General features: G+C 38.7%; 1 protein-coding gene, 2 long non-coding RNA genes, 1 other non-coding gene and 1 pseudogene across 14 annotated transcripts; 2 read left to right on the top strand and 3 right to left on the bottom strand.

The window, feature by feature from the left end:
* Positions 1–43939: 43939 nt before the first annotated feature.
* Positions 43940–44073, top strand: LOC123845017 (U4 spliceosomal RNA). Its single transcript, XR_006790887.1, has one exon. It is a non-coding gene; the product is annotated as a U4 spliceosomal RNA (small nuclear RNA).
* An 8220-nt stretch (positions 44074–52293) lies between these two features.
* Positions 52294–67000, bottom strand: LOC135364400 (uncharacterized). Its single transcript, XR_010411389.1, has 2 exons — positions 55666–67000; positions 52294–54619 (listed from the first exon to the last, which is right to left on the bottom strand). It is a non-coding gene; the product is annotated as an uncharacterized LOC135364400 (long non-coding RNA).
* Positions 67001–68697: 1697 nt separating this feature from the next.
* NTN4 (netrin 4) lies at positions 68698–196680 on the bottom strand. 11 transcript variants are annotated; one of them, XR_010411387.1, is made up of 12 exons: positions 196177–196677; positions 192850–193379; positions 149270–149548; positions 120571–120697; positions 118429–118617; positions 97989–98202; positions 97527–97642; positions 90192–90260; positions 86357–86527; positions 80768–80912; positions 78741–78793; positions 68698–71085 (listed from the first exon to the last, which is right to left on the bottom strand). XR_010411387.1 is itself a non-coding variant. In XM_064590773.1 (11 exons), exons 1-10 carry the CDS (start codon positions 196229–196231, stop codon positions 78768–78770), a joined length of 1776 nt encoding a protein of 591 aa, XP_064446843.1. In that variant the 5' UTR covers positions 196232–196679; the 3' UTR covers positions 68698–71085; positions 78741–78767. The 11 variants fall into 11 exon arrangements, 9 of the variants coding, with proteins under 9 accessions (XP_064446843.1, XP_064446840.1, XP_064446841.1 ...); XR_010411386.1 differs by lacking the exon at positions 68698–71085 and adding an exon at positions 71159–71311; XM_064590773.1 differs by lacking the exon at positions 80768–80912 and having other exon boundaries at positions 196177–196679.
* On the bottom strand, positions 133326–149263 carry LOC135364398 (aspartate aminotransferase, mitochondrial-like; annotated as a pseudogene).
* An 82-nt stretch (positions 196681–196762) lies between the features above and the next one.
* Positions 196763–209975, top strand: LOC135364399 (uncharacterized). Its single transcript, XR_010411388.1, has 3 exons — positions 196763–196967; positions 200993–201128; positions 208217–209975. It is a non-coding gene; the product is annotated as an uncharacterized LOC135364399 (long non-coding RNA).
* The last annotated feature ends 27563 nt before the right edge of the window (positions 209976–237538 follow it).

The raw sequence follows: 237538 nt of genomic DNA, 5'->3' as shown, positions 1-237538 counted from the left end.
CCCCACCCCTCAACTTGTCTATTGTGGAAAAAATGTACTTAAGCCTGACTGTCTAAATCAGACAGAATGTAGTGTGTTAGAATCTCCAAGCAGGGGTGCCTGGGTGGCTCAGTTGGTTAAGCGACTGCCTTCGGCTCAGGTCATGATCCTGGAGTCCCAGGATCGAGTCCCGCATCGGGCTCCCTGCTCGGCAAGGGGTCTGCTTCCCCCTCTGCCCTCTTCCCTCTCGTGCTCTCTGTCTCTCATTCTCTCTCTCAAATAGATAAATAAAATCTTAAAAAAAAAAAAAAAGAAGAATCTCCAAGCAGAATTTGTGTAGGTATAATGAGAAAAATTGGTTTAGAGAATTTTACCTACAGTATATCTCCTGTTAGATTGCTGCCTTGCCAAGCTAATTTGGCATATGTTTCAAGGTGTACCAATTGGTTGAGATGTTCTATTATAAATTATAGAAGCTCTTCCACTATAATTTATTCACTCATAGGTAAACTCATGACCTTGAAGAATGGACAGAAAAACAGGTAAGAAAAGACATTCTCAAAGAAGAAACAGAAATGTATGTACTTTTTAAACTACTCATTGTTAAGAATGGGTGTGGGGATCAACTGGTTCATAATTATTACTCATCTCCCTGATCTGCGCTGTAACCTTATTTACTCTATCTGCATTTTATGTGAGATGCATTGATGGTCACAAATCTGTTTCTTCTGTCGCACTCAGTGATACAGGAGGTGTCCTAATAAGCACTAGCACCAAAATAATAAGCATAATAGCTTTGATTTGAGTTTTGCAGTGGGACAGCTTGGGGGTGAAATGACTGGTTCAAAATCATACAATGGGATACTTAGCTTCCTGGATCCCAAAGCAGAGCTGTTCCCTCCAAGACTGGGTGACTCAGGAACCTCATGTTATTAGAAAATTCTCCCTTAGGGCAAATAAAAATTTACTTGTAACATTTACCCTCTGGGCCTATTTCTGCCCTCCAGGGCCTCACTGAATGAACTACTTTCTCCAACCTCCTGTATCCTCCCCACCCCACCTCAGTTTCTCTTATGTCTTGTGTAGCTTACATTCAGAAGTTGCTTTGTTTCCTGAGGAAATATCCCCAACCAAGAGTTTTCAGTCTTTTAGATCCTTTTCTCTCTTTTCATTGCCCACTCTTGCCTACTTGCAAAAGATTTAACACATATTTAATACTTTTTGTCCTTCCTTCTATCACCCCCAGTCTCCCAATTGCTTCTATTTTACTCCTTATTTTAGATGATAAAATCATCATCTGGTCAACCATTTATTTTAGATACTTTAGATCATCTTTTACTCTCCACCCCAGCATTATCCGTCACATTGAATCAGGGGCCAAATCCTGCCAGTTCTGTCATTAAAGTGTCTCTGAGACCCATTTCTCTTTCCACTGCCACTGCCCCAGCTCTCATTCTCATCATCCCTTGTCAGAGCTATTATAATTAGCCTCTGTGCTGTTTTCCCTGCTTCTGTTTTCTCTGTGCCACCCTATTACATGGTCAAAAAGTTTACAGTTTGATGAAAAAAAATGATATATGCACATAATAAAAAAATAGAGAATAGCACAAGATAGAATTTATAATCCAATGCTAAAAGTTGTGGATGGGCCACTCAGTTTCATGTGAAGTCAGGTAAAGGTGGTTAGAACTCTGAAAATTTCTGGAAAAGTATGCCTGGAAATGGTTTAAAGGACAGGTGGTGAGGTTTTGATATGCAGAGGAGTTAAAAAAAACGCCCCGCTTTTTAATGAATGAATTAGCTAATTTGTTAATTAATAACAACAATAAAATGCCATTTAATTGAGCACCTATAGTGTGCTAGTTTGCGGGATAGGTATTATTACCTGCTTTCCTGGCCTTTCTGATCTGGGCTGCAATAAGTTAACTGAGCTCTGAGATTCTAAAGAGTATGCCTAATATCACAGTAAATTTCAGAACTGGGATTTAAACTCAGGTGTGTTTGGTTTTTAAAGCTCAGGGTTATTTCACTGTTTCACTAAAAGTCATTCAGATATCTCTGGCAGTGTGGAAATTAGTACAGACAAGTAGTGTTAAAGGGGATTGCAAGCCCGTGTATTTGATTTTGAGGTTATTTCTATGGCACCATGGGCTATATTCATTACCTTCATCATTTATAATCAAGGGATAGATTAGAGATAGATAAGGCATCCTTACTGCCTTCAAGAAGTTCGATGTGATGGGGAAGACTGGCAATACAATGTGATTAATGTTATAATAATGAGAAAAGATCAGGGACTTGGTTAAGGCTAAAAGCCCTGTTGCTTTATAGCCCTGCTTCTGACAATAGCTAGTTGTTTCTTCTCTTTTTTTTTTAAGATTTTATCTATTTATTTGACAGAACAGAGACCCCAAGCAGGGGGAGCGGCAGAGGGAGAGGAAGAAGGAGGCTCCCTGCGGAGTAGGGAGAGCCCAATGCAGGGCTTGATGCGGGGCTTGATGCGGGGCTCAGTGAGGGGCTTGATCCCATGACCCCAGGATCATGACCTGAGCCAAAGGCTGTCGCTTAACACATTGACCCACCTGGGTGCCCCTAGTTGTTTCTTTTTTAAAGTAGGTTCTGGGGCTCCTGGGTGGCTCAGTGGGTTAAGCGCCTGCTTTTGGCTCGGGTTATGATCCTGGGATGTTGGGATCAAGCGCTGTGTTGGGGTCCTTAAGGAGCTTGACGGGGAGCCTCCTTCTCCCTCTCTCTCTGCCTGCTACTCCCCCTGCTTGTTCTCTGTCTCTCAAATAAATAAATAAAATATTTGGGAAAAAATAAAGTAGGTTCCATGCCCAACATGGGGCTCAAATTCAGGACCCAAGATCAAGCATCATGCTTTACCAACTGAGCCAGTCAGGTGCCCCTGACAGTAACTAATTTAGGCAAGTCATTAAACTAACACAAGTTTGTTTTTTTTTCTTCTGTAAAATGAAGAGGTATGACTAAATACGGGAATTTCTTATTGAAAACGAATTGCCTTTTTAAAAAGTATTCACTTATTTGTTTATTTAAGTAATCTCTACATCCAGTGTGAGGTTCAAACTCATAACCCTGAGATCAAGAGTCTTACGCTCTTTGGACTGAGGCAGCCAGGCACCCCCTGCCTTATTATTATTATTATTATTTTTAAAGATTTTATTTATTTATTTGACACCAAGAGAGAGAGACAGCTAGAGAGGGAACATGAGCAGGGGGAGTGGGAGAGGGAGAAGCAGGCTTTCTGCAGAGCAGGGAGCCTGACACGAGGCTCGATCCCAGGACCCTGGGATCACAACCTGTGCTGAAGGCAGACGCTTAACGACGGAGTCACCCAGGTGTTGCCTTATTTTTCTTTTTATTCCTAACCCTGAGTTCTATTTTTCCTTTCCCTTTCATTCATTCACTGATTCATTCATCATTCCTTCATTCCATTGACATTTATTGAGTATTTTCTATGTTCCAGGCACTTTGCGGTACACTGGGAGCACAAACATAAGATAATGGTAACCCCTTCCCTCACAGACGTGGAGTACAGGTAAATTCAATGTGGTATCACAGTAGAGGCACTTAGGGGCGCCTCGGTGGCTCAGTCGTTAAGCGTCTGCCTTTGGTTCGGGTCATGATCCCAGGGTCCTGGGATCGAGCCCTGCATCCAGCTCCCTGCTCTGCGGGTAGCCTACTTCTGCCTCCCCCACACCCCCCTGCTTGTGTTCCCTCTCTTGCTGTGTCTCTCTGTCAAATAAATAAATAAAAATCTTAAAAAAAAAAAATAGAGGCCTTTACAAAGTGCTATGGCAGTACAGTGGACGGAGTGTGAAGTGGGATGGTGATGCAGATGAGGAGGGGAAGATTTGACAAGGAATTGACATTAACAAAGGCTCTTGAAGACTGAAACTTGCTAAAACAAGTACACCTGGGGGGCGCCTGGGTGGCTCAGTCCATTAGGGGTCCCAACTATTGATTTTGACTCAGGTCATGCTCTCAGGACTGTGAGATGAGCCCTGTGTCGAGCTCCTCACTCAGTGGGGAGTCTGCTTGAGATTCTCTCTCTCCCTTTCCCACCCGTGTGTGTGTGCTCGCTCTCTCAAATAAATAAATCTTTAAATAAGAGAAAATGTTCTAAATTTGCTATCTTTAATTCTTCTCTTCCCATTATCTTTTTAAATTTTTTAATTAATTTTTTTAAAGATTTATTTATTTTAGAGAGAGAGAGTGTGTGCAAGTGGCAGGAGGGGCAGAGGGAGAGAAAGAACCCACAGCAGAGTCCCTGCTGAGGGCAGAGCCCTACCCGAGCTTGATCCCAGGACTCTCAGATCATGACCTGAGCCAAAACTAGTTGGCCTCTTAACTGACTGAGCCACCCAGGAACTCTGTATTCCCATAATCTTTAAAACTTCATCCAGTTAGGGTTTCATCTCTATCATTCCACAGAAGTAGCTCTTGTGGAGCTACCTAGTAATACCAACTTCTAAGTTGTTATAAACAGATGTCAATTCTTAGTTTTCATCATTAAGGGCATTAACGCAATTGGTCACTTTCTCTCCCTGGAATATTTACTTTCTTTTGTGTCCCAAGAATACCACACTTTCCTGGTTTTCTTCCTCATTGGTTGTTCCTTCTCAAACTCCTTCACTGAATCTTTCTCTTTTCCCCGCTTTTTATTATTTTATTTATTTATTTTTAAGTAAAATCTGTCCCCAGTGTGGGGCTTGAACTCACTGCAATGAGCCACATATAGGAGCCATCATAGAGCGGGAAAGAGATGAAAAGGCATCTTTTCCTGGAACATTTTGGAAAATTGAACTTTTATTTTCTTTCTAGCCCTCAGAAGAAAAACGCAGATTATACTGTTTTATCCCAGATTATGAGGTTTGGGCTAGAAAATGTTTCACCAAATGATAGGGGTAGTTGTCATGTGTAAAACTGTAATCTAAGAACCTCTCTATAATTCTAGCAGCCAAAGAGCAGTAGTACTTGATGGCATCCTGGACTGTCTTGGATTTTCTCTGATTTGGTTAGCTGAGGTATTTTATTACCAGCCTGTTTTTGTGAAGCTGTGATTAGCTGCCTCCAGGATTGATTTAGCCAATTTGGCTGGTTGGACAGGCGTCTTCTCCATGTCTTCCCACTTCCTGTTTTCTTCTGCCAGAAACTATACTCTCTCAAAGAGGACTACCTTCCCAGACATGGTTATATTTTATAAGTCTTTGTCTCTCCAAAAGTCTAATATTCTAGCATGAATCTAAAAGATGATGTTAGTGTATTATGAAATGTTATTGTGTCAAAACTCTGGAACTAGGTGTGACCAGGAAGGATTTTCAGGGTATGAATTAGAATAAAATTTCAGTGATTTTTGGAATCAAAACAGACTTTGATTCAAATTCTTTTTTTTCCAGCTGCATAATAGGTAATCTCACAGACTTGTTTTGAGGGTTGAATGAGTTAATTTATGTAAAAGTAGACATAGCCAACTACTTAGGCACATGAGAAATGGTAGGTATTTGCTGATAGTGGTCATAGTACATTATTATGGTGACATTTTATTGCTGAACATAGCAATAGCTGTAGTAAGAATGAACTACACAGTTAAAAGTACTAGATTAGAGGGGTGGCTCAGTCGGTAAAGCATGCAACTCTTGATCTCAGGGTTATAAGTTATCTTAGGGTTGTAAATTTGAGCCCCACGTTGGGTATAGAGATTACTTAAAAATAAAATCTTAAAAAAAAGTACTAGATTAGATGGCAGCAGTTGATGAGTTCTAACTCTGACAACCACTGTGCTTTATTATAGAGTAGGGAACAATCAGTTTCTTGACTATCCAGTTTAAAATTATGTTGGTCATATTTATCTATTTATTCTTAATTTTTTTAAGTTTATTAATTTTTTTAGTAATCTCTGTACCCAACATGGGGCTTGAACTCACAACCCTGAGATCAAGAGTTGCATGCTCTTCTGACTGATCCAGCCAGATGATCCTGTTTGCCATACATCTAATATGAGGACAAATGGGTAATTATATCTGTGAAGCTTTATATAATTTGTATAGTTAAAAAATGTTGAAGGAAATCATGGTGAGAAGAAGCTCCAACTCTAAACATCTCTCTCCACTCCATTTTATTCTAATTTATACCCTGAAAATCTTTCCTGGTCACACCTAGTTCCAGAGTTTTAACACAATAACTTTTTTTTTTTTTTTTTATGGAGGAGGAATTCTCCAGGGCCAGGCCAACACTGGAGAGAAAGGGAGAAGAGAAGTTTGGGTTACACAAGAAGAGGATACCTCCTGAGGTGCTTAAGAAAGAGATATACATTCGAAAGTGAGAAAATTCACATTGAGAAGCAAGGGAGGGGCACCTGGCTGGCTCAGTTGGTAGAGCATGCGACTCTTGGTCTCGGAGTTGTTTAAGCCCCACTCTGGGTGTAGAGATTACTTAAAAATAAAATCTTAGGGATGCCTGGGTGGCTCAGTCAGTTAAGCGTCTGCCTTTTGCCCGGGTCCTGATCTCAGGGTCCTGGAATTGAGCCCTGTATTGGGCTCCCTGCTCAGCAGGGCTTCTGCTTTTCCCTCTGCTCCTGCCCGACTTGTGCTCTCTCTCTCTATTAAATAATTAAATAAAATCTTAAAAAAATATATTAGAAAAAAAATAAAGAAGCCGTGGATCACAGGGCTATGTCCTTACTAGGTAGGTAGTAACTTTCTGGAAAAAAAGGATAATGAAGAAGAGAAAAATACAGTTTTTCAAGGTATCTGTGGGAGGGGGCGCCTGGGTGGCTCAGTCGGTTAAGTGTCTGCCTTTGGCTCAGATCATGAGTCCAGCATCCTGGGATCAAGCCCTGCATTGGGTTCCTTGCTCAGTGGGGAGCCTGCTTCCTCCCTTCCCTCTGCAGCTCCCCCTGCTTGTGCTCGCATGCATTCTCTCTCTGTCAAATAAAACCTTTTTTTAAAAAAAGGTATCTCTGGTAGGAGCTCACCTATGACACTGAAAGATGTACAGCTCTAAACCCTAGTTCTCAATCTACCAGACTGTGAAGATATGATCCCCAACTATGGAAAATATACAAGAAAAAATATTGGAAGAAATACATCAAATGTATTAGCCCTTTCCTTAATTGGTAGGATTACAAGTAATTAATGTTCTTTTAAAATTTTTTTGTAGTCATTTCCATATTTTACAATAAGCATATATTATTTTTATAATAAAAATTTCATTTAAAAATATTTCAGCAAGTCTACATTTAAAACCTATCACCCATCCAGAGGGAGCTATTGTATTAATGGTGTCTGTTACTTCATAAGCACTCACTCATGTGCCTGGGGACTAAGCAAACAACTTCATAAGTATTTTGTCATTGATCCACACACTAAGCCCATAGAGTATATACTGTTATTCCCTTTGTCAATAAAGACATTGGGGTACAGAGATCAAGTAACTTAGTTTAGGTCATGTAGCTAACAGCAACACCAGGATTTAAAGCCAGAAAGTCTCACTCCAGAGATTCCTGTGTGTATCTCCACTATATACAGTGCTTTGGTCTCTATACATGTTGAGACAACTGGCAACTCCCTGCTTTGGGTTTGCTTTAGGTACACCACACACAGCATCTATTTGGTGGCTTCTAGCTTATTTTAACTTCAAAAGTCTTCAGATGTTCTGAGAATATATTTGTTTTTCTTAGAATTCTTATGAAAAAAGTGAGTAGTTCATCAGGAAGATAAACTGGAGAATTGAATTCAAATATATACATAGAAGTTTGTATTTGTTTTTGAGCAAACAATCTGAAACATGTTACAAAATGATTTTTATGCCATTAATGTAGCTTTTGCTTTTTTATTTTTTAAATTAAAAAAAATTTTAAAGTGTTACTTATTTTACATGACCCTGGGATCATGACCTGAGCCGAAGGCAGATGCTTAACCAACTGAGCCACCGAGGCGACCCTAAATTTAAAAAAATTTTTTAAAAAGATTTATTTTATTTGAGAGAGAGAGCACACGGGAAGAGGGACAGAGAGAGAGGGAGAGAGAGAATCCCAAGCAGACTCCCCGCAGATCACAGAGCTTGACAGGGGCTCGATCCTAGGACCTCCAGATCATGACCTGAGCCGAAATCAAGAGCTGGACACTCTACTGACTGAGCCACCCAGGTGCCCCATAGCTTTTGCTTTTTTAAAAAAAAATTTTATTTAATTTTTTAAAGTTTATTTTTAGTAATCTCTACACCCAGCCTGGGGCTTGAACCAGAGATCAAGGGTTGCATGCTCCACCTACTGAGTCAGCTAGGCACCCCTGTAGCTTTTACTTTTTAAGCTACTGTGTCCTAGAGCTAGGTTTCTAGCTCCTGTGACTGTTTTTAGGAATAATTGCAAAGAAGCAGGAAATGTGAATGACCATATTTCCTTCAGTTAGTGCAACCAGTGTAGGAAAGTAGATCAAGAGTGTAGGGTTTCTGTTGTTGTTTTGGTTTTTGTTTTTAAGTGGGCTCTACACCCAGTGCGGGGCTTGAACACACTGCCCAGAGATCAAGAGTCACATGCTCTACTGACTGAACCAGCCAGGAGCCCCACGAGGGTAGTTTTGATGTAGAATATCCTTCTGTAATTCTCTAGCAAAGAATTTTTAAGTTTGGAAGAGACCTGATAAAGTCCAAGGCCAGTGGTTGATCTGGACATCCTTGAGTTTCTTCTTCATTTCCCTCCCATTATCTACACCTGTCCTATGATCCTAGTAACAAGGAACTCACAGTTTCCAGAGTCAGCCCTTCTGTTTTAGGACTGCTGTTGGTTACTTTTCCTGATGTTGAGTAGAAACTAGTCTTCTGGTAGCTTCTTATTTGTCCTACAAATGATTGAAAGAGCAATTTTAATAGATCTGAAACAAGTTTTAGTCTGTTTTTGTTGTGTGTGATGGCAGAAGTGAACCCTCAATATGCTCTGTATCATTATGGATTTATTAAATTATTGTTCTTTATGCAATACTTTTGTTTTTCAAAGTTCTTTCTGTATAGTACATTGTATTTTGTCCTACCCTGTCATCTGAGAGGAGGCTGGGATAATTCACACACACACACACACACACACACACACACACACACACCTAATCCTTACAAGGTAGATATTATCTCCATTTTACAGATAAGGAAGCTGAAGTTAAACAACTTCAAAATCACCCAACTAGAAAATAACTACATTGGCATTTAGATCTCAGAGGTTCCAAGGGATTAATGCCTGGACTTTGAATCCTTGGACTTTTCACTGTGATATGCTGACTGTCCAATCAAATGGAGTATCTTGTGGTAGCAAGAAGGTAAGAGACCTGAGAAGGTCACAGAACTTGTTTTGGAGCTGGAATCAGTCTTGTAGTCTCTTGGTTTTGTTTCTACTTGCTTGTGTAGTATACTGGATGTTATTGGCTTGAAAGTATAAATTTGGCTCTTTTTCCCCCCAGTGTGCTTGTAGACAGAGGTGCCTGTTTGATCCTTTGATTTAAAAAGAACCTGTTACTATTTTTAGGACCAAATGGATGGCAATCTGCTCCAAAATTGGACTATGCCTCTATTTTGAGATGATTCCACTCTAGGATTTCCAGTTTGATTGCTTTTAAGACATAGTATAAAACCCAGTTCTTTCCATAAACCTGGCCAATTCTGATGGAACCCAGTGCTGAGACAAGATAATATAGTCATTTCCCCAGAGGATTAGGGAGAGTATGTACGTACAAGAATATCTAGCACCATCTTCAAATGGGCAGGATTTTTGCTAGATATTTTAACGATAAAGTCAAATTTAATTGATGGATGGGATCAGGAGTAATAGTCAAAACCAAAGACTTGTTTTGTTTTCCAAAACACTCTAAACTCCAAACTCCCCAGAGATGGTTTAAATCAGGACAGAAATCAATCACAGTTCTCTGAACTCTCTTTTCTCTCAGGCTCACCTGCCCACACTTCAGAACTTTCTGAATTCTCAGACTTTACACCGATGGCAGACTCCAGCTCCACTCATCCAAAGCTTTCCATTTTGGTCAGTTTAAATTCCTAAAGAGGCAACTGCCATCAGAAGACTAGGTATTATGAGCTCATGCAGGGCTGTGGGGGAGGGGTGAGCTGGCCTTGTGGGGACTCCTATAGGAGCTGGTCACTCCACTTCAAACAAATCTGCATCACACTGAGGGTTTCCACCCCTTTTTCTATGTCAGTGATCCCCGTTTTTCCCTAGTGCCTGGGGTTTCAGGTCCTGGTGAGCCTTTCTCATGTTATCTTCCTTTTGTTTTTAGGCTGAATTCTGCCTTAACGACAATTATCATTTATTCTGTACCTTTTAGTTTGGTGGTGAATGCTGAGGTTTTGCTAGCCTTTCAGTTGCTGTCATTCAGGCCCTTTCTAAAGAACAGGGTCTGAAACATCAGTTCCTTGATCTGTCTCTGGCTGGCTGAGAAAAATCTTAGTGTTGGAAAGGATTTCTGAGTCCAAATTTCTCATTGAATTTTCTTAGATGACAGGAAAGAGTGGGAAAAAAAAAAAAAAAGCAGCTCTTCCTGTGTTTCTGAGTCTCTCATCTCTTAATCCTCTTTTGAGGATCTTTCTGTCTTCAGAAAAACACGGTTTTTAGAGGTTCATAGATCTTGCGATACCCATGAATGTGCCATCTCCAAATTAGGAACCCTGCCTGCTCTAGTGTCCTTCTGGGGTCATAGGGGTTCTGGTCTAATTTGAAGTAATAAGTGGTGAATGTGGCTTTTAGAAAGCAAGAAACTGATCTCTCAATTTTTCATAATTTCCATACGCACTTTTAGCCTCCTGTGTTTGAAATTCTGGGAGCACTTTGCACTATGGAAAGACATATTAATTCCCAAGTTGCTATCATATTTCCTTAGAACTTTTAACATCAACACTGTTATTTCATAACCTTTTTAGGAGAAATGAAGCTCTGAAATTCCCCATCCATTGCTTGTGGCAGTAAAGTGACCTCTAGTGGACTTTCCTGGTAGTTTCCAGGAAATAAGATGCTGGTGGAAGGACAGGCCATTGAAATTAGATCAGCTATTCAGCTGCCTAGTGCCCTGAAGTTCAGTTCAGTGTGTGGTAAGCTTCAATGCCAAGGCTGGGTCAGGTGAGGGAGGTACTTTGGAAGAAGCAAGATTTATCATTAGTAAAGTGGCTGCAAGAGTTTTCTGGAACTAACATTTCTCTAGAGAAGGAATGAGGATCAGATTATGAACAATGAATTAGGACAAACCCACGGGATTGATTTTAGAAAAAAAAAAGTTGTCTCTTTGAAATAAACAGTGAGAATGATATGAAGTCATGATAGACCTTCAGGCAAAGTGAGGGAGGAAGTATTCCTCATTTTACGTTTTTTTGTTTTTGTTTTTGTTTTTTTACGATATATTTATTCAGCACCATGATTAGACTATTACATTTAGCAATTGGCAGCAGGGGTGCAAAAAAACCAAAAAGCAAAAAATTACATTAAAAACGTTTCTTGGGGTGCTTTACATCTTCCATGGAACAGAAACTAAAATAACCTGTTATATAATTAATCATGAATAATCCTCAAGTTTTTTGCCCATACACATGAGTATTGTCTAAAACATGTCTTCTTTGTAGCAGGCTGGTCCTGCCACCACTGTGCTTGGCTGAGGTCACACATCTGTTGTAGCCTGTAGCTTCCCTGTCACTTCTCTGGCTCTCCTCTCCTGCTAAGCCTTGTTTCCTGGCAGTAATTAAAACCTTCTGCCCATTGTCATAGCCACTGTTGCTGCTGGAACCACCGTAGCCACCTTGGTTTCGTAGTTTGGCAAAGTATTGTCCTCCACCACCATAGGGGCCAGAGCTTCAGCCTCCAAAATATCCTTCTTTCATGGGTCCAGATTTTGAAGATTGATTATTGTAGTTGCTAAAATCATTATAGCTTCCGCCACCTCCAAAGTTGCTTCCATCATTACCAAATCCGTTATAGCCACCCCCACTGCCACCATATCCACCACCACCTAGAGTGCCACCAAAGCCCCCTCGCCGACTGAAGTTTCCTCCACGACCAAAGGTGTCATTCCCACCAAAACCACCTCCATGACCACCACCAAAATTTCCAGAACTACTTCGACCTCTTTGGCCAGATGAAGCACTCACCACCTCTTGCTTAGACAGGGCTCTCCTTACTTCACAGTTGTGGCCATTCACAGTGTGGTATTTTTGAATGACAATCTTGTGTATGGAGTCATGGTCATCAAATGTTATAAAAGCAAAGGCCTCTTTTGTTGTCATTGCCCCAGTCAGTCATGATGTCATTCACTTCAGTTTTCCCATACTGTTCAAAATAATCGCTCAGATGATGTTCTTGTGTCTTCTTTAATGCCACTAACAAAAATCTTTTTCACAGCCAAGTGGGCACCGTGTCTTTGAGAATTTTCTCTTGAGACAGCCCTCTTTGGTTCCACTACTCTTCATCCACCTTGTGTGGCCTTGCATTCGTGGCTGCATCCACTTCCTCCACAGTGACATATGTGACAAACCCAAAGCCTCTGGAGTGCTTGGTGTTTGGATCTTTCATGAACACACAGTCCATAAGCGTTCTGCATTGTTCAAAATGGCTCCTCAGCGGGCGCCTGGGTGGCTCAGTTGTTAAGCGTCTGCCTTCGGCTCAGGTCATGATCCCAGGGTCCTGGGATCGAGCCCCGCATCAGGCTCCTTGCTCCTCGGGAAGCCTGCTTCTCCCTCTCCCACTCCCCCTACTTGTGTTCCCTCTCTCGCTGTGTCTCTCTCTGCTAAATAAATAAATAAAAATATTAAAAAAAAAAAAAAAGGCTCCTCAGACTCTCATCAGTTGTTTCAAAGCTCAAACCTCCGATGAAGAGCTTCCACAGCTGTTTGGGGTTTGGGAGACTCTGACTTAGACATGACCACGGTGGGAGGGGAGACTTTAATGATGCTTACTCAGCAGTGTCCATGGGCAGAAAGCTTTATGTTCTGTTTTGAGTCCTGGGAGTTTTTTGTTGGGAGGAAGAAAAAGAAGTGAACATTTTAAAAGTTCTAAGTTAGGGCAAAACAGCCTCTCAGTCTCTCGGTCTCTGTCTGTTTCTGTCTCTCCCACTCTCACCCTGTACCTTTTATCTAGCCCTACTCAACAACCAAAAAAAGGGCAAGTTCCATGTACAGTCATTGCCCAGGGCCTTACCTGGCTCCTTTACTGGCCCTAGGTCATGCTTCTGGCCCACTGGACCTGCACTGATCTTGGTTACCTGGCTTGCTACTCGGAACTCTTCAAGAACATTTGCTTGAACTTACCTCTCAGCAAGTACCCACTCTTGGATGTTTTAGGGAGGATACCCTGCCCCAATTCTGTCCACAAAGACTCAAACCATGGCAGCAGCTGGACCACTCTTACACTAGGAAATAGGTGATTTGGACATTTGGTTTGGGCCTTTTGTCTAGTAATAATTCCTCCTGCCCTTGCCCTTTCTAACCTGGTACTTAGTCTTGTACCTGTGAGCCTGTTTCTCAAGTCACTACCCCCTTGCTTTGGTCCCATGTTTAATGCCTAGCTCTCATCTAACTCTGTAGGACTCAGGCTTCCTTAGTTAGGCCTGACCTTTTTGGGACACTGTTACGATGGGATTTATATCATACCCTCAGGATAAAGTGATTGTAGATTAATAATGAGAATGTTTTCTCAAAGGAATAGGGAAACTCAATATCTAATATTCTTTTGATTAGCATTTAAAGATTCTGTTAAACCAAATTCTATTCTACATTTCAATTTGAATGGCTTTTTCTAAAGTTTAAGTCAAGAATACAGAGGTGTATACTCAATACATATAGAAAATTTGAAAAATCTAAATAATGGTTAGAAAAAACAAGTTATGTGTGAATTTCTTTTTTTTTTTTCAGAGATTTTATTTATTTGACAGAGCACAAGCAGAGGGAGTGGCAGGCAGAGGGAGAGGGAGAAGCAGGCTCCTGGCTGAGCAGAGAGCTTGATATGGGGCTCAATCCCAGGACCCTGGGATCATGAATGCAGATGCCCAACTGACAGAGCCACCCAGGTACCCTGTGTGTGAATTTCTGGTTGTGCTAAATTATTATAAACATTTGCTTGCCTGCAGAATTACCATCTCATTTCTTATCTTCCTAGCTGCAGCAAAACCCAGAGAACCATGTTTACATCTGTGGCCATTCATGATCTTAACAATAGGACTTAATGCTTCTTTTTAGTAAATAACAGCTCATATGGCACTCATAACATGTATGGGCTATAAAGCTGCAATCCGAGAGGAATTCAGAGGTTAGTCGGTATGCATGGTTTAATGAAGGATGGCACTTGCCAAAATACTTCAAATTCAGCTGGTGGTAGAAGAAAGCCATCTGAGAATTAAGCTCAACAGGAGTATAAAAACGGTTAGTTTAGGTTTGAAATGATTGGGTGAATCTAAAGTATAGGATTTCATGTTCTTCTAGCATGAAAGAAATCATTTATTTTTCTAATAAAGATTTTTATTTATTTATTTTAGGGAGAAAGCATGAACAGGGGGAGGGGCAGGCTCCCCACCCAGCCAGGAACCTGATGTGGGGCTCAGTCCCAGGATCCTGGAATCATGACCTGAGTGAAGGCAGAGCCTTAATTGACTGAACCACCCAGGTGCCCCGAAAGAAATTATTTTTAAAGTAGTAAGTGAATCTACCTATAAAGTGGACTGAGACTGTTTTTTTGAGTGTCAAGATGATTTCTAATTTCCCATCAAAAATAAAGAAAAGAGGACCTTGCTTTTGGTGGAACATGTGACTTGATCTCAGGGTTGTGAGTTCAAGCCCCACGATGGGCATAGAGCTTACATTAAAAAAAAAGTAAAAAGAAAAAAGAAAAATGAAGAAAAGATCTTAAGAGTGGAAAAGCAATATTTACCTCCTTATATTGAAGATTTAAAACACTTTTTTACTTTTCCCAGAGAAGCACTTACATTAGTGCATTTTGCCATCAGGGGGTGCTCTGGGATAATACTTTTCAGCAAAATAGCTATCTTTTCTGCTTTGCTATCTGGAAAATGCTAACATTTACATTTGTTAATTCTATTTTGTATCCAGATTTACTAACCCTCAAAAAGTGTCAGTTTAAATTAAAAAGGTGAAAAGAATATTGAAAACTTTAAAATGTAAATAGCCAGTGTCTGGCTCCTAAGGAAAAGACAAACACTGGAAGATATTTTTTTGTAGACTTCTGTTTCCTTTTTGAAGGGATTCGAATCACAATAAACCAAAGCTGCACCTGAATTTTGCTAGGTTGGAAAATGAAAACCATATCTCAGGGATTAGCATTTGTTCTTTTACTTTAGTTCTTTTTTGTAGCATTACTTTTACTACGTCTTTGGCCAATGCTATAAGAATGGATTATACTTGAAATTGCTTTCTTCCAAAGTTGTGTTGGTGTTTCTGTAATTAACTTATTCTTAAGGCAGGGGGTTAAGAACCAAGAATTCCATGATCGTTTTACTGCCACCCCTGCCACATTTATTGATCAGTTCTTAGGTTCTATTCTTGCTTACCTGAGGTTGGTGAAGTGGGGGTTGAGGCAGTGGGGAGGAAATTCAATTCTATTTTCATGGACTGGAAGGGAGAATCAGAGACAATCTTTTTTTTTTTTTTTTTTAAAGATTTTATTTATTTATTCATGAGAGACAGAGAGAGAGGCAGAGGGAGAAGCAGGCTCCCAAGGAGCAGGGAGCCCGATGCGGGACTCGATCCCAGGACCCTGGGATCATGACCTGAGCCGAAAGCAGACGCTTAACCATCTGAGCCACCCAGGCACCCAATCAGAGACAATCTTAGTAGCTATGCCAACCACAGAGAATGCTAACTAGTCAAGGTCACCAACAGGACATTTAGAGAGATGGCTACAATATCTGAGGCCAGAACAGAGGGTCCTCACTGTTTGGGTCTAAATAACTCATAGGGTTCTACTGCAAATGTCTGTTGATGTTGGCTCCTTCCTACCTGGGTGGCGCATGGCCTTGATATATAGCAGAAGGATAGAGAGAAATGTTGTATTTTTGATAATGAAAGATTATATAGTCCCCTAGGTGAAAATAGGTAAGGCTTCTTTAGTCATCTTTATGATCATATAACTCTCTCTCTGCAAGAGGGAAGTTTAGTTGAGGATTTATATAACATAAGTTGGGAGATTTTGAGAATAATGTCTAGATATCAGTCTTTAGTGTACTCTTTATGCACTGCATTAATTTAAAAAATAAGATATATTCGTATCAATATCTATATTTTAAAAATACATTTTCCTTAAATATGTTTTAGGTTCTACTTCCCAAATTGGTTACCTTTATGGATTTTCTTTCTAGAGATGTTACAGAGAAAAGAAGAGTTCTGGATAAAAAAAAATGTACACAAACTTTCCCTCCTGCTTAATTTTGATATTTAAAATTATATTCTTCTTGTTCTTTCTACTCATAGAAAAATTAACCCAAACCTTTCTTAGACTCCTGTTTATAATAGAACATCCTAGGGAAAAGATTTTCTTTAAGAGCCTAATATTAGAAACCATAAGAGATTATCAAGTGGCAAAAAACTAAAACAGAAAGAAAATGTTCTCTAAGATTTGTTTTTGGTTTTTGTTTTTCTCATGGCCTTCTCATCTATAAGTTTAAAAGTTTTAAAATTTAAAGTAAGCCAAAAACTTACTGATATGGCTGATGGTTGTCTCATATTTTTTGAGCTGATCAAACATCTGAAGGGGGATGTGCAGTCACTAGACTGGCTTCTGACCTGCACACACATTTTTTTTTTCATTAATCCTTTGCACAGAACAGATGCTCTGGGTGCAGTTTTAGGCCAGAAGAATGTCCAAAATATGTGGGTGTGAATTTGGCCAAAGGGTTAGTTGAATGTGGAGCACAGATAGCAGCCTGGAAGCAGGTCACATTTTAATGAAAAATGCACATTCAGCATGGCATTGTGCTTTTCAAAGAGGGGATTCCCAGCCATGGAGAACACAAGGGAGAAACAGGCATTCATGTGGAACTGCTTTAAAACAGAATTCTTGTGTATCGTGGCTGGTGGGGCAGGGCTCACTAGTACCCCTTGGGAAATGAGATAATGGAATTTTGTTAGGCATAATTGAGATTTTTTTGAGCATCAATCGTAATTCTTCAAAAAGGAAAAGAAACTTCTATAATCAAATAAAGGAAAGACTTCATAATTATAACTGGCTCTGCTAGGAAAAAAATCTTTCTGAGAGGGGAAAAGGTGTTGTCCCATCATATGCTGAGAATTTGACTAAGCAGAGAAACAGAATTTTCCTTGGTTCACTAAAGAAAAGAAAAGAATAGTGAAGAAAACAAAATGACCAAAAAACCCTCTACCTTTACATGTTAAAGATTGAAATATAGAACTCTCTTCGATACATGTTTTGCTAGGAGTGATTATATTTCCTCTCAAGAAATGTGTGTGTGTGTGTGTACACATGTATTTTAAACAATTTGAAATAATCTGTAATTACATAAGCAACATAGTTGAGATTATTTTTAGGAACGAGATAAATATAGAAAGATTAGACTGAATCAATTTTAAAATGGGAACAAAATGCTTTTTTGGTAGTGTTAACAAATAGACATTTAATTTTATGTCATTATTATGGTTAGTTGTGGGTGGCATACAAAAGCAGCAATGGAAAGTGGCTTCTAAAAAAGCAAATACATTAATGGAGGTATTATATTTGAAGTAAAGAAGGTGGTGGTTTATTCTACTTTCTGCTGGTCAATTAGGACTATGAGGGGATATGAAATTAGGACATCAAGGAAGAATGAAAGAATCTTTGTGTTGTTTAGTGTGAAGAAGACAAGACTAGAAAAGTCAAGAGGAGGAAGAAGAAGAAGGTTGTTTCTGGATGGGTCCTCCAAGTTGAATTTTGTTCAGTGAATGGACAAAAGAGGGATCAGTCAAATTTTGGTGAGTACCACCACTCTTGGTACCAGTTCCCATGCTATTCCCTCCTGACTTGGGGACCTTACCCTCCATGATGGCCTTTCTCTCCAAGGTGGGCCTTTAGGCTCCCTTCTGAATGGGAGGCTGTCCTAAAAAATTTTTAAAAATTGTCAAAAGACAATATAAAAAGAAAAGACAAGACACAGAATGGAAGAAGATTTTTGTAATCTAGAACACCAATGAAGTACATACTAGTATCCAGAATAAAGAACTTCTTAAAAAAAAAAAAAAAGACTACCCTATATAAAAAAGGGCAAAACAAGTGAAGGGCATTTCACCATTTCATAATAAGGGATATCTAAATCATTGATAAAATACATGAAAAAAGTACTCAACTTCATTTCTAATCAGGGCTATGAAGATTAGTGGGATACCTTTCTATACTGACCAGATTTTTGAAAATTAGAAAAATTTGGGGTTGGTCAGGATAAGAAGCAATAGTAGCTTTCATACACTTCTAGTAGCTGTCTAAGTTGGCAAAACCACTTTGGAAATCAGTTTGCATTATCAAGGAAAGTTGAGACACTCATATCCAATGACACAACAATTCCACTCCTAGGAATATACTACCTGCTTATGTTTACATTCATGTTTAACAGTGCTTATAATAATAGCACTGTTATAATAGCCCCCAAATGGAAACATTATAAATATCCATTAACTGTGCAATGGATGAATAAATTGAAGTTTACTTGTAAAATGGAAAATTATACAAAAATTAAAATAAAATGCAGCTATAAGCAACAATATGGAGCAAAAGAGAGCCCATATGGTATAATTCCATTTCTGTAAAGTTCAAAAATATGCAGAACTAAATTCTTTTATTTAAGGATACACATATGGGTGGTAAAAGTAAAGGAAAGCAAAGACATGATCATGATAAAAGTTAAGATAATGATTAGTTCCAGAGGGATGGGAAAATAAAAAGAGGCCCATTCTCCAGAGTTAGCAAGTATTGATGATTTCTAGAAGGAACAGGTATAGAAAGTTCATGAGTTGAAAACAAAGTGTGTCTAAGAGAAGAGATATCTATAAAAAGTAAGGCATTCTCTAGAGTTACCAGATTAATATTTTGAAATGTTTTAGAAGATAAATTAATATATAAGCCTAAGTCAATATGGGTTTATATTTCTGATTCATTTATTACCTAAAATGTTATGAGAGTAGACTATTGGTAAAATTGTAAAATAGGCAAAAAAAATTTTTGACTCCCTGCGTGGCCCAAGTCTTCTCTTTTGATTTTATCTCTGCCCAAATCCCACGTCCCATTTCTAAATTGTTTAATGAAGATGGTAGCTGCTCCTTGGTGTAGGGATTAATTCTCCCAAGAATTTGTATTTTAAGAGATTTTTGTAACAGACTGAAAAGCTTTAAAGACTCTAAATAAAATCTCAGATGATGGAATTTAAGCTATTTTCACAAGGTGGTTCACTTGTAAGGTTTTGTGACGAGCAGCCTCTGCTTGTAGATGATCCACTGAAGAAGAGACCCCCTTTTAGCTTGAAAATTTCTCTTTTTTTTTAAGATTTTATTTATTTATTTGACAGAGAGTGAGAGAGCATAAGCAGGGGGAGCAGCCGACAGAGGGAGAGGGAGAGGGAGAAGCAGGCTCCCCGCTGAGCCAGGAGCCAGAAGGCAGACGCTTAACCGACTGATCTACCCAGGCGCCCCGAAAATTTGTTTCTTTTGAAACTGACAAAGACTTAAAGTACTTTGCCTGAAGTTTTTACTATGTGATTCAGAGGTAAAATCTCTATTAAGTCAGTGGACTTTTAGCTGCCCAAGTATGAGAGGATTATTCTCAGCTTAGACAAATGAAATATAACCAACCACTAAAGTATGGAACTTAGAAGTCCTTCATAAAAGAAACTGGAAAAAAATTATAGTCTTGGCGGAATGGAATGAATTTCTTTGACTTAGAAAGTATAAATTGTTAAGATCACTAGTTTATTTTTTTTATTTTTTAAAAGATTTTATTTATTCATTTGAGACACAGAGATGCAGAGAGAGAGAGAGAGAGAGAGGGAGAGCATAAGCAGGGACAGAGACAGAGGGATTGGAAGAAGCAGACTCCCCGCTGAGCCAGGAGCCAGATGTGGGGCTCGATCCCAGGACTTTGGGATTAGGACCTGAGCAGAAGGCAGATGCTTAACCATCTGAGCCACCCACGCATCCCAAGATCACTAGTTTAGCAAAGTTAGAAAAAATACATTATTATGTGGAAATATAAGAATAAGTTATTCATTGAATTTGAAGTGTGGTCCTAAAATAATTAACCCTAAGATTGGACCATCTCTTGGGATAGAAACAATCATCAGAAAATACTGAATAGCTAACTGATATACTTGGTAATTTGTGGAACCAGCCAACAGAAGACTTTTAAATAACCTAGACTATATTTTGACTGTTGAATACCCAACACTCATTCAGTGACAATAACTGCTAAGACAACTCAAAACTGTGGACAAAAATAATTGCTCCTATATTGGTCTAAAGATTAGTGTAACAATATCAAGTGATAAAATACATACATATACACACATTCTCTTGAGAGTTTCATTAGTTACTTTTCTGAGTGGTCGGGGATATTTGTAACAGATTTCAAAATGGTTCTTTGAGCTTCTTGATACATCTTTGTTCTAGGGTAGCCAATCTAGTTGTCACAGTTAATACCTTCTTTTCTGTTTCTATTATCTAACTTTTTTTAAAGAGCCACAACATTTTTTTTAAAGATTTTATTTATTTATTTGACAGAGAGAGACACAGCGAGAGAGGGAACACAAGCAGGGGAAGTGGGAGAGGGAGAAGCAGGCTTCCCGTGGAGCAGGGAGCCTGATGCGGGGCTCGATCCCAGAATGCTGGGATCATGACCTGAGCCGAAGGCAGATGCTTAACACATGAGCCACCCAGGTGCCCCTACTATTATCTAATTTTTATAGAAATATCATGAGTACCTAAGGATTTACGTGTTAATTCATTCTCCGGAACATTTTATTTATTTTTTTTTTTTATTTTTTATTTTTTTTATTTTTTTTTTTAAAGATTTTATTTATTTATTTGAGAGAGAATGAGATAGAGCATGAGAGGGGGAAGGGTCAGAGGGAGAAGCAGACTCCCTGCTGAGCAGGGAGCCCGATGCGGGACTCGATCCCGGGACTCCAGGATCATGACCTGAGCCGAAGGCAGTCGCTTAACCAACTGAGCCACCCAGGCGCCCTCTCCGGAACATTTTAAAAGAAAAAGAAATTGGAGGCAGGCTAAAAACCCACTACAATGGGGTAGTTGTATTATGGTACAAGGATAAAATGGAATAGTATCCAGCTGTTAAAATGAATGAGCTAGATTTATAGTACAGATATAAAAGTTTCCTCACTCCTACTACATTACCTTCTCTTTCCCAGCCCATGCCTCTGGCCTCCTGGGGAGTTCCCTACAATCAGTTGACAGTGGAAGAGAAATGTAGACACTGCTTGAAAATGAACAGCTATAGTATTACAGTCCCTTTCTGGGACATGAAGGACAATGATGAAGGGAAATCCTCTCAGTGGGCAAAATGTTAAGCAGTGTACCTGGTTGTTCATTTTGCTTCAAAGTAAAAACAGCCAGATTAGTGATTATATACTAAATGCTGGGTTGTGGTGTGGCTGGCTGGTAAGAGACTTGGAAGGAACATGATTGGAAAATTGGTAACAAAGAGATTTAGGGAAGAGGTATGTGGATAGACCTTGCAGATTGGGTGAAAAATGTGAAGATATTTGTGTCTCATGTCAATGTTCACCAAAGTATGTCCTCAGTGGAGGAGGACTTTAATAACGAAATGGATAGGATGACCAATTCTGTGGATTCCAATCAGCCTCTTTCCCAAGCCACCCTTGTCATTGCCCAATGAACAAAGTGGCCATGGTGGCAGGGATAGAGGTTATTCATGGCCTCAGTGACATGGACTTCTATTCACCATGGCTGACCTGGCTAGGGCCACTGCTGAGTGTTTAGATTCCCCCCAATGTGACATCATTTCCTGGGGTGATCAGCCACCTACCTGCTAGCAGGTTGATTATATTGGACCACTACCATCATAGAAGGCTCAGCATTTCGTTCTTACTGGAATAGACACTCTGGACGTGGATTTGCCTTCCCTGAATATAATCCTTCAGCTGAAAGTACCATCCATAGACTTACAGAATACCTTGTCTATTATCATGGTATTTCACACAGCATTGCTTTTCATTAAGGAACTTGCTTCACAGCAAATGAAGTGTGACAGTGGGCCCATGCTCATGGAATTCACTGGTCTTACCATGTTCCTCACGATCCTGAGGCAGCTGGCCTCATAGAATGCTGGAATGATCTTTTGAAGACTCAGTTACAAAGCCAGCTACGTGGCAATATCTTACAGGGCTAGGACAAGATTCTCTGGGAAGTTCTATATGCTCTGTATGTTCTGCTGTTCTCTCATAGCCAGGATTCATGGATCCAGCAATCAAGGGGTAGAAACAGGAGCGGCACAATTCACTGTTACCCCTAGTAAAATTTTTCTTTCCTGTCCTTATGACCTCATGTATTCCTGGCCTAGAGGTCTTGGTTTCAAATGGAAGAATGCCTTTACCAGGAGACACAATGATTATTCCACTGAATTGGAAGTTAAGTCTGCCACCTGGCCACTTTGGGTTCCCCATGCCTCTAAACAGGCAAAGAAAGGAGTTACTGTGCTGGTTGGGGTGATTGATCCTGACTGCTACTTCACAATGGAAGGGAGGAAAGGTATGTTGGGACTTTTTTTTTTTAGTAATCACTACACCCAACATGGGGCTTGATCTCACAACCCCGAGATCAAGAGTTGCATGGTCTACTGGCTGAGCCGGCCGGGCGCCCCTGGCAGTCTCTTATTATTACCATGCAGTTAAAGTTGATGGAAAACTACAACAACCCAATTCAGGCAGAACCAGAGATGACCCAGACCCTTTAGGAATGAAGGTTTAAGTTACCCCACCTCAACTGAGGTACTTGCTGAGGACAAAGGGAATACAGAATAGAGTGGAAGAATAGTTTTAAATACTAGCTATGACCACGTGATCAGTAATAATGAGGTCTGTAATTATCATGAGTATTTTTTAATTTTATTATGATATGTTTATGTGTATGTGTGTATAGCAAGTATCTTTGTTTTCTTCCCTTTCTTATCCTCATAGCATATAAAATGTTTTGACTTTATATCATAGTATTTAAGTTATATGATATCAAGAAGAGTAAACATCACCCAAGAACTTTGCATCTTCTTCTGGGGAAAGAGTTAATGTTTTTTTCAGTTGTACAAAGGTTAGTTGTATCGTGTTAGGTGGAAGTATAACCACATCGTTATGGACTGAATGTTTGTTTCCTCCCCAAATTCATATGTTGAAACCCTGTCCCTCTACTGTGATGGTATTAGGAGATGGGGCCTTTGGGAGGTAATTAGGATTAGATGAGGTCATGAAGGTGAAGCCCTCGTGAATGGCATTAGTGCCCTTATAGAAGTGCTTCTTTCTCTTCTTTGCTCTGCCACGTGAGGATATAAGAAGTCAGCAGTCTGGGACACCTGGCTGACTCAGTCAGTAGAGCATATGACTCTTGATCTTGGGCTTGTGAGTTCAAGTCCCACATTGAGTGTAGAGCTTACTTAAAAAAGAAAAAAAAAAGTCAGCAACCAGAAGAGGGTTCTCACTAGAGTTCAACCATGCTGGCACCTTGTTCTTAGATTTCCAAACTTCAGAACTGTGAGAAACAAATTTTTGTTGTTTATAAGCCACCCAGTCTATGGTACTTTGGTATAGTAGCCTGAACTAAGACACTTGTTATCTTTAAGAAAAAATTAAAAAAAAATTTTTAAAGTAAGCTCTATACCCAACATGGGCCTTGAACTCACGACCCCAAGATCAAGAGTCACATGCTCTACCAACTGAGCCAGCCAGGTTCCCCTAAGGCACTTGTTATCTTTGTTTAGATATTAAGTATGGTTTAAAGAGGGCCAAGTTGACAAGAGGTGGTCTTGTGATGATTAATTTTATGTATCAACTTGGCTAGTCTGTGGTGCCCAGATGTGTGGTCAAACACCAATCTAGATGTTGCTGTGAAGGTATTTTTTAGATGTGATTAACATTTAAATCAGTAGTTTGAGTAAAGCAGATTACCTTCCATAATGTAGGTTGCTGAGCAATGCATACCATAAGTTCCATTTTTATTAAAAATTCATATTCAAACATATTAAATACTCATGGGAAAATGTCTGGAAATAATGCACACCAAACCAACAGTGATGACCTCTGGGAAATGGGACAAGGATTGAGGTAAGAAAAGAGTGTATCTTTCCTTTTTAATTTTATAAAATTTCTATAATTAAAATATTCTCAATCAGAATGTGTTACTTACATTTGTCCTTGATTCCAGAGGAAGATCCTACTTTTCTTTATTTTGATTTTATTTTGGCTAAAGGATCAGTTATCCCCTTTGGTCTGACAAGTTTTGTTTCCTAATACTCACCTACACTGGATGCTGGAACTAGCTCTGTGGTCTTTGTGTCAGAGCATAGCTATCTCATGGCTGTCTTCTCTCCAACCTGCAGGCTACAGAAGTGTGCAGAATAAGACTGAGAGGGGTGCCAGGTTGGCTCAGTCGGTTAAGCGTCTGCCTTTGGCTCAGGTCATGATCCCAGGGTCCTGGGATCGAGCCCCACATCAGGCTCCCTGCTCACTGGGAAGCCTGCTTCTCCCTCTCCCTCTGCCTGCCACTTCCCCTGCTTGTGCACTCTCTCTCTCAAATAAATAAAAATCTTTTAAAAAAGAAAAGAATAAGACTGAGAATAATATAACTTGCTTGAGATTCCGTATTTTATAGTAAGTAAATTTAGTAATTTATTAAAGCTAGAAGATATTTTGTGTGAGTAAAGGTAGCCTTTTATTAGTAGTGTACTTGCAGTGTCTCAAGTTGGGTTTCCCAGGCCACAGACTCTGAGACAGAGCCGAGCATGAAGGATGTTTATTAAGCAGAGCCCTTGGGATCAAAACTTGTCAAAATATGGGGAAGGAAGCAGAGGGATAAGTCCAGCTGTGATATGCACCAACCACAATCTCAGCTGACCCCACAAAGAGCTCTGAAGCTGGACTGGCCTTTCAGGGTTGTCCTAAGTTGGCCCCAGATGGCCAAGTCTTTCTACTCCTGCAGCAGCCAGTCATTGGATGTGGGCCACCCTGGAAGGGGTGTGGTTTCCGGCAAAGCTGCTCTCTGCTTCTCAGACCATCCTGGAAGGGGCTGGCTGACCATTAAGGGCTGATTGAAGCAGTTTCTGAAAGGTGTTAACACAGGGTAGGGCTGTCTGCCAACAGTTCTCCTAGCAGCCGGAGCAACAAGTCCTTCAATGATGAGGGATCTGGGTGGCACATTACAATGTCTGTCTCATTCACCCTTCTTATTCTGGGGATCAACTTCTTAAAACTGTTCATATGTCTTTTTTTTTTTTTTTTAGTATATACTATGAATCAGTATGATAATTCAACGAGATAATTCATGTGGGATACTTATGGTACTTATTAAGTGTTGTCATTATTATCATCATTATTAATACCGTTATTAATATTATTATTCTCACCTAGTTGGCAGATATCTTGAAAAAAATGGTATTATTTTCTAAGTTTCGTTTTTATTAAGCATGGAAAAGAGCTGGTAGAAGTGGAAAAGAATATTATTATAACATTTCTGTTGTGCTTATATTAAATCAAGTTGATCCTGAAAAAGTTTCCAAGTTTAGGTTGTCTTCCTGTGGTATGAGTGTTAGCCCCTTTTCACATGATAAAGGGAATTCTTCCTTTTGCTTTTAAAAGATATAATTCACTGTCATTCGATGATTCCTAAGGAATTCTCTTTCCTGGTTTATTAAGGGAAAAGCCAGGCCCAGATTTTTTAAATTAGTTCCCTTGATAAATGTAATCCCGTCATAAATCATAACAATAAATGAAAAGCTGGTTTCTGTTCTAGGAAAAAATAGTCATATGAGACTATTAATGCTGTTGACGTTCTGTTTTGTACATTTGACTGCTGTGCTAGTGAAAAATACCTGTTAATGGAAAGAAATAATAGAGGCTAACACTTACTGAACGCTCTTTTTTTTTTTTAATTTTTTTTTAAAGATTTTATTTATTCATTTCACAGAGAGAGAGATAGTGAGAGCAGGAACACAAGCAGGGGGAGTGGGAGAGGGAGAAACAGGCTTCCCAATGAGCAGGGAGCCCAATGTGGGGCTCGAACCCAGGACCCTAGGACCATGACCTGAGCTGAAGGCAGATGCTTAACAACTGAGCCACCCAGGCGCCCTTACTGAACACTCTTAAGTAGTTCACCTGTATTAGTTCACTTAGTATTGTATCAGTCTTATGAGGTAGATTCTGTTACTGTCTCTCTTTTATAGATTATGAAATTGAGGCTCAGAGCGGGTAAGTTAAGTGGCAGAGCAGGAATTAGATAGAACCCAGGATAATTGGACTAGGAGATTCATACTTCTGGCCATTCCACTTTACTGACATGAAGGACTGATTTGAGTTCATTTCTCTCAATTAATCAGTCACTTACTGAAAACATACTATGAGCCCAGCACAGCCCAGCTTGGGGAGAATAAAAAAATTATAAAAGCCTTCTCTGTGTGTTTACAATTTGAGGGGGGCGGTGGTTCAGGATAATCAAGGGGAGTGTTTCCTATATTGCAATTATTCATTTACCATTTTTCTTTGTTATCTTGGGTTCCCCTGCTCTGAACTCTCTTACCTCCTGAACTTGTACACTCAGATCTCTCAAGTGCATTAAAAAAAAGCAAAAAAGCTTAAAAAAAGACTCAAAGAGGGGCACCTGGGTGGCTCAGTTGGTTAAACGGCTGCCTTCGGCTCAGGTCATGATTCCGGGGTCCTGGGATCGAGCCCCACGTCAGGCTCCCTGCTCAGAGGGGAGTCCACTTCTCCCTCCCCCTGCCACTCCCCCTGTTTGTGCTCTCTCTCTGTCAAATAAATAAGTGAAATCTTTTTTTTTAAAGATTTTATTTATTAATTTGACAGAGACACAGTGAGAGAGGACCCTGGGATCATGACCTGAGCTGAAGGCAGAAGCTTAACGACTGAGGCACCTAGGAGCCCCAATAAGTGAAATCTTTGGGGAAAAAAAAACAGCTAAAAAAAAAAAAGCTCAAAGATAGTCTTCCCTATATCTTTTATACCTTCTTGAAAGATGATTCAGTACCTTGGTCAGTACAATAAGAAACTAAAGAAAAAGAAGCTGAAGAATGTTATTTTGTTTCACTATTGCACATGCTTCTGGGTAATTTAATATTTCTTTCATTGTTTTATTATTTTAGTCTTTTTAAAAATCAGTTGAGAATAATTATTCGGTAATGAACTTATTCTGAGGTTGATGAAATAGCAAAAAATAAGGTCACTAAGATCCCATAATTTATCTTTATTTTTTATTTATTTATTTATTTTCTAGATTTTATTTATTTATTTGAGAGAGGGAGCACACCCGAGAGTGAGAGAGAGAGCGAGCATGAGGGGCAGAGGGAGAGGGAGAAGCAGGCTCCTTGCTGAGCAGGTAGCCCGATGCGGGGCTTGATCCCAGGACCCCTCAGGATCATGACCTGAGCTGAAGGCAGATGCTCAACCAACTGAGTCACCCAGGTGCCCCATCTTTGATTTTCAAAGGGTCTAATGGATCCATATGGCAATTGCAAAATGGAATGAGTTTTAGCCTATTAAAAAAGCAAAATATCTCTTTGGTTTTTTTAAGACCTCTCAGATAAAAGTCAATCTTTAAGAAAGACCTCTATGAAAAGTCGATCCTTAGAAATAAACAGTTCAAAAAAGAAAACCAATAATCAAAGGTGGACACTGACATTATATCAAGAATTAAATTTTACAACAATTTTGTGAGATAGATACTATTATTATCCCCATTTTACAGATCAAAAAACTTAGTGTTTACATTGTTAAAAAACTTGCAGTGAGGGGCACCTGGGTGGCTCAGTTCGTTAAGTGTCTGCCTTCTGTTCAGGTCATGATCCCAGTGTCCTGGGATCTCCTTGTGCCTGCTTCTCCCTCTCCCCCTGCCTGCCACTCCCCCTGCTTATAGGCATGCTCTCTCTTGTCCTCTCTCTGTCAAATAAATAAATAAAATCTTCCAAAAAAAAAAAAAAAGAAAAAGAAACTTGCAATGAGTCCCAACTCTGGAGCCTGTGCTCATAATCACTATTTTATCTCCCCAAGTCAATGCTCCTCCTATTTTATTTTATTTCTAAAATTTTTATTCTATTTCTATTTATTTTATTTCTAAAAAATATTTACTTATTTTAAAGATTTTATTTTTATTTATTTGACAGAGAGAGAGAGAGTACAAGCAGGGGGAGTGGCAGGGAGAAGGAGGAACCTGGCTCCTACAAGCAGGCTCCTACTTAGCAGAGAGCCCAACATGGGGCTCAATCCCAGGACCCCAGGATCATGACCTGAGCTGAAGGTAGATGCTTACCCAACTGAGCCACCCAGGCACCCCTTTTTACTTATTTTAGAAAGTGAGCGAGTGAGTGTGGGGAGGGGAAGAGGGAGAAAGAGAAACCTTAGCAGACTCTGCATTGAGCATGGAGCCCCACACAGGGCTTGACCCCACGACCCTGAGACCCTGAGACCCTGAGACCCTGAGACCCTGAGACCATGACCTAAGCTGAAACCAAGAGTCAGATGCTTGACCAACTGGGCCACCCAGGGGCCCAGTGGTCCTCCTATTTTAATCTCTCATATCATCCTATAGTTTTTCTTCAAAAACTATACATATATCTATCTTCTTACTATACTTTAAGGACAAAAGCTGTGTTTGTTTTGCTGATCACAGTATGTCATTCTATATAGTGTAGTGTCTGACAGAAAGTCAATGCACAGTAAATGTCAACTGAATTGAATAAATGAACAATTATTTAATCATTGTGCTTAGTATCCAGTCAATTGGCATGGGAAAAGTATCAAAACACTTTCCATATTGAGCACATATTCTGTTAAGAGCAGGTTGTAGACTCTAAGAAAAGAAGATCAAAACATAATCCCTGTCCTTGAGGAACTTGCAGTCTAGATGGATGTAGGGCAGGAAGCAAGGACAGGGGCATAAAAGGGTTATGCAGATGGAAAGGTATAGACAAGTGACCTATAGAGAGGTTCATTATTCCCTAGGAACTTCACAGCTTCAAAGGAGAGGGTCATCATGGAGGGTTCCTTTTTACCAGGGCAGAAAAAACTTTTCCATATATTTAACTGTAGCCTCTCTTTAGGATTTTTAGAAAGAAAATTTTATTTCTCATTTTTCTAATCAATCATCTATTCTGGGAAATTCTTTCAACCTAAATCTTATATGATCAATTTTTTTATTTTTTTAAAAGATTTTATTTATTTGACAGAGAGAGACACAGCAAGAGAGGGAACACAAGCAGGGGGAGTATGAAAGGGAGAAGCAGGCTTCCTGCCAAGCATGGAGCCCGATGTGGGGCTTGATCCCAGGACCCTGGGATCATGACCTGAGCCGAAGGCAGACGCTTAATGACTGAGCCACCCAGGCGCCCCCTTATATGATCAATTTAAATAGACATCTTCTTTTTCTGTTCTTGGAGCATAGTGATTGGCGATGAATGGTGATAAATGCTTTGAGAATCATCATCAAGTCATTCTCCAGTCTTCGTTTCTCCAGGCTATATAACTTTATTTTTAAAAAAGTTGTCATCATAAATTTTATTTTCCTATCTTCCAATCCTAATTACTGCTCCTTTCTGACTTATCTCTAAAAATTTCAGGTTTCTTTTAAGTTGTGAAGCTGAGATTTGACCATGGTCCTTATAATAGAATCATTATTATTTTACTATTTATGTCTATTTTCCTGTCTTTTTTTCTTCTTTTTCGGCCATACAAAACAATTCTCTCTACCCCCCTCTCTCTTTTTTTCCCTATGCTTCATTTTACAGGTTTATTAGCACCAAGTTTTCCTCTGGCATATAGTTAACTTTGTACAAGTCACATCTCATCTGTGGTAAACGGAACCATGCCTCCTATATTCATGCACCTATGTGGTATTCTGTTGGATCTGGGCTGGCCACACTTTAGCCAATAGAATTTAGAGGAGTGACACTATGCTTGTTCTAGGCTTAAGCCTTAAGAAGCCCTAGCTTTCTGGGGAGAGCCAGCTGCTGTGTAATATGTTTACACAGACTGCCATCTGTGAGCAGTTGTCCTCCCCATGGCCTCACCATGAGCCAACCTAGCCACGTGGAGAGGCCATAGGGAGGAGAACCAGACTCTGGCCAACAGTCTCAGCTGATCTTCTAACCGATGGCTACACCAACTTGCCTGCCTGTGAGTCAAGCCATCTTGGAAGTAGATTCTCTAGTCATCGTTGCACCACACCAACTGACACCATGTGGAGCAGTGACAAGCCTTGCCCAACTTACAGAATTGTGAGCAAATAAACCATTTTAAGCCACTATTTTTGGGGGGCAGAACTATTTTTGTTAAGTAGCAAGAGACAATTGAAACATCCTCTCTGGGCAAGACCCTTTGTTTGTTTGTTTGTTTGTTTTTAAATCTGTGAATTAGTTGAATGAGATACTCTCTACATACTGCAAACTCTCTCTTAGAGTGTGGTAGACCATATTCCACTGCTGCTCACGTTCTGCCTACAGCCCTATGCTGCTCCTGTAGATTCTTATTTGATGCTAATTTGTGACTCATCTTACTGAATTTTTTTTTCTTAGATCCAAATCTCTAAATTGCCAGAATCATTGGAAATAACTTATTTTTTCCTCCAGTGTGCTAATACTGCTCTCAGCTTGGTGGCATGTCATTTGATGAGCTTGCCTTCTCCTTCATCATTTCCCTCAGCAATTTCACAGCTGCATTCTCACAGCTGGACTGGCTGATTCCCTATCTTTTTTTTTTGGCCCTCAGAAAAATCCTACTGGCATAGTTTCTAGGATTCAGAAACTTGCCTTTCCCACCATTTTGCTGTGTCTGGCTCAAGCATACCCTAAATGGGTCACTTTTCTAAGATATCACATGCCCATTCCTGTGAATTTCTTGTGAATAGTATGTGCTATTAGAAAGCTGATGAGAAAAATACTTCTCTTTTTTGGTGGAGTCTTGGCTCAGAATATTTCTGAAGCAATCATCATCAATTAATTATGCCTCAAGACTTCTGTGATAGGGATATGAAACCAGTAAATTTTTTTTTTCACATCACTTTGAATTCAGGTCTCAGAATGTTGCAGCACATTTGCTCTCCTTGAGCTGAATTCATTCCAGAAAGAACATGTTTCTTAGTAAATATTGTCTGGTCGTTTTGGAAGGATATTTAAGCTTGGAGAGCATTAAAGTAATTGATTCTCAGCATTTTAAAAACTACTTTCAATTTTAGCCACTGCTGGCCATCTGTTTATTCACTTCAGAAAGAGTTCCAAACATAGCCTAGAGTCATCATGAGTAATCTTAACAGACTCACTGGAGCATATACTATAACCCCAGTCTTCCCAGGATTTCAAATGCTTTAGAAAAAAACTGCATGCCATATTAGGGCCCATTTATCATGTCTCATACATGATATACTCAGAATAAGAGCTAAACATGTTATCCGAGATAATAGCAAAACAGAAGAGTTGATCCATGCAGCAGGTAGCCTGTAAAGTTAGCATAACACAAATTCCCATGATGCAAGGTTACTAGTTCTAGGACAGAAGGCCACTGTTTCCCCTGTCCACCAACCTTCTCAACCTTGGAAGAACACTAATTGTCATAGGCCCCTGTATATGGGCCTAAAAACTTCCTGGGGTCTATGGCCATACCACCCTGAACGCGCCTGATCTCGTCTAAAAACTTCCTGGGGCAATATGTTTTACCTGATGTTATGCTTTCCTACTATACTGGGCAGTAAACTTTTTTTTTTTTTTTTTTAATCCAGCATCTCTTCTTTACAGGAACTACTTCTTCTCTACTTCCTGTGATTCTGATGGGCTACAATTCCTAGGGCCTCACTCATTTGGCCATAGTCGGATGATGGAAGAGAGGATTCCTTCTGGGGAAGTTACTAGATTAGGATATAGCATGGAGCCACACACAGAAATTTTCTCAAACTTTATGGGGGCTGTCTTATATTAGGAGAAAACTAACAAATAGGAGTAGGGTGGGGACACAGAGAAAATAAAAGTTGCCAATATTGGTGTGGCCTCAGGATACAGCTGTATTTCAACTTTTCAGACAAGCTACTCATCTGCTCTTTTGCTTAAATTAAACTCATTTAAATTGTGTTTGTCTCATTTGCCATCAAGAGTCATAATTAATACAACCTATTCTTTAAGGAAAATGTATGCAACCATAAAAATAGCTTTCTTAACCAGCAATCCCACTTCTGGATAAATACCTAAAAGAAATGAAACCATTATCTTGAAAAGATGTCTGTACTCCTATGTTCACTGCAGCATTATTCACAATAGCCAATGTATGGAAACAACATCAGTGTCCATCAGCAAATGAATGGATCAGGATAGTTATACACACATATTTATATATACACACACATATATATATACATATATATATATACACACACACACACACACACATACACACTGGTATATTATTCAGCCTTAAAAATAAGGAAATCCTGCCATTTGCAACAATATAGATGAACCTGGGGGTATTATGCTAAGTGAAATAAGCCAGACAGAAAAAGACAAATATTGCCTGGTATCACTTACATTAAGTGTAAGTAACAGAGTAGAATGGTGGTTACCAGAGGCTAGAGGTGGGGGAAAGGGGAGATATTGATCAAAGGGTACAACTTTCAGTTATAAAATGAATAAGTTCTGGAGACCTAATGTACAGTATGGTGATTGTAGCTAATGAATTGTGTACTTGAAATTTGTGGAGAGTAGATTTCAAGTGTTTTTAACACACACACACACACACACATCGTAACTATGGAAGGTAATGGATACATTAATTAGCTTGATTGTGATAACCATTTCATATTCATAATGTATACTTAAAACGTCATGTTGTACACTTAAAAATATGGAATTTTTATCAAAAAATGAATGAATGAATAAAATACGGAGTTTAAACTGAAAATCACTAATCAAAGTGAAGACAAAATTCAAGTCCAAAAAGTGGAAAGGGAAATAGTAAAAGGAAGGAGGAGACAGTCTTAAACTTGGAAAATCTTGAAGGATTATTCTAGTTTTCTTTGTAAGGATAAAACTATGTAATTTCAAAGCTGGCAGCTAGAGATGCATTAAAAACAAGTTTACTGATCTGTGCTTAGAAGTGTCCTTTTCACTGCTCCTGACACACCCATCAGAAAATAGCTCATGTTCAGTGCATTCATCACATCATCAACACATCTTAAAATCAATATCATCTATCCCTACAGGCATTCCTAAGGAGGTACATTGGTTAGAGTTACTTAATTACATTTATTTCTCTGGGTCCTCTATTCCTAATATTTTAGGCTAAAGTGAAGCTACAACTATATTCCTTGGGCTAAAGCCTCTCTGTAGGTACAAATAAATTTTTTTGAAAAAAGATTAGGATGGAGATTCTTGTCAAACAAGGCTCTACCTATCTGGATTAAGGACATTACTTCTAGAAGTGATGGTACTCCTGCCTTCTGAAAAATTATGAAATTATATGAAAATTCTATTCTAAAATACTAACAACTGTCCATTACATTTTGAAGAAGGAAGCCCTTGGCAACAACTTTTCTTCTCTCTGTTTCTATGAATTCTATATGCATATAATTTGGGAATGAAATATAGATACAATATTCCATGATATCGGTCTTTTTTTTTTTTTTTTTTAGGTAGGTTCCAAGCTCAGTGTGGAGCCCAGTGCGGAGCTTGAACTCATGACCTTGAGATCAAGAACTGAGCTGAGATCAAGAGTTGGACACCTGACCGACTGAGCCACCCAGGTACCCCCATGATACCTGTCTTTCTATTACATTTTTTTAATCCATTCATCTTCAAAGGACGCTTAGGTTTCAATACCTTGGTTATTATGAGTAATGCTGTAATGAACACGGGAATGCAGATGTCTCTTCAGGATAGTGATTTTATTTCCTTTGGCTATATACCCAGAAGTGGGACTGCTGGCTCTCATATAGTAGTTCTATTTTTCATCTTTTGAGGAACCTCCAAATTGTTTTCGATAATGGCGGCACCCATTTATATACCCACCAACAGTGCACAAGGGTTCTCTTTTCTCCATATCCTTGCCAACATTTGTTATTTCTTGACTTTTTGATAATGGCCATTCTAACAGGTATGAGGTGATATCCCTTTGTGGTTTTGATTGGCATTTTCCTGATGATGAGTGATGTTGAGTATCTTTTCATATATCTGTTGGCCATTTGTATATCTTCTTTGGAAAAATGTCTATTTAGATATGTCCATATTTTATATTTTAAGGTACCTTCAACACATTTTGCAGATATAACAAATACATACACATGCACACAAGATAAGGTTGGAGACTTCTGACAAAACAGGAGGAATTATTGGGGCGCCTGGGTGGCTCAGTCATTAAGTGTCTGCCTTCGGCTTAGGTCATGATCCCAGGGTCCTGGGATCGAGCCCCACATCGGGCTACCTGCTCAGCGGGAGGCCTGCTTCTCCCTCTCACACCCCCCCTGCTTGTATACCCTCTCTCATTGTCTCTCTCTGTCAAATAAATAAATAAATAAAATCTTTAAAAAAAATAGGAAATATTAATGGATACATGCATTGCATTTAAACTCTTATCCTGTGAAAATCAACAGCCACATCAGAGAACCTAGTAAAAATGATCCTTTTGTAAGTATTTGGACTATATTAACCAAATATTATTGAACACTTGTGTATAAGGAATCATACTAAATATTGAGAACAAGAAGATGAAAATTATTTGAATCTTTGCCCTTGAGGAATCTAGTAAGGGAGGTATGATTTCCTAGACAAGCAGAACTAATACTTCTTCCATTAGGCTCACATTGTGCCTATCTGTATTATAGCACTTATCATAATTATTTCTTTGGAGATACATGCCTTATTTTAGAATAAAAATTCTACAATGGGCCAACTGACTGTCTTACTCACTTTTATATTCTCAGTGCCTAATACTGTGTTTAGTATAGTAAGTATTTAATAAAAGCTTGAGGTTGACATAACTCATGGAATATATAACTCAGACTTTAAAAATGAGGAATTGTGTGGGTGGCTCAGTCATTAAGCATCTGCCTTCGGCTCAGGTCATGATCCCAGGGTCCTGGGATCGAGTCCCGCATCAGTCTCCCTGCTTGGCGGGAAGCCTGCTTCTCCCTCTCCCACTCCCCCTGCTTGTGTTCCCTCTCTCACTGTCTCTCTCTCCCTTTGTCAAATAAATAAATAAAATCTTTTTTAAAAAATGAGGAAGTGTGGGGCGCCTGGGTGACTCAGTCGTTAAGCATCTGCCTTCAGCTCAGGTCATGATCCCAGGGTCCTGGGATTGAACCCCACATCAGGCTCCCTGCTTGGCGGGAAGCCTGCTTCTCCCTCTCACACTCCCCTTGCTTGTGTTCCTTCTCTCGCTGTCTCTCTCTCTGTCAAATAAGTAAATAAAATCTTTAAAAAAAAATGAGGAAGTGTGTTAGTTTATATAAGAGGATCTCCAGTGGCAAGGTGGATCCAGTGGTTTCAATAGGTCATCAAAAAAGAGAAGTTTTTCATATTGCTCTGTTCTATTTTATTTTAGGATTTATTTATTTGAGAGAGAGAGCACATGCCAGTGGGGATAGGGAGGATGGGGGAAAGGGCAGAGTGAGAGAGAATCCCAAGCAGACTTCAAGCTGAGTGCAAAGCCTGACATGCGGCTTGATCTCAAGACCCTGAGATAATGACCTGAGCTGAAACCGAGTGTCAGATGCTTAACCGACTGAGCCATCCAGGTGTCCTACTCTGTTCTATTTTAATCCTCAGGCAGTTTCTTCTTATGGTTGGAGGATGGCTGCTGGAGCGATTAGGCTGCATACTAAGTTGGGATGTGATGTGGGAGGTGGGGAGAACTCCTGATCTTACGAAAGATGAAAAGCTTTCCCCAAAGCATCTAGAAAACCTTTTCTCATATCTCATTGATTAGAATTGGATCACATATTATTCCCCCTCATGAGAGGGATGGGATTTCCCCTTAGAACAGGGTTTCTTAATTTTGGTACTATTGGCATTTTGTACTGAATAATTGTGAAGGGCTATCCTGGGCATTGTAGGATGTTTAGCGGCATACCTGGTTTTTCACCCGGTAGCACCCTCCCACCCGCTGTGATAACCAAAATGTCTCTAGACACTGCAAAATGTCCTCTGGGAGGCAAAATCATCCTGATTGAAAATCGTTGCTTTAGATAATTTAGGATTACTCCTGAAGCTGAGAATGAATCAGGTTTGTGTAATGCAGATGGGGATATATACTTGAACCAATCAAGGTTCTGTCAGGAAATGGATCCAGTTAGGTAGCAACAATGTCCACATTGCGTGTTAAACATAAAGGCATAACAGGTTCAGTATGCAGTTTAAAATTTTAGTTTTCCTCCATCTTACATATCTTCAAAACAAATTTCTGTACAATTCAGTGAAGTTAGAAGTGAAAAAATGAGCTTATGTTGAGGGATTGGTTCTCATCTCTTAGCAGTTTCTTACTGAGCAAAACCAAATCAGGCCACTTTACATTGGAAATTATAGAAGCCCAATCTAAACTGCTTGTACAAAAAAATGGAATTCACTGGCTCATGATAATAACCGTAGCCAAATTTTATCAAGTGGTTCCCCCTGTAACAGGAGTTTTTCAAATGCTTCTCAAATGTTAACAGATCTAAATTCTCATAATAATTCAATGAAATATTTACTATTATTTCCGGAAGGAAACTAAGTCATAGGGAAATTAAGTAACAAGTAATCAGCCATTAAATGGTCGCACTTTGTAAGTGTGTAAGTGCTACTGGAGCCCCAAGGAGCAACTGATTAATTCTGACCTGGATAGGAGAAGATCTCATAGAGAAGAGGCATTTTTACTTTACTTGGAAGGAAGGGTAAAATTTTTATATTAACAGCATATCATTGTATTGAAGGTAAGGGATAGAGAGGAGAAAATGTTCTCTCTCTCTGGGTAATGCCCATTTAGGGCTGGACTCTGGCAAAAATTCTCTGGATCCCAAAAGGTAGAGCTCTACTCAATTTGCAAGCCCCCAGCAATTTCCCCCACAGGTACACTCACAGCTCTGTTGTGGCTGGTTCCGGATGGATTCTGATATTAGCTGCAAAGTACTGGGAGCCAGCACTCTGACTTTCAATTTCTTCTTAGGAAGCTTGACTCCCTAGACTAAACTCTTTCTACCTCTTCTGTTGGGTCTCTTGCTTTCCTATAATTTGACCTCAGTCGGAATTAGGGTCATCACATATAGCCTGCAGTTTGTACACTATACAACTCCAGGGACACCACTCAGAGAAATCTCTTAAATATCTGCAAAAAGCCATAAACCTATGATTTTATAACCCCTAATACAACCCCTGGGGTCTTCAAGCCCACATCAGTAGGAAACAGGCTTGGAAAATTTTGAGTTTCCAAGAAGGAAATAGTTTCCAATACTGACTTCAGACGTGGCTACAGAGGATAATGAGCACGAAAGAACCTCCCAGATAGCAGAACCAGGGCTGACAATATGGGCCAACCAAAGGACTTACTCTCTGTCAGGGTAGGGAATTCCTGTAGTTCCTACTTATTAGGATTTGACAGTTGCTATGGACCAGTGACTACTATATATTTCTCATTCTTCCCTTTTCTGACGTGAAGTTTTTATTGTAGTTATCATGTCTTTGCCACACCACTGCATATTGGATATCTTAGTTTATGAGTCGCTGTTCCAAAAGGAACCACATCCACACCTGACTTAGGACTGCCTAACGCTCAGAGACCTTGGACTCTGAAATGGGTGTGGTAACTGGCTGGACGTTGTATTGGTTCCCTTGGGAAGGAGGTGAATGTGTTCTTATGTATCAGAAGGGTATATATCAATACTTGGGCAGCCAGAAAGGTGGTTTGTAGAAAACCCTACTAATTGGCCTCTGATATCTATTCTCTCAATCTTCCTTTTAGGAATAGACCTCTAAATTTTAGTTGGGCACATGGTTATCAAGCTAGAAACAACATTTTCCAGCTGTACATAGGTGGACCATTAGAACTATGTCCTGGTCAATGGGATGTGAAAGGAGATGATCTGTGTTCTTAGGGAGATACTTTCAGTTCTCTTTTTACCCTTTCACACAAGTGCAATGTGGTAGTAAATCATTTGACTGTGTGGTTGGGAGCTTCATTTAGTAAATTTTCTTTGCAGGGGTTGGCAAATTTTCTTAAAGGGCGTGTTAGGAAATACTTTGACTTACATGGCATAGAGTCTCTATCATATCTACTCAAATCTGCCATCATAGTTCAAAAGCAGCTACAAAAAATACTCATACAATTGGGCATGGTGTGTTCCAATAAAATTTTATTTACAACCAACTATAATTTCTCTATCCCTGATCTAATAGAACAATAAGATAGGTGAATTCTAGGTCCCTGGATGACCTCATGGAAGAAAGCCACACTACATTCCTCCTCATCTACTAGCTCAGACTTTAATGTGAAGAAACAAGTCTTCATTCTTATTTAAGTCACTGTTATGTTGGATTCTGTTAAGGTGTTCAAACTAATATCTTAATGTAACTCTATCTTACTGTAAGAATTCTCTAAATACTTACGATTATGAGCCACAGGAAACATTGTTATTTTATTTTAATCACAAATCTATTTCTAGAAAAAGAAGTGATGATTGGAAAAATAACTTTCTCAAAATCCCATGGCAAGTCTGTGATGGTACGGGGAAATGCTCTCATTTCCTTTGATTCTGAAGGTGTCAGTTAGAAGTGGCAACTAAAGATAAAGTTTCCTTGTTTTTATTTTTAACCTGACATCATTATGGAAGTGGTTAGGAGATGTTAAATGACCTCCGAGCCAGTTATTTACTAGTAAAGATTTAATGAACAACATTTCATTAAATGCATGTTAGTTAGTTGCAGGTTCTTACCTGCAGTCTGGTTAAACATAAATATCCTAAAGGCAGCATACTTGTAAAGGAAATTCCAGTATGTTGCATAACATATTCACATTTTACTCATCATTTAAGGCATTGTAGGTACTATTATCTAGTTCCCTACGTACCTTTTTTTAAAAAAATTCATAATCAATATGAAACTGAGAATAGTACAATACTTCCTTTCATGCTGCTGACAGCCCACTGTTTTCTGAAGAGCAAGATAATCATAACAAAATAATGGGTCATTTTGAAAAAGAAAATCACTAAATGAAGCAGGCAGTTAGAGGGAATGGTTTATAATTATTTTTGAGAAAGTTTGCATTAATTGTTTGTATAAAAAGTAGATCTTCCAAGTACTCTTTCTCTGTTTTGCTTTCTCTCTTTAGTGAGGGAATCTGTATGTACTTCTATGTTCTTTGTAGTAAATACATTCATTCATTTGTTTAATTTCATCTTTTTGGCTTCACTGTTTTAAAAGTGCAAAATGATGCATATGTTGCCAGCTTGGAGTTCTGCAGTAGTAGGTGTGGTTGTATAGCAAATGTCATGTTTCTTATTTGTGTGTTATTTTCTAAACATATTCAAGGCAGCGCCCCCTGAGACAGCTGTGACAATAATGCCCCACCATGACAACAGAGGAGCAGTGCCAAAGCTCAGCAAAACAAAATTTACTTGGCAGGGGAGAGAGAATAGAGGCTTTTCATAGACCTTTGGAAATGCTAATAAGGTCTCAACCTTGAATCATGTTTGCTTTTTATCTGGGAAACCCTTTCCAGTTATGATACCATCGGTATAAGTAGAAGGAAGAGATTCCAAGTTGGCAGTGTATACAGTAGCAAATTTACAAGAAGGGCTAGTCCAAAATCCAGGTGTTTCCTTTTCACCTGGGAGAACAGTGCATTTGGGGACGTTTTAAAGCCCACAGTCAACTTCTTTGGGTCCTTAAACTTAAGACAGTCTGGAACTTGGCAGGCATCACCACCAGGGGTGGTGTTGTGTTAAAGTGCATGAAATACATTTGCAATGTGTAAACAGTTGACTCAGAGCTCAAATTTTGTTCTCATGAATAGCTCTTTTAAGCTTCCCTGCCCTTTTTGTCCATGTTGCATAGTTAGAAAAAAAAATATTATTATATGTGATAGCTCAATTTAAAGACCCACACTAAACCAACTAAGCTCAGCCTTCACTCTCACACCCTCCCTCCAATATCTGGCACTAATCCTTTAAATAACTTGTCAGAGGAATACTGTTTTGTGGGTGAATTAAAACTGCTCATGCTGTTATGTCCCAACAACACATGAAGGCTTAAAGCTGGGTTGCTGGGTGGAAGCTCTCCCCTCCTTTTCTCTGTCTCATCCTCATTGGAATAATTAGATGGATGGTGCTTTTCTTCTGTGGTTCATCTGTGTTTTCAGTGGCATAAATCCCATGAAGAGATGGGCCATTAAGAATTCCAAAAGTCAACACTTTAAGATATCTGTTTGAAAATTTCTATTTCTTCTTTGCTATTTCTGAAAAACTTAGAAACTTGAGAGTCATATATAATAGGCTGTAACTTTCCTTTTGATAATTTTTAGAGTTACTAATTTATAGCCCAAAGAATTATATAAGCTAACCCATTTAATATAAAGACGGATAATACAGGATCATGAGAAACCCAGGTTGTACCATTGCATCGCAAAGTCCACCTATTTGTTATGATTTACTGTCTTAAAATTTATCTTTTCCTATAGAAGAAACAATATTATTATTAGCCGGCTCCTTGAATGTTTACTATTATTATTCTTTAGTACTGGATGTCAGAGAGTATTTTTCTCTTTATTTTCACATATACTCAAATAATAAGAAAATCAGATGGAATAAAAACAACATAAGAATATTATTTGTCTCTGTAAATGAACATGGCTTAAATAAACATGTTAATTTAGTAATATGAATAATAATATAAATATGCACTGAATAGTCTCTGTAATAAAATGTTGAAAGTTCTATTTACATGGATTTTCAAATTAAAGTGATTTAGGGACCAAAGCATACTTTCATAATAAAATAACTTTTTCAGTGTTTCAACAAACCAAAATATATGTGTGTATCGGTATATAAGTAAAAGAATGCTTATTGTAGAAAATGTGGAAAATTTTCACCTGAAATTTTATCAGGGTCATTACAAATATTTTTTTATATATCTTTCCAGTCTTTTTAAAGAAATGGACACAAGCATTTTGTCTTTTGCAAAATAAAGTCTGTAAACATCCAATACTCTTTATTATTTGCTTTTTCTCTCACCATATATTTTCTACATTTAATTATTTCTCAAAATATTATTTGGTAACATGATTTTAAAGCTTAATCAAATGAACATACCACAGTTTAATAAAATTACTACTGTTGGACATTTAGATTGGCCTCAATTTTTCCTTTTTATAGTAACATCTATCAGAATACCACTGAACATAAATTTTTAGATGTATCTTATTTCCTTAAGATAAATTCCTAAATCTAAGATTAATGCGTTCAGAGTTATAGTTATCTCAATTTTAATGGGTGAAATAATGAGAAAATTTGTTATTTTCAAGCCTATAGTTTATTTCAGCTTCTATGTGTGAGAAATGAATTCTCTAACAAAATATTTTTGCTTTTTTAAAGACAGGAAAGATACTTTTGGCTTGTCCAACAAATGAAAATTTATCAGTTTCATGTGTTTGTGATTTTGTAAGCATTGCAAATACATTTGGGGAGCAAATTGGCATGGAGCCCTCTCCTGCTGCAGTGAACACCATTGCTCCATTCACAGCCACCCACTTGCAGCTATAGACCTGATATTATCACTCATGTCATTTGGGCAGGGGTTTAGAGGGTGGAGAAAGAGACAAAGACTGGTGACCAAAGATAGATTAGGAATTAATACCAAGTCAGGCAAGAAAGACGGGAGTAAAGGGTGATAATTGAGGTTGGTCAGAGTGGGTCTGAGAAACCAGTAGATACTTTAATCTCTTTTAGTGAATGCTAATCAGCTGGTTCAGTGAAAATCTCTTGATATGCCAAAACACAATGGCTTATGCAAACTTTTGATAAACCATTCTCAAGTGTGGATACAGATTAGTTATTTAAGACATGACCCTGGGAAGAGATTGCATGGTTGTATTCTTCCTCAGTCATTTACAGTGTGTGCGCATATGTGCGCTTGTGCATACACACACATGCACACACACACTCATGCACACATATCCAAAAATGTAGCTGTGTGAATCAAATTAACTATTATTCTTATTTTTGTTTTAAAGATTTTACTTACTTATATGACAGAGAGAGAGATAGCACAAGCAGGGGGAGCAGGAAAGGGAGAGGCAGGCTTCCCCCTGAGTAGGGAGCCTGATGCGGGTCTCGATTCTAGGACCCTGGGATCATGACCTGAGCTTAACTGACTAAGCCACCCAGGCGCCCCAATCAAATTATGCATTTGTTTTAGGGGCGCCTGGGTGGCTCAGTCAGTTAAGTGTCTGCCTTTGGCTCAGGTCATAATCCCAGAGTCCTGGGATCGAGCCCTGCATTGGGCTCCTTGCTCAGTGGGGAGCTTGCTTCTCCCTCTCCCTCTGCTCCTCCCCCCACTCATGCTCTCTCTTCTCTCTCTCTCAACTAAATAAAATCTTAAAAATAAACTATTTATTTTAGAAGCAGTAATAATATATTTTTTTAAGATTTTGTTTATTTGACAGAGAGAGAGACAGTGAGAGAGGGAACACAAGCAGCGGGAGTGGGAGAGGAGGGAGCCGAGCAGGGAGCCCAATGCGGGACTCAATCCCAGGACCCTGGGATCATGACCTGAGCCAAAGCAGACACTTGACTGAGCCACCCAGGTGCCCCTAGAAGTGGTAATAATATTTTGAGCACAAATGTAACCCAAAGGTAGTGGACAAGAAATAATTAAAGGAATTCTGCTTTGAGCCTAGCCAGATGGTCTAAAAGCTATTTTGTGCTTGCATTGCTACTTTGGGAAGAATGGGGAGCTTTCTTTTAAGGGATAGAGGACCAGCCCACCCTGGAAAGTTGACTGTTGTTACCTAGGACAGTCTCCCTAGTGGGAAAAATCCCTTGGAAACTATTCTTTTCCATCTAAAAACCAAAGAGTAGGCATAAGTAATTTCTCCTCTCTAATTAAAACAGAGATCAGAAGGATAATCAAAATCTTATGAGTCAGAATTTATCAGAGAAAGGGGATGGTCAGGGATGAGCCCAGGGAGGGAAAGGCGATAATATTAGGACCAGACAGATGTAATCACTGTTGTCCCTGACCCTGTGGTCCTCTGGCCAGGGCTCGGGTCTCTTAGTGCAGTGGCTTCCACATCTAAGCATCAGTCACAACTGGGGTGTTTAAGTGTTCTAAGTTGGAATTTTGGGAAGTGGGGCTTGAGATTCTTTTAAAAAAGTTTTTCAACTCAGGCAGGTTAGGAGCTGCTGTCTTGGAGCTTTATAACTTTTAGATGGTGAGATTGCGGACTCTGGTCATCAGACCTAGTGAGAGTTTCTTAAAGTGATAGTCTCCAAAGTGGGATGTCGAAGAAAATATTAGAAATACTTGTATATTTATATTTTTAAAATCTCATTTGAAAATGTTCTACTTGTGGGGCACCTGGGTGGCTCAGTTGGTTAGCATCTGACTCTTGATCTCAGCTCAGGTCTTGATCTCAGGGTCATGAGACCCAGCATGGAGCCTACTTAAAAAAAAAACGAAAATAAGTTCTACATTTTCATGTTTTATGAAATACATAATATATGAGTAAATATGAGCTTTGCGCAGTGGCAGTATCGTAGCCAATGAGGTTTATCCGAGGTGTGATTATTGCTAATTGAAATATATGAGTAAATATGAGTACATATTATATAATGTGTAAATAAATACTTGTATGGTGGGACTTCTGCTCAAAATGTTTTACTGATAAGGTTGAGCAGTCAAAACAAAATTTGGAAACCACTGCCTCAGAAGGCTGGGAAAATTAAAACTTAGCCTTAAGAGGCAGGCTATCCAAAAACAATGTTTGGTCTTCAGAAACAGATATAACAGACAATACACTTCTAGAGCCACTGGTGTCTTAGAAAACGACCAATCAGGACAGGACAAGGTTAAAATCCCAGGAAAAGGAGAAAATGGTTAGGAATTGGGGTTCTGGCCACTGACAGCTTCAGAGGCAGTATGATGTAGCCAAAAGAGAATAGACTTAGGAGTCAGCAGGTCTGACCTAAACTTTGAGTTCTGCCACGTCACAGCTGTGTGACCCCATCCCTCAGTCCTGTTTCCCCATCAGTAAAACAAGGATAAAAATACTTAACTGGCAGGAATGCTTTGAGGACTAAATGAGATTATGTATTTAACAGAGTTTAGCACATAGTAGGTGCACTATAAAATGATAGCTATTGTTATTAGCAGCTATAGTTGGGAATTGTACCATTTATCGAGGCAGTATAAGGCAGTGGTTGATGGTTTGGGCTCTCAAGTCAATTTGCCTAAGTTGGAATCCTGGCATTGCCACCCATTAACTATGTTATATTGGGCAAGCTGATGGCAATAATAATAATAATACCAATAATAATAGTAATACCTATCTCCTGGGGTTATTGTGAGGTTTTAAAGAGATTATATAGAGAGAGCACGTAGCTTGATGTCTGGCTAATAATATATGCTTAATCAATATTAGCTGTTATCATCTTCATGGTTGTCACCATCATCATCATCATCATCACCACCCTGGTTGCACCAGGTTTTTTTGGTTGTTTTTTTTTAAGTGAGAAGGTACATGATAATTAAACAATTGTAACCATGTGGTTACAATTCTGTAATTAATAACTAAGTAAAGTGACCAGTAAATCTGCTGGTATGGCTCATATAACAGTGATTCTTAGATGTTTGCTTACACTAAAATTATCAGTGGGGCTTATGAAGAATATAGTTGAGTCCCACTTTATTTTATTTTACTTTTTTTAAAGATTTTATTTATTTATTTGACAGAGAACACAACTAGACAGAGTGGCAGGCAGAAGGAGAGGGAGAAGCTCATCCCTCCCAATGAGCAGGGAGCCCGATGTGGGGCTCAATAGTTTTAGTTCTCCTCAATTACTTCAATTTTCCTCAAACCCTAAGGAAATCATTCAAGTAGTGTTAAATTAGAAATGGCTCCATGATCCAATTGACCATCTGATTATTAGTTGGTGCCTAGCAAACTGTACTCTGGATTTAGACTATTAGGCCACTGGTTGGGAGTTTTAAAATGCTTGCCTTTTTGGGCGCCTGGGTGGCTCAGTTGGTTGGGCGACTGCCTTCGGCTCAGGTCATGATCCTGGAGTCCCGGGATCGAGTCCCGCATCAGGCTCCCTGCTCGGCGGGGAGTCTGCTTCTCCCTCTGACCCTCCTCCCTCTCATGCTCTCTGTCTCTCATTCTCTCTGTCTCAAATAAATAAATAAAATCTTTAAAAAAATAAAAAATAAAAAAAATAAAAAAAAATGCTTGCCTTTCATTTGGAGGTAACATTTTGCTTTTTATTTTCACTAAACCACCATCTTACTTTACTGTTTGAGATAAATGAAAATATTCTTAATCAGGACTGAAAAAGAATTTAAGGACTAACTAATCCAATCTCCAAACTTTATTAAGAGGCTATACTTTACCCTGTGTCTAATTAGTAGCAAAATCAGGCTTAAAATTCAGTTTCTTGATTTCTGGCTTTGTGGTCTTTTTGTTACAACATTCTGCTTCCAATATTTTGAGTTCCCAAGCATTGGAGTGGGAAAGCCGGTTGCAATCTGTGAGCCCAGCAGTGGGCCTTCTGCTTGGTGTTGCCATAAACTGGGAACTGCTCCATGGTTGGGCAACCACTCTCTGAGCAGAGGCCCAGCAAGAGGCAGAACCCAGCGGAGATCCCTCACCTTCCCCTGGGAGGAGTGGTATGAGTGGTATGTGTGTGAACTGTAGGAGTCTGTAAAGTTTGGAGACTCAAAAGGGGGTTGCGTGCCTGAGATAAAAATGCTCTGTCACAGGCTGGGTGAACACAGAGTGTGGATGGAAACCAGGGAGACAAGAGTGGTTGACTACTTTTCTATGAAGAGTGGGGGACACAGACTTTCAGCTCTGGGGCTGGAGATCAGGGTGCCGCCATTTTCATCCCCCAAATTGGAGCCAAAAGCCTTCGGGGAATGAAAGCCACATAGAGCAATCTGGAGCCACATACACTTGACCCAGCCCCCTGGCAAGGCGCGGTGCAATACCTCCTGGGCAAAGACACCTGAGAATCATCGCAACAGGCTCCTCCCCTCGAAGATCAGCAGGAACATCCAGCTAATACCAAGTTTACTGATCATACAGAACTGCAAAACTCCAGCACTAGAGGAAAATAGTATATAGAATTTGTGTTTTTTTCTCATGATTCTAGTCTTTCAGTTAAAATATTTTTTCCTTTTCAACTAATTTCTTATTTTATAAATTCTTTTTTAAAGTCTTTAAAAATTTTCATTTTTACATTTACATTATATATATATTTCATTTTTGGCTTCATTATATTCAATTTTATTTTTGTATATATATGAGTTTTTCTTTCTTTACAATTTTGGGATCTAGTTTCTTCTAAAAAACAGACCAAAATACATCCAGGATCTAGTTTATTGTTCTGTTCTGCTCACCTGTTTGATTTTATTTTCTCTCTCTTTTTTTCCCCCCCTTTCTGGTTTCTGATCTCTTCTGATTTGTTTAGTGTATATTTTCCTGGGGTGGTTGTTGCTGTTTTTGTATTTTGTTCTCTCTTTCATCTGTTCTTCTCTGGGCATAATGACAAGATGAAAGAACTCACCCCAAAAAAGAAAACAAGCAGCAGTACTCATTGCCAGGGACTTAATCAATATGGATACAAGTAAGATGTCAGAACTAGAGTTCAGAATAATGATTGTAAAGATACTAGCTGGGCTTGAAAAATGCATAGAAGACACTAGAGAATCCCTTTCTAAAGAAATAAAAGAACTAAAATCTAATCAGGTTGAAATAAAAAAGGCTATTAATGAGATGCAATAAAAAATGGAGGCTCTAACTGCTAGGGCAAATGAGGCAGAAGAGAGAGTCAGTGATATAGAAGACAAAATGATGAAGAATAAAGAAACTGAGAAAAAGAGAGATAACTACTGGATCACAAGGGGAGAATCTGAGAGATAAGGGATACCATGAAGCAAAACAATATTAGAATAATCAGGGTCCCAGAGGAAGAGGAAAGAGAGAGGGGCAGAAGGTTTATTTGAACAAATTATAGCTAAGAACTTCCCTAATCTGGGGAAGGAAACAGGCATTCATGTCCAGGAGGCACAGAAAACCCCCATCAAAATCAAAAATAGGTCAACAGCTCAAAATATAATGGTGAAGCTTGCAAATTTCAGAGGCAAAGAGAAAATCCTAAAAGCAGCTCGGGACAAGAGGTCCTTAACCTATAAGGGTAGAAACATAAGGCCAGCAGCAGACCTGTCCACAGAGACCTGGCAGGCGACAAAGGACTGGCATGATATATTCAGGGTGCTAAATGAGAAAAATATGCAGCTAAGAATACTTTATCCAGCTAGGATGTCATTCAAAATAGGAGTGATAAAAAGCATCCAGGACAAACAGAAACTAAAAGAATTTGTGATCACCAAACCACCCCTACAAAAAATATTCAAAGGGGTCCTCTAAGCAAAGAGAGAGCCCAAAAGTAATATAGACCAGAAAGGAACAAAGACAATATACAGAAACAGTGACTTTACAGGTAATACAATGGCACTAAAGTCATATCTTTCAATAATTACTCTAAATATAAATGTACTAAATGCTCCAATCAAAAGACACAGGGTATCAGATTGGATAAAAAAGCAAGACCCATCAATATACTGTCTGCAAGAAACTCATTTTAGATCCAAAGACACCTCCAGATTGAAAGTGAGGGGGTGAAAACCATTTATCATGCTAATGGACGTCAAAAGAAAACTGTAGTGGCAATCCTTATATAAGACAAATTAGATTTTAAACCAAAGACTGTAATAAGAGATGAGGAAGGACACTACATCATAATTAAAGGGTCTATCCAACAAGAAGATCTAACAATTGTAAATATTTATGCCCCTAACTTGGGAGCGGCCAATTACATAAACTAACAATAACAAAATTAAAGAAACACTTCAATAATAATATAATAATAGTAGTGGACTTTAACACCCCACTCACTGCAATGGACAGATCATCTAAGCAGATCAGCAAGGAAACAAGGGCTTTGAATGACACACTGCACCAGATGGACTTCACAGATATGTTCAGAGCATTCCATCCTAAAGCAACAGAATACTCATTCTTCTGGATTGCACATGGAACATTCTCCAGAATAGATCACATACTGAGTCACAAATCAGGTCTCAACTGGTACCCAAAGATTGGGATCATTCCCTGCATATTTTCAGATCACAGTGCTTTGAAACTGGAACTCAATCACAAGAGGAAGTTTGGAAAGAACTCAAATGCAGAGAGGCTAAAGAGCATCCTACTAAAGAATGAATGGGTCAACCAGGAAATTAAAGAAGAATTTTAAAAATTCATGAAAACATAACTGTTCAAAATCTTTGGGATACAGCAAAGGTGGTCCTAAGAGGGGAGTATATAGCAATCCAAGACTTTCTCAAGAAACAAGAAAGGTCTCAAATACACAACCTAACTTTACACCTAAAGGAGCTGGAGAAAGAACAGCAAATAAAGCCTAAACCCAGTAGGAGAAGAGAATTAATAAAGATTAGAGCAGAAATCAATGAAATAGATCAATGAAACTGGGAGCTGGTTCTTTGAAAGAGTTAATAAGATTGACAAACCCCTGGCCAGACTTATCAAAAAGAAAAGAGAAAGGACCCAAATAAGTAAAATCATGAATGAAAGAGGAGAGATCTCAACTAACACTGAAGAAATACCATTATAAGAACATATTATGAGCCACTATATACCAACAAATTAGGCAATCTGGAAGAAATGGATGCTTTCCTAGAAACATATAATCTACCAAAACTGAAACAGGAAGAAATAGAAAATCTGAACAGACCCATAACCAGCAAGGAAATTGAAGCAGTAATAAAAAATCTCTCAACAAACAAAAGTCCAGGCCAGATGGCTTTTCAGGAGAGTTTAACCAAACATTTATTTTTTAAAGATTTTATTTATTTATGTATTTATTTGTCAGAGCAAGAGAGAGAGAGAGAGCACAAACAAAGGGAGCTATAGGCAGAAGGAGAAGCAGGCTCCCTGCTGAGCAAGGAGCCTGATGCAGAACTCCATCCCAGAACTCTGGAATCATGACCCAAGCTGAAGGCAGATGCTTAAGTGACTGAGCCATCCCACCTACTGAACATTTAAAGAAGAATTAATACCTCTTCTGAAGCTGTTTCAAAAAATAGAAATAGAAGGAAAACTTCCAAACTCATTTCATGAGGCCAACATTACCTTGATCCCAAAACCAGACAAAGACCCTGCCAAAAAGGGGGTTTACAGACCAATATCCCTGATGAACATGGATGTCAAAATTCTCACCAAGATACTAGCCAATAGGATCTAACAGTCCATTAAAAGGATTATTTACCTTGACCAAGTAGGATTTATTCCTGGGCTGCAAAGGTGTTTCAGCATCTGCAAATCAATCAATGTGATACACTACATCAATAAAAGAAAGGATAAGAACCATATGATCCTCTCAACAGATGCAGAAAAAGCATTTGACAAAATACAGCATCCATTCTTGATTAAAACTCTTCACAGTGTAGGGATAGAGGGAACATACCTCAATATCATAAAAGCCATATATGAAAAGCCCACAGGGAATATCATTTTCAATCGGGAAAAACTGAGAGCTTTTCCCCTAAGGTCAGGAACACAGCAGGGATGTCCACTCTCACCACTGTTGTTCAACATAGTACTAGAAATCCTAGCCTCAGCAATCAGAAAACAAAAAGAAATAAAAGGTGTCGGAATTGGCAAAGAAGAAGTCAAACTCTCACTCTTTGCAGATGACATGATACTCTATGTGGAAAACCCAAAAGACTCCACCCCAAAATTGCTAGACCCCATACAGGAATTCAGCAAAGTGGCAGGATATAAAAATCAATGCACAGGGGCGCCTGGGTGGCTCAGTTGGTTAAGCGACTGCCTTTGGCTCAGGTCATGATCCTGGAGTCCTAGGATCGAGTCCCGCATCGGGCTCCCTGCTCGGCGGGGAGTCTGCTTCTGCCTCTGACCCTATCCCCTCTCATGCTCTCTCTATCTCATTGTCTCTCTCAAATAAATAAATAAAATCTTTAAAAAAAAAAAATCAATGCACAGAAATCATTTGCATTTCTACACACTAACAATGGGACAGAAGAAAGAGAAATTAAGGAATCAACCCCATTTACAATTGCACCAAAAACCATAAGATACCTAGGAATAAATCTAACCAAAGAGGAAAAAGACAACTGACAGAACACTAGGTAGAGTGGTAAAGTTTTGCTTTTCATATTTAAATCCTTTACACTTCCTAGAGCTGATTTGTGTATGTGTGTGTGTCTCTGTGTGTGTGCGTGTGTGCGCACATGTACATGGTATATTTTTTCTAAATGTAAACTACTTATATATGTTCCCTGTGTTAAAAAGTAGATCCTTTATAGTGCATGCAGAGTTGTATCTTGGCACTGCCCTACCTTTTATATTTTAATGATTCTGGAATTGCCAACTGCCCATCAGACAATTGCCCATCAAAACAATTTTTTACATAGTTACTTAATAGAAACTTAAGCCATGTGTAGAAATTTCTATAATCTGATTGTCACTTTGGTTGAGTTATTTGCATAATACTATAAATATTTAAATTTAAATTCGGGTCCCTTATTGTCACTTAAAATAATTTCAAAAAGATTACACTTTCAGGGGCCCCTGGGTGGCTCAGTCAGTTAAGCATCTGCCTTCAGCTCAGGGCATGATCCCAGGGTCCTGGGATCGAGCTCCTCGTTGGGCTCCCTGCTCGGTGGGGAGCCTGCTTCTCCCTCTGCCCCCTGCTTGTGCTCTCTCTCTTTCTCTGTCAAGTAAATAAATAAAATCTAAAAAAAAAAAAAAAAGGATTACACTTTCATGTAGCAGTGAAAAGTTACTGTGTATTTGAAGGTCATGAAAATAGATCTATAGGATATACATTTTTTTCAGGGAACCAAAGTTTGTCATTCTAAGATTGATTTGCTGTCCATATTTTCTTGGTTAGCAAAAACCACATGCTTTCCAGGTTCCAAGAACGGGAGCCACCCACAAATACTTCGTTTCATTTTGTCAGTGATGTATCATGGGCCGGGCAATGCAATTAAAGGCAATGAAAATTGCTAAATATAGGAAAAATTGGTATGACTGATTCAGACATCATGAAAGATTCAGGCAGTAAATATGTCAAAATTTTCTGGATAATATTCAAGGAAAGCTGTCTGACTTCCCATCATATGCAATTCAACTAAGAAAATAAAAACAAATGCAGAGTGCAGAATACATCCTGGTATTCTTTAATTAATCTGCTTTGAAATTATTTTGTTAATCCTAAAGGTGGTAAAGAGGATCAGCAAGTATGCCAAATCAAGGTTGCTGATGCCATGTATCATGCTGTCTGTAAAAAGTAATTTGGAGGGGCGCCTCGGTGGCTCAAGTCATTAAGCGTCTGCCTTCAGCTCAGGTCATGATCCCAGGGTCCTGGGATCAAGCCCCCAGTTGGGCTTCCTGCCCAGCGGGGAGCCTGCTTCTTCCTCTCCCACTCCCTCTGCTTGTGTTCCCTCTCTTACTGTGTCTCTCTCTCTGTCAAATAAATGGATGAAATCTTTAGAAAAAAGTGATTTGGAAGTTTATGAATAGGAAAAGTCTTTAACTTTGATTGTAATACTGCATAATAAAGTGTAATGTTATTTTATGCTGTTGTTTAGTAAAACATTTTTGTATACATTTAATATATTGGTTTTTTTTTTAAATTGCATTGTATTGATGGTGTCTCTCTGACCATTGATGCCATTTTAGAATCAAAGAATTTGAAATGCTTCTTTTCCAGGTATGGATTAGGACTCCTCTGTCTGCTAGTTCTTGCTTTTTTCCTTGGGGAGAGCCGTTGTGTTCTACTTAAGCAAGATTCACTACATTGTCTGAGTTAGGACCAAGAGAATTACAGGAAAGGGGATATAGGCCTTATCTTTATCTTACAACAGAGGAGAGACTATAAAAAGAACTGGATTAGACTTGGTGAAGCTGAGTTCGGACTGTTAATGCCTGAGCTGTGATGTTATTTGGGAAAGGAATGACCCAGACTTTTGAAAATATATTGAAGTGATATCCTTGAGACTCTCAGAACAAGATTATACCTTTGTGAGTGGGGGGTAGTGGTTTCCATGAGGACAGTGGGAATTCCGTTGTCACTCATCTCAGAGAGGCAAGTCCTGGGACTGGAAATAAGGCAGGACTTGGGTGAGCCTTAGACTGAAGGCAAGAGAGAGAACTCTTCTCTTACTGGACTTTTTGGCATTTTGCTTGGGCTTGGCTGCATGGACATGCCAGTACGCTACCAGTGGTGGGGGTGAGTCAAGAGTTTGCCACATGAAGGCAGGTTGAAATCTAGGCATGGAGGTTCCCTGAGGCTCCCTGAATGTTGGCTTCTTGTCCTGTAGGCTCTGGGAGAAGCCATATCTTATAGCAGAAGTAAATTACTTCTCATGCCAGTGATTCAAATATTGGTGTGCATATTATCTCTTGGGGAGATTTTTATTGATGTAGATATCTGAGACCCACTTCCAGAAATTCTAATTGAATAAAAGTGTGAAGTGGGGCCCTTAACCTTGTTTATAGCAAACACTCCAGACAATTCTAATGCATTTAGTTCACATTTTAGGAGATACCCTTAGGCTCTCTTCCAGTTGGCCACTTTTGAACCTTGGTTGAAGTCTCAATAGAGGTGGTAGTCTGTTGTGATGAAACACTGCAAGGACCTGTTACATGCTTAAAAAGATGTGGCAAAGGGGGGAAGGTGATGCCTTATCCCCAAGGCCAGAGCAGTAGGAGTAGTGGTGGTGACCAAGATGAAGAAAGCCATGCTTAGTAGAGTGGCTGTCTCATGAGGGACATTAAGTGGTGGCAAGGTTGAAGTCTGCAAGGATTTATCGGGGGGGGGGGGGGGAATAACAGGAAATAATTTTGGAGTCAAGGATCCACCTGGTTTAGGGTAAAAGGGCTTGAGAGCATAGAGGAGTTCCCAAAAGTAGAAAAGACCATTCTTTTCCCTCCCTACTCCACACCCAGATGTTAAGTAGCCGGTAAAGACTGACTTCAGTATCCCTCAAGACAATGTGACACTGCTGCTCTTGGGAATCATTCCTATCAGCCAGAACTTCCCTGGCAGCTCCTAGTGGTGCTGCTGGTCTTGGGGACTTTCTCAGGTTTTAATGTTTGGTAACCACTCCTCAGCCCCCTTCCCAAACCTCCTCAAGCAACACAGTGACTAGAAATGTCAGTCACCTCTGGAGAGTGCTTGGGTTGGCCTCACCAGTTTGGGACTCCACTTGTCTTCCAAGAAATTATTTTTTTAAGGTTACACAAGAGGAGCAGGACTGTGGAGTGTCCTGTGTTCTCTGTCTTCTTCAGTGCCAGGCTCAGGGATAGCTTCCCTTTCTCTCCCTTGGCTCAGGAAACATTCTTGAATTTTTCATAGGTACCCCCTTCCCAGTGTTCCTCCCACGCTGCAGGGTGTTGATGGTAGAACCTGTCACTTTCCACTGGCAAGACCCATTCTCAGGGGTCTAATGATCTTGGCAACAGCTCTAATTTAGCTCTTTCTGTGTTGCCCTAAGTACTGGACCACAGAGGCAGACTGGGCGCAGGTACTACTGTAGGGATGGGTCTCAGGGAACCTGAAGGTAGATTTACAAACTAAACCTTGCAAATCATCCCCAGGAAGCACAAATAATATCAATTTCTAGGCAAGAATAAGTGAAAAGAAGGTTTTCTATGTTAACATCAAAGAAAGGTGGTTTTGACCTTTTGTTCTCAATAGATTGTTTGCTTGAGTTAAGAAATGTTCACATGGAATAGTTGTCATTAATATGGGTGACCTAAAGGTTAATATAGCTTAGGAAATGCTTTTCATTGTTCTGTATTGTTTGTTTCCCTTTTGTGAAATTCTGTGGCCAGGGAACTGCATAGTTCCAGTATGCGGTCCAGTAGCACATTACTAATTGCATTCTTTAAGATACAGATTTATGTTGGTTTGTTTGGCCATACCAGGAGGGAAACCAGTGTAGGGGGTTATAAAACGTCAAGGTTATAAACTTCATGGGGCTTTCAGGCAAACGAGGAATTTTTATTAATTCTTTAAATGCAAATGTCCAGTGATATCTCCACTTGTCACACCCCCTGCAGCGCTCCAGGTAGGAAAGGATTTCAGCCTGCTCAGTTGGGGGCCAAGTAGAGAAGAAAAAAAAAAAAACCTGATTATTCAGAGGCTCTTTGTTGTCAAATAGCATAGCTAACTATGAAAGATCCCCCTCTTCCCCTGACTCCGTCCTTAAAAGAAAGTGTATCAAATACAGATGCAAAACAGAGGAACGGTTCTCATTTTGTACCCCCTGGAAGGACACATTTTAGAATGAAATCAGCAAGTACCTTGGCAGGCACCCAAGATATCAGGTAAATTGTTAACTATCTGACTATTCTTTTATAAGAGCAAAATTGAGTGTGATATTAAAGCAAAGCCTCTTTATTTTAAACTAGTGACTCATAGTCCCATTTTAGATGCCCCTAAATACTCCTTCCCAAGAACTTATAAAAGTGTGCTTTTCTTTTTTTTTCCTTTTTGTACAATAGGAGCAAAAGTCCAAACCTAGAATGACAAATCAACATGTATCAATCACCTTCTTATTCTGGTCAAGGGCATATTGGGTTACGTGAAAAAGATCCTAAGTCTGTCTTCTTGTGATCAAGTCAGCATGGGATGAACTTTTCATACTTTACCATATTATCTGTAGCCAAATATTATTCCTGACCCGGGTTTTTGTTTCTAATCACACAGTAGAGATTTAAAGGTTAACGAAAGAGGAGATTGTTTTATACCAGTAGTTTTCAACCTATTGGCTCAGGACTCCTGAGAAACTGGAGAATTAGAGACAGGGTTCTCTCTAATTGGCATGGTTTCTTGTTTTTTTATTATGGTAAACTTTAAACAACATAAAATTTACTATTTTAATGATTTTTAAATGGACAAGTCTGTAACATAAGTCATCATGGTTTCTTAATGGATATTAGGCCACAATACTAACCTGGGGATCCTAACTAAACCTCACAGTGGTCTTCATAGTCCTACAAAGGTTGGAAACCACTCACGTTCAGTTTTTCTGACAGGAAGTTATCTCTTCTTGATAATTTTCAGTGTCATATATCTTACCTCTTCAAAGAGTTTCATGATTAATTTGATAAAAGCATTAGAAAATGGCACCTGGGTGGCTCAGTCCATTAAGTGTCTGCCTTCGGCTCACGTCATGAATCCAGGGTCCTAGGATCGAGCCCCATGTGGGCTCCCTGCTCAGTGGGGAGACTCCTTCTCCCTCTGCTGCTCCCCCTGTTGTGTTCTCTCTCTCTGTGTTGGATAAATAAATAAAATCTTAAAAAAAAATGTTCTTGCTTAAGTACTGAGATGAAATTTGTCTTCTTGTATTTTTCCATTGGTCTTAGTGATTCCAGTTTGAAGAAACAGAACCAATACATTATGCTTTTTTTTTTTTAAGGAACAGCCCTATCAGTTGCCACTTTTCAGGTTTTTTTTTTCTTCTTTTTAAAGCAACTTATTATAGAATCTTGGTCACAGCTAACCAAAATTCCTCCTATTGAGATTTGAAATTGAAGGATTAAAAATTGCACTGCTTTCTATCAATTCCAGGCCTTAACAAACATGAATAGCTATAAAAAGCATTTGTAGGTTGAATGGATTGGGCTTGTCTTTTCCACACCCCAAAGACCAAGCCCAGTCGAACAGCTCAGCCTTGTGCTTATGTGGGAAAGGCCTGATCCAAGACAGAGCCTCCTTCACTCCTCCTGTCAGTACTGATGAAGCACATACTGGGCTACCCTCCGCCTCCCCACTTCCCTCCAATCAGCCCAGCATGTAGGAGACTTGAAGTTTTTCCCCACAATCTTACATGTGCCAACTTTTAAAGATTTGTTTACTTATTTTAGAGAGAGCAAGCACGCATGTGTGCGCTAGTGGGGGGGCGGGGGCAGAGAGAGAAAATCCTTAAACAGACTCTCCACTGAGCATGGAGGCCGATGCGGGGCTCCATCCCATGACCCATGAGATCATGACCTGAGCCAAAACCAAGAGTTGGATGCTCAACCAGCTGAGCCATCCAGGTGCCCCACATGTGCCAACTTTTTTTTGTTTATTTATTTAAAGATTTATTTATTTTAGAGAGAGTGAGAAGTGATGGGGGGAGAATCTCCAGCAGACTACCAGCTGAGCATGGAGCCCAATGCAGGGCTTTACTTGGGATTCGACCCCACGACCCTGAGATCATGACCTGAGCCGAAATCAAGAGTCGGATGCTCGACCAACTGAACCACCCAGGCACCCCACATGTGCCAACTTTTAAAGGCATCTTTGAACCTAAAGCTATCACTATAATTTCTTTTCCTTCATTTCTTCCCTTTCTTCTATTTTCCTTTTCATCAGATATTTGGGATACTTAAAAACAAAGCAAAACAAAAATGTTCTTTCTTTCTCCTATTTTCTTCTCCTGTCTCTCTTTTCTCTGCACCATCCTGCCTTGTGTCCCATAGACCACTGATTTCCTTTTGTGGTTTGTTTGCCAACAATAACATCTTTCTGAATTATCCATCTTAATTAAAAATGAATGTCAGTGTTAAACCAGACTCCTGGCCTCACATTTTGATGAAGAATTAGTATACTCAGAACACAGTGGACCTAGGGCTAGGTCACACTCTAATGAATGCCCAAGGAAGGTTGATTATTGAGTGAAAGGCAAAATGACAAAACAAGCTAGTTGGGGTTGCCAGTCCATACTTGGCTGTCTCTTGTGTTTCCCTGATTACCAGAGCCAGAATTAGCTATGAGTGGGAGACCATGCTTTCTTTTTCCAGCTCCCACCCCATGTTGACTCACATGGACATTTCAAAAGATTCCCCAAGTCCAAAATAATTTGTAATGAATACAAACACTTCATTTATAATTTTGGCCTTTTATTAAGGTCTATAAAGGAATATTGTATTTGATGGTTAAATAATGTGTATGGGAACCAATATCTAAATTTAAGTTTTGACTTGCTTCCAGAAGTCAATTCTTGGTCAAGATCTTGAAGTAGTTACTTCTGCAAGTGATCCTTTGACAAAACCTACTCATACCATGATATAGAATCAACAGGAGCTACATTTATCTTGCTTTTTTCCTCTTATTTCAAAAAATCTCTTCTGCTCATTCAGAATTTATCAGTATCCCTTTAATTCTTTTGGGTATTGTTCTATTGAATTACCTGAAAGAATTGATGAAAGCCAAGTAGCTCTAGTTAGGACTCCAGAGTTGAATTTATCTCAGCTAATCCAATTGGGCTATCAGTTTTAAGGTCAGTATAGGCTTTCACAGTAATAACTGACCTGTCCCCTTTCACTAGGACAAGAAATATTCTTGTAATTTCTTATCAACAAAGAAGAATTTCTGATTGCTCTTTAACAGAAAACAGGAAATTCTGTTGGTCATTATTCCATGGTGATCATCTAAATACACATCTGAGATTGGTCCCAGAGAATTCTAGGACTGGAAGAAAGCCATTAGGTCTTACAGTCTATTTCATGACAGTCCTTTATGTCCATCTTAAGGAGTTTAAGGCCATCTCTTTATATTAAGTGTATTTTCTCTACAAGAGTTGATAGTGTTAACTTCCTCTCTTGGGAGTAGAAAACATTCCCCTTACTCCTCTTTGAAAGCACTTGGGGTGCTCGCTTTGGCACCACATATACTAAAATTGGAATGAAAGCACTTGGAATGTGTCTATAGTGTAATAAGTAGGTTTGATGTCCTTTGCCTGTGGAGGGAACATTACTAACCTGTCATTAATAGAGCATATCCTTCAAATGACAATTTCTTCCAAAACAAGTCATGGGAGGAAAAAAAGAAGGAGGAACTGTCACAGATAAAAGGGGACTTGAGAGCCATATCAGCCAAGTGCAATCTATGGGCTTGGTTTCGATCCTGATTTGAGCAAAACAACTGTAAAAAGATATTTTTGAGACAGCTGAAAAATTTGACCACGGACTGCATACTAGATGATATTAAGAAGTGATTGTTAGTTTTGTTAGATATGTTCATTGTATTGGGTTGTGTTAAAAAAAATTCTTTTCTGTTGGGGATAAAAACTGAAGTATTTATAGCTGAAATGAAAATATATTTGGGGGGGACCTGGGTGGCTCAGTCGTTAAGCATCTGCCTCTGGCTCAGGTCATGATCCCAGGGTCCTGGGATTGAGCGCCCCACATTGGGCTCCCCGCTCAGCGGGAAGCCTGCTTCTCTCTCTTCCACTCCCCCTGCTTGTGTTCCCTCTCTCTCGCTGTGTCTCTCTCTGTCAAATAAATAAATAAAATCCTTAAAAAAAAAAAAGGAAATATATTTGGGATTTGCTTTAAAATATTCCAGAAAAAATAAGATGAAATAAGATTGGATAAATGCTCATTATTGAGACTGTATACATGGGTCTCGTTAGAGAACTTGCTTTAATTTTGTATATCTTTGAAAATTTCCAAAAATGCAAAGTTTTTTTTAATTAATTTGTTTATTTTTTTTTAAAAATCCCAGGTCCCTGGGACCATGATCTGAGCTGAAGGTGCCTAATGACTGAGCCACCCAGGTGCCCCAAAGTTTTTTTTAAAGAGAAAGAGTACATCCTTTATTTTCCCCACTATTAATTTGTTATTGTTATTATTCTAGAAGCAGAGAAGAAATATTATCCAGTTCGGGTCTTGCCTTTATTATTTTTGATAATGATAAAATAATTCAATAATTAATCACTAAATTAATTAATGGTTGGTTATTTTTATTTTTTAGTGCTAATAAAATACAGTAATATTTTAGGTGCTTTATACATATCTCATTTAATTAATAGCTATAGAGCAGGTTATATTATTCTCTTTTTGTAGTTGAGGAAACTGAGTTTCAAAGAGGTTATATAACTAGTGCAAATATAATAGAATGAGCTGGGGATGGAGCCTGAGGTCTGGACACAGATCTGTCTAATTCCAAAGCCCATGTTCTTTGTACTATTGCCCTACCACTCATTCTGTTTGTAGTTTGGGGCCTTGCTGCCTAGAGGCATCCAAGTCAACTGGCTAATTATCAGTAGAACTCTTAAAACATAAACCAGTATGTCACTGTGCTGAAAACCTCCCAAGGACTTCCCATCTCACATAGAGTAAAACCCAAAATGTTTATAGGATCCAAAGGGCCTTTCATGGTTGTCTCACTCCTTGCCATCCATTCCACCTCATCTCTTTTAACTCTCCCCTTTGCTTACTCTGCTGCAGCCATGCGGGCATCTTCAGTGCTTTTCCCGAAATGTACAGAGCATCCTGCTTAGGCCCTTTACTTGGGGGCCTTCACTCTGGCTGAAATGCTCTTTCCCCAAATAGGACATGGTTCACTTTCTTCTCCCTCCCCTCATTTCCTTCAGTCTTTGCTCAAATGTCTTCTTATCAGAGAGCACTTCCCTGACCATCTAAATAGGGGAGCACCACCATTGAAGTTTTCTCTTTTCCTCTTATCCTTCTTTTTCTTCACAGTGCTTATCACTACCTGACGTTATGTACTTATTTGTTTGTTTCCCTTCAGTAGAATGTAAACTCAGTGAAGAAAAGGGATTTTGTCCATTTATTCACTGCTCTATCTCTAGCACCTAGAACAGTGCCTGACACATAGTAGTTGCTCAGTAATATTTGCTGAATCACTAAATGACTGTCATCCTCATCAGCCCAGTGATCTGAGTCACCTGGTCACATACATCATGCCCAGGCTGGATGACCAACTGAGATGGAATCACTGATGAAACCAGCGCCCCCTCTGATGTCCTGCGTTCTGATGTGGACATTGTAGAAAGATTAGCATTTGCAGATCCATCATTTCCTAACTGCCAACTATGAGCAAGTTTCTTAACTCTTTTTAGTTTTAGTTTCCTTATATGTAAAATGAGATAATAATTATTAAACAATTACATGATTCTTAGATACTTATATAGAATATTCAATAATTTGTCCAGTTCAAATCTTCTTTTTATGATAAATAAGAATTTCCTCCTTAAGCTCTAAAAACTTTCATAATTCCAGACATCTGATCAGGCAGCCAAGAGCTCTGAAAGGCCTTTGGCTGGAAACTGAGGATTTATTAAAGCCAATGTGCTCTCCCTCTTGTTTGAGCATGTAGATGACATGGAATAACCCTTCTGATTTATTGAATTAGTTTTTCCAGCGTTGTTTAGGCTGCCGCATGATCACTTCCCAGTTTGATAAGAATCACTTCATAATGGGGATTAGATGGTACAGAAAGACAGTGGTCTCTGGTAGATCTATCACATTCTTTTTTTTTTTTTTTAAACCAAGAATCTCCAGCATGCCAACTTTGCACAAAGGCTTATTGTTGTTATAATTTTCCAGGACTTAATAAATTAGCCATTGTTATGAGATAACTTCAAAACATTGAGAGATCCTGGCTGGAAAAAAAATTTTTTTTAAATGAAGCAAAAGTATGGATACATTGATAAAAAATTTTTTTAATACCATGTAGTATTTTTTTAAAGTTTGAGTGGAAAGTGGTAGAACCACAGGAATGTACATTAACAAAAGCAATAAGCTAATTAAATAACACACAAATGTTGTATTGTCTGGGTACTAATGCTTGAAGGTCATGTCTTAGTTTATAATAATGAAGGGAATCTATTAAGGGAGGATTATTTGACAGGAATCTTTCTGTTCTACAAGTTATGTGTAGGTTAAGATAATCAACAATTCTTTTTTTTTCCATATGAGTAGAACTATAAAGAAGAGAAATCTCTGCATTATACATTTCTTGCTTATTATATGATGGTATTTAGCTCACAGGATCTTGGGAAGAAAAGAGAAGAGGCAAGAAGAGAAGAGGAGAGGACTGTGCTCAAGGGACATTAAGTTGGGGGTTAGTGTTCTAGTGAGTTAGCTCTAGTGAGGGAGACTGAGCCTTGAGCAGGTTGCTGGGGTTTAATACCTAACAGAGCAGGAAGCAAAGGAGCACTGAGCCATGTGGCACTTTTCCCTGCCATCTCTACACAAACAGCAACAGTCCAAAAGCACAAAGGTAGGTCTGGCACCTGGAGCTGGGTTTCCTGGCGACTCTATCAGTGTCTTGACATTTGGTCTGTGTTTACAGTCTAAGCAACAGATAGGAGGTGATGAAGCAAAGGAGGGGAGCACAAAATAATGACCATAACATAAAGGTCCTGTTTACTCTGAGCTTTTTGGAGGATTCAAGAGGGATGGAGGAGTTAGCTCTACTGCATCTGCTTTTGGTTCATCTGTGGCCCAGGCTTGCTCCATTCAACAGTCCACAGTTACCCAGTGTTGCTCCATAATTACTGGAAGGCAGTGAGGGCTGTGAAAAGCATGTGATATAATCATGCTTTCAGGGAAACCTGTTGGGACTAGTGTTAATAGCTGGCTGCCAAGATCTCCTTGATATTGGGCATAAAGAAGGTGCTCAATAAATATTTGAAGTGACTTGACTGACACAGGCTCTAGTCATGGACTCCATTTCTTTACCAATGTAACCCATGGTGTTATAGGTCTATGTTGGAGAAACCAAGAGATACTCAGGGCTGGTTTTCTCACGTGTTCCTGTTTCATCAGGGGGTAGTAATATGGACAGGTGGAAGTCATGGAGGAAAGGCAAAAAACACATTTTAAGACATGAGGCTAAAAAAGAGTCAGTAGGCCCATGTCCTGTCTCAGAGACCCAAATGACAGAATCAAGGGTCAGCTTTGAGTGTGACTGTGGTGCGTTCCTTTAAGCTAGCTTCCCTACTATGATATTTTAGGGCCTTATGCAAGTTAAATTCAAGAAGGTTGTTTGGAAAAGCTATAAGATACGATCTATGCAAGCAATATTGGATCCTTAGTGGAGTAAATGCCATGAGTCACTCTTGACAAAGATAGTGTGGAGCCACTCTGAGAACTGTAACTAACTCCTGAGGCAACAAAGGACATCAGAGTTTACCAGACTTTTGCCACTAGAGGGATGTATGGATGAAGGGAATAGCATGGAGCATCAGCCTTGTACTCCCCTCTGGTCCCTGTCAGACAAGAGTGATTCAGTCTAGTAATCTCTGAAGGCAGTCACATAATGAAATATGTGACTGAGAGCAGAGGCCAGAGTTAAAGCTGCTTCTGAAGGTGCCTAATGTAATGTGAGAACAAGGCAGCTCTGAGTTGCTCTGTCATCAGGTGGGCAGCTTTGTTACACTTTGCCGTATTTCCAGAGCAAAAACTGAAGGAAGAGGCAGAGATCACAAACGGCTTCTGTGGCCAGGAGATGCAGCCAGAACCCAGGAGTGGTGCAATCTGAGAGAGTTCATGTGTCACTGCCAATTTCCCAGTGAGCGCTATGGCCAAATGAAGTACCATTGAGGTCAGGGAAATAAATTTTTACTAAATGGTAGTGACCGAGAAGAGTTAGCAATTTCTAATTTTGCCGACTCCAGTCTTTTGTTAACAGTGTAAATCAGGGCTAAGGCAGAATATTTGTTTCCACCTTGTCTTTTGTGATTTGAACACTGATGTCATTACTTCCTAATTTCCAATTTTATATTTTTCTCCATTTCCTGCTAGCACCAGTCAGCTAAAGAATATTTGGCAACAGGAAAATACCATGCATAGCAACTGAAGATGTATGTGTTAGGGAAAAACATGATGGCCCTATAAAATTAACAAGAAGAATCCTGGCATATATCTAATAATGACTTCTCATTTTATTTTATTTTATTTATTTATTTTTAAAGATTTTATTTATTTATTTGACAGAGAGAGAGAGACAGCGAGAGAGGGAACACAAGCAGGGGGAGTGGGAGAGGGAGAAGCAGGCCTCCAGCAGAGCAGGGAGCCCGATGCGGAGCTCGATCCCAGGACCCCGGGATTATGACCCGAGCCGAAGGCAGACGCTTAACGGCTGAGCCGCCCAGGTGCCCCTAATAATGACTTCTCATTTTAAACCCTAGCTCATTTCAAGTAATCCTTGTGTTCTAGAAACAACACCTGTTCATCTTTCTGTAGATCTGTTGGAAGTCCAGGCATGAGAATGTAGGAAAAAATTTCCAATCCAAATTACTATGTAATACCAATGGTGATATTTCACTATGTGAGACATTTGTTGACATATTTGCCTTTTAGTCTTCTTGGAAAATGGTGCAGATTGAACGACATAGTAGACAAAGTGGTTGCTTTTTAAGATCATTGCTTGCTCACACCCTATCCCTACCTCATCCCCCTGCTGAGAGTCACTAATGGGCCAAAAGAAACTTCAAGTAGGAAGAGCATTTGCACAGGGTAGATAACAAAGGTCAAGCCTGAGATGAGGAGGACTAGGGAAAGAATAGAGCCTATGTTAGTAAATTGGAGGATACCAGCATGTTCTGAACTCTGTGAACTTTCCAGTGTGCTCTGGGAGAATAGGCAGGGATGGGCTGAGGGAAGGAGAGCAACAGGGACTGGGGGGAACAGGTCTGAATAGCAGCCTGGAATTGTGAACAAGCCAGGCTGTGGTTTCATGCTGCCATCTGAAGCCCATTGGCAGAGGAGTTTCCTACATGGACACAAAAGGAAAGGTTATACTTCTAAATGAGTGAGTGCTGAGATGGAAGGTGGAGGCAGAGGGTCAGGACCCAGATTTTGATTAGAAAGTTATCATAAGTCAACTAAGGTCAGCCAGGCAAGGAAGAAGCAGGCAAGAAAGATTTTAATAGTAACAAGCATCAGGAACTTGATCTAGGGAACTTAAGTCTCTCTCAGAGGTGAGGATCTGAGCAAGAGGTGTGAGTAACAGAACTAGGATAACCTGCTTCTTTGTCACCAGTCTCCTCTCTCTCAAATCCATCTTACACTGCATTTAGATCCCAAACTTGATATTTATCTCTCCTCTGCTCAAAAAGCTTTGAACGATTCCCTGTTGTTTAAAGACCAAGTTCCAACTCCCTAGGCAGGTGTTGAAGAACTTCAACAGTCTGGCCTTAACCTAATAAGCACTCAACTTCTTATTCCACCATTCCTGACAGAGTGGTGTGTTTTTGTTTTGTTTTGTTTATTGTCCAAACATAATTTGTTTTCTTGCTGTCTGAGAACCCAGGATGAAACAGCGGGGTTTTACCCTCTCACCTGTCCTGGTGTCCTGTTATGGAACACCTAGATTGGTGGACCATGTTGTCAGTTACCATAGTCCTCTCTCTGTTCACATCCCCTTGATATCTCGGCAACATCTGGCAGTCTCCTTGAAACACTGTTCTCTCTTATTTTTCTCATGTTCTCTTAATTATTCTCCAACTGCACTTGCTCCTCCTAAATTCTTGCTGTTTTTTCCTCTTCTGGTTGACAGGTAAATGCTGAAGTACCTTGGGAATTTGTCCAAGCCTGGCTCTTTTTACTGTTTACATTCTTACCCTGGCTGATCTCATCTGTGGTGGACTAAATTACAGACCCCAATTTCGCTCCCCCCAGTTCCTGAATTCAGGGTGTCGTCATAGGCTGAGTCTTGGCCATGTAACTTGCTTTGGGTAATGATATACTGGTGAAATTAAAGGCATATCATGGGCCCAGCACTTTTTAAAAAATTGAGATATAATTGACATGTAACATTGTATAAGTTGGGATGCCTGGGTGGCTCAGTTGGTTAAGTGGCTTCCTTCAGCTCAGGTCATGATCCCAGGATCCTGGGATTGAGCCCCGCATCGGGCTCCCTGCTCAGCAAGAAGCCTGCTTCTCCTTCTCCCTCTGCTGCTCCCCTTGCTTATGCTCTCTTGTTCTCTCTCTGTCAAATAAATAAATAATATCTTTAAAAAAACATTGTATAAGTTTAAGGTATATGATGTATTGATTTGATATATTTATATATTGCAATATCATTACTACTGTGGATTTAGCTAACAGTTCTATCACTTCATATGATTATCTTTTTTGTGTGTTAAGAACATTTAATATCTAGTCTCTTAGCAGCTTTGAAGTGTATAATACAGTATTGTGGACAATAATCACTATGCTGTGCATTAGATCTCCAGAACTTGCTCATCTTCTAGGTGCAAGTTTCTATCCTGTAACAACATCTATCCGACTCTCCCACACCTTGGCCCCACGTAACGACCATTCTATTCTGTTTTTATGAGTTTGAGTTTGGTTTTTTTAGATTTTACAAATAAGTAAGATCATACAGTGTTTGTGTTTCTCTGACTTACTAAGCATAATGCCCTCAAGTTCCATCCATGTTGTCACAAATGGTAGTATGTTCTTCTTTCTCATGGCTAAATAATGTTCCTATATCTATATCTATATCTAGAATATATAGATATATTCTTTATCTACTGAAGGACACTTAGGTTGTTTCCCTATCTTGGCTATTGTGAATAATACTGTAGTGAACATGACAGCACAGATATCTCTTTGATACCTGTTTTCATTTCCTAGGACTTTCTCAAGACCTTGAATGTTTCCTCTCCCTCACTTGAGCCTCTGCCATTGCCTGTCTGGCCTGCTGGTCCCAGGAGGATGAGGCATACAGAGTACAGGCACTCCCCTGGCCCTACAGATAGAAGCAGAGATGCCTCGATTGAACCCCAGCCAATCTGCAGATGTGAGCAAAAATAAATTATTGTTGGGGCACCTGGGTGGCTCAGTCGTTAAGCGTCTGCCTTTGGCTCAGGTCATGATCCCAGGGTCCTGGAATCGAGCCCTGCATCGGGCTCCCTGCTCAGCGGGGGCCTGCTTCTCCCGCTCCCACTCCCCCTGCTTGTGTTCCCTCTTTCGCTCTGTCTCTCTCTGTAAAATAAATAAATAAAATCTTAAAAAAAATAAATTATTGTTGGGGCACCTGGGTGGCCCAGTTGGTTAAGCATCTGACTCTTGATCTCAGCTCAGGTTTGATCTCAGGATTGTGAGTTCAAGCCCCATGTTGGGCTCCATGCTTAAAAAAAATTACTGTTGCTTTATGCCAGTGAATGATAGTAATGGTTATGTAGCAGTAGCAAACTAACATATCATCCATTTGCCTATGATTTCCAAATATAAATATTTAGCCTTCCACCTCTCTTCTGTGCTCCATACTTGTATATACAGTTGACTACTTGGCTTCTCTACTTGATGTTTAATAGGCACCTCAAACCAAAAAAATCTAAGCTAGGACTCTATATTCATCCCTAAATTTGCCTTTTCCTATCACCATCCTTCTGGTTGTTCAAGCCAGAAAACTAGGAGTCATTTTGGATTCTCCGTTCTTTCACTTTCCACATTTAATCCATTAGTAAGCCCTGCATGGTTTCCTACAGAGTTCTGCATGTAAATACATCCACTTTTCTCATCTTCATCAGTATACCATCTCTTGTCTAGAAAAGTTCAGTAAGGTGGCGCCTGGGTGGCTCAGTTGTTAAGCCTCTGCCTTCAGCTCAGGTCATGATCCCAGGGTCCTGGGATTGAGCCCCGCGTCGGGCTCCCTGCTCCGCGGGAAGCCTGCTTCTCCCTCTCCCCCGTCCCCTGCTTGTGTTCCCTCTCTCACTGTCTCTCTGTCAAATAAATAAATTTTAAAAATCTTTAAAAAAAAAAAAAGTTCAGTAAACTTTTAGTTGGTCTTTCTGCCTTCACTTTTCTCCTTTCTTCCACCCATTCCCACATATCATCCAGAGTGATCTTTTATTTTATTTTTTTTCAAAGGAATACAGTGACTATTTTTTTAAGATTTTTATTTATTTATTTGACAGAGAGAGACACAGCGAGAGAGGGAACACAAGCAGGGGGAGTGGGAGAGGGAGAAGCAGGCTTCCCGCTGAGCAGAGAGCCCAATGTGGGGCTCGATGCCAAGACCCTGGGATCATGACCTAAGCCGAAGGCAGATGCTTAACGACTGAGCCACCCGGTGCCCACAATGACTATTTTTTTGAAAGATTTTATTTATTTATTTGAGAGAGTGAGAGCACGCAAGCATGAGCTGGTGGAAGGGGCAGAGGGAGAAGAAGACTCCCTGCTGAGCAGGGAGCCCGATGTGGGGCTCGGATCCCGGGACCCTGGGATCATGACCTGAGCTTAAGGCAGATGCCCAACCGACTGAGCCACCCAGGTGCCCCAAGAGTGATCTTTTAAAAGAGTAAATCAGATCCTTCCACTTCCTTCTAATTGCTGCTCACCGATACTGAGAATAAAACCCAAACTTCTGAAGGTTCTCGTGTTTTGGCCCCTGCTTGCCTCTTCAAACCTCACTCTATACCACTCTCTGGCCTCACTGCTCTTCTTTTTGCACTTCAAACTGTCAGCATATTCTGACCTAGGAGACATGGTACTGGCTATTTCCTTTAATAAGAATGCTCTTGCCCATCTATTTATATGGCTGCCGACTCCTCACTGTATAGTTCTATCAGCTTGAATAGTACCTCCTCAGAGAGGCCTTCCCTCACCACTTAATTTTAGGTGGCCCCTCACCCTTACCGTCCTGTCTGCTGGGTGGAATGCAAACTGTGTTGTGCTGCCCTAGGCTCTGCAGTGGAGGCTCTGTTGCCCCTGCTGTTGGCAGTCTTCAGCTGTCAGCCCTTTGAGGGGTTGCTCCAGCGGCAGAGAGCAAGGCCACGCCCCTTCCCAGGGTGGCCCGCACCCAGCGGGGGTCTAATGGTCAGGACAACTGTGAAGGGTCATTCCACTTCAGCGTTCCCTAAGGGGTGGGCTGAGGCTGTGGTTGGGCCGCCGTTGCCACCAGCTTCTCTCTCTGCTGGCTTCTAGTTCCGTCTCCTCTCTCCCACAGGTGCTGATTTTAAAGATTCTCCTTAGTAAACAGTTTGCCTTCTAAACTCCACCTCAGTGTGTTTCTCAACACCAGGGAAGCCTTAGTTTCTTCATCGTGTTTAAAATGATTTGTAATGATTTTCCCGAATCCTGGGTAGGCTGATTGTTTCTCCTACTAGAATGTAAGTTATAAGCATGCAGAGATCTGACTTCTTCACTGTTGTATCCCCAGTGTCCTGAAGCCTGGAACATTATCATCATCATAAAAGCAAATATCTTGTATTTATTATATGCCAGGTGCTGTTCTAAATACTTTACCTATATTAATTTACTTCATCCTCACAACAACACTGTGAGTTGGCTAGCCCAGGGTCACACAGATAGTGACGGAACTAGTTTTTGAATCCAGGCCATCAGGATCTGGATTCTATGTACTTAACCAATCCATTATGCTATTTTTTTTTTTTTTTTTTTGCAGCAGCAGCTGTTCAATAAGTGAGAATGATTGAATAAATAAAGAAAAGGGGGTGGGGTACCTGGGTGGCTCAGTCAGTTAAGCATCTGACTCTTGATCTCAGTTCAGGTCTTGATCTCAGGGGTCATGAGGTCAAGCCTCATGTTGGGCTCCATGCTGGGTGTGGAGTCTACTTAAAAAAAAAAAAGAAAGAAAGAAAGAAAAGGGAGTAGTTGGATATGCTTTTCTAATTTGGGGATATCACCTATTTATTCATTTGACAAATATTTTCTGAGCACGACTTTGTGCCAGGGATTATGGTATGCACAGGGGATACAATGTGAATAAAACAGATGTGATCCTTGACTTCAAAAAGCTTGTATAATCTAATGAAAGAGACAGATTAACAAAATGTGAAAATGAGCAAATATATTATTGTGAACTCTTACTTTCCCTCCTTTTTTTTTTTTTAAAGATTTTATTTACTTATTTAGAGAGAGTGCATGTGCATGCAAGTGAGGAGGGGAAGAGGGAGAGACAGAATCTCCAGCAGACCTCGCTGAGTGAGGAGTGCAGGCAAGGCTCGATCTCACAACCCCGAGGTCATGACCTGAGCTGCAATCAAGAGTTGGACGCTCACCTGACTGAACCACCCAGGTGCCCCTCCTTCTAAGGTGGTGGTCTAGAAGTATAACTAGTATCATGGTTACCCAAAATGTATGGTTTCCTTTTCAATCAGATGTATCATTCCAGGCCATCAGAGTACCACCCATATCTGTTCTATAGGGTATACTACTAGGTAATGGAGCTGTGATGAGAACATTTCCTACACAGCAACTTTTTTTTTTTATTTTTTAAATTTAAATTCAATTAATTAACGTATAGTGTATTATTAGTTTCAGAGATAGAGTTTAGTGATTTCATCAGTTGTATATAACACCCAGTGCTCATTACATCACCTGCCCTCCTTAATGCCCATCACCCAGTTATCCCATCCCTCCACCCCTCTTCCCTCCAGCAACCCTCAGTTTGTTTCCTATAGTTAAGAGTCTTTTATGGTTTGTCTCCCTTCTGAGTTCATCTTACTTTATTTTTCCCTCCCTTCCCCTATGATCCTCTGTTTTGTTTCTTAAATTCCACATGTGAGTGAAGTCATGATAATTGTCTTTCTCTGATTGACTTATTTCATTTCGCATAATACCATCTAGTTCCATCCATGTTGTTGCAAATGGTAAGATTTCCTTTTCTTGATGGCCGAGTAATATTCCATAGCCACAGAGACTTTTTATAAAAAGATTATAGGGCAGTCATCATTTCTTAGCCTTAGTAGGGAGAAGAGAATGGAGATGCTGAAGCTCCTATTGATGGTAGAGCCTCACTGTAGGAAGAGTTACCCAGTCATTGTCTCAGGACTCAATTCCTGAGTCTTTTCAGCAACCGATCAGGGAACCAGAAGGAAGAGAGAGATGCAGGGAGAGCCAGAACAGTTGGCCACCTCTGCAGACCGAAAAGGCACCCATTACGGAAGAAGTGCTGTAGTGTGATGACTAAGAGCACAGAGTCCAGGGCTCAGACCTGGGCTTGTGCTTTCACTTGCTCACTTACCGCCTGGATTACAGTGGCCTAGTTGTCTACTTGAGCTTCCTTTTCCTCACGGGTTAAAATGGCAATAATAATCGCTCCTGCCTCAGAGGTTAGCAACAAGTTTTTGTGAAGATAATGCATATAAAGCAGATCTCAGTGACAGCAGTATTTGGATTTCAGGGGAGTCTGGGCATTTGAGTTATCACAGTAGTTCTAAAACCACAATGTAGAGTCTGTCTCCTCTGCCTAGTGAAATTCAAAAGCTGAGAGGTTGCTGGTAGATCCATTTAAAGCCATTTTCTCTGTAATGTGTTCCACAAGCTCTCATTCATGCTTACTTATATTTCATTCCTAGCACTTCTCCCAGGGTGACACACTATTGCTTCTCTGTATTATTTCCCCAACTGACCTCTATTTGCTAGTATTTGAATTGTACTAGCCTTTCCCCTCTTCCATCCCTCAGTTATTGGAATGAGGGCATGCACATTCTTTATTGAAGGAAATACATATTGAATCTGTGGCACAGTGAAGAAATGATTTCTCTTGCAGAGTATAATAATTATTTCTGTCATGTTATCAAGGTCAATGTTTTTGACTCCTGCTAACAGTAGCCAAATTTGTACCAGTTGAAGTTCCTCAGGGACACTTCTTAATGATGGGAGAATTTTTTTTCCTTTGCCTTAAGAATAATTGGAGCAGGGGCGCCTGGGTGGCTCAGTCGTTAAGTGTCTGCCTTCTGCTCAGGTCATGTGGGATCGAGCCCCGCATCAGGAGAGCTTGCTTCTCCCTCTCCCACTCCGCCTGCTTGTGTTCCCTCTCTCACTGTGTCTCTCTCTGTCAAAAAATAAATAAAAATTCTTAAAAAAAAAAAAAAGAATAATTGGAGCAACTTCTTTTGTTTTTCTGCATATTTTTCTTCCTTGCTTTGTAGAGGAAGAAAAAGACAAAGAAGAGTTAGGAGGTAAGCGAGAAGTACGATGTCTTCCAAATAGAATCACAGATGAGAATGAAATTTGCAGGGGAGATTCAAACAGGAGTGATCTGGGGGAATCAGTTGAGCCTAGAAAAAAACACAAGAGCATTTGGGTTTTTGGACCTTGAAGGGAGTGAAGACTTCTCCAATAACAGTTGTAAGTCATCATGGATGTGGATTTCCAAAGCTTAAGGAATAAAATATTTTGCAAAATTTCCAGGTCACAAACGATTGGCTCAGTACTCTAGCAATGCTTTATGTTGAGAATCTTCAAACTTCTGAAATCTGTCATTGCCTGAGGATTATCAAGGCCTGAGGATAATTTACCAAATCCCAGATTGTCCTCCTATAGAATCAGCTTGTGGTTCATGATTTTAAAAAGGCAGGAAGAGAATTTGTAGTTAATTACTAGGCCTTGGTCTAGTAAATGTACAAAGCACAGAAGGATGACGCTGAAGTTTTGACATGAGTGGAGGGACTTGAATTCTTTTACAACTGGAATGTGCTGGAACTTCCCAACGGCTTGAAAGAATGCCTAGAATTTCTTTCTCTATTATGGTCACTGTTGTTTTTCACAGAAGCAAGTGAATCTTCCTGAGCTGTCCTGGTTCCAGTAGATGAGTCCCCAGCAGGCTTTTGGGGAGCAAAGCTGGGCAGACACCATGATTTGGGCACTTGGGGATCCCTGTGTTTCTCACGCATAGGTGTTAGAGCTGTTATAAATCTTTAAAGCCAACATGAAAATTAAGGAGCATGGCACAGAGCAGGACCTTGTCAGCTCCATAATGGGCGGTGGGCAGAAGAATTCTGATACTTTTCTCCAGGCGCTTAGTGTAACTCAAAAAAAAAAAAACAAAACAAAAAAACAAAACAAAAACCAAAAAACGCCTGCTTTGTGGTCATTATCCAATTATAACAGCTTTTCACTTGGAAGAATTTAGTCATTTATTGCTTTCAGTTCATCTGGGGGAAAACAGCGTTCAATACAATCAGGATGAGGGGGTCAATGGCGTTGAATTTTCCCTCAGTGATGGAAAAAGAGTGTTTCTCTTAAATCAGGGCAGTGAATGCCTGATAAATAAGCCCTAGAATGTGGATAGAGAGGAGGGATTATTACAGCTCTCTCCTGGAGGTCGTTCCCCACTAGAATGTGAGCTCTATGAGAATAAGGATTTTGTTTTATTCACTGCTATATCCCCAGGGCCCAGAACAGTGTGCACTACATAGGAAGATCATAAGAAATACCTAAATTTAATTATTAAATTAATAAATGAAGATCTACAATCCAACAAATGATGCTGGGAAAGAAGCTGAGAACTTTAAAGCAGTATTATGCAGCTGAAACGGCATAGGATTTGGAATAAGACATCTGTTTTGAATACTTGGCTCTGCTAGTTACCAGCTAGTTACTGGCCCTGGGCAAGTTACTTTGCTCTTCTTAACCTCATATTCCTCACCTGTGAAATGAGATAACAATACTTATTTCGAAAGGTTGTTCTGAGGATTAACTGAGATGAAGATTGTGATGGTGTTGGGCACTCTGAAAATGCTGGTTCTACCCTTATCCCACAATAAATCATGTTGCTCCAGTAAGGAATTTACATAACGGACTGCCTACTCAATGGGAGAATAACATAGGCATGTTTCTACTTAGTGCCATAAAAATAGATTATAAGGAACTCTTCATGTTGTAGGGTATTTATTGTTTTTTTGTTTTTTTTTACACATGTGCTATTTTATTTTCTGTTTAAAAAAGGAAAACACATTTCATAAAGATACTGAATTGGAATCCTGAAGAATCAGCTATGGCCAATATGAGGCTTTAAACATCACTTCTCAAATAGCTTTTACCTAATCCTACTAGATAACATTTGGGGGCAAGTGAGCACTTGGAGCCATGTTTTCTAAACTTAGTCTTCTTTCCTGAGACATTCAGTGAAACCTGTACAATTTTGGAGGTTGTTAATTAAGTGTTCTTGTAGACACTGCATTAAAAAATGTATTCATTGTGTTTTTGTTTCAAACTGCTTATTATAACATTTATCAAAGGCAGAGCACATGCTGATAAAAATATCCAGTTGTGCATTCTCAAATGTTATAAAAAGCTCTCTAGGTTGCTGAAGGTCACTTCTGGGCAAGTCTCCCTGCGTAAGAGGTCGGAGTGCATGTGTAACGAGAGTGTTTCTGAGGTTAAGGAATTCTATTTGCTGTGATGCAAGTTGTGTACATTTCCTGATTTTTCTCTCCATGCTTATCAAGGAAAGGATAATCCTGGCTTTTATTTCTTGTTTACAGAAATGGGAAAGAAAAATGTGAAGTCTGTGTGGTTTATTATTTTATTTGTGGCTTGAATCCTCATTTCTGAGAGAGGGTAAGTTAGGCGGTCCCCCATGTTTTCCTTTCCCGATGTCACTGCTTTTTCACCTTTCTCCTTACTTCTTAAGCCTCTGACTGGGGTACAATCGAGTGTGTCAGCAGGACTGGCACTGCCTAAATGGAAATTAGGAAGCTGCCTAAGCAGCCTGATTTATGAGGCATTGAAAGGCACATCTGACCAAAAATAACTCTTCCACCCGCCTGCCATCGGTGCCTGAAATTCCCATGATAAGAATCTCCCATTAAAAATTTTCTGCAGACACGCATGGTTTATTTGGATCAATAAAGCATTGTGTTAGGGAGAAAGTGGGAAAATGGGAAAGTATCTCATTAGAATGATTTTATCTTCTGAATCTCTTGGTCTCTTGGTCAAGGGTAGCATCTTGACAAATCAATATACTATTTAAGGCTAGAGGGAAACTGGGAATTAGAGTCTTGTGTAGGATCTTCTTGTAGACTCTGAGCAGTATGAAGCCAATGAGCCCTGGGGAGGAGATTTCCCCAAAGTAGATTGAGGAGCTAAGGTATCAAAGACACATTTAGATGTTTCACAATTCTGTTTAAGGCGAGGTTAGCAAGTAGGGTACATAAGAGCTAGAGGGAATTCCCCTTTTCTACCATCTTAGTTCTTAGGTAACCATAACAAGACTAATGATTCCCTTATTCATAAAATAACCATTATGATGAAGACCAAGTAGATTTATGACCAGAGGGAGATACATTTGTAGAACCAGAACTAATGATTAACTCTATGACTTTGTTGAGACTATTCTGTAAAAGTGTCGAGAGCAGTGTTTCTGGTACTTATTAAATTGTCCATCCCTGGTGCCCAACAAGACCTTCTGAAATAGATGTTCTGAGGTAGGGTCCTGGGACTCTACTTTCTAACAAACATTTCTGCTGATTTTTATGAACATTATTTGAGGATCACCGGTTGAGAGGCATTAGTAGATCATAAAGGTGGATAATTAAGGTTCAAATGCTAGCTTGGCTGCTTACTTATTTCGTGACCGTGGACAAGCTATTTAACCCTCTGGTTCTCAGTTTCTCCATAATGATAGTAGTGACTCTGCAAGGTTATTGACTGAGGTCTGAGGAGATAAGTCATGTGAAGTTTAACACAGTACCTGGCACCTAATAAGGGCAAAAGTGGTAACTGTTATTATGAGTATGTATATTGAAAAAGACCTCTAGGCAATGCTTACTGACATTAAATATTTTGTGGACCATTTACTTTGTAAAAGATAAATTTAAAATTCTGTTTCAATGTGTGATAAAACTAATGGTTTCCTAATTTCCTAATTACAATTACCTAAGATTTCTCTGTTGCTTTATTATCTTTTGCTTTTCTGTCTCCTCAAACAAAACTAACAGCAAGAGACTTGGATGGAAAAATTTTGTAGTAAATATTCAGAACTATCTCTCCTAAATCATGGTATCTAGCAATGGAAGAATTGGTTAACTGAATATATTCTACTTTGAAATATTTTGCGTATTGTTACTAGAACAGACCCCCTGGTTCCTATCCCAGCTGTTGCTTTCCTTTATTCTTATATTTTTTAAATATATTTTTAAAAATATCTTATTTTTAAGTAATCTCTACACACAACTTGGGACTTGAACCCATAACCCCAAGATCAAGTGTTACATGCTCCACCGACTAAGCCAGTCCCATGCCCCTATTCTCTTATATCTTTATACCTTTTGTCCTGCCCCTTGCTTTCTCTCCTTGGTTGACAAAGTGCCTACATTCTCTATTTTTTTTCTGTTTCCTCCTCTCTCTCTGGTATAATTTCTTCTCATTCATCTTGTAAGCAGAATTACTCCACACAGCAAAAGTCAGAGCTGAGAGAATTGACTTGAAATGCTGTTGAATTTCACAGCAGCTTATTCAGGGTTGGTATTGATAAATGCACATGCAGACCTTATGCCTAAATAGATCTCAGAATGCCAGACCAAGAGGAGAACAGTGAAGGTAAAAAAAAACGGACTCTTACTAGTTCATTTTGGTATAAATTATGGTAAACAGTATTATCCTAATGGCAATGTAAAAATGAGAAAGTCAGTAGAAAATTATGTAATTGCAGGGTAGAATAATGGGATACATTATAAGCTGGAGTATGGAGGAGAACTGAGAGAAATGCTTTCAGTGTTCTTTCTTCAACTATAATCTAAAAGAAACAGCTAATGCGTTGGTATCACCTCCCATGAATTCCTTTCTAAAGGCCAGAATCCCCTTTTAGTGGTGGAAATATGAACTCTGGGCAGTAGAATTCTTGGGTTTAAATCCAGGCTCCACAATTATAAGCTGAGTGTCCCTGGACAATTTAGTTAATGTCCCTGTGCCTCCGTTTCCTTATTTGGGAAATACAGATAATAATAGCGCACATTTCAGGGGTGCTTAGGAGGATCAAATGGGAATAACACACAGAAAGCACTTAGAAAAGTACCACCTTGAAGTAAACTCTCAATTATCTATTGCTTTTGGTGTTATAATCTGTGGTATTTTTTATTTGCTAAGCTTGAAATCCTTAGTCGTATCCTGAGAGGGAAGAAGGCGTCCAGGGAATTTCTGGGCAGACCAATTTGCTCATACTGTGAGAATTTGCATGGTAGTTATTTTTCTTTCTGGGAAGCAAGGTTCCCTGCCTGGCAGCTGTTCACCCCTTTATTGAGTTAAGTGCACTATGATTTGATCATTTCTAGTATACCTTGGGATATTTTTGGATTTATAAATTAATTCATTGCTAATCTGCCTGTGACTACATATTAAGAAACCAGAGATGTATTCAGCATGTATGAAAACCCTCCCTTAACAGAACGTGCATCTCAATTCTGGAAATAACTATTTGGTCCAGGGCATCTTTCCTTCTTTCTCATGACTAACATTCCGCTTTTTTTGTTATTCAGCATATGTGAATTGACTAATAGTAAATCTGGGAATTTGTCATTTAAAATATTGTAGGTGTCAAACACAGCCAGTAATGCTCAAAAAAGTAGAGAGATGTTTAAATCCCTTTGGCAAAAGTGTAGGAAAGCAAGGTAAAGGGCATCATTTTTCAAAAAGTATTCTCAGACAAATCATTCTCTGAGAGACATAAAATAACATCAGTCATGCAAGGCACACCTCTTTACTTCTATTCCATTTTTATCATATCAATCTCCCTTGCAAAATTGAGGTTGTTCATAAATATCTTCCTTCCAAACTGTGGGAAATAAGTCATGAGTAACTTTGGCTCTTTGGTAAAGTTAGGTTAGGGGACTGCTTATCACTGAAACAATGAACACAAAAGCAATTCAGTCCCGGGGCCTCTGACAAAACTCCTCAATACCCAGGCAGTGCTCACGCTCCTTGTTCTCAGGCATTCCAGGGGAGTGGCCAAAGGACAGGCCGCACAAGGAATTTTCAAGGTCCCTTTTCCCACCCTTCAGAGTTGATAAGTCTCTGATCCTTTAGAAAAGGATCTGTTCTGCAAGAACCCAAGTATCCCAAAGAACTATGTTTACCCATAACGAGCCTTGCTTTCCGTTTAATATAGCCAGAAGGACACTGCTTTTTGGACTCCTGGTCACATCCCCACAGATTTGACCTCATTTGGTGGACACTATTAAAAGATTATCCTATTATTGAGAATTTCCGTTGCATCACATACTAAATATTAGTAACATTCCTCTATGGGGAAAGTGATGTAATAAGAGGGCATAGATTGAGTTGACCTCAGGCAAATTATATGGGTAGGTATGTGGACATTATGCAACTGATCTGCTGACTAATAAAGCCCAGTGGTACTGGGAGTAATGCTCTGGGGGCAGAGACTTTCCTAATAGCGCTCGAAGGAGGTGAAGCCATAGATAGAATATTTCTTTGACTCTGTTGCCTTGGTACTGTGATCGTTATTTTGAAAGATGCCAAGGAGGAGAAAGTGTAGATAGGAAGCGTGGCAGAACAATGAAATAATGGAATGGGAAGGGGGCCTTGAGGTGGCTTGCTCATACTTTGACGGGTGGGGAACATAGGTTTCTTTTTTTTCTACTTTGGAAGCCAAATGATGCTCATAAGGAATTAAAACTGCAGTTGAAGGGCTTCAGGTGATTTAAGAATGAAGATATTAAGAAACAGTTAGTTATAACAATGATTTTTTTTTTTTTAATGTTGCCAGAGAAGGTTTTGAAAGAGCACCTAAGGAAGAAGATTCCAGTTAAAAAGGACTGAGCCTGGGTGGCTCAGTTGTTAAGCATCTGCTTTTGCCTCAGGTCATGATCCCAGCGTCCTGGGATTGAGCCCCCACATCGGGCTCCCTGCTTGGCAGGAAGCCTGCTTCTCCCTCTCCCACTCCCCCTGCTTGTGTTCCCTCTCTCGCTGTGTCTCTTTCTGTCAAATAAATAAAATCTTAAAAAAAAAAAGAAGGAACGGGAAGACCCATTAGGGGCCCCGTAATTTGGCAAACTAGTTAAAATTAAACTTTTAGTTATAACTTTGCTTGAACAGACTTTACAAACAATTGATTAAATTTTAATTGTTAAAAAAATAAATTACAAAAGTAGTACATGATCAATGAAAGAATGCCAAGCAATATAAATATATGCAAAATAAAAAGTGAAAATCTCCCTCCTTCTTTCCCTTACAGGGGTAAATATACTGCTATGATGTGTCTATCTTTTGGGCCTTTTAGATCACTTTTTATATTATAAATGTGTTTTGGGGCAGGTGTTATTACTATATGTATTCTGCAATTTTTTAAATTTAATATATTATGTACATTTTTCTACTCTTAAGAAATAGACATTATTTGTATTCTTTTTAATGGGCAAGTTATTTTTATTTTTTTTAAAGATTTTATCTATTTATCTGACAGAGAGAGACACAGCGAGAGAGAGGGAACACAAGCAGGGGGAGTGGGAGAGGGAGAAGCAGGCTTCCCACAGAGCAGGGAGCCCGATGTGGGGCTCGATCCCAGGACCCTGGGACCACGACCTGAGCTGAAGGCAGATGCTTAACGACTGAGCCACCCAGGCACACGGGGCAATAGTTATTTTAAATAAAGTGAAATGGAAAACAAGGCCCCTTGGCAATTCTGAAAGTTGAGAAAATTCTATATTTGATGTATTTAAAATATTTTTCTTGATGTGATATACTTACCAACATGTTTGATAAGTTGCTTGTAAATCATACGCTACTAAATGGCATTCCACCTACCAGGATAAGATAGGAAAAGATAAGACATGCTACAGGTTATAAAAGCAGATTTCATGAGAGTATGTATAGTAGAATTCCAATTCTATAAAAGGTATGTACATGTGTAGAAAGCAGTCTAGCAGCCTGGGCACTAAAATGCTAACAGCTGTCATCACCAGATGGTTTAAATGTAGGTCTTTTTTTTTTTTCCTGATATGGTTTTCTGTATTTTCTTCTTCTTCTTTTTTTAAGATTTATTTCTTTATTTTATACAGAGCAAGCACAAATGGGAGGGGCAGAGGGAGAGGGAGAGAGAATCTCAAGCAGACTCTCTGATAAACCTGGAGCCTGATGTGGGGCTCAATCTCACAACCCTGAGATCACGACCTGGCCGAAACCAAGAGTCAGATGCCTAACCAACTGCGCCACCCAGGTGCCCCGGTTTTCTGTATTTTCAACAGTGAACTTTCATTGCTTTTTAACAAGTAAATGTAGTATAAGAATGCACTTCATCTGATAAAAGTTCACATCCAAAGGCTACAGAAACTAATCCCATCTGAATGAGCTTCCACTCTATCCCCACACCCCAGAGTAAAAGAGTAGAAATACCAGGCCCTTCTTTGATTTTCTTAATTTAAAGAATTAGATTTGAGTTCCCTCATTAAGACAAAGTAATCTTTAGCAGAGTTGACCAGGAAATGAGACAAAAATCAGGAAATCATATTCCTTTATTACATATATGAAATATAAAAAATTAACAGAGCAATATATATATATATATATATATATATTTTGCAAGTCCACAGGACCTCAGGAAAAAAAATATGTTCTGTATGTGAAGTTAATCTTGTGGCACTGTGGTTTATGTTTTGTATATTCAAGTACAGAAGAAACTGTATGTCTTGTGGTTGTGCATGGGTACAGAAGATGAGTAATAATGAAAACTGTGGTTTGGTGAACTATCACATACACTGTGTCAAAAAAATGAGCAAATATAATGGCCATATACTGTTAATAAAGATAAGGAGGAAACTGTTCCAACATTCAGGTTTAAATACTAAACACAAAAATAAAACAAATTCTGTGTCTACAGTAATTTCTGCCGTGTATACAAGTGCATTGCAAATAAATGAGCTTTTAAAAATTTAAAGTCCATTTCCTTTTCATCCAAGCATATTTCTACTCTTAAGAGTTCTTCTTCCTCTTATTTTAAAGTCTCATTTTGTTTAGTTTTTTAAAATTTTTCATCATGGCTGGTATCTGTGGAATCTAACCTCTAGCCTGAAGCTGAGACTTCATATGCAAACATGTTCTCCTTTTAGGTTTTCTCCAAGTGTTCAGAGCTAAGACGTACAACTTCCTTTTGCCCACACGTGGTGGCAGTGCTTCTGTTTCAGTAGGTTTTCTTACACGCCCTTTATTTTTCTTTCTGTCAACCATGGTCTTCAAACTTTCCCAACACAAGTGGTAGGTAGTAAAGTGCTTTATACAAGGAAATAGTATATACATGTGGAGAGCTTCCATTTAACACTCCATAGACCAAAGTTCACACACATCACACAAAGGCAGGCTCTTTTTTAAGAAAAACCTTTTTTTGATAGTAGGGTTGGGGAGTCCTTAAAATCTCCTTAATTACTTTAAGTAGCACAAATATAAGTAACATATCTGAAGCTGGAAGGAGTCCTTGTTAGATGTACTCCTCTTAATGGATTACTGCTAAATATCATACTGCTATTAAAAATACTCTGAATAGTTACGAATTACAGAATCAGTCCCATAGGAGGCAGTTATCAGGGTAGGATTTTTCATTTGTCTTTATAAAACAAACTGTATTTAAACATGGCCCCCAAAGAGACAGGTTAGACTAGGCCCATGCTTTGGAATATTTCTATGTATTTTGGCACTTAAAAAATTCCAGTTTTGTTTTTGAGGTCTCCTTTCCATTAAGCTTATGTTTTCTACATAGAGAAGTGCCATTATGTGCTATATACCTTTGTTGCTACTTGCACTTTCTTTTTAAAATATCCATGACTTTTCTCCCAAGGGATGGCTTCCAGTGCTGGACAAAACTTTTCATATTCACGACTAGTTTGCCTGTTCTTACATCTTCATGTCCTGCCACAAGGTACTCCAAACCTAAAAGAGAACAAAGTTGGGGGCTATATAGTATCATAATTTATTGAAGTGGGGGAGGAGATGTGACTTTGGTGGTTTTATATGCACGGTTCCTGGTTTTATATATTCATAGTTGAAATAGGGAGTCCCAGGCAGTGATAGCTGGTACTTAGTAAACATTTACTATGTGTTAAGTGGCTTATGTGTATTATTTCATTTAATCTTGAAAATAACCCTATGAAGTAGGTATTTTGTTTTCTCGTTTTACAAATAAGGAAACTAAGGCTCAGCAAGATTACAAAACTTGTTCAGTGTCTCCCAGTGAATAGCAGCACTCTGACTCAAGTTCAGGTCTGTCTAGTTGTAGAACTTTTACTTTATGTTATACTACCTTCTATGGTAAAGAAGTAAGGATTCTGTGGGTACTTAGCATACTGCTATAAATTAGTATTTCTTGGAGACTCACTATGTATGGTAGTACATATTAAGGAGGATTTTTATAAAAGTGAGACAACCATTTGGAAAAACATATTGGAAGAGAGTTATGAGTTATGGAGTGGTGGGGGGTGGGAGGGATGGGGTGGCTGGGTGATAGACATTGGGGAGGGTCTGTGCTATGGTGAGCGCTGTGAATTGTGTAAGACTGACGAATCACAGAACTGTACCTCTGAAACAAATAATACATTATATGTTAAAAAAAAAAAAAGAAGACGATAGTAGGAAGGGAAAAATGAACGGGGGTAAATTGGAGGGGGGAGACGAACCATGAGAGACTATGGACGCTGAGAAACAAACTGAAGGTTCTAAAGGGGAGGGGGGTGGGGGATGGGCTAGCCTGGTAATGGGTATTAAAGAGGGCACGTTCTGCATGGAGCACTGGGTTTTATATGCAAACAATGAATCATGGAACACTACATCAAAAACTAATGATGTAATGTATGGTGATTAACATAACATAATAAAAAAAAGTGAGATAAGAGGAGAAAAAAAAGTTATGAATGGTACAAAGTGACACGTATCTCCTATAGAAAGTAAATGTGTTCTTGGAATATAGGATGTTTGTTTGTCATATTAAAAAAAAAAAAAAAGATTAGACTTCACCAGACCTTTGTAATTCAAAATTCTTTTCAGGCTTCAAATAAAAAATTTTGGTTGACATACAGAAATGAAAAGGACAGTCTCATTACCTATACATCAAAAAAAGGAAATATGTTAATCTCCTTCAGTAGGTGTTTGTAATACTATCAATATTGGTATTTTGAAACAATTTTCTTTAATATTATAGGACAGAGCAAATAAGTAATTATGTTTATAAAGGAGAACTTTCCAAGATAAAGAGACATATATTTTAAAACTTAAGAAAAAATAGTAGATGTTAAAATTAACCTGAAAATATCAATTTAAACTCATGGGTTTATATGTATATATATAAATTAATATATATTAATAAAATAAAAATAAAACATATTACTATATTATATATAGTTTTTGTTCATCCACTGAAATGATCTAAAAAAAAAAAAGGCATTCCAGTAGCAATGAACACCTATAGTAGACATACTGTGCAAATTAAACAGATCTCGCTAAAAACAAAACAAAACCAAACCAGGCTTCTTGCAGAAATGCTATTGCAGGTCCAGGACAGGAAGATACAATGTAGCAGGGGACATCTTATTGTGCTAAAAATCGAGGAAGCTCTCAAAGATTAATGGGGGTCATTGTAAAAGGACATGGGAGCTAGCAAGAAAGGGTTACAACTTGTTAAAGTTGTGATAATTGGAGCACCGAGGAACATAATGATTGTATCTATCGAAACATACTGAATCAATAAAAATCCGTAATTCCAAAATGATACTCAAAAAAGAAAAATCCAGAAAAAAATTGGTTTGTCATCTTTTGAAGCAGCTGTTAAGACCATTACTTACTTTGAAAGGTAAGCACTTTGGGAATTATAAGGAAAGAATTTAGCATTTACCCTGCCTTTAAATAGGAACTATATTGAATGGTAACCTATAGCCCAGCTTGAAAGAGAAAGTCCCCTTACAGAAGAATGTCAACTAGTAAATGAGGGAAATCAGAAAAACATCGTTTCTTAAGCTCTAATGAAATTATTGATTCAGGAAGGATTACCAGTTGGTGGTAACATCATCAAATCAATGGTCAATGGGAAACTGGATATTTGTATCATGACTAAATAACACTACACTCATTACTTTCTAATCTCAAAAGGGAAAACAAAACTGCCCAATGGAGAGATCAGGCTGTCATCACTCTAACCCAAGGGTCAAGTTTAGCAGCCCTGATGGTGGGTTATCCAGGTCTTATGTGTCTTCTGATATGATTTAACATGAAGTACATACCCAGCAATATCTCTAGTGGATTCTAATCAAAATGTTTATCTTGAATCTATCAAGATTTTTTTTAGAGATTACAAGAAACATAGGAGGTAGAGGGACAAGCTAAATGACATGACAAGGAACCAACCAGTCAAATATAGAAGGTAAGATAATCTACAGGACACTTGGCCTGGATTCTTCAACACTAATAATTTTTCAACAATTAAAAAAGGAACTGTGGGGGCACCTGGGTGGCTCAGTTGGTTAAGCAACTGCCTTCAGCTCGGGTCATGATCCTGGAGTCCCTGGATCGAGTCCCGCATCGGGCTCCCTGCTCAGCGAGGAGCCTGCTTCTCCCTCTGACCCTCCCCCCTCTCATGTGCTCTCTCTCTCTCATTCTCTCTGTCTCAAATAAATAAATAAATCTTTAAAAAAAAATAAATAAAATAAAAATAAAAAAAATAAAAAATAAAAAAGGAACTGTGCTTGAATAAGAGAGACTTGAGAGACTTAAAAACTAGATACAATGGTATTATACCTAAAGTAACAAAATCCTCATATAAAAATACAATAAATAATTTTTAGGAAACTTCATTGTTAAGTTTAGTATTTTAAATGAATTTACTTTGAAACTATCAAGAGAACAAATACTATAGGAGTTTGCCATTAATTTAAAGTATGAATATACACTGAACTAATAGAAATGATACTGAATAAATTCATTAATTATGGAGCAGCATCATGCCAAAAATTAGCGTGGAAAATAATGTTATCTGTTGTATCACTTACTAGCATTTACTTTTTACTTTCCTATTTTTTGCTTTCGACATCTACTTTACTACATGTTTGAGGGCACAAAGTTTATTTTATTTCCATAGAGAAAGAAAATATAATACTTCACTGCTAGTCTTGATATCCTAAATTGATTGATGAATGAGTAAATGTATGTATGAATGTAGGAAGGAATGAATTTGCAGGGTTGTCAATTAGACTGTTCCTTTTCAAAAAGTAGCAGAGGAAGCTAGTTGGTGTGTAAGGTTTCCGAATTTTCTTATCAGCTTTCTTTAGCCTTAGCTATTGAACTTGTAAAAATGGAAAAACAAAGTGAAATGAAAGAGTGTCTGGTTTTGCTTTGGCAGGTTCCAGTCTTTTCTTCAAAGCGAGTAAACATGTTTTTAAGAATTCTTTGAATAATTGCACTTATGTTTTCAATTGTGATGAACTCAGTTGGTTCTTTGACTCTGGCAGAAACCTGATGAGGAAGTATAGTTCACTTCCTGGAGGGTGGCTCAGATGCCCAAAGCTTTTCTTTTCTTTTTTTTTTAATGTCTTAACTAAAAAACTAGGCAGATTATTTTTTCTTTTGCTAAGATAATAGGAAGTGCTTATAGGAAGAGCCTCTACACACAGATTATTGGGAAATAGAACTTAAATTAAGGACTCTTCATTTCCCTGTGTTCAAAATCTAAGATTCTGATTACTTCATTTGTCCTTCGGAAACATATTTATTTATTATCTAAAATGTCTTCTTTTCCGGGGCGCCTGGGTGGCTCAGTTGGTTAAGCAACTGCCTTCGGCTCAGGTCATGATCCTGGAGTTCCTGGATCGAGTTCCACATTGGGCTCCCTCCTCTGCAGGGAGTCTGCTTCTCCCTCTGACCCTCCCCCCTCTCATGTGCTCTCTCTCAAATAAATAAATAAAATCTTTAAAAAATAATAATAATAAATAAATAAATAAAATAAAAAATAAAAAAAATAAAATGTCTTTTTTTCTTATTAAAATTTAAATGAATTTAAATAAAATATTAAAAGGGCATAAAAGGATATAAGAGATTAGTCAATAGTTAAAAAGTCAAGAGTTTTATATTTTAGATTGTTTAGGTTGGGGGGAATATTTCATTGAGAGTTTTCCTTTTTCTTTGTCACTCAGTTATCTGTTTCTCTTTGCTATTAGTCAAAGACTACAGTGACTTCTTAAGAACATAACTGAGGTTTCCTGGACTTTTATTTGAAAGGAATTAGATCCAGAACATAAATTATGCACCTGTATTAGCAGTGCAATTAAGAAACAGATGGCAAGTACATAATGTGGGAAATACAGAGGATTTAAAAAAAGTGTTTTTTTAAAGATTTTATTTATTTATTTATTTGTCAGAGAGAGGGCGAGAGAGACAGAGAGAGAGAGAGCAAGCACAAGCAGGGGGAGCTGCAGGCAGAGGGAGAAGGATCCCGATGTGGGCTCAATCCCGGGATCCAGGATCATAGGCAAACGCTTAACCAAGTGATGACCCCAAAATATGTTTGTTTTAATAGAACTTACTATCTGGGTACTGTGTTATTATTTAGGTACTAATGGTAGGTACTAGAGATGCTATGATCAAAAATCTAAATCCCATCCTCAAATTTAATGAAGGAGACAGAAGTAAGTAGCATATGACACAGTATGAAAGTGTACTTGTAGATTATAAAGGTAAGAATCCCATGCTTACTCGCTTGGCTCTTCTACCGTAATTACATTTGAAGATGCAAATTTCCCTTAATTTCAAGTTTCTCTAAGATTCTGTAGTGGTTTTGTTGTTGTTGTTTTTTTAATTTCTGCTGTTTCTAATTTGAAACCAGAATGATCATTTAATGAAAAACAAGATGATGAGAATTTGAGAGTTGTTTTCTATCCAGGAGACACAGATGCTTCTCATGCAATTGTAAAAAATGAATTCAATATTATTTGCACAGATGGAATTTTTGCATTCGAATTTCCTTTGGGAGCAAGGTCTACCCAGGGCACCATAATAGGACCTAGCTTTCAGATGAAGTGTTAGTGGCATCCAAATTTACGAAAGTGTTTTCTATGCTACTGGTACCTGGAACCAAGCTGAGACTTCTCTTTTAGGGCAGAAAATATTATATTGCTGGATTTTAAAATATTTTACTTTTATAGAACATGTGGAAGAGAAATAATTTTTTGATGTCAGTTCAAAGACTTCCATTTGGATTGTCCCCAGAATTCAGATGGTGAAAAGGAGAGATACTCTTGGTGAGTTTATTTCAGTTGTGGTTTAGAGAATGTTAAGACAAGGAGCAAATCAGCAGAGACAAAGTAGTTATTAAGCTAGAGAAGTCTAATGCTTACCAGGATTGAGGATTGGACAAGTGCAGCCTCTGTTAGTCCACGATTCTGGATATAATGTTCGTTTTCCTCGTAAAATTTTCAATTTGGTAGATTTTAAGACTTTTTTTATCTTCACATTGACCTCGGCATGAGACCCTTTGTCATGAGCTGATAAAATCTTTATTTTTAGCACTGTAACCAGACAATTCCAAAAGTCAAAATGCATAGAATTTCATACTGCCTTTTGAACTTGGAATAACTTAAATATGCATTTCAGAGTATAATGGAAAAGTTAATTAATGATGATGCAAATGTGGAAATTTGCTTTAAAAATCATTAGGCTAATCTTGATAAGCACTGAGTAATATGTAGAATTGTTGAATCACTGTATTATACACCTGAAGCTAATTAAAAAAACTGTATGTTAACTATACTGGAATTTTAAAAAACTCAAATAAAAAAATCATTAGGCTCACTAACTTTTGCATTGGTTTCACCTTATTTATCTATATTAACTATACTCTCCCTTCTTAGACATTTTCAACCACTATTTCCCATATCATTATGCTAAGAGACTGTCAGCCATTTGCCTACTACAAACATAGTCTTAAACACAGTTAGCTATCAAATCCAAATAGAAGGTGTATAGGAAGAACATTTTATATTTAGATTCTGACTATATTTTACTCTGTGGTTCACTGTGTATTAAAGTTACAACAAAGAACAAACAAAATGTTACTGCCAGAATATATTTTACATAATCTAAAGAGATTAAATAATTAAATATTGATTATTTAATCTTCTTCCCTGGATGTAAAATGCAAGCTGACTGGGGTTAGGGTGGCTGTCTTTCCACATCATGGCAGAGCTTCAGTATTCTCTATAACTCACGATTGTATTATGCTATGTTCTTCCATCTATGAATTGGATATGGCTGGGGATTAAGCAGTGGAATAATTTGGGGTGGGGAAGAAAGTACACCTAAGGAACACTGGATGTAGTGTTCTATATTGTTAGAAGAGTTCTTCCATCCTCATTTATATCTTGATGGAAAATTCTGTGTAATGAGGGAACTCTATACTGGCTGGTCCCAATTCCTGAGAATATGGTTGTCAGATAGCAGTTTTTATAGAATCACCAAATTTTAGACTTTTAATGGGTCTTTTTTTTTTTTAAGATTTTATTTATTTATTTGAGACAGAGAGAATGAGAGAGAGAGAGCACATGAGAGGGGGGAGGGTCAGAGGCAGAAGCAGGCTCCCTGCCGAGCAGGGAGCCCGATGCGGGACTCGATCCAGGGACTCGATCCAGGGACTCGATCCAGGGACTCCAGGATCATGACCTGAGCCGAAGGCAGTCGCTCAACCAACTGAGCCACCCAGGCGCCCCGGCTTTTAATGGGTCTTAAGAGTTCATCTAGTCTTGTTTTATGTTTGAGGAAGCAAATTTTAAGAAATTAAGTGAACTTCCCAAATTTGCATGACCAGTTAGTTAGAGGTGGAGTTTGGGCTGGAACCCCAGTAAGATAAATGTATGAAGGGTATGTAGCATAGTGCTCGGCTCATGGCTAATGCTCAACAAATGTTCACTATTATTTTTCTACAGACTGTATGCTCAAAGAGAACTGGGACCTCATCTATTCACTCTTATAGCTTAATAAATATTTGCCAAAGGAATAAACAAATGAATCAAGCTTTTTCCCCTATTAATAGAGAGAATGGGGAGGGGGAAACCATTTTTTTCCAAGTCTGTGGGTGTATTGCACCTAGTAAGAACAAAGTATTTAATTACATCATTAAGAGTGTCCGAGTTTTCTTTCTTTCTTTTTTTTTTAAGATTTTATTTATTTATTTGACAGAGAGAGACACAGCGAAAGAGGGAACACAAGCAGGGGGAGTGGGAGAGGGAGAAGCAGGCTTCCTGTGGAGCAGGGAGCCCGATGCGGGGCTCAATCCCAGGACCCTGGGATCATGACCTGAGTTGAAGGCAGACACTTAACCATCTGAGCCACCCAGGCACCCGTGTCCAAGTCTTCTTAAGGAGAAAATAATACAGTTGTATTAAAAGATGCCAGTGCAGTTGTTTGTAAATTTAGAGAGCTACTAAATACTGAAAACCAGTTGACATTTCCACTAAACTGACTACCTTTGGACTAAATTGTCATGTTTTTTGCTTCTGATAGTAAATACCATTTTCTCTAAACTAACTTTTCTTTATTGAGCACTATATATTTCAAAAGTTTTCTTCTGGGGCGCCTGGGTGGCTCAGACGGTTAAGCGTCTGCCTTGAGCTCAGGTCATGATCCCAGGGTCCTGGGATCGAGTCCCGCATCGGGCTTCCTGCTCCTTGGGAGCCTGCTTCTCCCTCTGCCTCTTTCTCTCTCTCTGTCTCTCATGAATAAATAAATAAAATCTTTAAAAAAAAAAAAAGTTTTCTTCTGTTATTTAGCCAAGTTGTCAGGTGAAAGGAGGGAAATATGTATGTAATTTTAGATAAGATTTGTGAGGTTTTAACATTTACTTTTTTATCTTTTATGAGATTAAGTACAATGTTATCAAGAACCTAAACACTTGATTTCAGAAATCATGACTTAAAATTTTCTCTTCATTGTAATGTGTATTTCAGGCAGTATGAATTATGGAACAATAAAAAGCCTTAGATACTAGTCAAGAATATGTTGGCAAGACAAGGCATCTAATTTGCTTTAATAGTAAACATAAGGCCATTTAGAATTTGAAGATAGTAACAGTCTTAGGGCAGTGACATTTTCCTTTATCTATATTTTCCTGGTACTTGAAAGGTACAGGAGTCTAGAGTATACAGAGAGGGCAGGGAAAAGCCTTGGATGGACAACTAATCTCAGTGCTTCCCAAATATATATCCTCTTCCTCCTCCTTGCCAGTTACTGAGCATATATATTGTGTGCTAGATATTGTGTTGTGTGCTTTTCAAAAATCCCATTTTATGGGATAGGTGGCATCATCCTTATTTTACAGATGAAGAAATCTAGAGAGGTTAAGTGATCCATGCGATAGACCAGAAATCAAACCCATGTATGTTTGAATCCAAAGCTCGAGCTCTTAATCACTGTGAAATAGTGTTTAAACTGATTTCTGCTTAGTCTTACTACATGATAACTAGCAGAGATTATTACTTGAAACTGGTATTACTACATGAAACTGGCACAGGAATCATTTTAGTGGCTAGAGACTTGCCTCTTTTCCTCATAGTAGGATGGCCTTGCCTTTGCTCTACAAGCCTCCTGCCCTCACCGGGACATTCAACAGCATCTTTATTAAAAATTATTATATAAGACTGGGGTGCCTGGGTGGCTCAGTTGGTTAAGCAACTGCCTTCGGCTCAGGTCATGATCTTGGAGTCCCAGGATCAAGTCCCAAATCGGGCTCCCTGCTCAGCAGGGAGTCTGCCTCTCCCTCTGACTCTCCCCCTCTCATGCTCTCTCTCACTATCTCTCTCAATAAATAAATAAAAATCTTTAAAAAAAATTATTATATAAGACTAATGCTTTGATATATTGAGAATGTCATAGACTAAGCCTCCCAATTCCTAAAAAAAACTCTTTGTACTTGGTGTGAATAGATTCTTAGAAGCATTCAAGGAGGGGCGGCTGGGTGGCTCAGTCGTTAAGCATCTGCCTTCGGCTCAGGTCATGATCCCAGGATCCTGGGATCAAGCCCCGCATCGGGCTCCCTGCTCAGCGGGAAGCCTGCTTCTCCCTCTCCCATTCCCCCTGCTTGTGTTCCCTCTCTCGTTGTGTCTCTCTCTGTCAAATAAATAAATAAAAAATCTTAAAAAAAAAAAAAAAAGAAGCAGCATTCAAGGACTTCAAACTTACCATATGAATATTTCATTCCACAGAATGCCTTGGAGTTTCCTAACACCTGTTCTTTACATTCACATTTACCTACAGGAAGTAAATGAAAAATAGTTATTTAGAAACAAAGAAGAGAAAAAAAACCGAGCAAGTAAATCTAGGTAGCGTAACTCATTTTTTTTAATTGAAGTATAATTAACATATAGTGTTATATTAGTTTCAGGTGTCAGGTGGTAGAACTCTTTAAGGCTTGAGTGATTCATACAACATAATCCATAAATACTAAGAAACCATAAAAAGTCATTCAAACAAAGTAGAGTCACTTTCTGAATTGAATTAGTTATCATTCAATAAAATATTGACTTAGGAGAAATAGAGGTAGAAACAATGATATATTTTAATGCTTATAATTGATGTTACGATAGATATAGTCCAGCATTAAGACTCCATGCTAATGGAAAGGAACAACGGAATAGATAAACTATAGGAAAGACAACTGTCTTTTTGCGATTAATGTTCACCACAGCAAAAGTCAAATACAGTAAAATAATTGAGCAGTCTTTTGAAGGTAATGCCATCCTATTTAAAAGTATTTATCGAGCACCTATTATGTGCAGGACATGACGCTATATACTTCAGAGTATATAAAGATGAGCAATATACCATTCTTGCCTGAAGGCTTACAATTCAGTAAGGTAAAAAAAGCAAGTGTATACACAGTGATAAGTGTTCTAAGACAGGTACAATATGTGTGGGTGGGAGGGCCACATGTTTGGGAAGATGGAAAAAGGCTACATGGCTGAAGAAGGATTTGAAATGGACTCTGAAGAATAAGTAGGATATTTTTTTCTGACAGTTTAAGTGATGTGTGACAGTTATTGTGTGTCAGACATTTGGCACTCCTTGTGACAGACTTTCAAAATGCCTTTGATAGAATCTATACATAGCATCCTCATTGATTTATCTGCTTCCTCTCTAAACTGTGATCCTTGGGGCACCTGGGTGGCTCAGTCAGTTAAGCGACTGTCTTCAGCTCAGGTCATGATCCAGGGTCCTGGGTTCGAGCCCTGCATCAGGCTCTCTGCCCAATGAGAGCCTGCTTCTCCCTCTCCCTGCCATTCCCCCTGCTTGTACTCTCTCTCTCTCTGTCAGATAAATAAAAAATAAAATCTTTAAAAATAAATAAACTGTGATCCTTGAGGATGACAGTTACATCTTATTTATCTTTATATTCCTAGAACCCAGAAGGGGTAGGATTTCCATTCTTACTTAACAATTAGATATAATTTTATCATCCCTCCCCTTCTGCCCTCACTCATTGCATGTCGTAGGCATTGAGTGGCATGAAAGTAGGTAACATTTACTGAGGAGCAGTTACTATGTGCCAGGCACTATTTTAAGTGTTTTATATTTTTTATTCATCTAAGATTCTAACAGGTAGAAATTTGACAAGAATGTAGAGATGTAAGAGAGAAGAGCAGGGTGTGTTCATGGAAGAGTCAGTGGTTCTGTTTTTCTTGGGTACAGATTGAGTTGTGAATAGTAGATATCATGGAGGGCCTTGACTGATAGGGCCTGAATTTAATTTGTTAGAGAAAGGGGATTTTTTTTTTTTAGTATAGTTCACACACAATGTTACATTAGTTTCAGGTGATTCAACAAGTTATATGTTATGCTATGCTTACCACAAGTGTAGCTACCATCTGTCACCATGCAGTGCTATTACAGTATCATTGACTGTATTCCCTATGCTATACCTTTATTTTCATGACTTATTAATTTCATAAATGGAAGTCTGTATCTCCCATTCCCCTTCCCCCGTTTTGCCCATTGATAAAGGGGAATTTTCAAAGCTTATAAAAATTATTGGAATGGAGAGAAAATGGAAGTAGGGACCAGTTAGAAGCTGATGAAATTGATGACAGCAACAGTAACTGAATTGAGTGCCAACCACAAGCCATAAACTATATAAGGAACTTTATCCATATGATCTTGTTTAATATATATAATAACCTTATGAGATAGGCATTATTAACAAATGAAAAAATAAAGGCTCAGAGAAGTTAATTAGCTTGTCCAAGGCAACATAACTAACAGTAGAAGAGCCAGATTTTTAGCCTGGGTCTGGGAGAATCTGAAGCCCCTGATCTTTCCACTGTATTCTCTCTAAGTCAGATGAAATGTGGGTCTGAACAAAAGAGATGGCTGTAGGTCTAGAGAGGAAGAAATATTAAGGGAGGCTGCAGACTTAGGGTCTACAAATCTTGTCAATGGATTGGAAGAGGAAGCCTAAGAATGAACTTGGAGTTTTCCTGTCACCTTGGAGCCAAGGTGACAGAAGATTGAAGTATTACTAACAGAAATAGGGAAGCACTTCAGGGGTGTATAACTTAAGATTTTTTGTGGCAATCAATGGTTTAACTTAGTTGTTGAAAGGATGTGGAGTAGCTCACAGAGAGGAGAAAAAGCTGAAGAACCAGAACTCAGAAAAGACAAGAATCGGGAGAGCAGCAAAGACCTAGGTATCAGGAACTGTTGTGCAGTCCCTTTTATGGATTTGCCATTGGAATCGTGAACTGGGATCACTTTCAGACCTTGTCACTTTCAGCTCAAGAGTTAAATTCCAGGGAGAGCACATCTGATTGGCCTGGCCAAGACTGTATTTAATGGGGTGGGGGGAAGGGTGGCTCCCCAGAGAAAAACTGGGTTGAGCTACCGCAGAAATAGCAGGAATAAAGGGGAAATGGATCTGGTTAGGCAAAAACAACAGAGGTCTAGCATGAGGAGAATATAATGAATTAGAGTTGCTGACAAAACATCCACGTGGAAATGAGAGTATGATTCTGGTGAGATGAGGTTGGGTAGACATGGTGATGTGGCAAATAGTGACATATTGGCTCTAACTAAAGCTGCTCTAGAAACCAGAGAATGAGATGTGTAAGTGGAAAAACACAGTGGAATTAAATAGTGGGAATGAGAAATCTAAGGTTCTTAAAATTAGCTGTTGTGATTTGTTAAATAATACTGCATATAATCTAAACATAGCAGAGAGGGTTACTCATTCGGAAATTGGAGTAACCTAAGTAGATAGCCCGCAGCCTTTGATAATTCCACCAAAGCTGGAGAGTACGGTAACTACTGTGCTAAAAAACCTAATGGAACTCCAAATGGCATATATTATTACTCAACTGATGTTCTTCTTTGTAGTCCTTCAGCCAACAGGAACATACAAAGTTCTGTTATTTGAAGATACTCCCTTTTCATATGTTAAGAAACCAGACATTAAAAATTTTTTTCATAAGATTACTGTTGTAATCATTTTTTAAAAAGATTTTATTTATTTATTTGGGGGGGTGGGGAGGGACAGAGGGGGAGGGAGAGGGACAAGCAAGACTCTGCTGAGCGCAGAGTCCTTTGTGGGGGCTCAATTTCACAATCTTGAGATCATGACCTGAGCTGAAACCAAAGTCTGACGCTTAACCAACTGAGCCACCCAGGCACCCCTAAAATTTGTTTTTGAATGACTCTTTGTTGATCAGGCTTTAACCCAGATGTGTTGTCTTAAAGGAAATCTGGAAGGGGAGAAAAACCTAGTTAGTTAATATTGGGCTATTAGAACATTGTTTATAGTTCTGTGGTACTGGTTAAAACCAGTTTTCTTGTACAAATTCTGTAGTACTACTTAAAGCCAGATTTGTTGTACAGGAGGTAAAATTTTACATCTAATGTTCTCTGTCTCCTAAGAAGTGGTAGAAATTAAGGGTATCTTGTTGGTATAGTGCATTATATTTCTAGTTTGAGAAACTTATGGTAGGTAAATAGGTAGGTAGGCACATATATTTGAGAACGAACTATGGTGCTTAGAAAACTGATTACCATTTTTTCGTTGTTTAAAAAAGGTGCGACGAGCACAGCACTATTCTATACCCAATGGGAATACTGATATTTATCAGGGAACCGAACAATGGCTTCCTCAATCTGGAGCTCCTCCAGATGAATTTCAGAGACTCTCTAGGGATAGCACAGACCTAACAGCTGTTGTGGATGTGAGTTTGAAGTGATTCTGATGCCAGCACGTTATGTGCTGAATTGGTGCGTTGCCAGTTCCCTAGTAACATGATTGGCTTAATGAATGTCCTATGGTCCTAAAAACTTGATTTTTACAGATTTGGCCTAGCAGGCAAATTTGAATCATTATGAAAATCATTGTGTTAGAAAAATAGAAGAAAAGTTTCAAAAGTGGTTGGAGTTAAAATTATAGAATTCAGACTATTTAGCATTGAGGCCAAAAATTAATGGGAAAGATTTTTTTTCTTTTTCAAATGCTAAAAAAGATAAATATGACTACTTTGTATTCCTTTATCTTTCCCACCTTCTTTCCTGTTGTGAACTAAAATGAAACCATGAGGAAAATGATCACAAGATTATGTTAAGTGAAAAAAAACATGATACAGAATAACAAATACCAGTGTTTCTCAAATTTGGGTTCTTGGTTGTTGAAGAGTCCATAAGTTCTCTATGAAAGTGTATTAAAATTGTGGTTTCTTACTCTGCCGCAGTAAGAAAGGTGCAGTAAGAAAGGCACCCTGGTCTCCTTGCTGACCTCAGGGCTTTTGCACTTGCTGTTTCTTCCACCTAAACTCTCCTCCCTCTTTTATCTGTATAGCTTACTCTCTTATCTTTTTTAGTTTTCTTTTTTTTTTTTTACCTCATATGTCACCTTTCACAGGATTTTCCTTGATCGCCTTTTTTAAAAGTATGCCCCTCTGACCACTTATTATCTCCCTCCCTGCTTTATTTATTATATTAAAAAACATGACACTAAATATTTTACTTATTAATATTAGTTGTCTTCCTCCACATGAATGTAAGCTCCTTGGAGGCTGGGATTTTTATCTCTTCTGTTTTATTACTATATTTACAGTACTGGCATACATTGTGGGTGTTCAAAAAATATATGTTGGGTAGATGGATGAATTTATAAGGAATTACTAATTAGTGAGAAAACGACAAATTGGAAACACACAGAAAAAGAGACCTGAATGGCTAAGAAAGCATGAAAAGTTGCTAAAACTGTTAGTAATCAGTAAAATACAATTTAAAATGGTGAGGTCCCAGTCCATACTCATCAGATTGGCAAAAGTTGAGAGATTTGATAATGTTAACTTTAGGAGCCCCAAAATATTAAATGAGTTGAATTGTGCCCGAGTTAGTGAGGTAGAATAGTGCTTGGCCCCTTGTATGTGTTATATAAAAAATTGTTAAATAAATACAAAGTATCAGTGAGGATATAAAGCAACAGGATGTCATACTTTGCTCCTAGATGCAAATCTGTATAACCACTTTGGAGAGCTATTTGGCAATATGTGGTAAATTTGATAAAAAGCCATATTTGTGACCCAACAGTGGCTAAGTTTTACCCTAGGAGAAGATCAACAAACATTTTCTATAAAGGGATAGATAATAAAGGTGTTAAGATTTATGGGCTAAGAGACAAAATTAAAGATACTATGCAGGTATTAATATAACTATTTAAATTATAACTATAAACCTTAGAGCAGGTAGCTTGTGAGCTGTAGAAAAACAGTTGGCAGGCCAGATTTGGTCTGAGGGCCAGTTTGCCAGCCCTGCTCTAATGAAACTCTTTTTTTTTTTTTTTTTGGTGACTCTCCTTCTTAAGTACACCAAGTCACATTTAAGAGAATATTCATTGGGGTGCCTGGGTGGCTCATTCAGTTAAGTGTCTGCCTTCGGCTCAAGTCATGATCCCAGGGTCCTGGGATCCAGCCCCGCATTGGGCTCCCTGCTCGGTGGGGAGTCTGCTTGTCTCTCTTCCTCTGCCCCTCCCCCCCCCAGTGCTTGTGCTCTCTCTCTCTCTCAAATAAATAAATAAAATCTTAAAAAAAAATTATTTAAAAAAAGAACATTCATTATAGCATTACATAAAATTGGAAATTAGAAATAGCCTAAATGGCAGATAAAGAGAGAATAAAAAGTGGCATATTCAAATAATAGAATGCATAAATCTAAAAAAAATACATATTCAGATCAAAGAAAGTTTTAAAGGCATAGGTAAGTTATCATGTATATGCAATTTTAACAAACACTCTATTTATATATGTAGTAATAGTAAAAACATGAAAGATAATGATAAATACCAAAATTCAGGTTAGTGGTTATTCTGTGGAGTAAGGGAGGCTAGTGAAGTTGGAGACTGGTACAGGTCTTCGAATGTATAACACTTTAAAATTGAAATGAAAATATGAAACAATTATGGCAAAACGTAAAATTTGGTAACACTAGCAGGTGTGTATATGGGTGTTAACAATACATTTTTGGCATTTGTAATGTTTAATAAAAAGAATTTTTTGGTGACCATTTCACAATACACACAAATCATTATGTTGTACACCTAAACTAATATGTTATATGTCAATTATACCCCAATAAAAATTTTTAAAAAATTTATTGTAAGTTTCATTTGGATCATTTGGGGAGCACTTTACAACCAAATGCTGACACAAGATTTCATGCCCACATTTGTGTTTGTGTTATGGAGCAAGTTGGTGCTGAATAGAACCACCTGACTTTCTATAAGAGAAGAATAGAGGCAGGATGAACACAGAAACCATGTATTCACACCAATATCACAGCATGTTCATCAAACAAAGGAACTGGTATACATCATAGGAAAATAGAGTCAGAGGAAATAGCAGTATAGACTTGGTAGACCCAAAGAACCATATTTATGTAGGAAAGAGTGTTTTGGCTTCAGTAAAAATCATTTTTCATATTTAATTAATGGTGTTATTTTGAATTTTATTAGTTTTGTTATTTGGCTTATAATTAGTTTTGTAAAATTATTTTTGTTTTCTAGTTGTAAAAAAGATATAAACATAAGGAGTTCACACTTATCTTTGTGTATATTAAGTTTCGTTAGGTCTATAAGAATATTTTTCCTTTAAATGGATCTCTACATTTCCAAACCTAATATATTCAATTAGCTCTCACCTGTGGAAAACAGTATGTTTTAGAGAGAAACACACCAAAACACTAACAGTTTGGATAATGAGATTTGGGTATTTTTTTACTGTGATGTTTTGCATTTTCCAGATTTTCTATACTAATTAGAAATGTTACTCTAATAATCAGAAAATAAACAAAAGCTTGTTAAAATACTCTTTGGCTATCTTTAATAGTTTTATGCTTATGGGCAGGGGTGTCACTACTTTATTAACCTCAGAACTAAAGAGTTCCCCTGGTAGGATCCAAGAGTTGTTTTCTGGTTTGTCACAAATCACTGTTACTCGAGACCAGACCTGGAAATATGATAACTGGCTATATCCATTGTCTCACCTGAGTGTCGAAGTGCAGAAAATCCTTGCTCATCCTCCCACTCCCAGGTTGGCTCGCTTTTATTGTGCATGGAATGGAAGTCAGGAATTTCTTGATACCAGTCTATGTCTGTGCTGCTAATAAAATAGAAAATGATGAAGTTAAGGGCTCTCTTAGAACTTGAATGAAATGAACATATGTATGGAGACTTAAACCTAATCAGGTACCTTCCCATCCTTTTAGTTTTTCAGAAATAGTGTTTTAAGGGCCTATTGCTAAGAATAATTTATTCTGCAAAATGAACCAGACCATCTCTAGAATCTTGCAAAAACAAATGACTCCGCAGTTTGACAAAGATTCTTTAAAGAGCTGTGCAAATACATCTTTGCTGTACTGATAGCATGCAAGATTTTCCAAATCACTACCAGATCTTCAAAAGAATCTGAAGGACATATGGACAGAGCAAGAGCCATGAGCATTCACCTGCTGATGCAGTCTCCTGTGAGCGGGTCACAGCTCCCTGCGCAGTCACAGGGCCTGCAGCCGTAGTCTCCGAAGCCCCAGTACCCCACCATACACCTGTCACAATGTGGCCCTGCCACCCCAGGCTTGCAAGGGCAGTCACCATTGCTGGGGTCACAGAAGGTCACCGAGTTGAAAGGAAGGACAGCTGATCCAACTGGATGACAGGAACACACTACAAGAGAGGACACACAAACATCAATGAGTAACTGGTTATCTGTGATCTGTGAAGATCAGTCCTGAAATGGTTTCCCTTCACCACCCAGCATACCCCTAAGGCTCCTCCTTTAGCCAGTTGGTATATACTCAGAGAATGAAAACTAATTAAATTACAGATGAGAAGATAAAATCAGGAAAGCACATTTGCTGCCAAATGAACTACATTATTTATTCTAAATTAGAGGGCATTAAATATGAATGGATTTTGCTTGGGGTGCTGAGAATGAATCAGCAAAGAAGACAAGGAAGGAGCAGTTAACCAGAAAGGAAAAAAATCATGAGAGTATGGTGTTCTGGAAGCTAAACAAAGTTTCAACATCAGGTAGGCAACATGAACTGTGTTAAATGCTGACAGTCCCAAGATGGGAATTGGGAATATATTTTTGCATTTGACAAAATGAAGACCATTGGTGTCCTTGACAGGAACAGTTTCACTGTAGTGATGAGTGGTGAACCTATCTGAAGAGGACTCAGGAGATGGGAGTAGAGGAATTTGAGCATGAGAACAGACAGCTCTTTTGAGGAGCTTTTCTATAAGGGTACGGAAATGTGGTGGTAGCTAAAACTGGAGGGGGATATGAAAGTAAGTGGGTTTGAGTTTTTGTTTTGTTGATTTTAAGATGAGAAAAATTGCAACAGATTTGATGTTGATGGGAATGATCCAAGAGAAAGGGAAAAATTGATGACCAGAAGAAAGCTGGGAGCATTGTTGGAGGGATATTTAAGCATGATGGAGTAAGGAAGACAGACAGGATCTGGTGTAGAAGAGAAGGTGCTGGCCTTGGGTAGGAACGTGATCAGTTCATAGTAACAGGATGCAGGGCAGAGCATATGGACTCAGGTGCAGGAAAGTGGATAAATGCAAGAGTGGGAGCTGGTAAAACTTTTCTTCTGATTGCTTGTATTTGATGGATGAAATAGGAAGGAAAGTCATCAGGTGAGAGAGATGAAGATCGGCAGTGGGAGCGTGAATGAAAGACAAAGAAAGTGAAGTATAATTTCCAGACACCTTTAAAAGCCATACTTGAGGTTAGCGTAGTCATGAATTTATAGTGATACAGCCAAGAGGGTTCAGGTTTGAGATGGGAAGAAAGCTGGATTTAATTTGCATGGTGTTATGGACTGACTCTGTACCCCCCAGATTCATATGTTGAAGCCTAGTCTCCAGTGTGATGGTATCTGGAGGTGAGGTCTTTGGGAGGTTTGGATGCAGTCTTGGGGGTAATGAGATTGGTGACCTTATAAGGGGATGAAAAGCTCCATGCTCTCTTCTCTGTGAAGGATGTGAGGCTACAATTAGGAGTTGGCAGTCTACAATCCAGAAGAGAACTCTCACCAGCACCCAACTGTCCTGAACCTCAGTTTCTTCAGTTGGGTATCTAGGTCTCATAGAAATTTCATGAGGATGAAATGATTTTAAATGAAATTATTTCAGCAAGATACATAGCACAGTCTGACACTTATTAGGCCAGGTCTTGCTGCTAAATCTCAACTGATAATACTCCAGATCCCACTCCCTCCTTAATCCCCTTGGAAACATCTTCTATTGATTCATTTCTTTGTCATTAAAATCATAGTTTGGCTTCAATCTGGCTTCAGATCTCAACTACTGACTGTGTGACTTTTGGAAAGAGACCTAGCTTCTCATTATCCCAGTTTTCTTGTCTTTAAAATGGAAATGAGAACCATATCTATCCTCAGACGGTTGTTGTGTGGATAAAAGGAGATCATGCACATAGTGTATGGCTACATTAGTGTGATGTCTGGCACATGGTTAATTAATAGTGAACTAACAATTTAATTCAATAAATAATTCTTGTAGAGGTATAGGATCTATGCTTGTCTAAGTAATGGTGTCAGTCCTTAAGGAACTCATGGTCTTGTTGGGGAAACAGGAGTAAATAAAAACTTGCCATACATTGTGACTAGGTACTCTAAAAGAGGCCTGTGCATTCTATGGGAGCACAGAAAAGGGAACACAGGCTGACGGAATCACATGGGGATTCTTTCTTCTAAAATTTAATTTAATTTAATTTAAATTCAATTAATTAACATATGAGTGTATTATTAGTTTCAGAGGTAGAGGTCAGTGATTCATCAGTCTTATATAGCAACCAGGACGGACACCTGGGTGGCTCAGATGGTTAAGTGTCTGCCTTCGGCTTAGGGTCACGATCCTACGGTCCTGGGATCGCGTCCCACATTGGGCTCCCTGCTCAGTGGGAAGCCTGCTTCTCCCTCTGCCTCTGCCTCTTTCTCTCTGTCTCTCATGAATAAATAAATAAAATCTTTAAAAAACCAAACCAAACCAATCAAACAAACAAACAAAAACACCCAGTGCTTATTACATCACATGCCCTCCTTAATGTTCAACACCCAGTTACCCCATCCCTCCACCCCCCTTCCCTCCAGCAACCCTCAGTTTGTTTACTATAGTTAAGAGTCTCTTATGCTTTGTCTCCCTCTCTGATTTCATCTTGTTTTATTTTTCCCTCTCTTCCCCTATGATCCTGTTTTGTTTCTTAAATTCCACATATCAGTGAGATCATATGATAATTGTCTTTCTCTGACTGACTTATTTTGCTTAGCATAATACCCTCTTGTTCCATCCACATCGTTGCAAATGGCAAGATTGCATTTTTTAATGGCTGAGTAATATTCCATTATATATATACCACATCTTCTTTATCCATTTATCTGTCGACGGACATCTGGGCTCTTTCCATAGTTTGGCTATTGTGGACATTGCTGCTATAAACATTGGGTGCAGGTGCCCCTTCAGATCACTACATTTCTATCTTTGGGGTAAATACCCAGTAGTGCAATTGCTGGGTCATAGGGTAGCTCTATTTTTAATTTTTGAGGAACCTCCATACTGTTTTCCAGAGTGGCTGCACCAGCTTGCATTCCCACCAGCAGTGTAAGAGGGTTCCCCTTTCTCTGCATCCTCACCAACATTTGTTGTTTCCTGACTTGTTAATTTTAGCCATTCTGACAGGTGTGAAGTGGTATTGCTTTGTGGTTTTGATTTGTATTTCCCTGATGCCGAGTGATGTTGAGCATTTTTTCATGTGTCTGTTGGCCATTTGTATGTCTTCTTTGCAGAAATGTCTGTTCATGTCTTCTGTCCATTTCTTGATGGGATTATTTGTTTTTTGGGTGTTGAGTTTGATAAGTTCTTTATAGCTTTTGGATACTAGCCCTTTCTCTGATAAAACATTTGCAAGTATCTTCTTCCATTCTGTCAGTTGTCTTTTGGTTTTGTTGACTGTTTCCTCCGCTCTGCAAAAGCTTTTTATCTTGATGAAGTCCCAACAGTTCATTTTTGTCTTTGTTTCCCTTGCTTTTGGAGACGTGTCTAGCAAGAAGTTGCTGCGGCCGCGATTGAAGATGTTGCTGCCTGTGTTCTGCTCTAGGATTTTGATGGATTCCTGTCTCACATTTAGGTCTTCCATCCATTTTGAGTTTACTTTTCACATGGGGATTTTAAAGGAGGGGTCATTTAGATACCTGAGCTGATCCTAAAAGATGAATAGGAGTTTACAAGCTGAAAAGGAGGAGGAAGATAGGCAGTTGTGTATCCCAGTCTTTAGATACTCTCCCCATGGCATTTATTTTAAATAATTAAAACAAAATTTAATTGTGGTAAAAAACACATACCACAAAATGTAGCATCTTCACCATTTTTAGCTGAGTTTTATGTGTCTGCATTATATGTGGAAGCTCTTACCGCTCCCTGAAAATGTGAAGCTCTTTCCTGCCCTGGTGTCCCTTGTCATTCCTGCATTGCCTTTCCCTTGTCCATCTGGACCCTGACATGCTTCTTTGTCCCACTCCTTCCAGACAAGTTTAGCACTCTCTCGTCTCTGCTGAGAGATAGTGTATATCTCTATTTTGTGTGCATCATAGTACATCATTAGTATTCGTTTTATGCCTGTTGCCCTTACGACTAGACTCTGGACTCATTGACAGAAAGATCTTTATCTTATTTTTGTTTTCCAGTTGCCAGAACAGGGTCTGGTATATCGTAGATGTCCATATCATCACTTGTGAAATTGACCTGAAGGACATTCCAGGCTGTGGGGGTCATATGTGAAAGGGCATGGCCTCTTTGGGGAGTGTGAGAATTTTAGAGTGTACATTGAGTGGAAAGCAGTTGGAGTTGATAAGGCAAAAGAAAAAAGCCATAGAGTTAGGGTTGGAGCCAGACTGTAGAAGGGCTGAACCCAAGAAGTTGAATTTTATCTTGTGGGTATAAAGAGCCATAGGAAGTAACACTTTGAAAAAGCAGAATTATGACCTGGTTATAATTTAAAGATACTTTGGTAGCATTGCGTGAAACAGACTAGCGTAGGGAGAGACTGATAGCAGGGAAATGAAAGAAATGAGTGAGAACAAGGAACTGGACTAAGAGAGTAGATGCCAGAGCAGGAGGAAAGGTTGAAATGATAGGAATGAGGAGGAAGAAGGCACTGTTGAGAGACAAACAGAAATTGAGGAAGATTTTCACATTTCTAGCTTATGAAAGTGAATGACTAATATTTCTCCTAAGTTAGCAAGGCATTGTTGATTTGTTATTTGTTTTTAATTAATTAACTAGGAAATAATTTGCAGTTATATAATATGTAACACAAAATGTATCAACATGTATCAAAGTGCTATGTGAAGACATTAAATGAAATCACATAATCCAAATATAAACATTTTATTGTTTTGAGATGACTAAACCAATAGTTACTGCAATATTCAGTTCTAAGTTGGTTCTTGACAGCAGATAGGGGAGCCAGAAGAAAGATGTCTTGGACTTCCATCTATTGTAATATGTGCTTTCCTATTGCCACCATTATCTTTTACTCTAATAGAAAATTCAAGCCTTTCTAGGATTTGACCTCTTTGTACTACCATATACTTTAAAACCTACACACATTTCAGGAATGGCCAGAGAAGAATGTGATTCTATCACATGTGCTACTGGATTTCTGTCAACGTGACTTTTTACATAATTACAAGATAAAAATACCATCTGGAAACTATGCAGAACTAGCTCCAGGCAGACAGCATTAACACTTTTCATGACATACTTTTCAAACTGCACACCAAGGCTTGCTTCCATACCTTGCTCCTAAAGTTTGTGGAACAGTCAATATTTGACACACATAATCTACATTTCTTATTTTCTTCCACAATGCAAATATATTTTCTTCTTACTTGGGGAAAAAAAAAAAAAGTCTGCCTAGACTCTGGTTCAGGTTGTGATTCTCCAACATATATTTCTTACTGATTATTGGTTCTAAAGTGCAACCCAAGCACTTAGCTTTTTACATATTCATTATGATGAAGGCCAAAGTTGCATAAGTGGCAACCCGGTTAGCATGACATAAATCCTTGACATAAGCTTTGTCTTTTTGTTGGCAGATTATAGTAAAGATTGAACTATTATCATATACTATCATTCTGAACTTAATTATTTTTTTCATTATGATTTTTGGTAAAGCTCTGGTGAGTTGTCTTTAAAAGCCAAAATGGTGCTTTGAGTGGCAGCTAGATATATTTAAAAGCTATATGGCCTGTCTAGGTATTACATGATTCATAATTGGAATACTTATCACCCCTCCCAAGCCTCTCCCCTAAACCATTTGCCCATTGCTGCTCTCTCAGCCAAACTGACAGAATAAAATTATTGAAAATATCACTTTGAATTCCTAAATATTGTCACAAGATTTCTTTAATAATGCAAATGACAAATTTTAAATAGTACATTCTGTACTGATGTGTTCTAAGTAATCCTGAAATAATAATACAAAATATTCAAAACAGGTGAGATTGAAGAAAGGAAATGGGTACTTTTGCAAAAGATTTTGCAACAGGTTCCCTTCAAATAATGAATATATATTGCTATATATGATTCAAATTTTATTTACAGATACATGTTTGCAGCAATACATCTGTTGTGTGAAACACTGTCCCTCTATGAGCATTTACAGAAAAGAGTTAAGACATGGGGCTGTTCTGGAGTATCTTCTACCAGGAAACATACTGTTCGTCAAACAATGGTTGAACACATTTTTAAATAACCTTGTTTATCTACATGGCTCTGAAATTAATAATTGTTTCAATCACAATACAGCTTGTTTGGAAATTGCCTGCAAGATCTTTTAGGAAGACAGAAAATAAAACAAAGGCAATATAAGAGAATTCATAAGGGCACCAACTTAAAAGACTAGATGAGTTCAAATTCTGGTTATGAGGCTTAGTCTTTATAAGAGTTTGTGAAATTAACTTCCTCATTTCAATTTTCTTATTTATAGAGTAAGAGTAATAATACCTATTCCACAGGGTACCTGTGTGAGGCCTGATTAAGATACTGTATATAGTTAAGCAATATATCAGGAATTAGTAGCATCAAATGCTCAGAGAGTAACTGTTATTATTATCTGGCCAACCATATTAAAACACTTTTTTTTATTAAGTAATGTCAATGCCCAACATGGGGGCTCGAACTCATGACCCTGAGATCAAGAGTTGCATACTCTACCAACTGAGCCAGGCTGACACCCCAACATATTAGTTTTTAGAAGTCCACCATTCATTCATTCATTCATCTACACCTTCACCAAAGAGTTTTTGAACTTCAGTGTTAACATGAACCAGAGGCTGAAGATATAGAGGAATACAGTCATAACTAACTCTTCAGTGAATCAGGAGAGATATGCAAATACATAATTACAGACAGTAAATGTTGTATCAGAGGTAGCCCAGGGTGCATGGGAACACAGAGAAAAGAGCAATAACTGCCTTATTGCAGATATGAGTGTTGTTTTTTTTTTTTAACAATCTTAACAATTTGGTTTCCAAAATAGGCTGAAATTACTCACTTTGTCCCTCGGAGGAATTTGGTGGCAAACAGCTTTCCTGACTACTTTGTCTTACAGAATTAGGTTACTCTCCTACTACATGTTCTTTTCTTTGGATCAAATAAATTCCATCTGCTCTAACTCTCCTTTTGTGGATGAGAGTATACTGAAAAAAAGTAGGGTATGATCTATGATCCTCTTGTTTATAGGGAGATATCCCACCATGTAGTCTAGGACAAGAGTCACAGCTGTCAACCTACGTGAACATAATAAATATGTAAACAGGAATACAAAATGGCCAGGGACATAATGGGAGAGTTATGGCTTCCTTTATTCTGATGGGGTTGCTAAAGCTTTTGGTGGTGGAGTCAAAGGAAACCATTGTTCCCTTTTCTCCTTATTCCTACCTTCACCCGAACTCTAGGAGTCGTTTGCACACCTTTCATTCAGAGTGATCCATGATGCCAAGCTTACTGTTGAAACAACCAGTTGAGTTCAGCATTTTACCCCTTTTAAAAATCATTGGGACTCCTTAGTATTACCTGATGGCTGTAGCTTTTGCTATTCTGTTAGCAAAAGCGACACTGGGAGCAAAACACCCTGAAAGTATTTGCTCCTGATTTAGCTTTTCTAAAAACAGAACTCAAAGTTCAAGGCCCTCAGCTGGGAAAGAAGCAGCTTGTCAAGGGCTTTCACGGCTGCCCAGTGGCCACTCCCTCAGCAGAGCCACCCAGCCTCCCAACACTGTCTTACTCTGAAAAGGCCAAGGCCCTACATAATTTCTGATGGGGAATTTTAAATATCAAAGCCATTTCAAGAGCTGCCCCCTGAGGTTCTTAGAATTGGAGTTAAGGGCAATGACTGAGATGCAGTTCTAAACAGAAAAGAGACAGTATGATCTGTTATTACTGTATCAAGCGCAAAGTTAAATGTTAGATAAAATTAAGTCTTCTACCCTTTTTGGTACTGTTTTCTCCTTTCCTTCCACTATCAGTTATTTTTGCTAGTGTGTGAACAACTATGGAAAAATAAAGAAAAATTTGTAAACAAAGGCAATTGGCAAAGGTAATATGGTTTACCCCTTTACTCTCCTAGGGAACATTTTTTTATTCATCCTTTAAATATAATATACATTGTATATTGAATGTATACATTCAAAGGTAGCTAGTGCCACAATATTCAAGATGAATGTTAATTTCAAATAAAATTATGCAAGAATAAATCTAATAAGAAAATAATCTAAATTAAGACTTGCTTTTCACTTACTGAAGTGCAGTGTCTCCTGAGTTACTGTATATCCCACACTGAAGGAGACCCACGTATGCATAAATCTAGTCATTTGTGCCCCTACTAAATGCTTTAAAAAATAAATGTAAGGTATTTAAGTATGTTTCCTATAAACTTTAAGAGTAATGCAAATAAATACAAAAGTCATACCCTTTATTTTTAATGCTTTACTATGTGACCACTCACTGCTCAGACCCTCAATTTGATTTCTGTATCTTTCCTTTCCTGTTTACTAGTTGTAACTGAGCCAGTTACTATTTATTCCTGGGTATATCTAAAAGATCTTAGACAGCCAAATGGCCAATTTTATATTCCTGGGTTGCTACTTCAGTTAAAACTGAAGAAGAATTTGTCTGTACTTTTGAGTGTACAGACAAATTCCGCTACAGGAAAACTTTTAAGTGTAATTTTAGACACTGTATTTCGCTCTGAGGCATTTGGTTATATCAAACACCACTATCTTTTTGTTGAAGAAAGCCTCCTGTATTCCCAATCCACGCAAGGCACCATCTAACCAGGCGCTTAGTCAGGAAACTGGGTCATCCCTAACTCCTTTTTCCTTTGGATAAGGAATCCCTATTGACCCCATCTACCTTCTCCTTGGAATTGATGTGGTTCATCCCTGCTATAATCTATCATGGTACCCTTTTTTTTCATAACGTATTGCAGTTTTGTTTTTAAAGATTTTATTTTCAAGTAATCTCTACACCCAATGTGGGGCTCAAATTCACAATCCCGAGATCAAGAGTCACATGCTCCACTGACTGAGCCAGGTGCCCCTGCAGGTTTTAATTACATATTTACGCGAATAAATTTATTTATACTCTGTTTCCATGGCACTAGGGACTCTGTTTTGTTGTATATACAGTGACTAGGATAGGCCTGCCACAAAGTAAGCACTGAGTAAATCTGTGTTGAGTTTTAAAAAATGTTTGAATTATAGTCACTTAATATATATTTCTTAATGATTGATGTTCTTCTGGCCTCCAGTGTAATCTCTTTATGATTTTTCACCTCCCTGCTGTCTCTATAGTACACTGTGAAGGCCGAGAAGGTAGAAACCACGTCTTTCATCTCTGTATCCCCAAAACCTAGGACCCATGCTGACCCATTTTAGGGACTCACTCAATCTTTGTTGAATGAATGTTCCTTTGAATGAGTGACAACCATGAAATATGTTGATGAACCTCCTGAAAGGCTCATATTATTTCTTTTATAGGTTTTTAGTATTTTAGCACCACAGCATTGCAATCCCAAGACACTAGAAACAGAGCAAACAAACAAAAGCACACACAACAGAAAAAAGCATAGAAACAACAACAGAAAATTGAAATGGTTAGAACAGATTATCCTGAGTCTTCCCAGTGCAAGACTGTTCCCTACATTTAATACTTCACCAGTCGAGTTTTATTATTTATTATTTGTGATAAAAGTTCTTTATTCTAACTCTGTAGGAGACATTCCCCACCCACAAATGCCTTTCACCGGCAGCGCAATTTTTTTTTCACATTAATCAATCTTTTTTCCTCACTTTCATCCAATTACATCTAATTACGACTCTTTGTTCTAGGGAAGTAAATTATGTTTTGCCACTCCCTATTCCCCTTACACCTTTTGAGTGTGTGAAGAAAGTTGTGTTCTTCCTGAGCAGTTTCCTAGTTGAGAATATTCAACCTCTTTCATATTTATTCATTAGTATCTCTCTTTTCTTGATTGTTTTGTAGGCCTACATGGAACACTCCTCAGTTGTCTCCATATTTCTTATACTAAGATTCCTTAAGATAAATGTAGCTCTTTACATGGCTATTCATCGGTAAGCAGGGTCTTATTCAAAATCCAATACCATAAATTTCGTTCCTTTAAAAATTATTTTTGGTTCTAATACATATGTCCAATTATTTCTGCATTTTAAAACTCATTTTGTTTTCATCAACCAGGACACAGTGTAGAATCAAAAACACCACCTAACTCCTAAAGATTGGTAAATGAGAGAGCTTATATAAATTGCTTAGCACAGTGTATGGCCCATAGTAGCCATTTAATGAATACTACTTCTCTTCTTTATAGCCCATCTAAATTTTCCAGGCTTTCTGAGAGTTTTGACATATCATAATTATTTGATTATTTATTGCTTGTTCTCATCAAATGCAGAATGGCATATTATTTATTTATTCAGTGAATTACACTTTCTGTTTTGGAGACATGTTAGAGAACTTCATGACCTCTCCCACTTCTCTTCCCAAATGTGACTGACTTTTATTATTCATCAGTTCATAAAATTTCTCCTTTTTGGGGAGGTGATTTTAATTTATGTCATGTGACTTTTTTAAAGGATAGTCCTAGTATGATTACTACATTATGATATATGATTTTTTTCTATCCCTTTCACTTCTTAACTCTCTGGTTTTACATCCTGGATTTTTTAAAAGCTGAGATTAAAGTTTCCCAACTATTATTGCCAAGTGACTGGTTCTATTTAAAGTTTGCTTTTCAAAAACAGTTACTTCATATCGATTCTATGCTGAAATCATTGCTTTCAGCATAAAATGAGGATGTCTATGTTGTTTATACAATGTAAAATGGATTCGTGTGGCTTTGTTGAAACTATAATTTGAAAGAAAAGCCCACTAACCTGCTATAAGGAAGATACTTTAATGACCCTTGGGAAACAGTCCTTTCCTGATATGGACTGGAACATAGGTACATCAGTGAAAGGTGGAAAGTGTCGTGGCTTTACCTAAATGTGTCATTGTGTAAGGTACTCTGGATTTAATTAATTTCAAAATTTTACTTCTGGGACAATTTGAAGGGAAAGAATAACCACGCTAAAGGTAGAATGAAATAATTATTAAATAGAGGTACAAACAAGCAGAGAAACACAGAGATTCTTCTTGGGAGCATGATAAGAAGGTGATATTTGAATAGACTGTGAAGGATGGAAAGATAGTCTGCAGCAAGATAGTCACCCACTCTAGGCATTGTGTTTCCATCAGTTGAGCAGTTTTCACCTAAGATAGAAAGAAGAAAAGAAGAAGAAGAAAAAAAAAACAAGAAGAAAAAAATAAAAGAGATAGATTTGGATGGATGATAGAACTGTTTACAGAGATAGCTGGCTAGGCAGGGTAACGGTAACCAAGTAACAAAATAGTATCTTGGTAAACACTTGGTTTAGGTTTTGGGGCAAAAGGACCAAGTTTATTTTTATTCACTCTCTGCTGAAAGGCAATTGACTACATTTATTTTGGCCCACCAGGGAGGAAGGAAGGGCATGTCAGTTTTTCAAGAAGTTGTTTACTTTGACAGGGAATAAATCCTGCTTTCTTTTCCATTTGCTGATTTTTCTTTAAATATGGAGAGAGACTATGCAATAGTTAAAAATATGTCACAACATAAAAGTCAATAAACTTATTGTAAAGGAACTAACTGGCTGTTTCCTAAAAAAAGAGAGCTAATTTTGTTCTATAAAGTGTTTCTTCAAACATCATTTCAAACCATGTGTTCTATTAAAGCATGAGAAATTTTCTGTAGAGAAGTGTCATGGAATAGCTAGCTAGCTGTCAATATTCCACACCCAATTTCCCATGCATCTAACATTTAAGATATTCTTTGGTGTCAAAACGGGGTTGGGGGGAAAATGGAGCTTCATGAAGAACTACAGTCAATGATAATTTAATCCAACACAATAACATACCTATAGTAGTGCTATGTTCTGAAGTATGTGAATGCAGAAGTAAAAATAAATTGTCAGTGTAATGGTAAGCTAATTTTATTATAAATTCCAGTCTCATTACACAATAATGCACTTTAAAATATGAGGTATTTATGGTAAATCAATTTATATACTATGAATAAGAGGGAATTCTCTGAACGGAATTGCTAGGTATTTATTTTGAAACTGTTACATGAAAAACAGACATCTTAGAATTCTGCCAGAAATTTTTTTTCTTTTTGAGAAAAGCAGAGGTTCTAAGTTAGACATTCTTCAGTGGAAAAGATAAGTAACGTGAATGCTTATGAGCGTTTATATCTATCATTGAGTCAGGGAAAATGTCTAGCCAGAGTTTTAGTAATCCTTTAGGATTTTCTGTCAGAGATATGGCTAAGTCAGTGAGTAGATTAAGTTATAGATGATTATTAGTTCAAAATCTTTCATCCAAGGATGGAAGTGAGTAGAGCTCACACTAGAAACAATGTTATATGTAATGGTTCTCAAATGCTGGCCAGGGGACCAAAAGGCTGGATCAGAATCACCAATGATGTTTTTTAGGGAAAAAAAAAATGCAGATTTCTGCCCTCAGTTTCTGTTGGAGATTCTGATTCAGAAGAGCTAGGGAAGGGCTCTGAGAATTCATATTTTCAGTAAGTGCTGCAAGTGATTCTGATCCATTGATGGGTTTGGGAACTAATGACTAGATTGGAGCAGTGCTTGAGATCAGAGAAAGAGGCAAGACTTCATTCAAAGGAGAGAAACCATTCCATTTGTGGTGTAGAGTCTGAGTCTATCTGAGTTCACGATTTGAAAAATGAGCTGATAGTTTGAAATTGGGGGGAATACTTAAACCATAGAAATTGGCCAATGCTACAAATCAGGGCATTTCCCCACCCTAGAAAGCTAGCACGCTACTGTTCAGTGGGGTTATTCTCACATTTTTAATATGTCTGCCAAAGGAAAATCTACTTAGGTACCAACTGGTACATAAGTGACATTCAAGATTTTAAGTAAGTTACTCTAAAAGAGACTGCTCTTCTAAAACAGAAAGATAGTATTCCTCAAAGTATCTTAGTACACAGTGATAATTATATTTTCCCTTTTACTTCTTTACCTTAGCAACCAACTGGGTTGAGCCTCCATTCTGCTCTCAGCCCTGGATTCAGCTGGAAAGATTCACATTTTCCCTTGTGTTTACAGACCTTAAATGCACTGTCCTTTACATTTTTTTTTCTGAGTTGTAGAAATAAATTTAGTTTCAATGATCTCTACTAGCCTTAAAAAAACAAACATCTCTGGAATCCTCAGAAGTGCTTTCTTGGCTAGGGAAATGTGTAGTTGATTGTTTGGGTCCCACAGTTGGTTCTGCTTAAGGCTGGAATAAAGAGGAAGTGAGAATAGAGTTGATTTAATTACTCACAGGAATAAATCTTTTGGCCAGTAGATTTGGTTTAGAGCTCTTCTTATTCAGGTTTGATGAATTTATGACCATCAATTAAAAATGTATACATAAAGACAATAGCATTTAGCAAAGTGCTTGTCAGGAGAGTGGGAGGGAATAAATAGCCTGGAACATCAATGGTGCCAATAAATCCTTGGCTTATTTGGCAAAGAGCTAACTGTGAACACAGTCCCAAGATTTATGTCACTGATACTTGAATGGAATAATGTGTCCAGGTAAGTATTCTATTAAATGTATTCTATGAGGAAGAATAACATGAGTTCATTTCACTTTCTAGATCAACTCATTAAAGTCAACAAAGGCAATCATTGATTAAGAAGTAGGACAGACACTGTGTTTGTACTTTTAGAGGAAAAAATAAAAACAATCCCCAAAGAAGTATCAAAGGCATCTCTTCAAGGGAAGTCTTCCCTTAATTGCTTTCACCCTACCCTACACTTTCTCTAAGACACTCGCTGTTATCTCTTTCATTGCATTTTGCTCATACAGTGGGAATGATAATAGTACCAACATCAAAGAGCTTTTGTGAAAATTAAATGAGTTAATACATATACAGCCTTTTGAAGAGTAAACAGAGACTAGTAGGCACTCAACAAATGTCAGCTATTATTTATTATATCATCATCATCACCACAGTGTATTGAAATAATCTGTTACTTACATTTGTCCCCATTTAAAATTAAAGGTCTTTTAGGGAAGACCTGTTCATCTTTACAGACCTAGTGCTTTACCACAGTGCCCGACATAGAGGAGATACTCAATTAGTGTTTCCTGAGCTAAACTGGGGCATAATTTATACTTCCAGTAAATTTTGTCTGGGCTGCTGCTTCAGGCTTTCAATGGTTCCAAACTCCTGAGAAGATATTAAGTAGGAAGTAAGGGAGAGATGGTTTCATAAATCATCCCTGGCAATCCAACAGACTAGACTGCCCAGCTTTAATTACCATTATGTTTGTGATTATTCCACTGATAGAAATGTAAGGTTTATTATTTCCTTGATATACAATTGTAGGCTCTAGCACTTAGAAATGAGGAACAAATATACAGAAGGAATCTTCTAGGATATGTCTTCCCAAGTGAAGTCGTCATATAGATTTGTCACTCTACAATAGCAGTATTTTCCAGTGTGTTCTGTAGAACACAGGTCCCACATGAAACTCTGTAAGAAAAGTGTTCTTTGGTTAAATTTGAGAGATACCTCAAAGCTTTATAGGAAGTGTAGAATGAACATTAGCATATTAAATGCTCTGAGAAACCCTGAAGAAAGAAATCTTTGATTGATTCACCAGTTCTTAAATTTGAAGGTCATAGAAAAAAATTTTCCTTATCTAATTCCTATTGACATCTCATGAAGTTAGTGTTCCATGAATCAAACTTTGGAAAATGTTACACTATGGAAACATATTTATCCAGATACCATTTTTTCTCAGTAAATCTCTATGTAATTCATTTTTATAAATTCTAAGTCCCTATGCACACAAATAGAAATGCAAATCTTGGTTAATTTGGATGCTCAGGGAATAGTGAGATGTTCTAGCCAGCTTAACTGTAGAGTAGTGCTAAGATGCATTTAACCTTTGTTGAAAAGCATTCTGGGGATGCTTGGCTGGCTCAGTTGGTAGAGCATGTGACTCTTGTTCTTGGGGTTGTGAGCTTTAGCCCATGTTGGGTGTAGACATTACTTAAAAATAGAATCTTAAAAAAAAAAAAGAAAAGCATTCTGAAGCAATCTTAAACTTTAGTATGATACAGTCACCTGGGAATTTTGTTAAAGTGCATATTTGATTCAGTAGGTCTGGGATGGGATAAGAAGTTCTGCATTTTCTAATCAGCAACTGGATGATGCCAATGGGGCTGGTCTATGGACCACACGCTGAGTAGCAGGTTACTTTTCCGCCTTGGTAAGCACAGTAGAATAAATATAATAAAATTGTTATTTTGAATAACATTGTACATGTTGATATAAACACACACTGAGATAGTTTAAATTTTTTAATATCGTATCATAATATTGACATGTTTTCCTGATACTACCTTCTTCAGAAAAGAAAAGTGGGAACTAATGGGGAGAAAAGTTCTAGTTACAGCAATATTTCTATCAGCATCTAGCATGAAATCTGGTACACTGTAACATTAATGTTATGTACAGGGGCCCCTGGGTGGCTCAGTCAGTTAGGCATCTGACTCTTGATTTTGGCTTAGGTCATGGTCTCAGGGTCCTGGGATCAAGCCGCACATTGGGCTCTGCAATCATCAGGGAGTCTGCTTGAGATCCTCTCCTTCTCCCTCTGCCTCTTCCCCCACTTGTGCACGTTATATCTCTCTCTCTTTCTCTCTCTCATAAATAAAGAAATCTTTATAAAAATAAAATGTTAGGTACACTAACTTATTTATCATAAACTTTATTATCAGAATTAATAATTCTGGGGCGCCTGGGTGGCTCAGTCGTTAAGCGTCTGCCTTCGGCTCGGGTCATGATCCCAGGGTCCTGGGATCGAGTCCCGCATCGGGCTCCCTGCTCGGCAGGAGGCCTGCTTCTCCCTCTCCCACTCCCCCTGCTTGTGTTCCTGCTCTCGCTATGTCTCTCTCTGTCGAATAAATAAATAAAATCTTTAAAAAAAAAAAAGAATTAATAATTCTGAAGGTGACACATAGACACATCTGTTAAGGAGGTGGTCAATAATATGAAAATATTGCTAAATAAAAATGAAAAAACTCTGCTAAACATATTGTCAATCAAATAATATATTACGGAGAGTGTGAAGATAGGGGGAAAAGGATTAGATGTTCTAATAAATGTTGGGAGTTACCCCTGGCTCAGAAAAGGGAAGAGAAGAACAAAAAGAATAATATTCTGAAAGAAGGTGCCAGTAAAGAAATCCATGCTAGGGAAGTTGATGCAGACAACTTGTCCCACACATATGCTGGAACAGTCATAGAATGAATGGAGATGTGCCTTCCTCAGCTGTCTAATCAGTGGATCAGGATGCTGTCCAGAGAAGGAAAGAAGGAAACACAGATCTTCCCCACTAATCCATCTACCTCCTACAAATTATGCTAAAAGGACTAAATTGGTATCAGTTATTTTCATAACTTCCTTACTTGGTACATTAAATACCACAAAGGTATTTGTTTAGGGGTGATTAGCAGTTTGACTCATTAATAGTAGTTCCTATCTTCAAGTCTTTCAGAATCTCATGACAACTTAAAGTGTTGAGGAACTAATTCAGAAAAATTTGTTATAATTACCTTATAATGTTTCTTTTTAAAAAAAATATATTAATGTGGTCTTGATGGGAGTTTTCACTGAAATGGCTTTGGTGCTTTTGGTCTTCTAATACTTAGATAATGCCTATAAATATCAACTTGGCAGGGCCCAGGAAAATTATGCTAACTGATATTTATTGGCTGATTATCAACTACTTGTGGGTAGTTCAATCAGCTCCATCTCACTGACTGAGATGTCCAAGATGAGGACATCTCCAGCCAACCACCCATCTTTCCTACTACTCTCATTCCTTTACCTTTTCTTGCCTTTCCCCCTTCTTTCTTGCCTCTATGGTCATTCTGCATTTTTTTCAGTTCTCAGAATATGTCATGTTCTTTCTTCCTTCTGTTCCTTTTTGGCACTGTTTTTTTTTTCTCCAGACGGAATACCCTTACCCATGTTATGTTGATTCCTATTAAACTTCAGGTCTCAGGTCTTACATCAAAACTCAAAACACTCAACTCTTGTTAATTGCTCCTCTTATGAGCTCTCCTCCATACACTCTAACACAATACTGATACTTGTGTGATCTAACATACATGCACACACATATACACACTATTTGCCTACATAAATATATGTATACATACATACATACATTTACACCACATATACCTAAACACTGTGAAAAGACTGTGTCTCTCTTATGTGCTAGTTTTAGCTACAGTCTCACATTTTGCTTATGTTTTCATAGAGTAGTTTGGGGACCAGAACTTGTAAGTTCTTTTTTTGTACAAGTCTCTGGAATAGTTATGTAAGTAGTGACCATTAACAAGGAGTCACCTTTTAACTAATCTTCCTTTTCATATTCTTTTTATAAAATTCTGAAGTAGTAAGCTCTCTAGGATATCAACAGCTAGAGCTGTCAACCTTTTTATATTTTGTAAGAATATGAGCCATAGCTTGAACATAGCACAGTAACAAAGAGAAAACAAAACAAAAATTAAAAAAGGTATTTATCTTGGCTCCAAGTCTGCCAATAAACCTTTTCTATTTCTGTTTTTAATGGTTAGAGAACTTTCTTTTGTTCCCTGATGTATCCCAAACACTTGGCACATAACAGGCACTCAATATATATCCATTGGATGACTGAATGAACAAATATGTAAGTTAGGTACATTGTACAACATACTGTTTCAAGTCAATGCTATTTAATTGTATCTTTGAAAATGTATTTTGGGAAAACGTTGCCTGTTGTCCTACAAGATAGTTACCTTATGTATCTAAGTCACTTAATGATAAATTAACTTCCTTTCCTATTTTATCTGCTTGGTAGTTAGTACATTCTCGTTTTTAGACATTTCTACTAGTGGTCTGAAGATATGCAATACACATATCTATCTATCTATATCTATCTATCTATCTTTTTTTTTTTTTTGAGATCTAATTTTTAAGTAATCTCTACACCTAACGTGGGACTTGAACTCACAACCCCGAGATCAGGAGTCGAATGCTCCACCGACTGAGCCAGCCAGGTGCCCTTTTTTTTTAAATCTTATTTTATTTTTTTATTATTATTATTTTAGTAGGTTCCATGGCCAACTTGGGGCTTGAGCTCACGACCCTGAGATTAAGAGTTATATGTTTTACTGACTGGGACAACCACACACCCCTCTATTTATTTAAATATATCCTGGAGAAAATGGTATTAGGACTGAATATATTGTGAATCTAAGCAATTTTATAAGCAGACCCTTCATTCAGCCCTTGGGGTTAAGAAGTCTTTAGTTTATTCCCTAAGGTCCTGTGGATTTTAAAGAAGTAATTACCTTTGACACAGGTATTTTTGATCAATAAAGAGTAGAGACTCTGTAATATTATTTCCCACCTTCTATCATATACGACAATAATAGTTGTTTTAATACTAGTTTTCATTTCTTGAGGGCTTACTATAATAGGCAATGTGCTAAACAGTTCACATACTTTATCTTTTTTTTTTTAATTTTATTTATTTATTTGAGAGAGAAAGAGATAGCAAGAGAGTACACGGCGGGTGTGGGGTGGGGTGGTGGGGTAGAGACAGAGGGAGAAGCAGACTCCTCACTGAGCAGGGAGCCTGATGACTCCAGGGGAAAGGGGCTTTATCCCAGGACCCTGGAATCATGATCTGAGCCGAAGGCAGATGCTTAACTGACTGAGCCACCCAGGTGCCCCTCACATACTTTATCTTATATAGTTCTCATTACAGCTCTACAGGGAGAAAAAATATCAAAGTCCAAACAGCTTTAATAGCTGGCATAGGGTCACACAGCCATAAGGAGCAGGGAAAGCTTCTATTCTAGATCTTTTCAAAACCTATTAAAATGAAAGTTTGAGTACAGACAAGGAGCAAGAGTAAAACAGAATTCTCAGAGAAATATTAGGATGTAGATAGAAATTTTGAGCTCAATGTTGAAAGTGAGCTGGGCCACCTCTGTCTTCTACAATTTGAGAGAAAGCTTGTAACAAGCAAGCCCACTCAAATTTCATGTAGATATCACCTGTCTGATGTTAACAATATGTATTTTTCAAGAGCAACAGGATTTTTTCCTTTAAATTAAAAAAAAACAAGATTTTAAATGATTATTTCCCATTGTATTGCTCCCTTCCTGTCACTGTTTTTGAGCTAGAACATGGAGTCCTTGGTGGGGAAAGGAAGTGCATGTTCATCAATCTCCATTAACAATCTTGAGTGTTTTTTGTCATCTAATAATTTCTGAGTTGATAGATGTATAACTACTCATGTAGTTAGATGAGCTATTCATCCACACTGGACATCTTCTGAAGCTCCGACTGTACCCTTCATGGTCACGTTTTAGATAATGTCTCATTAATTGAGCAGATCTGTTAAAATTCTACTCTTTTTTCATATAAACCTCTTGGAACTATACTAACAAAAAAGCAAAATCCATTCTATAAGAATTTAGTATTTTGGGGGATGAGTAGGAGATTATTGTTATGTTCTAAATTAGCTTACGATACAGGGGTACATAAGGGCAGTGTCAGCCGAAGTGTATTCATAATGACACCAAAACCTGTGGTTTTTCAGGTGTTCAAATTCACTGCAGAGATGAAAGCTGGAGTCACCCAAATACAGATAACCACTCCTTATTTCATTGGTTTGAGTCTGCTTATTGCCTACGTCCTACTCATATATTTAGTCTTAAGAAAATTTCACATACTTTTTTTTTAAAGTAATCTCTACACCAAACGTGGGTCTTGAACTCATGACCCCAAGATCAAGAGTCACATGCTCTACAAACCACGGCAGCCAGCTGCCCCTTAAGATAATTTTAAACATATCTCCCTCTCCATCATCGTTTTTTTCTCTTTTATTTGTCATCTTGTTTTCCCAAATGTGGTGCTACAGGAAACAATTTTACTTCGTGCAGAGTGATAAAAGAGATTACTCTTATGAATATTATACTCTTTTCACCTAACAAGTTAAAAATTCATGCCTCTTATCAATGAAGAAATGAACTAGTGTGTGTGTGAGTGTACTGTCTGAGAATTTCATGACCTCTCTCCCATGGACCAGCGTATGAAGGATGGCAAGATGCATCTCTTTTGTACAAGTCAAGCTTTTTTTTTTTTTTTTTCCTAGTAATCACTAGTTCACTTACTTTTGCAAGCATCTGGAGCAGAGAAGGGTCTCCGGAGGTCCCGGTAGAAGCCTGGCTTACATCGCTGGCAATGCTGACCTTCTGTGTTGTGCTGACAGTCATTGCAGACGCCACCACTACGATTACCTGATGCCTCCCACACATTAATGTCAAAGTGACAGGCATCCGCATGCCCATTGCACTTGCAGGCTGAGGGGGAAAAAGGCATGGGAGGGAAAACAAATCATTTAAAACAACAAGTTCTTTAATATTCAGGCACTTAAAAATAGGGTAAGCTGATTGCTAATTTTTTTTTATTCAAATATAATTAACATACAGTGTTAGTTTTTAATTTGATTTTTAGCCTTTTAAATAGTGCACATTTTCACAGTACAAGAATCAAAACAGCATATAAAAAGGCGGAGGCTTTAATTTAATTTAAAAAATTTAAAAAATTCAAATTTAAAAAAATTAAGTTTTAAGATATGCCTGAAGGTTAGCAAAGCGTAGATCTGTCTTCTTAGGCAGAGATATGACTGTTTCCTTAGCAACTGGGGTTGACACTTATTTTGGAAAGACTATTTGAGTGGCTACCCATTTTTTTTCCCTTTTTGACAGTAATACTTTACCATTTCCATTCCTGCTGCGTCCCAAGGACCAGTATGTCATCACTGTGGGTCCCCTGACCGTGCTTAGAAAACTCTACATTGTCAGACGTTATTTGAAAATGAAAATTCATATTGCAGATACAGGCCTGAATTCATGCTCTCTAATGAGCCTCGAAGGAACCTTGTAGTGGGACAGGGGTTAGTAGCTTGGCAGGTAGATTGATTTGTCTTTCATGAAGCACTATTCCTCAGCTATTGATGTACTTACTGGTGAGTACAAGACAGTCTCCTGTAGAAGCCTAGGTTTTTTGTGTTTTTGTTTTTTGTTTTTTTGTAGAAGAGGTTTGCATTGTTTCTTTTGTAACAATTTCTCAAAGGCATTTATAAGATTATCAATAGCACCAAGTGACAAGTCCCCGTGTTCTATATGTATTTAGATACACAAGTTGGTGTCTGTGGAAAGAGCAGAATGGCACTCTAGGAATTTAGGAGAAATTCTTTAGATTCTCTTGATGAGTGATTTAGAATAAGAATCCAGACTTTTTCCTGGAGGTCAACTGTGTTTGTGCTATTGTTTTTTCATTGTTTCCTTGACATGTTATGATATTTTGACGAGACTCATAATCTTTAAAAAGCATAATATAAAACAATTTAAAATTTATGCTTAGAGGAAATCCTTTACATTTCCTAGAAACTAAAATAAATCAATTAGGATTCCAAATTATGTATGGGAGGAGACTTCCCACAATGTTACTGACAGTACTTGCCTTTAAATCCTTGTCAAACTGAAGTTTGTGAGTATAAACATTGTTATGGACATGTGTATTTCTCTGAACATTTTGAATTGTGAAGAAAAAAATGGTCTGTATTCCCGTATTTTTTACCCTCTTATCTAATCTCCAACCTCAAACCCGAAGTTAGCCCTAGTAATGCAGTCTCATTCTTGATTAACTGGCTTAATTTCAAATCCAATTTGTCATTTCAGGTACCGTAAGTGAAAAGAAGGGCACTATGGTATTACGGAAAAAACATTTAATTTGGAGACTGAAGAGCTGGGATCAAGTCCTGACTATTATTTACTAACTTTGGCAAGTTACTTAATCTTACTGAGCCTCAATTTCCTGATCTCTAAAGTGGGATTAACACCACCTGCTTGCTTTCAGGGTTGTTTTGAGAACTGAATTTCTCTCATTCAATCAATCATGCTATAATTCGATATCTCAGCTTCGAGGGTAATTGTATGCCATAATCCTCAGTTGCTCTTGTGTCTAGCCATGTTTTTATTATGTCAACTTCTCAAGAACAGTGCTTAGATCCTGGTCCTGCAAAGTGTCCAAGAAAATGGGCAACACATTGTTGGCAAAATAGTCATATTGGCAACTTTGCAAGCAGTGACTGCTTCCAATGGTTGAGGTCATAGTGAGCAGTGATATGGGCTATTTGTGTAGGTTACAGTGCCTGTCACCCACCACTTTATATTGTGTTTCTAGAGACAACTCGGAGTCCACCGATAGTTTACAAAGAAGGCTTTTAGTCTTGTGGGCTTGGTACTCACTTCTGCACTCTTTAGGAGATCCTGTTTTGCCATCAGCTGCCTCCCAGGGGCGGTCGTTGTATAATGGTGCACAGTATTGGCAGTGGGTACCTGCTGTGTTGTGCTTACACATACACTTTCCATGGACCTACAAACAAAAATAAGTAAGAGCTGTGAGGCACAAACAATGCTGGGAAGTAATATTCTTCCTACAATCTTATCTCATTGGTTGGCTGTAGCCATATGACATTCATTCACTTTCCTAAAGAAATCATCAAGATGTGAGATCCTTTATTTAGTTTGTCCTGTGATTAATTCAGAGGTTTACATAAAAGGGGCACCTGGATAGCTCAGTCAGTTAAGCGTCTGACTCTTAACCTCAACTTGGGTCTTGATCTCAGGATTGTGAGTTCAAACCCTGCGTTGGGCTCCACGCCCAGCATGGAGCCTACTTAAAAAAAAAGAAGTTTACATAATATATTTTTCTTGGCTATCAGTTATGTGACCCTAATGAGTAATTCTGAGGTACTGGCTAGATATTTACTTAAAATTTTAATACCTTAATACTACATTTTCACTGTAGAAAATTTGGAAATCTGTAAATATGATTATTTCATATCATAATCAACATTTGAAGTTTATTTTCCAGTACTTTAAAAATACAATTATACACATACATACATATATATATATATTTTAAATATTTTATTTATTTATTTGACACAGAGAGAGCAAGAGAGCACAAGCAGGGGGAGTGACAGAGGGAGAGGGAGAAGCAGACCCTCTGCTGAGCAGGGAGTCTCACATGGGGCTTGAACCCAGGACCCTGGGATCATGACCTGGGCCAAAGGCAGACACTTAACTGACTGAGCCGCCCAGGTGCTCTGATATACAATTATATTTAAAACTTCTTTTTTCATGTAACAATATGTTGATATCATCTTTCCATTTCATTAAATATTCTTGTATAGCACACGTTTTAATGGCTCCCTTGTATGTTGTACAATTTATTTGGCCAATCACCTATTTTTGGTTATTTAGGTTTTTAAATATTTTTGCATATTATACTTTAGTTCTTTTTTTTTTTTTTAAGATTTTATTTATTTGAGAGAGAGAGAAAGAGCACAAGAGGGGGGAGCGGGAGAGGGAGAAGCAGACTCCCCGCTGAGCAGGGAGCCCGGTGCGGGACTCGATCCCGGGACTCGATCCAGGGACTCCAGGATCATGACCTGAGCTGAAGGCAGTCGCTTAACCAACTGAGCCATCCAGGCGCCCCTATACTTTAGTTCTATAACAAATATCCTTGTAGCTATTTGTGTACATCTTTATTTATTCAGAATGTGTTTTCCAGAAGTAAAACTGAACAATCAAAAATACATATATTTTTAAGGCTTTGAATATATTTTGTCATAATGACCATAATGATTTTCTTTTAATTCCACAGTTCAGAGTAGTCGAGTTTATTAAAATAGTGTTTCTCATAGGGAGGAATACTTCAGTAGAATTCTCTAGGATCTGAGAGTTTTATGAGGATTTTAATATTTTTTTTTTAGAATCTTACCAACAGTTTCTAAAAATTAAGATCTTGACCATCTTGAATATTCCCTAATAACGAAGGATTGCCATGAATTCCAGGACCAACATGCACTTATTGACACATGATGTCGTGACTGCACAAATGAAAGCTTTGTAAAGTAGCTCAGAATGCGGTTTCCAAATTTGGATCTATGAGATGTTTTTTTGTTTTTTGTTTTTTTCTTTGAGAAACAGCATAACAGGTAAATTGGCATGAAAGTAATAGATAATATCAACTAGTCAACAGATATTTAATGTATATCTACCAGGATAGGTAGTATGTTAGGCAATGTTTGGTACACAAAGCATTACAAAACATAATTTCTGTGTTTAAGAATAGTATAATGTAGCTGGATAAAAAAGATTTACATAGAAAAAATTTACAGATAAACAAGACAATAAATACTGAAGAAAAGAAAAGGATGTTGGAATTTAAAAGATGCAGGAATCACCAGAGATTGGCAGTTGTGGAGGGCTTTAGGAAGGGGGTTGGGGCTGGGCGGAGCAAGATGGCGGAGGAGTAGGAGACCTGGATTTCGTCTCCTCTCAGGAATTCAGCTGGATAGGGATCAAACCATTCTGAACACCTACAAACTCAACAGGAGATTGAAGAGAAGAAGAGCAACAACTCTCTCATCAGAAAAGCGACCACTTTCTGGAAGGTCTTTTCTGATTTGTTTAGAGTATATTTTCTGGGGACGTGGTTACTCTGCTAGCATTTTGTTCTCTCATTAATCTATTCTCCTCTGCACAAAATGACAAGACGGAAAAAATCACCTCAACAAAAAGAACAAGAGGTAGTACCGACTGCCAGGGACCTACTCAATACGGACATTAGTACGATGTCAGATCTAGAGTTCAGAATCATCACTTTAAAGATACTAGCTGGGCTTGGAAGGGGGTTGGGTTTTAAGCTAGTCCTTAAAAACGGGTGGTATATCTGACAGGCAGAAGGGAAGAGACTTCCCAGGAAGAGGAAACAAAATGAACCAAGGTATGGTGCTGGAGGCTAGGGAGAATCTGTGAACAAAGTTTATTTCAATACAGCCAGAATATTTTGACTGCAGTGATAAAGGAACTACTAGAAATGACATGTACTTGGAGTGGCCAGAATCAGAAGGAATCAATCCCCAGAGTTCAACAAATCTGGAAATAGCTACACCAGTACATTGATATACTACTCCTTGACCTCATTTAACACCAGAGTAAGTTGTGTTTTCATGCCCAGAAGCCCCTTTCTCTTTCAATTCTCTTAGCACGTCTTTGGTTCCACTAGTGGAGGCACTTTGGATCATGCATTACCCAAGTCTGATATGACTACTATAGACCTTATGCTCACAAAATATTCAAGTGCAGGAATTATATAGGGCCTGGAGGACTGCAGGCTACTTGTGAATGATCCACATGAGGCCTAAGTGTTGTAATCTGCAAAGTTTCATAAATAATGATTTTGGTGGCCATCTTGCTAAATTTCATTTCTGCATATTGTAATGTAAGGTTTTTGTACTAAATGAAAATTAATTATAGCTGTCCCTTTAGTTCTTAGGGATTAATTAAAGTATAACTTTTTTTAAAGATAAGATTGGCTCCTTAGAGTACAATGATGTTGCAGAAATTTTTGTTAATTTTCCTTATAGGAACTGAGCTGGTGTTACAGATTCAACTTACTGACTTTGGTCTTGGAATACCCAAGTGTGCATTGAGTTACACTTGAATACACTTGAATACCCAAGTGTTGAGTGTTTTCTTGGGTTTCTCTTTGTAACTATCTCTCCTAGGAGCTGTTTATATGTAAAGTCCCACAGAGTTGTAAGATACATCTCCCTTCACACATGCAGGTGAGTGCTAAAGACAAATGTGCACTTAAATTTGGATATCTGCAGGAATTTAATTTTTACTGCTCTATAAGAGTGTGGTCTTTTGGGGTGCCTGTGTGGCTCAGTCAGTTGAGCATCTACCTTTGGCTCAGGTCATGATCCCAGTGTCCTGGGATCAAGCCCTGTGTCGGGCTCCCTGCTCAGAGGGGTGCCTGCTTCTCCCTCTCCTCCCAGCTTGTGCTCTCTCTTGCTATCTCTGACTCTCTCTCAAATAAATAAATAGAATCTTAAAAAAAAAAAAGGAGTGTGGTCTTTTTATCCCAGCTCTTGGAAATGTGATTTTTCATATATTCTGGTAGAAATGCTCCAGTCTTATTGCTTTTATTAAATCTTTTAAACTCAACATTCCTTATCATGATGAAAAAATAGAAACTCTTTTTCAAATAACTTTGGCATGGGAAGATTCTCTAAAGGCTTTCAGTAAAAGCTGGATGCCGATTTCTAGCAAAATAGAGTCTTTGGAAAAAATGAGTAAGAAAAATCTCCCAAAGTTGAAGAGTTTAGTAAAGTGAAGACACAGTTCTACCTGTGTGACACATTTCCACTGGCAGAAGTTGGTAGCATAATGAAAATTAGTGGGAAGAGTAGTTTTGTAATTATCTAAATTCTATAACCTGTAAAAAAAAAAAAAAAAAAAAACCCACGTACAGAACTCCTAGGATACAAATATTTGATGGCATTAGAGTCAGAATTCCTAGAATAAGCCACCCCTAATTCACCACTGCTGTTATGTGGAGTACTATCTGAGGGAGGCATTTTAGAAAATGCTAAGTCTAAAGTAAATATGGTAAAGACCAAGGTTCATAAATGCTATTTGTATAAAACTTCTTAGTCCTCAAGGCTGTGTCTTAAAGAACACAGGATTTTCCTCAGGGACAAAGACAAAAGAAGATAAGAAACCCAAAGGAATATTCTGGGAAAATTCCATAAATAAAGAGGGCATGTGTTGGGGAGGTGAGCTCTAAATAGATCATGGAACACATTAAATATCAGCTTAGGATGCTGGAATTTACCCTGTAGGTACTGAAGATCCACTGAAGATCTTTGAATAAGGAAATGATTAAAAGGTATATTAAATACACTTTCTTACCTTCTTTCTAAAAAAACCTTCTTTCTACCTCATTCCTATCTTGTCTCTTGTGTTCTTTCTTCTACTTCCTCTTTTACTATTTCTTTACTATATATATATGTATATATAGTAAAGATGTATATATCTTTATATATATATACACACCAGTTTATGGTTTTGTTTTTTTACCTCAGTTTATGGTTTCCAACAGCCCATGGCACTCACATGTATTTTCTGATAATGCTCAAAAATTTAAAATGCTGTTAATTCTTATTTTATTGCCTTTTAGCATCCTTTCTCCTTTTAAACAACCATTTATTGAGTACTGTATAAAGATAGATGTTGTGAAGTATTGTTCATTTTCTTTAGAGGAACTAAACTATCATTATAGGTCAATTTATCAGGTTTGGTCTTGGAATGCCCAAGGCCTATAAGTAATTTCACCCAGCTCCTAGGTTAGCCCTGGCCCACAAATTCCAGGCCTCAGGAGGCCACAGACATCTAGGGAAACCTCATCAAACATTCACATGTATCACAAGAAAATGGGGACAGGTCAGTTCCCTCTGGAGTAAAGATTTCAGAGCATTCCCTTGCTCCCACATGCTGAGAATTGGGATGAACCTCCCAGGGTCTGAAAAATGCCAGCCCAGCAAATTTTTCTGCACACAGAAAAATTCAAGGAGCTGTCATTTTGAGAATTACCAAAAATAGCTGTAAATCATTATCTAGACCATCTGAAACAAGAAGTCCTTCCTCAGCGATACAACTGTTACTGTTCAAGCTTGAAAGATCACCCACTATTTGATGCTTGTGAAAAATGTGCAAGTAAAACTAGGTCTTTATTGAAAAAAAAAAACAAAAAACAAAAAAAGGAAACTTTAGTAACAAGTTAAACATAGCTCTAGTTTGGTACACAAACATGAATTAGATAAAGGGCAGGAAAATGGGATTATGTACCTAAGGTGTAGCTGAAGAAGAGTGGTGTCTGAAAGGAGAAATTGACTTTAACAACAAGTTTATAACTCCTAATTATCTAAGAGGTACACCTTGGCATTCTGGTTATTCTATGCATTTCATAACCCCCTTTCTTATACTAAGTACTTTATTCTGTTAATGTCAAAAATTTTCCTACTTGTATCTAATATTATTTATTTGTTGTTAATATTAACCTATTTGCAAGTCATTTTTAGCATACTTATAGGGAAGGACTCATGCATACTTTGAACCACTAATTTAAGAAATTATTGGAACAGCATGCTCATTAGAACAGCATGCTCATTAGTAGCTATACACTTTAGTGACAAATATATATTAGAGCCAAATAGATAAGGAGAGAAAATGCAATTTCTTCATATTTGAGGCTACAAACATGGGAATCTAGGGTGGGGGCAAAATGAGGAAATTATTATCTTTCACATCCATCACTGGAAGATTGATAGGTCTTGCCTCGAAAAGCTGCTTCTTCATTGTTGTTCCTTTTTGGGCAGAAGACCTTCTAGTAGTTTGCAACCATGGAGTTGAGTAAATTGGTCATGGCAAGAGGTTGTGAGAATTGCGGGCGCCTGGGTGGCTCAGTTGTTAAGCGTCTGCCTTTGGCTCAGGTCATGATCCCAGGGTCCTGGGATTGAGCTCTGCATCGAGCCCTGCATCAGGCTCCCTGCTTCTCCCTCTCCCACTCCCCCTGCTTGTGTTCATGCTCTCACTATCTCTCTCTCTCTGTCAAAAAAAAAAAAAAAAAAAGCTTGCGAGAATTGGATCATTGGTACTGTGAGGTGTATGCATTGGACAATCACTTATCAAGATGTTGTAGAATACGTAAACATCAGGTGGGAGATTGGCTTAGACAACTTTTAGGGTCCTACCAGTCTTAGGGTTCTATGATTTTAAGGCCTGCTTCTCTGTGTTGGGAATACTGATTGGTTGTAGGCAACTATCCATAATCTTTTCTGAACTACCAAAGAAGACTTATGTGGCCGGGTCTTGCTGCCATCTCACAAAAGCAGACCATTCCCAGATCATCTGAAAACCAAACAAGGGAGAGCTAGGAGAGTATCTCTTCTTTGCTGCAGGCACTTCTTGTGTCACAAATGAAGAAGTAAATGTTAATAGATAGTCTCTGAAGACAGACTTTCATTTGTTGATACTGACTATACCTAAATGAACATAAATTCTATTCTTTTTATTTTTCTCCTACTGTTTTCCTCCCCTGCTGCATTTCCCCCACTGCTTGTGACTAAAGAAATTATAGACTAAATATCATTCTAACTCCTGCCTTCCAAATAAAGGTATACTTCATCATCCAGTGATGCTTGCTACAGACATTCACCATAATGGAAATTACCGGAGCAAAAAATCAATCTGGTTAATGCTTTGGAGCATTAATTGAATTCTTTTAGGAATGCCTGATAAAATTTGCTTCCCAACTGCTTTCCAAGAAAGAAAGGAACAGCTGTTGTTCATGTCCTACTAAAAATTAGAATGAAATTAGTGGGGGGAAAAAGACTTTACAGCTAAGTATTCAGAAATTCTTGAATTTCATAAAGTAAGTGATTTTCTTGTGCTTTGGTGCCATCGTTTACATATACATGATTTTATTTTCATCTTTCCCATTCAACTTTGAATTCCAATGGCAAATGAGTCTTCTTTTCATGCTGTCATTGGAACTTTAAAAAATGTTTGTGAAAAGAGAATGCAAACAGTGCCTATTCTATGAACCAAAGGAAAATGCCCACTTACAGGCAGCTGCAGCAATTCACGGAACTCCATTTAGCTATGACAAATGATTTAGAAGTGGAACAATGCTACACAGCAATTTAAGACAAAATGTGAAGGCAAAAACTGATTAATTTCTAAAGAGATAGTATGTCCCTTTTAGAAGAAAAGGATTAACTTCTAAAAGAATGAACTTCTTATGCATGCAAAGAGATAAATTCTAATAACGGGCTAGCCTGTTAGAGCCTGCTCCTCGTATGTGGGACAAAAACGCAGACAACAATACTACAGCACCAACCTTTGAATAGAAGGCATTGTGAGGAAAACATGTCTTTTCATTAACAAATAAAATATTCCTTTTCCCCATTAAAGGTTTGCATGTTTTAATTTAACAGAAGATGTGGGAGTTCTATGGTGAATATGAAGCATAATAATTGAGTTCGGTGGAAAAGGGGGCTTGAAACATACTGTCAGAATGGGGCAAAAAAGGTTGAAGGCTGAGTATTCCAAACCCTTGCCCAATAATATATATAGCAAGAATGCAACCAACTGAAAAGTTTTACAATCCATTCATCGGTCTGAACTTGGACACTAGAGAAAACAGCTCTTGGAAGAAAGTACAGGCAATAAAATAAAGATAGGTATAGAGCAGAAACAATTGTGATTAAAGAATGACAATTGGCCAGTGCTTTGAGACTTCTCTCGTCTCAGCCAGTTGCCTGAAATTCTTCCCGTAGAAACTCATTCCTTTAGCTTTAAATGGGGTTGTAGGTCCAGGAGCTCCCTACAAAAATGCTCTTATGCTCAAAAGGGGCAATTATTGTTGCCCCTTAATTATTATCAACAAACATATCAGCTGGGATTATAACCATCTGTTCTCAATCCTAGAACTGGACTCAGAGTTGCCTAGAGGAGGAAGTGGCTTCCTGACTAGGAGGAAGGGAATGTCTTAGGGGGAAAGGGAAGGAGCCAAAGACAAACTATGCCTACGTTCACTATTTTGCCAAGAACCTTGCTTTGGCTGATAGAGCTGGAAAAAAGCATGAGGGTAACCAGTGCAAATTTCATAGGAAAACTGCATTTGATGCACCGTATGGTAATCATGGGCTTATCTGCCTCTCTCCACTAGACTGTAAGCCCCCCCCTTTTTTTTAAGATTTTATTTATTTATTTGACAGAGAGAGACATAGTGAGAGCAGGAACAGAAGCAGGGGGAGTAGGAGAGGGAGAAGCAGGCTCCCCGCGGAGCAGGGAGCCCGATGTGGGACTCGATCCCAGGACCCTGGGATCATGACCTGAGCCGAAGGCAGACGCTTAAAGACTGAGCGACCCAGGCGCCCAGACTGTAAGCCCTTTGAGGGAAGAAACTGTGGGTTAAATTTCTTTGAATCTCCAGTAACTGACATATAATAGGTTTTCAATAAATATGTGTTAATTTTTTTTTCATTCGGTAAATATATTTTATTTTATTTTTTTAAAGATTTTATTTATTTGACAGAGAGAGGCACAGCGAGAGAGGGAACGCAAGCAGGGGGAGTGGGAGAGGGAGAAGAAGGCTTCACGCGGAGCAGGAAGCCTGATGCGGGGCTCGATCCCAGGACCCTGGGATCATGACCTGAGCCAAAGGCAGATGCTTAACGACTGAGCCACCCAGGCACCCGGTAAATATATTTTAATGGAGCATTGATAACATTAGTTATTGGATTTAGTTCCATTTTATAAACTTGCCAAGAAGGCAGGGTACCAATTATGCATTTGAAGTGGGAATAGGATACTTTCAATTGTTTGTCACGAAGCAGGATTTTGGGTAGAATAGGATTGAAAGACATTCAGGTTTGTCCAGAGTGCCTCCTATAAGGTGTATCCTAGCTCACATCGGGGCAAGGCATGTTGGTAAATATGTTCTTATCTGTAGTAGTCATCTCTAGTTGTTCTGGAAGATCTGTAAGGTTAAGGAACATGGGTCAGTCATGGAGAGGAATGAGAATAATAATAACAATAACGATGATGATAAATAATAACAATAGTAGTAGTAGATAATATTGAGTAGCACTATGTACTGGGCACTATTCTGGTTTACTGTATAAGTATTAACTCCTTGGATTTACACAAGGATCCTATAAGGTAGGTACAATGATCATTGCCATTTCACAAAGGAGGAAACTGAAGTTCAAAGAGTTTAGATAATTTACCTAAGGTCACAAAAGCCAGTAACTGCTAGAGCGACAGTAGTTGACTTCTAGCAGACTGACTCCAGTCATCATCTTAATCCCTAACCTATGCTACGATAAAACCCTAGGGAGTAGTATGCCAAGTCCCTTTATGGTGTTACCTCAATAAAACAGATGTGTTCCAAAACAATTTGTCCTTGAAGAGTTCTTCAGGACAGAGGCTGGTTTGGACTCAAAGTGAGTCATTTCATGGGGGTTCTGGTCTTGAGTAGATTATTAGTCCTATTCCTCTGGGAGAAGCCTAGCAGTTTTGGAGATAGGAGAATACTGGAAGATTGGCCCCCATCTCCCACACCTGGCATGAATAAGTTGAGGGCATATAGAGGATCTCATTGGTTCAGTGCCAAACCTGAGTACTGAAAATTCTAATGCCTCCTAGGGGGCATTTCTGGGCCACTGGAAGTTTTACTTCTCAGAAACTCCAGTGAATAAATTTACAAATGAAGATAACAGGAATGTAAATGAACTCTAATTAAAGATTTGCCCTTTGTGGACAGCACCTCTTTTATGTTATTTACTCTCCCTATTAGATGTGATCTGGTAGGGATGGCAATATCATATAGTGTGGTGATTTTTATAGTCAGTATTATTTTAGGTTATTAATAGCAGTAATAGTCAGTAGTAATTTAGGTTATGGAGAATGGTTAAGTGAGAACACTGTACATAACCTAATGATTCAGATATATTTTTAGATCCGGGTTGCTGGGTTATTTCCATTTTTTTATGTACAAAATTTTGTATGCCCCCAAACTGTGATTTGTGTATCTAAATGGCAATTTATTTGTGCCATTGTGCATGCTCTTTACCATAAAAAATCAGGAGTTGAAGTAGTATTCAGAAACATGCATACACAAACACACAAGATTTTCAAATGCTACCAAATTTGTGTACTCCAAATTGTGTACATTTATTCCAAGATTGTTTAAAGATGTGGTTCAGCAGACCTTTTTTTAAAATAGTAAGACAGCTAAACTAAGAACTAAAATCAAGTTTTGTGGGTTATCTTTCGGCATACATCATGGTCCCTTTTGAAAAAATTAGATGATTGGTCAAAACCAAAACAAAAGAAAGCAAAAACAAACTCCCTAAACATAGCTATCTGCATAAAGGAGGGCAGAAACTGCTTCAGGGCAGAGAAGAGCAAAATTTGTGCCTTTAGATAAATTACAAAACACTTTTGGGTTTAAAAATATTGTTAATAAAGTAACCTCATTTAAAAAGCCAAGTGAAAGGAGGTCTTAAAATATTCCCATTGTTTTAAAATGTACTATTGACTCAACAATGTATTTTTTTGTAAGTGAGCACTTCAGTTTAAATTTGGGGTCCTTGAGTAATCTTAGGTAGGATTCTCTCTCATCCTTCAGAGTAATGACTTCTTAGAACAAAGAAAATCTCTTCTTTTTGTGAGTCAGGGATAGGGACTACTTTTATTTATTACCAGGGGCTTAAGAGGTTTAAATGTACTATCTTTTGAGAAAGATGCTTTGCATTCTATCTGTAAGTATATTCAGCATTCTTTATTTGTCTATAGAGGTGTGGTTCTTTGAATTTTCCTTTGAGTAAGTTGTAATGTCTTACTGGTCCTTCATTAACTAATGAGTTAAATAAAATTTTTGACTTGTGTTTATTTTATATCTGAATGAGAGTCATGACTTCATTCTTAAAATTATCCTTGGGGCACCTGGGTGGCTCAGTCGGTGAAGTGTCTGCCTTCAGCTCAGGTCGTGATCTCAGGATTCTGGGATCGAGCCCTGCATGGGGCTCCTCACTAAGCGGGGAGTCTGCTTCTCCCTCTGCCTGCCGCTTCCCCTGCTTGTGCTCTCTTTCCTCTCAAATAAATAAATAAAATCTTTAAAAAAACGTATTCTTTAACACTGCCATTTCTTATCCTGCACATGTTCTTCCATCTATCAAGACTGCTTAAGCATGTACTTCTACAAATGGAATTTCAACTTGCTTTATATAGCCAAATGGGTTTTGATGTCTTATATTTTCACAAGATTGATTCTACTGGCTTCCTCTTTTTAGTATCATCAGGTACTTTATCTTTCCTCTGGGGACTGTAATAAATATTTCTGCCATAAAAATACAAATAGCATGGAACTAAATATTGTGATGCTCAGGAGGCTTGTGAAGATTACACTTAGATAAGATCATTCTATTACCAACTTATGCGATTTTCCCCCCACTATTACTTCATTGCATAGAACTGTTTTCTATTTGTTATTTCTTTCCAGTGGGTTTTAAGAATTATTTCTGACTACTGGTTTTTTAAAAATGATGTATGTCCAACAGACATATTTATTTGGATAAATCCTACAAGTGAATAGAGCTAGAATATATGCATAATTTGGTTTCAGATTTGCATGTGTACAATGACAGTATAGTAAGGCACTATGATTTTAAGATGTTTATTTCAGTGTATCTTAAGGCTTTCTTGCCATATAATATCAAATTGGCTTCTCTTCTCCATAATAGCCACAATTTCTTCAGCTTTAAGATATAGAACAAGAGGGGCGCTGTCTGTCGTTAAGCGTCTGCCTTTGGGTTGTGTCATGATCCCAGGGTCCTGGGATCGAGCCCCGCATCGGGCTCCCTGCTCGGTGGGGAAGACTGCTTCTGCCTCTCCCACTCCCTCCCCTTCTGCTTGTGTTCCCTCTTTCACTGTGTCTCTCTCTGTCAAATAAATAAATAAGTAAAAATCTTTAAAAACAAAAAAAAAGATATAGAATAAGAGAAGACTGACAAATATCATTAGATTCTTGCTGTAGTTCTTGTCCTTAGGCAAAGTTTGAGTTTTTGACAAAACTGTGTAAGAAACTATGTCATTATATAGCTAAGTTATTTGAAATTTCTTTCAAGCCAAATTGCTCTCTGGTCACTGTGTCCAGTTACTATGACAGTTGCTACGTATCTATTCTACCTGCTCCATCTCTGTTCTTCATTTGATCTCAGTTTTGTTTTCATCACTTCACTTTGCACTTGTCTTTGTACACTGAAACTTCCGAGGTCACAACGCAAATCAGTGACAGAACAGGGAACAGGGCTCCCAAGAGAGTCCTCAAAAAAGTCCCCGTCTTAGAACAATGATGTAATCAGGAGGATTTTTTCCCTTCCCACCAACACCTAAAATAGCTTCCCACGATAAAATCTCTTTGAGGGGAAAAGAGATCATATCACTTTCAATTTCTTAGTACCTATTTAATTTGAATAATTTTAGAAAAAAAAAAGCAAAAGTGGAATTAACAGTATATAACTTCTAATATATTGTTAAAACTATTAACACAATAACTATGAGACCAGAACCTGGGAAATGGAGTGAAGGCAAAAACTAGAAGAACTCATTTTGTAAGCAACCTATCTGTCAAGCAGCATTTGACACGAGAATGGAGGAAGGATTTGTGGGGTTTTATTCAATGTCTTTTCGGATTTAGATGGTTTTTATAATGAGTTGGGGGCCAGGTAAATTCTATTAGAAGTGCTGTGGGGGATTAATAAGTACTTTTCATCCTACTGACATTCACTTGCTCAATGTGTTCACATAGCTTCTGGTTATTTTAAAGGAAAATTCCTTGTCAGAGACTATTTTGCATTCTCTTACACAGTTTTGGTTTTTTTTAATTTAATTCATTCCAGTTCACATTTCCCACTGTTTTCCTTCTTTCTTGACAGCTCTGTTTGACTGTCACTCAGTATTCTATACAGTACAGAGGGTATTACAAAAGTTGACTTGTTTAAGATAAATGAGCCCCTGATTGTGGTACAAGAAGCCAGTTGCTAGGGCATGTTTTCTTCCATAGTCTTTTGTTGTTGAATTAATTAATTCATTCAGATGCTTCTTTTCATATCGGAAAATTGCTTGTTTCTAGGTGAATCTTATAAAATGTAGTCTTCATGATTGAGTATGCTCATATTTAAAAAAAAAAACCTAAAGCTTGTTTGGCAACTCTATCAGAATTCAGAGTCATTACGAAATCTGTGATCATCTGTATATGGCCAGAAACAACAGCCAAGGCTTTTGGAAGAATTAGTTTTCTTCAATACCCATCCATTCAAAGCTATTGCTTTTAGAAACAGTCAGCTTAATGATCAGGACTTTAAAAGAAATATATTCATTCTACAAAATTCCTCTATAACTAACCATGGGTTTTTTGTTTGCCTGTTTAGCTATTGATTTTTCTTATTGCAATTATATTCATGTAACATAAAATCTATCATTTTAACCATGTTTAAAGTGTACAATTCAGTGGTCTTTAATATATCAAAATGTTGTGCAATAATTACCACCATCTAATTTCAGAGCATTTTCATCACTCCCAAAAGAAACCTCATGCTCATTAAGCAGTCACTCCCCATTTCTCCCCAACTCCTGGCAACCACTACTGTCTTTATGGATTTGCCTATTCTGGACATTTCATATAAAAGACATAATACAGTATGTGGTCTTTTGTGTCTGGCTTCTTTCACTTAGCATAACGTTTTCAAGGTTCATTCATGTTGTAGCATGCATCAGTACTTCATTCCTTTTTATGGCTGGATAATATTCCTTTTTTAAAAAATACATAGCTTTCTTTGCATCCATTATTTTTCATTTATTCTTTTATGTTTCAAGTTTTTATTTAAATTCTAGTTAGTTAACATATAGTTGTAATATTAGTTTCAGGAGTAGAATTTAGTGATTCATCACTTACATATAACACCCAGTGCTCATCACATCAAGAGCCCTCCTTAATGCCCATCACCCATTGAGCCCAGCCCCCATTCCCACATCCCCTCCAGCAACCCTCAGTTTGTTCTCTATAGTTAAGAGTCTCTTTTATGGTTTGCCTCTCTCTCTTTTTCTCTCCCACCATGTTCATCAGTTTTGTTTCTTAAATTCCACATATGAGTGAAATCATATGGTATTTGTCTTTCTCTGATTTATTTTGCTTAGCATAATATGCTCTAGCTCCATCCACATCACTGCAAATGGTAAGATTTCATTCTTTTTTATGACTGAGTAATATTCTATTGTATATATATATACCACATCTTCTTTATCCATTCATCAGTCAGTGGACATTTGGGCTCTATCCATAACTTAGCTATTGTTGATAGGATAATATTCCATTGTACAGATATACCATATTCTGTGTATCCATTCATCAGCTGAAGGGCACTGGGGTTCTTTCTGCTTTTTGGCTGTTGTGAATTATGCTGCTATGAATATTCATGTCCAAGGTTTTATGTAGATATAGGTTTTCAGTTCAGCTGGGTATATACTAAGGAATAGAACGGCTGGGTCATATGGGTCATGTGTTAGGGTTCCAGCTTCTCTATATCCTAGCCAGTATTTATTATTACTTATCTTTTTGGTTATAGTCATCCTACTGGGTTTGAAGTGGTATTTCATTGGTTTTGATTTGCATTTCCCTAGTGACTAAGAATGCTGAGCATCTTTTTTTAAAATTTAAATTCAATTAGCCAACACATAGTACATCATTAGTTTCAGATGTAGAGTTCAGTAATTCATCAGTTGCATATGACACCCAGTGCTCATTACATCACATGCCCTCCTTAATGCCCACACCCAGTTACCCCATCTACCCACTGACCTCCCCTCCAGCAACCCTCAGTTTGTTTCCTATAGTTAAGGAATGTCTCTGATGGTTTGTCTCCCTCTCTGATTTCTTCCCATTCAGTTTTCCATCCTTTCTCCCATGATCCTCTGTGCTGTTTCTTGTATTTCACATATGAGTGAAACCATATGATAATTGTCTTTCTCTGATTGATTTATTTCGCTCAGCAGAATAACCTCCGGTTCCATCCACGTCAATGTAAATGGTAAGATTTTCATCCTTTCTGATGGCAGAGTAATATTTCATTGTATATATATATCACATCTTCTTTATCCATTCATCTGTCAATAGACATCTGGGCTCTTTCCATAGTTTGGCTATTGTGGACATTGCTGCTATAAACATTGGGTGCAGGTGCCCCTTCAGATCACTCCATTTGTATCTTTGGGGTAAATACCTAGTAGTGCAATGCTGGGTTGTAGGGTAGCTCTATTTTTCACTTCTTGAGGAACCTCCATACCGTTTTCAAGAGTGGTTGCATTAGCTTGCATACCCACCCACAGTGTAAGAGGGCTCCCCTTTCTCTGCATCTTCGCCAACATTTGTTGTTTCCTGACTTGTTAATTTTAGCCATTCTGACTGGTGTGAAGTGGTATCTCATTGTGCTTTCGATTTGTATTTCCCTGATGCTAAATGATGTTGAGCATTTTTTTGTGTCTGCTGGCCATTTGGACGTCTTCTTTGGAAAAATGTCTGTTCATGTCTTCTGCTCATTTCTTGATGGAATTATTTGTTTTTTGCGTGTTGAGTTTGATAAGTTCTTTATAGATCTTGGATACTAGCCCTTTATCTGTCACTTGCAAATATCTTCTTCCATTCTGTAGGTTGTCTTTTGGTTTTGTTGACTGTTTCCTTTGCTGTGCAGAAACTTTTTATCTTGATGAATGCCAATAGTTCATTTTTGCTTTTGTTTCCCTTGCCTTTGGAGACATATCTAGCAAGAAGTTGCTGCGGCTGAGGTTGAAGAGCTTGCTGTGTCTGTTCTCCTCTAGGATTTTGATGAATTCCTGTCTCACAGTTAGGTCTTTCATCCATTTTGAGTTTATTTTTGTGTATGGTGTAAGAAAATGGTCCAGTTTCATTCTTCTACATGTGGCTGTCCAATTTTCCCAACACCATTTGTCGAAGGGACTTTTTCCCATTGGATATTCTTTCCTGCTTTGTCGAAGATTAGTTGACCATAGAGTTGAGGGTCCATTTCTGGGTTCTCTATTCTGTTCCATTGATCTATGTGTCTGTTTTTGTGGCAGTACCATACTGTCTTGATGATGACAGCCTTGTAATATAGCTTGAAGTCTGGCATTGTGATGCCACCAGCTTTGGTTTTCCTTTTCAACATTCCTCTGGCTGTTCAGGCTCTTTTCTGGTACCATACAAATTTTAGGATTATTTGTTCTAACTTTGTGATAAATGTCAATGGTATTTTGAAAGGGATTGCTTTGAATGTGCAGATTGCTCTAGGTAGCATAGACATTTTCACAATATTTGTTCTTCCAACCCATGAGCATGAAATGTTTTTCCATTACTTTGTGTCTTTCTCAATTTCCCTCATAAGTGTTCTGTAGTTTTTAAGTACAGATCCTTTACCTCTTCAGTTAGGTTTATCGCTAGGTATCTTATGGCTTTTGGTGCAGGAGTAAATGGGCTTGTTTTCTTAATTTCTCTTTCTGCAGCTTCATTTTTGGTCTATAGAAATGCAACAGATTTCTGTACATTGATTCTGTATCCTGCAACTTTACTGAATTCGTTTATTAGTTCTAGTAGTTTTTTGGTGGAGTCCTTTGGACTTTCTATATAGAGTATCATGTCATCTGCAAATAGTGAAAGTTTACTTTTTCTTTGCTGATTTGGATGCCTTTTACTTCTTTTTGTTGTCTGATTGCTGTGGCTAGGACTTCCAGTACCATGTTGAATAAAAGTGTAAGAGTAGACATCCTTGTCTTGTTCCTGACCTTAGGGGGAAAGCTCACAGTTTTTCCCATTAAGGATGATGTTTGCTGTGGGTTTTTTATATATGGCTTTATTATGTTGAGGTATGTCCCTCTAAACCTACTTTGTTGAGGGTTTTTATCATGAATGGATGTTGTACTTTGTCAAATGCTTTTTCTGCGTCTACTGAAATGATTATACGGTTCTTATCTTTTCTCTTATTGATGTGATGTATCTCATTGATTGATTTGCAAATATTGAACACTGCTACCCAGGGATAAATCCCATTTGATCATGGTAAATGATTTTTTAAATGTATTGCTGGATTCAATTTGCTAGCATTTTGTTGAGGATTTTTGCATCTATTTTATCAGGGATATTGGCCTGTGGTTCTCTTTTTTATGGTATTTTTATCTGGTTTTGGTATCGGGGTATGCTTGCCTCATAGAATGAATTTGAAAGTTTTCCTTTTTTTCCTCTTTTTTAGAATAGTTTGAGAAGAATAGGTATTAACTCTTTTTTTAATGTTTGGTAGACTTTGCCTGTGAAGCCATCTGGTCCTAGATTTTTGTTTGTTGGGAGCTTTTTGATTACCGATTCAATTTCTTTGCTGGTAATCAGTCTGTTCAAATTTTCTATTTCTTCTTGTTTCAGCTTTGGTAGGTTATATGTTTCTAGAGATTTATCCATTTCTTCTAGATTGTCCAATTTTTCGGCACATAGTTTTTCATAATATTCTCTTATAATAGTATCTCTGTAGTGTTGGTTGTTATTCTCCTCTCTCATTTGTAATTTTATTTATTTGGGTCCTTTCTCTTTTTTTCTTAATAGGTCTGGCTACAGATTTATCAATTTTATTGATTTTTTTCAAAGACCCATTTCCTGTTCTCTTGTTTTTCTAGTGTCTATATCATTTATTTCTGCTCTAATGGGAATTATTTACTTCCTTCTACTAGTTTTAGGTTTTGTTTGTTGTTCTTTATCTAGCTCCTTTAGGTGTAAAGTTAGGTTGCTTATTTGAGATTTTTCTTGTTTCTTGAGGTAGGCCTGTATTGCTATAAACTTCCCTCTTAGAACCACTTTTGATGCAATCTAAAGTTTTAAACCATTGTGTCTTCATTTTCATTTGGTTCCATGTACTTTTTAATTTCCTGATTGACCCATTCATTGTTTAGTAGCATGTTATTTAACCTCTATGTATTTGTGGGCTTTCCAGCTTTTTTCTTGTGGTTGACTTCTAATTTTATGGCATTGTGGTCAGAAAAGGTGCATATTATGACTTTGATTTTCTTGAATTTGTTGAGGCTTTTTTTGTGACCTAATACGTTATCTCTTCTGGAGAATTTTCCATGTGCACTTGAAAATAATGTGTATTCTACTGTTTTAGGATGGAATGTTCTGACTATATCTGTTAAATCCATCTGGTCCAGTGTGTCATTCAAAGCCATTGTTTCCTTGTTGATTTTCTGTATAGATGGTTTGTCCATTGATGTAAGTCGGGTGTTAAAGTCCCCTACTATTGTATTATTATCGATTAGTTCTTTTATGTTTGTTATTAACTGTTTTGTGTATTTGGGTGCTTCCATGTTGGGTGCATAAATACTTACAATTGTTATGTCTTCTTGTATTGTCGCCTTTATGATTATACAATGTTCTTCTTTATTACGGTCTTTGCTTCAAAGTCTATTTTGTCTGAAAAAAGTATTGCTACTCCCACTTTCTTTTGACATCCATTTGCATGACAAATGTTTCTCCATCCCCTCACTTTCAATCTTCAGCTGTCTTTAGGTCTAAAATGAGTCTCTTGTAGGCAGTATATAGATGGGTCTTGTTTTTTTTATCCATTCTGCCACTCTGTCTTTTGATTGGAATATTTAGTCCATTTATATTCAAAGTAATTATTGATAGATATGTATTTATTTATTTATTGCTATTTTATTATGTGTTTTGTGGTCATTTCTGAAGATTTTTTTCTAATCCTTTCTTGTCTTTCTTTCATGGTTTGTTTGTTTTCCTTAGTGATATATTTGGAATTCTTTATTTTTATTCTTCACATATTTATTAGTGGTTTTTGATTTGTGGTTATCATTAGGTTTGTATATAACATTTTCTGCATATGACAGTCTATCTTAAGTTGATGGTCATTTAATTTTGAACCCATTTTTTACTCCTTCCCTCCCTATTTTTTGGGTATGTGTTGTTATATTTTACATCCTTTTATTCTATGAGTTCCTTGACTGACTTTTTACAGAAATATTCATATTTACTGCTTTTGTGTTTCCTACCTTCATACTGTCACTTTTGGACTTCCCTTTCCACTCAGAGTCCCCTTTAATATTTCTTGCAGGGTTGGCTTAGTGGTCATGAACTCCTTTAGTTTAGTTTGTCTGAGAAACTATCTCTCAGTGCGGGGCTCAATCCCAGGACCCTGGGATCATGACCTGAGCCAAAGGCAGACGGTTAACTGACTGAGCCACCCAGGCACCCCTGGGTGGCACAGTTTGGAGCACAAGTCTCTTCGCTGCTCCTACTTCTGGGTAATCTCAGAGTTAAGTTCCCTTTTCTTTACACATGAGAATTGGGTTAAATTGCAAATAAGAATTACAAGATAAATATGTTACAACTACAATCTTTAGCCTCTTTTCAGAATACTATACTATGGAAATACTGTGATTCCACCTTCTCTTTAATTTTAATGCCTACCAGGGTCTTATCTGGGAACCAAAGAAATGTCTGCCCTTCAGGAATTCTGAGAGCTGACTGAGCCAGCTAAATTTCATGCCTGGTAGTGGTGCCCTTAGAGATGCAAAACTAAAAGGCAAAGAACACCTGATCAGTGTTTACTCTTACAAACTTCATAATTATTCATATTATATATAAAACATTTAGTAGTGGAGCAAATGTAATCAGTTTTCCATTTCTAATATGTGAGCTCTTTTAAAGCTAAAAATATATTTTAGTTTTTTAAACAATAACTTTGGTTTTTTTATTTCTATCTAAAGAGCTAAAGATATCAGAATCCCATATGTCTAAAAAATCTTATTATGAGTTAATAAATACTATAGTTCTTCCATCTCCCCATATCTTATTCCATAAGATATTTACATTGCTAAGATACAATATAACAGTAGTTTCAGTTATAGTTTTAAGGTTTTGAATGCCAAAATTAACAGACTTTGTTTTCCTCACTATTTGAAATAGCTGTGAATTTTCTCTCTCTTGTGGAATGATTATGACATTGTGTGTGTGTGTGTGTATTTTAACCTTATGTGTCTGATAACTAAAATTCTTGTAAGAAGGAATAAGGACTTAAATTACAGTTTATCTTCTACTGAATGTAATTGTTTTAGGACAAATTGAAGTACATTTCCAGCTCTTACAAAATTGGCAAGACACAAATGAAATACCACAGAGATATGAGTCCTGGGGTTGTGAACCAGAAGTGAGATATCTATCTGTAACCTCAGCTTTTCTCTTTCCATGTAGCTCCCCCCCGCACCTCCCTGCCATTATATTAGCCGTGAAACTGCAAGACTAGGCCTTGCAGACCCAGAGATCTCCCAGCTATCTGTGGGATGGATCCAAAAATGCTACACTGAAAGGGAAATATTCATAAGAAAAAATTTCAAAGTGGGATATGCCTTGAATATTTGAAAAGTACTTTATAGCAAGAAAAATGTCAAATTTAAGTTGTTTCTTCCCAAATTTATACTAACAGCTCAAACTTGTTAAAGAAACTCATTTTTGTATCTTTTCAGTGCTCTAATTTTGACCTAAATATAGATGTTTCACTTTCTGCAAAGCATGTTCATGAACAGTTGAATGAACAAATATGATATTTTGGAGAATCAAGTTTACTTTTCTACTGGCTTATGTTTCACTTTCAGAAATGTCAGCTCTGGCACCAGCAATTCAGCTTTCAGTTGTTTCATTTAACCTTTCTGTGAAACAGTCAAAGGCCTGTAAATAAATATGTAAATGTTCTGAGGCAATCTTTGAAAGGAACCCCATACGTAATTCTTTCATGAATGCAAAAATGGTTTTGTAATGCCTCGGGTTCTGAAGCCTTCTGGTTTCCTGATCATCAAATAAAAAGAATAATCTCAGGCAACTTTTGCCACTAAGAGTATATCTTACTGTGTCAAGAGAAAATAAGCTAGATTCATTGGGAAGTTTTACAGTCAAAACACTGACAATTTCAGCCATGAACATATTTTACTGGCTTGCCCTTTTACTAGAAAACACAAGGTAGTAAATGAAGTATAATCAACATTCTGTACACCTTCTATGGCATCTCTAGTTACTCATTGCCAAGGGGCTATTGGCAAAGCTATAACATAGTAACACACAGGAACATTGTCTAGACCTTGAAATGGATTGAGGATAATCTCACACTGACTGTATCAAGTTGGCAGGCTTAATAGTTTGTTAATATTTGGAATAAAACACTGTGCACCATTTTGGTGATAGGATTACCCTTTCCTCCAGAGCCTTATGTGACAAATGAAATAACTGGGATTGCTGCTGTCTTTATTGTTTTTAAGTCCTTGTTCTTTTCCTTAATACCCTGAAGAGTCAAGAGCTTTCTAATTATTACTTTGGGCTTATATCATAGCACATTAAAAAATTTTTTTAAAGAAGATGAAAAATGTGGTCTTTAATCTGTTCTCACTATATAAAACTTGATACATGAGATGTGCAAACATAAGTATATGATTAAATGTATTCAGATTCAGATGAGAAAAACTTTTGTAATGAAACTGTACGAATAGTTCTAAAACTTGTCTTACACAGCTAGGTAGCTAAGCAACATTTTCCTTAAACCCCACTTTCTGGTCCTACATATGGTTTCAATGTTTACTCTTAGATTTAGAATATGCCAGTTAAAATATTGATACTCTTTTATAATGAGTTTCTGATTAGAAAAGAAAAAGCCACCTTAACAAGTATAGCACAAGGCATCTAACCAATTCTTCATGGTATTCTAAGGCTTCCGTGTTGTCCAATGGGTGATATGTTAGTAAAACAATGAAACGTTCCACGTTCCCTCTTATTACCATCCATCAGGCCAACAGCTGTAAAATCACCAGCTGCTAGGAAAAAGAGAACTGCCATCAGTCCTCTCCAGCTGCAAAGAGAAAAAGCTTAAGATCACCTTTTCATATAATGTCTGGGATCCCAGCAGGCTGGAGTCAAAGTATGGTTTTCCTTGTCACAAAACCCCTAGCCTTGTAACCATGTCAAACAGCACATAAGCTACAATTTATTTTTGTTGTTACTGGGGAAGAAGTGTATGTGAGAGAAGTCGTAGAAGAGGCTGAGGTAATAGAGTGACAGCAATGTGAGCAGTAGCTACCATACACCAGGCACTGGCCATCATAATTCTAATCCTCACAATAACTATGGAAGCTAGATCTTATTTTCTTGGGAAACTGAGGTTCAGTGAGACTGAGTAACTTAGCAAATGCTGTAGTGAATCAAATCCAGATCTGACTCCAAAGCTAGGGTCTTAATCACTGCCCTGGTCTGCCTTCCAGTAAAATGAACAGATAAGGAAAAAACTGAACTGGTAAAGAATAAATGGAATGTACTGGGAAGAAGGGGAAGCATGAAGAAGACACAGGAGTGTTTCAAGATAAATGAGGCTGCCAACTGGCACTCCACTTTGTGCCTTTTTCTGCTCCCCCCACCCACAGAAAGAAAATGACCCTAAAATCTTAGCGATCCTGAGAAACAGACCAAGTATCATTTCCATTAACTTAACTGTCTGTCATTAGCCATTAAAAATTCTAGCCCATAAAATCAGACTTTGTTAATTAATTACCATCCTGACAACAATATTAGCTGTAGATGAACTGGCATAGTCTATAAAGCAGTAGCTCTCAAACTTCAGCAAGCACTGAAATCACCTGGGTCCCATCTCTAGATTTTCTGATTCAGTAGGTCTGGGGTAGGGCCTGAGAATTGGTAATTCTAACAAGTTCCCAGGTAATGCTGGCGCTGCTGGTTCAGGACCACACTGAGAATGACTATTATAAAGAAAAGCTGGGCTAAACACAGATTTATACACACATACCTATGACAAGCTGACTAGTAAAAGAATTGCATTTCTCAAGAGGCTACTTTCCATTGTGCAGGCACAATTTACGAATCCAGTTGTTTATAGCAGCATGTGTAAAATGAATTAGAGTTCATACAAATGTAGGACAATTGACCTTATGGCCATGTTATTAATTAGGCAAAAGGCTATGCTTTTAATGTGCAATTTGCTCAGCTGAGCAGTTCTAGGAATAAGAATATCACATTTAGAAGAGGCAACCATATCCAAATTTAATACCAACCCTTTATAATCCAGAAAAAATACATAAAAATAAAATGCACTTAGGGATGGAAAAATCTGAAACCAAAACTATTCCCATTTCTGACCATAAACCTCTGCTGGTCCAATTGCTTTGGCTTAAAAAACAAACAAACAAACATTTTAAGAGAGTAGAGACAACAAGAATATCCATAAAACTGGATTCCTGGAAGCCAACATACCTTTGGCCACTTAGCCTGTTTCTTATCTCTTACCCCGCCCTGGCTCCAAGTTTGATTTAGTCTTGCCTGATTTTGGCACATACCGTAGTTATAATACTAGGGGGCTACCACCACTGCTGCTGAAATCAATATGAAAATTGGGGAGCAGGATGTAACTTTAACTTTAAAGTTAAAGTTAAAGCAACTTTAAAAGGCAGTTGCTTCCAGTTTCAAAGTGACCTGAGATTAGTAAGGAAGTGTGGTCTCTATCCCATAGGGTCTTCTAGGATAGAGACTTCTCATTCCCACATCCTTTTAAAATAAAAAATACTAAATAATCCCCTTTACTTGGTTATCCAGATCCTTTCAATAGGCTAACAGTTTTCTTTTTGGGGGGCAGGGAGAGGGGCCCTGCAGTAACTTTATTATAACAGAGAACCCAGGCTGCAATAAGTCTACATGATTAGAGCAAATGGTTGTTATCTTTCCAAGGGTGAAGCCTGAGCCCAGCTGGCAGCACCCTAAGGTTAAAGCCAAGGTCCAGAATATCCTGTTTCCTGGTATTACCCGCATGATGTGAGATGATGGACTGCACAACCACACTGAATGGAAGGATGAGGTCCCACTGGGCAGAGGCAACAACCCAACAGGAGAAAATTAAACAATCACTAAAAAGGATGCTAAAATAAGGTGCAGTTGCCTACTCTCACTATTCTTTGCTGAGAAAGATGAGGTTATGGGATGAATAGCAAATTATGTCCTTCATTCTTCAAATAAATAAATCCTGAGAAGATGGGGTCGATGGCCAATCAACCAGTAGAACAGGATGAAAATCTAGGCTAGTTATAGATCTTCGTGCCTCAGGAAAAGGGCAGCACAGATAAGGGAAAAGAGAGGAGCATTAAAATGCCTGGAAGCATTAAAAAGGCGAAACTTTTTTTCTTAAACAAAACAGGAAACAGTATCTTTTATTTTCCTTGCTGCAGTGGCAGCAGACCCTGGTTTTCATAAAACACGATTTCAGTTAATATGGTCTGTTGATAAGATTGCTCAATCATGGGAAGACAAGCAGGCTGACCATTATTAATGTTAGGATTAGGTCTTCTCACAAAGCCTCTAACAAGGGCTATGTCTCATGCTGGGTTCACTGAGGACCTCTCAAGACCATAAAGTACTTAAGTTAAAGCTTCTGCAATATTGCAATGGCATGATTAATGGGTTCTTTAAGGATAGGACTTTCTCATACATGTTAACTATTTCAGAAAAGTTGTGGATAAAAAGGTGGGGGAGAGTTCGGTTTCAAGCCACACAGTTCCAGACACCAGCTATGGATGCCTCTGCCCTGTTTAAGTACATGTTCTTTTCTGAGGAACACATTCAATCACTGTGGTTGAAAGAAATGATCCACTCATCACCTCCACCCTTCCTCATCCTGTGAATCTCACATGTGCAAAGGATGAAGACAGGACAGTTGTCTCTGTTCCCTCTCATCAGGGAAATTACTTGGTGATCTGGTGATCTCATGAGCAAGGTAGCCCAGTTGTCCAAGATGACCCTTGCCACAGAGATGCGGCTGACCTCTGTCATGTAGATGGAGACCTCCTCGGTCAGCTGCTCCACCTGTTCAGGCTTTGCCCTGTGAAACAAAATATGCCAATCTGGTCGGGGATGTGCTGCCCATTCTGGGAGAAGTCCTCCTTCTTGAGATTGGAGACCAGCTGAATCCGCATACTAATGATACAGTTGGCCATGATTTGCACTTCTTGCAACTATTGTTTTTGAAAATCCGGGCTGGTCAGAATGGTCAAGGTCACCTGAGCTCCATTGAGGGGAGGGCTGGAATACATGGGATGGATCAAGGTCTTCAATTGTGACTCCACCCCTCTGACTTCATCAGCAGCTTTGCAGAGCACAGTCAAGTCTCCCACATGCTTACCATAGAAGCCTGTGTTCTTGCTATAGGACTGGCAGAGACAAACACTAATGCCCTCTTCAGTGAAGTGGGGCACAGCCCAGGCATCCTTGTTGCCATCACTACTGGCAAAGCCATGGTAGGCCATGTCAAAGAACAGAGAGAGATTCTTTTTCTCATTGCTATTGTTGTTGCCTCCTATCGCTCAGGATGAGGGTCCACTCCTACAGGATTGTGGGCAGGAGTGTGCAGAACACTTTGCTCTGGCATTTTTGAAATGTCCTCCCTAGTGCCTGTGAAGTCAAAGCCACAAGTCTTGGGGTCATAGTATTGATAACCTTGTAGCTGCATGCTGGTGTGTCTGATGGTTTGGGCAGAAAGACATCTTGGCTGAACTTAAAAAATCTCTGCAGAAAACTAGCTCTGATCCCTAAGGCCTCAGTTCCAGAAATGGTCTGCACAGTGACATTCTAGCCAATTTTCAACACTTTGCCGTTCTCATCCAGGGTTAGTTCTATAGATGCCTTGCAAAATTCAGCCAGTCCTGCAAGGGGCAGATTTTCTTTGTTCAAATTTTTTGCAGCAATCTAGGCCTCTGCCTTCCAGACACTAGGAGGATGTAAGGCTTTTCCAAGGCACCACCTACCAGATTCTTCTTTTTATTGCTGGTGTCTCTTATAGGCTTTTGTGACTCCCAGGATTGGATCTTGGGGCCCCATCTCCACATGGGCTCACCAGGAGCTGACTCTTGCAGAGGCCAGCTGGTGAGGTTGGGGTGGAAGGTGGCAGTGATTTTGGATAGGACACTGCTGGAATGCACAACACCATGGTGGAAGCAAGAGGTTTGATGGGTAGTGGCAGAATGGAGTGGTGGGCGAGTGGTGCAGATGTGGAGGCTCAGGCTCATAGACTGACAGCTTTCTTACTGGCAGAAGGCTGTATAGAATAGTTATATTTTAAGACTTTTGCAAAAGTTTCTGTTAACTCTATTTATCCCTTTTTGAATTTAGCAGAATTAATAGAATTCTTTTTTTTTTTTTAAGTCAGAAAGCCATTTTTTTAATTTCTAAAACTCTGGCATATATTTCTAGGGGGTGCTGATGGTCACCTGCCATACCTGTACCAGGTCGTCTGCGTAGCCAGCGAAGAGTCTGGCCGTCAGCAGAAGAGACCAGGGAGGAGCACTGGGGTGGCCCTGACTTGTTGCTGGTACTGATAACTTCTTGTTTCCGTTCATCTGCAATGATCTTGCCCTTCAAGTCTCAGATCTTGATGCTGTGGCCTGTGGCAGCCCAGAGTCAATAGTGGTGGGGGCTGAATCCCAGGGATTGATGGTGTCCCTGCCATCTAGTATATGAAGGTACTTGCCTTTGTGGAGGTCCCACAGCATGGCCTGGCCAGCCGTGCTTCTGGAAGCACAGAGGAATCCATCTGGAGAGACAGTCACAGCCCATGTGGCCAGTGGGGTTGGTCTTCAGCTTGCAGTTTTCCAGGCTTTATACCTTGACCGCTTTGTGGCTTATGAACAAAAGAAATTTATTTCTCACAGTTATGGAGACTGGAAGTCTAAGGTCAGGGTGCCAGCAGGGTCAGGTTCTCGTAAGGACCCTCTTCTGGGTGACAGACTGCTGCCTGCTCACTGTATCCTCACGTAGCAGAAAGAGAGCTAGCTAGCGCTCTGGTCTCTTAAGGCTACTAATCCCATTCATGAGGTCTCTACTCTCATGACCTAATTACCTCCCAAAGGTCCCACCTCCACATCCCATCACACTGTGATTAGGTTTTCAACATATGAATTTTGGAGGGACAGAAACACTCAGCCCATTGCAGCCTGCATGCTCTCCTTTCACTCATTCACTGAAATATAATGGCAGAAATTTATTGGCATTCTACCTCACACCAGCTTTCTAGTTTACGGTCTAGTAGATTGACACATCTCTAGAATATCTGGGTTATTTTCTAGGTGAATCATACCTAAACCCCATTAACTTAGGTATTACAAATTATCCCATCCTTTATTTGAAGCAATGCTAGCTCAAAGATCCATTAATGTCTGCAAACTAGTAGGTGTCTGCTGGGTGAGTGCTCCATTTTCTCCAACTTGGAAGCCCCAGCTTCGTTTCTAGAGTAATAGCATTGTTCCTGTTTTTGGAACTCTGGTCGCTGCCCTAGTCATTTTCGTTACCCCAGTGCTGTTGTGCACTCCAGGGACTTAGCCCAGCAAACACAAACTCTTCTGCTGGCTAACTGGTTCATGGTCCTTTATGGCCCTGTCCTCTATCAGGGCTGGGAGAAAGAAGACAAATGTGGAAGTCTCCTCTCTAGGAAATGAAGTAAGGAAAATCTGAGGTCTTAAATTTTTACTTATTTTTTGTTTTGAACAGAAGTATCAGAGTAAAATATAAAACTTAAAAATCGGAGTGCTCTCCTCCTTGCCTTCTCTTTGCCCAATCCCCAGCCATAGCTCTGGGTGCATCCCAAAAAGGCACTTGCTGTCTGAGCCACTTTGTGTCTTTTTTTGGGGGGGGGGGGAGAAGGTGATGTGAGGACAATGACAGTAATTTTTCATCATTTTTCTATTCCTGTGTTGATATCATTCAATCAGACACCTACCAAACACCTAACTCTGGCTCAGTTAATACACTGTCCTGAGGATACAAAGATCACACAGTCCCCGTCCTCGGGAGTTTGTGATCTCCCAAGAGATGCAGACAAGTAAAAGTTCAGAGGAAAACACAAGGGGGTGCGTGACCGTAGAGGAAAGAGGGTTTAACTCTGGCTTAGAGTGACAGGGGGTCAGGCCACTCTTCACAGAGGAGAATTATTATTCATTCTATTAGCCGGACAGCAAAAGATACCAGGCATTAAACTGAGGTTCTTGTTTTTTCCACTTTAAAATTCAACTCAACAATGGTCCCCATTTACTGTCCAAGCTGGCTCTATGTGATAATACCACTAGTATGATTATGCCAACCCTTCTTGCTCCTCACCTTACACTTCGTATCTGAAGGTCATGGTACTAACAATTGGCATGGATGTGTTCCCGGGAATCTGGTTATCATGCCTGACTATTTATAATTCTAAAATTGAAGATTAAAAAACAAGTTAACTGGCACTTTTTAGGATGGGTATGGAGTCGGAGGAGTGAATCAGCCGAGGGAGAAACAGGAAGGGCTATGTGAGCACAGACCAACTCTGAGGGAACTTAGATGACCAATGCCCAAAGCTGAAGGTAACTCATGGTTTGTTTTTCACAGGGGAGGACCTGTTTTACATACCATGTGGAATGCTCCTGGGGCCTTGACCGGTCTGAAGCCATCAACAGGTACGCATTGATCAGCATGGCCGTTGCAGAAGCAGCTGCCCTTGACAATGAAATCATAGATTGCATAATGTGTAAAATGTTGAGGCTTTGCAGTCAGGTCATTTCTCTGACAGGGACAAGACTGCCGTTTTAGCAGCTGCACGCGGAGGTTGGTAATCTTCAGCTGCTCCTGCACTTTGGCACTGTAAGGGTTCTCGGCATCGTATGGCGGTGACAAAGCTCGGAAAATAACCTGTAAAGAAAAAAAAAATTACCATGAGTATATAGGACTGTGTGCAAAACCCCCAAATCACTTGCCTCATATAGTCTTGATGTGATTTGTGCCTTTTGTCATCTGCAAGTGATAAGATAAGAGGCTTTTCGACCTTGATCGCACAGGTGTGCTGCCTGTTCGGATGTGCAGAGTAAGTATGAACTGAATAGCCGCCAGGGACCTGACTCTCGAGATGAAGGCAGCCATGCAGAGACTGGGAAGAGCATTCTGCGCAGAAGGAAGAGCACGTTTAAAGGCCTGGAAGCTGAATCAAGCCTGGCTTATTAAAGGAAGAACAAGGCCAGTGTGACTGAGGTCCAGGAAACAAGGGGACAGTTTTCAGAGAAGATGATGGAACCAGTACATGACAGATCATGAATAGAGAGTCCTTTAAAGGCCACGGTAGTTATTCTAACTGTAGTGGGAAGCCACTGGAAGGTCATACGCAGAAAAGTGATGTGATCTGATTTACATTTTTAAAAAAGATAACTCTCACTACTGTGAGGAGAATGGATTATTAGGGGTGAAGAACAGAAGGAAGCAGGAGGACCAGGTAGGAAGTGATGGCAAAATCAAGATGACACTTCTGTTTCCAAATGAGGTGTGACCCTTTCAAAGACTAATCAGTTATTAATTGGGGCCACTGTTGCTATACGTACCTTTGGTTCTCCCTTTCTGAATCTGCCTTCCAAGCTGTGGCACATTCTTGGAATATTATTACCAGTAGTAAAAATACAGCCCTCTCAAGGGGTATTTGATTTCTGAAATCGTTACAAGTCCCTTAAATCCAAATATAGAGAGTAAAATGGCTGGTCAAGTTAGTTAACAGTATGGTTAAATGCAAAGTAGAAGTAATAAAGCTGTTTTTATTGTGTATGTTATAGATAGACTCGAAAGGCAATTTAAAACTTTAGTTCTGAATGGATAAAGAAGATGTGATATATATATATATATATAACGGAATATTATGCAGCCATCAAAAGGAATGAGATCTTGCCATTTGCAACGACGAGGATGGAACTGGAGGGTGTTATGCTGAGGGAAATAAGTCAATCAGAGAAAGACATGTATCATATGACCTCACTGATATGAGGAATTCTTAATCTCAGGAAACAAACTGAGGGTTGCTGGAGTGGGGGGTGGGGTGGGAGGGATGGGGTGGCTGGTGATAGACACTGGGGAGGGTACGTGCTATGGTGAGCGCTGTGAAGTATGCAAGACTGTTGAATCAGAGATCTGTACCTCTGAAACAAATAATGCAATATATGTTAAGGAAAAAAAAAAAGATAGCAGGAGGGGAAGAATGAAGGGGGGGAAATCGGAGGGGGAGACGAACCATGAGAGACGATGGACTCTGAAAAACAAACTGAAGGTTCTAGAGGGGAGGGTGGTTGGAAGGATGGGTTAGCCTGGTGATGGGTATTAAAGAGGAAACGTTCTGCATGGAGCACTGGGTGTTATGCACAAACAATGAATCATGGAACACTACATCAAAAACTAATGATGTAATGTATGGTGATTAACATAACAATAAAAAAACCCACTTTAGTTCTGAGGAGGAAACCAGAGGGAGGAAGACTCAGAAGGGACGGACTTTGGGCATGCGTGTGTGTGTGTGTGTGCGCGCGTGTGTGTGTCTATACAATGGGGGTAAAAAAGGGGCCCTGGGCTGGAGTGGTACAAACTTCTCTAACGGGTCTGTTAACTTTGGGGGAGTAGAGGCTGGTGGAAGAGGAAATCATTGCCAATGGAAACCAATGAATATAAAAAAGGAATTCCAAACTACCTCATAACATAAACCAGTATTATAAGGAGCCCAACACTAAATTATACCTTATTATGGAGGTTTAAAAAAAAACAGTACAAAACCTCAAACAATCTTGTTAATTTATATAAGAGACAGAGCTCCCCTGAAAAATTCCTAGGTATCTCTTGATTTTTTAAAGATATATTAGGGTGCCTGGTGGCTTAGTCGTTAAGCGTCTGCCTTGGGCTCAGGTCATGATCCCAGGGTCCTGGGTTTGAGCACCGCATCAGGCTCCCTGCTCAGCGGGGAGCCTGCTTCTTCCTCTGCCTGCCGTTCCCCCTGCTTGTGCTCTCTCTCTCTCTCTGTCAAATAAATAAATAAATAATCTTTAAAAAAAGAGGTATGTTAAAACTCTGTTCAGAAATATTTTGATAACCAAGTAGCTTGAAAGTAAAGTAATTATTAAAAAGTAGGCTTTGGATAAACTCCCATTTAGAGAGAATGTATCTAAAAGTAGTTTTCCAGGAAAAAATTTCTTTAAGGAATACTTTGGATATAAAAATTTCATTTTAGAAACTGATTTTGCACTGAGAGTATGAAAAGGCAAGAATCAACTGTGAAGGATCACATCTCCAGGCCCACTGGTGCAGAACTGTCCTAAATGAAATATAATTTGGGGGAGGGGGTAGTAATTCAATGGATACTCTCCACCCAGTAGCCAGAGTGAATGTCTATAAACAGAAGTTGGATCATGTCATCCTGCTTACATCTACCCCCACCCAAAGACCTCCCATTTCTTTCAGGATAAAATACAAAGTCCTTATAGCAGCCTTGCCTCATTTTTGTTCTTCATACTTATTACCAACTGACACGTTGTAGTGGTAGTTGTGTATTGATTTACCATCTTCCCAGTCTAGAAAGTAAACTTCTTGAGGGTAATCACTGATCCCTGGACAGTGCCTGGCACAGAGTCAATATTGAATAAATTTTTGGTAAATGAATTGGTTGATTATAACATTGTGTTTGGCATTCAAGTAATAGGTGGGAATTTTAAATAACTTAATTTCCTCTTATACGGTCTTAAACGGATTCACACACTGAGTTCATGTTATTGCACTAGAAGGGAAGAGGTAGGAACTTGTATTATAAAAACAGTTATAAATAACTGAATCATTAACCAGTTTCTGCATTTCTAGCTATTTTTGAACTTGCAAAACTTGGAAAAAGTTGTACCCTAAACTTTAACAATATTCCGCCCATTTATTCACATGTAAAGTGTGGAAAACAGCATATGGAAGAAAATTTTCCAACAAATAATATGTCACCCACTCAAAAGTCAATATATTACTAACATCTCTTTTTACTTTTTAAAAATTTTATTTTATTTAAATTCAACTAATTAACATATAGTGTATTATTAGTTTCAGAGGTAGAGTTCAGTGATTCATCAGTTGCATGTAACACCCAGTGCTCTAGAAGTAATGTCTCTTTTAATGATAGCTCATATCACCACATAATTTTACCTTTGAATCATTAAAAAAATAAAAAACACTGAATCCATTGTGAGTTTTATGTGGGGCTTCTTTTTCTTTTTTTTTAAAGATTTTATTTATTTCTTTGAGAGAGAGAATGAGAGAGAGAGAGCACATGAGAGGGGGGAGGGTCAGAGGGAGAAGTAGACTCCCTGCTGAGCAGGGAGCCCGATGCGGGACTCGATCCCGGGACTCCGGGATCATGACCTGAGCCGAAGGCAGTCGCTCAACCAACTGAGCCACCCAGGCGCCCCATCTTATTTTTCATATAATATCCCAAATACTGGCATTCTGTTAGACATGTGTGAGGCACTCTAAATAAAACCAATAATGTGGCTACCTCCTGGTTTATTGACCACAGTAATGCAAGGACATGGAAAAGGTCACAGTGCCAACCAAGTAAGTGTTCCACTGCAAAGTCTACTGCATACTTCTCTAAATTGTGGCCCACCCTTCCTTTTCCTCCACATTGGTGGCAACTGTTTGCTCTCTCGGTTCCTATCACATATTTACCCTTGACATTTACCCTCGTTCCCTCTCCCTCCCTCCGTATAACCCCTGCCTCCTGAGAATTGCTTCGCACATGCAAGGCTAGAGGAAGATCCGTCAAGGTTTGTAGGAACTTAGAAGCTCTTTGGCTTCCTGAACCCAGACTGTGGAAGCTGAATGGCGGCTCTGTGCTCCATGTGCATGACACCAGTCGGCACACTGATATCAGCGGGCTAGGGACATCATGACCCCCGAGGCTGCATGCTGGAACGGAGACAGCAAAGTGCCACAGACACAAAAGTCAACGGGAATTTAAACCATGAAATCTTTTTTCCAGAAAGGAGACGCCTTAATCTGATACTCTGGGAAATGGATCTACCCTGCGTCAGGAAACAAAGAGTGCGCCAATCCAGATGCTTCAAGCTTCTGGCAGGTCGCCCTTTGGGTCCCACCCAGTTTTTCTTCAAACATCTCCAGAAGAAGCCTGCGTGGCACAACTAAAATGAAGTAAGAAAAAGCGTAGAAGCCCTCCTGTAACACCAGCCTCTTCTGGTTTTGTACCCATCAGGAACAGGATATATCTGTGAGCCCATCACTGCTCCTCTGTCTATGACTGCTTCTGAAGAGACATTCCTGACAAGACACAGAAGACAGAGGGGATCTAAGACCAAGCCTGCTTTGATGTTTCCAGCTTGTTAGTGCTATTGACAAGGACTTCCTGATCTTATTTTTCAAATTAAGGAAGTTGATTATGTTTCAGTGGCTAATACTCTCCTTACAGAGAAACCTGTCACTCAGAATGTAGGCGACATTAAGAATCTACAATGAGATCCCAAAGACAACCAGGAATAATACCAACTCCACAATATTTTCCCATCTACACTTCTGTATATATACGTATAGAATATAATGTAAACAGCTTTGTTTCAACTTAACAATGCCTTGTGAATTTTTTCCGACTCAGTGAAAATAACTCTCCATCAGTGGTTCTCAAAGTGTGGCCCCCAGACCAACAACATCAGTTATCAAATCTGGGAACTAGTTAGAAATGCAAATTCTATCTATCTATCTATCTATCTATCTATCTATCTATCTATCTATCTATCTATCTATCTATGAGAGAGTGAGCAAGAGCAGAAGGGAGAGAGAATCTGAAGTGGACTCTGTGCTGAGTGCAGAGCCTGACTCAGGGCTTGATCGCACGACCACAAGATCATGATCCGGACTAAAACCAAGAGTCAGACCCTCAACCGACTGGGCCACCCAGGCTTCCCAGAAATGCAAATTCTTGATCCCTATACCAGGCTGACTGATCCGAAACTCTGGAGGTGGGGCCGAGCAATCTGGGTTTCAACAAGCCTTCCGGATGATTCTGATTCACAATAAATTTTGAGAAACACTGCTACATTACTTAAAAATCTGGTTAGAAATCCATTGTGTGGATATGACATAATTTATTTAACCAGGCTGTTGTTCTTAGGCATCTAGGTTGTTTCCAACTTTTCCATATAACTACACTACAGTGAACAATCGTATAGCTAAAATGCAGAAGTTTATAATAATATCCCGAAGATACATTTCCAAATGTGAAATCAGTGTTTTAAATGAAATGCATAATTTAAAAACATCTCTGAATCACAGACCCTTTCCTACCTAATCTTTGGAATCTTCACATTTCTCTGGTCTTGCCTCACTTTCTAAGCCTGGAATCCCTCAAACTTTGCCTAAGGATCTGGATTTTTGGCTTAGTTTCTGCCATTTGTTATGCCCAAGTGTAACAAAGAGATCCTTAAAAAGTTCTGAACAGGTTAGAATTACCTATATGCTCTTTCTTTTCTAACTCATTAATACTCAGAATTAGTTAAAATAGCATTCCATATTTCTTACTTTTACTCTGATATGAAACTTTCAACAGACTATTAACACAGTTTGAACAGAATAAGAAGTAGAGTAAATATTAGGTACATAGTAGTAAAGAGGTTCTTTTAGTATCAAACTCATACCTTACATGTTGCTCCATAACTAAAATGTTATTGCATATGTTATTGGATCACAGTAACCCAAGAAACGTAGTTATCACATTTAAAAAATTCTTTTTAGCTACTAGCTTGAGGAATATTTCAGGTCCAAGCTGATTACCCATCTGTGGACTCTGTTGGCACTTGTCTTTCCGTGACAGCACTTTCACACTAGTACGTGTTATTGCCTATTTACTTCTCTGTATCACATAATAGAATCTTCTCAGTGGGCAGGGACCTTGTTTGTCTGGTTAACAGCTGTGTCCCCCAGCATGTCCCAGTCTCTGGCATATTATAGCATTTCATAATTACATTGAATGAATAAATGAATGAAGTGTTTTTCCAAATAGTATTTTTAAAAAGGAGAAGCCAAATAGGGAATAGGATTTAGAAGAATAAAAAAAGCAAAATGTTCTTACCACAAGTTCTGAACTCTTGATGAAAAGTGTATGAACACACACATATATGTATAAATATCTATGTAAAAATATGTAATACATTTCAAATGGTTTTATGGATTCCTTCTCTTCATTAGCACACAAGATCTTTTCATATTCTTAAGAAAATGGATTAGGCAGGCATGATCAAGCACACAAACACATAGAAATATTAAGTCTTGGGTGCCTGGGTGGCTCAGTCGTTAAGTGTCTGCCTTCAGCTCAGGTCCTGGGATCGAGTCCCACATCAGGCTCCCTGCTTGGCAGGAAGCCTGCTTCTCCCTCTCCCACTCCCCCTGCTTGTGTTCCCTCTCTCACTGTGTCTCTCTCTGTCAAATGAATAAATAAAATCTTAAAAAAAAAAAAAAAGAAATATTAAGTCTTTTCCATGGTTTCTGGTCTACTTTTCTTATTTACTAAAAATGGAAGCTTTTAGGATCATAACTGCAATGGTTCTTTAATGTTTTTTTAAAATTCTTGAATCTTCATGTTCTCAAAAAAGCAGCTTTACTTTCAATGACTTTCTCTCATGTTTTTCTATTTCATTTTTGCTTTTATTACTTTCTTCTCCTTACTTTGGGTTTAATTTCTCTTCTTTTACTAGTTTCTTAAAACAGAACTGTAGATCATTGATTTGAGGCCTTCCCTTCCCCACCAAATACTTCTTTGTTGCATCCCATAAATTTTGATATGTTGCGTTTTCAGTTCAAAATCCTTTCTAATTTCCCTTTTTATTTCTTCTTTGACCCATAAGTTATTCAAAAGTATGTTATTTAATTTCCAAATATTTGTGGATTTCCCTGGTACCTCCTGTTATTGATTTCTTTTTTTTTTTTTCTTTTTTTTTTTTTAATTTTTTTTATTCTTATGTTAATCCCCTTACATTACAACATTAGTTTTAGATGAAGTGTTCCATGATTCATTGTTTGTGCACAACACCCAGTGCTCCATGCAGAATGTGCCCTCCTAAATACCCACCACCAGGCTAACCCATCCTCCCACCCCCCTCCCCTCTAGAACCCTGTTTGTTTTTCAGAGTCCATCGTCTCTCATGGTTCGTCTACCCCTCCGATTTCCCCCGCTTCATTCTTCCCCTCCCGCTACCTTCTTCTTCTTCTTCTTTTTTTTTTTTTCTTAACATATATTGCATTATTTGTTTCAGAGGTACAGATCTGAGATTCAACAGTCTTGCACAATTCACAGCGCTTACCAGAGCACATACACTCCCCAGTGTCTATCACCCAGTCCCCCCATCCCTCCCACCCCACCCCCCACTCCAACAACACTCAGTTTGTTTCCTGCGATTAAGAATTCCTCATATCAGTGAGATCATATGATACATGTCTTTCTCTGTTTGACTTATTTCACTCAACATAATACCCTCCAGTTCCATCCACGTCGTTGCAAATGGCAAGATCTCATTCCTTTTGATGGCTGCATAATATTCCATTGTATATATATACCACATCTTCTTTATCCATTCATCTGTCGATGGACATCTTGGCTCTTTCCACAGTTTGGCTATTGTGGACATTGCTGCTATAAACATCGGGGTGCACGTACCCCTTCGGATCCCTACTTTTGTATCTTTGGGGTAAATACCCAGTAGTGCAATTGCTGGATCATATGGTAGCTCTATTTTCAACTTTTTGAGGAACCTCCATACAGTTTTCCAGAGTGGCTGCACCAGCTTGCATTCCCACCAACAGTGTAGGAGGGTTCCCCTTTCTCCGCATCCCCGCCAACATCTGTCGTTTCCTGACTTGTTAATTTTAGCCATTCTGACTGGTGTGAGGTGATATCTCATTGAGGTTTTGATTTGGATTTCCCTGATGCCGAGCGATATTGAGCACTTTTTCATGTGTCTGTTGGCCATTTGGATGTCTTCTTTGGAAAAATGTCTGTTCATGTCTTCTGCCCATTTCTTAATTGGATTCTTTGTTCTTTGGGTGTTGAGTTTGATGAGTTCTTTATAGATTTTGGATACTAGCCCTTTATCTGATATGTCATTTGCAAATATCTTCTCCCATTCTGTCGGTTGTCTTTTGGTTTTGTTAACTGTTTCCTTTGCTTTGCAAAAGCTTTTTATCTTGATGAAGTCCCAATAGTTCATTTTTGCCCTTGCTTCCCTTGCCTTTGGCGATGTTTCTAGGAAGAAGTTGCTTCGGCTGAGGTCAAAGAGGTTGTTGCCTGTGTTCTCCTTTAGGATTTTGATGGACTCCTGTTGTAGTAGACGTTGATTCTCTCCAGTTGCAGCGCCGAGTCACCCACGTAGCCTCCGGCTGGGTCGATACCGTGTTCATCGCTGATCACTTCCCAAAACTTGGTGCCGATCTGGTTCCCGCACTGGCCCGCCTGGATGTGCACGATCTCCCTCATGGCGGGCGCCGGCTCTGCGCTCGGGGCACTGGCTCTTCGGACCGCCGCTGCGACTGCCATTGATTTCTAATTTAATTTCTTTATGGTCAGACAACATACTTTGTATGATTTGATTCTTTTACATTTATCCGTATTTGCTTTATGGTCTATCTGGATAAATGGTCCTTATGCCCTTAAAAAGATTGTGTATACTACTGTTTTTGGTGGTTATATAGATGTTAATTAGGTCAAGTTGGTTGACACTGTTAATCAAATCTTCTGTATCCTTACTGATTTTCTCTACTTGTTCTATGAATTTTTCCAGGAAAAAGATCTGGAAAACTCACTGTATTTATTGACTCATCTGTTTCTTTTTGCAGTTTTTGCTTCATGTATTTTGAAGCCTTGCTCTTAGGTGCATTAACATTTAGGACTGTTATATCCTCTTGATGGATTAGCTCCTTTATCAATATGAAGTGTCCCTCTTTATCTCTGGTAATATTCTTTGATCTGAAATCCACTTTCTCTAACAATAATATAGCCACTACCATAAGCTTTCCTTTGGTGAGGGTCAGCATAGTATATCTTTTTCCATTCTTTTACTTTTAACTTAGTTATGTCTTTGTATTTAAAGATTCTATTTATTTATAGAGGGGGGAAAGATGGCGGAGGAGTAGGGGACCCTATTTCAACTGGTCCCTGGAATTGAGCTGGATATCTACCAGACCACTCTGAGCACCCACGAAACCAGCCTGAGATGTAAGAAGATCTGGATCTCTACAAACAGAATATCGCAGGCAGTTGGTTTTGAGGTACGAAGCGGAGAGCCGTGATTCTGCAGGCAGATATCGGAGGATAAACGGAGGCGGGAGGGTGCCTGGCCGTGGGGATCCTACACCGACGGTGAGCGACAGCCTCGCACGCTGAGGACGGGCACAGACTCGCAGACCGGTAGCATCGGGAAAGGACTTTAGGGCAGCCCCCGGGGTGGAAAACCAGACCGTCAGGGTCGAAAACCAGACCGTCAGGGTCGCGCGCACGTGAACCGCAGGCCCCCCGGACAGAAACCAGAGCGACGGTCGTGCACATGAACTGCAGCCTCTGAGACGGAAACCAGGTGCGCCGGTCCCCCCGGTGAACTGCAACCCCCGGGGTGGAAACCTGCGCACGCGAACCAGGAGTGGCTGGCGGTTTTAGAAGCACAAAGGGCAGAGATATGCCCCGACCTGGAGGCAGGACTGGGGGCGCTGCGGAGGGGGGCACAACCCAGGCCGCTGCAGTTTATAGCAGCACGGACAGGAACGGAGACGGTGTGGCCTGGAGAGCTCACTGAAGAACAGACTGCGGTCTCTCTGCTCTGAGGCAGAGGGTTGGAAACGGTCTCTTCTGCTCTGACTCGCGGAAGAGACACGGAAAGCCGCCAGGGAAAGGCGTCAGAGAACAAAAGCCCCAAAAACTGATTCCCGCTGAGCCCATCCCCCCACAGGGGGGCAGGGCAACTCCGCCCGAACAGGGTTGCCTGAGTAACAGCGCGGCAGGCCCCTCCCGCAGAAGACAGGCTGGGAAAACAAGAGGCCAGCAACCCTAAGGTCCCAAGAAAACAGGTGCATCTTGCTTGGGTTCTGGTCAATAATTTGGACTCTATACATTCCCTCAAACACCCATCAACAGAATGACTAGGAGGAGGAGCCCCCAAAACAGAAAAGACTCAGAGATTATGACTTATGCTGCAGATTTACAAATGGATGCAGATAATAACCAAGATGTTGGAGATGGAATTCAGGCTAGCAATTGTGAAGACAATGGCTAGAATGGAGAAATCAATTAATGGCAACATAGAGTCTCTAAGGGTAGAAATAAAAGGCGAATTGGCAGAACTTAAAAATGCTATCAATGAGATCCAACCCAATCTAGATAATCTAACAGCTAGGGTAACTGAGACAGAAGAGAGAATAAGCGATCTGGAAGACAATATAATAGATAAAAAGGGAAAAGAGGAGGCCAGGGAAAAACAACTCAGAATCCATGAAAATAGAATCAGAGAAATAAGTGACACCATGAGGCGTTCCAATGTCAGAATAATTGGAATCCCGGAGGGAGTGGAGAGAGAGAGAGGGCTAGAAGATGTCTTTGAGCGAATCGTAGCTGAGAACTTCCCTAATCTGGGGAATGAAACAAACATTCGAGTCCTAGAGGCAGAAAGGACCCCTCCTAAGATCAAGGAAAACAGGCCAACACCCCGGCATGTAATAGTAAAACTTGCAAATCTTAGAACCAAGGAAACCATCTTAAGGACAGTTAGGGGGAAGAGATTCCTTATGTACAGAGGGAGGAACATCAGAATAACGTCAGACCTATCCAGAGACCTGGCAAGCCAGAAAGGCCTGGCAAGACATATTCAGGGTACTAAATGAGAAGAACATGCAGCCAAGAATACTTTATCCGGCAAGGCTTTCATTTAGAATGGATGGAGAGATGCAGAGCTTCCACGAACGGCAGAAGTTGAAAGAATATGTGACCACTAAGCCGGCCCTGCAAGAAATATTAAGGGGGGTTCTATAAAAGGAGAAAGACCCCAAGAGTGATCTATAACAGAAATTTACAGGGACAATCTATAAAAACAACGTCTTCACAGGCAACATGATGACAATTAATTCATATCTTTCAATAATCACTCTCAACGTGAATGGCCTAAACGCTCCCATAAAATGGCACAGGGTTGCAGATTGGATAAAAAGACAGGACCCATCCATATGCTGTCTACAAGAGACTCATTTTGAATCTAAAGATACATCCAGACTGAAAGTGAAGGGATGGAGATCTATCTTCCAGGCCAGCGGACCTCAAAAGAAAGCTGGGGTAGCAATTCTTATATCAGACAAATTAGATTTTAAACTAAAGTCTGTAATAAGAGACACAGAAGGACACTATATCATTCTTAAAGGGTCTATCCAACAAGAAGATCTAACAATTGTAAATATCTATGCCCCCAACATGGGAGCAGCCATCTACATAAGCCAACTGTTAACCAAAATAAAGAGTCATATTGATAACAGTACGTTAATTGTAGGAGACCTCAATACTCCACTCTCAGCAATGGACAGATCATCTAAGCAGAAAATCAACAAGGAAACAAGAGCTTTGAATGATACATTGGACCAGATGGACCTCATAGATAATTACAGAACATTCCACCCTAAAACAACAGAATACTCATTCTTCTTGAGTGCACATGGAACTTTCTCCAGAATAGACCATATACTGGGTCACAAATCAGGTCTCAACTGATACCAAAAGATTGAGATTATTCCCTGCATATTTTCAGACCACAATGCTCTAAAACTGGAACTCAATCACACACACAAAAAAAATTGGCAGAAATTCAAACACTTGGAAGCTAAAGACCACTCTGCTCAAGAATGTTTGGGTCAACCAAGAAATCAAAGAAGAACTTAAACAATTCATGGAAATCAATGAGAACAAAAACACATCGGTCCAAAACCTATGGGATACTGCAAAGGTGGTCCTAAGGGGGAAATACATAGCCATCCAAGCCTCACTCAAAAAAATAGAAAAATCCCGAATTCACCAACTAACTCTACACCTTAAAGAACTAGAGAAAAAGCAACAAATGATGCCTAAGCTACGCATTAGAAGAGAAATAATTTTTTTTTTTTTAAGATTTTATTTATTTATTTGACAGAGACAGAGACAGCGAGAGCAGGAACACAAGCAGGGGGAGTGGGAGAGGGAGAAGCAGGCTTCCCGCCGAGCCGGGAGCCCGATGTGGGACTCGATCCCAGGACCCTGGGATCATGACCTGAGCCGAAGGCAGTTGCTTAACCACTGAGCCACCCAGGCGCCCAGAAGAGAAATAATTAAAATTAGAGCAGAAATTAATGAATTAGAAACCAGAAACACAGTAGATCAAATCAATGAAACTAGAAGTTGGTTCTTTGAAAGAATTAATAAGATTGATAAACCACTGGCCAGACTTATCCCAAAGAAGAGAGAAAGTACCCAAATTAATAAAATTATGAATGAAAGGGGAGAGATCACGACTAACCCCAAGGAAATAGAAACAATTATTAGAAATTATTACCAACAACTATATACCAATAAACTGAGCAATCTGGATGAAATGGAGGCCTTCCTGGAAACCTATAAGCTGCCAAGATTGAAACAGGAAGAAATTGACAACCTGAATAGGCCAATAACCAGTAACGAGATTGAAGCAGTGATCAAAAACCTCCCAAAAAACAAGAGTCCAGGGCCTGATGGATTCCCTGGAGAATTCTACCAAACATTCAAAGAAGAAATAATACCTATTCTACTGAAGCTGTTTCAAAAAATAGAAACAGAAGGAAAACTTCCAAACTCATTCTATGAGGCCAGCATTACCTTAATCCCCAAACCAGGCAAAGACCCCATCAAAAAGGAGAATTTCAGACTGATAACCCTGATGAATATGGATTCCAAAATCCTCAACAAAATCCTAGCTAATAGGATCCAACAATACATTAAAAGGATCATCCACCACGACCAAGTGGGATTTATCCCCGGGATGCAAGGGTGGTTCAACATTCGCAAATCAATCAATGTGATAGAACACATTAATAAGAGGAGGGAGAAGAACCATATGGTCCTCTCAATTGATGCAGAAAAAGCATTTGACAAAATACAACATCCTTTCCTGATTAAAACTCTCCAGAGTATAGGGATAGAGGGAACATTCCTCAAGCTCATAAAATCCATCTATGAAAAACACACAGCGAATATCATCCTCAATGGGGAAAAGCTGAGAGCCTTTCCCTTAAGATCAGGAACACGTCAAGGGTGCCCACTCTCACCACTGTTGTTCAACATAGTACTAAAAGTCCTAGCAACAGTAATCAGACAACAAAAAGAAATAAAAGGTATTCAAACTGGCAAAGAAGAAGTCAAACTCTCTCTTTTCGCAGACGACATGATACTTTATGTGGAAAACCCAAAAGACTCCACCCCCAAATTACTAGAACTCATCCAGCAATTCAGTAATGTGGCAGGATACAAAATCAATGCACAGAAATCAGTTGCTTTCTTATACACTAACAACGCAACTGTAGAAAGAGAAATTAAAGAAATGATTCCATTTACAATAGCACCAAAAACCATAAGATACCTTGGAATAAACCTAACCAAAGAGGTAAAGGATCTATACTCTAGGAACTACAGAACACTCATGAAAGAAATTGGAGAAGACACAAAAAGATGGAAAAATATTCCATGCTCATGGATCGGAAGAATAAATATTGTTAAAATGTCTATGCTACCCAGAGCAATCTATACCTTCAATGCCATCCCGATCAAAATTCCAATGACATTTTTCAAAGTGCTGGAACAAACAATCCTAAAATTTGTATGGAATCAGAAAAGACCCTGAATCGCCAAGGAGATGTTGAAAAAGAAAAACAAAGCTGGGGGCATCACGTTGCCCGATTTCAAGCTATATTACAAATCAGTGATCGCCAAGACAGCATGGTACTGGCACAAAAACAGACATACAGACCAATGGAACAGAATAGAGAACCCAGATATGGACCCTCAACTCTATGGTCAAATAATCTTTGACAAAGCAGGAAAAAACATGCAATGGAAAAAAGACAGTCTCTTCAATAAATGGTGCTGGGACAATTGGACAGCCACATGCAGAAGAATGAAACTCGACCATTCTCTAACACCATTCACAAAGATAAACTCAAAGTGGATGAAAGACCTCAATGTGAGACAGGAATCCATCAAAATCCTAGAGGAGAACATAGGCAGTAACCTCTTTGACATCGGCCACAGCAACTTCTTTCAAGATACATCTCCAAAAGCTAGTGAAACAAAAGCAAAAATGAACTTTTGGGACTTCATCAAGATAAAAAGCTTCTGCACAGCAAAGGAAACAGTCAACAAAACAAAGAGGCAACCCACAGAATGGGAGAAGATATTTGCAAATGACACTACAGATAAAGGGCTGGTATCCAAGATCTATAAAGAACTTCTCAAACTCAACACCCAAAAAACAAATAATCAAGTCAAAAAGTGGGCAGAAGAGATGAACAGACACTTCTCTGAAGAAGACATACAAATGGCTAACAGACACATGAAAAAATGTTCATCATCATTAGCCATCAGGGAAATCCAAATCAAAACCACACTGAGATACCACCTTACACCAGTTAGAATGGCCAAAATGGACAGGGAAAGAAACAACAAATGTTGGAGAGGCTGTGGAGAAAGGGGAACCCTCTTACACTGTTGGTGGGAATGCAAGTTGGTACAGCCACTTTGGAAAACAGTGTGGAGGTGCCTCAAAAATTTAAAAATAGAGCTACCCTATGACCCAGCAATTGCACTACTGGGTATTTACCCCAAAGACACAGATGTAGTGAAAAGAAGGGCCATATGCATCCCAATGTTCATAGCAGCAATGTCCGCAATAGCCAAACTGTGGAAAGAGCCGAGATGCCCTTCAACAGATGAATGGATAAAGAAGATGTGGTCCATATATACAATGGAATATTTATTACTCAGCCATCAGAAAAGATGAATACCCAACTTTTACATCAACATGGATGGGACTGGAGGAGATTATGCTAAGTGAAATAAGTCAAGCAGAGAAAGTCAATTATCATATGGTTTCACTTATTTGTGGAACATAAGGAATAACATGGAGGACATTAGGAGAAGGAAGGGAAAAATGGGTGGGGGGAATTGGAGGGAGAGATGAACCATGAGAGACTATGGACCTGAGAAACAGGGTTTTGGAGGGGAGGGGGGAGGGGGGATTGGTTAGCCCGGTGATGGGTATTAAGGAGGGCATGTACTGCATGGAGCACTGGGTGTTATATGAAAACAATGGATCGTGGATCACTACATCAAAAACTAATGATGTATTGTATGGTGACTAACATAACATAATAAAATTAAAAACTACAAAAAAAAAACCAACTTAAAAAAAATAATAAAGATTCTATTTATTTATTTATTTATTTAGAGAGAGCGGTGGGAGGGGCAGAGGGAGGAGGAGAGAATCTCAAGCAGACTCCCTGATGAGTGCAGAGCCCGACACGGGGCTTGATCTCACAACCCTGTTGTCTTTATATTTAAAGTGAATTCCTTGGGGCACCTGGGTGGCTCAGTCAGTTAACTGTCCAACTCTTGATTTCAGCTCAGGTCTTGATGTCAAGGTCCTGAGTTCAAGCCCTGCACTGGGCTCCATGCTGGGTGTGGAGCCTACTTAAAAAAAAACAAAGTGAATTTCTTACAGTTGCAGCTTTTAAAAAAATTTATCCAATCTGAGAATCTATGCCTTTAATTGGAGTGTTTAGACCTTTTACATTGAATGTGATTGTTGATATGGCTGTGTTTAAATCTGCCATCTTGGTTTTTGTTTTATATTCTACTCCTCTTTGTTTTTTCTATCTTCTGTTGGATTGACTACTTTAGGGTCCTTTTTATTTCCTTTTTTATTAGTTGTAACTTTTTCAAAAAACAGTGGTTGCTTTAGAGTTTATAGTATACATCTTTAACTTAACACAGTCTACCCTTAGGTAATATTTGTTACTTCACATATAGCATAATAAACTTAGAACAGTATACTCCCTTTTCCTCCTCTCAACCACTGCTCCATTGTTGTCACATATTTGACTTCTTTATATAATTTAAACTTCATAACACATTGTTAATATTTTTGCTCTAAAAAGTCAATTATCTTTATTTATGTTTATTTTATTTTTTTAAGTAAACTCTATCCCCGATGTGGGGCTCAAACTCATGACCCCAAGATCAATAGTCACATGCTCTACTGATTGAGCCAGCCAGGTGTCCCTCAATTATCTTTCAAAGAGATTTTAAAAATAAGAAAAAAAGTACCTTACGTGTATCCACCTATTTCCCCTTTTTGATGATCTTCACTCCTTAGTGTAGATCCAGATATCCATCTGGTATCATTTTTCTTCTGTCTGAAGGACTTCTTTTAGTATTTCCTGCAATGCAAGTCTGCTGCTAATGAACTTTTTTTTTTTTTTTTTTTTTTGGCTTTTCTATGTCTGAAAAAGTTTTTGTTTCATCTTCATTTTTGAAAGATATTTTTACTGGGTATAGAACCGTAGGTTGACAATTTTTTTTTTCTATCAGTACTTTTAGGATCCTGTTCCACTGTGTTTTGCTTTGCATTGTTTATGTCAAAAAGGTTTCAGCCTTACATTTGTTCTTTTGTTCATCATGAGTTATTTTTCCTCTGGCTGCTTTAAGATTTTCTCTTTATTATTCCTTGTTAAACAAATTGATTATGATGTGCCTTGGGTGTAGTTTTCCTCTTGTTTCTGTGTTTAAGGTTTATTGTACTTTAGGTCTGTGGATTTATAGTTACAATCAAATTTAGAAAAATTACAGCCTTTCTTTCTTTCTTTTTTCTTTGTTTCTTTTCTTTTCTTCCTTCCTTCCTTCCTTTCTCTCTCTTTCTTTCTTTCCTTCTTTCTTTCTCTCCCTTCCTTTCTCCTCTCTCCTTTGTGAACTCCAACTACACATATATTAGACTGCTTGAAATTGTTCCTCAGCTCATTGATTATTTTTCTGTCTTTCTCCCCCCATGTTTCATATTGAATCATTTTTATTACTATGTATTGAACTTCACAAATCTCTTCTACTAATCCCATTCAATATATTTTTCATCTCAGACATTCCATTTTTCAACAGTGGAAGTTCAGTTTAGATTTTTGCTAAATTTTTCATGCTCTGCTTAACACGGTCAGTCTTTTCTCTACACTCTTGAACATAAGGAACATAGTTATAATAACTGCTATAATGTTCTTGACTACTAATTCCATCATTTGCATCATTTTTGGATCTGTTTCCATTAATGTTCATATTTATTATGAGTTGTATTGTCCTGTTATTTTGCATGGCTTGGTTGGCTGCAAGACACTGTGATTTTTATTTTGTTGAATGCTGAATATTTTTGTATTCTTGAGCTTCTTTCTGGGATGCAGTTAGATTACTTGAAAATAGCTTAATCCTTTTGAGACTTGCTTTTAAGTTTTGTTAGGTGGAACCAATGTATCCTTTAGTATAGGGCTAATTCTGCCCTTTTACTGAAGCAATACCCTTCTAATTACTGATGCATTACAAGGTTGAATTACAAGATTTTCCACTCTGGCTGACTATTCCTGGTCCTACATGACCTCTGAGGATTTGCTCTCTCTCTCTTTTAGCATAGTTCTTTTTCTGGCCTCAGGTAGTTTTCCTATACAAATGTGTTGATCAGTACTCATCTCAAGACTTGAGAGGTACCATCTGTGGATCTCTGCAAGTCTCTTCCCATGCATTGCTCTCCTCTCTGGTACTCTGCCCTGCAAACTCTAGCCATCTTTCCTTCCCAGACTCTCAGCTCTTTAATTTAAAAAATCCACTAGGCTTCTCCTAGGTTCCTGCTCTCTGCACCCAGCCTGGAAGCTCTCTCTAGGTAATAAACTGGGACAATCATAGGGCTTACCTCATTTGCTTCTGTTCTCTCAGGGATTACTGTTCTCTGCTGGTGATGTCTAAAATCTGAAAACAGTTGTTTCATGTATTTTGTCCATTTTTTTTAGTTGTTTCAGGCAGTGGAGTTGGTCTGGTTCTTATTACTGCATATTGGCTAAGAGCTAAAATCTAAAACACCCTAACTTTTCTGAAGTACAATTTATAAAACTGTAACTGGATTAAGCCCTTATTTTTTTTAAGATTTATTTATTTATTTGAGAGAGAAAGAGAGAGACAGCATGAGCAGGAGGGGCAAAGGGAAAGGGAGAGAGAATCTGAAGTGGAGTCTGTGCAGAGCATGGAGTCTAATGTGGGGCTTGATCCCAGGACCCTGGGATCCTGACCTAAGCAGAAACCAAGAGTCGGTCACTTAACTGACTGCACCACCCAGGTGCCCCAAGCCCTTATTTTTATATAAAAATTTCATAGAAATGACATATTGCAAGTTTTGTTTTTAAAGATTTTATTTATTTGACAGAGAGAGCATGAGTTGGGGGGAGGGGCAGAGAGGGGGGAGAAGCAGCCTCCCTGCTGAGAGGGAGCCCACCCCAGGGATGGTCCCAGGACTCTGGGATCATGACCTGAGCCAAAGGCAGACACTTAACTGACTGAGCCACCCAGGTATCCCCTGGAAGTTTGATAATAAAGCTGGAAGTATGGTTAGATTTAGATTAAAAACCCTGGGAAAAAAAATTAGTTTTCTTATTGGCATCTTAAACTAAGAAATGTGAAAAATAATTTAAAATATAAGCATCTAAATTTTGTAAGTTTATTCAATAATTCTATTTTAGTAATTTGTACCTTTTAATAAATGGGTAAACCCTCACTATAACTTTCTTTACAATTTATGACACCTATATATATTTGTGTATCTTAGATTTTTTATGTTTATGCTATGCTTTGATTCATCTTTGTATTCCCATCTAATACCGTGTCTTATAGAGTCTCAATAATATGTACTGGGGGGCCTGAGTGGCACAGTGGATTAAGTGTCCAACTCCTGGTTTCCGCTCAGGTCGTGATCTCAGGGGCATGAGATTGAGCCCTGCATTGGGTTCTGTGCTCAGCATGGAATCTGCTTGAGATTCTCTCTCCCTTTGCCTCTGCCCCTCCCACTGTGCTCTTTCTCTTTCACTCTCTCAAATAAATAGATCTTTTTTTTTAATCTTTTTTTTTTATTTAAGATTTTATTTATTTGACAGAGAGACACAGTGAGAGAGGGAACACAAGCAGGGGAGTGAGAGAGGTAGAAGCAGGCTTCCCCGTGGAGCAGTGAGCCCGATGCAGGGCTCGATCCCAGGACGCTGGGATCTTGACCTGAGCCGAAGGCAGACGCTTAACGACTGAGCCACCCAGGCGCCCCTCAAATAAATAAATCTTAAAAAAATATGTATTGAAGGAGTGAGTCATTATAGAATTATGTTAAGACAGGTTTATTTTAATTTTGTGACATAAGAATAATAATATAAATATAATAAAATTTATTTGTATAATTGCATTTTATCATAAGAGAAAATACTAGGTACATAGTACTTCACAATAAATCTATTATCTTACAAAATATCTTACTGTATGCTAACCTTATACCGTGTCCAAAATGACTAGTAAAATTTTACTTTATAGAAAAAATGAATTTAATATTAATAAGTATTAAAATACTTTTCGAGTGCCAAATTTGAATAATGTATTTTCAGGAATAAACTTACACCAACCGCAGAATGACAGCAACACATTTAGAAAGGAATCCTGGAACTCTGGCCTAATATAATCTAATAAAAAGACAAATCACCTAAACAGTAAAAATTATTTCTTTTTTTTTTTTAAGATTTTATTTACTTATTTGAGAGAGAAAGAATGAGAGAGAGAGAGCATGAGAGGGGGAGGGTCAGAGGGAGAAGCAGACTCCCTGCTGAGCAGGGAACCCGATGCGGGACTCGATGCAGGGACTCCAGAATCATGACCTGAGCTGAAGGCAGTCGCCCAACTACCTGAACCACCCAGGTACCCAGTAAAAATGATTTCTATACAAGAAAAATATCACAGTTCTTCCTTACTCTATTTAAGCCCAGTTAGAATAACATGTATATTGAGAAACATTTCCAATTGTATTCATTTGTTTTATGTGGTTGTTTACTAGTTGTTTACAAATAGCATCTGGTTAATTCAGTTGAATCTTGCTACACATTGACAACTGTTCTGTTGTTTATTGTTAGGTGGATGGTATACCTAGGACCTAAGCATGGAAACTGATATATTTGTTTCCATTTCTACTGTTTATCAAGCTCTGTTATCTACTGTTTATTTAATATCAAACTTGATATTAAATACCAAGTTCCTGAAATTTAGTAGGATTCACGCATTCCAGTTTTGTATTGTCACCCCACTAACAAGGAAGGTTTTATGTTAACAGACTTCTGAAGCCAGTTGTTGGCACCATTTAAGTTGAAGTTGTAGGTATTTGAGATGAAAGAGCATAGACTCTTTGAATGAGTACGTGTACTGTAATATGTTCTTGAACCGGTACTTCCTGCTTTTTTGGATAGGCACCTTTGGGAAAGTATGTGATGTTTTAGCTTTTAAAGGGTTGCGGTGAGTGGGAGTTTGGGTTTCATGGAGAGAGAAGCCTGGACAAGGAGAAGATAACAAAATTGACAGGTGGGCGTCTGCAGCTGAGCAGCTGGTTGGTTTAATTTTAGAACATTTGTCCTTGACTATGCCACTTTAAGTGGAGCACCTACTTGTCTTGAGAAGTGTGTCTGTCTTATGGGCAGGACCAAAATCCTTTTTGTTTATACTCTGGAACATTAGGCACCCTGTTTCATCAGATAGCCCACCTTTTAAAGTGGGAGAGTCTTATCTACTCAACTAGTCCTTCTAAGAGAGGACAATATAACCTAATAAAGCTTTCAATGGAGCAAGCTGAGGAATGCAGTGCACTCAAGTGACTTACTTGTACGATAATAACCTCGATTTGGAAGTACACAAAAGCCTCTTTGCATGTTTCAAGGGCATATTTACAGTTCTAAAGTGATGAAAGGCAGCTTCTTAAATATCTTCAGGGGCTAGGGAAGTGACAGAACTGCAAGGAGGGACAAGAAACTAGACAGAAGACCAAAATAAAAATAAAGATTGGGGCTAAAAATAAAATATAAAATTCTCCAATACATTTGGAATCCTAGCTTTTCCTTTTCCCTCAGTACATGTAGTCATAGGATTTGAGTGTCAGAAAAGTCCTTTCCAATCAATGATCTAGTCCAACTAGAGAAAACTGAGGCGCAGAGTACTTAAAGTAACTTGCCAAAGGTCAACCAACAGGTTTGTGACAGAGCTATAACTAGAACCCAGTTTCCTGACTTCCAATTTAATGATTTTTCTCCTATATTCCACTCTATACTTGTTTGGCAGCTAGCCATTCCAGATTAAAGTTAAATTTAAAATGTAGGATTAAAGAAAATATAACATATGATTTATCACACCTCCACTCGTCATCTTAATAATGGATAGGACTAACAGTGCCTCCTTTATTCTAGTAATGGATGTGACTAACGTATCCTTGATAAAAGTAATGATACCTGCTTCCAATTGGCTTGCAGAGATGCAGTGAAGATTTTTAAAAGGTATCAGATGTAGAAATGCCTTGAAAATCACCATTCTCTGTAAATATAATGGATTAATAGCCTTTTACTGGGGACCTGCCTTGTTTTTGCCAATCTTCCTTCTTTGAGCCCTATCAGTGAATGCAGCCCAGCGGCTAGGATTCATTGATGGGCCTTTCAGATGCTGATTGTTTGTCTACCTGGGTAACTACCCAGTATTGATCACCTCTGTTTCTTATCACCAGACTTGCTTGGCCCACAGTTCAGAATACCCTCTACTTCATTCTGGATCACCAATACCTTCTGTTTGCCTGATCTATGCTGGAAATGGCACGCATAATCTCTCTGCTTTCACTGCCCATCACTTCCAACTCTTGCTCCCTCTCTTTGTACTCAACTTTATACTCCAATCATACTGAACTCCTTTCTGTTCCTAGAAAGCTCCTTGGTCTCTCTCCCTTCCTGGCCTTTACCCATGCTATTCCCCCTGACACCTCTTTGTCATTGACATGCACTGCTCCACTCCCTTACTTGGCCCACTCTTACCTATCTTTTAGGTGTCATCTTAAATGTCACCTTATTCAGGAAGCTTTCTTCACCATTCCTCTCCCCTGCAAGCCTAGATGAGATGCTCTTCCTATGGGCTCCTTCAAGCACCTATTTTTTCTTTCAGACTTAAAACTTACCATGTCCATTTTAATTGCTGTATTCCTTTCTAGACTGTCAGCTCCATGTGCAGAGGGCCTTGTCTGCTTGCCCACTGCTGTATAGCCAATGCTGGGCACATATAAGGGTTAACATGTTCATCAAAAGATCATACTCATGCTTAATAATGATTTACATTTTATGAACCGCGTGTATTTTTATTTATCTCGATTCATCCTTACAGTAGAACTATGGCATAGTGTTATTCATTCCTATTTTTCAGATACAGAAACTCTGAGAAGATGTTCATTGACTTGTCCACGGTCACCTAGTTAGTAAGTGGCAGAACTAGTATTTGAACACAGGTTGTTGGAATCCAAGTTCAGGATTATTACCATTCTATCAGAGCTAACTTGGTTTGGTTATAGAATGATTGAAGGTCTTAATCATGTGATCAGGGGAGTGAAATGATCAGAGCTTTCCTTCAGGAGAATAAATCTCACAAAGGGAAGATCCTGAACCATGGTGAAAGCAGTGAGGGCAGGGTGGGCAAAACAGCCACACATGAGAGGCAAAGAAATGAATATCAGAACAAACACTCAGAACTAAAGGCTAAGCCTTAGGGGCCACTCATAGTTAGAGGTCAGAAGGGAAGAGACGAGCCAGAAATAATACCAAAAAAAAAAAAAAAAAGATCAGTACGAAATGTAGGAAAATAATGAAAATTCATTGTTATAGGAGCCAAAGGAAGTGAGAATGCAAAGAAAGAAAATGTAATTAATAATGGCAAATGCCATTGAGGAGGCAAGAAAGAAGACGAAAAATTTTGGGGTTTGGCGGGCTCACAGAAGACTTTTGAGAGCCTAGATGGAATAAAGGACAGTTTGTAGAGCTTTCAAGAAAGAATAGGGGACAAGGAAATGGAAGCAAGAAAGAAGTGATTGAAGAATTTTGGCAGTTTGTTTATTCATTCATCAGTTGCTCGACATTTGGGTTATTTGCAGATTTGGGCTATTACGAATAAAAGTGCAATGGAGATTCACACAGAAGTCATTGTGAGAACATAAGTTATTTCTCATGGGTACTTAGGAGAGGAATTGCCAGGTTGTATGGTAAGAGCATGATTAACTTTATAAGGAACTGCAAGACAGTTTTCTAAGGTGATCGCACTATTTTGCATCTCTACTAGCAATGTATGATGAAAGTGTTAGTTGTTATACATCCTCATCAACACTTGGTATTGTCAGTCTTCTTAATTTTAGGCTTGATAGTGAATGTAAACAGTATCTCATTGTGGCTTTAATGTGCATTTCCCTGGTGACTAATGGTGTTGAGCATCTTTTATCTGCTTATTTGACATAAATCTTTGGTGAAGTGTCTGTTCAAATCTTTTGCCCATATTTTTTTCTTGCTGTTTTTCTTCTTGTTGAATTATAAGAATTCTTTATAAATACTGATATGCAAATATATATTTAGAGATATGGTTTGCAAATATTTTCTCCCAGTCTGTGGCTTGTCTTTTCATTTTCTTAATAGTGTCTTAAAAGCAAAAGTTTTAAATTTTTATGAAATTCGGTTTATCAATATCTTCCTTTTATGGTATGTGCTTTTTGTATGCCATTTAAGAAATGTTTGCTTCACTCAAGGTCAAAAGTATTTTCTTCTATGTTTTCTTCAAGAAATTTTATAGTTTCGGCTCTTACATTTAGGTCTATAGTCTACTTAAAGTTAATTTTTCTGTATGATGTAAACTGAGTATTGAGGTCTCTTTTTTTCTTTTTTCTTTTTTGCAAATGGATGTCCAATTATTCCAGTACCATTTGTTGAAAAGACTATCTTTTCTTCATTGAATCACCTTAACAACCCTGTTTGATATGATTTTCTTTATGATTCTTTTGTTTGAGATTTATGGAGCTTCTTAGATCTGTAGATTTATCGTTTCTATCAAGTTTGGAAAAATTTTACCTACTATCCTTTTAAAAATTTTTTGGTCCTTTGTTTCTCCTTTTAGACTTTAGTTACATGAATGTTAGACCACTCAATATTGTCCCACAGTTTACCAATGCTCTTTTTATTCAATTCTCTTTTCTCTGTGTGCTTCATTAATTTATAGTTTCTATTACTCTGCCCTCAGATTCACCAATCTTTTCTTCTACACTATCTCATCTGCTGTTAATCCCTTGTAGTACATTTTCATTTCAGATATTGCATTTTTCTTTTTCTTTTTTTTTTTAAGATTTTATTTATTTATTTGACAGCGAGAGAGATAGCAACAGCAGGAACACAAGCAGGAGGAATGGGAAAGGGAGAAACAGGCTTCCCGTGGAGCAGGGAGCCCAATTCGGGGCTCAATCCCAGGATGACCTGAGCGGAAGGCAGATGCTTAACAACCGAACCACCCAGGCACCCTCAATATTGCATTTTTTATCTTTGGAAGTTCCATTTGGGTCTTTTTTATATCATTTATTTCTGTCTTCAACATATTTGTTAAACATGTGAAGAATATTTTTAATAGCTGCTTTAACACTCTTATCTCCTTATTCTACCAGTTATGTTATTTCTGGATGTGATTCTATTAATTTATTTTTCTTCAAGTCAGGAGTGATGTTTTCATGCCTGTTAGTTTTTGATTGAACATAAGACATTGTGAATTTTATGTTGTTGGTTGGTGGATTTTGATGCATTTCTCTAAGAAGGATTAGACTTTGTTCTGACATGCAGTTAAATTTACTTGGGATCAGTTTAATATTTTTGTGGTTGTTTTAAATTTTTGTTAGGGTGAATCCAGTCTAGCTTTTATTCTAGGGCTAATTTAATCCCACTGCTAAGACCATCTAAGGACTCTGCACAGCACCTGTGAATTATGAGGACTTCCCACTTTGGATGGTAGGAACATGAACTATTCCCTGCCTTGTGGGAATACTAGGAATTGTTCAGTTAGCTATTACTTTCCGGTGGTTCTTGCCCCACCCTCATAGAGTTTTAGCTCACACATATGCACCTCAGTATTCTGCCAACAATTTGAGGAGATCGTTGTACAGATCTCCAGATTTCTCTTTTTGTGCTGCACCTTCTACTCCAGTATTCTGCTCCACAAATCCTAGCTGCTTTGGCTTCTTTCAGCACTGATCTCTTGTCTCTTCAACTCCGTGAGACCACTGGACTCTGGTTCCTCTTCCTGTGCTGTGGTTTGGAGATGCCCTGTTAGTAAGCTGGGCAATCACAGGGCTTGTCATGTTTGTTCTCCCTCTCTCAGAAATCAGCCTTATGCTGCCTGTTGTCCACTGTCTGAAACAATTGTATCAGATTTTTTTTTCTGGTTTTCTAGTTTGTTTTTTTTGTTTTGTTTTGTTTTTAATGTGGGAAGGTAACTGCCATAGCAGTTACTCCATCAGGAGAAGAAGCAGAAGTCTCATTTCAAACTGATAACTTCTAAGACGTTGCAACTTCTGAAGCGTCAGAAATGAGAGAAAAGGAGAAACTTTTCTGATTTTAAGGAGATCACTTTGAATACTTAAATATAAGTACTCTTTCTTTCTTATTTCTTCTCTACCCATGTCCGCTTCCTTCCTAAAGGGTAGAGGATCCCACTTGAGATTTTTCGCTTGAGCAAATGAAACTTGCAAACGAAATTGCTTTTGATATAATTTGTTGCATTTGGAGGTGTACTTAGTATATAAGTAGTGTTGCAGATATCCTTTTTTGTCCAAAATAGATGAAATTACAACAGCTCTGGGTGGCTGTTTCACTTACTGTATTAAAAGTTCCTAGGATTTCACTTTGTCCCTGCTATCATTCAACATGAGCGGAACAAAGCTATTTACACTCTTCTATGCTTCATTCACTTAATTGTGATATCAAGGTAATTTAATGCATAATGTGAAATTATGCATATAGTAAAAGTGAATTTTCCTACAGCAGAACAACAGAGATATTCCTTTAAATGAAGTGCACTAAAAGAGTCATCCTTGGATCTCTAGTTTACTTATAAAATCTAAGCACATTAGAAAAAAAGATAAATTGTTAATATCCAATTGTCATTAATATCCAGAAATTCTCTGGGTCTAACTATATCTGCATTTCTAGAAACACATATTTCTTTTCTTTTATCCCCTTCTTAAAGAGTAAGACAACTCTTAAACCCTAACAAGACCAAATGTGAATGAAATTACCCATTGGGGCAAAAGCTTTCAGCCATTTTTTTTCACGTTAAAGGCCTAAAATGTTTTTATCCCCTTCTGTTTATTCCTTTGATTAATCTTCCTTATTAAAATGCATGCATATATGCATTAAAAATAAACACTTTGTTAAAAATATTATAATAATGTTAAAAATAAACTCTTTTCCTAGCTGGATGCCATAGAAAACCACAGTTGGCAATTAGTTTGACTTTAAAACTAGCTTTCTTATTGAACATGTGTGTGCCTATTGGGGGATTTCCATAATACAAACCTACACTAGAATGCACTTTCAACTTTTTATTCAAGACAACCAAAATGTCCTGATTAAGGTTTAAAAAAATATCAAACTTTAAACACTGTTACCCTGGTGGAGAGATCCTGGCTACCAAACAAATAGACTTCAAAGGGACCTCCCAACTTTCTATAAACCACAGACAAATGTTTGCTATTACTATAGTACTTGGGTAGCCTAGGGCCAGTTTGTCCTCTACTTGTTAGAGACCTTGAAGATAGGATTAATCACTACCATGAAAAATGTTTCCAGTAGAGATGAATCTCATATACCTTTTCCCGTTAAGTTCTAGTTTGACACAGAAAGATTAGTTGCAAGAGTTAAATTAAGGAAGAGAACTGAAAGCTGGATGAGAAGGAGAGACTTGCAGAAATAAAGACCAGTAACTGGCTTAAAAAGCAAAAAAACCCTCCATATATTATTTTCTCTACTTTGACCTATATGTAGTGAGTTACAATCAATTCAACTAAAAGACTGGTGCCCTAATTTATAAAATTCATAAAATAGAAAACAATAAATTCTTTAAAATTAGTCTATGTTTCCTTCTGCTCCAGAGTAGAGGTTATTTAGAGAAGAGCTAGAAATATAGAATTTTTCAGGATGTTTAAATCATTGGGTTTACAGAGCAAAAGCTCACAGAGAAATTCTGACATCTAAGGAAAAACAGGCCAACAAATTCAATCTCATTTCAGTTTTTGAGAATTTCTTTCTTATTCATTAGAGAAGAAAAAGGCATTTCCAACTGATAGATTGCAAGCTTGCTAATTTAAATTCTAATTGTGTCTCTTATCATCAGTGTCATTTTTGTTTCTAAGATTCCGGGTCTCTGTTACATTAAGCCTTTTAATAAAAGAATCACTTATTTATTAATTCAACCATTACTTAACTGAGGAAACATGGTATCAGGCATTGTGCTAGGTACTCCGGATACAAAACTGAATAAGAAAATCAAGAATCCATAGGATGTCAGTTGTCCCCTAATTCTTGAAAACTGAGCTCTGTCAGAAGTGGTGCTAGAAGACACCTCAAAATATTGTTAGAAATCAGAAGAGAACATAAGGCCATTTAACCTAAATTTCTCAATGCAGGACATTTCCTCTAGAAGAGCTGATAACCATCCATTCTCTGCTAGAACCCATACCCTCATGGGGCAGCATGTTTCATTTTTTTAATGGTTCTAATTATTAAAAAGTTCCTCTGTGTTAAGCTAGGATCTGTCCTCTGTAACTTCTAACATTGGTCTTGGACCTATACAAAAATAAGCCTATTTTATCTTCAGTAAGGAAGTCCTTCAAATATTTAAGGCCAGCCATCAACTTAACTTTAATTCTCCAGGTAAAATATTTGCAGTGTCTCATATCACATAGTTTCTAAACTATGGCTGAGTCGCAAATGACCTGTTTTATTTATATGTGTAAGCTACTGATGACGATATTTTCCAGACATTTTCCTTCCATAAGATGTCAAACCAACTCTTAATTTCTGAGCATTCCTTTTTCTAATTTTATCTTATTTAATCCAACTGCATTTCAAAGTTTTTTCTGTAAACCTAAGCATATTCAGATTTTTTAAAATTTATAATACTTACAATATAGCAGTTTGGGAAGAAATAGGGTTGACAAGTGGAGACGAGTATGAGAGGAAATAGGTGAATTCTCTATGAGAATACCATTCACATAACCTCTTGTGCACCCATCTCCAATCATGGTAAAACAGGGAGGCAAGATTGCAGTTCCAATGTCATTGTTTTGGGAGGTGGGGAAGGGGAAGAAAAGATCACCTTGACATCTGAATAGAATGCCGTGATATCTGCATATTTCCATAGCATCTGTCATTGTATTATTTAGTTCATGAAAAAAATAATATTTCTGGTTACATGCCAACTAAAATGACAGGCAAGCTGACAGGTAAGGCTGAGGTTACAAAGGGGGGTGGGAGAGGCTTCCACAGTCTAAAGATTCAGTAGCTCCTAACAAAGGAGAATCCATTCTCCTCATCATCAGAGAGAAGGGGTGAGGGAGAAGCAATTGATGACTGAATGCAGAATGCAGGTGACTGGCTGGAAACTGACCAGGGGATTAAAATGGCCTTTGAGGACAACAGTACCGTGGGCCAGCTCCATAGGTAATATATCCTCCCAATTACACTCGTGTTACCTCTAGACCATCTAGAAGTAGCTAAATGCTTTATCAAGGGGACTTTTTCAAAAGGAGAATTAAAAAGGAGCAGAAATAATTTATCACTGAACTCTTGACTGTGACTTTCCATGGGCACCTGGGGCATGTTTTTTAAAGTTCTAGGAAAACAGGTGTGTGTGAGTTCTGCTTACAGCATTGCAAATTGATAATCTTTTAAATATAACTCTTTAACTTGAACAGGACCTCAAGAGAGATTTTTTTCAAGCATATTATTTTAAAATCATTAACAACAAATCTGCCACACAAAATCACAAAGAGTATATGTTGTTAACAAAAGAATGAAGGCAAGTCCAAATAGGGAATCCAGACAAGAGCCGGGAACCTGTTTGCTCACTCTGAGTTTGCTACCGAGCAACCTCTTACTAGGATCACTTGGAAATTCTTCCGTGAGTCTGAAATACCAACAAGGTGTAGATGGATACATTTTTTTCAGTTTTGATAAGAAATTTTACTTTAAGCTCATACTTACGTCTTACTGTAACATTGCCATCTAAAAATATCTTTAAAAACTTATTTCCTTATCTTGTACTTGACATAATATAGTTTAAAAAGAATCTGTAGAGTCACAGTAGATATGTAGGACTAAATATGGAATGGAGAGACATGAAGTGCCCTTCATACATCTGATTTGTTCATTTTTCTCTAAATCTAAATCTTTCCATTCCATTTTTGCCTATGAAGATGACTCGGCTACTGCTTTAATACCAAGTATATAATTCTTTATATTCACTTTATCTACTATTAAATGACCAAAGCTGACGTTCTCAGTCTGTCCAAAAGCACTAAACAAAAATACAGACCTTCAGTGCTCTTGGAAACACTGACAGTTGGCCAGTGTTAATATGCAAAGTCCCTAACTCACAAATGGTTTGTGCTCTAACTTTTTTTGTAAGTCATTGCCTAGGCTTTATAAAGCATTTTGTCTATTTTTGCTTACTACTCTATCCCCAGAGCTTGGTATTGTGCTAGACACATAGTGGGAACCCACATATTTGGCTGAATGACTAGATAAGCTGGCCCCAAAGTCCACTAATAATATAATTGAATTATATTATTATTAATAATTAGTATTAATATAGTACTTAGCCATTTATAAAACACATTTATATATGCCCTGTCTTACTCCTTCTCACACTGATTCAGTTTACAAATGAAGAATCTGAGGCCCCTAACTGAAAGAGAGAGGCTATTGAGAGGTTCGAGTGCAAGATAATGGAGCTTGAACTAAAGTGGTGACAGAGCGGGTGAGAGCTAACTTCGAGACGGAACCACCAGAGCCTGGTGAAGGACCAGAGGTGGGCCTTCAACTCCTGTCCTTGTGTTGTCCCATTTCATCTAGTGATATTATAAACTACACATAAAATGTCATCTATGAGTATAAAATAGAGACTCAGGGAGTAGGGACTCATTTCTTTTTCCCCTGCCTCCCTTTCCTTCAACAGTTAAGTGACTTCCTTTTGCTCAGTGGTTAAGGACCATTCATTTTGCCAAAAATGAGATATCCCCCAAAAAGATTACACCAAAACAGGGGGATGCTGCCCAGCTAGCCAGAAGAACGATGTGACTAGCTAAGCAGTGCTCATCCCAGGACTGTGCTATTGGAGTAGTTCGGAGGCAAAGGATTTTCTTAGTCATTTACTCACTCAGTGGCATAATCTGTGTGTTCGGAGGTGGGTGAGACACTAGAGTCCTGAAACAAACCTTTAAATCTGTACACGATCACTCAACCTTTGCTGACACATTTCATGGGATGAGAAATGCAAGGGACCTCTGTCTCTTGGATATATCCAGTTTTTAAGAAAGTCTTTCTTTGGTCATATTCTTGCCTTCTGAAAGCATCAGAGTCCATTTAATCCCTCTTCAAACATCTAAAGAATGCTAGCAATTCCTGAACATCCATAAATCCTCTCTCATAAGCAAAATATCCTAAGTTAATTGTTCATTATATAATGAGATTTCTAATTGCTCTCACCAGTTCTGCTTGGCTTTCTCTAAATAGGAATATCTTGACCTGAACATAATATTCTAGCTATGCTTTGATGAGAGAACACAATAGAAGGACTAGTCTCTCCTTTGAAACATTATTCTATTAACATAGCCTAAGGTTGCATTAGCTTCTATGGCAGTCATGATATATTGTTGACTCATATAGAGATTACAGTCAACTGAAACCCTGAGGTCTTTTTCACATGAACGGCTGATAAGTCACACCTCTCTGGTGGTAGTACAGTTGATCTTTGAAAAGAGGAATTTACATTTATCACTATTAAGTTTAATCTCATAAATTTTGCCCAAGAATTTTTCACACTGCTCCCTGAGTTATTTTTCATAAACGGTTCTGATTAGGCTATCCCTACCCAGAAGAGATATTGATTGGTCTCCACTACCTACAGGATCAAGTCCAAAATATGGACACACTAGACCATGTATAGTCTGACTTGATCCTCCAAGGCAGCCTCATCCTTCCCCCATCCCTCACCCTTCCTCACTCCCCACCGTACCATAGGCTCCAACCATTCTGAGGGTTGATTTTCCTTATACACGTGCACTTTTCCATGGAATTCCCTTCTCCGCCTTTCAATTATTAGTCATCCTTTAAAAGACAGCAATTCAGAAGTCTCAATTGGGATCAGGCCCCTGGGATTGAGCCCCGCATTGGGCTCCCTGCTAAGCGGGGAACCTGCTTTTCCCTCTCCTCTACCCCTCTCCGCTGCTTGTGCTCTCTCTCTCCTGCTCTCTCTCAAATAAATAAATAAGATTTTTTTTAAGATTATTTATTTACTTATTTGAGAGAGAGATAGCAAGAGAGAATATGGGGGGTGGGGAGGAAGAATCAGGCTCCCTGCTGAGCAGGAAGCCTATGTGATGTGGGGCTCGATCCCAGGATCCTGGGATCATGACCTGAGCCAAAAGCAGACGCCGAACCAACTGAGCCACCCAGGTGCCCCAAATAAATAAAATCTTAAAAAAAAAAAAAAGAAGAAGAAGAAGTATCAATTGGACTGTAAATGCCTTAAGGCAGGAATATACTACAATGAATTTCAGGCAACTGGAAAGAGACGTAGCTTCCAAATCTTATTTTTTAAAGTATTTTTGTCTGTTTTGTCAAAGGAAATAATATTTAAACTTCTTTCTTCAAAGCTAGTTTCTCCTTTGAACTCTATAAATGCAGGTTACTCGAAACAGCAATTCTTAGGGAGAGGGAGTAACAAGGTTTTCAGTTTTTCTAAGTGAACAACTAGCTACCCAAGTTTGTCCAGAGGCATGGCCATGAGGTGACTGTTTCCTAGAATCACGAAATAACCACCCCTGTACCCAACATAGCATTGTGAGAAGAATCCCAGCTGGAAACACCGCAGAAGCATAATCAGGAGGCCCTCTATGCAATCATTTCCAATGATACTGATGAAAAATTAAACAAAATCCCCCAGTTAACCTTCCATGCACCCTTCACTGTCTTTCGAGAGGTAGTGATAAATTTGTACCTTTCCATCTGTGCCAGGCCTTCACAGATTAGGAATAGAGCCTGTGGTTTGGGTTTGCAAATACACAGAACCTATGACATTGTCCTTACTGAGAAACTGTACTGATCAACTGCCTTAGATCTGTCATCCTAAATGGTAACTTAGGGGACATGCAGCAAGTCATCTCCCAGACTGTTTAGTGTATCTGCATACCAGAGACTCTGCATACAAATGCTTCAAGCCACAAAAAGCAGTAAGTAGTTATCATTGATAATATTAACAACAATAATGCCTCAGAGTTCATTTACTTAAAAAATATCTATTTCATACGTCAGGCAGCATGTTAGATGCGAAGATAGTATGTCTCAAAGGGCGGTCTAAACTACTTTAAGGGGCTCACAGAACACTGTGATAAATGCTACGACAGAGGTGAGCATGCACTGTGGGTGCCCCTGCGTGACACACATGTGTGGTGCACCTAACCCAGAATCTCAGGAAGAGGTGAAGTTTAAGCAGCCCTTAGGGATGAATAATCTATCCATCAACACATCCATCCAAAAAATATTTGACTGACAACTGAGCTAAGTGAATGAGGTAGGACTGGAGGAAGGGAACAGAAGAGAAGAGCATCAGGACAAAGCAGCACGTGTGCATGGCTCAGAGGGTGGGAGAGAGCCTGGCCCCTTGGAGTAAGACAAGTAGCTCAGTAGGTACAGCTGGAGGAGGGCGGAGGAGGCAGTGATGAGAGGCAAGACCAGGGCATTTGGAAAGAGCCTGGCATGCCACAGTAAAGAATGTGGATTATGTTATGGCGGAACTGGGGACTCACAAAAGACTTTTTAAGCAGAGAAGTGACATTTTGGATTTTAAAAAGCCCCTTTAGAGTGTGGCATAGAGAAGAGATTAGAGAGCAAGCATGACAGAACAGCGAGAACATTCCGAAGAATATTGCAATAACATGTACAGGTGACAAATCACAGTGGTTTGCACCAGGATGGTTGTGTGTGGATGGAGAGAAACATGCATACTCAAAACACACCCCAGGAGCAGAACTGGATAGGTTGTGGTAAATGACTGCCACGGGCTGAGGGAGAGAAACGAATTGAGAATGAATCTCACCTTTTGCCTTGAGGGGCCTTTCTGGGTTTGCCTGTGATGCCATTCCCACAAGTTTTTATTTTCTCAATGAGGTAGGAGGCAAGCTCTTTAGCTGAAAGCAAGAGGAAGTGGGGTGGTGGTGAGGAGGGGTCTCAGGGAGAGGAGAGAAGCTCTGAAAGACTCACTACAGGAATGAAAGAGGGCTGAAGAAAAAAGGATTTCCAGGGAAGTTTGAGGGTCAGATTAGACTGGAAAACATAAATTCATAGCGGCATCTCTCAGCACTGTTGTATTTTGAATTTTTCCCAGCAGAGTTCAGCTGTCTAGCTGGAGGAGCAAGAAGATGAACAGTAGAATTGGAATGTGATGGGAACATAAGGGGGCAATGGAGTTGAGAGAAGCGATAGAAGATTCCAGAGAGGAAAAATCATGGGGGCAGGCTCCGTGTCATGTTCATTTTCACAGACAGGTTCGTATTTTGAGCCAGAGAAGAGATAAAAGAACTGGTCTGATGTGACAGAACTAGACGCTTTGGGGAAAGAAATGAAAATTTGAAAGAAAAATGGCCATAAGTAACACACCGGAATTGATAGCACTCATGGGGAAGTAAGGAATTGGGGAGCAGGAGTTGACAGTCACCTTGCGATTTTTTGGGTTTTGTTTTGTTTTATTTTTGCAAACTATACCTCCCCACTACACTCCACCCAAAGGAACCCCAGTGGGCTTACATTCTCCTGAACTTTGATAATCATCATGGAGGAAGCTACTCTTACAAAGAGGTGAGTTGCACCCATTTGGGTGGGAAACAACAAAGATGAGGGTTCTTGGGGAATGAGGTGCCTGGTTCTTCTAATAGATCATTGGTTTGAAATGTCCTCCATTGACCTCTGCTTTCATTTGGAGATAGGAAGGTCATATGAGAGAAATATAGCATTGATTACGAGAGAAATTGATGGAAAACCTCAAAGACCCCCAAAGGGTAAGATTGGCTGGAATAAAAGGAAACAATAGACCTTAATGGAGATTAAACAGTATAAGAGAGTGACTACATTTTCTCCAATCTAATTTTAAACGTAGAAGCTCTTTTCAGTGGCAGCCAAAAGATACAATGTTAGCACAAATGAACATGATGTCATGTAGAAAGCATGTGAATATTTTTCACAATTATTTTATTGTTTTAGGAACTGTAATTATAAAGTGTAAAGTAACATCAGCAAAACAGCTGATGCCTGAAAAGGCTTCTGTTCCTCTATCATTTGCAGGAAGTTTAGGAAGAGAAGAGAAATATGATGTAGAAAGAGGGTTGGTATTTTTTGTTTGTTCCTTAACAAGACAAACCATCCAGGAAAAGAGTTTTTTCCTTAGAGATACAGAAAGATGTATACAAAATGCCTGGCACAGAAACTGGCACATTCTACCATAATCTCCAAATGTTGGCTTTCTCTTCTCCTCCTTGGCAAAATAATTAAGCATTAATACAGTGAGCATTAATTAAAATATTAATAACACATTTTAAAAATTGTGACAGTGTAAACACATGTACTTAAATGGGATTAACCGTATAGTTCCTATGCCTTAGGTAGCTGCCCTCCATCACATTCTGCAAATCAAATTTCACAACACACTAAGCAGGAAAAAATGTGTACAATGCTACATTTTAATTTCTGATACTGTGATGGCTCAGGGGCACTCAAAAAATAATTTTTTATAATCATTCTAAAAAATTGCTCCTGCAGCTGCAATTTTGAGTCAGAAGAGGGTGAAGAGTGGGATAGGTTAAGATGAAATGGAATACGAGGCACCTAAAATCTGAAGGTCGCTAAAATCAACTTTTCCCTTCAGTACTCTTCCCTCTCCCTTTTCCATCCTCATTCAGTATCCAATCTGCACTCTTCCTTCTCCCCATGCATTCTGGTCTTTTGATAACCTAGAGTTGCAGCTTCTATGACTTCCTTCACACTTGTCATTTTAGAATTTGCATCGGCCGTCCTGACTGTGGAAAGTCAATGTTATTTGATGCATGCTGGTTCTTAATTAAACAAACATTGGACCCCCAGACTGGCAAGACTGGTTTTCATATAAGCCTTGGGATTTGCAAGTGTTTTTTTTTTAGTAATGGCAGCATCACTGGACTGAGTTTGATCCTCCCCTGGACTCAGTTGTTGGACTTTCCTCTTCATCCACATCCACTCCCTGATAATCTCATCCAGTTTCATAGTTTTCAATATCACCTCTACACTGATGACTCCCAAATTTATATCTGCAGTCCAGACCTCTCCTCTGAACTCTAAACTCACAGATCCAGCTGCCTACTCAGTATCTCCACTTGGATGTCTCATAGGCAATTCATCCTTAACGTGTTCCGAAATGAGCTCCTGGCACTCCTCTCCAAATCTGCTTCCCTAGAGTCTTCTCCACCTCAGTAAATGTCCATTTTATTCTTCCAGGTGATCACACTAAAAGCATCCTTACTTCTCTTTCTCTCACACACTACATCCCACCTGTCAGCAGACGCTGTTGGCTCTATCCACAGAATTGATCTAGAATTCAACTACCTTTCACCATTTCCGTTGCTCCCCTTCGTCCACACACTGTCAGATCTAGCCGGAATTATCACAGTAGAATTCTAGCCAGTCTCCCAGCTTCCCTCTTTGGTCTTTTCTTAACACATAAGCCAAAGTGATCCTATGAAAAATAAATTGACCATTTTTTCCCTCTGCTTAATACCTCCAATGGCTTCCAATCTCATCCAGAGTAAAAACCTGTGATCTTATCATAACAACTTATAATACTTTATAGTCCAAATTGGGACTACTTGGAGAATGAAAGGGGATGCTAAAAATAATTAACAGGCTGATCTAGGTGTAAATTTGGGCCATCCTGACACCTACTAGAGGCCCCACACTCTAAATATCTCTCTGATCTCTGACCTCACCTACTATGCTGTACCTCCACCCCTCTGTTTCATCACCGGCCTCCTCACTCTCCTAGTGGCATCAGGCACACTTCCTTGGGGCCTTCGCTCTTTTTTTGAAGAACACTGTTATAAATCTCTAACCGCACCCCTACAGGAAGGGAGTATCCCCAGGGTGTGGCGAATCGAAACACTCTAAACAAATATATACAACATTTTATTTTCAAGGAAGTGCAACAAAATTATAGCTAGGAATATGCTTGAAAGCAAAACATTAATACACTGGATGAATAACTTTGTTAGAAAAATTCCTTAAAGCAGTTACTAGCTAGTTTACTTTTTAAAAAAAAATTTAGTTATAAAAAAACTTAATCATATAAATAATTTTAAGACAAGCCAATAATCCCAGCTCTGGCACGGGTTGGCTCATTGCTTATTTGAGTCTGACCAAGTTACTCGGACTCACTAAGTCTCCATTTCTTTTTCTGTAGAATGGGGTTAATACTGGACCCAACTCCCAGGGTTCTTGTGAGAATAAGGGGTATGGTACATGCTACAGAATGCCTGGCACATGGGTACCAGGTGCCCCCATGACTCATGGCCCTTGCTGCGGCAAAAGTAGGCACAAGCAGATTTCAGTGACTGAAGAGAACAAGTAGCTAGCCAAAGAGAAAGCATTCCGACTCATGTATTACTTTATCTTTTCAGCTAAAAGCCTAAATATTGCTTAGCATATTGTAAATGTAAATACCTGCAAAAACCTGATTAAGTAATTAATCATTTTCTGCACACTTGTGCCAGTGACTTTACCACAAGGTATTAAAATGTATTCTTTTCTATGGCCAAAGAGACATCCTTCAAAGAGACAAATGAGTGCTCAGATTTTGAAAGGCATATTATTTGCACAATGTATCTGGGAATTAATCAAGCACCATCTCATATTATTTAATAAATCAGCCCCCCAATGATCGTGTTTAAGCTCTTACCCAGTGGATTGTTAAGGACAGCGAAAGAAAGGAATGTATATTGTTTTTGTATCTTTCACACCACCTGACTTGGGACAAAGGAATTTCAGACTAGTATAGTGGAAATAGCACCGGGCTAAAAGTCAGGAAACACGGATTTCAGCTGAGTAATTATAGACAAGTCATTTAACTCCCTTTAGGCTTCAGATTACTCATCAGTCATGTGTTTTTCCATTGATGACATTTAGGTTCCTTTTCAAATGCTCTCATTCTAAGAAACACTAGCAAGAGGGATTTTTATCGATGTTTGTCGTTGTCATACACAACTTCATTTTTCCATATCTACAGATTGAAAGACACGGGACCCTTAATTATAGATTTTGTTCGCTCAGGAAACTTGCCAGGACCTCAGAATTCTTGACTATTCCACCAAACACGAATCCTTCAATCTGTTTCAGGAACAGCAAGCCCTCCCTGCTAGCACTCCCTATCCTCTACCTTGTTTTATTTTCTTCTTGGTCCTTATCACACTCTGACATACTGTATATTTTACTTAAGTATTTGTTCTCTGTGCTCCCTCCATCCCCCTTCCCTAGTACCTAAGCTTCGCGGGGACAGGGACTTTTATTTCTTTGGTTCACCACCATATCCCCAGCACCTGGAATGGTATTGGACACCTAACAGCCCCCAAATTATTTGATGAACAGATGAAAGAATAAACATAATTTAAGGTCCTCAGTTGCCTTTCCCCAACCACAACTTATCTCATATTTTTACCAGTTCAGCTTCTCCATGTTAACCAGGGTTTCTGAATCTTATCCCCCCATACCCAAGGCTTGTATTCATTTCTCCCTCCGTGCCATTTAAGGATATTCTCTTACTTGTCATCTCTCTCATCTGTTCACACTCGTTTATTCAGTTACAGATTTACTGGATGCCTACTGTGATCCTGGCAATGTGCTTACATGCTGGGCATACAGAGGCAAATAAGGCTGACACAATCCTTCCCTGGGGCTTCATTTGAGACCAGCTTTCTTCTGTTCTTGGCTTCTCTGTGCGGCTGCCTCCCTTTGAATGTTTTATATTCATAGTGCCCCAGAGGAAAAAAAAAATCTGTGTGGTTTGGTTGGTTGCTATTCAATTTTGAATAGAGCTCTTCTAGCAACAAGTTAATAGAGCAAGGGGCAGCAATGCGCACTTCTAAGCAGATGATGACTCCATCACCCTAGAGGTACTGTGGGGTCACTGGAACATTGCTGTCTCCTGAACAGTGACAACTGAAACTCCCGTTGCATGAGGCCTCACTGTGCAGAGCCTAAAATGACTTGCTGCATCTCCTCACTTCTGTTTTCTGTACCCAGAGGGGGTATCTGGGTATTTCTCTGAATCTCCCCAAAAGCCTAACTAACCTCTCATCTTCAGCTTTAAAGTTATTATTACCTACTGCTCCAACTAAGTAGAAGATTAAGCCCCCAACAGGCATAGAGCCTTGATGTTGAACCATGCCAAGCACCAGGCCTCTCTGTGCCTTTTTAAAAATTATTGAGGTATATGTGAAAATTGAGAAGTATATATATATATATTTAAGGAGTATGATTTGACGATTTGATGTACACGTCATTGTGAAATAATCACCATGTTCAAGTTAATTAACATACCCATCACTCAGAGAGTTACCACTTTTTTGCATATGTATGGTAAGAATACTTGATACGCCCTCTTAGCAAATTACAAGGAAGTATTGTTAACTATAGTCACATTGCTGTACACTAGATCTCCAGAATTTATTCATCTTGCATAACTGAAACTTTGTACCCCTTGAACAACATCTCCCCCATCTGTCCTTTTACCAGGATTTGGGGAGGATTAATACCTCCACCCCAGCACTGCCAACTTGTGATCTGTGGATCTCTGGGGTTCTGAAAGCTAGTAATTGGAGTTCTGCAAAAAGAGGGTTCTGTTGGGTAAGTAAGTTTGGGATGTCACATCCTATATTTCCCACTTGGGAACAATGAGAACATTTGAGAACATTTGAACATAATGAGAACATTTATGTATTTACAAATGTTAATTTTGCTAAACCCACTCAGGGTTTCCCAACCTAGTTTGGTCATGGAAACTTTTATTCCCAGAACACCACTGATATCTTAGAGGACACTCCTGCTCAGGAGAAAGCTCTTCAGTACTGCCTTTTTCACCTTCATGTCACATGCAAATGAGTACCAAATTGTTGTGACAGAGTGAGTAAGAAGAGAGATATGCAGACATCTTTCTGCGAGCAGTTCTTGGGAGTCGATAATGATGAGAGAATATAGTTTTGTGGAACAAACACTAGACTTACAGTCAGAAGACCCATGATTTAGTCCTGCTTCTGCCATATAACTAACTAATGCAATGTTGTTGGGTAAATCGCTGCACCTCTGAGCCTTAGTTTCCTCTCCTGCAAAGGAGACACATTGTAGGAGAACCATTCATTGTAACTGCTGACCAGTTTAGGAAGTTGTTGTGTGGCAGATTTAATTTTGATTTTAACTTTAAAGAGTATTCTTCCGGGTAGCTTTTGGGGCCCGTATTTTTTTTTTTTTTAAGATTTTATTTATTTATTTGACAGAGAGAGACAGCGAGAGAGGGAACACAAGCGGGGAGAGTGGGAGAGGGAGAAGCAGGCTTCCCCCAGAGCAGGGAGCCCGATTCGGGGCTCAATCCCAGGACCCTGGGACCATGACCTGAGCTGGAGGCAGATGCTTAACTGACTGAGCCACCCACACACCCCACTGGGGCCCATATTTTTTAAAAGTCCTCTTTCAGACGACTGGTGCCTTCAACTCCTAAGATGGAGGTATCTGATTTCTTTGACATGAAGCTGCAGGTCTCTCTAAGGCCCTAAAAGCCCAAAGAAGTATTTTGGAATGAATAATGGAAACAAATTGAGTCTGGGATATATTTATGTTAGCCTGAGTAGTAGGATGATACCTAGAGAAGTCCTAAGAAGTCTTACATTGAATGGGGGAAGATACAGGTCTATGATATTATAAATAAGCAATAAATGAAATTTGAGATGACTTACTTGACCCTAGGGTAATTGGCTTATTTTTCTGATCAATTTCCAAAGATGGAGATAGGAGATAGAGAGTTGTACTGCAAAATTAATTTGTGGCTCAGCACTAACTTATATTACACAGCAACACAGGAGACATGGGTAGTAATCCCCTCCAGGGAGGTGTCCTCTCATCCTTATCTTTGAGAAAGACTCTCTTCTACTCTCCAACTCGGGAGGGAAAGATTCACTCCCAAACCTGTGCTCTGAAGGGAAGAAATTCTATGATGGTTTGCTGTATACTTGCAAAAATACTCTAGAGGGAACCAGATGGCTCCTGATTTTTTTTTCTTGTCATTGAATTATAAGTCTACTGAAATAACAGCTACAATGAAAAAAAAATATTTGACTGGATATAAAAGGTAACTAAAACTGGATATAAAAGGCAAAATAACATAAATTTTAGTCTCTCTCTGCTTGAAATTTGATGTAATAAGCACTGATGACAATAAGTAGTTTGGCTCTAAAGAAGATAAGACTTTGCTTCCACTCTAAGTTAAATAAATGTTACTTTAGTTATCTCTAAGTAATTGCTGGGCCACCGTAATACATTCAATGTGATATTTGCTAAGCAAGCATGCCTGTCATCTGGTTACTGAAAGACTGTATTTTTGCAACTTCATAGATACACATGGCCCAATAGCACTGAGATGTAGGGAACCGATATGAGCACGTGGATTAATTCCAAAGCAATCTGAGAGTTCAAGCCATTCATTTGTTTGCAACACAAAGTGTTCTCCACATGAGAAAACAATGAGTCTAACTTATCCGTCTCTCTCCTGTCCTGGTATCTTTAAAAATGTCCAACATGACAGGGTGCACAGGATTTACACTATGTAGCCAGCTTTAATTTTTTTTTTTTTAAAGATTTATTTATTTATTTGAGAGAGAGAGCATGAGCAAGAGGGGCAGAGGACGAGAGAGAGAATCTCAAGCAGACTCCACACAGGGCTCCATCTCACGACCCTCAGCTCATGACCTGAGCCAAAACCAAGAGTCGAATGCTTAACTGACTGAGCCCCCCAGGCGCCAACTTTAGAGACCAGGAAGATCATCTGTGTGCTGTTCGTGCCACGTCCTGCTTGGTTTCCTTGCCAGCAGCACTGGGCCTGGTCCGCAGAGAGCACACAGAAGAAGTATCTGGATAATATGGCTAAAGTCCATATGTGACTTTGGTAGTAGGGGGAAGAAGTTCCCAAACAGTTTTTTCATTAGGCCCCTCGCAAGCACCCCTCCCTCCAAACCAAAGGCAGAATTAGTGGCATTGACTACGGTGCCTAGCACATAGTAGGGGCTCAATAAATGTTTACTAAGTACAATCATCTGGGAAGCCAGTGAATACTAATACAAAGGACTACTAGAAGAGAGTTCATCTTAGTCTTTGTAGCTATTGTACTACATACATTGGACATAAGCCTCACACATAGTCCAGGCTTTCTCAGCCCTGGTACTATTAACATGTGGGGCTAAGAATTCTTTGTTGGGAGTGGGGAGTGGTACTGTCTTGTGCACTGTAGGAAGTTTAGCAGCATCCCTGGCCTCCACCCACTAGATGCCTGTAGTGTCCCTCCCCCCAGCAAAAATGTCTCCAGGCATTGCTATATGTCCCCTGGAAGGGTCCAGGGGGTGGCAAAATCACCCCTACTTGAGAACCACTTATTTAGTCTGTGTGTTCACAACATGTGCCAGAATTAGAAAGATTATATTCTCTCTTCTCTTTTTTTCTGAATCAACATGATTTTATTTATTTTATTTTTTAAGTAAGCTTTACACCCAACATGGGGCTTGAACTCATGACTCTGAGTGAGTTCTACCGACTGAGCCATCCAGGCACACGTCTGAATCCATATTTCTTGATCTACATGATGGTATTTTATTCTCTTAATCTGATTTCACTTAATTTAGTTTTCTCTAAATGTTTTCATAATGCTAGGCAGAGGTGGAGGGGGGACTTTCTAGGTATATCCATATAAGTTAAAAAGACCTGTTTTCCCTTTAGGGAAGGGAAAATATGAAACAAGGAGAAAACATTCCATACAGGAATTGGACTAGTAGCTAATGAGGCTGTTTTGCAAAATGAGGTTGAGGTGGTTTTGGGCCCAGGGTAGACAGAAGTCCCTAAACTGCAACTGTGAGTCCCAAAAAGAACTTTTGTATCTTAAAACACAGTACCCTCATCTGTTTGCTATGCATTCTTGTAATCTTAACAATAAAACTCCACTGTTATACAAAAGTATCCTTCTGTTTAGACTTTTTTTCTCCCTTGGCTTTAGTTTTATTTACTTCCTATTTATGTTAACAGTTTCAGGAAGATACCCAGCATGCATGGACTCCAGGAACACGCTGTCTCCGTAACTCTTGTTCCTTCAGAATTACAGTAAGTAGTCCCGCTAACCGAAGAAATCATTAGCCTTTAAACCTTGAGGATAGTGATGATGCCGTGTGTCTACTCTTCCTTAAAATTAAGAAAATTAAAACCTTAGAATTCCAGCTCAAACCCAGCCAGTGGACAACCTGCTTGAAAATGACTACACAACCATATCTAAGGGTGAGAAATAATTTATGACAAATAAAGCTCACGAAAAATTCTAATTTCATTCATGTTGCTACAAGTACACCTTCATGCTTTAAAAAAAATGTGGGCTGGTAACATTTTTCTACCTTACTTATAGCGTAGAGTTAAACGTGGGTTCTTACCTCTCCTCCGGTGCATGGAAAAGGATTGGAGTATCTCGAAGTGCAAATAGCTCCCTTCTTGATGACATCATCTTCCAGGCCAAACGTAGCTGAGCAGTTAGTTGCAAAGTACTTGTAAGGCTTCCATGTCTTCCCAAAGTCCTGGGACCGGTCCAGCACCATAGCTGCTGGCCTGGGGGACTTGAACACCATAATTAGATGAGTGAAGTAGAATTCAGCTTCCAGGTCTAACTGGATCTTTTCTCTGTGCACATCCTCAGCAGACTGCCACCACGTGCGAGGAAACCTGAAGGATGAGTCCGCCATGGCGGCAGGCAAGTGAGCCAGGTGAGGCTGGGCAGCATGGCATTTGTCACATTTGGGCTGCCGACAAGTCAGATCAGCGTTTTCACTATAGAAGCAGTACAGGTCGGTGGCGTTCTGACCACAGGTGGTGTCTGCCCAGAGTTTTCTCCCTAAAGCCAAGTTTCCCATCCGAGGGTTGCAGGCTTTTTCACAGCGGGAACTCACTCCAACTACTCCACTCAGTCCTGGGAAAGGGAAAGCCTATGTTATTCAAGACAAACCCATCTGGAAAGCTCTTCTGTCTTCAACAGTCAAGTTATCCCCAAAGAGCTTAAGACTTTCACTAAAGAGGACATTCTATCAAATTTGAGCATGAATACTGTTCTGCATTTATAGTGCATCTGTCTATACCAGTGTGTGAGCATGCATTTCATGTCCAGATATACAATTCACATAAAGGGAGAGAAATTACTTCAGATAAAGGGTGAGAGGAAGGAAAATGGAAACACTGGGGGAGAGATAATGGGCCCAAACCTTTTAAGTACTTTGCTTTCTAAACATTCCCTGTATTTGAAATATATGCGTTTGTTTTGAAGTCATGACTTAAATAATCCCCAAAAACAATGATGTTTTTAAGATCACCCAATTTAGTCTTTCAAATATAATTTGAGTCCTTAGCATTATCTAAAGTGCTTATTAGAATGCATCAAGGAGGAAATGTTTTATTCTATTATATTTTTAATCCAAAAATGTGAGGGGACAAATTCCCTAGGAAAAGCAATACGAGATATTTAATCAATATACAGTGGGATCTCACTTAGGGAGGCAAAACTAGAGACCGCTGGAACTCAGAGGCATAATATCTATTTTTAATATTGAGTAAATATAACTAAGAAAAAAACTCTCTAAACTGCCAAATGGCAGAAAAGCTTATTTGACATGCTCTCTGCCTCTTGAGTGCTTCTACCTATGACAGATTATATAGTAGTTGCCTGTTTGCTTAACAGGAGAATGTTTACAGTCTGGCAGCCACTAAGAGCACCTTTAAACATTATCTGTGAACTAAAACACCTTCTTAAAGAAACATGTGCTTCCACCCAAACAAAGGTCCAACAGACTTTAAGGTTTCAAAAATACTTAAAATGATAAACATTATCCACTTATTAACATGCTGACTACGTATTTTAATCCTTTAATTTGGGTTTGTCATGTTAATTATGAATACCTTAAGCAAAATCATCTATTGTAAAAGTTAAAACAGAGAAAGAAAGAAGGAAAAGGAAGTCAAACCCCAAATTCTGGCTAATTGAACGTTTCTGCTTCTTAAGGGAGAGCACCCCTGAACTGTTATCACCGTGCTATTGGAGAAGCCAAATGACAGCTTAGACTAGAACAGAGACATTTCACATGCTGACTGACAATCACCAGCCCCACATAGCCTCTGCAACCAAGAGAAAGGGCTTCCTTAGGCATATATTTTTTTTTAAATGTCAATTTCAGATGTGCATTATGCCTGGACTCTTGTTTGCCACTGTTCTGATTAACTGGAGCAACAGTTGCTTGTGGCCAGGATCACCCAAACACACAATGGGCTATGACTCACCTGCAAAGCATTTCGGGGAAAATCATATACTGCCCGTACAAGTATTTTTGACTTGAAACACTTGCCTTGTGATATTTATTTACAACCTCTTGATTGCTTGCCTGTTTTTGCTATAACATGGTTTGAAAAGGGAAAGGTTTAATAAAGTTCACTCTGTGGTTGGGGGAGCATGCATAAATGCAGGCAGGGGTGCATCCCTAAGAAGAATTAAGGTAAAATCTTAGACCTCTAATGGCTCCTTGGGGAAAGTACTGAATCATTTTAAATGCCTGGGAAGTAGTAAGTACAGAAAAGATTGGGGAGCCAGATAAATAATTAGTGGGCAAAATACTTGGGCGATCCCTTAAGAAGTAACTATCCAAGAATAGGAAGGATGTTCCTGAGCCTGCCTGGTTTGGGGTGAAGATTCTAAAACTTTGCTTTACTGTGTGCCAGCGTCCCTGAGGGCAGAGTGGCCGAAGCCGAAGGGAAGGTACGGTGCGCCAATGCTCTCTGTCCACCAGTCCGTCCCTCCAGCCCACACTCCCCTTTCTAGAGCAAACGAGAAACGTTTGAGAGATTGGATGGCTGAATCCCTCACTTTCTTTCCCCTTCACACCCTGAGCTGCACTTACACCTAACTGGAAACCAGGTGACCCGCAAGGGGGAGGGAGAGGAACAGAAGGGGGGCTCCCGAATTTAGAAACGGCGCCCTAGGAACGGGTGGCCAAGGACAGCCCAGGAAAGCCGGGCTGGGAGTAGGAGGGAGAGAGCCTCTGACGACGCCTCTGCCGGTCGTCCAGTTACCGAGACAGGGAGCAGACCCGCCTCCGACCTCCCACGGAGCCTCAGCCAGGGTACCAATTCCCTAGGGGCGGCCAGCCAGCTCGTGCAACCCAGGATGATCACCTATCGTCCCAGCCCGGGGTCTCACTGCATTCCAGCCACTGCCGCGGTGAAAGGGCACACACCCCGCCCAGGTGTCCCTACCTGGTTCCTTCGTGCCCAGTATGAGGTCGGGGACTAGGGCGATCGCTCTCCACGAGAGAGCAGCCGCGGCCCACGCGCGCCCAGGGTCGCTGGGCCATCCCTCCCCATCATTCCTCAGGCCATGAAGTGCCGGGGGATGGCGAGCTTCGTCCTTTGTTCCCTCACAAAGTGGAAAGGCAGTTTTTTACAAGCCCAAACCGAGAAAGAAACCAAGGTCGTGGTATCTCCGGCAGGACGCACCCCGGATATCGGGTTATCCAAGGGCATGTGTAATCGCAGTTGCAAAAAAATCAATAGTATTTTAAACGGCAGAGACCCGGGGAAAAGGGGCGGAACATGGCCACTCATTTCATCCTCGGGAGCAGAGCTTGGCGCTCCCAGCCCGCTCTCCCCTGCACCCCCGAGTCCCGAGGTGGGGAAGAGAAAGCGCGAGGGAAAGGGGGTGGGGGCCCAGCAGCGTCACCACCCACCTGCGGCCACCGCCGAGCAGCCCCATAGCAGCAGCAGCCGCGCGCAGCTCCCCATGGCCGGGACGAGCCGGGAGGACCCGGGCCGGGCGGGTGCGCGAGGGAGCTGAGCCCTCTCGGTTGTGGGATGAAGCGCCAACAGTCCTCAGGAAGAACTGGGGCTCTTTATTTCTTCCCCCTCCTGGGGCGCCAGGCTCGGTCAGTGGGCGCCGGCTGCCGGGAGCCGCGGGCCGGGGCCGCGCCGGGCGGTGGGGTGACCCTCGCGCACCGGCCTGGAGGGACCCGGGCACCTCGGGGGCGACGGGAGCCCCCGGACCATAGCCGGCCTGGCCGCGCAGCCCCTGCGGAGCGGTCCCGCGGGCTCCTCCGCCGCTAGCCCCGGGCTCGGCGCCCGCAGCAGCCGCTGAACTTTGCGAGACCTTTCACTTCCCGGCCGCCGCCGCCGCCGCTGCCTCCTGGGCGTCCTCCTCCGCTTTTACCACCTCCTCTCGCTGCCGCGTCTCGGTCCCGTCCTTCTCCATGGGCAGTTCCATGGGATGCATTTTTATTGCACCGACACCGCGGCGCTCCGGTGCCAGCCCTCCTCCCCTTGCACCTCCACCCCTTCCTCCTGCCCGCCCCCCGCGCTCGCTTGACAGCCGGGGCGGTGCAGCCTGCGCAGCCGGGTAGCCGCCGCCGCCGCCGCCGCCGCCGCCGCCACCACCGCCGCCGCGCCCGGGGAGGGGTCTCCTGGTCCCACGGGCCGCCCCCGAAGCCTCGCTACCAGCTCGTTCCGCCCGCCTTAGCGCCCGCGGGTACGGGTCACGTCGGCCCCCAGCTTCCCTCGTGCCCCTCCCGGCGCTTGCCCTGCGTCTCCCTGCGTGACCCCCCTGGTGCCCTCCAGCACCCACAGGCCTCTTCTGGGAGCAGGCTCCCATCTTCTCCCGGAACATTCCAGAGAGCAGTTGACTCCCTCTTGATCAGGTCAGGGCATGCCAAGGGGCTTAAAAAACCGCGAAACAGGCTAGCGCCTACTTCCAACATCCCCCAGCAAAACAAACCCTCCCCTCCACTCCCCATCTCCGCCACCCCTTCTCCCGGAGTCTCACGGTCCAGGAAAGGAACCCCCAACACAGCTCCGGGTCGTGGGCTTTGGAAAGCGCACGAACTGCTAAGTGGCCTTCGCGGCTTCTCCGCTGCTTTGGTGGGGGGAGCGGTGCGGGGGAGGGCATCCGGGCTAAACAATCAATGCTTACTTTATCCGAGGTGTATCCATTTTGATGTAAAAGGTCTTCCCTAATTCAAACTCAAGGTGCTAAAAGGAAAGGGTCACAGGATTGGCTAATGGGCAGTGTAAAACATCCTTGTCTAGAGGCAGGGGCATGACAAAGAGAACTTGGTCTTTCCAAGCACTCTCACTCCATATAGAATGTGTTGTGCTATGAAACAAAAATGTTGTGAAATAAGTTACGGGGGGCAATTTAATAGCAACCAGAAGCAGCTAATTGTGGATAGGATTGCTCAGGACTTCTGCTTATGGAAGGAGATTAAATAGCACTTGAGTCTGGGACATCTGCAAGTTCCATGAAAATATAATTCTAAGCACACATCCAGGAGGATAGGCAAAAGTTAAGTAGAAGGCTGTATTGCCATGTTCATTTTGTGCCTTTGAATATTTCCCAGAAAATTAACTACATTACAGATACCATTCAGTTGTGTGTTACTGATGATGGCAATTCAGAGTTTAGGGTCTCAAGTACACATTTTTCATGACTCACCTGGGGATATATAAGAAGTTTGTGTCTCCCAAGAAGAACTGGGATGAAGTCCGCTTCATCCATTTGGGAGATATTAAAATTATTCCTCTGGCCAATACTGAGGAGTGGCAAAAGGTACGGGACAGCAGTTTTTATAACACTTTAGGAAATAAACCCTTTGAGTTTTCAAATATTGGCAGTGTTGGGGTTTTCTTCATATCTTATGGATATGCTCCCATCGAGTCACTGAAACACCTCTCCAAATTGTTCTTTTTACCAAATAAATGATAGGAAATTATAATAGCATGGCACCGATATTAACCTAATGGCCAAAGCAAATTAAAGAAAGAGCACATTTATTATTAACCTCTGAGTCTGCTGTATTGAGGCAGAACTATTCCATTTCTCATTACAGATTTCAAAAACATTTACTATCTGTGCCAATCCTGCCTGGATAAGATACTTCCTTGATTGCTCTATAACTGGTTGTTTCTTTAACAAGACATTAAGTTCCTTAATGGCAAAGTAGTCTTTCATACTTAGTTTATATAAAACATTATTATGTTTTTCTTTTTTTTTTTAAGATTCTATTTATTTATTTGACAGAAAGAGAGAGAGAGAACACAACCTGGGGAAGCAGCAGGCAGAGGGAGAGGGAGAAGCAGGCTCCCCACTGAGCAGGGAGCCCGACACGGGTGGGGCTCCATCCCAGGGCCCTGGGATCATGACCTGAGCCGAAGGCAGCTGCTTTAACCGACTCAGTATAAGATGTTTATCTTATATTCTTCATTATTCTTAGCTGAGAGCACCTGCTAGCTATATAATAAGTTTTCATTAAATATTTTTGCGTTATGTTTAAACTATTGCTATGTATAAGTACAAGATTAAGAAGAAAACCAATAAAATCAGAATGATTCCCCACATTCTAAAGGAATCTGTACATTTACACCAATACGTTCCAGGAGAGAAAAGTAGTTAGCATTCTAATCAATTTCATTTGGTTATATAGTCTAGTTATAAATTCTATTTCCATTCTGAAGAAGCTGTCCGGGGGAAGTTTATCTACATAAGGAAACTCTTGCTCAGTGATGAGTATATCACTGCCTATGATTATTTTGGAAAAATTCAGTAATGGATTCAGAATTTTCTTTTTTAATTTTATGAATTAGTAGGAAGCTTAGCAAACTTACGGAATTTCAATAACAAGTTTCCAGAAGCCACATACTTGAAAATTAAATCTAGAATACCCCCAAGAACTTGGAAGAAAGCTAAAAGGACCTTTAAGAACTAAAATAGATGGCAAAAAGTCCATGTACCAAAGACCTTATTCATGGGAGAGCTCTTCAGACGTTCATTTAAATTATTCATGCGATGTTAATAAGTTTGGTTATGCTGTTTTCCTAGACCACAACATATTAGAAGTAACAAATTAGAATGAAGTGGGATGACATTTTCCTATTTGAACTTGTTGACAGAACTATAAAAAGTAGCCATAAGGACAAAAAAACCACACAGCAGTCTGAGTGAGGCCTTTTAGTGAAGAGGCGAAGCACCAAAAGACTGAAAAGGTGTCACTCTGTTATAACTTATCACAGTGAGTGAGGTTCCTAATGGAATATAGGATATTCAGCATCAGAGGGGACCTTAGGGATCTTTGAGCCCAACTTCTCACCCCATAAGAAACCTCTCCACAAAAATTTCTGTCCAATAGTCATCCAGTTTCTGTTCTAGAAATCTCAGTAAACAAAATCCTCAAAGGCAGCCCTTTTCATTTTTGGTAGAGTTTTATTTAACTGTGACATCTCTCTTCTTACAATTCTACCTATGTTTATAGTTTACTTTTCTGCGACTATGCAGAGTAGGTCCAATATCTTTTCTGATAGGTATTCAGAGATTTGAAGTCACATTTTATTGCTCCGCTTAACTATTCTCTTCCGCAAGTGTTCGTTTAATTGTCCATATGGCTTGATTTCTACAGCTTCCACCACCTTAGTCACCCCCTTTCAGATATACTACAGTTTATCAATGTTGTTCTTCTACTATGCATCCAGGACTCAAGTCCAGGTTTATCTGGATTGGTGTAGAATAAGAACTAGTAGTTCCCTTAACTTAGGTCTAGGGCTTATATTTCTGTAGCTTAAAAATGCATTAGCAGCTTTGTGGTGTTGGCTGATATTATCCTTGAAGCAAATTATATGGATGAAGGGTCATTGATAAAAGATAAAATACATTTTGTTTAATCAGAAGGAAAGAGTTCTATTAATTACCTACATTGCAGGTAGTAAGCATTCAATAAATATTAATTAAAAGAATTAATTAATTAATTTAAAGAAAAAATCAACAAGTTCAAATAGGAAAATTGGAAAAATGGCTAAAAATTTAAAAAGAAACTGTTAGTCCTGAATGGGATAAATATCTATTTTCTGAAAAAAACAATCACTTCTATGGAAAAATTTGATTCTTCAACAACACTGTATACATGTGGTATTACTATACATTTCCAAGGAAAGAAAGAACTTTGCAATAGTGATATTTTTAGGATACCTAGTATCTTTCCTCATTGAACTATAAACATGATCTCATTTATCCTTGAAGCATCAAGGTGTGGGAGGGAACAGGAATAGTTGCATGCATTTACAGAGAGAGAAAGTGATGTGAAAGATGTAAGTGCCAAATTTAGATCATCCAGTAAATATACACTGGAGATCGGACATGGGTTTTCAGATTTAAAAAAAAAATTTTTTTTTTTTTAAGATTTTATTTATTTGACAGAGAGAGACGCAGCAAGAGAGGGAACACAAGCAGGGGGAGTGGAGAGGGAGAAGCAAGCTTCCCGCTGAGCAGAGAGCCCAATGCGGGGCTTGATCCCAGGATCCTGGGATCATGACCTGAGCCGAAGGCAGACGCTTAATGACTGAGCCACCCAGGCACCCCTTTCAGATTTTTTTTAAAGAAATCATTGTTTATCCATCAATTTTCCGTGAATACGATCTTATCTCTCTTGGACCTAGAAGACTGTTGGGAGAAAATTAAATGGAGAATTATTTCCATTGAAATAAGCCTGTATTTTGTTTCCTACCTAGGTCTATGCCCTTTAAAAACATCATCTTGGGAATTTCCTTAAGCTTTAATCCAAGCCTCCTGTGCTTCCTGGCTACAGCAGCTCATTCCTAGGAAGGGAGTGAGAGCCTTTGAAACTACATGTGCTCTTCGAGGAAGGTAAGCAGTAGTTTTCTTAAAAAAAAAAAAAAAAAAAAAAAAAAGGCACGCATGCTCTCTCATGTTTAAATTAATTATATGGAGCCTAGAAAGTTCAAACAAACAAGAACAGTGTTGTTGTTACAGAGATAGCTACCCTGGACAGCACTGCATTGACACAAATTTTAAATACTTTTTCCTCTAAATAGCTCTTAACTAAAACTTTCCATACACACTGCTATTCCTAACAGTGATAAAGAGATGCTCAGAGACAAATTACTGTTCTTTTAAATGTAAGAAAATAGACAAAGCAACAATGACTAAAGGCTGCATGAGGATGAAAGAAGAGTGAACAATATGGGTGATTCCTTTTATTTATTCGTGTCTTCTGTGTAATGGTGTAGTGGTTAGGAGCATGGACTGGCCTGATGCCCCAGGTGTGAGCCGGCTCACACAGCTAGTAGTTGTGTGACTACGGGCAATGATAAATAAATAACCCGTCCGTGCAACCATTTCTTCATCTGCCCTATGGGAATAACAGTAGCACCTAATAAGATTATTGTTAATATGAAACGAGCTAATATTTATGAAGTAGTAGACAAGAGCAAGACCCAGGAAGCACTTTAAGTTTTCTTAAGTACATACAATAGTAAAACACAAATCCATCATGTACATGCAATCTCTTTTGACCTGCCCTGGAATTTTATCTTCAAGTTATATAGAGATATTTAATAGGCAGAAGCTAAATCGTTGCCCTGGCTTAATTTTAAATGTTGCATCACGTCTATGAAAGCATCACACAGGAAATGAAATTATGAGGCAACCGATCTTCTCTAGCTGGAAGGAGAAGGACCTTAGCATTGATGGAGCAGCTAAAATTTTCAGGCACAGTGTGGAGTACGTTACAATTCTCACAACTCGCTAAGGTTAAGTTGTCAACTCTTTGATGGGGAAACTGAAGGTCAGAGAAGTTAGATGCCTGAGCCAGGTCACAGAGCTAAGTAAGCAAACCAGTTAGGATTTGAAGTCTGGTGTGTCTGATTTTAAGTGGGGTCTTCTTCATTGCCTTTTTTGAGAGAAGTGGCAGAGCTAGGCAGTTAAAAGAAAGGATCAAAACTTCTTCATTGTTTAAAGTACTCCTAGAATGTTTTCTATTTCGACAATCACAGTTTATTGACCCCCAACTACCTGCTTATTTCCAAATCTCACTTAGGAGATTCAGGGCTATATATCCAACTGTCAATGGACAGTTCTACTTAAGACACCTCAAATTCAACACATTCAAAACTAAAGTCATCATTTTTCTGCCCTAACTTATGTTATTCCTCCTATATTCCCTATCCTATAGAATGTCACGATGACTATTCACCTACTAGATCAACACAAAAAGAGTAGCATTTTTCAGACTTCTGCAGAACACTCATGTTACAGTGAGATACACTAAATATTGTGAGGGAGAAGAGTTCTGTTGTCAAATAATCTTAACAGTAAATTAGAGTTAAATAGGACTTCTCAGCATCTTTAAGATGCTAAGCTCATTTCAAATCTCCAAGAAATGGGGGCGCCTGGGTGGCTCAGTCATTTAAGGGGCTGCCTTTGGCTCAGGTCATGATCCTGGGGTCGTGGGATCTGGAATGGAGTCCCACATCGGGCTCCCTGCTCAGCAGGGAGTCTGCTTCTCCCTCTCCCTCTGTCCCCTGCCCCCGCTAGTGCTCTTTCCCTCTCTCTCTCTCTCTCAAATAAATAAATAAAATCTTTAAAACAATCTCCAAGAAATGGATATGATATGATATTAGATAGGATTACATTCAGTTGCATGAACCCAACTCAGTAGATTAACCAAACTAAGATTGATTTTCTTCTCATGATAAAAGGTATACAAGGAGGTATACAGCCCAAGACAAGTACGAGTGCTCAAGAAAGTCATCAGGACTTGCACAGTTTTCTTCCTTATGGTCGAAAGATATCTGCTCTACCCCTGGGACTTGTGTCCACATTGTAGGCAAGACAGACGGAAAAAAAGATATAGGCCAGCTAAGTCTGCTTTCCCAGCAACCTTGCATACCTGCTTATATCTAATTGTCCAGAACTGGGTTATGTGGCTTCTCCAGACCATAAGGAAGTCTGGGTAGATGAGTATTTTAATTTGGCTTGTTGCCACCCTTAACAAAATCAGGCTCCTATTAGAAAGAATAGGAGTTTAAATACTAAGTACACAATTAGCTGTATATGTCATCAAAAGTTAGCAATTTCACCCATGTATTTGCCCCAAGCACTTATTAACATATCCTGTGGCTGCCCATCACTGACAGAGGGTATTCATGTTGCTTGCTTGGCACCCGGACCTTCTGTGATGTATTAGCTCCCTGCAACAGGCTCTCTAGCGCCACCCACAGTGAACTACCTGCCATCTCTGAGATGCACAACAGTGCTCCATGTCCCTTACTTGGGCACACCTTCTGCCTTTGCCTCCTGTTCTCTCCTCCTTCTGGCTAACTCTGGCAGGTCCTCAGAAATTCAGTTAAACTGCTGTCATACCTCCTTTTTTGCTCTCTACCCTTCCAACTGGGTTAGTTGTCTCCCTATCCTCCCCTGCATTACTGTATTATCCTCAACTAAATTTTTTTCCCCTTATATATTGAGTGGAAGGAAAAAAAAAAAAAAGCCCTGGAAGCACAATTGTATTTATGCTTTAATTATAGCTATAGGAAATATACACATGAAAAAGGCATGGAATAGATCAAAATGTTAGAGATGATTGGTTCTCTGGCTTTGAAACTTTTAGCAACACTATATAATTGTTATGATTCCATTTTTATTTCAAAAATAGAACAACTTAAGGCAGAATATGATAAAGCAGGACATGAAGAGTGGCGTATAAATTAGGCAGTTAGCAGCAGGTGGAACACCGTGGGCTCAGGGGGTGAGAAGAGCCACGTGGAGGATGTGGACTAAGCTGGGTCCTAACAATTGGATAGATTTGGATGGATGTGGTGGCAGGTGTGGGCAAGCCTCGTTGGTGATTGGCACATAACTGCACAGGCCACACCTATATGTTCACAATATACAAAGTACCTCCTGGACAGTGAGTAGCATCCAACAAGGGAAGGGATTCATGGGGATCAGTGGGAGATGGGGAGGAAAGAGTAGATTAAGACCAAACAGTTAAAGGCTTTGGTGAGTCAGGCTGATTTGTTTTGGGAAATTACATTATAGTTGTCATTATCTGGATATGGCATATAATAGGTTAGAAAAGAGAGGGCCTAGAAGAGGAGTGAAGGGCTACTCTATGACAAGAGCTGGGTTGAAACCAAGGTGGTGCTGGGAAAGTGGAAGAAAAGAGAGATTGAGGAAGAAACAAAATATGAAGAATTGACAGGACTTTGTAACCATTTGATGGTAGAGTTGGCAGAAGAAGTTAAGAATGCCTTGGTGGGAAATCAGAGGGGGAGACGAACCATGAGAGACTATGGACTCTGAGAAACAACTGAGGGTTCTAGAGGGGAGGGGGGTGGGGGGATGGGTTAGCCTGGTGATGGGTATTAAAGAGGGCATGTAATGAATGGAGCACTGGGTGTTATACGCAAACAATGAATCATGGAACACTACATCAAAAACTAATGATGTAATGTATGGTGATTAACATAACATAAAAAAAAAAGAATGCCTTGGTGGCTCTGAATCTGGTTAGTTGAAAAAAATGATAGTTTCTTTTTCAGAAATAGGAGAATGAAGAAATGTAGCTAGTCTGGGAGGTGGGACGATAGGAGATGGCCAACTGCTTTGTGAAAAAGTTGATTTAGAGAGAATGGCAGGCCAGTCACGTCCAGCAGTTAACCTGGCTTTGGAGCTTAGCAGAGCGAGTCAAGTCTCCAGATACAGGTGTAGGAATCATTTACATAAAGATACAGTTGAAACAATAAACAGAAAAGAAATCCCCAAGAGAAGCAGAATATCTTAAGAACATTTACCATCAGCATTATAACTTCAGATAATTTGTAATTATCATGATAAAACATTAGTGTAGGAAAGATCTTGGAAGTTATTTAAGCCAATCTCCTTTTTCAACATGGAAAAAACTGAGGACCATTGAGATTATACATTTAAAACCTAAAGCCTATTTACAGTAGACTCCAGGGTATTCAAAGTTATACAGCTAGTTAGGATTAATGACTGAATTGGGATTGAGCTTTCTCTTTGCCCAGTGACTCTTACATCAGCAATCAAGAACACATAGATTCTACTAAATTTTTCTGGCTCTTTAGCTTAAAATCAAAGAAACTATTATACAAATATTAGAAAACCATTTTTAAAAAGTCCACAATTTCCTCCATATGAGACTTCTTACTCCGGGGAAACAAACTGAGAAGGTTGCAGAAAGGGAGGTGGGTGGGGGGATGGTTTAACTGGGTGATGGGCATTAAGGAGGGCATGTGATGTGATGAGCACAGGGTGTTATACACAACTGATGAATCATTGAACATTATATCAAAAACCAATGATGTACTATACCTTGGCTAATTGAATTTAAATAAAAAAAGAAAAAAGCCCACAATTTCCTAAAGGAGCAATATGATTAAAAAAAAAAACAAAAAAAACCTTTGTCTATAGGTGGGATTTCAAAATAAATAATCTAGGACAATGTATTCAAGCTGCTATTTAAGCTAGCTATGCTTCTGGTTTGATTTCAACTATAGGTCTTAATTTCCCTGGATATTTATTTCCCTTAATTTCCCTGAATTATGCTGCAATTTCAAACATAAACATGTTTCTGGAAATTTTTATTTCAAATCTCACAAGATTACAATGCAATTTAGAAGGCAAATCTATGACACCATCTGCTTTAACCCTAAATTCAGTATAATGGACCTTACCTTATTATTTTTTTTTAAAGATTTTATTTATTTATTTTTGAGAGAGAGAGAATGAGAGACAGAGAGTATGAGAGGGAGGAGGGTCAGAGGGAGAAGCAGACTCCCTGCCGAGCAGGAAGCCCAATGCGGGACTCGATCCCGGGACTCCAAGATCATGACCTGAGCCGAAGGCAGTCGCTTAACCAACTGAGCCACCCAGGCGCCCTGGACCTTACCTTAGAAAAGAGATTCAGTTACTAGGAAAATCAGAAGAACTTCATTATGCAATGTCTAATCATAACAACATCTTTGGAGCTCAAGGTAATAGCTTCTGGGTATTAATGCCTTTTTTAAAGATTTTATTTATTTATTTATTTGAGAGAGAGCACAAAGTAAGAGAGAGCGAGAACACGATTGGGGAGAGAGGCAGAGGGAAAGGGGTAAAGGGGCAGAGGGAGAGGGAGAAGCAAACTCCCTGCTAAGCAGGGATCCTGACTTGGGGCTCAGTCCCAGGACCCTGAGATCATGACCTGAGCTAAAGGCAGATGATTAACCAATTGAGCCACCCAGATGCCCCGGTATTAATGCCTTTTAAAAACCTGCAAATAAGTGGTAAAAGACGTTGCAAGTCCATAGACAGCCAAGGTTACAATAAAAAGTTCATTTATGTTCCTGCAAAATCCAAAATAACACCTCCAATGTTCTACCTTAAATCTTCCCTATTTATAAATGTTATCTACTCACAGAAATATTCCCTATTAAATTTGAGGAATTAGAACCTTAAAGCCAAAGTTAATACAAAAGTAATATAAAAATATTCATTATTCTGGTGAAGTCCAAGCACTTTTTCATGCATGCAGTTAATCTCTATAACATAACTATAGAAGATTTCTTCATCATGAAGGACAGTACATCATTTTTCCACTTTCTTCCCTCCTTTAGGAATGTTTGAGTAAATGCAAGTTTTATTGCAAGCAGAAAAGATGGAATCTTCTTTAAAAATTACTAATTATTTTTAGGATACATGATATTCCTATTATGGACAGAATTCTGTTTTGGGTAATAAAAACATAGAGAAGGGGAAGCTGGGTGGCTCAGTCAGTTGAGTGGCTGACTCTTGGTTTCAGCTCAGGTCATGATCTCAGGATGCTGAGATTGAGCCCTGCTTCGGCCTCCACACTCACTGGGGGGCGGGGGGAGTCTGCTTGAGGATTCTCTCTCTCTCCCTCTCTCTGTGCCCCTCCCCACTCTCTCCCTCTGAAATAGATAAATAAACCTTTAAAAAAAAGCTATAGAGAACTGCATTAACACTGTTTAAACAACATTGAAATTTATATTAAAAAGAATCCTGAAGCATCAGGGGATCTCTCGGTCTACTAATGACCCTATAAGAAATTTGTTCTGTGGAACTATCATATTCTCTGGCCTCCCATCCAGCCAGCAGGGGAAAAGAAGGAAGTACAGATTACTATCTCCTACTCTGAAAAAACAAAACAAAATAAAACCTGCAGACTTGAGGTAATAAGTAGCTAAAGCCAGTAGCTTCAAATTCTTTTCTCAATCTCACTGGTGTGGCCCTGGGTATACCAATTTTAAATACACAGAGTCAAATACACTTAAGGTTTCCTAGTGTATCTTTTCTTTCTTTTGTTTTCTTTTTCTTTTTTTTTTTTTTTGTACACAAAAGGATATTCATTTGCCCCTTTATGGACTCAAAATATCTTGCAATCAGTAAATAAATGTCTTGAATATGTATATTATCCAAAGGGATAAGTAGAGTTGTATATAGAAGTAAACCCCCCTACGCAAATGTGGATGAACTTGAAATCTTGACAGGACTTTTTTCCGCACTTTTCTAACCAAACTTCTAACTATAGAAGATTTCATCATCATGAAGGACAGTACATCATTTTTCCACTTTCTTCCCTCCTTTAGGAATGTTTGAGTAAATGCAAGTTTTATTGCAAGCAGAGAAGATGGAATCTTCTTTAAAAATTATTAATTATTTTTAGGATACATGATATTCCTATCATGGACAGAATTCTGGTTTTGGTAATAAAAACATAGAGAAGGGGAAGCTGGGTGGCTCAGTCAGTTGAGTGGCTGACTCTTGGTTTCAGCTCAGGTCATGATCTCAGGATGCTGAGATTGAGCCCTGCTTCGGCCTCCACACTCACGGGGGGTTGCATTTACTGGGGACTCAATGTGTGGCAGGCTTGTGCTAAACACTCTACATACATTCTCTTCAATCCTCAGAGTCACCTAGGAAGAGACCTTCAATCATCATCCTCACTTTACAAATGAGAATTGAGACTCACAGCAGAACCAAGACCATACCCCAACCCACAGATCTCCAAAACTCATGAGCAAAACCACCATGTCCATCAGGGGTCTTTGGGAAATACAGAAAAGCAGCAAGAAGGGCAAATCCATCATCCCAAGAAACTAGTTTTCATGTTGGCACATTTTTTCTGATCTTATTTCTAGCCATACAATTTTTGTTCCATACTCTTTTTCACTTATTGTTGTTAAGTTATTAGAAATTCTCCCAAAATATCAATTTTCATGATCACATACTGTTCCAGTGAGTGCATATACCTTGTTCTACTTAATGCTGCATCTATTTGGACACTTGGGCTATTTTCAAATTTTTGCTATTTTAAATAATACTTTTATAAATATCTTTGTGAATTATTTCTTTATATTCATTAAAATGGAAATACTAGGACAAAGAAAATGTATGTTTAAAGCCACATTGCCAGATTTCTTTTTCAAAAAGTTTGTACTAGGGCTACCTGGGTGGCTCAGTCTGTTAAGTGTCCAACTCTTAGTTTCAGCTCAGGTTATGATCTCAGGGTCCTGAAATCGACCCCTACTTGGGCTCCACACTCAGCTCAGAGTCTGCTTGTTCCTCTCCCTCTGCTCCTCTCCCTGTTTTCTCTCTCTCTCTCTCTCTCCCTCATAAAAAATAATATCTTAAAAAAAAAAAGTTGCACTAATATATTGGGCCTGTTTCATCTCATCCATATCAGAACTCAATATTATATTTTAGAAATACAAATTACCTAATTCAGTATGTGAAAAGTGGTATTTTAAAATTTGCATTCCTTTGATTGGATTGTATGTAAAATTGAAAATGTTTTCTGTGCTTGCTAATCAGTTTTATTTCACTGTTCTCACTAGTTTCCTAAGGTGGAAGCTTACCTTTTGATTTTAGATCTTTCTTCTTTTCTAACATACACATTTAATGCTATAAATTTACTTCTAAGCAGACTGATTTTGCTCTGTCCCACAAATTTTGATAAACTGTACTTTTATTTTTCTTTAATTCAAAATATTTTAAATTTCTCTTGAGATTTCTTCTTTGGCTCATGGGTTATTTAGAGGTATATTGTTTAATTTCCAGATATTTGGAAGTTTTCTAGCTAACCTTTTGTTATTTATTTCTAGCTTAATTCCATTGTGGTACAAGAATGTACTTTGTATGATTCCTGTTCTTTTAAATTTGTTAAGATATATTTTATGACCCAGATGTGGTCTATCTTGCGTATTCTGCTATGGTTGGTTGGAGTATTCTATAAATGTCAACTCAATTAAACTGATCTGTTCAAGTCATCTATATTCTTACGTTTTCACCTTTTTCAAATTATAGTCATTTTTAGCAACCAGTGAACAAGACAACAGAAAAGTAAATAAAAAGCTAAATTATACTTAAAGCTTATATGGTAGGAAACAGATTTCCATATACGCTTTTCATGAAGTTTCTAGTTTTTGTCTATTACCTCTTTCTAACAATGAAAAGGATGTATGAGAGGAAAAGCTGGGTGAGGGAGTGAGCCAGAAACACAGAAGAAAAAGTCACGTCACTAGTCTGAGATTTTTCCATATTGTGAATGATGCTCTCATGCCTATTGAAAAAAAAAAGCTTATTGCCAAGGATTTTACCTTTAAAAAAAAAAGATTTTATTTATTCATTTGAGAGAGAGAGAGTGCACAAGTGCATGGGGAGGGGAAGTGAGGGGAGGGGAGGAGCAGAGGGAGAGGGATAAGCAGACTCCACACTGAGCATGGGGCCCCATGTGGGACTTGATCCCACGACCCTGAGATCATGATCTGAGCCAAAACCAAGAGTCGGACACCCAACTGACTGAGCCACCCAGGTGCCCCACCAAGGATTTTATCTTTATCAGTCTTCTTGAGAATTGATAGTTTTTGGTGAAAAAAGTAACAATGTAACACTTAAAAAAGAGCGTCTGTAATCTTGTGTTTTGAACTGAGCCTGTCTTCACTGTAAAATACCACAAACTCATGGTTGTAAAGTTGGAAAGTACTGCAGTACAGAAAGTTCAGCTGATTACATAGTATTTCAGCTTTAAGGGCTCTGCTTCAAAAGCAATCAGACTATTTGGAAAATCTTTTTCATAACAAATGTGTTCTTCTTTTAAAATGTAAACACTGAGCCAATCTTAGAAGCAAACATTGACTGCATATTTATGTCAAGTCAGTTTTTGTAAGTATTTTAGTTACAACAATGCAAAAACGTGAAGCATAGGTTTACTTTTTAACTCCAACCCTGTTCAAAGATCACTTATTGGCCTCTGAAGGAACAGGTGGTATGTCTGTTATAGTTTAACAAGTGGCCTTTCAGTGAGGTATAGTCATTCAGGTACCTCTGGATGCTTTGGATGCTCTCATGTGTGGCAGGGTGCACTTGCTAAAAACATCCCCCCCCCAAATCTGGAAACCTAGATTCTGTATCTTAGGCATGGGGCATGTATTCCAGACTTCCCTTTTGAGTCATAAATGAAAAATGCCATCTTGCAACTGAGACAGCAATTCCTTTGCCAAGAAATCACATTCTTAATTTCTTAATATTGACATAAATGTTCCAGTCCTTGGTAAATCAGATAGCTTTCTGTTTGCAGTATATATCTGAGCATTTCATCCTTTTGATAACAAAGTTTACATGAATATTTTTTCTATTAGAGGTACTGTTAATTATATTAAGCTCCCCAAAGAATTTCAGATTCACCTCAAATACCAGCAACTCGATTCTGTTCTACTACTCACATTTGTTGGGTTGGGTTGAAGTGGAATTATCTTATGTTTATAGCTAATTTTAGGAATGTTTACATCTTTAGGAAATGGAATTCACATTTTTATGAACATGGTATAATTCTCCATGTATTAGGTCCTCTTTTAGACATTTCAATAGAATTTTGTAATTTTCTTCATAAAAATTTTGCCAATTTTTTGTTAGACTCACTCTTAGACACTATTTTGTTTGTATAAATGATATCTTTTTTAAGTGGTATTTTTTAAGTCTCTGTTTTTGGTATATTGGAATGTAATTTTTTTTTTGTATATCGATCTTATATCTAGCAACCTTATTAGAATCTTGGTTCTATTAATTTGTAGGCTTTTGGATTCTTCTGTATAAACAACCATATCATACGCATATACATTCAGTTTATTTCTTCTTTTCCAGTCCTTTTAACTTTTATTTGTTTTTCTTTGCTAACTATACTGGCTAGAATATTTAGTGCATTTTGAATAGTCACAATATTGGAAGGCTGGTGATCTTCCTTGTTATCATGTGAGGTAAGCAGTGTGTTTAAAAGATATTTTTCTTCTTTTTTCACCCAGCACTAGGTGTTTTGTACTGAGAGAATTAAAGTCATCTAATCTTCACTATTGCCAGACTCATATCTTATCTTTAATCATTTCCCATATTTTTATCTTTTCTACTAGTTGAATTTGGTCTTTATACACTTTCTAAGTCCACGTTCTAAATTAAATTTTCTCATTTCCAATGGTGTATTTTTGTGAAACTGAATATTGATTGTGAAATCAATTCCCTACTGAGAAATTGTCTTTCTCTTTTTATTCAAATTACTTCTTTTTTTTAAAGATTTTATTTATTTATTTGACAGAGAGAGACACAGCGAGAGAGGGAACACAAGCAGGGGGAGTGGGAGAGGAAGAAGCAGGCTTCCCGCGGAGCAGGGAGCCTGATGTGGGGCTCGATCCCAAGACCCGGGGATCATGACCTGAGCCGAAGGCAGACTCTTAACGACTGAGCCACCCAGGTGCCCCTCAGATTACTACCTAACATTCATTGCTTCCAGGGAAAACTTAATTTAAAAATAAAATTTCTTCAAAGACAATGAGATGACTATGGGTCTACCTAACACTTTTAGTGAAGTGTTCTTTATTTCTTCCTATAATGTTGCCAGTACTTCCAAACATGCAGATTGCTCGGTTGTACAACATCAGAGCGACCACTCACATCACTGTCTCTGTGAATGGCATGCCCTGGAATTATGTGGTGTACAACCTGCAAGACTGATGTGGTAGCCTTGCCTATGTGTTTTACTTTTCTGTCTAATTAAGACTGTGGGTTCTGTCCCAAGCAAGTGGTGATAATCTACAGATATCTGACTCCAAAAATAACCCTAAATGTGTTTCAAAAAGATTGTTTGGCTGTAAGCAGAAAAATATTATGTTTGGGAGACATGTTACTATAATATAGCTTTAGTGTGGCAATCTCCTTCTTCTACCCCAAATCAGTAATGATTTGGTGTTCTTTACTTTAGTATTATGTAATTAAGTAAATCATCACTCTGTTAGTATAAATACAACTAGGTTGAGAAAAAAAATGGGAAGAGTGGGGAGGAATTCCTTGGGGGAAAGAATCAACATAAAATCAACAAAATTATAAATCTCATTTGTAGTAATAATATTTGCGATGAGATAATAAGAATAGTGAGAGGGCGATAATAATGAATTCTAGTTGTTAGGCTTAGTTCCAGATTTAAGCTACACTGGGGCTTAGATTCTGACATTAAAAAATACTTTGAAAAGAGAGAGAGAAAGGATTACATAGCATAGCTGCTAGTTTCTCACTAAGAAATGTATGCCAAACATACAGTGGCACCAGATTTTCAACTGTAACCTTTTGAACTCTTATCTCATGCCCAAGCGAGGTCAAAATTAATTTTATCTAATTGAAACCATAGAGTTCTCTTTAGAAAGGCAGGTCGTCCTTAGTTAGAGACTAAAAGGGGCAAAGACTATAGCCAATTCATCTTTGTAGCTGCCCATCCAGAGCTTTTTGTTTTTGTTTTTGTTTTCACTCACATTCATTCAGTATCGGATAGCACAGGTCTAGACATCTCGGAACGGTAATGTCACAAAGGAAATAACATGGGCTAGGTACTTCGGTAAGCACATGCACTAACTTTCACTATCAGAAAGAAGCACCTGTCAGATGGAGCCAAGATAAGTGTAAATCAATCATGACCTTGATAGAAAAGGATAAGTTTGGATGCTCTGACCTATTTGCAAACAATGATGCTAGCATAGGAGCTAAACAGAAGGCAAAAATCTAGATTACAGGTTATAAGAAAAAAGTTATGAAGAGTCAAGGGTTGGAAAGGAACTTGGGTTTGAAAATAAAAAAGTCTGCCCTGGCAACGTGTAAGACCTATTAGGCTCGTCGCTCCTAGGAGGCGCCCAGGGAGTAGCAGCTGTGATTCATTCATCTTTATATCACTGATGCTGGGGCACAAATACGGTCTCAGTAAATACCTGTTGAAAATGGGAGGAGGGACGCCTGGGTGGCTCAGTCGGTTAAGCATCTGCCTTCGGCTCAGGTCATGATCCCAGGGTCCTGGGATCGAGTCCCGCATCGGGCTCCCTGCTCCGCGGGGAGCCTGCTTCTCCCTCTGCCTCTGTCTCTCTCTCTGTCTCTCATGAATAAATAAATAAAATCTTTAAAAAAAAAAGAAAATGGGAGGGAAAATGATCAGTTAGATAGCTATGTGACCTAGTTAAAAATGTTCCAATTCACCAATGTCGTGGTTAAAAGCAAATCTGTTTCTGAGTTTTTTCTGTGGGTGTGGCTCTCAGCCCAGGATTGGTGACACATAGGAAAGATGGCACTCAGACTTGAGAGCAAGTGCTGCAAAAAGTGATCTCACTATAACAGCCTGGGTGGGCCTGGTAGGTCAGTTCTCATAAAAGCACATTCGCTCTAGAAAGTTCTCAGATGACTAAGAAGAAGCTGACAGAAATTTGAACAGATTTCATCATTAAACAAGTAGAAAACATCAGATAGGTAATGGGAAATGTTGAATGACGGTAAGAAGAAACATTTTTAGGTACTTTCATAACCTCCTGCCTCTTTCATTCCTTTTTACACTCAGTTTTCTCCTCCCATCCCCCACATCCCTCCCACTCCTCCCCTACAAGGCAGGGATGCTTTAATCAATTCAAGAGCACTGTCTTTGGAAGTTAAGAAACTTGCCCAAGATTCACCTAAGAGACAGAGCCAGGGATTTGAAGAGTTGGCCAGTGTTCCTGGCCATTACCATTCTACAAAACTAGATTATGCAGTAGTTACATAGCAGGTAGAAAGCAAAATGCCTTAAAGGTTTTTTGTGTGGTTTTTTTTTTTTTTCTATTCTGTCATTAAGCAGCAATTATCCTTCAACCCAAAGATTCCAATCATCCTTACCAGAAAAAGGCATCTAAAAGTTTCTAAATTATCCACCAATATAAAACAAAAAAACACCGAAGATACAGAAATCTCCAGGTGGGAGAGGACAGGGTGAGCATGTTACCTCCCACTTAACCTCATTCATAACATGGGAATAATAATAATATGTATCTTACAGGTTTTAATAGGATTAAATAAGTTAATAAAAGAACTTAGAAAAATGCTTGACACATAGTTAATCATTTAATAAAAGTTAACTATTATTGGGGTCCCTGGGTGGCTCAGTTGGTTAAGCATCCAACTTTTTTTTTTTTAAGATTTTACTTATTTATTTGACAGAGAGAGACACAGCGAGAGAGGGAACACAAGCAGGGGGAGTGGGAGAGGGTGAAGCATGCTTCCCACAGAGCAGGGAGCCCGGTGCAGGGCACAATCCCAGGACCCCAGGATCATGACCTGAGCCAAAGGCAGACACTTAACGACTGAGCCACCCAGGCGCCCCTAAGCGTCCAATTCTTGATTTTGGCTCAGGTCATGATCTCAGGATCCTAGGATGGAGCCCCGCCTGAGCTCAGCGGGAGTCCACTTCAGGATTCTCTTTCCCTTTGCCCCTCCCACTGCATTCTCTCTCACTCTCTCAAATAAATCAAGTTAACTATTATTTATCTGTTCCCTATCAGGTACAGCGGGTATTTTTTTGACTCTGTATCTTCAGTTTCTATAGCCCAAGAATGTGATTTCTAGCATATACCCATGTTTTTAAAAACTCTATGTAACGTATTTGGATATTCCATGTGGTAATGGAATACAACATACCATAACTACTGTTTTAACCCGACACTCATACTGCTTTAACACACGTGAATTAACAGATTATTGATCACGCTGCAAAGGCAGAATGGTAAAATGGCTAAAAGCCCAGACTCTGGCATTCCCATTGTAGTTTAGAACCCCAGATCTTCCTCTCACAAGCAGATGGACTTTGAGCTAATTATCTCTCTTCTGTATGCCTCAGTTTTCTCATCTGTAAATTGGGATAGTAATAGTATCTACTTCATAGATTTGTTATGAGGATTAAATGAATCATTACATACAAAGTTCTAGGAATAGTGCCTGGCACACACTATGCACTCATGTGAGTTATTATTTTCTTTTATACCTTCTGCATCTAGTTGAAAAATTATATTTTGTCAAGTGATTTTTTAACATTTATCAGTAAAATGTTCATAGAGAAACATTCAAGTTTCCCCACTCTAAATGCCTAAACGTATTTAACATGTGGTTGAAATTCAAGCCTTTCTATCTATCTGACTAATTGTAGTATATTGCAATCATTGCTTTAATCTTATTTTAATCCTCAGGTAGTTAGTTGGAAGTTGTTGTCTTTTATTATCTCAGCCTGTGATTTCCCCAAAATCCATGCATATGTTTAAACTACAATATTTATATAATTTCCTAACGAATTCCCTGACTAACAAAACAAACTGTTAGAATATTGTAAATACAACAAATACTTAGAATATTTTATATTTTTATACAGACACTGCTAAACATCGTAAGTCTTAAGGCTCAAAGATGAAACAAAATACATGTACATATTTTTAATCTTTATGCTTAACTACTGTTTATGAAGTATTGAAATGAACAACAGGCTCAAATCAAGCAGGGAATATGCTAGTGACTCATCACATTTTAATGCTGCTTAATTTTCAGACTTCCTGTGTGAATTAGCTAAGAGTTACAGCAATTTAAAGAATAATGACTAAAACCTTTTCTATTTCCTGCTTAATTTCCTTCTAAAGGAAAAGTATTCGTTTTTAAATATTACTTGGACATTCTCTATATAAAGAAAACCAGGGAATTAGAATTCTCTCAATAAGCATATCTTTTAGAACTAAGAATTTCAGATGAAGGAACAAGTGAATAGAATAAAAACATTTTTATAAATTCAGAAAGAATGGGTCTGTGTAGATCTAGATAAAAAATTCAATCAAATATCGTCTGTGTCATGTTTAAATTATTTGTATTGTTGCTGTTCTGTGAATATTCCAGTCTTGTCCCAGTGTCTGGCATCATTCACACACCTGCACACCAGATGTTAGGTGACATTAGGGCAGCCCAACAGAGATAACCTCCTCTAGGGAAAAAGAATGAGTAAAGAAGGTTTGCCATTTGGATCACTCCTTGGAGAATGTCAGAGGTATAGTAGAAAAAAGAACTGAAATTACAAAGACATTAAAAAATTAACTTATAAGGAAATCAAAGTGATCAGCTTTCTTATTTGTAATTATGGAAAAACAATACACTCATATTACTAAGGGTGTAGATAAGATTTTCTTTAACTAGGGCAAAGTCCTCTCAGTGGACTGGGTATTTTTTAATGTTATATACAGAATTTTTAAACTCTATCTATTTGAAATCAATGTCTACCCAAAACTTTGTGTCTTCCTCTGCTTCCATTTCATGATTTATAAGGAATTAGCTTTAGCACTCTTTTTAGAGCATAGGTTGAAAAGGCATTTTAATTTCCACCTCAGAGTAATTTTAAAACCACATCAATTATTTTTCATGTGCAGCTGTTTTTTATCCACAAATTATTGCTCTAGGCATTTTTACTTTACCACACATTTCAGAAGAGAAGGAATGAAGGGGAACCAGCTAATCTACAAATGTTTCACCAATAGCAGATCAGACCCAAAAAAGGTGTGTTGGGGGATTATGAACCAAAACTTCTTTAGAAATAAGAACTGCTCATTAATAGTCTAAACATTGTATATATAATCCACTTAACTTGCATTTAATAATCACTCAAAGGTTGATTCCCAATTTACTTTCCCCCTACCATTTATTCCTTCGAAAAATACTTACTTTTGTGCTGGGAAACATAAGTGAGGAGTAAGGCTATTCTCAAGAGACTTTACAATCTGACTGGGAAGACAATAATTGCACATTAAACAATGAGAGAATATTATAAAGCAAAAAACACACTAGAGACTGGGATGCCCAGAAGAAGAGCAGTGGGATGGAGAGGATGCTAAGATTTGGATAAACTAAAGTGGGGCAGGGAGGTCATTCTCCAAAGGCACGAGTGAAGGTTTAAAGTGAAGAGAGAATGTTTGGGATACACTGGGTAGGCATGTCTTAGAGGAGCAGGGTACACAGAAGTGAGTAGAATAACGGAATTTAGCACTGGAAGAGAGTTTAGAGGTCATCTTTCTGAATATGCAAAAATCTCTTTTAAAACATCTCTGGATGAAAGCCATTTAACATCTACTATTATGCATTCCTTGTTTGTTTGTTTGTTTAGCAGAACACTTATGTTCCAGTTACTGTTCTAAAGACTTCACAAACATGAATTCAGGTGGCCTCGTAACAACCCTATGAGAGAGGTATGATAATCATCCCCACTTTACAGATGAGGAAAAGAGGCAAGGAGAAGATAGGTCATTTGCCTCAGGTCATAGAGCTGGTGAGTGGCTGGTCCAGGATCCTCTCACAGATGGTCTGGCTACAGAGTTCACGCTCTGACCAGGTGTTCACCCTTTCCCACGGTAGATGGCCCGTCCACTATTGGCTAGCTCAAATGAATAGACATGAGGTGGAAAAGCTTCTAAAATTTTCCAGCATTATCTGTGATGTAGATTTGCCTCATAAAAATCCAGATTTCAAGCAAAGAACACTTTTGAACTCTAAGGATTTGAGTATAAGTGAGTTAAAACAGTCACGAAGTATAGTTACCTTTTACTTGTATAATACTAAAACCAGTGATGCTATGATTTTTTATAAATTCTCCTAAAATATATAAAGTGAATCTATTTTGACAAATTTTGTGATTTTTGTATGTAAAAATAGATGTAGTTGATGTAGTCACTTGTGAAAGTCTTCAAACAACTTAGTGGCTTGGGATATTATAAAATATGTAAAGACCATGGGATCACTTCAGAGGTAGAATTTTCTCCGTGAATTTGAAGAATGTTTATAATTAAGAACCTCGATGCTACTCGGGGACTTGGGCTTCTATCCCAAAGCCAGATTCACATAATCCTAAATATTGGATTTGCTGACTCATTCATTCAATCAATTCTGACTGAGTTACCTCTAGGTGCCAGGCACTGAGGATTCTGTAGGGAATAAAACAGACCAGGTTCCTGCTCTCATGACAATTAACACTTTTGGTGTGAATGGTGCAGGTGGGATATAATCAGGAGCATAACATATTTTCTATCTTGCCAAAATTATTGGTATTGGATTTCCATCTGCCCCCAATTATTCCTATTGCGTTATCTAAGAAGGAGAAAAGACTAAGACCTTGAGATACATAACTTAATAAAAGGAACATATAACTCGAGCCAGAAAGAAAGTATGTTTTTCCAAGGAGCAGCATAAAGAAGTAGAACCAGCTTTCAGGAACACCTGGGTCTAAGGCTCTCTCCCAGCAGTCCTCACTGAACTTCTCCCCAAGCTGAAAAATTCTAAACTTTAAAAAACGCTAATAATGTTTTTAATTGTCAAGAATGATGATAAAATAAACACTTAAATTCAGCATCTGGTATTAGCATATAAACACAAAATATTTTATCATAGAGCCAGAAATTGACAGAATGATCACATGTTATTATTGGATTGGAATGTGGATCTTGGCTATAGAACTAGAAATATGAGTCTATTGATTAAGCCTCCTGTGATTCATAGAGAATGATTTCCTCCACGGAAAAGGTTGATCATTCAGTTGAGCACTTATGACAATAGTTTTCATAGACAGAAGTCAGATGTTTCTAAGTTCTAAGGCCAGCACGAGAGATTTACATTAATAACTGAAAATCTACAGATTTTATTGGATAAATGGTTAAATATTTAGTTGTGAAAATATAAGTTTTTCTCCATGGAGTTAAAATGTTTATGCTGACCACTTTCTTTAAGAAAACATCCTAGGGGCATTATCAATTATAAACAAAGGAGGGTCAGTACTCAGGCTCTTTGTTTTAAGGAAGCAGAACTCTGAATTTTTGTTTAACTGCCTAAATTAAACTGCTACACAGAGCCCTTTCTATCTCGGATAAAAGCCACGTGTTCTTCTCTCGCTGTTAGAGAGGGTTGTGGAAGTTTTTGGTGGTCAAGTGGTTAGAACCCAAGATAGATTCTGTTCTTCTAGCACAGCTACAATTTTCCACCTGTAATTTCACAATGGGTGCTATAGCCCACTGTTTCCACACTGCACCAACCCAGGTCTCTGAAATACTCTTGTCTGACTCTACCAAGGCCTAACACTTAGCGTAGAATTGCACAGTAGGAGAAAAAGAAGCTCTGGTACCATCTGATACCCTTCTTAGAGCATTAACATAATCTCTATAGAATAAAACCACAATTTTTAAAAAGTGGTCCATTTCACCTATTGTAACTATGGCCTAAGTAGTTCAAATAAAAGGGTTGTCATGATAAAGAAGAATCCTGTTTGTCATTGAACACCTAATAATGCTAGATGGAAAATGTGGCTAATAGAAGAGGCCGTTTGAATAAGGAAAAGATCTAGAACAAAGAAGATAAAAAGGTTTCAAGCTGATTTGATTTTGAGTGTCTTTACACTGTGTAGTGAAATTTCATTAACTCGTATTCAGAAAATCAATTACCATCACCTAGTTTGGGCTAAAGATTACTTTAGAAATATTTATGATGCAAGAAAATCAATAATAAAATTTTAAAAATAGTTCTTTCCAGTTAGGATGTGTATAGTGAAAACAGTTGGACAAACAGGCACAAGGAAATATTTTTCATTCGTGGAGAAATTCTGGGAATTTAGTTTGCTCCCCAGGGAATATCAAGCTTCTAAATATTTTAATAAATAAATATTATATTTTGTTCTTAAATATTCTTTTTTTTAAAAGACTTTATTTATTTGACAGAGAGAGACACAGCAAGAGAGGGAATACAAGCAGGGGGAGTGTGCGAGGGAGAAGCAGGCTTCCCGCAGAGCAGGGAGCCCGATGCAGAATTCGATCCCAGGACTCCGGGATCATGACCTGAGCCGAAGGCAGATGCTTAGCGACTGAGCCACCCAGGCACCCCTTTTCTTAAATATTCTTTTTTTTTTTTTTTAAGATTTTATTTATTTATTTGACAGAGACACAGCGAGAAAGGGAACACAAGCAGGGGGAGTGGGAGAGGGAGAAACAGGCCTCCCGCAGAGCAGGGAGCCCGATGGGGGGCTCGATCCCAGGACCCCAGGACCATGACCTGAGCTGAAGGCAGACGCTTAACGACTGAGCCACCCAGGCGCCCCCTTTTCTTAAATATTCTTATAGAAAAAAAATATATATATAAGTAGTTTGATTGGAATCTATAAACCAGATATTTCCAAAGTAGATATTGCCCATATTTGGTTAATACCTGAATTTACAGGGTTAGTATCCATACTATTTATTCACACAATTAAATTGTGTAGCCACATCATGTGTACAGGCCTCAACCACACGTTCTTAGTTGTGATTTCCATTCTCAGTTATTGCCAGAGTGAACGCATTGTTTAAGAAACTTGGGGTAAGTACCTGGGCAAGTGCTTTTGCCTATCTTGGGGATTCCAATCTGGGGTCCATGCGTGAGCTTTAAGCACCTCTGCAAATCTGCAGAAATTGCATGAAACAATTTTTTATGTGTTTATATAGAAATCTTCAGAAAGTCCATGTTTTTTTTAAGATTTTATTTATTTGTCAGAGAGACAGAGAGAGAGAGAGCACAAGCAGGGGGAGCTGCAGGCAGAGGTAGAAGCAGACTCCCCACTGAGCAAGGAAGCCAATGTGGGACTCGATTCCAGGACCTTGAGATCATGACCTGGGTAGAACCAGATAGATGCTTAACCAACTGAGCCACCCAGGCGTCCACAGCAAGTCCATGTTTTTCATGATTATCAAAGGTCTTTATCCCCTTTAAAGGGTAAAAACTATTGATGTAAGGAGTCCTTACCTACCTGCTATTTGGAAGAAAAACTATTCCAAATGTAACTTCATACATTTTGGTGACATTAAACATTTTTTCTGTAAAGTTTCTTGTACCCTTTGTTGAGCTAACAGTATTTCTATAACCCTATTATGTGCAGTAGATGTTGAGAATAAAACTATGAACCAAAACAGACATGTCCCTTGCCTTCCCGAATGGTTATATAGCAGAGAGCACTCTTAGTTTTCCTCATTCTCTATATCAACTGGAGGAAAATAATTATAAATCATATTCAAGTTCATCTAATTTCAATTAGAAAGCTCTCATATATACTAAATGCATGAAGTAAAGTGACATCTACTGTTGGTTAAGTGGCAGTGAACTATGGGTAATTTTAACTTATTCTTTGGAAATTATGCTAAACGGCTTGATCAATTCTTAAAAGCATAGTTTTGTTTCTTTTTTTATATTTTAGAGTAATATTGAAATAATCTGAATTTAAATGTTAATAACATTGTCTTTTCTTTTTTTTTTTTTTTAAGATTTTATTTATTTATTTGACAGAGAGAGAGACAGCGAGAGAGGGAACACAAACAGGGGGAGTGGGAGAGGGAGAAGCAGGCTTCCCGCGGAGCAGGGAGCCCGATGCGGGGCTCGATCCCAGGACCCTGAGATCATGACCCAAGCCGAAGGCAGTCGCTTAACCAACTGAGCCACCCAGGTGCCTCTTGTCTTTTTTTTTCTTAAAAAAATAGAATACTCAAAGTGTAGAGAAAAGTTTAGAGAACCAAATAATAGTAATGTTTCTATCACCCAATTTTGGCCAGTCTTAACATTTTGCTATAGTTGCTTTAGACGGTTTAAAAGTAAAATATAGTAGACATATTTGAGGCCCTATGAACTCCTTCCTGATTTTATTTGTCCTTTTCTCCTCAGAGGTAACCACTCTCTGGTTTATTGTCTCTGTGACTGTTTTCATACTTTCATTATGTATTTGTGTACCTATAAGGTTTATAATATTGCATTTTTTATACTTGATATAAACAATAACATACTGTATAAATCCTGCTGCAACTTAATTTTTCTAGTTTTGTAGTATGCTTTTCAGATTTACTCATATTGGTCATTAGCTCTACTGATTTATTTTAATAAATTGGCTGGATTATACCATAATTTATTTTATTGTTGATGGACATTTGAGTTGTTTCCAGTCTTTTGCTCTTAGAAACCGCGCTGCAGTGAATACTCTTGTATGTGATCACTTGCATGTACACGAGAGTTTCTCTAGTCTATATGCTTAGAATGTGGTGCTCGGGTATATACTTCTAAAACATCTGTAGATACTGAGAATTTGCTCTCCTAAAGAGTTGTACCAATTTACACCCTCATCGGCAGCGTGAAAGAATTTCTATTGCTTCTCACCAACACTTAGTGTTCTTAGGCTTTTTAATTTCTGACAACCTGCTTGGTGCAAAATGTTATTTCATTGTCATTCCATTTGTGTTTCTCTGATTCATAGTAAAACTGAGCTCCCTAAAAATTATGGGGTTTTTTTCCCCACAAAAGTTTCTCCTATGAATTTTTTTTTTTAAGATTTTATTTATTTATTTGACAGAGAGAGACACAGCGAGAGAGGAAACACAAGCAGGGGGAGTGGGAGAGGGAGAAGCAGGCTTCCTGCTGAGCAGGGAGCCAGATATGGGGCTTGATCCCAGGACCCTGGGATCATGACCTGAGCTGAAGGCAGACGCTTAACGACTGAGCCACCCAGACACCCTGAATTGTTTATTCCTCTCATGTGTCTGTTGGATTGCTGACATTTTCCTTATTGAATTGTTAGGGTCTTTAACATACTCTTGATATAAGTACTTTGTAGGTTTGATGTATTGCAAATATTGTTCCCTAGTTTATGGTTTGGTTTTTCACTATGTTCATGGGATATTTTCACTTTAATGTAATCAACTTTATCAATCTTTCCCTTTTGATAGCTTCTGTAAAAAATCCTTCATTAAGCTTTTCTTCTTTATTTCTTTCTAAAATGTTTAAAGTTGTGATTTCCATATTTAGACTTCTGTGGTGATAATTTTTGTGTATTGTATGAAGCAGGGAATTGTTCCCTCCCTATTGTGCCAGCATTACTCCCTTAAGAGACTATTCTTTCCTCATCGTTAACTTTTTCTTTTTGAGAGAGAGAGAAAGAGAAAGAGAGTGGGGGGGGGGCAGAAGGAGAGGGAGATAGAATCCCAAGTAGGCTCCAAGTCCAGCATGGAGCCTGACACGGGGCTTGATCTCACAACCCTGAGATCATGACCTGAGCTGAAATCAAGAGTCGGACACTTAACCCACTGAGCCACCCAGGCAGCCCCACATTGTTCATTTTAGTCTCACCACCACAGTCACTCAACAAATTAGTTGTGTGACATTTCTCTTGTATACGTTACTTGTAGAGCATCCTGAGTTTCCCTAATTGGGCCAAGTCTTTCTACTGACCTCCACCTGTGGCTTTATCCCTACTCACACTCCAAGCCTGGTTTGCCATCTGAGAAATACTGGTCAATCTCAGGACCATTCTTCCTAATGCTCCCAGGCTCTCTGTCTGCGTTCTGACCACTAGTTTTTTCCTAGTGATTTGCACTTCTATTTTGGGTTATTCTATTCTATTTTGAGTTACGGTGATCAACCACCCCACTTTGCCCAGGACTGAGGAGTTTCCCTAATGCAGGACTGTTGGTGTTAAAACAGGGATGGTTGCTGGCAAAGTAGGATGGGATTGGTCACTTTAGCTCTTACTTCCAGTTTCGGCTTCCTTCTATGTTGACTCCTTGGCTCTTGAGTCAAGGTATTATCGCTATGCTCACTAATTATCTTTACATTGAACTTATATTTGTTGTGGTGCTACTATATATCAGAGGCTGTGTGTGATGTGTTTCACATCATATAGTATCTCATCGAACAGTTACAACAGCTCTCTATGTCTTCCTTTTACACATGAGGAGAATTGCCCATTTAATTGGCAAGGATCACAAAGTTAGTGACATGAGAGAATGAACCCAAGCCTTTTGACCAAAAATATTTTATTTCTATAAAACTTGCCATCTTCCTAAGCTGAGGAAAACACAGCTGTAATTGCATGAATGGATCTACACCTCTACTAACTGAACTTCTGGGTGGAACCCTATCATACCTAGTCTCACTGTCTATATATTTTGGTCTAATTCCTGCCACGTTTGACAGTACATGAAATCAACTTCGTATGTTATAAAGCACAAGTCATAATTCCATTTGCTATGCAACAGTACAAACATATCAAATGTTGTATTAAGATAATAACTAAGAAGAAAGATAACATGAATACTATCACATAGCAGTTCACATTGCCACATCAGAGTGTATCCCTCCAGTCAAAATGTCACTGCATGGATATGGGATCTTTTTATTACAATGCAGCTTCTTTATCAATCTTTTCCTTTTTATAGCTTATTGAAGAAATCTTGCAATAAGTTTTTCTCCTTTAATTACTCCAAACCCCAAATGTTATTTGTAGATTAATACGAAATTATATACAAAATACAAAATACTATTATTTGTATGTTAGTTCCCCAAATATTAACAGGAATTAGGGAGGGGAGAAAATGGTCCAATTAGTTTGGGAAACAAATTTATTATAGAACTTCTCCATTTTTTATGTCAATTTGCATTGTGATTTCCTTACACAGAGATAGTGTAGCATTTTCCAAATGATTTGACCATGAAACCTTTTTGTTTTGTTTCATGACTTCTCATTAGCTTTGAAATATACACAGGGAGAGGGTGTTTTCATTCTATAACAGCACAATATCCTCCAGAGGGCAGCATGTTCCCTTGGCATATGGCCAATCACCTGTTTGTTGAACAGATTGGCAAAGGTTTTGGAACATGGTCTATTATATTTCTGGTAATGGATGTAAAATTCCTAGTGTAAAATTTCTAGTTCCTGTAGTAGAAATAAGCATTGAAACTTAACTTAAGGCCTATAATAAAATAGATGTATGACACTGACATAAAATACTAAAAAAAGAAACCAATTGGGTCTCTACTTGATCACAATTACATCATTGGACTGTAAAGTTCAGATCACAGGCCAATCTTTATTCTTTCTTAGCTATTTGTATTGCATACAACAAAACCAAACAAAAATCCAACATCTTATAGTTTCTAAGCTTAACTTCAGAAAACATTTTCTAGTCTTAGAGCAAGACATCATTTTTTTTGCCTTCAGAAATTCATTATCGCTCACCTTAGTTAACAAATAGCCTAGTACAGTCCAGATGGATCCATTGGACCCATGGACCTCATCTGGCAAAAATAAATTCTGTTCACTTGCTCCTTGAATTGAGCTAAGAAGCTTATTTTTGCAAAGACTAACTGGGGAGGCAGAGGAGGAGAGAGCGAGAGATCAAGAACATATTAGTGAATATATACCTTCCAATTGCAAAAAGATATGGAAGAAACACCTGCTTAGGTGGTTAGAATGAGCAAAGGCTATGGTTATGGATTGGAGGTTTTCTTTATGCAACATTAACTGGCTTATAGTGGGAAGTGAATTCATGGTCATGTGTCTTAGCAATATCATGTTTTTACTGTGAACTCAGTGTCAGTAACCTGATAGGATGGCTGTTTTGAGGGCATCACTGGACTGGAGAACTCCTGAAATGTTCTAAGGTTTGATAATGACCTTACAACAATGATATTAGGAAACGGTTTTGCTCCCATAAATCTTCTACATCCTAGAAGGAAAGGACAAAATTATTATTGTATTTACTATGTGGTCAGCACCAGGCAAGTCACTTAGAGTTTAAAGATAAATAAGATGTCTTGCCTGCCCTTAAGTAACTTACAGCGTAAAAACTAGCTATCTAAGAGTTAAAATTTATTTGTAGAAAGTCTCTTTGAAAGTCGTTTATGTCCTTAACAAGGTAATAAAAGCATTTCTATTTGTGTCTAGTAAAAGATTCAAAGTAGGTAATCCAAAATATTTGTTGACTCCAATTGGACTGCAAATCCCTTCTTTCAAATTTGCTGAGCCTTCTCCCAGTTTTTTTTCATTTTTTATTAAAAAAAATTTTTTTAAGATTTTTTCTTTTAGCAATCTCTACACCCAACCTGGGGCTCAGACTTACAATCCTGAGATCGAGAGTTGCATGCTCTACAAACTGACCCAGACAGTTTTTTTAAAAAATAGTCTTCCCTTGGGGCACCTGGCTGGTTCAGTTAGAGCATGTGATTCTTGATCTTGGGGTTTCAAGTTCGAGCCCCATATTGGGCATAGACATTACTTAAAAAAATAGTTTTCCTCCAATAAAAATAAAAATATTCCTTAAAAAATAGTTTTTTTTTTTTTAATTTTTATTATAGTGGGACACCTGGGTGGCTCAGTCAGTCAAGTGTCTGCCTTCAGCTCAGGTCATGATCCCAGGGTCCTGGGATTGAGTCCTGCATCCGGCTCCTTGCTCTGCGGAGAGCCTGCTTCTCCCTCTGCCTGCCGCTCCGCCTGTTTGTGCATGCTCTCTCCCTCTGACAAATAAATAAACAAAATCTTTTAAAAAAATCTTATTATAGAATCACAGGAAATTTAAAAATATCAAAAATATATCATCAACCTTCCAATTACACTTTCAAATATTTCACTCATTGCCATATATATTATCTTCACATATTAACTAAGTTGTTCTTGATCACTATAGTAATTACCTTTATCATCAACTATAATGCTGAGTTGCCAAAAAATTCAGTTTAAGACATAAAGTGAGTTGGGCCCCAAAGACAAAATCTTAGTGATCTTTTACCCAATTCTAACAATTGTCACCTTTATGTAAGATGAAAACAAGAGAGGAAGTGAGATTAGTGGCTTAGTTTCTTTATATCAGATGAAAACTAGAGAAAACATGGTGTTTTCGTGGCTCTTACCTCACAGCAAAAAGTGGTTGGGTCGGTACAGGTTTCCTGGTTCCAGTCTATGTAGTGTTCCTGGCCTCAGTTTCCTTATTTGGAAACAAAGGAACTGAAAGAGATTTTTTTCTTTAAGTATTTTTTTGTGACTATGTAAGTAATATATGCACTGATTTCTGAACACTTGGGAAAAAAACAGAAGAATATAAAAATAACCCATAATCTTATCACACAGAGAGAGCCACTATTAACATTTTGACGTATTTCTTTCTAGAAAGAGGATTAGAGAAAGACAGGAGAGCACATATACATACAAGTTAGGAACGGGACATAACCGGATGTATAGACAAAACCAACCAATAGGAGAATACTTACAAGTACTTTGTGAAAATAAAACAAGATATCGGGCACTTGGGTGGCTCGGTCGGTTAAGCATCTGCCCTCAGCTTAGGTCATGATCCCAGGGTCCTGGGATTGAGTCCCACATCGGGCTCCCTGCTCAGCGGGGAGCCTGCTTCTCCCTCTGCCCTTCCTCCTGCTTGTGCTTTCTTTCTCTCTCTCTCTCTCCCAAATAGATAAATAAAATCTTAAAAAAAAAAAAATAAAACAAGATATGAATTGTTCTTAAGAAAATATAAATTACATTAATTGACTCAAGAATAAATAGGAGAAAACCTGAATAGATCTATAACTATGAAAAAAACTGGAAACATTTGCAGAAACTTACTTTCATGAGATAAGTATCATTACAATCCCCATTTTACAAAATGGGGAAACTTGAGAGGCTACACGTCAAGAAATTAGCAGAGCTGGGACTTGTCAATAGTTTCCATTATCACAACCACTGTACTCTGAGAAGGTCTGGACCCCAACAAGGAAAAATTCACACTATGGTAGTGAAGTCATTTAATGATCAGGAACCCAGACCCTGTTCTGTGCTAGGCACTGTTCTGGGTGCAGGCGATGCAAAGAGGAATAAGCATGCAATGGTCCCTGTGTTCAAGAAGTTTCTAGTTGAGTCCAGACAGACAAATAATTATACAGACTACACTGCAACATGCTAATTGTTATAATAGAGGTAGAAAAAAGATGTTGTCAGAGCTCAGAAGAAGGAGTGAGGCCGTGGGAGACAAGGAAAAGCTCATATGAAAAGTTCCACTTTGGCTGGCTCTGGAAAAGTAGGCAGAGGAAGGAGAGAAGGAAGGCATTCCACACAGAGGGAACAGCATGTGCAGAGGTGAAATGCTATTGATAGTCTATACATTGACTTCTTCATAAAATATTTTTTTAAAAAACAATGCAAAGAGACATTATGTGTTTTTGACAGAAGGCAATATTGCTCAGCAGCATCTTTTCCTTATTCCATCTTGACAAAAACTGCTGTTAGTTCATGTCGTGATATTTGGCAAAAATCTACTGTATTCTTCCTTAATGAGTTATCAGAAATTCTGCCATGCCATTTGTCTTCTAAGCAAGTTATTATGAAGGCTGTCAGTAAAGAGTAAAGATGAGGATAAACAATATATTCAGCAGTCAGCAGGGGGCTGAGAATCTGTTCATTCAGAATCAGCAGGGGGCCGTGGGAAAATGTCTATTCTTTAAGTAAGCCTAGGAAGGACTACCATGCAAAAGAGAGGGTACGTTTATAAGAAGTTAAAGAAGTCTTCCTCTAATTTAAACTTCTAGGAGCTTTCTGTGGGCCTTCTGCTTACAGACAGAGAATGAATAAAGCATAGCAGACATTGTGATATAAGGGTGATGTTAATTTTGACCACTCACCAAAACCTAATTCAGAGACTGACTGATGAATCTGATACTATACAGAAGGTCACGTGTATGGGTAATTAAGTTGACAGTCACAAATGTCAAAATAATTCACACTCAGTCTGCAGTACAGGGATTTCACTGTCTTAGTGAGGCTATTATTAACTATGTGGGTAATTAAGAATTAAAATTGCGTGTTTGTCTTCCCCAAAGTTCTTACAGTTTGGGTTAGAAGAGCAAAGGGACAAAGTTTAGAGAAAGACAGATCTGAGCTCTGAGGCTTATTCCTTGCGGGGCTTTGAACAGGTTACTTAGCAACTCTAGCTAATAATGTCTATTTCATAGACTTGCCATAAGGATTAAATGATATAATATATGTAAAGTGTTAGCACACAAGTGTTCCATAAATGGCAGTCGTAACAATGCTGCTGCTGGCTTAAATATTATTAGTAGTATATAGATTCAAGGACAGTCTAGACTTTTCTCTGAACATAATATGTGCTGATAGGAAGAAGAAAACGTTTATTAAACCTAAACATCTATGGATAAATTAATTATATTATGCATAAAAATATATTCTGCTGATAAATTTTATCTCTTGTACTGTCACTAATGCAATCTAACTTGTTGTCTATGATCAGGCAGAAACAGAACCAGTTTTATTTTTTATTTTTTATTAAAAAATTTTTTTTTAAAGATTTTATTTATTTATTTGAGAGAGAGAGAATGAGAGACAGATAGCAAGAGAGGGAAGAGGGTCAGAGGGAGAAGCAGACCCCCCGCTGAGCAGGGAGCCCGATGTGGGACTCAATCCCAGGACTCCAGGATCATGACCTGAGCCGAAGGCAGTCGCCCAACCAACTGAGCCACCCAGGCGCCCCAGAACCAGTTTTAGTTCTTCTTTTTAATTTATCACATTTCTAATTGTTCTACTCTACTTTGAGAATCTGAGTTTAAGTATAAACAGCATCATTGAAAGAGCTCATTTTTCAGCGCATGGTTTTAAAATAATTATATTTTACTGCCGAATGTCCTCAACATACACGGTAAACTGAAAGGTTTAACCTTCTAGAAAATTATTGTTACTTAAACTGGAAAACGATTCTGTCCTTTGAGAGGATAAAGGGTTAATCTCCTATAACTGAAACCCATAGTTAGAACTCAAGGGATATTATTTATTTTAATCTTCATTTTTTTCCAGTTATTAATTTAAACTATCAGAGAATAACAGTATATTAAAGCTGAAAATGTCCTTAAATGACCTATTTCAGTTCCTCAGTTTGATGCAAAACTAAGGTCTGGGATGTAGCCAAATACCAAGTGTGGTACTTCAACATTTTTGTTTTAGAATTGCGGCACCTATAAGTAATATATCCTGATAATTGCTAGAAGTAAATAATGGAACTAATTTGGTATGGAATAAACCAGACTTTTTCTAACTTGACTGGTTCTCACACCTAAGGATAAATCTCAGCTACTTGGAACATTGTGGATAACATTAAATGCCTCCCTTCTAGTACTCTGAATAATAGCCCACATTACTTTGATAACACATGCAAACATTCTCTAACATCTGAAAAGTTAAAGTGGTACTCAAAATCCCTCATTTTAGGTGTTGGACAGATAGCATTAGATGCAGAATATTTGGCTTTGGGAAATTTTACACATTTTCTGGCATACAACTAATATCTTTCTCAAATATTTGTCTATATTGTCTTGTTCACTGTAACTGCATTACATATTGGCCAACAAGATCAAACAAAACAATTTTTTTGACAGATACACTCTTTTGGTCTAAAAAGAACACAGAATGGGTTTTTCCTGCAGGCCAGTTGATGTCACTGTATAAAATTTGCAGTAATTATGATAAAAAAAACTAAAATAGACTTTTTAACCCTGTACTTTCAACAATTTTTCACCCATACACATCCAGTCATGCATGTAAAGCTGTCGTTTCCAATCTAGACCTTATCTGATTAGTCTTAGCTATTCTGAAGCACTGCCAATCAGAGTGATTGTGTTATCACCATTGTGGCAATTAAATGCTCTATTTGTTTACTATTGAAAGCACAACTGATCTGACACACAGTCAAGTTACAAATAGTTCTGTGTCTGATATTAATGAATGCCCATAATGCATTTTTCCAAAGTTATTTCTTCGCAGTTAAAATGACACAGTGATTCTCAGCTAGGGACAACTTTGCCTCCCAGAGGACATTTGGAAATGTCAAAAGACATTTTGATTGTCACAACTGGGAGAAGAGGAATCTAATGGGTGGAGGCCAGGCATGCTGCTAACTATCCTACAATGTACAGGTCAGGACACCCCCCATCCCCCAAAACCACCCCAATGAAGAATTATCTGATCCAAAATATAAATACTTCGAAAGTTCTGGGGGTGGATGATAGTGATGTACAACAATGTGAGTGTACGTAATGCCGATTAACTGTACACTTCAAAATTGTTAATGTGGTAAATTCTCTGTTATGTATATTTTACCACAGTAAAAAAAATATATATATATCAGTAGTGCTGAGACTGAGAGCAAACAGGAGAAGGGATTTCTAGATGGAGAGAATATCTTGTATAGTAAAGAAGCCTGGCCCGTGATTCAAAGGCAGGCATTGTGGTTTGTGGGACAGAATGGAGAGAGATGAAGTTGGAGAGAAACTTGGGCAAGGAGTTTGTTTCAGGCTGCTAGTAATTGGGAACCATCCAAGGTTGGCAAGCAACAGAATAGGATGTCCAGATTTTCATTTTGTTTTGGAGGAGGGGAGTGTAGAGACAGCTCTGGTAAAAGGAGGGTAACAGGTGAAGAGGTAGGCTACCAAGGTTTATTTTTTAAAACTTTGATTCAGTGTAAACATTTGACAGATGAGGAAAGTGGGGGGAGATTGTATGGAACAGGCGACTGTGGGAGAAATTCCATGAGCTTTTGTTTTGTTTCATCTGTGTTGTGCAAACAGTGAAGTCCCCATTTGTACAGATTAACTTGCAAATGCCTGTGTGTCAATTAGAAATTTTACTCGAAACTCACCAATGCCACCCCATGGAAGTAGGGCAAAGAACTGCAGTATGTTTAAAGTCAATATTTAATGTTGGGGCAACATTATTTGAGGTGTCCCCAGCTTTTTTTACCCCCAAAGGCTTCTTTTATTATCTACCCTCCACCTCAAGTTGAATTGAGGATTTATGAAACTAAAAATATCATTTATTGACAATTTGCTTTCCTATTTTTATAAATCAGATACATATATAAATGCCAATCAGAGCTCCTGATCCATGATAATCAACCAGTATTTATATTTTGAGTTAATTTCATTATATTAAAAGCAAAGAAGCATGAGATTTCAGTTTTATACAGTCTACATTAAGTAAATGTACAATTGTTCAACTATACTTTGATTTGTTAGTTGTTTTGGTTTTTAATAATAAAAATAGTTTGCAAAGCCCCAATACTACCTACAAAGTGATCCAAGTCTTTAAATAAAGAGCAAAAACAAAAACAAAGTGATCCAAGTCTGGGGGGGGGGGGGGCGTGTGTTTATAAACCATTGATCTAATCCACTGATTTTCAACAGGGGGCAATTATGCCCCCCTGGAGGACATTGGGCAATGTCTGGAGACATTTTTGGTTGTTACAGCTTGGGTTGGGGAACAGGGTTGCAACTGGCATCTAGCTGGTAGAGGCCAGCGATGCTGCTATAATACATACATCCTACAATACAGGGACAGGCTTCACAACAAGAATAGTCTGGCCCAAAAAGTCAATAGTACCAAAGGTTGAAAACCCTGGTGTAGTCTAATCCCTTCATTGTACAAATGAAGACAATGAGACCCAGAATTGTTAAATGACTCTTCCTTTTATTTCTAAAAATTTAGTTTAATTTTTAATTAGGCAAGACATTCAAGGAGTCCAAAAATAGAACATACATAAAGGTATCCAGGACTCAAACAGACATTTCTCCAAAGACCTACAAGTGGCCAGTAATGACATGAAAAGATGCTCAACATCATTAGTCATTAGGGAAATGCAAATCAAAACTACAATGAGAAGGTTTTTAAAAATTATTATTAGGTTTACTAGAATGGCTACAATAATAATTTTTTTAAATGGAAAATAACAAATGTTTGTGAGAATGTGGAGAAATTTGGACTCTTGTACGTTGCTAGTGGGAATGTAAAATGGTGCAGGCATTGGAAAACAGTTGAGTAGTTCTTCAAAAAGTTAAGCATAGAATTATCATATGACCTAACAATTCTACTTGTATGCATATATCCAAAAGAACTTGAAAATAGGTACTCAAATAAATACTTGTAAATGGATGTTCATAGCAGCATTATCCACAATAGCCAAAAAGTGGAAATAACTCAAATGTCCATCAGCAGATGCATGGATAAATAAAATGAGATATGTATGTATGTATATATATATATACACACACACACACAATATTACTCAGCTATTAAAAGGAATCAACTACTGCTACATGCTACAATGTGCATGAACCTTGAAAATATTATATGAAGTGAAAGAAGCCAGAGACAAAAGGTCACATGCTGTATTATTCCATTTATATGAAACATCCAAACTAGGTAAATGCATAGAAACAGAAAGCAGAGGTGGCTGCCAGTGGCTGGGGGGAGGGGAAAATAAAAGGTGACTGCTTAAAAGGTACAGGATTTTCTTTTGAGATAATAAAAATGTTTTGTGACTAAACAGAGATGTGCTTGCAACAACATTATGAATATACTAAATTCCATTGAACTATATACTTTAATAATTTCACATGACGTGAATTTAATGAATTTCATAATAATTTCATATTATGTGAATTTCAAAGTGTGTATGGTGAAAAGCTTATCTTTGGTCTACTTTCAGCCCAGTTCCTACCACACCCACCCATAGGTAACCAGTGTTCTTAGTATCTGAGGAATCCTCCAATATATTGACGCATAAACAAATGGATAGATAGTTATCTCCCTCTCTTTTTTCACACAGAGGTAGCACGTGATATGTTATTCTGTGCCATGCTTTTCTCAGTAATTTACCTCAGAGATCATCTGTGACATGGACACTCTTGAACATCACAGGCCAGTTAATTAGTGAAATGTTCCTCAATCTGGTTCGTTTGATATTTGCTGATTATTAGGTTCTGATTATGTGTCTTTGGTAAGAATACCACAGCAGTGCGTCTTCTCAATTGCATCTTGGCAAGTGACACACTATTTTGATTTGTCCCATTGCTAACAATGGTCATTGAATCATTGGATTAAGGTGGTACCTGCCAGGCTTTTTCACTGTAAAGCTATTTTTCCCACTGTGCAATTAGTTAGCAATCAATCACATAACATGTGCTATTAAATCTACTATAACAATGTTTTCAATGACATCTTCTGCTATCTTATATACTGCCCTTTTTAACATAACCTCATGTATATGAATAAATGTCATGTGTCAACTCCGATTTTCTCAGTCTCATCTGTCTCAGGGGTCCTGCCTCTGCAATGTCTACTTCATGAGGTCCTAGGTTCCTCCACCTGAGGCTGACACCCAAGGCTCCTCCCACCACACTAAGCTGTAAAGCCTGGGCTATGCTCAGCTAGGAGAGGACGGAACCAGTAGGTAAATTCCCTCTCAGTGCCTAGGCACCCTTTGTTGGATTGTTCCAATGCATGATATTTCAATAAACCTGTCCAGAGACATCCTACATGGCTGACCAATTGACTGTTTCTGTGAAGGAGCTGTAACCAGCTCAATAATGTAAAACCTAGTATTTGCTTCTCATTCTTCCCTGTCTTACCTTTTTGCTTCACACTTACTGCCCTGGGATTGGGCCTGCCAATAAAACATTCACACTTAAATTTTGCCTTGGGGTCCATTTACAGAGATCATGGGCTTGACACTATGGGAGAAATTTCTCTTCTATCAGAGTAATAGAAACAATTGTGTTTTTCCTGAGTGATTTTTAAAAAAATATTATGGAAATTGGATCATGTAACCAATCATATTTCTCTTTGCTAGGACTCCAAAAGTTTAGGGACAAATGTGCAGCCCATCCCTAACCAGTGCATAAGGCAATATGGTATAGATGTCTGTGTTCTAATCTTGTATCTGGTTGTATTTTTTCTTCATCCTTCATTACTTCATTATTTCTTTTTGTGTGTTTTTTTAGTAAGAAACTTAAAACCATTTGTAGAATATCCAGAAGATAAAGAATATAGCTTAGAATAATGACAAAAGCACAAAATGAAAGACAGAGGCTATTCTGGGGCTCTCTCTAAATTATGGCGTGACCATGTTTTCATCATCTACAAAATTATAGGTTTAGACTAGGTATCTCTAGGGTTCTGTCCTAAGTTCAAAATTCAATGATTCGGGACACCTGGGTGGCTCAGTCAGTTAAGTATATGCCTCTGGCTCAGGTCATGATCCCAGAGTCTTGGGATCGAGGCCTACGTAGGGCTCCTGCTTCTTTCTGCCTCTGCTCCTTCCCCCGCTTGTGCTCTCTCTCCTTCTCTCTCAAATAAATAAATAAAATCTTTAAGAAAAAATAGATTTAAAATCCAGTGATTCATTAATACCGACTTAAGAAGTGGAGCACACTTGACTCCTAACCACAGTACCAGGCTTCCCTTGAAGTATGATTCTCTCTCTATGATGGTAGAAAGAATATGGGCTTTGCACCACCAAAAAGGCTCGGATTCTAATCTAAGTTTAGTGCTTATATGACCGAGGAAGTGAATATATTTTGAATTTTAATTTCTTCTCTAGGCAAAACACATCTTTTAAGTTTGACATAGTATGCGTAAAGCTTCTACCAGACTAAGGCACTCAGATCTTGCCTCCCTCCTTTCCCTCCCACTCTTTTCCCCCCTCACCCCTTTAAATCTACTTTGGCCATAACTGATTCTGACCATAATCATGGGAAAATAAAATGTTGAGATTACGGGAATAAAGAAAATAAAAGGAAGAGCTCATCGATTTTAAAACTAACTTTCTAAACTATCCCACTTCAGCTTGCATTTATGTTTGTACTTCTGTTTGCTATATATTTGATATATATATTTCTATGTATTTGATATAAATTGTATATATCTATAGTATTTATTTGTACTCTACTCAAACACATTTTAGGGACAGGCAGCATTGTGTAAAGGAAAAATCTTAGGCTTTGTAGACATTTCACCTTCTATATGGCCTTTAGCAAAATACATAACCTTCCTGAATCCGTCTCCTCATCTCTAAAATGGGGCTAATACTACCTACCTGGAAGTGTTGTATTAAATAAATTATATGAAATATCCTAGCATAACATAGCAGGCACTAAATATGTATTGGTTCCCTTCTTCTCAAAGAGGTTTTCAAGTTCCATGAGAGCAGAGATCACATGTTGATTTTATTCACCTCAATAAATATTTCTTGGTCATTTAACAAATTACTTTTTAGCTGTTTGTTTACCACTAGAATTTCTGGGTTATATGCTGAGCAGTAAAACCGAGGCCTTACCAAACTGTTCACCCTAATTAATAATTAGGGACCGTTTGCTCAGAATGTGCTCAAAATGTATTCTAGCTCATTGCAAAAAATATAAACCCCGTGTTTCCATCATATTAGAGCCAATTATTCTGATGGTATTCTGTTGAGCCATATGCTAACCTGGCAAATATATACTTTTAAAATAATTATGCCTTTTAGCCCAGAAATTTTACTTCTAAGGATTTACTGTAAAGAATTAGAGATATACTCAGACTCATGTTCAAAAGTATGTCCAAAACACATTGTTTATAATGGGGGAAATGGGAACAATAAAATGATTAATAAACTAGCACATATATATAATACCAATTATGCATAATAGACCTTACACTACATTTTAGAAGAATATTTAATTATATGAGAATTTGCTCAATATAAAGTGAAGAAAACAAGTGAAGAACTATATGTCGATATCTTTTTTTTTTTAAAAAGTGCATATGTTACAATAAATAATACACCAAAAAAGTAAAGTTGTTTTCTTTGGTGATACTAGTAATTTTTGTTTTAGAATTTCCTGTATTTCCAAATTCTCACAAAATGTACATATGGTTTTTAAAATTCAAAAAACACCAATGACCTTATGCCCGCTTTATTTTCAAAAAGGTAAGATTAATATTTAATGCGAGGATGAAAACCAACTTTAGGGACGCCTGGGTGGCTCAGGCAGTTAAGTAAGCATCTGACTCTTGATCTTGGCTCAGGTCATGATCTCAGGGTTTTGAGTTCAAGCCCTGAATTGGGCGTGGAGCCTAATTAAAACAGACAAACAAAAAAAACTTTGAACACAGCTATGTTTACAAAGATTATGGTAATACTTTTTTTCACTTCATTGAGAAAACAATTTTTTTTAAAAATCAGACTTTTAAAGCATATATTGAGCTTTTGAAAGGTAACTTTATGAAGTACAAAAAGCAA

This window comes from Mirounga angustirostris, unplaced genomic scaffold (genome assembly GCF_029215605.1).
Source record: "Mirounga angustirostris isolate CCGP_5_RB_7025 unplaced genomic scaffold, mMirAng1.0.hap1 SCAF_5, whole genome shotgun sequence".
Classification (NCBI taxonomy): domain Eukaryota; kingdom Metazoa; phylum Chordata; class Mammalia; order Carnivora; family Phocidae; genus Mirounga; species Mirounga angustirostris.
Note: the sequence above shows the minus strand (reverse complement) of the source record. Positions and strands in the feature narration are given on the sequence as shown.

Coding starts and splice junctions, on each gene's coding strand:
- NTN4 (XM_064590770.1), bottom strand. CDS start 196,231: ATGGGGAGCTGCGCGCGGCTGCTGCTGCTATGGGGCTGCTCGGCGGTG. Junction 193,380..196,176: donor CTGCTCGGCGGTGGCCGCAG/GTGGGTGGTGAC, acceptor TCCCTTTCCCAG/GACTGAGTGGAGTAGTTGGA. Junction 120,698..149,269: donor CCCCAGGAGCATTCCACATG/GTATGTAAAACA, acceptor TTTTGTTTGTAG/GTCCATGGAAAGTGTATGTG.